This window comes from Pseudorca crassidens, chromosome 9 (genome assembly GCF_039906515.1).
Source record: "Pseudorca crassidens isolate mPseCra1 chromosome 9, mPseCra1.hap1, whole genome shotgun sequence".
NCBI lineage: Eukaryota > Metazoa > Chordata > Mammalia > Artiodactyla > Delphinidae > Pseudorca > Pseudorca crassidens.
In genome coordinates this window covers 19,962,443-20,250,800 of record NC_090304.1, presented here as the reverse complement: position 1 = coordinate 20,250,800, position 288,358 = coordinate 19,962,443, and positions in this window count along the sequence as shown.

Sequence of the window (288,358 nt, the reverse complement as noted above, 5' to 3'; positions counted from 1 at the left end):
ATATGTGCGTTTTACTTGCTTCACATCCACGCTAATACTTGGCATTGTGAGTTCTTTTAACTTTTCTAATATGTGTGGGCATAACTCATTGTAGAATACATTTGCACTTCCTTAGTGACTAATGAGGGTGTGCTTCTTTTTGTGTACTAGTTTGTCAGCTATGCATCTGTTTTGAAGAAGTGTCTGTTTAAATCATTGCCCATTTTTTATTAAGTGGTTTGTCTTCTTTTGTTGTTGTTATTGAATTGTAAGTGTTCTTTATATATTCCAGAAATACGTTGCATTTGAGATACTTGTTTTACAAATATTTTTATCCAGTGTCTGAATTGCCTTTTCAATGTCTTACGTGTCCTTTAAAATATCTTCAGTGATGCATAATTATAGTACAGTAAGCTACACATTTTTAAAGTGTGCTATTATATCAGTTTAACAGATGTGTCTACACACATGCAACTATGAAACCATGAAAATCAAATAATAAACATTTCTATCGCCCTCAAATTTTTCTTTTGTTCCTTTGTAACCCATCTCTACACCTACCCTTGTCAGCAGGTAAACAATTAAATTAGCTTGCATTTTCTGGAACTTGATATAAATGAAATCAAAATATATGTATGCATTTTTACCTGGCTCCATTCACTGTGCATAGCATTTCTGAGATTCATCAGTGTAGTTTTGTGAATCAGTAGTTCATTTTTAGAGCAGGGCACTATTCCATTTTATGTATGTATAAAAAGTTATATATTCATTCACATTTTGATGGACATTGGGTTGTTTCAAATTTTTTCCTATTACAAATGATGCTGCATGAATATTTGCACGCAAGTTTTTGTGCATATATACGTTTTTATTTGTGGGCATATACCTAGTAATGAAATAGCTGGATAATATAATAAATAAATGTTTAATTTTTGGAAAACTCCTAAACAGTTTTTTTTTTAAGCATTAAGACCATTTTACACCAAAGATGAATGGGATTTCCTTATACACACTTGGTATGGTCTTGTCAAAAATTTTAATTATTATAAGGGATGTGTACCCATATCTCCTTGTATTCTTCATATGTATGTGTGTTTTCTTTTAGATTTTGTTAATTTGTTTAACATTGATTTTTCTTCTTATTTTAAAATCATCTTTTTTTTTTTTTTGCGGTACGCGGGCCTCTCACAGTTGTGGCCTGTCCCGTTGCGGAGCACAGGCTTCGGACGCGCAGGCTCAGCGGCCATGGCTCACGGGCCCAGCCGCTCTGCGGCATGTGGGATCTTCCCAGACCAGGGCACGAACCCACGTCCCCTGCATCAGCAGGCGGACTCCCAACCACTGCGCCACCAGGGAAGCCCTCATCATTGTTATTTTAACTGCATTTATCTTATAATGTTGAGTGTCTTTTCATGTACATATTGGTCATTTATATATCTCCTTTCGTGAAGTATCTGAGCAAATCTTCTGCCCATTATTTATTTTCTTATTATTGAGTTGTAAGAGGTTTTCATATATTCTAAGTTCAAGTCCTTGTATGGTTCATGTGTTTTGAACATTTTCTTTCAGCCCATAGATTGCCTTATTGTATTAGTGATGGCATTTAATCTTGATGAAATCCAGTTTAAAAATTATTATTTTATTATTTGTTAGTTCTGCTCTATCTAAGAAATCTTTATCTAAATCAGGGTTAGGAAGATTTTCTCCTGTGTTTAATTCTAGAAATTTTAGCTACAGGTTTTGTAGTTTGGTTTGTAATCCATTTTGAGATAATTTTTTATTGTGGTAAAATATATATAACATCAAATTTACCTTTTTAACCATTTTTAAGTGTACAATTTTGTGATATTAAGTACATTCACAGTATTGTGTGGCCATCATTACTATCCATTTCCAGAACAGTTTCATTATCCTACACAAAAATTCTCTACTCTTTAGATACTAACTTCCCATTCCCCCTCTCATCAACCCCTAGTAACTTCTACTTTCTGTATCTATGAATTTGCCTAATCTAGGTAACTCAGGTAAGTGGAATTATTCAATACTTAACTTTTGTGTCTGGCTTATTTCACTTAATACAATGTTTTCAAAGTTCATTTGTATTATATCATGTATTCAGATGTCATTTTTTAAGGTTGAATAATATTTGATGTTTGTATATAACACATTTTGTTTATTCATTCATTCATTGATGAAAATTTGGATTGCTTGCACTTTTGGGGTTTTGTAATAATGTTGCTATGAAGAGTAGTGTACAAACATGTGTTTAAGTCTCTGCTTTTAATTATTACTGAAGCATATAGTAATTCTATGTTTAATTTTTTTGAGGAATTGCCATACTGTTCTCCATAGTAGCTATACCATTTCACACTCCCACCAGCAATGCACAGGCATTTCAGTTTCTCCATGTCCTTGCCAACACCTGTTACTTTCAAAAATCAACAAACGAACAACAGCCATCCTAATGGGTGTGAAGTGGTATGTCATTGTGGTTTTAATTTGCTTTTCCTAAATGATTAGTGATCTTGAGCATCTTTTCTTCGGCTTATTTGCCATTTGTATATCTTCTTTGAAGAAATGCTTCCTCAAGTCCTTGGCCCATTTTTATAATGGATTGCTTTGTTGTTGTTGTTCTTGACTTGTAGGAGTTCTTCATATATTCTAGATATTAATCCCTTATCAGTTATGTGATTTGCAATTTTTTTTCCATCCTGTGGGTTCTCTATTTTTGTGTGTATGGTATGAGGTCAGAGTCAATGCTTGTTTGTTTTTTTCCCAGCTAAATTACAGGTTTCTTTTTACTTTCCATAAACACTTCAGTACGTATATTATTACCTAGTGATCAATATAGATTTATTAATTCTATGTAAAATTTACACACACTGAAATGCACACATTTATGTTTGCTTAGTTTTGGCAAAGGCATGCACCTGGGTAAATGCAGCCTATTATGATATAGAATGTTACTGTGATCCAGCAAGATTCCCTGATGTTCTTTCCCAGTCAGTTCCCACAATCTTGCCCCCAGATGTAACCATAATCACACTTTTTTTAACCATAAATTTGATTTGACTGTTTTAGAGCTTTAAAAATTTTGAGGAAAAAAGAGAGCATGCACTCTTTTGTGTAAGGTTTTTTACCACTTAGATTGATACATGACTTTCAGGTTCACCCGTGTTGGTACATATAATCAATAGTCTGTGCCTTCATAACAATGAGTAATGTTTCCTTCTGTGAATATCTCTCTATCTAAATGGAAACTTGGGACAGTTCAATTTTGGGGCTCCTATAATCACTTTTTGCAATTCTTTTGTTAACACGTATCTATTTCTTTTGGATAAAAAGCTAAATTTTGCATTTCTGGTCATAGTCTAGGTATATTTTTAATTCTATAAGAAACTGACAGAACTTTTTTCAAAGCAGTTGTCCTTTTCAATATTTGCACAAACAATGTATGAGTTTCAGTTTCTCCACGTTTGATGTCATTGTTAAACTTCGTCCATCTGACATCCTAGGAGGTGTGTAGTAGTATCTCGTTGTAGTTTTATTTACATTACTAACATGAATAATAATATTGAACACTTTTTCTGGTGCTTATGGTCCATGCTTACATCCTCTTTAGTGAATTGACTATTCAAATCATTTGCTTATGATTTTACTAGATTTTTTCCACCATTTTATTATTGAATTGTAAGAGTTTTTCATATACCCCAAATAAATTCACTTCACCAACCCTCCCAGGAAACACTTTATAGATGATCAAGGAGATTTTTAGTGCAAAAAGAAAAATAAAAGTGTACTACTCTAGAATTAATAATTAATCTGAAGGATCTATAATATTTTGAGTAGATAGATATAAAAATTTATTTACTTTAGAATTTTAATATTAGCAGCAGCAGGATGAAGCACAAGCAAAATAACAACAAAAGCAAAGAAACCCAAATTATTTCATTTTATGTAAAGTAACTTTAGTTTTTATTCAAATTGTCACCTTATTTAATGCTTATAAATAATATTTTTGTATAATGACATATGGAGGAATGCTCTTCAGCTGTGTTTTATTTATTGCTTTCCCACTAATAAAAGCTATCATTTATTAATTTCTAATGCCAACTATTGTTTTAAGCATGTACATTATTACTTATTACAAATAACAACGTTTTACCAGTAGGTTTTTAATAAGTAAAAAATTGCTCCATTAATATAAGCACACTATTATTTATTTCTCATGAACTTAATCCTCAACTTGCCTTGCAATCTAGTTAGTGGATTCTAAATTATGTTTATTGGTTTTATTTTATATGCGAGCAATAATCTTATAAATACATTAAAGTTTACAATCACTGTTTACATGGCCTAAATTGCTGTATTTTTTCCAGTCTTTGGAAATTGATCCTCTAATTATGGGATAAGTACTATTCAGTGATAGGGTAATTATAGAGTAATTGCTAAGTTATTATTGAGTAATAACATTGTAACACCGTGAAATTACAGGGTAGATAAATGCATGCCAATTTTTATGTACTAAAGCACAGTACAAAAAATCCAATAATTATATTTCATCGCATTTAAGGAAAGCGTACACTAAATCACACTAATCAGTTTTCAGTGTTTATATATATTAGCAAAATTGTTTCAAAGCAAAGCCTTTATTTTCTGGTGAAAGCAAGTAGCTTAATTTTTGTGGAAAAGTTAGTGTTGGAGACAGTGTATGATAGGAGTTTATGTTTTCTCTTTCAATATCACTGTGCATACTATCTTTCACATTTAAGTAATCACAAATGAGATTTCTTAGGAAAAAAAAGTGCTATTATTTTAAATGTAATTAGAACTCTATCATTCTAATTTATATACTAAATTTACATACACATTCCCTCTTATATGAAACAAACAAACATGCTTCTGTGAGAGGAATAGATTTTGAAACTTCAGTTACATACTTTTGTGTGGCTTCAGTGTCAGTGTCATAAAAGACAAAAAATTTGGGGGGAAATTATTCTAGATTAAAGAAGAATTAAACCCATGACAAGTAAAAAGATTCTAGCTTAGGTCCTGGTCATAAAAAATAACAGATATATGATATTATTGAGAGAATTCAGGTTATATATTAAGCAAAAGTATTTCATACATGTTAAGCTTGCTGATTGTGTTCATTATATTGTTTTATGTTGGAGGATATACTTGTTTCTTAATAATATATGCTTTACTATTAACCACGATGCTCTACCACTCCACGAAAAATATGTGTGTATACACACATACACACACTTAAGCTCACACACACTTAATGGAGACAGAGGAGAGGGAGGGAAAGAAGGAGAAAAAAAGAGAGAGCAAAAATAACAAAACCTTGACAAGAAAGAGAAAAATATATGAATGATAAATACATAAATGCTCACTGTAGTATTCTTGCAACTTTTTAATTGAAATATAGTTGATTTACAATGCTGTGCCAATCTCTGCTGTACAGCAAAGTGACTCAGTTATACACACAGAGGCATTCTTTTTTATATTCTTTTCCATTATGGTTTATCACAGGATATTGAGTGTAGTTCCCTGTGCTATACATTAGGACCTTGCTGTTCATCCATTCTAAATGTAATAATTTGCATCTACCAACCCCAAACTCCCAGTCCATCCCTCTCCCTGCCTCTCTCCCCCTTGGCAACCACAAGTCTGTTCTCTATGTCTATGAGTCTGTTTCTGTTTCGTAGATAAGTTCATTTGTGCCATATTTTAGATTCCACATAGAAGTAATATCACATGGTATTTGTTTTCTCTTTCTGAATTACTTCACTTAGTATGATAATCTCTAGCTGCATCTGTGTTGCTACAAATGGCATTATTTTGTTCTTTTTTATGGCTGAGTAGTATTCCATTGTATATATGTACCACATCTTCCTTATGCATTCATCTGTCAATGGACATGTAGGTTGTTTCCATGTTTTGGCTATTATGAACAGTGCTGCTATGAACATAGGGGTGCATGTATCTTTTTGAATTATAGTTTTCTCCAGGTATATTCCCAGGATTGGGATTGCTAGATCATATGGTAATTCTAATTTTAGTTTTCTGAGGAACCTCCATACTGGTTTCTATAGTGACTCCACCAGCTGACATTCCCATCAACAGTGTAAGAGGGTTCCCTTTTCTCCACACCCTCTCCAGAATTTGTTATTTGTAGACTTTTTAATAATGACCATTCTGACTGGTGTGAGGTGGTACCTCATAGTAGTTTTGATTAGCATGTCTCTAATAATTAGTGATGTTGAGCATATTTTCATGTGCCTACTGGCCATCTGTATGTCTCCTTTGGAGAAATGTCTACTAACGTCTTCTGTCCATTTTTCGATTGGGTTTTTTTGTTGTTGTTGAGTTGTATGAGCTGTTTGTATATTTTGGAGATTAAGCCCTTGTCTGTTGCATCATTTGCAAATATTTCCTCCCATTCCATAGCATACCTTTCTGGTTTTTTTATGGTTTCCTTTGCTGTGCAAAAGCTTGTAAGTTTGATTAGGTCCCATTTGTTTATTCTTTCAACTTTTTAAGTTTAATTTTTTAATACAAAGTTATTGATATAGTCTGGACCATGACTTGATAAATCTTAGAACTGCAAAAGAAAACAATAAATGAGGAAACCCAGATGTTTCATGTATAACTACCATATCAGAGATGAATCAGAGGGTACCTAAATATGCAGCATTCTTTACTTAGACTTGTTTTGTCATATGTTGTAGTACATCCCTTAATTTGACTCAAGTTCCTTCCCATATTCCACATACATGCACAAACTACATACCTACACAGTAATATATGCAATAGATGTGGATATACACATATAATGTCAACTTTTCTTTGAAAAAATAGTTGGTGAGTTTGGTAGAAGAAAATGCATATGCATGTTTAAGGTATATCTCTTCCCCTCTGTCTTTTTCTAATTTTCGTATTTCTTTTGAGACTAAATTAACCCCATACTGAAATACACAGACACCCCCCCACACACACACACACACACGAGAGAGAGAGAGAGAGATTAAGAGAGAGAGAGAGATCTAGAAAGAACACTCAGCAAACCACCTGTGTCTTGAAAGAAGTAACGTGTCAGCTTTATAATATCTCTAAAAATATGAGTCCCAAATTATAAAGAAATATAATACTTTTCAGTTGAATTAGCTCTAGCAAAATCAAATTTTGGAGATTCAACCAGTTTTTTTTCTTTTAATTCTCATGGTGTCATTCAAATCAAAGAGAAAGTCTGGTTTCTGAATAATTTTGTATTCATTACTTGATATAGATGTTCATATATTGTGGGAAAAATATATCATAAAGTTGACTTTCTATTGAAAAATATTTTCAGAAGAAAATAAAAACTTGAGTAGAGTTTTGAAAAAGCAGCATATGAAATGTCATTTATTGAAAAAATAACACTCAGTCTGATAATACAATCATAAGCATTATAGAGAGTATAATCCATCCAACCTCACATCAAATTTCTTACATTGGAAGAGGAGAGACACACTTGGTTATTATGTAAAGACTTCAATTGTGAACTTAATTATAAAATAGTACTGATGCTAATTTTACTGCTCCATCACTTAGTGATTATCTTGCTACCAAATACATATTCAGTTTCTATCACTTTTTCCAATTCACAGTAACAATGTTTTTAAAGAAAATAGGACAGTTTTTCAAACTAAAAATTCCCCGTGTAAGATAGAAGTAATAAGATCGACTTTTTATTTTTTAAAGGCAAGTTCTTCACAGTAAATGTGATGTCCTGAATAATTAGTAATTACTATTAAATATCATTGTTAATATTCTTATATAAATGATTATAAAATACACATTCAATGTTATGTGGCCTTATGAGATTAATTTGATTCTGTTTTGAAAATAAAATTACTTATTAGTAATATTAATTATCCAAGTTCTATTTCTTCTTTAAAATCTGTCATTTTTTTTCTACACAGACACAAAAAACTTCTTATTTTACCCCCCCTGCTATATATCTTATGCATACTTAGCCTCTTTTCTTCATCAACTCAGCAATAATAAACTGATATTTTATTATTTTAAAATAATTTAATTAAAATCATCTTTTTAGTATTGCAAAAACTTTTAGGAATGTATTCTATCTAACAAACTATATTATTTTCCATTCAAACTTACATTAATCTTGCACATACCACAGAGAATTCTAGAAGGAGCTTAATGTGTGTGAATTCTATGAATTTGTCAGCTCTGTGCTGTCATAGATCTTTTAAAGTTCTTCCAAATACTATATTTTCTTTTTTTTTGTGAGATATATATAGAGAGAGTTGTTCAATTTTGGATTTATCCATTAACCAAAAATAAACACCCACTCTGTGTGTGTATGTATATGCATACATTCCCACGTACATACATACATGTTCATATATAGAACACATTTTCTCTGTATTAATAACTACCAGATACTGGAGATCTTTTAGATAAGAGATGAAGTTTATGAAATTTTCAACCAGGGCAAAGTATCTTTCAAGAACGATTAAGAGAAAACTAACAACATCATTAGTAGTAACACTTGCAACCAATCATAATTTTTTGAAATTTTCCAATCAAAATTTGATTAAGTTGTTTCTGTTAAGTCAGAAAAAGAGCCCAAATACACTGAAAATGCTTATTTGGATGTCAACTTTTTTCAAATTTAAAAAATAAAGTCATTCAATTCAGAGAAAATTATGTCAAACATCTTTTGCTCTTTCTTTGAGGATATCAAAGTTTTTCCCATCATACAGAAAGACGATATAGATCTGTCCTATTCATATTTCTGCAATCAGCAGTGTACTAGGCACTACAGCAATGAACAACCAAAAAACACATAACACCACCCTCTAAGAAATATAATTCATTTGGGGAAATACCATAGAGAATGCATTATAATTAGATAGTCTTTAGATGTTCATAAATGTTTAACTGGTGGTTTATAAAATTTTTATCATTTTTGAATATTTTTGAATTCCTAATAAAAGTTTAGGTAGTATCTATTTTATATTCCTCAGTTTATGAATGTGGAAAGAGACCCAATAACTCTGTACAGTCACACAGCCAGTTATCTACTGGCTAAGCTAAGGCAAAAACTTAGGACTCTTGAATCCTAGGCAGAATGCTTCTGGTTATATTGCTCTGAGATATGAATAGCATCAAAAGTTAATTCTACTGTGTATATGCTTTTGTTAATGCTATTGTTAATATTCATAACAGGAAATAAAAACTGACAAATTAATGAAATTCTTTTCTTTAGTATAGCTACATATTTGTTTAATAAAGCAAAGCCTCATTCAAGATAAAAATTATTACCATCCTTATCAGAATTTTTAAATAATGAAAGTCTCTCTAAGAGAGTAAGACATCCTAAAGGATGAGGACTATGTCCACTTCTGCATTTTAGCCTCAACACATGGCACAAAGTAAAAGGTAAATATTTGTTAGGCAGCACTGCACTCTTGTCTAAGACTGACTGACTCCTTATAATATTCAAACACACAAAGTATTCATATGCTTTCACCAATAAGTATAATTAGTTTGACACGCTAAAGGAAGGTGTGTTTGCTTATTTAGGTAAAATATTTCTTCCGTGAATTAGCAGAATAAATGTTAACTGTGCTTTGCTATATGTAACCCAGAAAGGAAAATTTACCAGTAGGTGAAAGAGGTATTGCTTGCATTGTGTGATTTCATCTGCTTCATAGTGAAGTATGTTTGGGATTTTAGCAATAAAGAATTATTCTTTTAATAAAAGATATCTACTTCTGCCCAAGAGCAAGCAGCATAATAATCCATGTCCATCATGCTTGTCTCTGTGTCAGATCAAGAATCAACCTGATCTTAATAATCACCCTAATCTATATAAGGTAGGAAAATAACAGGTTTTGGAGATCTTGACTCTAATTGTTTCTCTTCTTTTACTAGCTACTAAATAACTTCATATCTTTGAGAAACAGTTTCCATATAAAATGGAGAAAATAAACCTACCTCTTTTATAATTTATATAAATCTTATATAATGCTTTTGATCAGGAGATAAGAAAAAAATCATGGCCTATGTGGTGTAAATAGCTGAACAATGATGGTAAAGGGAGTGCAAAAACAAAAATTGTTGCCACATTAAACAAGTTTTTTTTTTTTTTTTGCTTTTTGTACAAGTTTTGTGGTCTCTATTTGAGAGACAAAATGGTAGAGTTGGGGAATGGGAAAACTGGTCTATGTAGTCACCTTGTGACACTAGGCAATTTTTTAAACATCTCTAAGCAGGATTGAGAAAAAAATAAATCAAAAATCCACTGTGGGATTTAATTAGATAATAATGCATGTAAGCAATTTAGAAATTGATACAGAGCTGGCAAATGAAGGATTGGCCTTTTCTTGTTTTTTTTTCTATGTTTTAGTTTATTTTAGATCTATAAAGTGATAATATTTTGTAATTCAAATAAAATTAGTACTCAAATTCTGACCTTGAAGAAGAAATCCATCTTACTTTTTTGTCTCTCTACTGAACATGATATATCCTATCACTTGATGTGTCTGTGCAGTACTGATTCAGTGAATGTTAATGCTGAAAAATAATTATAAAGCAAAATTTTTAAATAGCTTAGTTTCCAGAAAATGCACCCTATTTGAGAAGAACATTTTGGATTAAAAAGTATCTTAAATATATTCATGATATTATTAAAGAAAAATGATGCTGCCAATTCATAAGAGGTGGTTGAAAGATTAAACTGTATTGTTGACAGTGTCCTAGTCCATTTGGCCTCCCATAGGAATTACCATAGATTGGGTGGCTTAAACAATAAACATTTATTTCTCACAGTTCTGAAGACTGAGAAATTGAAGATTAAGGTGCTGGCAGGTCTAGTGTCTGGTGTACGCCTGCTTCCTTGTTCCTAGATGGCTGTCCTCTTGTTGTGTCCTCACCTGGCAGAGAGCAGAGGTAGAGAAAGCAAGTTCTCATGACTCTTTATAAGGATACTAATCCCATTCATGGAGGCTCTACCCTCCCTCATGACCTAGTTATCTCTCACTTCTGAATACCATTACATTGGGGTTAGGATTTCATCATATAAATTTGAGGGGAGACACAAACATTAATTCCATAACATATAGCATCAAAAAACTAAGACAAAACAAATAGAAGCAAAGGCTAATAAAGGGAATAGATTTTGGTAAACCATTTTCCTCTTGGTCTCCAAAGGCTCAACTGTGGAGTTGAATGGAATAAAATCAGCCTTCATACATAGTAAAATCTATTTTGAAATAATATGAATAGCCCAGAAAAATCTCAAACCGTATGATTGCATTGTTATATAAAGTTTCTAAAACCTACAGGTGACAGGCAGAAGTTAAACAAGTATCCTTTCCAAATAATATCACAGGTGACATCATCCTAATCCTCAAATTACTTCTACAAATATTTTTTCAATGACAGTATGTTGCACACATGATCAAATGTAACCACACAAAGAGGTGGCAACTGAACATGAGCAAGAACTTTAGAAACGAGAACAAAGAGATGTATAGAAATTATAAATATTGGAATTATCAGACTCAGACTGAAGATAAAAACATGCTGAAGATGGGCTTCCCTGGTGGCGCAGTGGTTGAGAGTCCGCCTGACAATGCAGGGGACACGGGTTCGTGTCCTGGTCCGGGAAGATCTCACATGCCGCGGAGCGGCTGGGCCCGTGAGCCATGGCCGCTGAGCTTGTGCGTCTGGAGCTTGTGCTCCGCAACGGGAGAGGCCACAACAGTGAGAGGCCCGCGTACCGGGAAAAAAAAAACATGCTGAAGATAACTGAACATAAATGCTGAAAACAACTGAAGATAAATACATTAAAGGAGATAAAACCTTCAACCACTGGGCAGAGTACAAGAAACAATAAAAAGGGACTTAAGCATATTGAAGAAAAAATCTTTATAGAATTTATTGCAGTGAATAATGTAATAATCTAAAACAAGGGCTCAATGAACATACTTAATAGCAGATTATACAAGATGAAAAAGAAATAATGAAATGGAAATTTTGCCAGAACAAACAAGAGCTGAATGCAGCATTTGGAGACAGAAATTTGAAAAATTTTATATAGGAGAAAAGAAACTAAAAGGATATAGAAGAAGCAGTAGCATATGTTTCAGAAAAAAATTAGAGTTTCAGAAGTAGAGAAGCATGTTAATGAGACAGAAGTAAAATAGGAGGTAGCATTAGAGAATTTTTCAAAATGCATGAATAGTATTAGCCCATTGTTTGAAGAAATTTTATGATGTTAAGCAGGGTGAATGCAAAGAAATCTATACATAAACTATCAGAATAAAACTAGAGAAAACCAAAACCAGGCCACCCATCCATACTGGGCAGGAATCCTACAGAAGTGTGACACTGAGAATGGGTGTTGGTAGGATACAGAGGCAGCACCCAGAGACCAGTCCAGCTGGAAAGAAGTTTTGTACTGCAGCCAGAGCCTGTGAGTGGTCAAGAGGAGGCCGCTGGTGCGGGAGGGCACCTCGTGTTCCCTGAAAGTTCAGACAAGGAAAAGACAGTGCCCTCAGACGTGGCCAGCTAGGGTCTGCGGAGCCTGGACCAGTCTTACCTCCTGCCTTGCAGGACACTGGGGGCTGTTTGGAGGGGAACTGTGGCAGCACGTCTGACCTGCCTGCACCAGATTCCCAGGTTCTGCCTGTCCTGCTCCTGCTGTTGGCTAAGGGCCGAGGGCAAGTGCTGCTGGGGCTCTGTGCAGGCATGAATCCCCAGTGTACCAAAGCAGGCTGGGCCCAGGGTGCTATTTATTGACTTTCACACCCCTCTGCCTTCCCAGGTGTGGGACCAGAGCCTTCCCCAGACCCCTGCAAATGAAACCAAAAGTCCACCTGCTGTGTTCATTCTTTCCTGTCCTTCAAAGTACTTAGCCTTCTCTAAGGCCTTGTGTGTGTCCTGTTTGTATGTTTTGTGTTGGTGAATGAGGTCAGGTTTGTGCAACTTTTGATAAATAAATACATAAAAGTGGACAAAATATCATTGGTAGTGGCAAAAAAAAAAGAAGGGGAGGAATCTAAGACAGATACAAAATGAAAACTGTTACGTGATTTCAATTATATGAGATATCTAGAATAGGCAAATTTATAGGACAGAAAATAGATTAGAAGTTACTAGGGACAAGGGGAGAGGGGGGAATGAGGAATTATTGCTTAATGGTTACAGAGTTCCTGTTTAGATTGATGAAAAAGTTTGGAAATAGTGTTGATGGTTGCATGCCATTGTGAATATAATTAATGCCACTGAATTGTACACTTAAAATGTCTAATATAGCAATTTTTATGTTATGACATTTCACCACAATAAAAATATACATAATAAAAATAGTCCTATAAATATTTCTATAATTATCTGTAATTTAAAATCTTGTCACAATAAGAACTCAGAGCTTCATTGTCAAGTTCTGCCTAATATTTAAGGAATAAATAATGTCAATGATACTGATTTACAGATTCTTCCAGAAAAGAGAGCAACAAGATATATTTTCCCATCATTTATAAGCTAACATAACCTTGATCCTAAAACCCAGCAAAGACTATAAAACACACACAAAAATTCATTCTAATGTCACTCATAAAATTAAGTAAAAAATCCTAACTCAAATATACAGAGTAAATATGACAAATATATAAAATAAAATGCATCAAGACCAAGTTAGAGTTATCACAGGTACACAAGTGTTTTTTAAATAGGGAAGCAATACATAGAATTCACCACATAAACAGAATAAAGAATATAAAATCATGTGAACATACATAATACATGGGAAACAATCTTATAGCAACTAGGAATAGAATAGAACTTTCTTATTCTGGTAAAGAATACCTAAATAATACTTCCGTCACTAACCATAGATGATATGGTTGTGTAAACAAACCGGAATGTAAAAGATAGAAATAGAAATATCTTTTATAACATAAGAAAATATCTTCATTAATCAGGACAAGGAAATAACCCATAAAGAAAAGTTTGATAAATTTGATTAAAAATCAAGAATTATCTCTCCAAATAACACCATTAGAATCACTCAAATACATGAAAGAAGGTATTTGCAGCATATTTGCTAATAAAGAAATCATACAATAATATATAAATTGATATGCATAAATTCCTTATACAACAGTTAGGGAGACAATGGAAAACCCAATAGAAAACTGGGCAATAGACTAAAACAGGTACTTACAAAAAGCAGAACTATAAATGGTCAATAAATATAAGCAAAATCTTCTCATAAAATTCATAGTTATAGTGATATACCACCTATTAAAATAGATAAAAACAAATGACAATGCCAAATGTAGATTATGATATATAGCAACAAGTACTCTCATCCATGGATCTATAGTTGATGGGTGGGTAATTATCCTAACTATTTTGGAAGATAGTTTGATATTGTCTAGTAAAATTGAAGATACACTTAATCCTATATTGTTTCAATCCTACTACAATGTTTACCCTACAAAACTGAAAGTAATTTTGTACCATCATACATAAACAAAAATAACCAAACCATATTATTTATAATAGTTTCTTAATAGAAATTATCTAAAAACTCAAGAATAATATAATTAATTAATAAATAGTGGTATATTAATCCAGAGACATACAATACAGTATAAAAATGAGTAATTACTACTACAAGGAACCCAGTGGATAAATCTTGAAAACAAAGAATGAAGAAAAGAATACAAGTAAAAGAAAATTCCTAATGTTTGATATAATTTACATAAACTTTAAAAATCGTTAAGACTAAATGGATGAAGGTGGTCAAAATGTATATACTTTCAGTTATAAGATCAAGTACAATATGATGTACAATGCACAATGTATAATATGAGTAATATAACCAACACTGCTGTATGTTGTACATGAAAGTTGTTAAGAAAGTAAATCCTTCTCATCAAAAGGAAAACTATTTTTTTCTTTTATTTTGTGTGTGTGTGTGTGTATATATATATATATATATATATATATATATATATATATATATATATGTGATGGATGTCCACTAAACTTGTGATAATAGTTTCATGATATATGCAAGTCAGATCACTATGCTGTACACCTTAAATTTATACAGTGCTGTATGTCAATTATCTCCCAATAAAATTAGAAGAATAATTAATTAATTAATTAAAAATAGGGAAGACTAAAGGAATGGGTTTAAGGATGAATAGTTAAGTCATAAAATTATAGAAAACAAACATATTAAGTAGTATAAAACTAAGGATATGGAAGAAGGAGAGGGTATGTTGAGATGGGCATGAAAAGAGGTTTCTGAGATGTTAGTAATGTTCTTTTTCCTGGATATGATTATACGAGTGTTCTCTTTATAACACTTTATTAAGCTGTACATTTATGTCTTTTACACTTTTCCATGCATTGTACTTCACAAAGAATAAAAAGATAGGCACACAATTACACATTCTACTTATACATATCAGTGAGTGTTTGTGTGTGTGTGTGTGTTGTGTAGTGTGTATCAAGCCATTACAGGTAGCAGGTTCCAAAAATCATGAAGTAAATGTCATGGTTTTATTTTGGACAGTTCTTAAAGAGATACATGACTGAATTAAATTTGAATCATAGGTAAAGTATGTCCTCTTTTATCAAATATGTCTCATTTTTCACTAGTCAGGGAATTCTGTTCACTCCTGAGTATGAAAAAGTTTTTCTCTTGATGTTCTGATTTCAATGAAAGGCAAACACCGTGTTTATAACCCCAACCCATTTAACCTGTCATTTCTGACTTCTTCCAGTATCTTGCTCTTATACTCTTAACTTGCTCTTACACTGTTCCAAAGTCAGTTTGTTTGCCTGCATATTGTCTATGTGACATCTCTGACCTGTTTTCTATTCCAATTGCCATTCTGAGTTCAAATTCTCACCACCTTGTTACCAACCTCGTACTGCTTGCCACACAGCAGGCCAGTAAATCGAGAGACAAGTTGTTGGGGCAAGGAATAATGACTTTATATGGAAGCCAGCAGACTGAGAAGATGGTGGACTAGTGTCCCAAAGAACCATCTTACCTGAGATAGAGTTCAGGATTCTTTCTAAAAGGGGAGGGGGTGTGGCTGGTTGTTACAAACTTCTTGGTGTTGGAATCCTTTGTTCTTGCAGCTGTCCTGGTAGGTCTGGTCACAATGTTCCTATAAGCCTCCAACAAAACAATTACTATTATCTGTTCTGCAACTTTTTATCTGTATGAATGGAAAAGTGTTATACCTTTAAAGGTCAGAACCTTGAGAATGAGCTATCCTGTATATTTCAGGCTGTAGGCAACATCTTTTACAAAGATGCAGAGCCAGCATGACTAAGCACAGGCAGCAGAGCACAAAGGTTAGAGCTAAAGGAATAGATCCAATATGGAGTCATGTTTGTTCTTCTCTGTTATAGCCTCATATCTTAATTTCTACAGTGGCCTCAGTCCCTGACTCCAAGATCTCTATACTGCCTAAGTATCCTACATATCAATATGAATCATTTTATTAATATTAATAGCATTCATCCTTAAAAAACTTTTAAATGTCAATTTCTGAGCAAAGTATTTTATACTTCATCTTATTGAACTTTATTTAATCTTTATATCATCCCAATGATGTTGTATTTACAAGTCAGAAAAATAGTCAAAGAAATATTAAGTAAATTGCCCAAATTCACACATTTGGTAAATGATAGAGCTGGGAATCAAACCCAAAGCTCATGCTCTAAGTAGCATCTTTTCCCCTCCTTTTTCTAATTCAGTCCTTAGTGCCCAGCCCAAGTCAAGCCCATAGTAATTACTCAGTAATATTTCTGGGATGGTCAGTAATATTTCTTCAATGGACAAGTGCAATGATGTCTTCAGTAGCACCCTGAAATGTAGGGGCTCATAAATAGATTTTCATAATGAGAAGAGCACACTGTCTAAAAATTCAGGTAAGGTTTAAGCAGAACAGAATTGTTCCTTTATAGGTTTAAAACTGATCTGATCTCAGTTCCTTTCTAAGTAATGGAAAATATGCAGGCCTATCTAAATGGGATAGGACTATCTATCTAAATGCTGTTACATAGAGAGCAATCTCCATGCATCAGGTTTTATTTATCCTGTCTGAGATATGGCTCCTCTGGTAAGGAAACATAAAGCTTATGCATCATTCTATTTCTTTTTATCCAATTTTCTTCCATTCTGTTTTTATCTACATTTCATATATTTGCTAATATCTGCCTGCTTCTCTTTACACTGTCACTTACTCAGCAGTATAATCTTTATTGCATTGTAATAATTTTAATACCTTCCATACGTAACTTGCAGGACTTGCTCGTCAATTACAGGATTTGTGCCCGTGACATATTTGTATTAATACCATTTTTTCCATCCTGGTTTCTCTACCTGTCTTTTCCTTTTTGTGCCCCTCTATCTTATCTGCCAGCTGGTGTTTTACTAATGTTTTTCAGTCTTTTCTGCCTTTCAGAATAATCAAGATATCTCCTCTTTCCTTGTAAATTTTCCAGCAGTGTGTTTCTGATAGTTGAAGCTCAGTCACAGGCATTTTAACTTGAGGCCTTAGAGTGAAACTAGGCAATAGAGCCATATACTCTTAAAATGGTCTTGGATACAGCCTCAGATACACTGGAGATTCTTGGGCGGGGCTTCCTTTGTTGTTCCAACTTCAGTGGTGTTTTTTGTTTTTTAAAAATATTCCTTATTAGCCATTCATATGACATCTTTTTTTTCTAAAACTACACTTAAACAGTATTCAACTGGAGTATGTTCCCTTTTGCCCCATTTTTCCTTTTGACCCATTTCTCTCTCTGTCTCTTTTTTTCTTGAAGAAATATGTTTTCTGCACTGACATAGAGTGATGCAAATAGCACTCTATTAGTTTCAGAAGAGGCATGACTTTTACAATTTCAAGAAAAAAAATTAGAACTATTCTAATAAACTCTGTCCCCTCTAGGACTAACGAAGTCTAATACTTCAAGAAAATGATAAGGAAATAAATACATTTTCATCTCTTAGGAAAAGCATCAATAATTACAATTTATGACCAGATTCTATGTATGGAACATAACTGCATTGTAGGGAAACTGAGATAAAATATGGTTCAAATGTAAGCAAATGAGAATTGAACGAAGCCTCTGACATAATAAATCTAATAGCCAAGAAATGCCAAAGACCCAAAGTTTACCATTCATGTGGAACTAGGCTCAAATAAGGATCCTCAAAAAGTCACAGTTGAATTGTGGGTGTCAAGGAAGTTGTTCATCGTGCCTTTAAAATTGGGAAAAGGTTGATCTGCATTGAGCAAATAGAAATCACTGAGCGCTCTGGAAGAAAAGATAAATTTGGCAAAGTCAAAAGACGTTCTAAAGGTTCCTTCTCACCTTTATTCTCCTGGTCCCCCCTTCCATTTAATCCTTACTTTCTTCTCGTCTCCTCTACCTCCTCTTCCTATTCAGACTCTGTCTCTGTCTCTTTCTGTTTCTCATTGGTTAGAGTGTTACCAAGCTCCATCCAATTTTAATTTCTGGGAAACTTACTTTTCAAAGCCATCTACCCTAAAGTATAAGCTGAGAACTAAACCCAAAGGAATTTTCATACCAATGCAGTTGATTTCCCTTGGAATAAGAGGCAATGTTATGTTAAGTTTAAAAATAGCTGTCAGTCAAATGTTGCTTTTATAATTTATTGAAATGGTTTAGTATTCTAGTGTCACAGGTTTCTCTGTCCGTCCCTTGTTGATTATTGCACTCAGTTGAAAATGAAGCCAGCTGTGGCAATTAGCCTCATTTACTCTATGGGTGATACCTCAATTGATAAGCTGGTGTCATATTCTTCTTCATACTTACTGGAATAAAATCCTTTTCAGCAATCAATATGTGACTTTTTACAAGTATATTCTGTCATTATTATTAAATTGTCACAGAAGATTAGTTAACATTTTTCTGAAAATACATCTTTGCTTTTTCCAATCTCTCATGCAAGAAAGAAGTGAAATAATAATTGAAGACATATAATTTTATAAAGTAATCCTCAAGTAAGACTTATTTCAGCTAAAACTTTTGTAGTTATGCCTCCCCTGATAATTTCATTGTATTTTATAAATTTCAAAAATATATTTTTTCAAAAGTACCTATTTTTTTAAAAACAGTAATACCAAAATTCATACTGTATATAACTTCTAGATCTACAAAAAAATACCTACTTTAATCTCATGTACTCAGCAGTGTATAAAGTATTTACTCATTATACTTAGTCTTCATAGGGGCTAATATGGTAGCTTGGTTGCAAATGGACGGGTCTAGAAAGAGCCAAAGCCTGGAAATAAGACAGGTTTCTCTCAAAATGGAATATCCTGAAATTGCCAGCAGACAGAAATTGTGGTTAGTAGATAGGATACTCTCAGAGTGAAGAAGGAAGGGAATATTTTAGCAGTAGGGTATAGATAAGAGTTGAGTATGCAAAGCTGACTTTTTTTTTTTTTTTTTTTTGCCGTATGCGGGCCTCTCACTGTCGTGGCCCCTCCCGTTGCGGAGCACAGGCTCCGGATGCGCAGACTCAGTGGCCATGGCTCACGGGCCCAGCCGCTCCGCGGCATGTGGGATCTTCCCGAACCGGGGCAGGAACCCATGTCCCGTGCATCGGCAGGCGGATTCTCAACCACTGCGCCACCAGGGAAGCCCCAAACTAACATTTTTTGATGGTGGATATCTTATGACAAAACATAGGAACTCAGTAAGTGATTTATAAATTAATATGCTCAGTAGAGAAAGGCTGGATCTTAGTGTAGGATGAAATTAGGTATCAAGCAAGACTCCAAGAGTAAAGGAAAATAAGATGGAAGGTAGTTTATCTGCTTTATAAATGGAATAAATTGGAGCTCAGTAAGTTAAGTTGGCTCTACAGCTATTATGAGGTAGAATGTGGATGTTAATCCATATCTTCTAACTAAAATCCGAGGTCAAAATCGATTGTATCAGTTGTCTCTACTTAACAATAACAACAACAATAATGGTTACTGAATAAAAACAAACTCACTATTAGACATTTCATATATTCTGTATCAAATTTGTATAATGACTCCGCAAGAGATGCAACATTATCCCCATTTTGAAGATAAAGAAACTGAAGATAAGAGAAGTAAATAATTAAATCTATGACCACCTGACTCCAGAGGCCAAGCCCATAATAACTTGTAATAAAAATCTCAGGTTAGTAAGTCTCTGGACTAGAATTTAAGTGTGGGTCTGCTATGAAAATGCAATTTGTAGTCGTGCCTTTTAATATGTGCTCCCCTTGGCTTGGGGCAGAGTTTGCTGGCTCTTTTAATAGGGTCAAAATCACCTCTTCAGTCCCTGTAGTCCCTACTACATCATCGGAAGTACTCCAAGGAGCCCACTCCCCCCGCTTCCCTTGTTCTCATCAAGTAAATTTTCTTTATAACACTTTCTTTTAACTAAAACGATCTTATTTAGGTATTTACTTATACACTGTGTGTCTCTCTCAACTAAATATAAGCTCCAAGAGAATCATATCTGTTTATTCATCATTTATTTTACCAGTGCCCAAATGACAGGCACTCACCTCACTAACACTAATATTATTGAGCAAATAAAAAGGAAATATAAAAGGTCATCAAGCAAGATAATTTTTCACTCAATACTTTAGAAAATAATTTTCAAGTGATAACATTCAATGTATGGAAGTATAGGAAAATGGGTACTCATCTTGCTGGAAATGTAGATTGGTAAAATTATTGTTGTAAAACTAAAGTGAAAGTATAAATTAGAATTGTTTAAATATCCATATGCTTTAACTCAACTTTTTTTCTAAGAATCTTCCCAGATAAATGAGATAAAAAATTATAAGATATATAATAAATATATATGTATTACAATAAAATTTATACTTGTGTTTTGTAGAACTTGAAATTTTAAAAGAAATGAAATGTGATAAATGACAATTGAATGGAACATAGTTGAATAAATTATATGCACAACTATGCAGCCATAAAAAAACAATAGAACATCAGAAGATGCTATTCTTACTACTCCATGTTTTTCTTAGTAATATGCAGTAGAAAAAAAATTATAAATATTTATGAGTAAGAAGACTAAAATACCAGAATAGATTTCAACTAATTTTGAAATTCTAAGGTACTTTTTATATAACATATACTTATCGTGTTTGGAGGATGGTTGTGGGAGAAACATGTAAAATTAATTACAAAATTTGTCTGTATTCACCAACAGTATTTATATGACATAACAGCCAAAGAAAAAAGTGTGTAAGAGGAGAAATATTATTTTGACTAGGGACAGAGATGTAGAATAGATTAGTCCTAACAGTATCAAAATTTGTACAACTAAACTAATTTAAAAGAGGTGATACTGACATAGGATAATAGGAACTGAATACATATATTTGAAACAAATCACTTACATAAACTGATTTAATGTGGAATATGATAAAAACATTTCACATATGTGGGGAAAACAGCTATATAATAAATGGTTATTGCAAAAATAAAACATTATGTGATACCAAAAATCAATTCTAGATAGATTAAAGAGGGAAATAATAAAAATAAAAATCTTTGAAATATAGAAATATTTGAATAATTATGAATCTCTAGAGAAAACTGTCCCAAATTTTAAAACAATGAAGAAAATTATAAGAAAAACATTAATAATCATGTATGTCTAAAAAACAATGACCATTATTAATTAAAAAGATAAAAAAATGGAATATGAGAAATTTTACCAAAAATAAAATATATCCTAAAATAAAACAAACATATCCAATTCCCTGCTTATAAATTATCAAAGATAAAAAGTAAAAATATTAAATGTTGGTGTGATAAATCTAGCTTCATTGTGGGCAGGTAAGTTAGTATAACTACTTGGAAAAACAATTAGGCAGCACCTAGCAATGATCTGAGCTTTTAACTCCATTACATAAACACTCGTCTAATAAAATAATTTAGAACTAGAAAACAATCTTCATATCCAAGATGTGGTTTGGGAGGTAATTTATAATTAATACAAAAGGGAAATACCATAAGTATTTAACTATAGGAGAATAGTTAAGTGATGATGCAGAAGCATACTTTATCCCAACATAACTGATCCCCAAATTACTATTTTACAGGAATAAATGTGCTTTAATATTTAAAAAAATAAAAATAAAATAGGACAGAGTTTGACATAAAGTATAATGAAATAAAAAACTCTATAATTGTACCAAAGTGTTCCCAGTGGTTATCTATGGAATGTGAACTAAGATATATATATATATATATTTTTTCTTCTCTGTGCTTTCCATATATAATATGGGTATGACTAAATTTAATTTTTTAACCTAAAATTCTTAATACTTTGGTAACATTTATAGCCAGCATTTATCCTTATGTTTACCCTCAAGAACATCTTTTTACTTTGTGGGCATATTATGTGATTTTATGTTAAGTGGTCTGCCACAAACATATTATAGGGAGCTCACCAACAATATCCTGATATCGAAAGGCTGGATTTTCAGTTTATGATTTTGGCACATAATTGTAGTTTATGCCATAAGGATCGGGTGCATACAATATGCTTCTCCTTCTGTTAAAATTTTTGTGTAAGTGATTATTTATCTTTTCCATTACAATCAAGGTTAAGAAACATTGGCATACGTTTCATGAATCCCTGCCAGTAGAAACTATTTCACATTTGTGTCTGACTAATGTTCTTGTCACTTAGATTTAGATAATTTTCTTAAAAAAGAAGTGAGCATTCTAGAGCCATATTAGGAAACTACTTAATATAACACATGAATTAATACACCTAATTGTGACTGTCTTAAACAGGGCACACTTATCTTTGTTCCCTCTTTTTATTCTGATATTTTGTCTTTGTTATGTCATTTTCATTCTAGTACATTGCCACTGTAGAGAAGAAATAGAAAAGAAGCATATAGTATATCCAATGGCAATAATATGGTTATCTAATTCTATGGGTTGAAATTAACTGAATATTTGGAGTTACACCTCAGAAATACCCACCTTATCTCAAGACTTCATGGTTTCCTACAAACTAAATTATGAAAACCAAATATGGAAAAAAAGCTGTATCCCAAAGTTTAGAGTTATAGTGGGTGATGGAAAATGATATTGAAGAGCCTAGAAATTAAATTTAAGTCAGTGGAAAGACTAGAAGAAATGAACAGAGTATTTTTATAGAAGATACATGTAATAGCTATTTGGAAAAAGAGAGCTAGATGTTTGGATGACTGATTATCATTGAAGTAAAATATTTTTATCTAAATGTAATTAAAAGTTAGTTATTTTTGAAACTGTTTAAATATAATATCAACTCAGCTTTGGAAAATAAATGTTAAAATTATGTAAGTTATTTGTACTTTATAAGTTTTAGTACCCAAATGTTGAAATTTTACAAATAAAATAATAGAGACAAATAATTCTAGGAATATGATGGGCTGTAAATTTCTAAGGTGACTGCTCACCTTTTCCCTTCCTCAAAAAAAAACTAAAATGTGCTTCAGATTGCTCACTTTTATGTCTGTAAAAATAACTTTCCATATAAGTGGTGTCACAAGCAATAATTTCACAGACCAGAGAAGAGATATAAAATGGAATCGAATTGAAGATTTGATAAATAACAATTTGACACACAATCAAAATAGCTAGTTTCTCTTGGAGAAGAAAGGAAGGACAAAACCTTAAATATGTAGGAAAAACAGTCCTCAAAGCAAACATACCCCTCCCTTATTTAGTCTGAAAAATTCATAGAACAGAGCCCATGGGAATTTATAGAGAGATTTCCAGAGGCTAAATAAAAGTTTATCAAAGACTAAGGGAAATTGGCATTAGAAGTGTCCTTCAAATAAGCTTATAGTTCTAAAACTCAATAATTTGAATTCCCTTAAGGTCAGTAAGAGATGTGAATGACAATACAGATGGTGGTGTAAGAAGCAAGGCTGTTGTGTTATGTAGCTATAGTTAGATTTTAATTTAACTGGGAGATATAAAACCTAACCAAAATATATTTTACTTCATTGGAAACTTTATTGGTATTTACAATAACTATGATAAGAAAGTGAAATTTTTTTTAAGTAATAATTCAAGATATTTAATTTCATGTTTTTTAAGAGGACAGTTATATGTGCTTAATAAGTGAGAACAATTTTGGGCAAGCCATTTACTTCTGATTATTTACTTCTGTTTCTTAGGACTTTCTCTCTATATACTTCCCTAGGAAAGTATTGTATACTAAGTCCTCCAAAAAACTAAGTTAATGAAATTCATGGTGGTATATGGTATCATATAGCGATGTTGAGAATGACTCTAGCAATATGATTTTTACTAACATGGCCAAAGGAAATGTATTATAATTCTATAATAAGCAACCTAAAGAAAACTTATAGTCATGAATTGCAGAAAATACCACAGAGAAAGGAGTTTGAAGATTGCTTAGGGAAAATCCTTCACATGAGTGCACTCAAATTTTATTTAATGGTAATTTTTTTTTTTTTTTGTGGTATGCCGGCCTCTCACTGTTGTGGCCTCTCCCATCACAGAGCACAGGCTCTGGACGCAGGCTCAGCGGCCATGGCTCACGGGCCCAGCCGCTCCGTGGCATGTGGGATCCTCCCGGACCGGGGCACAAACCCGTGTCCCCTGCATCAGCAGGCGGACTCTCAACCAATGCACCACCAGGGAAGCCCCTAATGGTAATTTTTTATTACAAATGAGATCATTTATTATTATGGTAATCTTCGTTGGATGGAATATTAAGGTAAAATGGTTATGTCAGAGAAAGACATTAAGTTAGGACGAGAGTGTTCAAACTAACATATATGTGTGTGTGTGTGTGTGTGTGTGTGTGTGTGTATGGAATGGAATGTGGTAAAGCTGACTCCTGAGGCCTTAAGTTATGGAAGTAGAGTTCAACTTCAAAGAAACACATAGTGATGAAGAGCTACCACATGACCAGTGTGATCATTCTTTATGCATTTTTATTTTTTCAAGCATACTATAAAATTTAAGGGTTTTGAAACACACTAAGGATTAAGAAACTTTGAGAGCTACTACATGAAAATAGTGGTAAAGAAGTAGAACCAGAGAAATCCAGAAAATATTGTCGTGAATATAGTTAAAACTAGCAAAAACAAAAACCAGACACAAACAAACAACAACAATGACATTCTCCTTTCTTGAGGAATTTCAAATGAAATGAAATGTACAGGTTTTAAGAGTAATGATGTGTAGATGTGTGATTTGGTGACTGGTCTCAGAATGAAAATAAAAGGTCTAACATGGAGGGGAAAAAAAAAAAAGGTGTGCTATAGTCAAAACCATGTAAGTGGGAAGATAGAAAGAAAGAAACCATTAAAAGCTACACATACGCACACACGCACTCACACTTATAAGATCGAGAATGATAGCATCAAAGTAAGTAGAACTTGTTTCAAACCAGACCTGAATTAAATTGGCTTATATTAATTAACTTTATCAATAAGCTTTGTAGTAGAGTATCTGTCCTGAATTTCAAATATTATCTGGAGAGCTGAGGGAAAATTGTATGCCAACTCTGCGGCATTCCATGATAAAAATTACCTGTGGAAATAAGTGTAAAATTAAATAACCTGCTGGGATTTTGATTGAGATTGCACTGAATCTATGGAACAAGTTATTTTGTGAATATTGACAAATCGATACTAAAGTTTATATGGAAAGTGAAAAGACCCAGAATAGCCAACACAATATTGAAGAAGAACAAAGTTGGAATTGACACTACTGAACTTCAAGACTTACTATAAAACTACTGTAATCAAAACAATGTGGTGTAGGTGAAAGAATAGGCAGATCAATGGAACAGAATAAAGAATCCAAAAGTAGACCCTGATGAATATAGTCAACTGATCTTCAACAGAGAAGCACAGGCAAGACAATGAAGCTAAGCTAGTACTTTCAAAAAGTGGTGCTATGCCAAAAAAAAAAAAAAAAAGAAAAGAAAAGAATCTGCACACAGACCTTACACCTTTTAAGGAAATTAACTCATAATGGATTGGAGATCTAAATGTAAAATGCAAAATTCCTAGAAGGTCATATAGGATAAAACCTAGGTGACCTTGGGTTTGGTGATGACTTTTTAGATAAAGCATCAAAGGAACAATCCATGAAGAAAAAAATTGATAAGCTTAACTTCATTAAAATTAAAAATTTCTGTTCTATAAAAGACAATGTCAAGGGAATGAGAACACAAGCCACAGAGTTGGAGAAAATATTTGCAAAAGACACATCTGATAAAGGAGTGTTATCCAAAATACGCTAACAACTCCTAAAGCTAAAAAAAAAAAAAAAAAAGATTTTAAAAATGAGCCCAAGATATTAAAGGATATCTCACCAAGAAGATATACAAGTGGCAAATAGACATTTGAAAAACTGCTCCACATAATATGTCATAAGAAAAATGCAAATTAAAACAACAAAAATAACACCACACAGTTATCAGAATGGTGAAAACCTGGAACTCTGACAACACCAAATGCTGGTGAGAATGGGAGCAACACAAAACAGAAAGAAAATAAATGAAATGAGTATAAGCCAATGGGAGGTATTAGGGACATTCACAAAAACTCATACATCATATGGATGTTTATAGCAGATTTATTCATAGCTGTCAAAACTTGGAAGCAACAAAGATGTTCTTTAGTAGGTGAATGAGTAAATAAACTGGTACATCCAGACAATGGACTTTTATTCAGCACTAAAAATAAATGAACTGTCAAGACATGGAAAAGCATGAAGGAAACTTAAACACATATTACTAAGTGAAATAATTAAATTTGACAAGGTTACATACTGTATGATTTCAACTATATGACATTCTGAAAAAGGCAAAACTGTGGAAACAGTAAAAAGATCAGTAATTATCAGTGGATGAGGAGTGAGAAAGATGAATAGCACAGTACAGAAGGTTTTTAGGGCAGTGAAAATACCCTGTATGATATTATAATGATAGATACATGCCATTATACATTGTCCAAACCCATAGAGTATATAACAAGAGTGAACTATGAAGTAAACTGTGGACTTTGTGTGTGTAAAAGGTGTTGGTGTAGATTCACCAATTGTAAAAATAAAAATGTACCTATGATGGGAGATGTTTATAATGGGGAAGATTATGCGTGTGTGTGGGGCAAGGGTATGTGGGAAATCTCTGTACCTTCCTCTTAATTCTTTTTGAACTTAAAATTTCTCTAAAACAATAAAGTCTTAAAATGTTATTATTAATTGTCACTTGCCATGAATATCTCCTATTTTATAACTGGTATTTTTCTATTTCTTTATCTTGTTGAGGTCTGCCCATACTGGAGATTCAAAAACAAGAATTCTAAAACCAGGTAAAAAAAACTTTGATTAGGAGTTGAATTGTGTTTTTCCAAAACTCATTATGTTGAAGTACTAACCCCCAGTGCTTCACAATATGATGTTTTTTGGAAGTAGGGTTATTGCAGGTGTATTTAGTTAACATGAAGTCATACTGGAGCAGCATGGATCCCTAATCCAACATGACAAGTGTAAAAGAGGGAAATTTGGAAACAAACTCATGCACAGGGAGAATGGTCTTTAAAGATGAAGGCAGAGATCTACAAGCCAAAAAATGACAAAAATTGACAGCAGACCACCAGAAACAGTGAGAGAGGAATGGAATAGATTTTCCCTCACAGCCCACAGAAGTAACCAACCCTGCTGATGCAATGATCTTAGGCTTCTGGCCTCCAGAACTGTGAGACAAGAAATTTCTGTTATTAAAACCACCCAATTGGGGTTCCCTGGTGGCGCAGTGGTTGAGAGTCCGCCTGCCGATGCAGGGGACACGGGTTCGTGCCCCGGTCCGGGAAGATCCCACATGCCGCGGAGCGACTGGGCCCGTGAGCCATGGCCACTGAGCCTGCGCGTCCGGAGCCTGTGCTCCGCAACGGGAGAGGCCACAACAGTGAGAGGCCTGCGTACCGCAAACAAAACAAAACAAAACAAAACACCCAATTTGTGGTATTTTGTTATGGCAGCCTCAGGAAACTAATATACAGGTATAGCTCATTTTATTGTGCTTTGCAGATGCTGTATTTTTTACAAATTGAAGGTTTAGGGCAACCCTGAATCAAGCAAGGCTATCGAAGTCATCTCTTCCAACAGCATTTGCTCACTTCATATGTCTGTATCACATTTTGTAATTCTCACAATATTTCAGATTTTTTTCATTATTATTATTCTATTATGGTGATCTGTGATAGGTGATCTATGATGTTACTCTTGTAATTGTTTGGGGGCACCCCAAACCACACCCATACAAGAGGCAAACTTAATCGACAAATGTTGTGTATGTTCTGACTGCTCCACTGATCGGCTGTTCTCCCATCTCTCTCCCTCGCCTTGGACCTCTATTTCCTGAAACACAACCATATTGAAATTAAGCCAATTAAAATCCCTCAATTACCTCTAAACGTTCAGGTGAAAGGAAGAGTGCAAAGTCTCTCACTTTAAATCAAAATCTAGAAATGATTAACCTTAGTAAGTTAAGTGTGTTGAAAGCTGAAATAGCTCAAAAGCTAGGTGTCTTGTGTCAAACAGTTAGCCAACTTGTGAATGCCAAGGAAAAGTTCTTGAAGGAAATTAAAAGTGCTACTCCAGTGAACAGAAAAATGATAAGAAAGCAAAACAGCCTTATTGCTGATATGGAGAAGGTTTTAGTGGATGGGAGAGAAGATCAAACCAGCCACAACATTCCCTTAAGCCAAAACCTCATCCAGAACAAGGCCCTAACTTCAATTCTGTGAAGGGTGAGAGGTGAGGAAGCTGCAGAAGAACTTGGAATCTAGCAGAGCTTGGTTCACAAGATTTAAGGAAAGAAGCCACTTCCATAACATAAAAGTGAGAGGTGAAGCAGCAAGTGCTGATGTAGAAGCTGCAGCAAGTTATCCAGCATATCTAGCTAAAATAATCAATGCAGACTCAATGTAGACAAATCAGCCTTATATGGGAAGAAGATGCCATCTAGGACTTTCATAGCTAGAGAGGAGAAGTCAATGCCTGGCTTCAAAGCTTCAAAGGACAGGCTGACTCTTGTAAGTGGCTAATGTAGCTAGTTACTTCAAGTTGAAGCCAATGCCCATTTACCATTCTGGAAATTCTAGGGTACTTAAGAATGTTGCTAAATCTATGCTGCCTGTGCTCTATCAATGGAACAACAAAGCCTGGATGACAGTACGTCTATTTACAACATGGATTACTGAATATTTTAAGCCCACTGCGGAAACTTACTCCTCAGAAATAAAGGTTCCTTTCAAACTATTGACAATGCATCTGGTCACCCAACAGAGAACTAGACTGTCCTTTGACAGCCTTTATCCAGTTATCCAAATATTTTAAATGTATATTTTTTTTACTTTACAATTTCCATCTTCTCCCATTACTTCTTGATAAACAATCATTTGAATACAGTAGCTGGAAGTGACATTAGAAGTCATCTTGTCCAAGTCATACCTTTTCCAAATGAAGAAACTGGTATGCAGAGATACTAAAAGACTAGTTTATCCTAATGAAAGCAATTCCAAATAAGGAAATAAATTAAGTATAAATATATTCAACACAATAATGTAGCAAAAATTTGGAAAATACCAAAAATATTCTATAGCATCGAATAATAGATAACCATTTAAAGTGAATGAGTAATCAATTATGTATTTATCATTCATTTTTAATCAGTTATTTCTTATATTTATATTATTTATTTATATTTTATATTATCAAAATTTTATTTAAAAATGGAAGAGGAAGAGTGACCGGAGCTCGCACTCATTCTGTCATGTTATGATTCAACAAGGCAGGCTAGGCAGAGATCCCTCACCAGAACCCAACTGTGCTGGCACACTGATCTCAACCTTTAAGCCTTAAGAACTGTGAGAAAATACATTTCTGTTGTTTAAGCCACACATTCTACGGTAAGTTTTTATGGCAAACTGAGGGGGAAACTTTTAAAGAACCTAGAAGTAACAGTGACTATAATAACATAGATGTAAAACTTATACACTAGTGGAAAAGGGCAGTATAAACTAATAAATAAAATGACAATGGTAGAAAACAAAATTACATCTACAATGTGTTTATAATTGTGTGCTGTATTAGTTTTGTAGACTGTTGTATCAAATTACTACAAACTGATAGCTTAAAACAACATAAATTTACATTCTTGTAGTTCTGGAGGCCAGGAGTCCAAAATTAGTTTCACTGGGTCAGAATCAAGATGTCAGCAGGGCCACACTCCCTCCAGAAGCTCTGAGGTTGCATTTGCCCCTTGCCTCTCACAGCTTCTGGTGGTCATCAGCATCCCTTATCTTGCGGCCACATCACTTGATTCTCTGTCCCCATCATCATATCATATCAGCTCCTCCCCTGTATGCCTACTCCCCCCACTTCCTCTTCATATAAGAGAGTACACAAATGATTGCATTTAAGGTCCATGTGGATAACTGAGGATCATTTCCTCAAGATTCTTAATTTAAACATATCTACAAGTTCCTCTTTTTTATATTTTGCCATGTAAGGTAACATTCACAAGTTCTAAGGATCAGGACATGGTTATATTTGGGGAGGGGAAGTTTTTTTATAGCCTACCACAAGTGATTTGTATGTGTGTATGTGTTTGTGTGTGTTTTAAAATACTCCTAGGAAATACTACATGTTTATATTGTTATGAATGGCTGTAGAGATTTGGGGGGATTTTTAGTATTTTATTTTATTATTTCTCTAATTTTCAAATAGCTGTCACTTTTTAAATTAAAATAATAACAAACGTTTTTACTTTCAAACGTATTCTTTACTTTCATGATCCAAGTCTACTGGCTAACAGAACTAGACATGGAATCCAGATAAAGTCATGTAATCTTTCTATTATAATGGCTTAACTCATATGAAAAAGTTACCAAAAAATCACATAAATATATTTATTTTGGACTCTGAATATTACCTTTAAGATAGCTTAACTGATAAAAGAGTACTGAAACATTTATTCTTTTAGATTATAATGGAAAACATAAACTTCTTACTGAATCCTACATACCATAAGAAAAGAGAACTAGAAAAAAGACCAGGAAATAAGAGTAGACAAATGTAAATACTGTCATATAAGAATAAACAGAAGTTGCTGTTTTGTTTTTGTTGTTTCTTTCTTTGGTTTTAACTTTAAAATCCAAATATATAGAGAAAGTTTTATATATAAAATGTCAAATAAAAATCTTTTTAGTTTGGAACTATGTTCACACCAGAGCTTTCTTCAATGACCTTCACCAGAAAAATACTTAAAACTGTACCTAAAACAACATGCAGGTGAAAAATATCTCATTTTATTGCTTCAGTAACTCCAAAAATGGAGAATGGAATTTCACCAAATTTTCAGTGAAAATCCTCATTTAGGAATGAAGAAGAAAATGATGATGAATTTCAAGCCAACACATTTTGAAGGCTATAAGTGCCTGCAAATAGGACTTATCAAGAAATGTCTCCTCAGCTCGAGCAACAGAGCAATGGCATAAAGCTGTAATAAGCACAATCAATTTTTATTAAACAAAAATGGAAAAAACCTGTAAGTTATTTTGTCAATCACACCATTACTGGAGTCATCCCCAAGATATATAATCCTTTGAATATAAGTGATTTTCTCCACTTTTAATAATATAGTTTTCCCTAAGCTTTGTTAAAAACAAACCTCCCAAACTCACTTTTAATTAACAGAACCAGTGATCGTTTAACATTAACACATTGGTATAAGTAACAATTTGCCATACCTTTAATCCTTATCTGTAATGTATATGTTTTTTGTTACCTGTCTGAAATAACAGCATAGAGAATGCAAGAGGTTGGACATTGGAGCCTTAAACATTATATATTGATATTTATGTGTTATTTTGTGTTTTTAGCTGCATATAAGTATCACTATTTTTTTCTTATCTGGTATCATCATTATGATCATCACTGCTGAAGTACTTAAATTATGCTTTTTATATTTGCAAAGTATGTTAATAATTGTTTCTATTTGGTATCGAAGAACACTAACATTAACGTCCCAGGACTCTAGTCGTGTATGTCAAAGGGAAACCAATGAAAACATCTAGTTAATTAAATTCATGTCAAACAAACAGCAAACTTGTTTCAAGTGTCAAAGAAAAATTGCACCAGATGAAGTTAAACAGGAGAAGACTTTTATCAAGACCATTACAATAGGCTTCAAGACTATTGCAACAGGGGCAAGAGATTGAACTCAATTCCTCTGAAACAAAAGGCAGGAGGATTTTATTTTATTTTTGCAGTACGCGGGACTCTCACTGTTGTGGCCTCTCCCATTGCGGAACACAGGCTCAGGACGCGCAGGCTCAGCGGCCATGGCTCACGGGCCCAGCCGCTCTGAGGCATGTGGGATCTTCCCGGACCGGGGCACGAACCCGTGTACCCTGCATTGGCAGGCGGACTCTCAACCACTGCACCACCAGGGAAGCCCTTATTTAACAAACTTTCTAAAATTCTTGGTGCCATTTTTCTATGAACTACACTGAGAAAAAATGATGTCATAGGTAAAAACATAAAGTTGGGATCAGACTACCTTTGGGTTTTAACTTCACCACAATATTAAATGTGTGACTTTGGAACTTTCTAGCTGTTATTTTCATCAACTATGAAATGGATTAAATAATAACTGCTTTATAATTTTGATGATGAAGTCAGGTGATATATGTAAATTATGTGACAGAAAGTATGGTCGACACTATTTTATAGATATGAACATAGTGGAACCAAACTTTTTAATAAATATAATGAGAAAAAGAGGACAAATGCAGGATGTAAATCCCCAATTACCCTAAACTCACCTCCTGAATCTGCCTGATTCCTTCTCACTATTCCTTCTAGGTATCAGTTATCCATCCCCCACCTGTAGTAATTCATATAAACTGGATTTTAGATCTCACGTCTTAATTAGATTATGTTCAACATATTTGGAAACATGGAGAATTGAAAGACATAGGAAGAAAACATTTTAATTCTCATTCACATGTGTTTCCCCATTAGCAGTCAGCATTATGAAGTATCTGTTAGTGATTTTATTATAAATCCCACCACCAACAGCCACCTGGCTACTAGTTCTTCTTTCCAGTTGCAAAAACTGCTTAGTCTTGAATACAAAACAATGATAATAGGATTTGATGACTCCAAGAAAAGATTACAAATTTCCATAGAATCATAGAATAGTAGGAATACTACTTCCTAATAATACTAGGAATAATATTTAAAGTGAAAATGAAATGAAAATCATTTTAGAATTCACAGCAGGGGGTTCGACTTACATAAATATAATTCTCAGAAAAATTACTGTGAACAATTAAGTTCCTTTCTATGGAAATATAGAGTGAATCATTATTTTCTGCATGTATATTAGTTTGTTTCTACCCAATAGTGGAAAAATAGAAAAAAATAATTTCTTAAATTGACATACACTCCTATAATTTTACATTAACTGAATCAGTAACTTTGGAATCAACTTCATTAAATATTTGGTCAGTTTCATGAGAAAAGTGACATTAAAAGGAAAAAAATTTAAGAGTAATTTGAAATCCTGTCTAACTGATTTTCAAAGTAAGAAACAGGCCCATATACATAGGTGGATTTCAAATACCCTCCTGATAAAACACCAATTGGGTAAATAATTATATCTCTTCCATTTTTACTGGCAACTTATGCATAATTCCACTGTCATTCATTCTTCATATTACAAAGATTTACTTACTGGTGAAATAAGTTATTAGTTGCTAAAATATAATATTCTTAAGCTGAAATAATCACTGAAGTGCTTAGATTGTTTTATATGTTTTAAATAATATCGAGACCACTATATAACTTATGTTAACTTATAACTACTATAAGTAAAGTTTATTAAAATTATTAGGCTATTGTTATATTTATATTGCATTTTTTCATAATATACATATTAAACAATTCACATATGTTTCTCTCTAATTCATTGTTATTTGAGTTATTTTTCTACTGAGACAAGGTAATAAGTGTAATAGATATTCTGAGTTGACAAAAATTTTTTTAAATGAGTTTACTATTTCAAATTTTCATTTTTAATATAGTTTACAGAACTTTATTTTTAATACAAATTGTTTATAGTACTAATAATATAATTCATTTTTTATGAGAATTGACAAACTGAATTGGGATTATTTTGTTGTTTTTTTTTTAAGACCTGCCTGTACGTCTGTATGACAGTGTGAGCCTTTGGGCAAAGAGCTTTAATTTTCTCCCTTTAGGAGTGAGTTTTCTCACCTGCAACCTGAGGGGATTGAATTAAATGATTTTTGATCTATGTTTCTGAGACACTATGGATTCACACAAAATGCATCAGGTGGGAAAAAAAATCAATCTAGCTGATTAGATAAGCCTAATGAGATACTACCTCAATAATGTGTTGTCTTCACGGTTATGATATTGCTGCCACAATCTGCTTCTCCCTTTTAACCAAACTGCTTGATTTCAAGTTCCTGTACAGACAGCAATATTGTATCTGATTGCAAAAGATATCCCAAGTATAAATTCTGAAAGATGGTGACAAATACAGAGAGAAAACATGTAAGAAAGCACAAATGAAAATATCAAACAAAAACAAGACACCAAAACTATTTATTACCAGCAATTAAATGTGACACTTTTCAGTTCTTATCAAAATATTATGAACATTAGTAGACATTTTGGCAACAAGTTAATGCCATGCATCTCCAACTGGGGCAATATCCCCGGAAGAAACATTGAATTACAATATGGAGTATCAGCTAGGAACATCAGATTTTCAGTAATTCTGCCGTGAAATTTTGTACTTCTGTACTCCTAAAATTAAATCAGGAGTTGAAATCGGTCAGGCTTTCTTTTATTTTTTTTGAGGGGGAGGCATGGTTGGATGTCTGTATGTGCTGTGCGTGATGGCAAATGATGGTACTTTTATGAATTTGGATGACTTATTGATGGAGCTAAGGGCCCATTGAGAAGATAAATGTTTCTCAGCGCTTTTCAGAGGCTTATCTAGCTTGTTACTTTACTAACCTGTGAACTATTAATTTTTTATTATACAAAATCTGCTGCTCCAGAGAAACCAATTTATTTTCTTGCTGAACTAATGCTTGACTGAGGTTTAACTTCCAAATATGGGACCAACTGTAGCCTCATCTCCCAACACAGTGAATCCCTTGATAAAACAAAAATAATACAAATTCTGGAAGATAATTTCTTTATTTCTTATTTTTGTAGCCTTCCTAATTTAACCATTTATAGTGTTATATGTTTTAAATTATAATTTCAGTTAGAAATTTTGAAAGGTGAGGGAAGGGAAAATAGAAAGATGGTAGTATAAGTTTGAAGCCAGTAAAAAATGTATACATATATATATCAGAACAACCTGAAATCATTGAGAATTTTGACAGTCATGGCAATGTCGCTGAGGCTCCACATAGTAACGTTGACAATGAGATGGTGATATACACCAGAGGTGAATCTGTAGTAAGCCTCAGCAGACACTCCAAAAGCTTAAGATATACCTGTTTAGATTTTATATTTGAGAAGAGTCAGGTGGGTGTGAACCTTGCCAATTTTTGTGAGCTCTCCTGTAGTGACATATAAAAATTACACATACACATTTTGAATAAAAATGATTAGATCTGTTTGAAACTAAAATGAGAATTCTTGGCTAGGGACAAGGTGAAAAGATTAAAACCAACACTTTTTATTTATTTATTTTTTAAACATCTTTATTGGAGTATAATTGCTTTACAATGGTGTGTTAGTTTCTGCTTTGTAACAAAGTGAATCATCTATACATATACATATATCCCCATATCTCTTCCCTCTTGCTTCTCCCTCCCTCCCACCCTCCCTATCCCATCCCTCTAGGTGGTCACAAATCACCAGAGCTGATCTCCCTGTGCTATACAGCTGCTTCCCACTAGCTATCTATTTTACATTTGATAGTGTATATATGTCCATGCCACTCTCTCACTTTGTCTCAGTTTACCCTTCCCCCTCCCCGTGTCCTCAAGTCCATTCTCTAGTAGGTCTGAGTCTTTATTCCCGCCCTGCCCCTAGTGCTTTTTTAATGTCACTTTCTAAATCATCCTTAAAGATGAAAAATGAGTCATTGGAGAAAACTTGGTGAACCTTGCTGCTCTGTGAATATGCACAAATATGTTTTGACTCAAAATGAGGTGTATGCGGTTTTAGCAGTATTTAACAGTTATAAAGTATAACCAGTATACTTTAATGTGCATGGAAGTCATTTTGAACAGTTGGTACAAAGGTTGGATTTAACTTAGTTATTTTATATTTGAATGAAACAGAGACATTCATTTTTATTGGTCAGAATGAAGAGATCTATGAAGATATGTTTATTTGCTAGTATATCATGATAAAATAACTGAGGAAGAATTTTCCAAATAGATAAGTGAATATTTTGGTATGCAAGTGACATGCAAAATTAGGGGAGTAGTAGTCTGAATCAATTAAACTATACCCATGAAGATATTTTCAGTCATTTCATTGCCCATAATTACTTTGTCTCAAAAATCTTTCTTTTCTGGGGGACTTCCCCGGTGGTGCAGTGGTTAAGAATCTGCCTGCCAATGCAGGGGACATGGGTTCGATCCCTGGTCCGAGAAGATCCCACATGTCGTGGAGCAACTAAGCCCGTGTGCCACAACTCCTGAGCCTGCGTGCCACAACTACTGAAGCCTGAGCGCCTAGAGCCCGTGCTTTGCAATAAGAGAAGCCACCACGATAAGGAGCCCGCACGCTGCAATGAAGAATAGTTCCCCCCCTCCTCCACAACTAGAGAAAGCCCCTACGCAGCAACGAAGACCCAATGCAGCCAAATTAATTAATTAAATTATTTAAAAAATCTTTCTTTTTTGTTCTCTCAGTGTGCTCAATGGTGTGGAAAGCATGGCAGAGTTATCAAAAAAAAAAAAAAAAAAAAGCCCAAGAGTTTGTGGTTTTTTTATTTTAAGCTAATTTGTAATAAAATTGAAAACTTACTCTGTTAACCATACATACAATGCTTTAGCTAGGGGGAGACAGTTACACTGAGTGTTTGAGATCAATGTTCAGTTGTTAATTTTCTTACGAGAAAGAAAAATGAGCACAGTATGTAAACATCTAGATTAGTTAAATAAACACATACTCACAGTAATGATAAATAGTGGCTTACAGAGTCACTGTAAGACATTTCCCCACAAGGCCAGATACTGTCAAGCCAAATCAACACGGCAAATCTGTTCATTTTTGACACTTTATGGCAAATATACATTTTTGAGAGTTGAACAGAGAGCAAAATATTTTATTAAGAACTTAATATGTGCCAGGCTGTATAACAGACACTAGAAATAGAAAGGTAAATAAGACATAGATATTATTTAAGAAATAGGTTTCTTCTATTTAATCTGAGAAATATATTTAAATTAACACTTCTATATTAAATTAAAAATATATTTAAATTTTCAATATAGTACAAACACTATAATGATAAAAATAGTTATAAGCAGAACAGACCTGATTGTTACAAACTTTGTCTTCAGAAATGACTGAATGAGACCTTCAAAGGAGCCATTATAAAGAGCTGATGTTGAAGACTATTGAACTAGACAAGGGGGATACAGAGGAGAATGTTTTGCGAAACTGAATCAACAAATACATAAAACAACCGGTATTTTTTAGGCAGTGAAAATTATTTTTTTTGTGGACTAGTGGGCTCAGGAGTAGAAGCCACAGACTTTGGGGAATAAAGTCTGAAAAACTAGAAAGGTAAACTTAGAAACTAGAAACTTAAACTGACATGTTAAGGCAGCCGAATGCTGAATATGGTGGGGAAAAAAAACTGACTGGTTTTAAGTAAGGAATAACATAATCAGGTTTGCATTTTAGAAAGATCATTCTGCCAGCATTTAGAAGAGCATGAAGTGGGAGCCTGTTCCAATCACCCAGTTAAGTCCTCCTATACTCTACCTCACTTAGCCTTAGAGACTTTACAATGGGCTTATTTACACCCATCACCATGGCAGTAGGCTGCGATAACAAAATAATTAATATAGGGACTCTTTTATGTAGTTACACTTTAGTCCAATAGCTCATGGAAAAAAAGATGTATTGGTTGATTCGTTTGCATTTTACAAGCCTCTGGTAGCCTACATAAGACATAAATCACATGACATCAGCTTGGACAGAGTTAATTATAAAAAATGCTTTAAAATATGATTAAGGACAAATACTAGGGGTTTGGTATGATTAATGCAATATGTATCATAATGTAAAATATTTGAGAAACAGAAACTTCAATTAAGTAGAGTCAGGAGACCAGAAAGTAAAGATCTCATGCCCAGTGATGATAGCAGAGCCCAGCAGAAAGACACTTCTCCTCTCCTGGCAAGGACTCAGCCAATGAAAAGCCATAGACTCTTTGTTTACTATGGCCATCCCAACTTCCTTTTTCCCTCTATAAATGTGTTCTCCTTCCCTTGCCTAGTGGGGACTTGCATTTATCTTGCTGTGGTTACAGACCCCGAACTGCAACTCTCTGCTGATTCTGAATAAACCCATCTTTGTTGGAGAGATATCTGGCAGTCTATTTTTTTTTAGGGCAACAATAGTTTTCTCTTTATTTTTCTGTTTTACAGTCTTGCATTGGGAGTTATAAAGATCAATATGTTGCACAACCCCACCCTAGGCAAAGTCTCTTCCACCCCATCTGCCAACCCAAATGTTAAATTGTAGAAACAATGGCCCTCTTGGTAGCCAAACTATAGCAGTGGTTTTTCATCAAAACATGAACTATTACTATATAATGCAGTAGACATCTGGTATTCAGTCTGGAAAAGCAGAACTCCAAAAAAGGAGAAGTGAGAACAAAAAAGAGAGGGAGTTGGGGCTTCCCTGGTGGCGCAGTGGTTGAGAGTCCGCCTGCCGATGCAGGGGACACGGGTTCGTGCCCCGGTCCGGGAAGATCCCACATGCTGCGGAGCGGCTGGGCCCATGAGCTATGGCCGCTGAGCCTGCGCGTCCGGAGCCTATGCTCCGCAACGGGAGAGGCCACAACAGTGAGAGGCCCGCGTACCGCAAAAAGAGAGGGAGTTGAATAAACACAATAAAAATATATTAATGTCGGCCTATCATATTTCAGTGTTTCTTTCTAAAAATAAAATCACTGGAAACCAAGTGAGTCCTCAGCCCAAGAGAGAGTTAGTTAAGGCTTCATAGAGCCATAGTCTGTACAAGCAATCCATTTTCAGGTCCGTTGAGCCCTGAACTGAGCTGTAAAGCTGTAACAAATGCTGAAATACTCTTGAATTGTGGACATTGGTATCAGTTAGAGAGGACAACCTGTCCTGGCCCCAGTCTTGGTCACAGTTGCTCCCTGTCACTCCCATTTAAAGGGACATATTCCCAGAAAATGCTGGTCTGACTCTGCTCATGAACTAAGAATTCCAGTGTAGGATGGGGGCACCAAAAGCTGATGGCTCATGTCAAAGTAGTTGTGAGCCAAAAAAGATATTAAAAAATCAATCAAAAAAAAATCAATCATATTACTGACTTTCAATGTTTTGGAAATTACAAAATACAATGGAAAAAAATCAATGAGAAGACTTGAATTGTAGTTCTAATTCTGGTCTGCTACTTTCTAAATTTATATCTCTGAGAGAGAGAGATACTTGTATAGCGTTATATTTTTTTGTAGCATAAAAAATACATCTGCAAAGCTTAATGTAGTTAATTTTAGATCAAGAATTAATATATGCATATGTATTTTAGAAGTTAAGAACATGCAAGGACATAATAATTATTATTAAATGACAGAAGTTTTGTATCTTCAATATAATGTTGAAGCTTGATTTAAAAATTCATTAATAAATTTGCTAATTATAGTTTTTTCATATTGAGCAAAAGTAGCTTGCTTATTATATAAAATAAAGGACTCGCTAGAAAGCACAAAAGGCCTCTAAAAGACATAACAGAAAATATCTTTCAATGCCTCACTGAACTTTGACTTTTCTTCATATTAGTTTCGCAATCCATGAAATATTAGAAGCATTAATTAATTCATTTATTTGCTTCTTTATTCACTCAGCCATTTGCCAAATTCTTGAGTGTTCACCATGTGCTGTGACTGATACAAAACTGAATAATATTATTTCTTTGATGAAAGCCACATTGACAACTCTGACAAAAGAAAGCCGCTAGCAAAAGAGTGGAGACAAAAAAATATATGTATTTTAAAATTAAGAACAAGACACAAAGAATGTAACAAACAAAGAATTTAGTTCAAGGATGAGAAAGGTATTCACATGTCAATATATAATGAGTGTAAACTTTCATGTAAAAATGTGTTCAACTGGTTGTTAGCTTAATGTAGGTGTGTGTGTAACACAGGGAGTAGCATTTATTTAGAATCTACTAGGTAGCACAGATTTCGTTTTTCCCAATTTACTAAGTTTCAGAGAAGTTAATAATTTGCCCAAAGTCTCAAATCTACAAAGGAGGGTCAACTAGTATGAAAAATCTAACCGTTCTGATTTTGAAGCATCTGTCCTTTTGGCACTTTGGCTCTTAAAAGAAGAGGAAAATTCTTTGATATTTGTCATTATCAGAAGAATGCACTTACATAAAATGCCTTTCCCTCTGACACTGCCAGATAAGATAATAACAAGAGTTTTTAAAATCTCTTAAGGTTTAAAAAGGGAGTGTTTGTCAATGTGAACACTTGTGCTTCTGCTACATTTATAAGTTCAGTGTAAAAGGTTTCATTTAATTTCTAATTGGGCTTCTCCTCTGACCTCTGGCCTCTTCTCTTTCCCTCTCTCTCTCACCTTTTATTTTTTAAATAATTTTAGATTATGAAAACTTTGCAAAAGTAGTGAGAGTTCCTGCAAACACTTCACTCAGCTTGTCCTAAGGTTACCATCTTAAAGAACTGTAGGAAAATTATCAAAACGAGGAATGTAACGTTAATACAATATTACTCACTGCTAAACTACAGCCTTTATTCAAAATTCACTATTTTTCCCTCTCATTTTTTGTTGTTGTTTCAGGATCCCACATTGCATTTAGTTCTATGTCTTCTTCGTCTACTTCAATCTGTGGCAGTTCTTCAGTTTTCCTTGTCTTTTGTGACCTCAATGCTTTTAAAGAGTACTGGTCAGTTATTTTATAAAAAGTTCCTTAATTTGTGTCTTTTTGATGTTTTCTCATGATTAGACTGGCATTACACTTTTGAACAAGAATATCAAAGATATAATGTTGTGGTCTTCTCAGTACATCATATCAGATATGATATTGCTATTTATGTTGTTAAACTTGATCATTTGGTTAAGGTATCATCTTATGGTTCCTCCACTGAAAGTTTCTATTTTCCCTTTATTATTAAAAAATATCTTGAGGGAAGATACTTTGAGACCACACAAATGTCCTGTTTCTCTTCAAAATCTCAACTTCATCCCTACACATATGCACAACTTTGAACAAATTACTTAAGTTCGCTGCCTCAGTTTCCACATATTTAAACTAGACATAATAATTATTTCTTTTACATAGACTCTTATAAGTATTAAAACGTTCATGTAAAGAGCTTAGAAAAAGTCTAGGGTACAGTAAGGACTTAATAAATGATTTTTAAAAATGTAAATGTTGAGGGATCTCTAGGAGGAAAAAGAGTTAAAAAAAAAAGGAGTATCAAAATTCCAATAAAGGGACTAGGAATAGTAAGCAGTAGAAATCATGTCCTACTTTAAAGCCTGAAAGAAATCTGAAATGGTGGAAAACAGAGACAGAGAAAGTGTTAGAGGGTAAATCTGTAGAGTTTGGAAATATCTTGCAGCCATACTAATGATTTGAGCCTTTGTCCTAAGGCTGTATTGTATTCTAAACAAATATAAAAGATCCTAAGGATGGCCTTTTACCAATTTTAAAATGGAGCAGAAACATGGTCTGATATTTAGTTTAAAAATACTCTGTCTATGATCTGGGTAATATTTTGGAGGTGCAAGAGGAGGCTTGGCAAGACCACTTAGGAAATCAAAATATTGGAGATTAGACAGGAATGTTTGCAACAGAGACAGAAACATAAAACAGAACCAATCATCTTTCTTTACATCCCTTTCTCTTTAGGCATTTTCTGCTTTTCAGAAGAATACCAACCATTTGCTTACACTGGCCAACTACGTGTTATCCTACTATAATTCTTTCTGAATATAAAATTTGAAAAGTCAGATTTTTAAAATTTTACCTCCATGGCAACCCCATGATATAGGTACTTTTATTGTATTGATTCTACAAACAAGAAAACCGAAGTTCAAAAAGAATAAGGAACCCAATCTAGTCCAAACAAAACCAATCTAATCAATCACTAAATCTTGTTCATTCTCTATTCTAAATATTTCTTAAATAATGTTTCCTTTCCTTCTTCTCCACCACCAGTAGCTTGGCTCAGGTTTCTCCAATACATATGCCAACTTCCTTCTAACTGGTGGATTGCCTTTAGCATTGCCTTTCTCCCTTCCATTCCATATTTGCAACACAGTGATAACCATAAACATCAAATCTGGGTATCTTCCTCCCCTGCTTAAAAACCCTTGTTGCTTTTCCATTACTCACAGGGTAAGGAGCAAACACCTTAGTACTAAAGAATTTACCGTCATTTCCTCTCTAGCCTCATCTATCAGCAGCCTCACACCCCCACCTCTACTTTTATCCTCATTCCTCCCACCTTATTACTTTTTGCACCAACAAATTATAATAACTTGCAGTCCCTCTAGCACACCATACTCTCAGCTGCTGCCATTTTTGCATGCCAGTAACCCTGTTTCTGACACTTCCTCATCCCATTTCTTTGCTTGGCAAATCTTTTAGTTGACCAGGGTTTAGTGAAAATTTTTCCTCTTCTAGGAAAACTTCCATTTCTCAAAAGACTGAATTTATGCCTTTTATGTATGCCTATACACCTTATACTTACATATATTATTGCACTTAATACCATATATTTCCTATATATTCTTCTAGAAATCCTATTCTTCTTCTTTTAAATCGTAACTTCTTTGACAGCAGGGTGGTGTCTATCTTTTTTATCATTGTATCGTTAATGTCTTGTGCAGTGTACATCCTATGATAGGTGCTTAATATACAACTATAATGTTTCAGTATGAATTAAGATGGGCAAATGAATAAATGAAATAACAAATATACACATGAAATGTTTGCAGTGTTTGCTTTTCAATAACAATATAAAATGGCAAAATATTAGTGAAGTTAAGAAAATTTCCAGCAATTTTGTTAGTATAATATATATATATATCTATGCATATAAATAAGTTGCAAAAACCAATTAAATACATATTTACTTGACTATCTGTAATAGGATGTACTTTTCGATTTCTTATTCTAATCTGGTTCATGAATCTCTACTTATATGTTATTTAAGCAATAGTAATGATGACCACCATTAAATTATTATGCCAGTCTTCAGTATTACATAGATACCTTAATTTTTTCTGTTTTTCCTTCTAATGATTTAGAGGAAGACTACTTTAGCTCTAGATTCAAGGCTCTCTGTTTTTATTGGATTCCCCTTTCCAGACGCAAGATCTAGAGTATAATCAATCATGTTTAGATGATCTTTAGCCCCAGCATTTCATAATTTGATTGCTAAAAATGCTCTTATTTTCCTGGAACAGGTAGATTTTGAATGTGTTCCTTGGCTTATTGGACATGAGCATAAAATGGCGTGAACAAGAGGGTACATGGAGAGACAGCAGGTTTGGCATTAGAAGTGGCAGCATCAGCAGTCTCAGCAAGGGTGACAGTATTTCCAGGCACTTCCCAAGCATCATGTCATGAGTCCAACCTGTTCAGGTCTCTCCTGCCTAGAGAGGCTGGTTCTTGATTAATATCAAGTCAAGTGTTTTGTCCTTGTAAGGTTTTACTTAGTAAGCCTGAGGTTAAAGATGAGTTTTCCTTTTATCTGTGAATATTTTATCTCCCATTTATAGACGGAAGACCTTTTTCCCCACAGGTGAGTTCCAGTATGCTAAATCTCTTTTGATTTAACAGTTGTCTATTAAAAAGGATTAGATAAACAAGATAAACACAATGAATTATACGTGAAGGTAAAATAATTTCTACTCAGTGTTCATGTCTAAGAGTAAAATTGAGTTTCTCTTCTAGAGTGGGTTTTAACATGTACATAATTTTAATCATTCACTGAAGCCACGAGAACATGTCCCAATATTGCGACTTTGATAGCAGTGATATGAACAAAACAGAGTAGCTGTTATAAGATATACATGAGCAGAAGTCTTGAAGTCAGGATATTGGGTTTATGGCTAATGTCACCTCTGACTGTGTAACCTTAGCCAATTCACTCAAATGCTCTAAACCTCAATTGCCTTGGCAATAATCAACTATGTTCCTGTTGCCAATAACAGACAGATACAGTTTATCTTTGATGATGGGATTTTATTATTAGGCTCTGTGGTGAAATGACATGGTACAGGAAACTGGTAGCATTTTATAATAGCCCCAATCCTGGAGTTTAAAAACTAGAATGATGTAGTTAAGGCAAAAATAGAAAAATAATTAAGCATCCTATAAGATAAAACCAGAAGTGTAGTATTTCACTCTCTCCATATGAACCTGTTATTATAATTGGCAGGATATGTCATATGACTAGGTAAGTTTATCAGCATGCAATGTGAATCACACCAATTAGAAACGATTTTGGGCCAAACCACCTCAAAGGCAACTGGATTTTATTATGATCTGTCTAACCAGCTTCACTTTGGCTCACAAACCAATTCTTGCTATAATCAATAGTGGCCAAAGTAGTAGCTTCAAATTCACTAGATGAACATGATATATCATTATAATTTGTGCAAAAAAAAAGCATTTGGGGGAAATTTCTTTAGAAGAGAAGGGAGTATGTTTTCCTTCTGATGAAAATTCCAAACATACATATATGAAAATTCATATATTTACATGTATGAATTATAAAATATTAGGTAAAATTAAGTGATTATTATATCATGATAAACAAGAGATCTTTTAGAATTTTATGGGTTTTATAATATATTATGTATTATCAGCTGTGGGTAAGGATACATTATTTAGCTAATTAAAATACAGTCAAGTATTAAGATCTCAATTAGAATCAGTTTTTAAGTGAAAAAGATTTTGTGGAAATCAATCATATGATGTTATTTGCCCAATCCAATCAATCCTCATTATTCATGGTTTCTGTATTTGCAAATTCATCCACTCTCTAAAATTTATTTGGAACTTCAAAATTAATACATGTGGTACGTTCAAGTCATTCACAAACATGAACAGAGTGAGGAAACTTTTGAGTTGCCCTGGGCATGCATTTCCAGCTGAGGCCAAACAAGGCAACTCTGACGTCCTTTTACAGCTCTCATACTGTAAACAAGTATCTTTTTTGCAGTTTATTTATTGTCACCTTTTTTTTTTTTTGGCATTTTCTTGGTAATTTTGTCATTTGAAGTGGTCCCAGGCTTAGTGCTGAAGTGCTGTCTAGTGTTCCTAAGTTCAAGAAGGCTGTGATATGCCTTATAGACAAAATAAACATATTAGATAAATTTTGTTCAGGGATGAGTTATAATACACTTGACTGTGAATCTAATGTTAATAAATTGACAGTATATATTAAATAAGCATCTTTAAACAGAAACACATATAAATATGGTTATATATTGATTGGTTGATGAAAATATTGTGACTAGAGCTTCACAGGAACTTAACCCTGTACTCCCCCTAGCATAAATGATTCAGGATTCACTATCTCAGTGTTTGCAGTAGAATATTACTACCACAAATTTAAAAAACTTGACTGTATTTATTTTTCCTGCTCTGTTTTATGTTCCTACATGGCATAGAATGAGAGAGGGAACAAATGTGTGATTTTTAGAAGAAATTTGCCCTCATGAACTAAGATTTAGGCTTAATTTATATAACAGAAACACTCTAGCAGCAATCATAATCAGGAAAGGAAGCTTTGGGGAGAGACGGAGCAGAACAAGGTAGAGTGTTGAGTGGGGAGTTCATTCCCCTCCTCAATGATTGTGTTCCAACCCAACTTCGTGTAGAACTCAATGAAAGAGCCAGTTTTAAGTAAGTATTTGCATGTCTGTCTCACCTCTTAAGAGCAGAGACCCTACCTGACTTGTAAAATCTGCATATATGCAAGGCCACACCAAGATAGAAGTGAAATCAGTATTATGACCCAAGCCATTATCCATAGTTCAATGACTCTTATTCTGCTTGCTAAAATCATCCCACAAGTGTGTCTGAGAATCCTGACGGATGTTACACATGAGCTCATTAACAGTTCTGGCTCACTAGGGTTATCACAAGGCCTCATTAGTTTATTTTCACTTGTTTGGCTTGATTCTCTTTCCCTATGTATCACCCTCTGTTGACTCTGCTCAGTTTTCTCACATCACTACAGATTCTGCTGGTTACTGACATATCTGACACCGATGCAGCTCTGTCTGGGCAGCATCACCCCAATCCTGGGCACAGTTCACAAACTGGCCGAAAACCTCCATGACTTTCCATATATGGACATTGTTGCTCTGTTTTCCAGGTATGGCTTCTCCAGCCAGACACCATAGCCAGAGAAGTCTTTTAGGTGCCATGTTTGAGTGATCTTCTGTGACATTTTTGAAGTACAATACACCTCTGATTTAGTTTATTCATTCCATTAAACAGGCAATATAGAATTGCTTCTTGAATCCCAGTCTTATAAAGTTTTCAGCAAAAAAAAAAAAAAAATTCCTTGCTTTTATTCGTACTGCCATCTCACTAAAACTTAGCAGAAGTTTATGGGGTATGACAGTGAAAAGGAATTGTCTAACATTATGCTCTACAGAGAATTTTTTTCTAACCTTGGATTATGACATCTGACATCCTGTTTCTGGTCCAAAATTGTATGGTATTGTGGTTAAGAGTGTAGGTTCTCAACCTTAATGACTATATTTGGAGGCTGACTCCACAACATAATTGTTGAGTGATCTTTCACAAATTATTCAATTTCCATGGGCCTCACATTTCACATATATAAAATCAATATTACAATAGTATCACCTGCCATTTAGTCAGTGGGATTAAATTGTCTAGCATGTGTAATCAGTAGCATTTAAATAAAACTGGCATTATTAAACGTCAGTGGGTTTTAGTTATTATTTTTCCTTTAAGATGTGCTCTCACCTCATACAAATTGATATGAATTAGATTTACCCCATCAGTTTTTCAAACAAGTCCAGATATGTCTTCATAGTAGGTTTGGACACATACATTCCTGATCTTTCAGTACCTAGTAGCTAGCACATATTAAGTGGTAGCTCAGGAGATATTTGTTGAATAAATGGTAAGTACAGATAGAGGCGTTGAAATGTTCAGAAAGAGAATATGTCACTAATACACAGTAGTGGTTTTAGTAGGAGAAAGACAGGAGAGCTTATCCTGCCTAGGGATAAGCAAAGTGCCTCATAACATTTCTTAAATGAAAAATATCCTACACTTACTGAGTAATTTTTCATGCCATGCACTAGCATCTATTATCCCATTTAACAGTCCTATGTTGTGTGTTCTGTTCACTATTCCCATTTTGTGAATGAGGAAACTAAGGCAGAGAGGAAGTAATTTGTTCAAGATGACACAGCTAATATGGAGTAGGGTGGGGAATCACATGTTGATAATCTGAACATGAGAGCATGGTCTTTTTTTTTTAAAGGAATCTTTTTATGTTTTCATTTCTTTTATTTTTTAATTGAAGTGTAGTTGATTTCCAATGCTGTGTTATTACTGCTGTACAGCAAAGTGACTACATTCTAAGGACATGGTTTTAGTTACATTCTTAACAGAAGAAAAAGGTGAATGAATGAGAGTTTAACAAGGGTTGTAGATGTTAAGACTTAAGCACTTGCATCAACGTGTATGAATTTGAATACCAGTTACCTTATTAGTTAAATGAGTAGTTAACTCATTTTTCTGTGCCTCAGTTTCCTGACCTGTCAAAAAGTCACAAACATGATATATATGTAACCAGTTGTTATGAGGATTAAATGGGAAAATAATATAAAGCACTTATCCAGTGCCTGGCACATGGTAACTGCTTAATAAATAGCTGCAATTATCATTGTTTTACTTGTTCTTAATTTTATTACTTATATTCTTATTTTAATATTTTATTTGCTTAAGGACAAGGTGAAACAATCAAATTGGAATTATGATACATATTTATATTAAATGTTACCCTTTCAAACTAGTTCTAAAATAGTTTGGTGGGTAAAAATGTAGGCTTCAATTCCTTGGAACGTTAACTTAACTGAAACCTTTCATTATCTAATTATTTTAGAGAAAGGGAGGTTCTATTCAATTCTTGTGGATGCAAGTGTAATAGAAGAAATACAGACATACTGCTTGGATACAATCTGCCTTTGAAAGAGCTAGAAAAAGAAATCAGTTTCTTCTGAGAAATCTTTGTGTGAGAATAATAGCGGAATCCTAAGGTGTCATCTGTTATGGTCATGACTGTTCCTCCAATGGCACCTTAAGTGAAGTAACACATTTTACAAAAATGGGTTAAAAGAGAAATAATATATTTTCTTCTGGGAATTATACAGAACAAGAGAATATCTATTATCTGTTGTTAGTATTTTGATCATTTTTCTTTACAGTATAGACAGTAGCAAAGATGCCAACTTGCAACAAATAGTTGAATATACTTTCTGGTTTGGAGAAGTAAAGCAATTGTTCCAAGATTTTCTGCACGTAGCCTGCAAAAATCAGCACCTCTTTCATGGCAGATGGATCGTAATAATTATTCCTCAGCTACTATTGTAAAATTGTACTATAATTGATTTTTTCTAAATATAAGTGACATATACTTAACTAATAGACTTTTATATAAATGGATGTTCTAATTTAAATTCTAAGTCATATATTGAGACCAATTTTTTAAATACTGCAAGTCCTTTTTAAGCCCGCAATTAATAGTTCTCATTATACCTAATCTTTGAGATCTCTGTAATCAGTCTTTTTAAGTTTTTTTATAGATATGTTTTCTTAGTACTCTTTTCATATCATTAGTTGTCAGATGCATTCAAATATTTTATTTCTATTACTCTAAGAGCACTTCAGGGAAGGGGACCTGTCTTTTTCTTCTAAGAACTACTCCCTTGTTTGACACATTTGAGGTGTACAATAGCTCTTAAAATTAAATCAATAATGTCATAATTAGTTAATTTATGCCCAATGGTAAATTTATTTAAAATACTAAACATTTTAATATGACTTCATATATATATGTATATAGGCAACATATTACTAAAAGCAGATAAGTTCTAGAAGCTTATGCCATCCTATAGCTTGGTCACGGCACAGCTGGCCCTTCCTATCACTGATATGATACTTTTACTAATAACTATTACAAAGCATTTTTCAAAACATTTTTATCTCTTAAGGTATAGATAGACTCCGTTATGAACAGGAGGCACTTCTGCATGAATCAATACATCAAGAGGCATATGCAGTTAAATTAAAGAAGTGATAAGTAATGTGAAGAAAGACCAAAGCGAAGTCAGGGAATAAAGAGTGGAAGAACTGTGGTGGGTTTTCTATTTTGCATATGGTGGTCAGGGAAGCCCTCTATGAGGAGGAGATATTTGAGGAGATCCCTTGATGAAGAGAGGGAGGGTAGGGAATCCTGTAAGCATGAAGAACATTCTGGTGTAGGAAACGCAAGTGAAAGTCTTTGAGACAGGAAAAAATTAGATATGTCTTAAGGAACTGCAGGAAAGTCAGTGTGATCAAGGCAGAGTCAGCATAGCTGAAGCAGGAAGGAGTCTAGGTTGAAAATTAAATCACATGAGGCTTCGAACCTGAGTCAGGAAGTTGGATTCTGTTCTAAGTGTGATGCAAACCACCAGAAGATTTTGAGTGGTATGATTTTGAGAGTGATATGATCTTATCTACAATTTTAAAAGATGACTCTGATGGCTACATGTAGACTAGACAAGATTAAAAGTAAACAAACCACTAAGGTTGTCACTGAAGTAGATCCCAGAGATGATGGCGGCTTGGGCTTGTGAGCTAGTGGTAAAAATGAAGACAAGTGGTCTAACTTAATACATCCTGAGAGTTGATTTTTCAAGACATATGAACAGGGTTCAGGATGATAGTGAAAATAAAAAGAATCGAGGATGACTTCTAGATCTGAGCAATTAGATACATGATGAATGCCGAGATGGGGAAGCCTTGAGTTCATTAACACTGGAAAGTAGAGCTATGTATTGGATATGTTAAGCTCATTTAGTAGAAGCTTTAACAGATACTTAGCTGTAAGCTTCTTAGTTGTAAGGCTCTATAGCACATCAGGCTATAAATTTGAGAATGAACTATGTATAACAAGACTGAATGAAATCATAAAGAAGTAAGATATAAATAGGGAAGGAAGGTGGTTGGAGAACTGAGCTGGGTCACCCCAGCATTCAGGAATAAAAAGAGAGACTCCAACAAAAAGGATGGAGAAGGAGTAGCAAGGCAAGGAGGAGAAAAACACATCAGAGAGATGCATATAATAAGCTCAGTGAAAAAGAATTCTAAGAATGTCATCAAATTTATTGAATACTACTGAGATATACAAGAAGATAAGGACTGAGAATTGATCATTAAATGAGAAAGGGTTATTACTGTTGATCTTGAAAATAGTGAGTGATGATGACAAGATTCATGGAGCAGAACCAAGTATGAGTTGATGAAATAGATACAGAAAATATTAAATATTCCATTGACAGGTTTATCACTAGGTAATATACGAGTGAAACTAGAGAGGGGATATGGAGTCAAGAAAGGTGTTTTGTTGTGTTTTGTTTTCTGTGATTCTGTTTTTTCTAAAATTGGGATCTGCTGGAAATTGAATTTTCTGTCATTGGCACCATGAATACAGGGCATTCTTGCTGCTATACATATGTTAGCATTCTTAGAAATAGCTCATTTTGAACTTTGTATCTACCTGGTAATTTCTCTCAATATCACATGTTCTCTAAATCCTACATATATACACTAAGAATTATATTTCCCTGCCACCTTAGGGAAGCCCTCTTTCAATATTCCAGACATTGTAATCTCTGTATTAAGTGAAAACACTTTTGCAGTAGTTTTCTTATCCTTATTAAATATGGCATTTTATTATTATCTACTTGCTGACATGTTCACCATATCTAGACCATTAATTCTATGGGCTCCAAGGTAGATTGCCTGGGTTTAACCTCTAGTTCTGATATCATTACTTATGACAACTTTGGCAAGTGTCTTAGCTTTCTAAGCCTCAGGTTTCATATATCTACAACTATAAAAATAATAGTAAGCATATTCCAAACTTCTTTTGAGAATTCCACAAGACAGAAGCATCAGCACAATGTAAATTTCAGTAAATGCTCACTTTTATTATTGTACAGTTTTACTTTATTATATTATTACATAACGTTATCTTAGATCCCCAGATCTCTGGATAATGCTTTTAACAGAACAAATGATAGTTAAATGAATAAATCAAATTTTCCCAAATGTTCATTTAACTCTTTTATTCAACTAGTATATTTTGAGTATTTGTATCTTCCATTCATTGTTCTGGACACTTGCTAATAGATCAATAAAGAACAGAAACAGCAACAAAATGCCCCCCAAAATGGCTTTGCTGGGGTATCAGCAACTTAATACATACTAAAGACTCACTTATCTACAATTTCCAAACCGCAAATTTCAAAAAATGGAAAATTGATACAAAGTGCGATAGAACTAAAATAAGTCTGTTTGTGTAATTATTTATCCCAGAAGTACAGGGTGCTAGAGTTGTATATAACGTGCAATATATGACTGTATTACCTTAGATAATTTAAGAAATTCTGAATTCCAAATTATGTCTGGCCCCAAAGATTGTAGTTAATTCAATGTGGGCTTGTACTATCTAGCCTTCAACTGAGTCCACTTATTAGTTGTTTTTCAAAAGACGGTTATTAGAATGTTCATTAAAAAATTCCCATCCTATTCAAACATATCAAAATTTTTCTGGCAAATGAGGTAACTGCCTGAGCTTTAATTTTGACGTTTAAAAATTTTGAAATTATGGTTATGGCACAAAAACATGGTGTATATTTTAGATTTCAGAAAGGATTTATAGAAAAAAAATTTAGAACAAAATCATAAGCCAGTTTATTCTGAAATTTGTTTAGGATTATACATGTAAAACCCAACAATATTCCTTCATGGAGCCACTTTTTAGAGAATAAATATTCACAACAGAAAATAAGCATTCTGGTGGAGAGTGGAATCAAAAAGGATTCCATATGGAAAAGATTTACTGCAGAAATTTGAGAACACCCATGGTGACAATGGCTGCTATCCTAACCGAGCCACAGTTGTTATTCACATAACTCAAGATGAGAAGAAGGTCTTACTTTTCCTTACAACACTGAAAGAGAGTGTGCCACCTGTGTCTCACTGCATATCTGTTCATAACAGATTGCACCAATTATGTTAGTGTTCTGTTGCTGTGAATTAAAATAAAATGCAGCAGTGGCAAAGATTTATAGGCAAATGCCTCCTTTAGAATTCTAAAGCTGATAAGAGAGAAGTATGAATTATTAAACTGAATAGAAGCTTTATAGAAAGGCTTGTAATCAAGCTTTGCTTGCACAAAACAAGAAATCTGTGACTAATTTCAAATAATCTTGTTTGCCTAACAAGATGGGACATTTAAAGGTCAACTTTGTAATGAAAATCTCATTTTAAGGAAAGGAAACACTGTTACTTTAGTCTTATATTTTGCTTAGAGTAGATGTCATATTGCATAAAATAAAACACAGGTCACCTCTAGAAGTTAAATGTTTCTGGTGATAGTTTACAATGACTTTAAATATATGCTAGACAGTAATTGAAGAAAACCTAAAGGTTAGACCTTCACATTTTAAGCTAAGATAGCCAAAGTTAGATAAACACCAGGTTTTGTCTTTACTTTGAGCTAAAAAACACAACCTTCTAACAATTGTGCTATTACCTTAGTATAATTAACCCCTCTTCAATTCTATTCTAGGAAAAATAGATTGAGGCAGATAATTAATGATAGGGATGGAAAAGGAACTCATAATAGAGCAATCTGAGACTTTATAGCTTTGAGCACTACAGTAGGTATATTTATTAAGAGAAAATCTTTTTCCCTTTCTCACCAGTGCTACTACTTAACTCTCTTCTATATCTAAATATCGGGAACAGATGGAATGTCAGGGTTTTTTGTTTGTTTGTAGTACCTACATTAAAAAAAATAAAAATCTCTTCTTTCATTTCTTTTTTTAAAAAAGTATTTATTTATTAATTTTGTTGTGCTAGGTCTTAGTTGCAGCATGTGGGCTCCTTAGTTGTGGAACCTGATCTCCTTAGTTGTGGCATGCATGTGGGATCTAGTTCCCTAACCAGAGATCAAACCCTGGCCCCCTGCATTGGGAGCTTTGAGTCTTAACCACTGCGCCACCAGGGAAGTCCCTCTTCTTTAATTTCTGATTTCAGAAATAAAATTCCAATTTCTGAAATCACTAATGAAAGAGGAGATATTAAACTGATACCACAGAAATACAAAGAATCATACGAGACTACTCTGAACAACTATACACCAACAAATTTGACAACCTAGGAGAATACTGATATTTTATGAGAATGTGAGGAACATTCTGTAACAAGTTAAGCATGAATTTTTTATAGGAAAGTGATTTTGTGCAAGAAGGGAAAATAAATTAAAAGATAAAAATACAAGAAGAAAGTATAGGAAGATGCCCAGGGAGACAAAAAAATTTAGATAAGGGAAACAATAAATTAATATAGAACTTAAAAGAGAACATACCAAAATAGAGGAGAGTAAAAAAGAAAATAGACTCCCTGTTATTTATCCAAAGTACTAGAAGGTGGGCAAATAAAGATACTAAGATCTTGAACACATTCAAAGAAAATTTTGCCCTGTTTATAAACAAACAAATAAATAAATATCCCTATTCCTATACTGCTTTTTAAAAAAATATAGTTCATCACAACCTGCCTCATACCCTTCAAAATCCACAAAGTAAAATGCATTACGCTTTTAAGGTGCATCAAGCTTTAAGTTACTCAAACTAATGTAGTTCTCCGAATTTCCCTAAAATCTGGCTGTGGCTATAGAGGCAAAGTGAAGAATTTCAGTGCATTAGGGCAAAGTAGATTAATTATATAGATTTATATGTACTATTTATTCTGAAACCCAAGGAAGCCTATTCTAACATGGATGCTTTTCTCTCTTACGAAGAGGTTTAGTTCTAATGTCACATCTGAACCTAAACACCATGTATCCACAGATTATCTGGTTTTATTTTCTTTGCATTATGTCATTGATTGCAGTATTTCCAATACTTATGCATATCACTATAGTTCTTGATTTCAGAATCTTGTAAAGTAAAAAAATAGATTTGTTGTGAATTATTGAACTCATAAACGAGACCTGCATTATTATTGATATGATAGGTTGAAAAAATTACCTTCAGATCTGGTACCACAATTAGTCTCAGAATTCTTGTTTTGAAAATTGAGCTCCTGTACTGTGAGAACCTCAAGCCCCAGGGAGAGATCACCTGGAGGAGAACTAAAATGTTTCGTTCTACAGAACAGAATTCCCAGGCAACAATCCATACCCACTGCTATCCACTTAGAGCCCAAATAGAACTGCAACCTCAGCCAACAGTGACTATACCTTCCTAAGAAACCAAGAGAAAACTGGGTAGGTGATTCTAGACAACCCAGACACTGTAGAAGATAAATAAAATATTTCTTGTTTGAAGCCATGAAGTTTTGATGTGGCCTATTTTGCAGCAATAAATAACTAAGTCATATGCATTTCAGGCAAAGTATCACGGCGTATTATTACCACATACCTCAGATTTAATGTGCAATTTTATTAAATGTTTCTTATGCAGTTAAAATAAATGTATATTCTGCAGGTGTGTGGTGTGTTCTATATATGCTACTGAAGTTAATTTAGCAAATTGGGTTGTTTAGTTCCTTTTTTGTCCTTTCTAATTGTCTGCTGATTCAATCAGTTGCAGAGAGAGGTGTGCTCAAGTCCTCTATTTTGGTTATGTATTTGCTACTTCTGTTAGTAGTTGCTTTAATTATGATATTACATTATTAATTGTAAACAAATTTATGATTGTTACATCTTCCTGGTTTACTGACCCTTATACTATTTTGAAGCATTTCTCTTTATCTCTAGAAATAATTCATGCTAATGGTCTATTTTACTTGATATTTGTATGGCTCCACTAGATTCATTTTTTTTTAAGTCTTTGCATGACAAATCATGTTCTATAATTTTATTTTCAACATTCCTATTTCCATTAATATAAAATGTCTTTCTTTCACAGAGAATACGATTTTTCTTATCTGTAAATTTATAACAGAGTATTTAGTTTATTTACATTTGATGTAATTTATTTATTGATTGATAGATTTATAATTAACATCTTTTTATTTTATTTTTCCACATATTCTATGTTCTCTTTTTTCTCCTTTTGTAAAATTAAAGTATATTTTTTTTTCCATTTTCTCATCTATTATGTTGTTTACTAAGAATTTGTTTAATGGTAATCCTAGGAATGTACTACAAGAAATCTTTTTTAAAAAATTTATTTTATGGAAGTATAGTTATTTGTAATGTGTTAATTTCTACTGTATAGCAAAGTGATTCAGTTATACATATATAGATATACATTCTTTTTCTTATTCTTTTCCATTATGGTTTTTCACAGGATATTGAATATAGTTCCTTGTGCTATACAGTAGGACCTTGTTGTTTATCCATTCCATATATAATAGTGTGCATCTGTTAATCCCAAACTCCCAATCCATCCCTCCCCCACCTCCCTTCCTCCTTGGCAACCACAAGTCTGTTCTCTACATCTGTGGGTCTGTTTTGTTTTGTAGGTAAGTTCGTTTGTGTCATATTTTAGATTCCACATACAAGTGATGTCATATGATATTTGTCTTTCTCTTTCTAGCTTACTTCATTTAATATGATAATCTCTAGGTCCATCCATGTTGCTGTAAATGGCATTATTTCATTCTTTTTATGGTTGAGTAATATACTGTTTAATACAGAGACCACATCTTCTTTATCCATTCATTTGTAAATGGGCATTTAGGTTACTTCCATGACCTGGTTATTGTAAATAGTGCTGCTATGAACATTGGGGTGAATGTGTCTTTTTGAATTATGGTTTTCTCTGGGTATATGCCCAGTAGTGGGATTACTGAGTCATATGGTAATTCTATTTTTAGTTTTTTAAGGAACCTCCATACTGTTCTCCATAGTGGCTCTATCAATTTACATTCCCACCAACAGTGCAGGAGGGTTCCCTTTTCTCCACACCCTCTCCAGCATTTGTTGTTTGTAGATTTTCTGATGATGCCCATTCTAACTGGAGTGAGGTGGTACCTCATTGTAGTTTTGATTTTCATTTCTCTAATAATCAGTGTTGTTGAGCAGCTTTTCATGTGCCTCTTGGTCATCTGTATGTCTTCTTTGGAGAAATGTCTATTTAGGTCTTCTGCTCATTTTTGGATTGGGTTGTTTGTTTTTTTGATATTGAGCTGCATGAGCTGCCTATATATTTTGGAGATTAATCCTTTGTCAACTGCTTCATTTGCAAATATTTTCTCCTATTCTGAGGGTTGTCTTTTCGTCTTGCTTATGGTTTCCTTTGCTGTGCGAAAGCTTTTAGGTTTCATTAGGTCTCATTTGTTTATTTTTGTTTTTATTTCCATTACTGTAGGAGGTGGATCAAAAAAGATCTTTCTGTGATTTATGTCAACAGTGTTCTTCCTGTGTTTTCCTCTAAGAGTTTTGTGGTGTCTGGTCTTACGTTTAGGTCTTTAATTCATTTTGAGTTTATTTTTGTGTATGGTGTTAGGGAGTGTTCTAATTTCATTCTTTTACATGTAGCTGTTCAGTTTTCCCAGCACCACTTATTGAACAGACTGTGGCTGTTACCTTTTTGAATATCAGTTATTCCCATCTTTCTCTTCTCTGCTTCTGATAATTCTTTGAAGTTATATATTTTCACAATATCCCACGTCTCTTGCATTTTCTCTCTTCTTCTCCTTCCCCTTCTCCTCCTCCTCCTCCCCTTTCCTCCTCCTCCTGCTGCTTCTTCTTCCTCTTCTTCTCTGTGTTTCAGTCTGGATAGTGTCATTAACCTATTCCAGCTCTTCACTTTTTCCGTATGCTTCTAATCCCATCCATAATGTTTACATTTTACAGTATTAACCCATTTGGTTCTAAAATTACCATCTTATTTTTTAAATATATATTCCAACAATCTAGCTCGATTCTCCATTGTGTTATTCATTTTTCTTGACATACTAATCACACTTAAAGTTCATATCCAAAACTTCAGTATATGGGCCACCTCAAAACTGTTTCTATTATCAATTTTTTTTCTTAGTCCTTCCTTTTAGAATGCCTGATAATAATTCACTGTGTGTCAGGCCATTGTGTTATGAAACATGATAGAGGCTTTGGATGATGTTATCTTCCTCCAGAGAAGGAAGGAAGTCCCAATTCTGACTCAAACTTCTAGAGTAGAGGAAGACCACCTCAATCCATAAGCAACTAAGCTGACTGAAGGCTGTTTTTCATGCATTTTTTGCTTGATCTATTTCAGGTGCACTCCCTTCCAACTTTATTTTTAGGAAAGCTAAATATTCAGCATTGTAAGACTGTCAAAAACTCCATTAAACATTTCAGCTATTTTCCACAAGAATCCTTAGCATCTGTCCCAGAGTATGTTACAATTTAGATAATAATGTGAGGAGAAAGCCAGTCAGTGTGTCACGTTCAGCCTTCTATGCACATCTCTTCTCTCCAGGATCTTGGCTACACTGGCTTTGTCTGCTGAGGTTGCCAAGCCCAAATCTCATTTCTTTTCTCCGTTTCTATGAAATTGCTGAAATCTCTACAGCTTCTCTGCATCACATTGGTTGTCCTCTATCAAGCTTTTTAGCCTCTCTCTCTGTGCCACTTAAGGCTTGGAAAGGGCTCCACAAAGAAAAATATGGTAGATTGTTGGGCTCACCTAAAACTTTTTCCCTCTTTCAAGGGTTATTGCACTTCTTTTCTTGGATGCCTCAGGAGGGCTTGCTGTCTTCATACATATGCATGTTTCTTTTTCTTTTTGTTTTGTTTTCCCAGTTTTTCTTACTTTACAACAAAAACATTGTCCAGATGCAAGTGATACAAATGTAGCTAAGAGAAGAAATCCCGAGCATCTCTACATTGACTTGAAGAAATTTCTCTAGATACAATTCTATGAAAAAATAATTTAAGTACTGAAATTTCAGCATTATTGTATAAAGGAAATAAATGTCCTCTGATTTTCTATCAAATGCTAACCAGTTATATAGTATCTGAAAGTGACTTAAAAATAATAGTTTCCTTTTTGTGGGGCACATTATCTGAAACTTTAATTTTTTTCTTGAATACAGTTAAATGAGGGATTAGGAGAATTTTCTAGAATGAGTCTAAGCAAAAAGTCAATTTTTAATTTATTAAAACAGTGTGTATTTGTAGAGGGATAAACTAATTGACTAATGGAACACAATGGAGTTTGTGCCTCTAACAAATTAATGTACATATAGAATGTTGATATATGGTGGAGATGGCATTAGTCACTGGCAAAATAAAGGAACGTTTAACAAATAAAGCTGGAGGTAGTCCCAGAGCACTACCTAATTTATAAAATTTGGAACAAGAAAAACAAGACAAAAAACCAAAGTCACAGCAGTGAATCATTCTATGGGAGGCAGTAGGATGGGACAGGAATTGTTCCAATAAACAAACATAAGTTATTTGAAATATTCTAGCTCTTGGTTTGCATTGTGGATTAAAAAATTATCTTTATATAAATGAATTAATACATGAATTTTATAAGAACGTCATGTATGTTTCAATAACAATAATGTGTTTACTAATCCACTCTGTGTAACTAAGCTTCAAGACAAAAAGTAAGAAGAATTGGTTGACAGTTGTCTTCTAATACCCTAATCCAACCTCCTAACTGCAGCAGGCAGGGCTTTGGGGTTTAATTACTGCAATACTAACCATCACATAGGACATCTAGTATTTTATATCTGTTGTAAAATTGCATAAAAATGATTAAGAGTAGCCCTGATTAGAAGATCTAGAATGCATTTTTCCATGACTTTCAAAAGCATATGACAACACAGCTCTCTATTATTTTATTTGTAGTAAGACATATCTTGCTGACAAGGCTGTAATTAGAGCTCTGTAGCTCTGTGTGGATTCATTGTCCACTTCCTATAGAAAAAAATTAACTTGTGTGTCAATCTTGGCAGTTTAAGAGCTGATCAGGATATCCTAGAAAATGAAAATGAGGCTGTCTCTCCTCCTTTTCCCTCATAAACAAACACTGCACGAAAGCTTTAGGGAATGGCACTAGGAGAAAGAAACTTGGATGATTATCCCATGCTTTTCATAGTTAAGAATTGTTTACTATAAAACATTTACAGCTTTCCATGTGTGTACACAGACAGTTCAATATTTTTTAATTTAGAAAATGTAAAATGACCAAAACCACTATATATTTAAGATTACTTTCAAGTGAAATTCTACTTTAATAATCATGATATCAATTAGATGTATGAAGTATTAGAGCAGTTATATGAGAGACATACATTTATTGACTCTAAAAAACTCTTGATCAATATATTTATACTAAGACCCCCAAAGTATTAAATCAAAATCCCTGCCAACTTTTGTAACTAGAGTAAATGAAAGTGGTTCTGTAGCAAAATCATAAATGTCACTACTTCCTCCTTATATATCAGTATTACGTTCATGACTATTATAACAGTTTATCAACCAGGCAAAAAATGGGAGGGAAAAAAGTGAGTTATATAATCTATGAGCTAACAGTATATGTACACACATACACATGCAATCTGTAAAAATACATCATTTTATAAGACAAAATATAGAATTCCGTGTTATATTAGGAGAAAAAGATATTCTTATAGTCAAAAGTTTTAACTAACATTATTCTTTGGCTTATATAAGGAAATTTTAGGTGGAAGTTCTTAATATACTTTGGGACTTTTTTATGAGATATATTGTAAAAACTGTCAAAAATGTGGGGTAGAAAATTGTTGTGGCTAAAAAGACAAAAAATCACTTAAGAACAATAACTGAATACGTTTTCCACAAATTATTGGCAATTTTCCATTAATTCTTGGTTTAGAAACAAATAATTCTAACTCTAAGTGGAAGAGTGTGCTGAAATGATGAGATAATCTTTCCTTTAAAAAAAAATAAAAGCATTTGTTTTTAGGTTTGATGCCAAAGTACTTTATTAAACTTTTTTTTTTTTTAAGAATGGCAAAAACTCTCAGATTTCCGAGGTTTTTGTTGTACTTCCTAGTGATTTTCTTTTTTTAATTTTGTGGTCCCACTTTTTTGTTTAAAACTTGTTGGAAGTTAATGCGCTAAGATGTTATCTAGTCATCGAAATCCATGAAATTAACAATTATTTATTTATTGATCAACTATACCAATTAACCTCCCCTTTCTTGTATGCCCATTGGCTTACTTTAAATTCATTTTATCATAACTAATTATTTTAGCCTCCATCTACTTCCATTGGATTGGAAACTCCATGAATAATAGTATTTACCTTTGAGCTTTACACAAAGTAGTTGCTTATTAAACATTTCTAGGATTTGATTAATCAATAGTTTTGTTTTAATCTAGGTTGGCTAACCTAAAAAAACAGATGATATAAGCACAAGGAAACAAAGGCATTCCAAATTCCTTTGTGTGATTCCCAACTACACAGATTAACAAACGCTTTGGAATTCTCAGAGGAAACATTTTCTTGATTTATACATTTATATACTTTGTCTTTACATGTTTTGTTATATAAGGACCTGGGTTTCTAATTACGGATTCGGTGAGAAAGCTACTGAATTATTGCAAAATATTATTGAATTCATATGCAAAAGCTGTGAACTGAATATGATTTTACTCATATTACTATTTTAAGGATAAAATGATGAAAACATATATTTATTGAGCCCTTAATATGTGATATGAATTATTACATGTTACATAATAACTCATTTAATTTCTTTTAGATTAGATGACTATTTTGATTAATGAAACATATTCTTTTAACTGTACTTTTACAGAACTTTTGGATCTTTATTTTTTCTATTGATGGATATTGAGATAATATAAAAGATATTAAGTAATGTGCATAACAATAAAAAGGGATTCTCATATACAAAATATTGAAGAGTACTAAGATTTTCCAGTGCTCACTATAGAATTTGAGGTAGATATACTAATCTTTTAAAGGAACTCATTTTCTAAAACCTAAATCACTGTATTGCAGTTTTTTAGCTTCAAAATATAGCTAAGTAGATGACATAACTAAGCTAAACAATTACCAAAAAGAAACACTCTAGTTAGTTGGCACCTCCTGGAATAGACCAGGTTGGTTTTTCTTTTGTATAATCCAATACAAGAAATTCGATCAAATATGTATGTTAAGGCAATAGTTACTCCAAATAAGAAGCTTTGATTAAATTTACTCTTTTTGGTGTATCCTGATTTCTTAAAATAACTATGTAACAATTAAAACATCCATCCTCCAGGGAAAAACTGCTTCAAAGATCTTTTATTCCTAGGTAGGGAGTGTACGAATCCCTAACTATAATGCATTGCTCAGTTTTCTCCACTTACAGTACTTTCATCTTGTGAGGAGATTAATAGCCATCCTTGAGACACTAGCTGCTTTCTATTTATCAAAGAGAAACCAGTGGCTGGCAGCTCTCCTAGAGGACTTAGGGAAGATAACACAGTGACTTAACTGCATATTGGTAACCTGAGTGTGGAGACAAAACAAGGAACTCTAAATGCTGATGAGTCCCCAAGACTGTGCTTGTTTTCTCCTATTTTGGTTAATACACCTATCATATCTTTAACTGTATGCTGCTCATTTTCATTTCTGTGTTTACGATCTAAAGCCACATGAATATTACAGTTGTGCCTCACATTGCTTTCATGAGAAGCCATATCTAAGTGATCAAGAAGCTGATTTAATTGTTTTAGCAGTGTCTTTTTTCTTCGCTAAATTTTTTTAAAGAAATTAATTCCTTGACCTCAAGATTATGCAATCTTAAAAATACTGAACATCAGAGAAATAATTAGTCCATGTTCTGTAACCAACTTCCTGACTGAAATTTAGTTCTAATGTTGTGCTATAATCACTTCAAAACACATTTGTTAAAAGAAACTCAAGAGGGCTTCCCTGGTGGCCCAGTGGTTGGGAATCCGCCTGCCGATGCGGGGGACGCGGGTTCGTGACCCGGTACGGGAGGATCCCACATGCCGCGGAGCGGCTGGGCCTGTGAGCCATGGCCGCTGGGCCTGCGCGTCTGGAGCCTGTGCTCCGTGGCGGGAGGGGCCGTGGCAGTGAGAGGCCCGCGTACCGCAGAAAAAAAAAAAAAGAAACTCAAGACAGGTTTCTGGGAAGACGGAGAGGTAAGAAGCACCAGGAATCTGTCTCGCCATCTAGACAAAAATTGTTCTGGCAGAATCAATCTGATATAATTATTTTGGAACTCTAGAATCTGTAGAAAGCTTGCAACTTACAGGGAAAGACTTGGACAGTGAATTATGGTTAATTTGGTCAATTTCAGTTTTTTTAACACAATAAGGTTAAATCCACCAGCCCCAACCATCTGGTAAGCAGCTGTGTATGAGTTCCTGGAGCATCTTGCACGTAGTGTAGGACTTGGGGTGGGTTCTCCAAATATTATGATCTGTTTTCAGATTCCTAATTGCTGCTTTTGATCACAGAGGTGTAGAAGGATAGGTAGGTAGCCATTGTTGCTGCAAGCTCCTCATCCTCTGGATGAATTAACTTCCAGGGGATTTAAAGGATCAGCATCCTTTTATTTCCCCTTCATTTTTTGCTTTTTCCTCTTTTTGCAGCCAGCCATTAAAGACTAAGATATTCAAAAACAACTGCATATACAGGGAGAATTAGAAAGCGAATTCCTAGGGAAAGATCTAAGAAGACGTTAAGTTTACACCTCAGCCTGACACTTAGCGTAGAAACAACAATCCTCCCAAAACAAAACAAAACAAAACCCCAAAACACCCCAAAACAATAAAGGTATATACATGAGCAATTATAAGATGTAATCCCCATGGCCCATGATTACCACAAGGAAAGGGCTTTCAGAAGGAAGACTTTACACAAGGACAAAGATTTTTAACCAGTTCAATCCGTATATGTATATCTATATATAGATATAGCTCCCAAACAATGCTTAGACAGTTGTCAGTGCCCATTCCTTAGTGAGTGCTGAATGTGAATAATTTACACTCTTCCAGCACAACCAGGTAGGTATCGTTTTCTTTTTATTTGGAAGGAATTTGCAACACAAAGAGATCGCCAAATTTTCCCAATCAGTAGCAAGTAAGGACAGTTATAGAACACAACATTCAGGCTGTTTGGGTGTAAAATTAATGCCTACCCCCACTCTGCTTTCAAAGTAGAAATGTTGCTCCTTCAGCAGCAGAATGTACACAGTCATCTTATTCGCAAATTAATTCTAAATTTGCCAGAAGAGATTAGAAATACAGTAGACAGGAAAGGACTGGTAAACACCTTTTATAATTCAAAGATCCAAAGAATTAACCTAGACAGAAAGGTCTGAGCAGGCTTAAAATTGAAATGGGTTTCTTAAATGCAAAATCTAATAAATCAGAGAGTAGGACATAAGGGAATTTAAAAACACAAGAAGACTACTGGGGCAATGTAACACAGTTCAGGGTTCAACCACCACTTACAGGCATCGTATAAAAATGGAATATGAAGGTTAAAGCTAAGACTTCTAGAACGCATAGATAAGAATTCAAAAGCTATTTAGTCATGAAACTCAGTCTGGGTGTTAATTATGATTTGAAAGAAAATTTTAAGTTTTAAAGATTTTAGGCAGAGTTTTATATTATCCACTTGACAATACAGAATGCTATCACCTAAAAACCAAAGAGAAAATAAAAGAGAGTAACAGAGAGAAGACTTTTCTTTACCTATCACTCTTTAGAGTGAATGTTTTACATTTCTATAATCCTACAACCACGTTAGAGTAACGCAAGACTGAAATTATATAGATAAATCTGGTCCTAAAGTAAAAGTTAATAACATTACTGTATAAATTCTTATATATGGAGGGCTTGCATCAGAGAGTCAATAAAGCATACCCTCTATTTCATTTATACAACTGATGGAAATATGCGAAAACACCATTCATGGGAAGGAGTATGAAATAAGGGTAGAAATTTTCATAGATTCAGATCATATCAGTTTGATCATATATTTTGCGGGGTGAGTATTTGAAATTCAATTCTACTTGATTTATCTACTATAATAATATATTCAGTGTCATTTTAAATTGTGCTTGGTATTATGGAGTAGGATATGAGCTTCCTGGTCTTGGAAGATAGCTATATTGAAAGATTTTAGCAATCATTATACGTAGTTGTTTCTATTATATAATTTGAGTTGATTTGTGAAAAAGACTTTTAAATAAATATAACTCATATGCTATAATAAAACAGAGAGTATTGGCTGTGCTCTATGATATAAGAAATCTCTGTCCTAAACTAATTCCAGACCCTGTCTGCTACTGAGGAATTGGTTCAGAATATGCATCCACCAGCCTTGGACCCCACTGCCTCATTGATTGGGCAGTAGTACACTGAGGTGGGCATCTATTATCGCTATAGGCTAAGGGGGGGGGTGGAAAAAATGGAGACTGACATCATTTTTCAAGTGAGACAACATTATATTCATTTTTAAAGATTAATAAACACAGGTCTCCAAAACTTAAATGACATATTTGAAGTTAAACAGCTGTGAGATAATCAGTTTTAGCTTTGAAACAATATCATTTTATTTCAAATCTTAACATAGCTGTCTCTTGCCATTGTAATAATGGACATTAAAACATGAAATTTTAGCTCATTCTAGGTTTCGCTGTAAAATATTAGTGTGAGAACTGTAAATACTTTTGTAAAAATCCAATTAAAATCTCACGTATTCAAATCTCCCTATCTTCTGAAGATAAAAAAATTGCTTAAATAATATACATTTTAGGACATTTTCTAATTTTCTTCTTGTTGTAGTCAGGACATAATTTTTAGCATGGCATCTATTATCATAGTGTATTCTCCATTGGAATATAGTGTGTAGAGTAGTCCAAAACGTTCTTCCCAGAGTACCATATCAAGCAAATTTTTCCTAGATGAATTCTAGTTTAGAAATACTGGGGGTAACGGGTCAGTAATTCAAAAAGAAGTTTCCAAGAATATATTTTTCAAGCTCATTCTACCGAGAGCAAATTTCATATGTTACTATCATGTCATGTTTGTATCTAACTGGAACTAAGAAAAATTTTCTAAGAGGAGTGTGTAAGAGTTTTTTCACTTCTTTGATCTTGTATCTCTGCAGGGAATATTTTTTGTACATAGACATGAGGTCAACTGATCCCTGTTTTTTTTTTTTTTTTTTTTTTTTTTGTGGTACGTGGGCCTCTAACCGTTGCTGCCCCTCCTGCCGCCGGAGCACAGGCTCCGGACGCGCAGGCCCAGCAGCCACGGCCCACGGGCCCAGCCGCTCTGCGGCACGCGGGATCCTCCTGGACCGGGCCACGAACCCGCGCCCCCCGCATCATCAGGCAGACTCCCAACCACTGCCCCACCAGGGAAGCCCCATGATCCCTATTATTTGATTCACTTTGAGCCCTTCAGTCATGAGCAATGTCCACTGAACTGCAGATTCTCATCAGAGAACAAGGCCACCCATGAAGACAAACCATGATGTCTGGCACTGTTACCCTGAGGAGCTGACCTTGGCACTGGTGATACCCAAATTAGTATAAAATCCGTACCTCATCTTTCATTAAATATCATCCCTTATGTGTCACAACTTTGTCCAGATGTTTGGAAGCTAAGTGAAATTCAAAACAATCTCTTATCTTTAGCAAATATGAACTGACCCATATAAAATTTAAGCAAATAGAGAATCTAGGAGAAAAAAAGAGCTTAATTTAAGGTTATTTTTATTACTTTTTTCCCTTTTTTTTACTCAACTCCTAAATAACTCCACTGTAATATTATCAATTACATAATTCATGGTACATGATTTTAACTTTCTTTGTTGTTGTAGAACAAAAACTTAAAAGTTTTTGTAAGTAGATTCCATTATACTTGAAGTGGTCTTTATTTAATAATTTTTTAAACAACAAATTATGAGAAGAAAATACACAGCTTCTAGAAAATTGTCCCAGTTGATTTACCCTCAAAAGTACCCTCCATTTACCTTTTAAATATGTCCTGCAGGAATAAACTCAGGACAACTTTAATTTTTCTCTTTGTGTGTGTGTGTGTGTGTGTGTGTTCCTTTCTGAAATCACCCTGGTCTGTCCAAGATACCATCTTAGGTATGTTATGTCATTCGATCTGTGCAAAAGCATCACAAGGTAGATGTGCTTATTATTCACACTTCAGATGATGGAAATGAACCCTGAGAGGTGAGGGAACTTATTTCTTTGTCATGCATGTAGTTTATGAATGATGAGCACAGATTTAATTACCAGGCTATATTACTCCCAAGCTGCTGTTCTAAACCATCACATTCTTAGCTCTCAGACAGTGTAGTGATACCTGACTAGAGAAAAACTTCGGTAAACATATGCAGATGCTTGATTATAATGAAGTGTCTTTCAGGTAAAAAGAGACTTTGAAATATGTGAGTGTTGTCTACTCCATCTAAAGCATCTCACATTAACTAAATAATCTGCCCTTTTTTTAAAAAAAAATAGCTTTTCCAAGTTGGTTCAAACTAGAGTAAACTTTCTGGATCTGATCCACTAATGCATAATACACAATACAAGGAATGAAAGCTTACCCTCACTTTTCTCCAGATGGATTTCTGGATGTGAGTTTCATCTCTTTTGACATCAAATGCTAAAACCTCTAGTAATCACAATGCAGATGTGAAACAAGACAATTTTAGCTACAGCCTCTTGCATAAAATACAGCTCGACTTATGAAAAAACGTTTGGAGGAAACATGTTGGGATGTCTATTTACATTTTAATGGGATATAGGTTCGGGGCTATATTTTCTATTATACGGAACTAGTTTCCTAGCAAAGTATTGTTAATCCTGCTGACATTTTGCCTTAGTGACTCTTGATCATTTAAATATAACATTTGAGCTTATATAATCTTAGAACATATTTAACTTTCTTCTGAGGCTCACAAAATTAAGCCCTAGAGAATAAGTGCAACATGTAAATAAGTGTTTCACAAAATACCAAAAAGAAAGGATCAATGCCAATATAATTAAAGAAGTATTTTAAGAATTTTTATAACTATTTACAAAGCAGTTGGTAAAGAGCAGCCTGATGGCAACTAGCCATCTCTGTCTGCATCCTTGAATCTGGGGGATATTTAAAATCATGATATCTCTAATATTTTTTAGTATGCTCTGCTCCAGTTAGAGCCTTTGTTTTTTTCCAAAGTGTAAAAACCTATAAAATCCTCTTTTATAAAATCACACTTCCTTTTAATATCTAACATTATGAATTTTTAAAATAATTTAGGTAATGTGCATCTTATTTCTTCCCCAATATCATTGACGCCTCACTAGGTGTTCTCTCTTCATCACTTCTTCCTCCAAGAGAAAGCCACAATCTTGAATTCGGTGCTTGTTGTTACGTGAATATCTTTATAATTTTCTTATCTATATGGTTTTGAATGTTTTGATGTTATTTTAAATGGCACAGCATTTTATACATACATATATTCTTATATAGATACATAAAATTTTGTAAATTTCCCGTTTTGTTTTTTTTGGGGTTTTTTTTGCTGTACGCGGGCCTCTCACCGTTGTAGCCTCTCACGTTGCGGGGCACAGGCTCCGGACGCACAGGCTCAGCGGCCATGGCTCACGGGCCTAGCCGCTCCGCGGCATGTGGGATTCTCCCGGACCGGGGCACGAACCCGTGTTCCCTGCCTCGGCAGGCGGACTCTCAACCACTGCGCCACCAGGGAAGCCCTTCCCGTTTTTTAAACAATGAAATTTTAGTATTTGTCCATATTGAAGCATATAGCTTTAATTTACTTATTCTAATTGATGTATACTATATCATTACAAGAATATTCCTGATATTACTGAGCTGTTCTTTTCTTGATGAGGATTGAAGTTTTTTGGTAATGCAAATGCACATTCATATATGTGGAACTGTAGTGAGTAAATAAAGAAGTGGAATTGCTGAATTGAAGAATATATTAATATATATATTGGTTAGATATTGTTATATTTCTCTCCAACCTAGTTAGGCTAATTTACCTAGCCACAATGACTGGATGAGTTTATTTGATTTGTTCTTCATGTCCAGTGACATTTTCTAAATGTGCTGTTTGTCTTTTATGCTGTTATTCTTTTTCTTTTTTTTTTTTTTTTTTTTTTTGCGGTACGCAGGCCTCTCACTGAGGTGGCCTCTCCCATCAGGCTCCGGACGCGCAGGCCTAGCAGCCATGGCTCACGGGCCCAGCCGCTCCGCAGCATGTGGGATCTTCCCGGACCGGGGCACAAACCCGTGTCCCCTGCATCGGCAGGCGGACTCTCAACCACTGCACCACCAGGGAACCCCTGTTATTATTTTTTATAGTACTTTTTATTTGTTCTTAATATTAATCTATGACTAATTATAGGTATAGCAAATATTTTCCCTAAAATTTACTTTAAAAGTAAACTATAAAGTCATGTAATGTAAGAAAATTTGATTTTTTTCTTAATATTATGTGAATAGAGTCAAATCAGAAATCTTATGTTTTTTAAAAAGCTTTTTATTCTAAAATAATTTTTAGATTTTCACAAGATTTGTAAAGATATTGCAGAGAGTTCCTATGTACCTTCACTCAGGTTTCTCCAATGTTAATATCTTAACTAATCCATATATATTTATCAAAACTAAGAAATTAATATTGGCCAAATACTATTAACTATAGAGTTTGTTCAGATTTCCGTACATTTTCCACTAATTCCATTTTTCTCTGCCACGATACCATATTGTATTAAGTGATAATGTCTTCGTCTCTAATCTGTGATAATTCTCAGTGTTTCCTTGTTTTTCGTTACCTTGACTCTTTGGAAGAGTAATAGTCAAGATTTTGTAGAATATCTCTCAATTTGGATTTGTTTGAAGTTTCCTCATGGTATATGGTTATATGGATTTTGGGAGAAGTGTCCTTATTATTGCATGGTATCAGGGGTAAATGGTATCAATATGACTTACTAAGTTTGATCGTTTCGTTAAGGTAGGATTTGCTAGGTTTTTCTAAAGAGAAATTTTTCTATCAGGTTTTCTTTAAAGTAACTATTTTTACCTCTCCATACTTTTTATACATTAGAAATTCTTATTCTTTTACATTTTTACTTTGCTTGCATTTCTTAAGAACAGTTCCCTACACTGATGTTATAAACTATTATCCCATATATTCTTGAGCAAATTTCATAGTTCTGCTTTTTACATTTTTATCTTTAAACTACCTGAAATTGATGTTAGCAACTGAAGAGATGTATAGATCCAAAACGTTCTCAAAGAGATAGTCAACTTTGCCAGCACTAATATTATTTTCTTCCTTCTGTTCCTTGTGATTTACGAACTATTTTACCCATATATGAAGTTTCCATGGATATGTGGGGTTTTTTTTTTGTTTGCGGCGGGGGGGCGGGTTTCAGTTCTGTTCTGTTGAAATACTTTTATAGTTCTCCAGCGTTATGATAATACAATAATTAATCTGATTTTATAGTACTTTTTCTTATGTTGTGAAACAAGATTCCTCACCTTGTACTTCTTCAAAATTGCCTTGGTTATAATTAGACCTTTACCCATACAGATCAATATTAGAAAAAGCTAGAAAATTGATTTAATTTACAGATTAATTTGGAGAGAATAAATGCTTTTTTAAATATATTATTGAGTTCTATCCACAAGCACAGCAAATCTCTTCCATTTACCTATATTTCTTAGTTACTTAATTTCTGCTAATATTTTCATTAAAATTATATACTTTCTACAGATACATGAATTTTTAAATTTATTGCCTTGTACTTTATAGTTTTTTGTTATTTGAAATGGCATATTTTAAAATTAGATTTTCCAAATATTTGCTGCTAGTGTAGAAGAATGCATTTTTAGTATTAATTTTATATCCAGCAAATGTTAAATTATCTTATTAATTTTAATAAATTGCATATTTTGGGGAGTTTCCTACTTTGAAAGTCATCATCTATGAAAAAAAGACAACTTTCTTACTTTCTAATCTTCCTTTTACTTATTTTACTTCCCCTATTGTGCTGACTAAATCTCCAAGAAATTTCTGAATAGAAGTTAAAACAGAGGGCATCTTTGACATGTTCCTGAGTTTAAGTGAAAAGCTTCTTATATTTAATATATCATGTAGATTTTAAAGATATCCTTTCCCAAAATAAGAGTATTCCTTTTTATTTTTAGTTTGCTAAGGTAGTATTAATTTTTAAAAAATTTATTATAAACATATTTTGAATCTTTAATTCCTTTTTTCAATTATTTTGATGAAACATTATAATAAGTATTCTCATGTAAACACAACATAATCATGATACATTAGTTTTATAGACATTACTGCATAGCATTTCTTATATTTATTTAGAATAGTTGAATATATTTATGAATAGGATTCATCTATAATTTCCCTATCTGTACTGCCAGGTATATGGGGGAGGGCTTTTTTGTTTGTTTGTTTGTTTTCTAGGACTTTTTGTATAAGTTTGAAATTATTTTTTCTTGAATTTTTAAAAATCTTTCATGATAATATTGACCTGGTATATTTTTATGGATAAATTATATTACTGATTACATTTTTTAAGTTATAAGACTATTCAGGTTTAATACTTCTTTAAATGGAATGATAATTTTCATTTTTTCTAGAAACTTGTTTACGTTTTCTAAGTCTTTAAATTTATTGCAAATATATACATAGAATGGAGGAGAGGTATCAAAGTGAATGGCTGAGTTTCTCCAGAAAAAAAAGAAGTATGCTGCGTATACACAAACACACACTCACAAACATACACATGAATAATGCTTCCAAAAGTTTCATCCCTGAAACCTGTGATTATCTTATCTTACATGACAGAGGGACTTTGCAGATGTGATCAAATGGATCAGAGAGTTTATTCTGAATTATCTGGGTGGGCCTAATATAATCACAACATTCAGTATTAGAGGGGCATAGAAGGAGTCAAAGTTAGAGTAGTATAAGATGTGACAGCAGAAGCAAAAGAATGAAGTGAAGTGTCCACAAACCAAGTAATGCCAGAAATCTATAGCAGCTGGAAGAAGCAAGAAATAGATCATCCCCTGGAATCTCCAGAAGGAACCAGCCTGCCAACACCTTTGTTTTAGCTCCATGAGACTTATTTTGGATTTCTGACCTCCAGAACTATAAGAAAATTTAAAAAAAAAATTTAAAGCCATAAAGTTGTAGCAATTGTTTACAGCAACAATAGGAAAACAATATAGATTTTGGCACTGAAAGTGGGGTCCTGATGTAACAAATACCTAAAAATTCAGTAGTATCTTTGGAATTGGTTAGTACATAGGGCCTGGAATAACTCTGAGCTTTAAAAAAAGAAAAAGAAAAGAAAAAACCTAGATTGCCTTAAATAGACTCTTACTAGAAATATAGATGCTAAAGATTGTTGGTGAGGGCTCAGAAGGAAATAATGATCATAGTAGATAAAACCCATGGCTCAGATGGAACTGAGAAACACAGTAGAAAACAAACAAACAAACAAAAAACACCTATACTTTCTTAGAAAATACCCACATCTTCATAAACTGAATGTTGATAGACATTAAAATGCTGATGATGAGGGCTCAAAAGAAAATGAGGAACATGTTATTGGAAACTGGAGGAAAGTGGATACTGGAGGAAAGTGGATACTGGCTGTAGAGTGGCAGAAATCTTAGATTGAATTGCACTTGGATATTTAGCTGAGGAGGTTTTCAAACAAAGTTTTGGAGGCATTGTTTGGCTTCTTTTTGCTGCTTACAGTAAAATGTAAGAGTTAAGAGATAAATGGAGGGAAAAACTATTAAGCAAAAAGAACCAGACTCCATGATTTGGGGAAAATCTGTCTTTCCAGATTGCAAAAGATGCTGAAATTAAGAGACTCACTGTCTCTAAACAGAAAGCCAAGAATGTGGCTGGACAATCTTTTGCTAGTGTTTAGGAAGGATCAAAAGATCAGAATATTTATTCATATAGAGGGCTATTTGACGAAATGAAGAGTGTGACTCAGGGCTCTCCTCCACCATCTCAGCCTAAATAAGAAATAGAGATGGACTTAGTGAATCAGTGAAACCACTTATCTGGAAAGATCAGTGGAGAGGCTTCTTGTTTAAAGGAGTAAATCCCAGTGACATATGCTGGAAATTCACAAGGTTTGTGGGAATGTTATACCAGTAGAAATACTGCCAGATTAGACTAAGTGAAACAAAGAAAGACAGTAAAATAAAAGAAAGTTGTGGAACTTTCAAAATTCTACAGGCAGAAAACAGACTGATAAAACCACTTGTCTATAAAAATGTGGTACCCTTCATGGAAAAGCAAAGATGACTTGGATGGCAGATCCTCAGGTCCAGAGTGCAAGAGCCTGAGCCGCAGAGAGAATTATTCCCATGCCTTGAAACTTAAGTTTACCCTGCTAAATTTTAAAATTGCTTGAGACTGGTAACTTCCTCTTTGAATAAGAATGGCTATAATGGTTATCCTATGCCTGCTCCACCGTTTTATTTAGAAGCAGATAACTTTCTTGAGTTTCACAGACTCAAAGAGAAGAATTTTGTCCCAGAATTGATCATACGCAGAACCTCACCTATACTTAATATAGGTAAGATTTTGAACTTGAATTGAAGCTGTAGTGGATTGAGACTTTGGGGAATTTGGGATGAAGCAAATGCATTTTGCATGTGAGATGGACATGAATCTTTGAGACCCAGAAGGCAGAATGTGGTCAGCTAAATCATGCACACCAAGAACACCCATGTCATAATACCCTGAATCTGTTTATTGTACTTTGCATTGTGAAAGAGAGTATGTAGGCACAATTAAGTCAAGGATTTTGAGATGGGAAGATTATCCTGGATTACCCTAGTGGCCCAAATGTGTCAACAGTGCTTCCTGTAAAAGAGATGCTGGAGGAATCAGAGACAGATTAGTAGGAGATGGGATAATGCACAGGAGATCAGAGTGATGCAACCATAAGCTAAGGAATGCTGACAGTACCTAGAAGTTTAAACAGGCAAAAAGCAGACCTCCCCAATGAAACTCCTGAAGAATCCAGCCCTGCTAAAACCTTTGTTTGTATTTTATCCCCATATGACTCTTTTCAGAGAATAATATAATGTTGATTTGTTTGAGTTGTTCTAAATTTGTGGTAATTTATTACAGTGGCAATAGGAAACTAATTTTCTATCTGGATTATCTGGATGGGCTTAATACAATCACAACACTCCTCATTAGAGGGACATATACGCACTTACACACACACACACACACACACACACACACACACAGATTTCCAGATATCTCTTCTGTAAGATTAAGAAAATATTATATATACTTGTCTCAAATTCAAATTTTAGGTTTTCTTTTGAAACATTGTTTTAGCAATTAGAAGACATGGGAGAGTAATGAAAATAATAACATCAATATTATCAGCAATAGAGTTATGTTGTTTCTACATAAAATATTTATTAAATAATACACTATTTATTGAATAGGTAAAATATTGGGTCCTTGTATTGCTTACATTCCAATGGAGAGAGATGGAAAGTAATAAATAAGTAAAATGTATAATACATGAGATGATAAGTACTTTATAAAAAATAAGTTGAAAAATAGCAAGACATTGCAGAGGTTGAAGGAGTTGTTTTTAACTGTATTATTAAGTAGCGTGTTCATAAAAGCTCTAAAACACTAGCCTGTTTTTCTTCTATGAAGTGGAAAGGCTTATAAGCTCATGAAAGGTATCCAGATTAATATTTACTCCTCTGAAAAGCATTTTTCCAAATGCACTGCAGAAGGCAGTTTTTTCATATGTGAGAAAGGCCAAGGGTGAGGTCTGTGTAGATTGCTGGGGGAAGAGCATTTGAGCCAGAAGGAACAGCAAGTGCAAAGATCTTGAGGCAGGAATATGGCTCATATATTTGAAAATCACTAAAAATCCACTGTAGCTCAAAGAGAGTGAGCAAAGGAGATCGTAGCAGGAAATGACATCTGAGAATTAAGGGAAAGTGGCAGGTGTTAAAGAACTTTTAGGGGAACTGATACAGATTTTGGCTTTTCCTCTGGGTAAGATAAAAAAGTATGAGACAATTTTGAGCAGGAGAGGGACATGATGTAACTTACATGTTAAGAAAAAACTGTAGAAGAGTAAGAGAGGAGCATGAAAACCAATGCATAGGTCATTGTTGAATCTGTGTGAAAGACAGTGGCTTGGGCTAGGGTGATAATGGTAGAGATGGTAACTAGCCAAACTTCATGATCATTTTCAAGAAGATTTTTAATGAACATTGTGTGGGGTAGGAGACAAAGAGAGCAACCAAGAATACCCTCAATGTCTTTGACCAGAGCCAAAGGATGGATCTGAAGTCTACTGAGCCAAGAATGATTTCTGCAGATGTAGGTTTAGGGAAAAGATCAGGATTTCAGTTTTGAACAGTTTGTGGCCTTGACATCTAAGTGAGGATATCAAACATACAATTAGAGACAAGAATTTAGCAAGGTGATCTAGGCTAGAGATTTTTTAATCTTTAAAAGAGCATTTTCTAAAGTGCATTCCATTAGCCTCTAGTTCTCTACCAGGTTAACAAGTACTAAACACACAGCTTCTGTAGTCAAAATTTCTGGGAAATGTTGAGTTCATGTAAACAAGTTTTCTTACTTTAGTACTCAGAATCACTAATGTAATAATGTAATTTTGATACTTAAAAATTAAGATACGATATTTAAAATTTTCCAAATTTGTTCTCTCTAGAATCTTTCTTTTCCAGGAAAATTTTTGAGTCTACTATTTGGGAAGGAACATTCTGTGAAAAACTGTAACAACAAACCTGAGAGTATTATTCTTATTTTTACAAATGAGAAAATCAAGTACTGAAGAATTTGATTGGTTGTTCAAGGTCACATAGCCAGTTTCAAACTCTAGTCAGTCCTTTTCAGTGTTTGAACTCATGAAAAAGAAGGGATTGGCACTATAGGTGCACATGATTTCATGGGATAAGCAGAAGAAGCCAAACAAAATGCCCCAGGACCTGGCCCTAGATCCCTAGTGGGGAAAGTGGAACTACAGAGCATTAGGAGAAGCAAGCCAGAGTGTGCTGTTTGAATCCTTAGTTCTGACTTAAAAGTTTAACTAATAATGGCTGTATAACTTAGAGTGTTGCAGAGAGCTTGAATACCTTTGAACTAGCATGGAAAATTGCCTTCTAACATAGATAAACTAAAGTTACTCTGTGTATCTTTAGCCACAGTAGCCCTGAGAGGTGAGTCAAAAAGATAAGTTTTATCCATTTGGATAAGGATCAGGTGGTGGCAGAATAGTGCGAAGTGATAAATACCCTTGCACAAACAGAAATGAAATAATGAGCCGTTCAAAAGTAAGCTTTGAGGAAATGATTGTTCTTTTTAATAGTTCTGAAACTGTGTTTAATTATTATCCTAGAATTGAATCTCAAATATGACATGAAGTCACATGGAGGTAAAGGGACATAAAAGTGGGCTGCAAACTGAGCCCCCTCAGTGGCTCTTACTGTTGTTAACAGACTATTGCATATATTTTAATTTTGAATCTTGAACTGCAGGCTTTTTGCTAGTAATGTACCAAGTGAGTGATTAAGGGTTACTAAAATTTCCTATTTATAAAGTTTAGCACATTATTAACATTTATTGATGGCTTTAATTCCATGTTCCACAAACAAGATTGGCTGCCATGCAACGACTGGCAAAGCGTCAAAACTACATCTGTGAATGTACACCTGCAAACCACAGAAGTACTAGAACATTTAGTTTGCAGATAAGTTATACGAAGTGATATCCTTTAAAATTATATAACACTATGTTTATACTCTAGACTGTTCAGACTCTGCAGGATAACAAGTGTGGCTCATTCATTCTCCAGCCATTTCCGTACTAACCCTACAAATTCACCTTAGATTCTAAACAGTTCTAGGCTCTACTTCCTTTACTACAGAGACAAAGTAATTTACAAGGAATTTACTCTAAAAATATACACACGAAATGAGCTTCTTGATCTGTGTGAGGTTACGGATAGTCACTCCTGGAGGTGAAGAGTGTTTTGATAGGCAGTCTAACCCTGCAGCTAAGAGTAGATGTTTTGATGTCAGGAACACATGAGTTTAAATTCTGGCTTTATCATTTTTTATCTAAGACATCTAGGAACAGCTATTTAACTTCAAATATCAAATTTCTACGCTGTAAATGCAGATAGGAAAAATTGCCTCATAAAGTTTTGGAGTTAAATTAAAGGAGAGAAGTCATGTAAAGCACTTAGCACATTACACAAGACTCAACTGGTAGATGTCAGCTAAAGAAGAAATATTTTTTTTATCAGTTTGTTTATCTCTAGTTAATTCATTTTATTACTATGCAGTATTCCTTTGTATGAATATATCACAATTTGTTTATCCATGCTCCTGATGATGGACATTTGGGTTACTTCCAGTCTGGGGATATTGTGAGTAAAGCTGCTATGCACATTCTAGTCATGGTTTCTTGGTGGGCACGTATAGTCATTTGTCTTTGGAATTTGCATAGGAATAGAATTTCTGGGTCATTGGTTGGTATATGTTTAGTTTTAGTAGATAATGTCAAATATAATTGCAAAGTTGTTGAATGAGTTGATACTCCTACATTACAGTCAAATTTAGGGATGTAGTAGTACAATCGATTTAAAGGCAATATACAACATGATTATTAAGAAACACAACTTATTCTCCAGCAAAATCAGGGTAGACAGTACCAGACAGTATAATCAATGACAGTATTTGCATGGAGCACTCACTGCTCTAAGAAAGAGGGAGAAAAAAGGTGAGAGAGTAGATTTCACGTGCTCTCATCACACAGAAAACTATGTGACTAGATATATTAATTAGTTTGACTGTAGTTATCATTTCACTATATATATTTATGTCAAATCATCATGTTGTATACTTTAAATACGATATCTCGTTTTGTTGTAAATCTTCTTGAGATTCTTGTGCGGCTGACATTGTTGGTTCACCTAACGGGAATTTAAGTCACTTAAATATATTAAACTTACTGAAAGTTCTATGAAAATGAGCTATTTAACATATTTTAAATCTGACTCAGATAGTTCCTGTTCTTGACCCAAAGATGACATGGCTCAGATGCTCATGGGAAAACCTGACTGATAGTCACTTGCCTCTAGTTTTTAACAAGGTCATCATCCTACAGCTCTGCTAGTAGGCTGCACAGCCTGAAGGGAGGGGCCATACCTTATGGCCTCTGTGTTCATTACAAAGTCCTAAACCACCATGGTAAATTTCAATAGCCCTGGTATTAAATTTTCCTTTCTGAAAGACAACTAGCAAAGAGGTAGAGAACAGGAAAGAAAATTATTTTTATAATTATGAGGAGTATAATAACATAAATGGAAGTTGATTCAGTGTGTTAAAGGATCAGAGTCAAAAGTTAATTTTAATAATGATGTATCTGCTTTTCTTAATATGACACGAAGTAATTACTATAATTTTATTTCTGCCAGTTTCAAGGGAATGGATAACCTTGGGTTTAGATTGAAGGAACAAGTAGATAAGACCCAGCATTTGAAGGAAATAATTAGTAGGTAGTCATTGTGGCTCATTTGTTCAATTTATCTAGCTATCAATTCAACCCCATGCTTAAGAATAAAAGCAGAATGGGTCCAAACTAACGTTCTAGAAGTAGTTCAGTGGGACAGAAGGTAGCAAATCTATATGCTTAAAGTTAGAGGGAGGCAAGCATACCACAGTTAGGGAATGTTCAGAGAACAAGGTTATTATAAGGTCAGGCCAGAGTGAAGGAAGATAAAATAGGATACGGAAGGGTAGAGTAGGATGAGTGGCCTAAGTCCAAGGCAGTAGTCTAAAAAAAAAAAAAATCTACAATAGAGTGTGCAGGGAAAATCAAGCAAGATATCATATTAAAGTTACCTTATGTAAAAGTAATATGCTATCTTTTAAACAAACCTACACTTCCAGAGTAATTTTCATCATAACTTCTCAAAAGTCGTCACCGAAATCTCTGGGCAGGTCCAAGTGCCTCCCTTCATATCTTTAACAGAAGTTATTCCTTGGATTTTAAAGATTTCTTCAAGGAAATGGATGATTTTTATTTTAAGAAAGTATTTATTAGTACTGATGTTTGAGTTGTTTTTCCACGCGGTTAAAGGAATGTCTTTAGAGTTAAGAATTATGCACTTATTCTAATGACTGTTATTTTCAGCAGTATCATTCACATTTTATATGTATCAATTCAAAGACAGGTGCAAACATTTGCTTGTCATTATTAACCATCAGTGAGAGGGTTCTTCGAACCCCATTAAATTTTAAAAATGTAAGAGGAAAGAAGGAACTAAAGGGAAATAATTTTCTTTTGTTACACAAGTAATTTTAGGATAATAAAATACATAACAAAATATAATTATCAAAAATAAAATTGTCAGCAAAGAAAGTTTAAGCCATTTTATAGTGGAGAACCACACATTCACTATGGTTGAAAGCCCTTCAGACTTAAAGGCAATGTATTACTTCTCCCACTAGAATTCATGGAAACATGCAGCTCTCAGGTCTAGTTTGCTCTATTTCTTGTGACAGCCCCGACGTATAAAAGTTGAGTCTCACTCAGCTAAACAGAAGTTCTAAATTGACATTTCCTTGTGTTTATTTATAAAGTTTCTTGGAACCACATCTTTTTTTTTTTCTTTTTTTTTTTTTGGCGGTACGCGGGCCTTTCACTGCTGTGGCCTCTCCACTTGCGGAGCACAGGCTCCGGACGCGCAGGCCCAGGGGCCATGGCTCACGGGCCTAGCCGCTCCGCGGCATGTGGGATCTTCCCGGACCGGGGCACGAACCCGTGTCCCCTGCATCGGCAGGCGGACTCTCAACCACTGCGCCACCAGGGAAGCCCAGGGAAGCCCAGGGAAGCCCTCTTGGAACCACATCTTACTATGTAGGTAGTTAGCAACGCTCTTTTGTGTTCTGAATTATCAGGTCTTGTTTCAGTTTTGTCAATTCAAAGAAAGGGAAACATTTATTGGGCACTCTGTTCTGTTTGTAACAGAACAAATGGAAATTTAAGAGTGGAAAGAGACATTTATTGCATGAATTGTCCAATAAATTTTAATAGCAGTTTACAGCTCCTAAATTAGGTTTAATAAATGGTATTAGAAATATCAAAAATCTTTCCATTATGTATTATATCCTATAGGTTATATTACTGATTCACAAGGGCACTACAAAATATATTAGCATTAAGTCAGACCAGTGGAGCAACTCACTCAGTCTTAACTTGGCTGTGGCAATACAAGTCTCTATTGACAACAGTTTTAAAGCATGAGTATCTCAATTACTCCCTATATCACTTCAGAAAAATCTTAAACTCTTTAGCGTGATATACATAACACTCAATGACTAGATTGGCTGTACCCTCAGTTTATTCACCACCTGCTCCAGATCTGTAAACTTTCTCCTCTTTCTAGCTGGAGCCCTAGCTCCCTAGCAACTGCTTATATTGATTTCTCCATCGTCAAGTCCGGTTGCGTGGAAACCTATGCAGGGTGCCGACTGGCAAAGAGAGGCTACTGCTGACCAGCTGGTCAGATTAGATGTCTACACTATACTATGTCACTAAATGAGTAAATAAGTGAATAAGCAAATGAGCAGGTGAGTAATAATACCATCAACGTTCTCTTAAAGCTTGGCATTCACAATTGCAAAAAATACTCCAAGTCTCATGCACTATTGCTTCCCCAAAATGAAAAAAAGCTTCTCACACAAATCATCTCTACTTCCTTTAACAGTGATACCAAGTACTGAATTGATTATATTTTTGAAGTACTATATTAGCCTGCTTCCAGTGACTTCTAGACTTTTGCCTTGACCTTGTAAAGTAAAAGAGAAAAGATTATCATTGCAATAGTGTTTGGACTATCTTTTTCAAATGTTTTGCTGTACACTGTGCTTGTTCTCACTAGAAAGTACACATTCCTACAAACCAAATCTACTCCAAATACAGCTCCAAGGCTTATTCTTAGTTACTTGACGCTTCCTCACACCAAACTCCATTCTAATGTAAGTCTGGAAATTTCTAAGTAAAATAGTTTTATCCAGATCATTTATAAGAAATGTTAAATGAGATTGTTCATATTGCTTAATCTACAATGTTTACCTTTTTATATTTAAAGATTTTTCCTGAGCATATCATAGAGTGATGCTACAAGTAAAAAATGAGAAAACATATATAAAATGACCATGAAGAATTAAAGTATTATTCTAATGCAAAATATGATCATTACAATTATAAATATGTTTTATAATTATAATTATATGTATAGTTATAAATATAATTACTGTTATAATTATAATCTCTAGATATGCTTTAATCCAGGTCTATGAATAGGCTAAAACTACCCCAGTTTTTCAAAGCTCCTTATTTTTAAGACATGATGAAAGTGCATTAAATTCATTGGACCTGCTTATACACATTCTGTTGACCTTTGACGATTTATTAGACACGTTTTCTGCTAATTTCCACTCTATTCAAGCTTCCTCTCTTTATCTGTACACATGTGATCTTGGGTAGAGGTTTTCTGAGCTCGTTCAGCTAAGAGTCATGATGGCTGAATGAAGTAAGGTCATAACAGGAAGAATATGGGTCAAGGGTCAGAACCCCTGGATTTGGATTGTAAATTTTCCGTTTTCTGTTTGTGTGCAATCACTTCACTTCTCTGAGCCTCAGTTCCCTCATCTGAAAATTGGAAATAATGATACTAAATTCATTTCTCTTCAGAATAAGAAAGATATGTAGCAAAATGTTTTGGAGTCTGTAATATATAAATATTACATTTTTTTTTTCTCCAGTCTCAATGTAACTTTGAGGATATACCACAGGCCATCTAAGTTATATGTCAGATTCATTTCATACAAATGGAAGCAATCATTTAGTGCTTAAAATATGCCAGACTCTGTGCTAAGCACTTTACTTGCATGATCTTATTCAAAACTCATTAAAAACCTCAAAGAAAAGTATTATGATTCCCACTTACCTTGAGGAAGCTGAGTCACAATAAGCTTAAGTAATTTGCCCAAATGTTGGAACTGTCATATTAAAATGAATTGAACCTTATTTTATGGTTACAGGTGAAGACACTTAATTCTTTTGACAGGCCAGGAAAAGAGAAGTGAATCTTTCAGAGCAACAATGACTATCTTCAAAATTTAAAAAAATCACACATATTGGCAGTGTAGAAAGACAAAAGAGGAATGAAAATAAATTAAATGCTTTGATATAAAAGCATAAAAACAAACAAGGAGACAAAAAGAGGATGCCAGTTTCTAGGATTTAATTTGCATATGCAGGTGTCATCGAATCATGAATCTCAAGGTTTGCAGGTCTTTAGGTGGCTGGTTCAGTGCTACTGTTTTTAGCTCATTGTCTCATCCCCTTAGAAACATTCTCTAGAAATAAACTTCTAGATCGCTCATCTTCAGCTGCTCTTTTTCTCTCTGCAAAACATGATGAATGATATTCACAGTCACAGTAAACACACATGGACCTAAGAGCTGAGACAATGGAAAAAATGCATGAGTTATGTGTTATTCTAGCCAAGGTGGTTATTAAAATACTCCTCTTACTCCCAGCTAAACGATAGTGATGTCATTATACAAAAACCCTATATTTGTCCTTATTTTAAATGGAAACCCTTCCAAATTTTAATAACTCAAACTATAATACTAGCAAATTCCTCCAACACAACAGCCTGTCATGATGCTGATCTTAAAATTCTCTTCCACCCTGCAATTCTGCCACTTAAGTGATAGGTTATATAAGTTTGCTTTTGGTTCAGAGTGACATAAAACTTAACTCAAAGTCATATAAATAAAAATTGAAAATTGACTTTTTCATATAGTCACCAAGTCCAGAGACATGGCTTCCTTCAGGTATGATTTGATCCAGAGGTGCATCATGGCATCAGGGCCCTGGCTTCTTTTGTGTGCTGGGCTTTTCTGACTTTACTCTTCCCTGTGCCCACTTCATCCTCAGATTTTCCCCTGCTCACACTATGTAGCAAAAATATTTGCACAGTTTCACACACCACATTCATTTTCATACACAGTGATCAAAGACCACGCACATTCGAACCCCAAACTCCCAGAAAAGATCCTGAGACTCACAGTGCTGGGATCAGTTTATGTCATAGGCAAACATGAACCAACCACTATGGCCTAGACTAGAATGCATTGATGGGCTTAGCCTTGGTCGCATGGTTTATACCTGGAGGATAAACTTGGCCTCCCAGAAACCACAAAAACCCCTTCCCCACCACACACACTCAGCGTCCATGGCTCACGGGCCCAGCCGCTGCGCAGCATGTGGGATCTTCCCAGACCAGGGCATGAACTCGTGTCCCCTGCATCTGCAGGCGGACTCTCAACCACTGCGCCACCAGGGAAGTCCCGTGGATAAATCTTTTAAGATTCCCTTATCTTAGTTCAATCATTCTTTTAAAAGGGTTGTGCCTTTCCCACACCAGCTCTTGTCTCATTTTTCATGGAAAGAAACTCTCTTATTTTTCTGTAGTAGGAGGGGATTTTGACCTTAAAGAAGACAAGGAACAAGCCTAAAACCTAGGACGCTTCTTAGAGTGTTGCTATGAATTACACTGGTTACTAACCATGGAAGAATATTTAGAATTTTACACTGATGTTTTTCTTCATCCCAAATCTGACAGATGAATTGATAGATGTGAGACAAGCCATTTTATTTTATTTTTGTTAACAGATGGTGTGTTCCCATTAGATGCTAGTACATTCTGAATTGTGATAGGTCTACTGGAAGGGAAATTTGTGGTGCCTCAACCATGAAAATAATATTCTAAATTCGTTTTGAATGAAATGCTCTTTTTGATTCCTACTGCAGGTAGAATCAGTGATCAAAATGGTCTTGCATACACACATAGACACACACACACACACCACATACTTTCAATTAAATTACCAAATTATTGTAGGAAAGATTCACACATTTCATTATATTAGGCATGGTACTTACTACGAACAACACTGAAAACTTAAATCACTTAACAATTTATTAAGGAAGGAAGACATATTATAAACATGAGTTCTAGGTGTTTAAACTGTCATAAATGGAAAGTGGACACCAGCTGGACAACTTAATCTTTGAAGACAGTTGGTTTAATCCAGAATATACTGATAACCACATTTTAAGCTGGCAGTTTATTGCTATTAGGTTAAAGGATGATTATTTAAACATTTGTGTATCTTTCATATGTCTTTTGAATTATCTATTTTATTTATTTAGTTAGTTTTTGAATTATCTATTTTAAAAGCTTAGTTTTTAAAAGAATAGATAAGATGATATGATAGTCTTGTCTCATTAATAATTAACACAAATATTAAAATTTCAGATTCTTAGACATGGTCTCTATTATTTCCTCCTAACAGAGACAGTGAAATATATATAATAATAAAATTAACATGTCAGACTTCCTGATGAAATACCATTCTTTACATTTATAAGTCTTTATATAAGACCTAAAATAAATGATTTAGACACCTTGTAACCACAAATTTGCATTCTGTCTAATAACATGGATTAAAAGGTATGTACAAGAAACCAAAACTAAAGTATCAAAACTAAACCAAAAACCAAAACTAAACTAAAATATCATAAAACTAAAGATATGTTCTTGAGGTTTTTAGCTAACAAATATGGAAAATAACATTATTTTGTGAACTTTCTAAATGTTATGAGTTGAATTATGTCCTCCAAAAGCATATATCAAAGTCCTAACCCCCAGTACCTCAAAAAATTATCTTATTTGGAGGTAGGATGGCTGCAGAGGTAATTAGCTAAGATGAGGTCATACTGGTAGAGGGTGGGCCCTTAATCCGATATGATGGGTGTCCTTATAAGAAGATAAGAAAACACAGGGGGAGAATTGGGTGATGGAGTCAGAAATTAGAATTACACTGTTGCAAACTAAGGAAAACCAAGGATTGCCAGTAGCGACACCAAAACTAAGAGAAAGACACGGAATAGATTCTCCCCTAGAGTTTTTGAGAGACTATGGTCCTGCAAACACTTTGATTTGGACTTCTAGCCTCCAGGACTCTGAAAGAATACATTTCTGTTGTTTTAACCTACCCAGTATGTCATACTTTATTATGGCAACTCTAGGAAACAGGGCAGATTTTAAAGCAATATAAATGTACTGTTTCACACTTCTGGAGGCTAGCAGTTCAAAATGAAGCCTTTGTCAGGGTCATGCTTTCTCAGAAACCTCCAGGGGAGGAATGTTTCATTGCTTCTTCCAGCTTCTGGTAGCCCCAGCGGTCTGTTGGTTTTTGGCAACATAACTCCAATCTCTGTTTCCATCTTCACCTGGCCCTCTTCCTTCTGTATCTCTGTGTCTTCACATGGTGTTCTTCTCCCTGTGTCTCTCTTTTCTTTTCATATGAAGGCACTAGTCATGTTGGAATAGGAGCTACTCTAGTTCAGTATAACCTCATCTTAGCTTGATTACATTTGCAAATTTTCTACTTCTATATAAGGTCACGTTAACATGCACTAGGGTGGGACTTCAACACATCTTTTGGTATGCTGCAATTCAGCCCATAACATTAAGCGTACAAATTTAAAGTTAAAATGCAATTGCAATATGTTAGGTTCCAATTGTCCATGCATTTCTAATGTATGCTCTCCAACACCCTCTTTTAAAGGTAGCATAATCTAGAATCTAAATCATACTTCATAGACTATAAGATAAAATTGATTGCCAGTCACATGTTACTTTATGTACCCTTTGAAAGGAGGAAAAACACTGCCAATTAAACTACTACAGACTGCTTTCTCAGCATTTAAGTTATATGCTTATTGAAGCCTTCTTTTAAACTTACTTGGGCATGGATGTTTTTCATATGTTACTTTTGTGCATACATCAAAAGAAAAACAGGGCTTCCCTGGTGGCGCAGTGGTTGAGAGTCCGCCTGCCGATGCAGGGGACACGGGTTCGTGCCCCAGTCCGGGAAGATCCCACATGCTGGGCCCATGAGTCATGTCCGCTGAGCCTGCGCCTCCAGAGCCTGTGCTCCGCAATGGGAGAGGCCACAACAGTGAGAGGCCCGTGTACCGCAAAAAAAAAAGAAAAAAAAGAAAAAGAAAAACAAAAGCACATCATTTGGTTAATGAATTCTAAAATTTCTACACTCCTAGTGTAGCTGAGCAGGACCCTATGGGACCTTCCTGGGACAGGCCTTCCCCCCATATCCTCTGCTTTAGCTTCTCTCTGAAGTAGCTAGATAAGAGTATTTGATGCACATTTCCTGAGTTGTGAAATGTGAAAAACCCCCACAAAATGGATGATGTTAACAACTTGATGACCATGAATACGTAGCCACAGGCCTCCTGGAGCTGAGGACTGATAAGGTTAACCCCCGTGACTCTGCCCTGTTACTTCACCTTCAGCCAATCAGAATTGTGCATGAGCTGATTGCATACCCTGTGACCTCCCTCCCTAAACTGGCTTTTACAAATGCTTTGCCAAAACCCTCCGGGAGCTCAGGGGGTTTTAGAGCATAAGCCACCTGTCACCTTGCGTGGCACTGAAATAAACCTTTCTCTGCTGCAAACCTGCTGTTTCAGTTTGTTTGGCCTCACTGTGCATGGGGCACATGAACTTGCACTAACACTAGAACGTTATCGTTTTGAATCAACAAACTTACAAGTCAAAGATGCTTATTTTTTTCCACACAAAATCATCCTCTGTTTATCCACAGCGTTGGCAAGAGAACATCACTAACCTACTAATGTTACTAAACATTCACCATGAACGCCCTTCTTCCCACAGCCATTTGATTCCTGGGAGGGGACACGATTATCTTTTAATTCAGTAACAACTATTCTTTATGTTTAATGCTAACAATTTCTGAAGATCAGGAATGCATGGAAAATAATAATTATAATAGTAATTTTAAGACAGTATGACATGAAAGAGACATGCTAATTTCAAAGATGTTATAGTGTGAAAAGAAAATGTTCCTAAGAAATAAACAAGATTTCTGCACATCTTAATGACAGAATATTCAGAATTTTAACAAATAGTCTATGCTTTAGATAATTATCCCACTTAGAAAGCTTTCCCAATTATTGAGCAAAATCTAACCCCGGAGCTTTAAACTGTTTCTTTCAGGTCTGCCTCTTACTATGTTACCAAAACAACTTAGTACATCTTAATAGATCTCATAGAAGTTCTGTTGAAACAGCTTAATAGATCTTCTAAAAGAAAGCCCTTCAATTATTTTAAAAGATTACTCATTATCTACCCTCCTCTCCCAAGAATCTTCTCTCAGGCTAACCACATTCATTTCTTAAAAAATATTCCTCATATCAGTGATTAAATAAGTACTTACTGGATGAGTCATATATGGCAGGTATCCTGTTAGACACTGGGGAAGCAAGCTTTGACACCTGTGTGTGTGGGTGTGCGTGTCTGTCTACACCCATCTAACTGCTTACAGGCACCTTTACACATTCTCAGGAGCACTGAGGTGACTGGTCATACTGATGCTAGGGGTAAAGGGAGTGGAGTGTTCAGGGACAGAGACGAGTGCGTTTAGAGGCCATGATGCAGGAAGGTGTTTGGTGCCCTTAGAAATCAGATAGAAGGCTTTGTGGAAGATCTTCACAAGTTTAAGATTTAATTGTAAGACTAAGATAAATGTAATTCATTTAATGCGATGCCAGCCTCTATTGACTGGCATTCAGTATGTGGCATAGCTTTAAGTCACCTGCCTGTCCTGTTTATATCCCCAGAAACTTCTTCCAATATCAGTGATCTTTGAAGAACGTGACATCTGACTCTGCATGTAGTCCTGCCAGTGCTTTCTGTGCAGAGCAGAGCAGAAGGTGATTTTCACTACCTTGCACTTACAATGTTAGAACTGTGAGCTCAATCTTCTTGTATTTAATTTCTTCTGATTTGCCATCCCAGACACTTGAGATTTTTTTGGATTCCGAGTCTTTTATCCTTCACAGCCCAAACAGTTAGTGTTCCCCATCATCGTCCTACCACCTGCTGATGTCTTTTCATATGTTTAAATCATTGATTTAAAAAAAAGTCATGTGGGACACAGTTAAGGACCAGGTCTTACAATGTTATTAAAACACTTCCTGCGTGCTAACATTGATCAGTAATTCAATATTTTGGGGGCAAGACTGTTCAAAAACTTGCAAGTTCGTCAATTTACACTATAATAAAGTCATTTATCTTTTCTTCAAAGACATCATAAGGAAAGTTTATAGAACTTATCATATTGCATAATTATATTATTTAGTTTTTGAATCATTTTTTTCCCCTGTCCTTTCTACTAAAATGTGAATCTAAGAGAAAGTTTTAAAAGTTTGTGATTCATTCTAGGGGAAAAAATGTGCTATGTTAGTGAATATCTTCAAAAGAAATTGCCCTGAAATTGAGTTATTCAGTCTGACGGCACTAGAACTTTACTTGTTTACTTGTGACAGTCATGGAGGTATCAAGAGATGCTTCTGCAAGGACTTACCTGGAGGCTGAGACTCCTTGGTACCTTCCATAAAATGAGGCCATGTTCCCAGCCATTCACCGAGCATGTCAGGGTATAGAACTCTTCAACATAGAACCACTCTATTGGGCAATCCTTGCTTGGGGACCCCCAATCATTATGCCCAAAATTTTCTCAGAGCTGTGCTACTGCCTGTGGCTCTTTTAACAACAACCTCTCTCTTTCCATCATTTATTTCACAGGTCAGGTCCACATCAAGGTCCGAAGAGAAGATTCTCTTTACCTATAATTGCCTGCTTTCCTCTTTATCATGAACAGGCATTACCTCAAAAAATTCTCTTTCACATCTAATTCTGTCGTAGTGTGTGCTTCTTAGAGGATTCAGACAGATGAAAATATTTCTAAAAGACTATCAGGATTTAGTTCACAGCACCTCCCAGGTCTGCTTACTCTAATCACTGCAGGAAAAGTAAGTTTTTCTTCTTTATTCAATTGTCTTCTAAACGTTCACTCTCATTCTGTTCTCTTAAGGTGACTCAATAATTTCTTGTATATTTTTTCAGTGTGCCCTCTGGATCCCTTAAACATGATCATCCCATTCTCCTGCATCTCAACAATACCTCATAATATTCCCATTAGCTCTTTACTTTGGCAGAAATGTGGCTGCAGCCAGGGAGCACTGCCTTCTCGACCACCTCCTCAAGTGCTATGTTATTTCTTTTACACAAACTGGTAGGATAATTATATCCCTTGTTCACCATTTATATTTCAAAATGGTAACCTTCTACCTTCTCACAAAAAATCCTGCTTGCCTGATATCCACAACAGAGACACCAGGCTCTTCTCCTCTTCATCTATGGACTTCTTGGTCTTGCCCCTTGATTTCAACAAGTATCCCCACTCATTCAATGAAAATTTTAGTCCCCAGTTTGTCTTTCCCTACCAACTCCAGTAATTCTTCCTGGAGCCATAAGCATCGTTGTGAATGATCCGGCCAATATTCTGGTCTCATTGTACTTACTTCCCTATCATCAGTCGTCATGGACATTCTCTCTCCCCAACACATTCTCTTTCAGACACACAAAGGTCACAGAATTTATCACCACCAAATTCTAAATAATGGCAAAATCCTAAAAGCATGCATTCTATTCTATCACCACACTTCCCTATCCTTCCTCCTTACTCAAGTATTTCTGCTTAAATATTTTTGAACATATAATGACTTCCACTTTATACATGTCATGAATTTCTTACTATCAACAACCTCCTGTCTTCACTTTCCATTTTATCCAGGTTAGTCTATGAGCCATCATTTTTTTTAACACCCAAATCATATAACCTATCAGACTGGATTCACATTAAAATCATAATTCCATGTGTCAGATGGACTCTAAACACAACTTGGTAATCTTAGTATCATTTATCGTAAGAAACATCATATTTCCTTCCCGACTTCCCAAACTACTCCACTTTCAACTTCCTGTCAGTATATCTGCTGATGACAAAATTAATAATTTAAGGAAATTAAAATATATAACAGGCACACCTCTATTTTTCTGTCTCCAACTAAAAAACTAGCTGTGCATATTTTCACCTTTATCCATCATTTCTTTTTCAAGGAAGATTTTTTTCAGTAAAAGGTCAGTTGCTCAATATATAATCTTTATCCCATTACCTCTTGCCATTTGAAGGATTTTGAATCTTAATCTATACCTTATTAATCTCACTAACCTTTTAAATTTTCTTTAATCAGAACATAGATGTATGCTAATGTCTATTATCCTAAAGAAAAACAAATGAAAAAATCTTTATTTAGTAAATGTGGCTTCCAGTTACAATCTCATTTTTCCACTCTCAGTTTCAAAGCTTTCAAGATTTTATACATAAACTTTATCCACATTCTTATATCCTATTTACCTCTTGACAAACTACAGAGTAGCTTCTGTTCCAGCCAATAAAATGAAATGGCTCTTCATTTTACTGATGACCTCTAGGATTTCAAGGTCAGATGTTAAGGCAGAAATAGTAGGTACAGAGACAAGTAAAGTAGATGTTCAAGCCATAAAGAGATACCCTGAATGATGAGATGCTTCAAAGAGAGAGAGAAAGGCCAAAGAGGCTAAATATCCCATCACGTGATGAAGTCACCTTTGACGTGGCACCTCCATCCCTAATCACTCCAGCTGACACTACGTACATCAGAGACAAATGATCTAGGTGAGTTTTTCTGAAATCCCTTACCCTCAAATTTATGAGGAAAATAAAGTGGTTGTTTTGATCCACTAAGAACTGGGGTTCTTACTTACATTGCTATAGATAACAAAATAATTAGAAAACTAGGAGTATTTCAGGGAGGGAAATTTTCATCACTTGTAGATGTTTGCTTTTTTTCCTCTATAGCTATCTTAGAAAATACTCCAGTTGTGAATAGTTGGACTGCAGATATTTTCACTGTAAATGCTTCCATTTCTATCAAGTGGTGATTGTTTAGTTTGCTAATGCCAATTAAGCAGTTGCCTATAAAATGAAGATAAAGAGAATGACTGCCCTACAGTGTTTTATGATTTTTAGATATGGAAAAGCAAGATAATGTAATAAACAGACTCACATTGTATTTGGATGTGAATTTTAAACAAAGCTAATTTTACACATAACAGTTGTTCCAGAAAGATTTTATTTGCAGAGTTTCTGCGGTTAGCAAGCAGCTATCAGCTTTATCAGCTTACCCAGTGGAAATAGGCAGTTACAGTCATACTTAACAAACAAATAGCATCAGTGATAGGTGATGTGCTGTATTTGTCAAATAAATGAAAACTCTTCCTTTTGAATGTTAATTTTGAATGTGGCTAAACGGGCAGTCATTATTTAGTAAGGACTGCTGAAAATGAATAATTTGAATATCTAAATGTGTATATCAATTAAAACCTTAGTGAAAACAGAGAAAGCCTTTGAACTGATATAGGACTTTTAGAAAAATTGCTTGACACAGTGTTCTGCTGTGTCCTATTTACTTGGGATAAGCCTTCGAGGAGGCAAGTTAAGAATAGAGATGGATTGCCTGGGTGCAAAGAAAATAAGAGCAACACTAACAACTAGAATATGAGACTGCTGATAACCCAGTAAGGTGTGTACAGCAGTGGCTTGAAAGGAGGGAGGAGAATCAGTAAGCTGGGCTTTTCTCTGAGCGTTCAGAATACTCTTCAGACTTTGTATCATCTTCTGGATGAACACTGCATGGCTTAGATGGCAGCCGTAGTAGCCATATCCATTCCTTTGACTGGGGAAAAAGAGTTTTGCCATCATCACAGAGGTGTGAATCTGGAGAGAAAAATCTTTAACAGGAGAAAGCAAAATATTTTTAGGTTTTTGATTCGCCTATGAAGAACTCTAATAAGAACACTGGTGATGCAAAACTGAGACTCTCGCATAAGTCACTTTAATACCATCCTCACTTAAATGGGGGTGGCTGTGACATGACTGAATAAATCATTTTCTGCTAAGAGCAAAACATTTCGAGTGCTATTACGGTAGGTTCAGGTACTCAGTGACAAGGAAGAGCCCAGCAAGACTATGTAAACTGTATTCATAAAATACGATTTATACACCAAGCCCAGAAAAAACATCTAAACTTCACACTTGGTAAAATACAGTTGGATTGTTTTTTTCTTTACTGCAAATAGGGGAATAGCTATTCACTAGGAGGTGCCAGATCTGCAGTTTTGAAAACTCACCAAAGGTAGGACACAGCACTTTTCATGTCAGAGGGGATTTAGTGAGAGATTTTTGATGAGAGAGGAGTCACCCTAGTCAAGGTCTCATTGTGGGAGACCGCCTTGGTAAATAGCAATCAAAAAGTACCACCTCTCAATGGACATTAGGTCACTGATGTGGCATGAATCATTCATCCAAGGTCTCTAAAGTCCCTGCTACCCTGGGGTTGCAGGACCTCATGGTGAATAGGAAATGAAATAAGGTTCCTGTCTAATTCCTCCGTTAATGCCCATAGAGCTTTCCTTGGGCAGGTTTAAGCAATATTGGCTGGGCCTTGTCAAGACAAAACGGAAAATGCTGCTGCTTATACAACTCTTTTCTCCGTGAATAAAGAGAATTTTTCTTTTCTCTTTGTCAATTTTATGTCTTTCAAAAGCACAATAATGATGTAGAGAAAATAAAGCTTTTTTTACTGATACAGGACAGGAAAAGATAATAAAGACAACTAATAAAAAGGGAAACAGCGGTTTTTGGTTACATTTCTTCCTCTTTTTTATGAGTCTGTTTTAACAACACATTCATCTCTTCCTTCAAATGAATGACTTGGCCATGCTGAGTTATAACCCCTAGCTTCTCACCTTTGCCCACTAATCAGATTCAGAATTTTAAAATTAGCCCTGGATTGATGCCAATATTTGGCACTTAGAAGTATTGGTCATCTTTAGATAAATGTCAATTCCATGGAATCCCCAGTGTAGTATAGAGATCTAGGTGTGTGAAAAGTGTCACCCTTGGCCTAGAAGATCCTGGGGTTCCGGGGTTAGGGGGAGGGGTGCTGTCTAGCCTCTCAGAAGACTTGTCCTTTCAACTTATCCATGACTTAATGAGCATAAGTCATGCAGCACGAGCAGCATTCCTTAATCCTTAGCACCAATTACATCTTATAATTAATATTTATCTAGCACATTTGAGCAGTGAACACTTAACAATTGGATAGGAGACAGTTTGCCAAGGGAAACAGATGTTAGATTGCACAATTTATAGCAATTTGTGTATTGATTATTCCTAACATGCTAATTTCTAAGTGAATGATGTCTCTTTCATTAACACCTTCCCCATATTCCTTTTAGTTGTGTTTCACCAGGCTAGCCTCTCCTTTATATTTCAAACTTTGACATGGAATACAATAACCTTCATAAGATGACCATGTTTCTAATCTACTAAAATAAATCCAAGTTTAGATCAATGAAGCCAAAATGCTAAATCCTCCTGAATTAATGAGGGATTATATTAGTTCTTAAATTTAAAAACCAAGTGGGGAAGTAAGATTCTAAATTCAACTAGTATCTCATATTCAACTAGTGTCTAAACTAAACTAGTAGCTCAGATTAAACATAAAAATGCATTTAATTGTCAAGTCATTTTGGATCTTTTGTAAAAGACATGAGGTATTGTCATAGTGATAATTATTATATTTTGTAGAACAGTGAAAACTAGGAAAATAAGAATGTTGGCTACTTTCCCAAAGTACTCCAAAAGAGAATGAAAAAGCCGTAGTGATTTCACTCCTTTAACAACTTGAGAATTTCCTTTTAAAGGATTCTCCCTTCAAAATTAGAACTAAATGCCTAATCTTTGGATATAACTAGGACTCAGCTTTATATTACAAGTCAATTCTGACGTTATACAAAGACCTAGTGGTATATAAGATAAAACAGATGATGTTGGAACTGAAGTTAATATTAGTGTGTTAATACAATACTCAGATCAAATACTAACAAGAATAGATTACACATAGATACATATATAGATGATATAGATATAGATATAGATGTAGATATATACACACTATCCTAGATAGCTTCTAAGGATATTGACCATAAATGAAGTAACTTCCTGGTTTTTCAAGGATATGCTGCTGGGCTAGAATTAATGATCAGAATATCTATGAAACGTTCTCCACACTAAACCCTCCCAAGGTTCCTATTGCTCTCTGGTCCACAGTTGCATCTTCTGGAAAATGGCAGAAAGCAAGTAGCCTCATAGAAACAAGCAAGGCCAGATGACCCAACCTTCTCTGAAGATAAATGGTAGAGGATTCCATCATCCTCCACCCATAAAGATCTTAGGGTAGGTCTTGCCATGCATAAGTCTCACCAGCAGAAGTCCACTTTCTAGTTTGCCAGTGTGAGTTGTTTTGCCTAAGGTTTACTGGAATTCCAAGTGGTGACAGACACTCTTGAAGTGAGGAAGAAGAGAAGCACAAAATTAACTCCTGGAAGAAACAATAGAATGAAGAATCAATAGGCCTTAAACAACACACAAATCAACCAGAATGAGAGAGGGCCCAAGGAAAAGGAACCGCCATACAATTTTATGCAGCACTGGCATAAACTTCTCAGGCACTGGCATGTGGGGCTCAGAAGGATTTTTTAATTTCTTAAGGATATTCAACGTAGGGGAACTGGAATTTGTAACTTAGTTTCTTAGGCCAGTGCTGTTCCCTGAAATTCTTATAGTCTTGGCTTTTGGGAGCTCAGTTCAAAGCTCCTTTCCCTCTCTCCTACCTGTTTATTTAGAGTTTCCTGTAAATTCCTTTCTTCTTAATGCAATGCTTGGGCCTGGAGAAAAAAGAAGTCTTGAACAGCTTAAGACATCACTCGGTGGTTCCTGGAGATAGTAGAAGAACTTTGGAGGAAGATTTCATTTTAGATCCAGAAACCTACTCTGAAGACAGCCATCAGGGCTAACACTGGGAGTTCTCTCTGGATTGCCAGAAGGTGGCTGGGAAAGATGGCTGTCTCTCTTCCAGCAGGAGAGCCTAAAACATCCCCCATTGCCTCCAGCTTTCCTTCCCCTAAACAGGAGGAGCCTCATCCAAACTCAATGTCCTATTGGCTCAGCAGCCATCAGGTTATACAGAGGGCTTCTATAAGCAATCCTCTAAACCTCTAGAACCAAAGATCAGACTGCCTAGCTACTCAATTCAAATTGTTTGTGTCCCCATACCACGCAAGTCTTCTCTCAGTCATAACCTATGAAAAAGGGAGAAAAGTGGGAGGTAGAGCAGCATCCTTCTACTGAAGCCCATGCCCATGACACAGTCAACTCTTTCCAGGCCTAAGCAGGCCTTTCCATGAGTTACCAAGAGAAGGGAAAACACTATATCACATTGACTCTTCTGCCTCTGAGCCCAGCCTATACCAAGTAATGTCCTGGTTTCACCCTTGAAATGATTCTGATCAGTCCAAATTCTGGGGCTGTCTGTGTGTTGGTCTCTTTAATAGGGACTCATGGCAAAGAAGATTAAAGGGAGCGTGATACAAATGCTGCATTATACAAAACTATTCAAAATTAGGAGGTCTATTTCACCCAACAATTGTTCTTCTGAAATTGATCTTAAATAATTAGGTAGAGATAGATGTAAGAGAAATAGAGAGAGGTTGGCTACAATTTTCACAAAACTAGAAAGAGAAGATTGCCTTTGAAAATAAATTAGAAATATTCAACTTATTTAGTGCATTCATTTAGCTCCAGCCATATAAAAAATACATCTGGTCACTGAAGTAGTGAAGGGCTAGATAATTATGATGATGGAACCCTACGTAGTCAATACCATTCTTACCTTAAAGAATATCTGCTATAGTAAAACATATATATATGTATGTTTACATATATACATATATACTTTATAACTATATGTATTTATAACTATATATGTAGCAAGATACACATTTATATATTTACTACTAATTCCTTTTAAAAATATTTAACAAAAGCATAACAACAATATAGGGAGTAAATACAACAAAGTATTAACAGTGACATCTCTGGAATTATGTATAACTCTTAATTCTATCTGCTTGTTTATGTTTTCCAAATTCCTGGTAATAAGCATAAATTATATGTCTCTTACATTTATTTATTTAATCTGCCTCTGTGGTGGCTCCTCCTCTAACATTGACAGGATAGCCTAATGGCCAAGCAATAGATTTTTTTTTTAACATCTTGCATCCTGGGTTCAAATCCCATTTCTGCTTAATATTAGCCTTGTGACTTTGTAAAAGTTAAACTGGCTTCTCAGTGCCTTCTTTCCTCATTTGTAAAACAGAAAAAATAAAGTGTCTATGTATTAGACATGTAACCTTGAGAAAGTTAATTGACCATAGTTTTCTCATTTGAAAATAAGGGAAATAAAAGTATCTAGATCATAGGGTTCTCAAGAAGTTTAAATTAGTTAATATACCTAAAGTAATTCTCGCCTAGCACATAATAAACCCACCATACATGTTACCTCTCATTTTTATTGACAAATACTGAGATATAAATTAACCTGTATTTTATGTAATACTTAGGTACAAATAAGTTCTTATCACAAAACGATATTCAAAAAGTTCAAAAACCCCAGAGAATTTTATTCTAAAATTTGGCACTGAGCTGTGTCACAGTGTGACACCAAAGAAGAGTTACTGTGATTTGTGAGTGTGCTTAATTCCATCTGTGCATGATAGTAACTAAAATAAGAGAGAAAACCTTCTTTAATCCTTATAGTGAAGGAAAACTTTTATTACAAAACTCAGTGATAAATAAAAGCTGTCCATTGGCATATGAAAACGAGTCTTGAAAATATGAATGTTTCTCATTGAATGTTTCTAGAATGGATGGAAGCAGAATTTTCTCATTTGTTCTTCACATCAATGTTGTAAGTTATTTTCAAATGAATTTAATAAGAAAAAAGACTGACACAGGAATGCATGTTTGTTTGCCCCAGGTCATATAGCAACCATGTGTCAGAGTCTGAATTTGAACCTTGGGTTCTCTGGTTCTAAACCAGAGGATTTCCATGGTTAAGTTTCCACTCTTTCTCCAAACTGAAGCATACTATTTTCTTATTACATTGATTTTGGGGGGCCCAGAACCTATTTCTCCATCTGCTTGAAAGGGCTCTATGATTTCCTTTGGGGAATTCCAGCTGTACCTCTGTGGAAAACCTAGGTGGGCCCAACACTGAAGCTTCCTGCACTGCCCTAGTGATGTTGTCAGCCTATGATCTAGAGAAACCAATCAAATCCTACCCTGAGAATTTTTATCTTAAGTAAAGTTAAAATCTATGAAGAAGTATATGGACTCCAATAATAGCAGTGGTCACCACATGCTATAACTGTGGAGAGTAGTTGTTCCTACCTATGCACGCCTGGAAATAATTCAGGGAGAAAAGACCATTGATTCCATGCTTATTCTAAGAGCTTTAACAGACAAGTTGGTCTGTTAAAGACCAATTGAAATGATCCAATCCATTCTTATAATTCCATATGACATGGAGAATGCTTTTTGCAAGTAGAGTTTTAGTGCTAGGGGTGGGAAGAGGGTATTCATGGATATTCCTGTAGGCTCAGAGGTTGAATCAACCAATACTGCCTGCACATAGCATTAAAGTCCTGATAAGGTATGTAAAGCAGAGTCCTTTTCAACTCTCAGCTATGGGGAGAATTCATTTTAAGAGTGCAGGCAGGCTCTCTTCATGGCCAAATTTCAAATTACAACCAAGGTGCTTAATTCAGAATGTAACACCAGTTTCTTATTCCTTTAAAATAACTTTTATGAAACTATTTATATTGTACTTGTTGTGAAAATCTGAAATGTCAAAGGGCTTTTAAAAGAATTTCAAAAGTGTACTTTCATCACATGGTGATAAGTGCATTTATCAGAATGTTAATGCTAAAAAAAGTCTCTCAAAAATAATCAATCTTTTTAAAAAATGAGTTAAAAAAATGGCTTTGGCATTCATTTGTCTGTCTTCATTCAAAGCATCTACTTCAATCACCTGATTTTCCTTTCTCATTGCTTCTCATCTGCTTCCCTTTCTCCATATCCCTATCTCCCTTCTTTATGTAGGATGAATATATTCTTCTCATTTTTTTTACTCTTAACTGTCTTTGCTCTTCCTCTCCTCTGTGATTACCAAGCTTCACAAACAGGACTGAAATATGAGTGAAAATGACTTAATAAGGATTTTCTATTCAGAAAAATTTGCCTTCAGTGGTGTTTGATGATTTCTCCTGAGAAAAAGGCATTCAAAGTCTTACCCTAGGGCTTCCCTGGTGGCGCAGTGGTTGAGAGTCCGCCTGCCGAGGCAGGGGACTCGGGTTCGTGCCCCGGTCCGGGAGGATGCCACATGCCGCGGAGCAGCTAGGCCCGTGAACCATGGCCGCTGAGCCTGCGTGTCCAGAGCCAGTGAGAGGCCCGCGTACTGCAAAAAAAAAAAAAAAAAAAAAAAAAAAAAGTCTTACCCTAGTCGTCTCTGAGCAAAACATTTCAAATTGGCCAAGCACCTACGTAAATGAGAACTAGAAACTGATAGGAACAAAAACATTTCCTGCAGTGGTAAACACAATGATGCTTTTACATTGATAATACTGAGGGCAATTCCTGCACTTCTAGCGAAGGCTATTTAAAGTGCAGGATAACAATCAGAAATCTAGCCCTTTTAAGACAGCATGCATGAATAACATGTTGGTTTGTATTCATCAGTTGGTTTTTAGATTTTTCTATTTTGAAAAGCAGAAACAGTATAACTTGTGCCATTTGAAATTCCTATGCGTTATAATAAGTTGTCTTAAAAATTGACTTGGTTGCTTTTCCAAGGGAATGAAGTTTTATTTCTTACAAGAAGTTCTAATTGATGTATCAGAGAAAACAAAATGCCCTAAAAATACTTCTCAAAACGTTTTACCCACCTCTATGCTCGTGAGAAGAAAGGGAATATGTAACCCTCCTGGGATCTGGCCAGTTAGCGAGAAATTTTTTTAAATGTATCTTAAAAATTCAAGTGAATTTGCATTCTGTTCCATCCACATATAATTTTAAAATCATGTTTTAAATAATTTAGCTTAATTTTCCCTCCAATCTTTGAGAAAAAATAATAGCTGCTCAAAAAATGATCATTGTTTATCATTTAGTAACATGCATCCTCCTGGGCTGCCAACTCACATCCCAGTTTAAGAAACACGGGCCAAAGAAAGTATCCTTTCAAGCAACTAAACAGAAGGCCATATTGTTATTTTGGACGGGATACAGTTTATCTCCTTCATGTATTAGATTATTGCATGTGACTTAAAAGATACTCATTTCTTCAGTTAGTCAGCAATTACATATTGCATGTTTGTTATGGGTCCATTCTGTGGATGAGGCTGGCAAACAAGACAATTACTAAAGTTGCCCTCATGTTGCTTGTATTTTATGGAAATACTGCAGACAATTAACAATGTCGATAAATAAACAAGCCATTCAACCAATTTACCAACCAGATAGTTACAGATTGCGATAAAACTCCAGAGGAAATACATAAGATGAGAGAAAATTCTGGGAAGAAGCCCATTTGGATAATATACCTGAGAAAGCCTTTTTAGAAGACAGTGATTGTGGTACTCTCCGAAAGACAGGAAAGAGACAGCTGTGCAAACCAGTGAATCCTGATTACATTTTTTTATGGGTGAAAAAGGTGGATTTTAAGCCAGAGACACTTTTTAAGAAATCGATTATCAGGTCTCTTTTGCTTCTTGGTTTAGAGATCAGCCAGAAGCAGTTCTCAGTTATGATTGCTCTATTCCTAGTTTCTATGTGCAAAGCTCAGCTTTCTGCTAATTTCATTTCATAGATATGTCACACTTTCTGGAGGAATGCACCTTGAATACATTTCTATAAAATCTTTAGGATAATTTATTACATTCTAGATATTAATCCCATTAGCACAGGCTTTTTACTGGAGGGTTCATATTTCAGAATCTTCTTATACTTGATTTTGTTACATACTGATCATTATGCATGTATTCCCAAGGAAAATATGAAAAGAAACAATGTTGTTTTACCATCCACATTGAAAGAATCCTTTTTACTCCTTTCACCAAAAATTTAAGTGTACACACAAACACACACACACGTTCAACTACAGGAAATTTTCTTCAAATGGAATTTCACACAGAAAACAAATGCTACCAAAATGTAGTAACGGAAAAATTCTGGTTGAATACATATTTGGAGGCTAGGTTGCTTCCCAAATGGGCCTTTTCCTGCCATGTTTCATGTTCCTCACCTCCTTTCTTCAGCGGCAGACCCTCAGCAACTTCACATGTACTTGTTGTAATTGTGATGACTTGTAATTGTCCACACTGGGGCTCCTGGGAGTAGGATGTAAAAATAATTTCCTAGAATGATACAAAGGTACATAACAACTTTTCGTTTCTTACCCTTATGATTTTGAAAGGAAGCATAGGAGCTATTAAATGTTATGAACTTCAACCACATTGATGCCTTGGGAATTGAGACTACATGAACACACTCTTAATTCTGCTAATAATTTTAGCAATGTATTACAGCAGATGTTCCACAAAATTTTACCTTCTACATCTCATGTTAGAAAATCCTCTTTTCATTCTCTCAAGGTCTAATTCTAGTTTTTTAAATTGTTAGCTTAGAATACCTGATAAAGTCACCTTTCCAAGATATTAAAATATTTCTAATCATTCTCCTTTCAAGGCAGAATTTTTCCAATCTTCAAAATCTACCATTGGATATTGACCAGATATCCACAAATGAGTCTTATAATGTTGTTATTAGCAATGATGTATGAAAGACACAATTTTAAACATGCCACCAAATTTACAGGTTCCTCAAGGGAAAAGCTCCTCTTAGAAATGTTTTTTTTAATAGTTTTCATTCCATGAATAAATGTTTTAAAGAAGAAAAACTCTGTCACTTGTTCCATTACTGTATCTTGTTCAAAGTAGTCTTTACTAGCTGGTCTAGTTTCCCAACTCCTAAGTATACTGTTCAACTAGAATATTGTTATAGACACTCGATATTATCTAAGGCCACACACTGCTTTTTTATCAAGCATCTCCAGGTGCTTCTAAAGTATCCTCACACTTCAGAGAAGCTGACCTAAACTGTGTATTGGTTTATGATTATTGCAACCAGTCTTACAGAGGAAAAATTATAAACGTAAACTACTTTCAATAAAAGAGTTTACTCAAGTGTGGTTATGTGGCTTTCCATAGTTGGAGGGTTGGTAACCAGCTTAATTTCCACATTGGAACAGGTTTAAGGGATGTAGAAAGTTGGAATTGCCTTATCAAAATAGTGTAGTTCATTCATTATACATATTAGAGTTTCCTTGATAACAACCTTATGTGCAATAAAACGACTTTTTAATTTTTTATTTAAGGCTAATCGCTGAATTTTAAGGATGAGTCCTAGTTTTCTCCCTTAACCATGTACTGTCTTTATTTTTTCAATAAAAATATATACATTTTTCCTGATGTGGCACAGGAAAACTATATAAGTTTTCCTTATAAGTAAGTGTAAAAAAATGAGTAAGAAAAAAATGTTTAAATGAATAACTTATTTTGAAAATTCTCTTTCTTTGTCTTTGCAGGATTTTCTTTCTGATTACTCCATATAATATGCTAATTTTTGTACACACCTAATATAAGCAAGAATGCTTATATAGTTTAGAATATTAAAGTATGTTAAAATATTTTTTCTCCAAATAATTTTTGACTAAGTATTTTCAGAAAAGAATTAAAGAAAATGTTATACAAATTTCCATTGCTGGACTGAATGGAAAGGGATGAAATAATTCAGTGGAACAGGAAAAATTTAATGCAATTTTTATTATTACTCTCACTTGTTGTATCACGCTTTGTCTATCTACTGATGTCTGGGGATGTCCGGGTCAAGATTTTTATTAGCAACCTAGGATTACTGGATTAAGTAAACCACTTGTTCAATACAACTAGAGAATCTTCAAGTGTATGATAGTCTATTTCTGGGAAAAAGATCCCAGTTCAATCAATCAATATAAGGTAATTGTCAAATTTTATAAAAACCTGATTTTAAAAAAGTCAAAAAATTTACATGGTATTTGAGCACCTGAGATTTTAGTAAGAAAATATTTTTTATTGAAAAGAGAAACGTGGATCAGAAGAAAGAACAGAAATTATTAAACAATTTTTTCTTAGTATTTTTCCAAGTTTTCCTTATTTATTATTTCAGCAGCTAGAAAGAACAAGAGACCCCCATAGAGCTTAAAATTCTTCAAAAGCTTGGTCTGCATAGATTAACTAAATATTTGGGACCCACTACTGACATAAATAGTCATTTTCAATCTTAACTTTCAGAAGCATATACCTATGCTTCTGAAATTTCCAAGGTAATTTCAAATATGCTGGTGTATTTTAAGTAAAACAGCATCTGCTTTTTTTTCGTTAGTAAAGACAGAAGGAAGTTAAAAGAAAGAAGGAAAGACACAGGGAAGGAGAAAGGGAGAGATGGCAGAAGTAATTTGGATGTACTAATGAAAGCTGAGAGCCTCCAGGGAGGGGCTCTCTAGAACTTTTGCATAAAATCTTGTGATTTATGGTAGAGGTACTAGAAATAGATTCCCACCTTATCTGTTTTCCCAAGACTAGTTTTAGTTTCTCTAACAATGTATAATTCTGGTATTGAATTTTTTTCTTTTGAAAACTTTATACCAGTTGCCCAGAAGATCATAAACCTGAATTATCTTCTAACAGATTTCCTTGGTTTATGTAAAACTATTCTTGGGAAGAAGATCTGGAGTAAAGAAAATGAGAAAAAGGAAAAAAAAAGGCCTTTAACACAAGAAAAGATTTAAGAACTAGGCATAGAAATTACTTAAATATGCAAATTCTATGTCTTTCTACAATTTATCATGCAACCTATACAAAAATAAAGCTGAGGATATGAGTACATCCTAATACCCTAACATTTCCTTGTGACTTTCCAAGAGGCATTATTGGAAGGAGGTGAAAGCTGACTTCATAAATGAAAAGGAATAAGAATGTAAATAAAGATCTCCTTTGAATATACTATACTAAACACTAGAGCTTGAAGCATTATTAATTACCCAAGCATGTGGGAAGATTAATGGTGTAACTATTTCCCTACAGTGTTATTCTAAATTTTCAGTTTGAAATTTTAGCCTTTAAGTATTTCTTGGAAAGAAAAAAGAATAATTTTGAACTGGCCTATATTAGATAAACTGAGGCACGTTAAACATTTTAAGAGTCTGTTTAAACAGACATCGATTCCAATTGGGCAGCACCAAACTGAAAGTGGTTAGGAGTGCTCTGTGGACAGAAGCTTAGGGAAAGGCTTTTATACAGCAGACACGGAAACAAAACAAAGACATTATTCGATTGGCTATAGCTTAAGCAGTTGCCTTATTTGGGAAAGACTCGCTGGCTGTTTGTGATTGATTGTTCTTAAATTTTATTTTCTTGGATACAAGTGCATTTATAACCAACTTGACTTAGGTTTCAAGTTTGCTAATGTAGGCTACAAAGGCATTAGAGCCTCCTCAATCTAATGACGTCCTTGTTTAATCACTTTAACAATTCCTCTTTTTGGTGATCCTCTCATACATGAGGGACTGACCAAAAAGTTGGCATTAGTGCCATTCCCCAGTCATCATCTGGATTAAGTTATTCTTATCTCATGAAACTCATAGGTTATGATGTCAAGTTCAGTGAAAGACTTTTTGTTGTTGTTCATCACATTGTCCATCTTGTTTCTGTTTCTTCAAGTGCAGTGAGAACATCTGATGTACTGCTCATGGCCTTGAACACATATTTAAGGCACCTGAGAAAACACAGTGCACCTGGGAGACTACAGTGATGCCCAGTAGGAGGACAAGATGAGAGATTGAAGTATCCTCCTTACCCAGGACCCCCGTTAACCAAACCAGTTAGTGTCAAACAAAACAAAACAAAATCAAAGGATGTACCTAAAGAGGCATCAACCTGCTTTAGCCAAGTGGCTTGTTTGTTAATTTCTTGAATTTGAGTTTCTACCATACCAGAGGTGTTGATCCCGGTACGGCAGAAGATATTTGCTATGGCACAGACTCCTTGTTGTTGACAAGTAATCCAAAGCAATTCTATTATTTAAAAACCACCTTCGAAAGAAAGCATAGGGACTTTTGTTGTGCAGTTATGGCCTTACGGGTAGAATCAGCAATAGTTGCCAGAGTCGAGAACACGTTTCTAATCATGTTTTCATTTGCACTTACTCCAAGCCAAGGACAGTGGTAGTCCACAAGGGATGTTCATCCAGAGGGGATTAACATCTGCTGGTAAACTTCTTTTGGATTAGAAATACCAGTTTAGAGGAATGGACCACGGCTGGGTTTCTGATTTGTTTCGTAGTGACAGTGGTGCTGCTAAAATTCCTAATTCACATTAGCCTGCATTGGCCAACCATTGAGACAGGCTGAAGCATGCATATTTATAACAGTTACCATCACAGACACAAATCATATCCTGGCAGCAAGTACAGCAAGAATAATGATTGACTGTATAGGATCTTTTTAAGTTTGGTTTGCTGGAACTTTTCATAAGGAATCTCAGAATAGATTTTTAAAAGCCTTTTGAGATTAAGAAGCCAGCAAAGAACTCACCATTAGACTTTATCTAAAATGCCTATAGATTTGAATGAATTGCTCTCTTCCTGATGTTCCCAAAATATCCTGAGTTTTCTGTGCACGCCAGGAAGTAACCTTCCTAACTTATCTCTTAAGGCTGCCAGGAATCCTGTAAGCAGGGTACCAGATGGTTTTTACAAGGGTCTTTTTTGGCTCCATAAATTTAACCTTAGTTCTTATGACTGTCTAGTCATATCTGATTCTGCACATATCTCTCTCAAATATGGCATTCCAGTCAAAGCCTTGGTAATACAACCGATGTTCCCAATTGTGTCCTGTTACAGGCAAGCTGATTCTTACTGAAATTATGTGAATAACTATCTGTATGGCCATGAAAATAAAAATACTCACTAAGAATTTTCTGAATTCTGGAGGGGTTAGGTAGGGAGAAAGAAATAAATGTTTCAATTTTGTTTACAAAGGTATAACTTACCAAATTGCTGTAAGTTATAGATAACTTTAAAAAAAGTTTCCCTTAAGTCTGGAAAGCAAAACTTTAAAGAAACAGCAATATTTCCAAGAAAAAGGCGTAAAATTATAATTATCCCCAACAGTTCATTCAATCCCAGATAATTAATTCTTATTCTGCTTAATCTTATGTTAGCAGTTTATGAATTCAGTTATTCCATTAGAGTTTTAGAAATTCTTACTGAGTTCAGTGGTATGTTTGTAAAGTTATCAGAAACCTATATCTGTCAGAGTCCTTTCCTTGAATCTCTTTGAAGACAAAGCAGTTTTGCAAAAGCATCAGAGTAAAATAACTCTGTAAATGTCAAAAAAAAAAAGCTTAAAAATAGTCCAAGAAAACTGTCCTTTTAACAGATGAAAGAACTAAATTTTCATGTGAACTTGAAAATTTTGGGGGTTACTTTTTGTATTTCTGAGAGAATCTGTAATTTATGTAAGTGTTTATTTTTCTTTAAGCCAATTAAATAGAGCTCTTTTACAAATTAATTTTGGCAATACCATCTGGAGGTAAAAAAAAAATCACACATCTGTAATATGTGTATATTGCCATATAGAAACATACAGACAGATACAAACAGAAATCTTATAGTTTTTGTTTTAAAATTTTAGGTATGAGACAGGTACCATAATATAAAACTCACTGGTTTATAGAAAGAACATTTGAATCCAAATTGTGTTTCTGGTGGTGGTAATAAAAATTAAAATTTCCCACTAACATGACTAAAGCTTTTCACTAATATTTGTGGAGAAGACTTTCAAGATGTTTTCATTTGCTTTTTTAAAGAATCGAGGCAATTTTTGATTCTTTTAGTCTTAGAAGCTTCTGCATACCAATCAAAAACACATCCCATTATTTTGGGGAAGTTTGGAACCCCTATTTCTCTGTGTACCTCATAAATGGATAAGCTCATCTAGATTTAAGTTCCCCAAAGTGGTCACAGTAAGATTATCTTTGGTAATGTTAACCCACTTGTTCAGACAAACACATGTTCTGTACCTATGGTTTTTATACATATATTTAGCTAGAGTCCCAGATGGAGAGGTCTCAGACTCTTTGGACTTGGAGGAACCCATTATCTTTTTCCTTTCTTTAAAACAAAATTTTAGCAACCTGAGACCTCATACTGGACCCAGCTCAATTTAAGTAGGATGCAGTCTAACTTCAGAATCAATTCGGAAAAAGAAATGTTCAAATAAATATAGAGAGCTCATAACACAAAATCAGTGTGAGACAAACTTACCTGCAACCCTCAGGCATGGTGCGATGAGCTCAGGAGGTACCATAGAGAGGCTCCTTTTAACAACAGAATTGTTGAAAGATAAACTGAAGCACATTAAAGTTTTCAAGAGTTTATTTAAAGAAGCCTGGTTTAAATTGGGCAATTCCAAATCAAAAGTGCTTGGGAGGGATCTTAATACTTACCCCCAGTGGTTTGGCAGTCCTACACCCCAAAATGTCCATAGCCTAATCTTCAGGACCTGTGAATATGTTGCCTTCCAAGGCAAAAGAGACTCTACAGATATAATCAACGTTTAAAACCTTGACATGAAGAGATTATCCTGTATTATTCAGATGGGCTCAATTTAATTCCATAAATTCTTAAAAGCAGAGTCCTTCTGGCTGCAAACAATCAGAAAGAAAAAGAGCCTATTTTTGAAAATGATCAAGAGCAAGTTCTTAAAGGAATAGAGTTTAATCTGTCTTTATTATTTCTTTATCTTTGGAAAAATAATTTCTAAAGAAAAAGAATAAATTAAAAAAAATAGAAACCCCAGTCAGTGGTCTTAATAATTTTTTCTTTAACTCAAGTATTTTACATAGTGAACGAACAAACATTTTTCAAAATACTCTAATTGTTTTTATAATCTTTGTATTAGAGGGAACCACAACATGGTAAAAACATTTAAACATTATTAAAATAGTTGACTCTTTTGTAAGAGGGATAATGACCAAGTATTGACAGTTTAGCTAGTTTAGTTTTGAATTAAAGATGACTTAAGTAGGGATGTTTACATCTCTGAACTGAAAATTTCTGGCCTTTAGAGGAAGTAGAAGCCTTAGGAGAAATAGTATAAATAATTGCACTTCACAAAACATGCCTAAATATTCATGCAGGCATGTACATACATCACTTGCCTGTCCCACATATAAGTGTATTCGGTTTGCCTGCTTCCAATATTACATAAACTTGGTTTATGTCATTGCATTATTTTCTTTCTTTCTTAACCCCTTCATCCAATGGTAAACTAATTCTTAATGGAAAGGAACATTTTATTTCTGTTTTGTTCCCCTACACAATAAACACTCGATACATCGTTGACTGACTTCTCAAGGTAACGGAAGCAGAAACCACATTTTCAGAGACAAAAATTTTTCTTGAAACCTCAAATACAATATTACTTTATCTACACTGAATTCATTTAGTACCTTTATTCCTGGGAGATAAAGCCAACCTACATTGACTGTGAAGCATCTTCACACCTGTCTGATGTGGAGGTAGCATGTAGGGCACATGGTAACAATATGCTTGCCTTAATAACACAAATAAATTCTTGTGCAAAATTTTAAAAAGATATTTCAAGTAGGGCTAGGCAATGGCTCTCCAACTTGAATGTGCCTAACCATCATATGAAATATATAGAATATGTAGATTCCTGGGTCTCCAGCTTCAGAATATGATGTTTCCAATACAGGTTGTCAGGGGACCACACTTTGATGCCAAAACCAAAAACAAACTAAACAAAACCAAGTGAGTAGACCCAACCCGGGGCGGGGGGGAAAGCAGCTGAGTGAGGTAGATCATTTTTCTAAGTTTACCAGATAAATCTTACCCAAGGTAACAAGCATAATCTTAATCTCTAAGGGTTTTTTCTCCCCTACTGTGTTTAAAACACTCTAAGATGTCTTCAATTTCCTTCAAGGAAAACCATGTGTGTTTGTTGCATCGCCATGATGCCTCTCTATTATAGACTAGATTGAGCTCATCTGTGATAAGTTTTAAACCATGAGCTGAATTGGGCAGATATGAGAATATGAGAGCCATGGGGCTAAGGCACTATCCCACTGCAGACGCTGATCTGGGAAGGATAGCTATGTGCTCTAAGACAAGGATTCTGTTATCTCAAGAAGGGAGGGACTGAAACCCCCAGTGTTTTTCTGTGTAGGCACAAATGTGTGTGTGATTTTCTGAAAATGGCATGGCAGACCAGAGTATGCAAGCAGAGAGGACCATATGTGACACCAAAATAAAACCAAAAAACACTACCAGTTTTTCGTGAAGCATGTGTGTTTCCAGAGTGAGGATGAGTTTACAGACATCAGAGGTCATCTTATCCTGATTCCACTACTTCTCTAGCAATGAAGTATGTGGTCATTAGCAAATTGTTTTAAGCATGATTTTTCTTCTTGTAAAAATGAAGGTAATAATAAACAAGAAACAATTTATCTGGATGTCTAAACACTGGAAGCATCGTCAAAATGGAATTGTCCTAAAAAGTTTTCTCTAAAAATAGTCTTATGCAAAAAATCTTTAAAGGTCACAGGCTAAGTAATACCCTCTTCTCCCTTTCAATATGCTTCACAAGGTTTATTAACACAAGAATAAGTTTAAATATGTGGACATATGTATAATGCTTTAAATTAGAGCAAGTTTCTCCTTTAGCTCCACTGATTTCATTTGAGTTTATAGTTACTGCTCATTATGAGCAGCATCTGCTTTATTGAATAAATCAAAAAATCAATTAGGACCACACACAGAGCATGAGCTAGCAGAATAGCACAAATTCCAAAGCTTAGGGAGGTGGATGTGAATTCTTCTGGTTAATTCTAAGGAAATGTAGTAAAAAGAGCACTAAATAGGGTATCAAGAGACTTGGGTTCTTTAGCTTCACACCTGTCATGGACTTCTTGGGCAAGTCATTTTCAACAGAAATATGAAAAAGAAGCTATATACAAATGGTTTACATGGATTGTTATGGAACAGTAGTTCTTGTTTTCCAAAGGAAATCAAACTCATTTCAGCTGTAAGAGTCAGAAAATGCAGGACCATACCTTTATTTAGGCTAGGATCCAGGGAAGTGCTACCTGCTGTCTCCCTTTCTCTCCTTCTCCTATTCTTCCATAAAGCCTCACCACCCAATGAAAGAAACATCTGAGGCAGATCAGTGGGATCCTACACATTACTTTTTGAAAACCACTGTTAATGTCTAAAGCATGGTTCATATCTAATTTTGATGATTTTTGGAATATTTAAGCTAAAGTATTTTTCTGTCCGATATTTTATCTGGATAACTTTATTTATACAGCATAATTTGGATTCACATGTTATTACACAAACACACACACACACACACACACCCTTTCTTTCTTATTAATGGAACCCCTGCATTGGGAATGGGGAGGCATCCGGACTGTGTTCAACTCAATTCTACATTTTCTTCCCAGCCTTTTAGATATAGCTAGCAATGAGATGGAACCAGAACTCAGAATTGACCCTGAGAAAGCGCTTTAAATAGTCGTAACTCAACTCAAAGTCCTGCCCCTGCTGACATGTAGTGGAAGCAATGGCCAGAGGATTGGGGCCTTCTTGAAAACAAGGAGTGATCTTACAGATGGAAGTCATACACTAAGGAAGGGAGAGAAGATAGGAGGGGACCAGAGCCCACTGAAGGTGAAGCAGGCAAACCTCACATCAGTATCAGACTGCCTACCTCTAGGCTTCTCTTATGAAACTTTATCTTGTTTAAGCCACTGATATTAAGATCCAGCCTACTTACTCCCGATACTAATGTTTTCTAGACCAAATATAGAGAAGTATAGAATTGCATGGACTACTTCTACTTTTTTTTTTTTAATTTGAAATACTACTGCTGAAAGAGCCTCATGACTTTAAAAAAATGGCTCAAAGAAAACTGATGGGCTCAAATAAGAGGAATAAAAAACCCTGGGCAAATGAGGAACAGTTTATGGACTATGTGGAATGGTGGATAGACACACTGACAAAGGAGAAAGGCAGAGACACAGGTCACAATTGGGATGTGTTTTTATTTTTTGCAGAAAAAATAATGACACCTAGGTTTGAAAGCTCGCTGGACCACTTAGCCATTCTCTCTTAGACATGCACATGACCGTTCTGATTCTTAGTTTTCTCACCTGTAAAGTGAAGATTATGTTGTTACCTCACAGAATTGTGTGATAATTCAATGACCTAATTCTGCGCAGAACATTTTAATCCACCCAGATAGTAAGTGCTCAATAAATTGAAGCCACTTTTGTGCTCACTAGCATTAGTGCACTCTCTTCCATTAGTTAACTATAGTCTGTGCTTCAGGTGACTGATTCAGGTGGAATGAAAGGTGCTTCAGGTGAATGAAAGTTGGAAACAGATGACTTCTAATGCTGCCTCACAAGTCAAAATTCTGTGACCCAAGGCAGATATATATGATGTATATGTTAGCAGTCTATGCTAAAGTATTTTCCCTCTGGCTGCTTGCACATTTTCTACTTGAATTTTTATAGTGCTTCAAATTCTAACAATTTGAGATTTCTTGTTCTCTTGATTAGAAATAAAGGTAATGCAGGAGTAGTCAGGGGTTGTATATTCTGCAGTGTGGTGGGCATCAGATGGCTTTATTCTGATCCCTACTTGGTCTATGAGCTTTGGTGTTATGAAATAAAAAGAGATAATCAGGAGGAGTAATGAGTGAGAATGAATGGAGCTGTTTGCAAGGGAGGGGCTGGGTTGAGTAGATTTGCACTTGAATATAGCTTATTAAGTAAAAAACGATAATGAAGGGTTTTGGAGAAAAATAATGTATAACCTCAAAGTGTCCTGATCTGAGTGAGGATCAGAGAGATGAAATAGCTCCCTAGACAAAAATCTTCCCAAAGACTGAGATTATCTCTGTGTTGTTCATTAATATATCCCCGGCAATTAGCACAGAACATCAAAAAATAGCCGATGAATGTTCAACAAATTTCCAGTTTTCACTATACTAAGTTTAAATGCCAAAGAGAACCAAACTTTTCTGATTATAACTCTGGTGGGTTTTTTTTTTTTTCCATCCTTCGCACATCGTTTTAGCTCCACTGCTTAGCATACTAAATATCTAGTGAATGAACGAACAATGAACAAATTAATGAATATCCTTCTCTGCTTTTGTGAATATGCCGTGGTCCAAACCGAAGAAAGACAGAAGGTAAAAAAGGAGAAAGCCATCTCTGTCTTTCCTCTTTCTCTGTCTCCACCCACTCCAATACCCACACATAGTTCAAGCCCAATCCAAAAAATTTCTAAATTAGAGCATGCCGTGCGGGAACAAGAATGAGGCATTTGGCCTTGGTATTTTTGTTTTAATAAGTGTATTTGCAAAGGACAAAAGAAAGGTCAGAAAACAAACAATGCAGAAAGCAGTTGGAAAAAAATAATAATTATAGGGGAAAATAGGGTTCTCTCAGACAGTAGTGACTAAAGATGAACAAACGCTGAGCAGCTGTTGTCAAGGGGATTCATCTGAACCACAATTCGGAGGAGAGTTCCAAAGTTGTTTTGTGGCTTAACACATTAAATACGCACAGAAAGGGATGAGAATAAATCATGCCTCATTGCAAGAGCCGTAATATGTGCCAGCAGGGGCTGCCTGAGTCAGACATACTCCAAAAACCACATTAAAAATGCTGCAGGAAGTCAAAGTTGGATGTTGCCTGTGTCTGATGGGGTGGGAACCATTCGCTAGGGGAAAAGGTTTTTTAGCTGAAACACATGTATGTGGGAGTTCGGTGCAAAATGATCTTGCACAAGAGGGAAAAAAAGAAAAGAAAAGGACAGCCTTTGGAGAAGAGGCAAACTGCTTCAGAACAAAGATAAGGCCTTTTCAAGAATTGAGCTGCTGGGAAAGTGCAGATTTTCTCCCAGGAATAGCCCGCCTCTCTCTCTCCGTCTGCAGCAGGCTCCCACTGCACTGCAGTAGCTCACCAACTGTTTGAAGCTCTACTATAAAAGACGATATTTTAAAAAAAAAAAAAAAAGTGGAGGTGGAGGAAGATTCAGGGAACTCCAAGCTCACTTTCTCTTTCTAATTCTTAATAAACTCGAGGTGCCTTTCTTTTGCCATAGCTTTTATTTAAATAATATTACTTGCACTGTTATGATTACTAAAACAATGAATATTCATAAAAGGCAAAATGGAGTAGTGCCAAAATCCAGTCTGCTTAAATTACTACTTTGATTGTGATCATTAATATCTAGGTGACCTTGAGCATATCATTTAACCTCACATGGCCTCAGTTTCTTCAGCTGTAAATTAAGACTATTAGTAGTACCTAACTAAGGATTACATGAGGACTAAATGAGTCAATTTATGAAAAGAATTTATAACAGAGCCCTGGCATATATTAAATGCTTTGTAAGTGGTAGTAGTTATTGCATAAAACAAAAAAGATGGTAATAATATTAAAATAATAATAGAGATAAGCAGGAAATAAAACTTATCCCTGGTCTCCTCCAACGAGAGACAGCCATTGTAAAATTTCAGTATGTTGCTTTACTCATATTTTGCTACCTTATATATTTTGAAAGTTCTTTTTTCTGATACTGATATTACTAACCTTATTATAATAACCATAACACAAACATCATATATGTTTTTTTAACATCTTTACTGGAGTATAATTACTTTACAATGTTGTGTTAGTTTCTGCTGTATAACAAACTGAATCAGCTATACGTATACATATATCGCCATATCTCCTCCCTCTTGCGTCTCCCTCCCACTCTCCCTGTCCCACCCCTCTAGGTCGTCACAAAGCACCGAGCTGATCTCCCTGTGCTATGTGGCTGCTTCCCACCAGCCATCCATTCTATATATTTGGTAGTGCATATATGTCCATACCACTCTCTCGTCTTGTCCCAGCCCACACCTCCCCCCCCCGTGTCCTCAAGTCCATTCTCTATGTCTGCATCTTTATTCCGGTGCTGGCCGTAGGTTCTTCAGAACCCTTGTTTCTTTTTTAGATTCCATTATATGTGTTAGCATATGGTGTTTGTTTTACTTTCTGACTTACTTCATTCTCTTTGACAGACTCTAGGTCCACCGACCTCACTACAAATAACTCAATTTCGTTTCTTTTTATGGCTGAGTAATATTCCATTGTATATATGTGTCACATCTTCTTTATTCATCAGTCGATGGGCTCTTAGGTTGCCTCCATTTCCTGGCAATTGTAAATAGTGCTGCAATGAACATTGTGACATATTACTCTTTTTTGAATTATGGTTTTCTCAGGGTATATGCCCATAGTGGGATTGCTGGTAGTTCTATTTAGTTCTATGGTAGTTCTATTTTTAGTTTTTTAAGGAACCTCCGTACTGTTCTCCATAGTGGCTGTATCAAATTACATTCCCACCAACAGTGCAAGAGGGTTCCCTTTTCTCCACACCCTCTCTAGCATTTACTGTTTGTAGATTTTTTGATGATGGCCATTCTGACTGGTGTGAGGTGATACCTCATTGTAGTTTTCATTTGCATTTCTCTAATGATTAGTGATGCTGAGCATTCTTTCATGTGTTTGATGGCAATGTGTATATCTTCTTTGGAGACATGTCTATTTAAGTCTTCTGTGCATTTTTGGATTGGGTGGTTTGTTTTTTTGATACTGAGCTGCTTGTATATTTTGGAGATTAATCCTTTGTCAGTTGCTTCATTTGCAAATATTTTCTCCCATTCTGAGGTTTGTCTTTTCGTCTTGTTTATGGTTTCCTTTGCTGTGCAAAAGCTTTTAAGTTTCATTAAGTCCCATTTGTTTATTTTTGTTTTTATTTCCATTTCTCTAGGAGGTGGGTCTAAAAGGATCTTGCTGTGATTTATGAAAGAGTGTTCTGCCCATGTTTTCCTCTAAGAGTTTTATAGTGTCTGGCCTTACATTTAGGTCTTTAATCCATTTTGAGTTTATTTTTGTGTATGGTGTTAGGGAGGATTCTAATTTTATTCTTTTACATGTAGCTGTCCAGTTTTCCCAGCACCACTTATTGAAGAGGCTGTCTTTTCTCCATTGTATATTCTTGCCTCCTTTATCAAAGATAAGGGGAACATATGTGCATGGGTATATGTCTGGGCTTTCGATCCCATTCCATTGATCTACATTTCTGTTTTTGTGCCAGTACCATACTGTCTTGATTACTGTAGCTTTGTAGTATAGTCTGAAGTCCAGGAGCCTGATTCCTCCAGCTCTGTTTTTCTTTCTCAGGATTGCTTTGGCTATTAAGGGTCTTTTGTGTTTCCATACAAATTGTGCAATTTTTTGTTCTAGTTCTGTGAAAAATGCCATTGGTAGTTTGATAGGGATTGCATTGAATCTGTAGATTGCTTTGGGTAGTATAGTCATTTTCATAATGTTGATTCTTCCCATCCAAGAATATGGTATAACTCTACATCTGTTTGTATCATCTTTAATTTCTTTCATCAGTGTCTTATAGTTTTCTGCATAGAGGTCTTTTGCCTCCTTAGGTAGGTTTATTCCTAGATATTTTATTCATTTTGTTGCAATGGTAAATGGGAGTGTTTTCTTAATTTCTCTTTCAGATTTTTCGTCATTAGTGTATAGGAATGCAAGAGATTTCTGTGCATTAATTTTGTATCCTGCTACTTCACCAAATTAATTGATTAGCTCTAGTAGTTTTCTGGTAGCATCTTTAGGATACTCTATGCGTAGTATAATGTCATCTGCAAACAGTGACAGTTTTACTTCTTTTCCAATTTGGATTCCTTTTATTTCTTTTTTTTTCTCTGATTGCTGTGGCTGAAACTTCCAAAACTATGTTGAATAAGAGGGGTGAGAGTGGGTAACCTTGTCTTTTTCCTGATCTTAGTGGAAATGGTTTCAGTTTTTCACCATTGAGAACAGTGTTGGCTGTGGGTTTGTCATATATAGCCTTTATTATGTTGAGGTAAGTTCCCTCTGTGCCTACCTTCTGGAGTGTTTTTATCATAAATGGGTTTTGAATTTTGTCAAAAGCTTTTTCTGCACCTATTGAGATTATTATATGGTTTTATCCTTCAATTTGTGAACACAGTGTATTAAATTGATTGATTTGTGTATATTGAAGAATCCTTGCGTTCCTGGGATAAACCCCACTTGATCATGGTGCATGATCATTTTAATGTGCTGTTGGATTCTGTTTGCTAGTATTTTGTTGAGGAATTTTGCATCTATGTTCATCAGTGATATTGGCCTGTAGTTTTCTTTCTTTGTGACATCTTTGTCTGGTTTTGGTATCAGAGGGATGGTGGCCTTGTAGAATGAGTTTGGGAGTGTTCCTCCCTCTGCAATATTTTGATAAAGTTATGTGTTAGCTCTTCTCTAAATGTTTGATAGAATTCACTTGTGAAGCCATCTGGTCCTGGGCTTTTGTTAGTTGGAAGATTTCTAATCATAGATTTACTTTCAGTGCTTGTGATTCATCTGTTTATATTTTCTATTTCTTCCTGGTTCAGTCTCGGAAGGTTTTACTTTTCTAAGAATTTGTCCATTGCTTCCAGGTTGTCCATTTTATTGGCATATAGTTGCTTGTAGTAATCTCTCCTGATCCTTTGTATTTCTGCAGTGTCAGTTGTTACTTCTCCTTTTGTATTTCTAATTCTGTTGATTTGAGTGTTCTCCCTTTTTTTCTTGATGAGTCTGGCTAATGGTTTATCAATTTTGTTTATCTTCTCAAAGAACCAGCTTTTAGTTTTATTGATCTTTGCTACTGTGTCCTTCATTTCTTTTTCATTTATTTCTGATCTGGTTTTTATGATTTCTTTCCTTCTGCTAACCTTGGAGTTTTTTGTTCTTCTTTCTCTACTTGCTGTAAGTGTAGGGTTAGGTTGTTTATTTTAGATTTTTTCTTGTCTCCTGAGGTAGGTTGGTATTGCTATTATATTCCCTCTTAGAACTCCTTTTGCTTCATCCCATAGGTTTTGGGTCATCGTGTTTTCATTGCCATTTGTCTCTAGGTATTTTTTGATTTCCTCTTTGATTTCTTCAGTGATCTCCTGGTTATTTAGTAATGTATTGTTTAGCCTCCACGTGTTTGTACTTTTTCCATTTTTTTCCTGTAATTGATATCTAGTCTCTTAGTTTTGTTGTTGGAAAAGATACTTGATGGGATTTCAGATTTCTTAAATTTACCAAGGCCTGATTTGTGACCCAATATATGATCTATCCTGGAGAATGTTCCATGAGCACTTGAGAATAAAGTATATTCTGTTGTTTCTGGATGGAAAGTCCTATAAATATCAATTAAATCCATCTTGCTTAATGTATCATTTAAAGTTTGTGTTTCCTTATTTATTTTCATTTTGGATGATCTGTCCATTGGTGAAAATGGAGTGTTCAAGTCCCGTACTATTATTGTGTTACTGTCGATTTCCCCTTTTATGGCTGTTAGCATTTGCCTTATGTATGGAGGTGCTCCTATGTTGGGTGCATAAATATTTACAATTGTTATATCTTCTTCTTGGATTGATCCCTTGATCAGTATGTAGTGTCCTTCTTTGTCTCTTGTAATAGTCTTTATTTTAAAGTCTATTTTGTCTGATAGGTGAATTGCTACTCCAGCTTTCTTTTGATTTCCATTTTCATGGAATATCTTTTTCCATCCCCTCATTTTCAGTCTGTATGTGTCCCTAGGTCTGAAGTGGGTCTCTTGTAGACAGCATATGTACGGGTCTTGTTTTTGTATCCACTCAGCCAGTCTATGTCTTTTGGTTGGAGCATTTAATCCATTTACATTTAAGGTAATTATCGATATGTACATTCTTTTCACCATTTTTTAAATTGTCTTGAGTTTGTTATTGCACGTCTTTTCCTTCTCTGTTTCCTGCCTAGAGAAGTTCCTTTAGTATTTGTTGTAAAACTAGTTTGGTGGTGCTGTATTCTCTTAGCTTTTGCTTGTCTGTAAAGGTTTTAATTTCTCTGTCGAATCTGAATGAGATCCTTGCTGGGTAGAGTAATCTAGGTTGTAGATTTTTCCCTTTCACCTCTTTAAATATGTCCTGCCACTCCCTCTGGCTTGCAGAGTTTCTGCTGAAAGATCAGCTGTTGAAGTTATGGGGATTCCCTTGTATGTTATTTGTTGCTTTTCCCTTGCTGCTTTTAATATTTTTTCTTTGTATTTAATTTTTGATAGTTTGATTCATATGTGTCTTGGCATGTTTCTCCTTGGATTTATCCTCTGTGGGACTCTCTGTGCTTCCTGGACTTGATTGACTATTTTCTTTCCCATATTAGGAAAGTTTTCAACTATAATCTCTTCAAATATTTTCTCAGTCCCTTTCTTTTTTTCTTCTTCTTCTGGGACCCCTATAATTTAGATGTTGGTGCTTTTAATGTTGTCCCATAGGCCTCTGAGACTGTCCTCAATTCTTTTCATTATTTCTTCATTCTGCTCTGCAAGAGTTATTTCCACTATTTTATCTTCCAGTTCACTTATCCATCTGTTCTTCTGCCTCAGTTATTCTCTATGTGTTCCTTCTAGAGAATTTTAAATTTCATTTATCATGTTGTTCATCATTATTTTTTTGCTCTTTAGTTCTTTTAGGTCCTTGTTAAACATTTCTTATATTTTGTTCATTTTGTTTCCAAGATTTTGGATCAGCTTTACTATCATTACTCTGAATTCTTTTTCAGGTAGACTGCCTATATCTTCTTCATTTGTTTGGTGTGGACGGTTTTTACCTTGCTCCTTCATCTGCTGCATATTTCTCTGTTTTCTCATTTTGCTTAACTCACTGTGTTTAGGGTCTCCTTTGTGCAGGCTGCAAGTTTGTAGTTCCCGTTGTTTTTGTGTCTGCCCCCAGTGGGTAAGGCTGATTCAGTGAGTTGTGTAGGTTTCCTGGTGGTGGGGACTCGTGCCTGTGTTCTGGTGGATGAGGCTGGCTCTTGTCTTTCTGGTGGGCAGGACTGCATCCAGTGGTGTGTTTTGGGGTGTCTGTGACCTTATTATGATTTTAAGCAGCCTCTCTTCTAATGGGTGGGGCTGTGTTCCTGTCTTGCTAGTTGTTTGTCATGGGGTGTCCAGCACTGTAGCTTTCTGGTCGTTTAGTGGAGCTCAGTCTTAGCTTTGAGACGTAGATCTCTGGGAGAGCTCTCGCTGATTGATATTACATGGGGCTGGAGGCCTCTGGTGGCCCAGTGTCCTGAACTCAGCTCTCCCACCTCAGAACCTCTGTCCTGACACCCATCTGGAACACCAAGACCCTGCCAGCCACACAGCTGCGGGCCGATGGGGGAGGCAGGTGGAAGGACTGAGGGTGCTGAGCAAGACCATAGTGGGAGGTGGGAGTTGGGAGATGAGAGAGTGAGTGGCCATTGCAGACAGTCCAGGCTCTTGCTCTCTCCTTCGACTCCCTGCCAGAGCCCAACTATGTTCAAACATCATATTTTTGACACTGTGTTTCAAATTCTTTATCTTCTTTGTTATATAATTCTGATTAAGTTGGTAAATTACTAGCTCAGTTTTACAGTTAAACACATTATGCATTACTGTGTTTGCTAGGCAGAATTTTAAGATGATTCTCAATAACTCACACCCTCTTTATAACCCCTTCACCTTGACAGTGGGCAAAAATATGATGCAGTTTCACTCCTGTGATCAGGCTACTTTATATGGCAAAGGTGAAGGAATTTTGCAGATGTAACTAGTGTTCCAAATACATTGATTTAGAGTTAATCAAAAAGTAGATTATCCTGGGTGGTCCTAACATATATAGCTAAGATACTCTCTTGATTTTTTAAAAAAAAATTTAAAATAAATTTATTTATCTTATTTATTTATTTTTGGCTGTGTTGGGTCTTCATTGTTGTGTGAGGGATTTCTCCAGTTGCAGTGAGCAAGGGCTACTCTTCATTGAGGTGCACAGTCTTCTCGTTGTGGTGGCTTCTCTTGTTGTGGAGCATGGGCTTTGCACTCGCAGGCTTCAGTAGTTGTGGCACATGGGCTCAGTAGTTGTGGCTCACAGGCTGTAGAGCACAGGCTCAGTAGTTGTGGCACATGGGCTTAGTTGCTCCTCGGCATGTGGGATCTTCCTGGACCAGGGCTCGAACCCATGTCCCCTGCATTGGCAGATGGGTTCTTAACCACTGCACCACCAGGGAAGCCCTCTTGTTGGTTTTAGAGAAACAAAATGCCATGTTGTAGAGAGGGTCACCTGGCAGGGAATGATGGACAGCCTCCAGCTGAGGAGGGCTTCAGTCCTACAACCACAAGAAACTGAATTCTGCCAACTCCCTTGAATGAGTTTGAAAGAGGACCTCAATCCTCAGATGAGATCACAGTCTTTTGAGGCACGATACAAAAGACTCAGCTAAGCTGGGCATGAACTCCTGACCCACAGAAACTGCAAGATAAAAAATGTTTGGTGTTTTAAGCCACTAAGTTTATGAAACACAGCGAACAGTCTGTAAAACAGGAAGTCTGTAATACAGGAAGGTGAAAGTATAAGTAAGTATCTCAGTATGAATAAGAAACAGAACCATCTCTTGAATCCAGTTCTGACTAATGTCAAAGCAAGTGTGCTTCATGGTTATACTATAGGCTTTCATTTAGATCAATATAATGTATATTTCTTAATTTACCACATAAATATTATTTGCTGAGTTTTATTCCACAGCTTAGGAATAAAACTCCTAAAAAAAAGTATACTTAGAACTAAATCTTCTCTTTCATTTTCTTAGCAAATTCTGTAGAATCCAATTCTCCCAAGTAGAAAGACTAAATGAAAAACATGTGTATTTTAAAACCGTTTACCCTATTCCTAATATTGGTATGACTGACAACCCCACTGGGACTGAGTTCAATTACTTTCTAGAATATGCTAGGTACTAAAATGTATATTATATCAAAACTGTAATTGAAAAATCTGTATTTGTAAGAAAATAATTTTACAGGAATCAGGAAAATATAACCATAATTAACTCTGCACAAAAAGTACTTTAAAACCTTTTTGTGAAAGGTACTGGAAAACCAAAAACCTATCCCTTAGCCTCCTAAAGGACATGTACCAATCCCAGAGTAAAGTGTGGCAGCCCATTAATGACCTTTCCTAATTGTTGGAATGTAACCACAGGCAAAAATAAAATCTGTAGACAATCTGAAAATTCTGTCAGAATAAAAATTCTAATCTCTATGCCTGTAAGAAATTTGAATCACCTCTAACAGGTTTTTCTAACACCTGTTTTTCCTTGGTTTTGCCTGTCTCTTACTGGTGGAATAAAATTAAGAAGAGGGAAGGTCAAGGGAGAATTGCCAGATTGAATTAAAGAAGAACATAATGAACCTCCTAATTGAAACCAGATTAGCATACCTTGCACAAAAAATGGAATCTAATATGTCTTAGTAAGAAATGGTTTACATGAGAGAAATAGAAACTTCTAAAGTTTACTATATTAAAAAGAAAAAAGGAACTGTGGGTCACTAAAATGATGAAGCATTTCATATCTCACAGAACCTAATATTAGGCAGGAAATAGACCTAAAATTTATGAGGAATCAAAAATATTAATTAAGTTCTTTATTGCAGGCCTTCAACAGTTTATTACCTCTCCTTACTGACCCTCCCTTTCTGCAGAGCCACTGTTCCTACTTTGATGTGCTATGATCATCCACCACCCAGAGCTCCATGATCACAGATTTGCTTGACATGGGTCAACTAGAGTCTCTGTGACATGATTTCAGATTCCCAAGAGTATTAAGTTGATGTGACTTGAGGCAAGAACTCAACCTAAATTTTTTTTTTCTGTTTTATCCTCCCCCACAACCAGTCTCCTCCCCAGAATGGCACCAACCTGATTCACATGGTTCTGGACCAAATCTCGTGAGATCATGGTCTCAACCTCACTTCTTACAAGGCTGATCACGAGGTTGAAGGTCACATTTCTGCCTCCACTGGGTAGAACAGACACCAATAAGGAGCCAAGACAGTTACCCAGAATTCATATTTACTCTTAGAATGCATTTCCTTTAAAAAAACTTACAAATTCTTCATCTTAGGTTTTGTTGTTTTTTTTTTTAATTTTCCCCCTGGTGAAGATGAAAGAGAAAAGAATGATATTTTTTCCAACTTAAAAAAATAATAATTATAGATTCATGAGAGGTTGCAAGAAAATATACAAGGAAGACTGGTGTGCCTTTCTCCCAGCCTTCCCCAATGCTAACATCTCACACCACTATAGTACAATATTAAAAACAAAAAATTGACATTGATAAGATCCAGACTTTGCTCAAGATCCATCATATTTACATGCACTCATTTGTGTTTGTTTATGTATTTGTATAGCTCTTTGAAATTTTAACATGGGAGTAGCCTTGTATAACCACCACCACAATCAAAATATTCAACGGTACTGTCATCACAGAATTCCCTCTTACACCTTTCAGTCACACTCATCCTTAGCCCCATGCCTAATTCCTAGCAACCAATAATATCTTCTCCATCATTATAATTGTTATTTATGAGTTTTATGAAAATGGAATCATGTAGTATGTATCATTTTGAAATATGCTTTTTTATTCAGCATAATTTCCTTAGGATTGTGTAACTTGTTATATCAATAGTTTGGTCCTAAATATAGTTGAATAGTACTCCATGGTATAGATGTACCAAAATTTGTTTAACCATTCATCCATTGAAGTACCTCTGAGTATTTTCCAGTTTGGGGCTATTATGAATAAAGCTGCTAATACATCCATGTGTACCCGTATGAAAATAATAATCTTCATTTCTCTGGAATATGTGCCTAAAAGTGAAATTTCTGTGTGATACTGTAACATTATTTTTAGTCCTAAAACTAACTTCCAAACTATTTCCAAGTGGCTATATCATTTTACATTTTCACCAGCAATGTATGAATGATGCAACATTTGGTGTTATCACAATTTCTCATTTTGTCCATTCTGATATGTGCATAATGATATCTAACTGTGGCTTTAATTTATATTTTCCTAATGAATAATGTGCTCAACATCTTTTCCTGTGTTTATTTTCCATCTGTCTGTCCTCTTTGATGAAATGTCTATGCATGTCTTTTACCCATATTATAGTTCAATTGTTGTTCTTTTACTGGTGAGGTTTTTTTTTGTTTGTTTTGTTTTGTTTTTATTTTTTACTGGTGAGTTTTGAGAGTTCTTTATATATACTAAATACAAGACTTTTGTTGAATATTTTCTTTGCAATATATTTCTCCAAGTCTGTACCTTGTTTTTTTTTTTATCCTTTTAACATAAGGTGATTCACAGGGGAAAATTTTTTATTTTTGTTGAGTTCAAATTTATCAATGGTTAGTTTATGGATTATGGATTATGCTTTGATGTTGAGTCTAATAATTCTTTGTCTAGGCAAAGACTCTGGAGATTTTCTCCATATTCCTCAACCTCATAAAGAGTATCCAAGGGATACCTACTGATAACATCCTATGTAATGGTGAAAGACTAAATGTTTTCTCTCTAAGATCAGGGAAAAGAGAAGGATCCTGCTCATGCAACTCTTGTTCAATATAGTACTAGAAGTTATAGCCACTGCGATAAGTCACAAAAAAGAAAAAAATGAATACAATTTAGAAAGGAGAAAATAAAATTGCCTCTATTTGCAGATGACATGAGGGTCAACATATAAAAACTTAGGAACTATTATTCTAAAATTTATATGGAAAGTGAAAAGTCCAAGAATAGCCAAAAAATTTTGAAAAACAAGAGCCAGGTGTTAAGAATCATTCTTCCCAATGTTAAGATTTACAATATAGCTGTAGTAATGAAGATAGTGGGTACTGGTGGTGGAATAGATACAGAGATTAATAGAACAGAATAGAGAACCCAGAGGTAGATCCACACAAATATGCCCAATTAATTTTTGAACAAAGATGCAAAGGCATTTTAATGGACAAGGGATAGCTTTTTCAATAAATGGTGCTAGAGCAATTAGACATCCATTCACACACACACACACAAACACATGACCTTGACCTAAACGTCACACTTAATACAAATTTAATTCATATCATAGATGTGTAAAGTGGAAAATTATGAATCTTCTAGATGATTTTTTTAACCTATCAAAGTCTAAAATTGCTTGCATATGGATACAGTTAAGAAATAGAATAGATTGCTTTCAATAGAGTCAGAGTATTTTAAGCTGTTTTGAACAGGTACCTCCACATTTAAAAATTGCAAAGGATGTTAGTAAACCCCTCTTTAAAAGAGGAAACATAAAATAAGCTAATCCTTTGAAACATGAATATTCTAATCAGAGAAACATTCCTGATTGTGACTCAGTGATAATTTTCCCCTTACTCTTTCTTAATTTTTCTTGGAAATATCCAGTAGGTCAGGAAAAAACTAGAACCATGATATGTAAATAGTTTCCTTTGCCACAACTAATCTATGTAGAAAAATATGAACCAACAGTTGTGTCATGGTAGAAGAGCATTAGCAGACTGAACAGTAAAATTTCCCGAGATTGAAAATATACGGCTTTGATATGTGTCTCCAAAGAACAGATAGAGCCAAGAAGGATAGGATGGTATACACTGAAGTTCTGCATAAACTCAATTTCAATAAATTTTTAGTTTCTGAAGGGCACAAAGTAAAGAGACAGGGGGAGTACACTGGGAGTGAATAGTATAAACCACAGCTGTGCCATGTAGGCACTCTAATCTTTGGCAAATCATTAAACTTCTTTAATTCTTAGTTTCCTTATTTAATATATAGAAATGTAGTATTTAACCCATAAACTTGTGAGGATTAGTGAGTTGTGCAAAGGGCTGGCACCTGGTTGGCACTCAGTGAATAGACGTTATAGGTATTGATAATATTGTTATTAAAATCCAAAGAAAATCATATTTTAAATCTGTTACCATAAAAAACCTATTAAGAAGATACCATAAGGGTGATTTTAATTGTCACCTTTTCTCTCTTTGCTTGCCCTCTAGCTGACTGCTAATTACCCACATGCCTATAACAAGTTTAATTTTAAAACTTAAATTTCTCTCTCTGTTGCTCAAGGTGTAAGAACTGACTAATTTCTGACCTCTCCTGGCCATGAAAATTCTCTGATGCCATTTTCAGCTTTTGTTAAATTAATATTTATCAGCTTTGCAAAGCACTGGAGTATAAGCTTCCCAAAGACTTTGCTCTGATTACCACAAAATGCCAACTCCCAATAACAGCATCATATCCTCTCCTTTATGCCATTGCTATTCGCTTGCTAACAATTTTCTTCTTAAACAGTAAAATGAAATCCTGACATATCCTTTAACATATCACTTGACCCCATGTACTTGACATTTTATATTACTCATTTGGATTAATGAATCCATCTGCTTATTCAGGAAGTTGAAAAACATGGGGCTCCTTTAAGTATGTTTTCTTTATACAGGCATCTCTTCACGTGATTCTCAAATGTTCTTCACATAGATAGGCGGGAAGAAAGAAATTGTGTACCTGGTTCCTTCATTCATTCAATAAATATTGAGAATCAACATTTATCCAAAATTGAACTGTACGTAAGAGATATAATAATGAGCAATACATCAAGATATCTAGTCTCCTAATGTAGGTATTACTTCTCTATTATTTATGCCACATTAATTCCACAAACTTAGCTCCCTAAAATAACACAGTTTTATTATTTCAGTGGGTGTGTGTAAGAAGTCTAGACATGGCATTTCTTGATGCTCTGCTTCAGGGTCTGATCTGAAAGCTGATGCCAAGGTGCAGTGAGTCTCCCCTCAAAGCTTCAGTGGCAAAGGATCCACTTAAAAGATGGCTTAGCTATTGACAAAATTCACTTCCTCACAGACTGCGGGACTGAGGGCTTCAGTTTCTTGTTGGTTGTTGACAGTGATAACACACAATTCATTGTCACAAAGATCTCTTCATAAGGAAACTCACAATATAGCTGCTTATTTCCTCAAATCCAGTGAGAGAGAGATACTACTGGCAAGACAAAAGTCACAATTTTATATAGCCTGATCACGAAAGTGACACCAATCACCTTTGCCATGTTCTGTTGGGAGGAAGTGAGCCACAAGTCTTGCCCACACTCAACAGGGGAGGAATATACAAGGTGGAAATACCAGGAGATGTAAAAAATTGAGCATTTTGGAATTTGTCCACCAGAGTATAAGATCCATAGACGTTTATAAAGATAAGTGGGCTATTACAGTATAGTTTCACATCCAACCTACTTAATAATCTCAATTACCCTGATATCTAGGTATTATTATCTCATTTAACAGATGAGGACACAGAGCTTGAGTGTTATATTTACTCAATTAGCAGCCAGTAAAGTCAGTATTTGAACTTAGGTTAGGTTTATTTAGAGCTCTAGCTGTGCTCTTAAAACAATGGTAATAAAAGAGTATATTCCTAGAAATCCTATGGATGTTACAAAGATAACAAACAATGTAAAATATTTTATGGCAATAAATTCAAGTTATTAAAAAATTGGAAAATTTCTTGAAAACAAAATTTACTGAAAATTAAGCAAGAAAACACAGAAAAACTAAGTATCGCATAGTGGTTGAAGAAATTGAATGTATAATTTAAAACACTCACATGATAAAAGTTGTAGACCTGCATGATTTAACTAGTGAATTCTATCACACATTTATGGAATAAATAATATTAGTCATAGATAAATATTTTCAGAAAATAGAAAGGAGGAAATATTCAAAACTTATTTTATTAAGACAGAATAACTGAATATCCTTAACATTGGCAAACCAACCAATGCAATTCACCACACTAACAGAATAAAAGAAAATATCCACATGATCATGTCAATAGGTTAAAAAAAAAGCATTTGACAAAATTCAACATTAATGATAAAAAGTCAACAAACTAAAAATAAAAGGAAATATCCTCTTTTTGACAAAGGGCATCTACAAAAATATCTACAGTTAACATCATATTTAATGGTGAAATATTAAAAAACTTCCTGTTAAGATTTGGAGCAAAGCAAGCATGTCAGCTCTGAACACTTCCAGTTAACACTATATAGTATGTCTTATCCAGTTCAATAAAGCAGGAAATAAATATACTTGTTGGAAAAGAAGAAACAAAACTGTTTTATTTTCAGTTGATATAATTGTGGTGATAAAAAAATAACCTACCTAAGAATTATTAGAACTAATAAAAAATTCAGCAAAATATCAGTCAATTTACAGTCAGAATACAGTCAATATACAAAGATCTATTGTGTATTTATATGCTATCAATTAGAAAATAATATTTCTAAAAGTGACATGTAAAATATCATCAAAAATCATAAAATCTTAGGAATAATTTTAACAAAAAAATTGTGTAAGACCTGCACACTAGAAACTACAAAATATTGTTGATAAGAATTAAAGAAGATCTAAGTAAATGGAGACATATAGCATGTTTATTGATTGGAAAATTCAATATTTTCCAGATATTAGTCATTGCCAAATTGATGAATGGAGTCTATGCAATACTAATCAATATCTCAACTTGTTTTTGGTAGAAATTGTAAAACTGATTCTAAATTGGTATTGAAAAATCAAAGGGCCTAAAATACTCAATGCAATTTTTAAAAAGCAGAGCAAAGTTGAGGATTTACACTTCCTGATATCGTTTCACTAATTAAGACCATGTGGTATTGACATTAAATATAGACATATAGGTCACTGGAACAGAATAGAAATTCCAGAAGTAAAACCACACTTATAAAGACAAATGATTTTTGATGAAGTTACAAAGGGAAAAAGAAAGCGTTTTCAACAAATGCTGCTGAATAAATTGGATAAACTTATTCATAAAATAAATTTGGATCCACTATTCATATCATATATAGAAATTTGTTTGAAGCAGATGAGATATACACATAAAAGCTAAAACTGCAAAGTTTCTAGAATAAAATAAAGGGGACCTTGCAACCTTGGGTGAGGCAAATAATTCCTATGATACAAAAATCACTAAACTAGTAATAAAAGAAAAAATATTTTAAAATACATTTCATTAAAATAAAACATTTATTCCTTCTAGGAAACCATTAAGAATATGAAAAAGGCAGAGCCTGAGAGAAGTGAATCATGATATATATTTCTGACAAAAGACTTGTGGCCAGAATATATAAATACTCTAATATTTTAGAAATCAATGTAAGAAATGAATAATATTGCTTTTAAAGGGGCAAATTAAATTTAAAAAAAAAACACTTTCCAAAACAAGAGATATAAATTGCCATTAAGCACCAAAAAAAAAAAAAAAAAAGTCCTCAAAATCATTAGCAAAATGAAAGGAAAACCATAATAAGATGACATTTCACAATTACTGGAATGACTAACATTAAAAAAAAAATTGTTACCGAATATTAGCAAAGACCTGTATTGACAAATATGCAGAGCAACTAGAACCCTCATACACTGTTGGTTAGAGTGTAAAATAATTCAGATGTTTTTGAAAGCTGTTGTGCAGTGCCCTATCATGGTTGGCAGCCTCTAAGATAATTCCCAGTGATCTCCATTACCTTGAGTTTCATGCCCTTGTGTAATCCCTCACCTTCAGTGTAGACTGGACCTGGTGTCTTGCTTCCAAAGAATAGAATACAGCAAAAAGGATGAGATGTCATTTTCAAGATATGGTAGCTGCAACAGTATTCTGGAACCTATGAGCTTGAAGTTTATATTCACATTTCTCCTTTGCTTTGTGTCACCTCAAATTTCCCTTCAACTAAGATGTTTTCTTTGTGATATCCACCATAGCAGTAGTTGGAGAACTAAACACATGGCAGATTTTCTTTACCTTGGTTCATGCTCCCACACTCTCTTTCAGGGTGCCCCTTTGAAAGTACTTAACTTTTTCTGACATCAGTTGGAACACCTAGGAACTGTTACATTAATATATCAATCTAGTGAGGATGCCTATAAACAAATTAAAGATTGTATGGCCAAGAATTTTTACTATTATTCCAATTTCTGCTGGTGCTTGGAGTCAGAAAATGAGAAATACTTTACTCTCTGGCTTTGTACTAAATTTATTATAATATAAAATTCTTCCCTAATAATCAACCCACATCTGGCCATTTTTGCAGCTTGATTCACACAGGAACCCAATATGATCACATCAAAATATAAATAAATAAATAAAAGGAAAAAGAGGGAAATCTAGCAATTCTATACTTTTATTTTCTTCCTGTCTTCATTCTGATCTATATCTATATTCAATTCTAGACTAATTGACCTTCAACTTTGAACCTGTTCCCTTTGAACATGGTGTTTTGGAAACTGATCTACTTGGTATGTGAATTTCCCCTTTATCTTTGGACTGTGACTTATGTCCCCAAGTTCTCAGCAACCCCTGTTGCCAATCCTAGGAAGGATTTTTAAGTTAGATATTAATGTATTCCAAATACTGTATGATACATGACCTATACTAAAAAAATAAAAAAATTAGTGTTTTATTATTTATCAAGAAATTCAAATTTAGCCGGATACCCTCTTTGTTAGCTAAATCTGACAACTCTACCTATATGGGACTTGGTGTTATGGGAGAATCAACACTAACAAATATGAATATCAACTTAGATTTGATCCCAAGAAACTTAGCTCTCCTTCTGTGCTCCCATAACTACACCTAAGTGGACCAAAGGATTAATAGAATGAGTCAGTCCAAATTTCACAGATTTTTTTGTACCTTAAGCAAATAAAAGTCTTTAGAAACTCAGCATACCACAGAGCATATAGATCTCTAATCCAGGAAGAAAACAAAAACAAAAAACCCAGGGAAATATATCCATTAGAGGGCACTGACCTCATCTTAGCTATGCCCCATTATCAAATGGCCCAGAGCAGTTGTTCCTAAACAGTGGAGGTAAGAGTGGCAGAATTGGTTTGAGAATATTGTGAATTCCTGTGGGCACTAGTCTACAAATAGGATAGAGATTATGTGTTACATATATCTTTTAATTTGTGTATAAATGTTGTAATAAATGCAATATGAAATCATGAAGACATACTGGATTTATCAGAGAATTTTCTTGTTCTTTGAGTTTTGTTCAGAAATTATGTCATGCGTCTACTCAATTTGTTTTTCTCGAAAGCTTCTGATAATCAAACAAGTTAAGTACCATTTGCCTAAAGTTATTCAAAGAGGTAAATATACATGTTCAACTATGTAAATATCACTTTTTAGGGTTTAGGTTCAACCAAGACATTGACTGTCCAGGAAAGTGAGAGAAGGATTCATCTGCACTACTAAGAAATAATGCATAAAGTGAAATTTGTTTTCAAAGGAATATAAAACAGCCATTTAAACATGGGAGGCACAGGATGGCATTGCATCTGCTTCCCATTGCTCTTTCCTTTTATAAGAAACTCCACTGCAGCAAACACAGAATGGGGACATCAGAGGAAGAAATGAGAGGGCGTTTGGCTCTAAAGCTTTGGCCAGCTACACTCTTATTTTAAAAAAAGGAACTGGGGCAGACAGCAATCATAATAAAGAGAGAGCAAAATATAAAGCAAGCTTCTTTTAAAAAAAAAAAGAACTGCACTACACTGGAAAGATACAGATGAAGTCAATTCTGAGCAGCAGCTGAATTCACTTTGCACAGAATCCTATTCAAAGCCAGGTTTGCCAATCATACTAGATAACTGAAAAAGAGACATGATTGTTTCATAAAAAACTGCCTCCCCCACCCCAATTTCATCAAGACCATCTACATTTATAAGGTGGGGTAGGGGAGACTTCTGGTCGTTTATGTCATGGTGATAATTCTACATGTGTCTACAGTGTCTCTTTGTGTGTCCAAATTATCTCTTCTAAGGACACCAGGCAGTCAGATTGGGTTAGGGCCCATCCTAAAGGCCTCATGTTTACTTAACCACTCTTTAAAGGCCCTATATCCAAATATAGTCATATTCTTTCCAATCTTGATTCCTTTTATTTCTTTTTCTTGTCTAATTGCCCTACATGAAGGCTCCAGTATAATGAGGAATAGAATTGGTGAGATTCTATTCTTTTGTGTTTCTTTTGATCTTTCCAGTTTTTCACCATTGTGTGTGATGTTAGTTGTGAGTTTTTCATAGATGTCCCTTATCAAATTGAAGTTCCTTTGTATACATATTTTTTTGAGTTCTAATCAAGAGATGGTACTGATTTTTTATGTTTTTTTTCTACTGCATTTATAGAGATGATTATGTGATGTGTTTGTGTGTATTTTCTGTTGATAAAGTATATTACACTAATTGATTTTCTGATATTAGACAAACCTTGCACTCCTGGGATAGGCCACTTGTTCATGGTGTATAAATTTTTTAATACACTGCTGGATTCAGTTAGCTAGTATTTTGTTTAGGATTTGGTGTCCATATTAATAATAATTATTAGTTTGTAGTTTTTTAAAATATTTTTTAAAGTCTTTATTGAATTTGTTACAATATTGCTTTTTGTTTTATGTTTCTGGCTTTTTTTTGGCTGCGAGGCATGTGGGATCCTAGTTTATGTCACCAGGGATCAAACCCATACTCCTTGCACTGGAAGGCAAAGTCTTAAACACTGGACTGCCAGGGAAGTCCCTGTAGTTTTCTTTTCTTGTAATGTTTTTATTCAAATTTTTGTCAGGGTAATACTGACCTCATAAGATGATTTGGGCAGTGTTCCCTCTTATTCTATTTGAGAAGAAACAACATCAATCATTTTTGAAATTGATGAAATTCAACTGTGAAACAATCTGGGCCTGGGTTTTACTTTTTGGATAGCTTTTGGTTAGTAATTCAGTCCCTTAAATTGTTATAGGTGTATTCAGGTTGTTTATTTCTTATTGTATTAGTTTTGATAATTTGTGCTTTCCAGGAACTCGGGTCATCTAGATTGTCTAATATCTTGATATACAATCTTTCATAATATTCTTTTAATCCTTTGTATTTTTGTAACGTTGATAGTAAGTCTCCTCTTTCATTTCTGGTTCCAGTAGTTTGAGTTGTCTTTCTTTTTTCTTGGTCACTCTAGCTAAAGTTTTTTCAGTTGTATTGAACTTTACAAAGAACAAGCTTTTGGTTTTATTGATTTTCTTTATTGTTTTTATAATATCTATTCCATCAATTTCTGCTCTAATCTTTATTATTTCCTCCTTTCAGGTTCTTTAATTTTAGTTTTCTCTCCTTTTTCCTAAGGTGGAAGGTTAGATTGAGATATTTCTTCTTTATTAACAGAGACATTGAGGAACCAAGATGGTGCAGTAGAAGGACGTGCTCTCACTCCCTCTTGCGAGAGCACCAGAATCACAACTAGCTGCTGGACAATCATTGACAGGAAGACATTGGAGCTCACCAAAAATGATACCCCACATCCAAAGACAAAGGAGAAGACACAATGAGACGGTAGGAGGGGCTCAATCACAGTAAAATCAAATCCCATAACTGCTGGGTGGGTGACTCTCAGACTGGAGAACACTTATACCACAGAAGTCTACCCACTGGAGTGAAGCTTCTGAGCCCCAAGTCAGGGTCCCAACCTGCGGGTCTGGCAATGGGAGGAGGAATTCCTAGAGAATCAGACTTTGAAGGCTAGTGGGATTTGAATGCAGGACTTCGACAGGACTGGGGGAAACAGAGACTCCACTCTTGGAGGACACACACAAAGTAGTGTGTGCATCGGGACCCAGGGGAAGGAGCAGTGACCCCAGGGGAGACTGAACCAGACCTACCTGCTAGTGTTGGAGGGTCTCCTACAGAGGGGCATGGTGGCTGTGGCTCACCATGGGAACAAGGACACTGGCAGCAGAAGTTCTGGAAAGTACTCCTTGGCATGAGCCCTCCCTGAGTCCACCATTAGCCCCACCAAAGAGCCCGGGTAGCCTCCACTGTTGGGTGGCTTCAGGCCAAACAACCAACAGGGAGGGAACCCAGCCCCACCCATCAGCAGTCAAGTGGATTAAAGTTTCACTGAGCTCTGCCCACAAGAGCAACACTCAGCTCTACCCACCACCAGTCCCTCCCATCAGGAAACTTGCACAAGCCTCTTAGATAGCCTCATCCACCAGAGGGAAGATAGCAAAAGCAAGAAGAACTACAATCCTGCAGCCTGTGGAACAAAACCCACATTCACAGAAAAATAGACAAGACGAAAAGACAGGAGACTATGTACCAGAAGGAGGAACAAGATAAAACCCCAGAAAACCAACTAAATGAAGTGGAGATAGACAAACTTCCAAAAAAGACTTCAGAATAATGATAGTGAAGATGATCCAGGACCTCGGAAAAAGAATGGAGGCAAAGATCAAGAAGATGCAGAAATGTTTAACAAAGACCTAGAAGAATTAAAGAACAAACAGAGATGAACAATACACTAACTGAAATGAAAACTACACTAGAAGGAATCAATAGCAGCATAACTGAGGCAGAAGAATGGATAAGTGACCTAGAAGACAGAATGGTGGAATTCACTGCTGTGTAACAGAAAAGAAAAAACAATGAAAAGAAATGAAGACAGCCTAAAGACCTCTGGGACAACATAAAACGCAACAACATTCACATTAGAGGGGTCCCAGAAGGAGAAGAGAGAAACAACCCAAGAAAATATTTGAGGAGACGATAGTCAAAAACTTCCCTAACATGGGAAAGGAAATAGCCACCCAAGTCCAGGAAGCACAGAGAGTGCCAAACAGGATAAAACCAAGGAGAAACACTCGGAGACACACAGTAATCAAACTGGCAAAAATTAAAGACAAAGAAAAACTATTGAAAACAACAAGGGAAAAATGACAAATAACATACAAGGGATCTCCCATAAGGTTAACAGCTGAGTTCTCAGCAGAAACTCTACAAGCCAGAAGTGAGTGGCATGATATACTTAAAGTGATGAAAGGGAAGAACTTACAACCAAGATTACTCTACCCAGCAAGGATTTCATTCAGATTTGATGAAGAAATCAAAAGCTTTACAGAGAAGCAAAAGCTAAGAGAATTCAGCATCACCAAACCAGCTCTACAAAAAATGCTAAAGGAACTTCTCTAAGTGGGAAACACAAGAGAAGAAAAGGACCTACAGAACAAGCCCAAAACAATTAAGAAGATGGTCATAGGAACATACATATCGATAGTTACCTTAAACGTGAATGGATTAAATGCTCCAACCAAAAGACACAGGCTTGCTGAATGGATACAAAAACAAACTCATATATATGCTGTCTACAAGAGACCCACTTCAGACCTAGGGACACATACAGACTGAAAGTGAGGGGATGGAAAAAGATATTCTATGCAAATGGAAATCAAAAGAAAGCTGGAGTAGCAATACTCATTTCAGGTAAAATAGACTTTAAAATAAAGAATGTTACAAGAGACAAGGAAGGACACTACATAATGATCAAGGGATCAATACAAAAAGAAGATATAACAATTATAAATATATATGTGCCCAACATAGGAGCACCTCAATATGTAAGGCAAATGCTAACAGCTATAAAAGAGGAAATCGGCAGTAACAAAATAGTGGGGGACTTTAAAACCTCACTTACACCAATGGACAGAACATCCAAAATGAAAATAAATAAGGAAAGAGAAGCTTTAAATGACACAAGAGACCAGATAGATTTAATTGATATTTATAGGACAATCCATCCGAAAACAGCAATTACACTGTCTTCTCAAATGCGCATGGAACATTCTACAGGATAGATCACATCTTGGGTCACAAATCAAGCCACAGTAAATTTAAGAAAATTGAAATCATATCAAGCATCTTTTCGGACCACAACACTATGAGATTAGAAATCAATTTCAGGGAAAAACATGTAAAAAACTCAAGCACGTGGAGACTAAACAATACGTTACTAAATAACCAAGAGATAACTGAAGAAGTCAAAGAGGAAATCAAAAAATACCTAGAGACAAATGACAATGAAAACAGGACGATCCAAAACCTATGGAATGCAGCAAAAGCAGTTGTAAGAGGAAAGTTTATAGCTATAGAAGCCTACCTCAAGAAACAAGAAAAATCTCAAATAAACAATCTAATGTTACACCAAAAGTAACTAGAGAAAGAAGAACAAACAAAACTCAGAGTTAGCAGAAGGAAAGAAATCATAAAGATCCGAGCAGAAATAAATAGAATAGAAACAAAGAAAACAATAGCAAAGATCAATAAAACTGAAAGCTGGTTCTTTGAGAAGATAAACTAAATTGATAAACCATTAGCCAGACTCTTCAAGAAAAGGAGGAAGAGGACTCAAATCAATAAAATTAGAAATGAAAAAGGAGAAGTTACAACAGACACCGCAGAAATACAAAGTATCCTAAGAGACTACTACAAGTAACTCTATGCCAATAAAATGGACAACCTGGAAGAAATGGACAAATTCTTAGAAACGTATAACCTTCCAAGACTGAACCAGGAAGAAATAGAAAATATGAACAGACCAATCACAAGTAATGAAATTGAAACTGTGATTACAAATCTTACAACAAACAAAAGTCCATGACCAGATGGCTTCACAGGTGAATTCTATCAAATATTTAGGGAAGAGCTAACACCCATCCTTCTTAAACTCTTCCAAAATTTGCAAGGAAGGAACACTCCCAAACTAATTCTATGAGGCAACAATCACCCTAATACCAAAAGCAGACAAAGATACTACAAAAAAAGAAAATTACAGACCAATATCACTGATGAATATCGATGCAAAAATCCTCAACAAAGTACTAGCAAATAGAATCCAACAACACATTAAAAGGATCATACACCACAGTCAAGTGGGATTTATCCCAGGGATGCAAGGGTTCTTCAATATATGTAAATCAATGTGATAAACCATATTAACAAATTGAAGAATAAAAACCATATGATCATCTCAGTAGATGCAGAAAAAGCTTTTGATAAAATTCAACACCCATTTATAATTAAAACTCTCCAGAAAGTGAGCATAGCGGGAACCTACCTCAACATAATAAAGGCCATATATGACAAACCCACAGCAAGCATCATTTTCAATGGTGAAAAACTGAAAGCATTTCCTCAAGATCAGGAACAAGACAAGGATGTCCTCTCTCGCCACTATTATTCAACGTAATTTTGGAAGTCCTAGCCAGAGCAGTCAGAGAAGAAAAAGAAATTAAAGGAATACAAATTGGAAAAGAGAAAGTAAAACTGTTACTGTTGGCAGATGACATGATAGTATATATAGAGAATCCTAAAGATGCCACCAGAAAACTACTAGAGTTAATCAATGAATTTGGTAAAGTTGCAGGATACAAAATTAATGCACAGAAATCTCTTGCATTCCTATACACTAATGATGAAAAATCTGAAACAGAAATTAAAGAAACACTCCCATTTACTATTGCAACAAAAAGAATAAAATACCTAGGAATAAACCTACCTATGGAGACAAAAGGTCTGTATGCAGAAAACTATAAGACACTGATGAAAGAAATTAAAGATGATACCAACAGATGGAGAGATATACCATGTTCTTGGATTGGAAGAATCAACATTGTGAAAATGACTATACTACCCAAAGCAATCTGCAGATTCAATGCAATCTCTATCAAATTACCAATGGCATTTTGTGTGGAACTAGAACAAAAAATCTTAAAATTTGTATGGAGACACAAAAGACCCGAATAACAAAGGCAGTTGTTTTTTTTTTTGCGGTACGCGGGCCTCTCACTGCTGTGGCCTCTCCCATTGTGGAGCACAGGCTCCGGGTGCACAGGCTCAGCGGCCATGGCTCACGGGCCCAGCCACTCTGTGGCATGTGGGATATTACTGGACTGGGGCACGAACCCGTGTCCCCTGCATCGGCAGGCGGACTCTCAACCACTGCGCCACAGGGAAGCCCCCAAAGCAGTCTTGAGGGAAAAAAAACAGGGGAATCAGACTCCCTGACTTCAGACTATACTACAAAGCTATAGTAATTAAGACAATATGGTACCGGCACAAAAACAGAAACATAGATCAATGGAACAAGATAGAAAGCCCAGAGATAAACCCATGCACCTATGGTCAACTAATCTGACAAAGGAGGCAAGGATATACAATGGAGAAAAGACAGTCTCTTCAATAAGTGGTGCTGGGAAAACTGGACAGCTACATGTAAAAGAATGAAATTAGAACACTCCCTAACACCATACACAAAAATAAACTCAAAATGGATTAAAGACCTAAATGTAAGGCCAGACACTATAAAACTCTTAGAGGGAAACATAGGCAGAACACTCTATGACATAAATCACAGCAAGATCTTTTTTGATTTACCTCCTAGAGTAATGGAAATAAAAGCAAAAATAAACAAATGGGACCTAATGATACTTAAAAGCCTTTGCACAGAAAAGGAAACCATAAATAAGATGAAAAGACAACCCTCAGAATGGGAGAAAATATTTGCAAAGGAATCATCAGACAAAGGATTAATCTCCAAAATATATAAATGGCACATGCAGCTCAATATCAAAAAAACAAACAACCCAATCAAAAAATGGGCAGAAGACCTAAATAGACATTTCTCCAAAGAAGACATACAGATGGCCAAGAAGTACAATAAAAGCTGCTCAACATCACTAATTATTAGATAAGTGCAAATCAAAACTACAGTGAGGGATCACGTCACACCAGTTTGATGGGCATCATCAGAAAATGTACAAACAACTAATGCTGGAGAGGGTGTGGAGAAAAGGGAACCCTCTTGCACTGTTGGTGGGAATATAAATTGATAGAGCCACTATGGAGAACAGTATGGAGGTTCCTTAAAAAACGAAAAATAGAATTTCCATATGATCCAGCAATCCCACTACTGGGCATATACCCAGAAGGAACCATAATTCAAAAAGACCCATGCACCCCAATGTTTATTGCAGCACTATTTACAATAGCCAGGTCATGGAGGCAACCTAAATGTCCATCGACAGACAAATGGATAAAGAAGAAGTGGTCCATATATACAATGGAATATTACTCAGCCATAAAAAGGAACAAAATTGGGTAATTAGTAGAGACGTGGATGGATCTAGAGACTGTCATACAGAGTGAAGTAAGTCAGAAAGAGAAAAACAGATATCGTATATTAATGCATATATGTAGAACCTAGAAAATGGTACAGGTGCACCGGTTAGCAAAGCAGAAACTGAGACACAGGAGTAGAGAAAAAAACGTATGGACACAAAGGGGGGAAAGCAGTGGGGGTGGGGGTGGGATGAATTGGGAGATTGGGATTGACATGTATACACTGATGTGTATAAAATCGACGTCTAATAGGAACCTGCTGTATAAAAAAGTCAATAAAATTAAATTAAAAAATAAATAAAATTTAAAACAAATTTCAAAAAAAAAAAAAAGAAGCAGATTACTTTCTTTGGCTGGAGGCAGGAGATGTGACAGAGATTCCAGGAGTGAGAAGGACCTGATGCACTGCAGTTGGCTCTGATGGAGGCTCCCTGCATAAGGACGGGGAGCCCTCAGTTTGCTCAGGGCAGCCCCAGCTGACAGCCAGCAAGAAAGCAGAGATTCAGTCCATAACTGCAAGGAAGCCAGTTCCACCAACAACCTGAATGAACCTGGAATCAGATTCACCCCCAAATCCTGCAGAGAGGAACGCAGCCCTGTTCAGCAGGCATTAGGCCATCTCCAACTTCCCTCTGACTTATATATGGGACCAGACTATGCCACTTTGGCATAAGGATGATTTTGAGCTGGAGGCAGATGAGAATCAACAAATGCAGAAGGATGCCTTCCTGGAACCTCCCTCACCTGACTTAAAGCAGAAACGTCTGAAAAATGGGTACTGCCATGAATCCCCTCTCCTGGGAGAGCTTTATGGCCACAAAGAAGATGGAAACTCTGGGCCAAGATGGACCTGCACAAACCAACATTACTCCATTAGTTTCCCTGTATATTTACCTTCCCACAGTTTGCTACTCTTGAAAGGTTAAATCCCTTTTCCTTTGTCTTCTCACTTCTCCAAAGATTTATTATTCTTAAGATGCTGGGGGCTTCCCTGGTGGCACAGTGGTTAAGAATCTGCCTGCCAATGTAGGGGACACGTGTTCGAGCCCTGGTCTGGGAAGATCCCACATGCCGTGGAGCAACTAAGCCCGTGCGCCACAACTACTGAGTCTGCACTCTAGAGCCCACGAGCCACAATTACTGAAGCCTGCATGCCTACAGCCCATGCTCCACAAGAGAAGCCACTGCAATGAGAAGCCCGCGCACCACAACGAAGAGTAGCCCCTGCTCGCCACAACCAGAGAAAGCCCGTGTGCAGCAACAAAGAACCAAAGCAGCCAAAAATAAATAAATAAAATACATTTATTAAAAAACAACCAAAACACAAAACACATAGACATTTAGCTATAAATTTCTCTCTAAGCCCTGCCTTAGCTGTGTCCTATAAGTTTGGTATGACATGATTTTATTTTCATTTATTTCAAACTATTTTATAATTTTTCTTTTTATTTCTTCTTTGACCCATTTGATTATTGGAAACTGGACATTTTAGAACATATATTTTAGCAACTCTGACTCTCCTCCCACCTTCAAGTGCTTGTTAATAGTATTTGCTTGTTAAATGTTTAGTGACTGGATGGATTATTTTGGTGCAATCTACCATCCACTTATCTCCACAGACATGGTGTGAAGCATCCCTGTTGGTTGCATTTGCCTGGAGCTTAGCCTCAGAAACAGGTAGTTAGAGGCAGGGTAAGAAAGGTTGATATCCTGCCCCTCCTTGTAGGACAGTCCTCCCCCTGAAAGAGGGAATTCTTTGTTCTTGGTTATACCAGTCTGGATTGGAGACTTTACCTCACTGAACTGGGAGGGAGGAGTGAGGGTTTGGGTGTTTGTTCAAACACAACATATTCTCACAGTCCTTATGAAGATTTAGCAGATTTTCTTGAGCAAATGCTTATTCGTTTCCTGTATGCCCTTGGGACCATTTATAGAGAGTGAGATAAATATATATATTCATGTTTTACCAGTTCTGCTGGACAGAGGGTCCAAGGATCTCCTTACACTCTCATGCTTGAAATCAACCCTGCTGAATTTTTTTTTTAATTTAGATATTTCAATGTGAATTCACATTTATTCTTATGAAGATAGGGAAGAATAAGAGTATTAATAATAATAAGAGCACTTATTCTTAAACACTGTGTATGTGGAAACATTATTCATATACTATGCATACTTATCAACACTATTAGGTAAGTATTGCTATTTCTATTTTACAGATAAAGAAATCAAAGATGAGAAAATATTTTAACCAAAGTCATTTAAGAGTCCATGGAAGAATCATGTAATCTACTCAAGTCTCTCAGTTTAATGCCATTGTGTGTAATTAATTATCTGACTTGTAGACAGTGTAGGGGAGTAAAATTTTCCATCCCAAGATGTGTCTCTTTGAAATGAGTATTAATTTAGTTTGATTATCTTTTAAGAACTAGAAGACCAAGGGAATTTTTTTTTTTTAACTTCTCCATTGGCTACCTAAAGAAGAAGGCCTATTTCCATAATGGAGCTATCAACGGAGATATCTGAAAAGAATATGAATTAAGTGTGGTGAGGCAAACTCAGCAGGGCCTACAGGTCAGAGTCCACTCTGTGTTCCCTTGTCTCTGCATGGCCCAGCAAACACTTGTATACCAAACATTTGCTTTTCTATCTCCATGTGAATTACCTTTCCCCCCTTTAAAGTCCCACACCACTACCCCCAACATCTTTTTTTGTCTTTAGCTGAAGATGGTATTTAAGGTGAGGGCTTTGGCCATTTTGGTGAGTTACTTAGTTTTCCTGAGTCTCTCCCATATATATATATATGTATATGCTATTAAATTTATGTTTGATTTTTTTCCTGTTAATCTGTCTCATGTCAATTTAATTCTTTGATCAACCAGAAGAACTTAAGAGGGTAGAGGAAAATGTCTTCCTCCCTGACAGTTGGTGTAGCTGACAGGATTCAACTTTACTGGCTGGATACTATTCACCCCAAGGCTGCTGCCGCTTAAGTGATCCTGGGACAACTGACAAAAGCAGGCAGAAGGTGAGAATTTGTACCATGTTAGTCAGTCTCTTGGAATTCTGCCTGCAGGGTCTGTTGGAAACAACAGTCCTTTTTCTCTTTTTAAAAATTAAAGTAGCAAGAAATATTTGTAAAGCTGATGCAGAATACTTGGCCTCTGTTCACCAGTGCTGAATTGAATCTTGAGACAGAGTTTTGGGTGAAGTGGAAAAGAATAGCTTTATTGCTTTGCCAGGCAAAGGGGGACACAGTGGGCTTGTGCCCTCAAAACCATTGTGTCCCAACCCGGGGGCATTTGGTGAGGAGTTTTATAGCAATGGTTCAAGGGTGAGGTTGCTGATAAGGATCAGGGTGTGTGCAGGGCCTGCACTCCTCTAATCTGGCCTCTAATCTGGCCTCCTGATGAGCTTTTGTGGTTCTTGACTTTATCAAACTGTGACCTTCTCTCTGGAATGAAGAATGCCTCATCAAGTTAGTTAACATCTTCCATTTGTTGGGGGTTTTTGTTCTGCAGAAAAGCTCAAAGATATTGTTTTGTGTATCCCTTGAGGAGGAACCAGGACCCTGTCCCAAGGCTGCACTATTGTTTCTTGACTGCTCCTCCATCATCTCCACATCCCTTCCGTTTCCTGATTAGCAATTGTTTGAACCTGCCCTTTGGAATTCAGGGAAGGTCATGCAGGCTGAAGCCTATTTCCTACAAACAGGAACCAGGAGACACAGAAAGGCTTCCATGCCCTGGAGCCCCACAGGGTCTTATTCAGTTTCAGAGCTAGTTCCTTGGACTTAGCCACTCTTGGGAAATTTGCTAGTATACTCTCGGCAATTGATCCATTTCTTCCCAGAGATGGTTGCTGTTTTTCTTCATGTCTCTTTATTGTATTTTTTGTCACAAGAAGGAAATTTCATACGGTCAGGTACAGGCATAGGTCCTATATTCCTATTGTCTGGGCCAGCTCTGCAGACTGGTGAGTTTGCAGGTCTCATCACACTGACATCTCTTTAAACCAACTTTTCTGTGGATTAATACCCACAAGTAAAAGCTATTGTTACAAGATGTCTTGGAAGCCAAAGCCGCGAAATTGGTGGGCAACTCTCAAGCATTTAAGACATTAGGGTGATTTCCACCTCAAGGCGGCACCCATGAAAGGATAAGTTAGTCATGGAATGGGTTAGATTGACACTATATCACCCACCAACCTCAAGAAAATTTCCATGCAGTGAGGTTCTCTGTAAAACATCACACAGTCTCCAGCCCTGCAGCACATCTCTTAGGTATTAATTTGGCTGCAAGAAAATGTACTTTGGCTAAATCTGTTACAGTGCATATGTATGGTCAGGCCACTCAAGATGGTTGTTCTCTTGCTCCCTGTACGTCCCCTGGCCGACCAATGCCTGATTCACCCGTATCTTACACACATGACTGACCTTCCTACATACTTGCCCCAGGCCCCAGCTAGTGATTGTTCTTATCAAAGGGGTGGTGAAGCCAGTGCCCTTCAACTGGTCATTAAACCATTGATGTCTCTGTTGCTGACTTCAGGCTCTTTCTTGGCCTTGAAGCTGAGCAAGCACAGGCCTTATAGGCCTGTGGGGTGTAGCCCAACAGCATATAAGAAGAAAAAAAAAAAAAAAGATGAGGTTTTTTTCTTCTATATTTTTATATGTTCTGAGAGCTTGGTTTCTTAACCAGTGAGAAAATTCTCTCTGGGCTCTGCCATCCTGAAGGTGTACCTACTGGTGTGCATTTGGCAGCAAGTCAAATAGACTAGGATTCCAAGCAGCTGTAGCTGGTTGGTCAGAAGCATACAGAACAACCTGCACTTGTGACTGGCATCTCTTTGTCCCGCTGTGCCAGCTCTTAGGGGAGTTTGTCCTAAGGGGTCCCAGTCCATAAGGGGCTTTTGTCATCTCCATCCTCATTGCTTGGTTAGTGCTGGCACTATGCCATCCTTACTGCCTGTGCAACAAAGGTCTTTGCTTTCTTAGTCTATTTTTTGGAGTAAACTTCTGGATCTTGTGAGGGCTACATCCTTTGCAGTCTTTTGTGGGATGCCTCTTTTGTCCATGGTTAAGCCATAAAAGAGCTTATTGGTTTGAGTCACTAGTAAGATTCTACTTGTCAGTGGCCAAGAGGATGGATCCTTTGAATTGGAAAAACTTCTAAATTGGTAAATTTTTAAAGAACTCTCATCACAAACAAACAGCTGATTTATTGGTACCTATGGAAAGACAAAATTAAAAGGTAGATGCAAAGAAATACAATGACTAACTTTAAGAATGGCCGTAATTTAAAAAATGGTTCAGGAAAACTTACGGAATGTATCCGAACAACTTGTTATAAACTTAAGACAGATCTTCACAAACAGCTCGTATTTAGACAAACTTCATGCCCGCTGCTGTGTAAGCCACTCAGAAAGTTTACCTGAATACCCAAAGTCATCATCAGAGTCATTCAAACTACAAACCAGGAAAATCTGTCAGATTGTCACTGCCTGCCCTCACTCTATCTGAAAATGTTTTGAGCCTGATATCTAGAAATTTTCTCTAATAGTAGCTCTCAGGACTCAGATACTGAGTTTATAATTTGTTCTAAACTTTAACCTTTGTTTTTATTTTGTCTCCATAGAAATGCCTCTTATTAATTATCTGATTGCTTGCACCTTATAAACCTAACTTCGAGACCCCTGTATCACTACCTCCTAAAATGAATTTAGCTAGACTGCTGTATTGTCAAGACTAAGAGACTAGTTCAATGAGATGGAACAATCTAGGAATTCAGCTTCTTTTTTTGAATTTTATTTTATTTATTTTTTATACAGCAGGTTCTTATTAGTTATCTATGTTATACATATTAGTGTATACATGTCAATCCCAATCTCCCAGTTCATCCCACTACCACCACCACCCCCAGCTTTCCCCCCTTGGTGTCCATATATTTGTTCTCTACATCTGTGTCTCTATTTCTGCCCTGAAAACTGGTTCATCTGTACCATTTTTCTAGATTAGGAATCCAGCTTCTGATAGTAAAACTTCTTGGAGAAATTTCAAAGTCAGGACTGTCGTGGAGCGAAATTTGTCACCCCAAAATGTGTCTCTTTGACATGAGGATTAATTAAAGCTGATTATTTTTAAGAAATAGAAGACTCAGGAAATCTTTCTTTTTATCTCCCCTAAGCTGCCTAAGGAATTTAGATAAAGATTTCGAGTTGTCACCAGAGATATCTGCAGAGAATATGGGCTAAGAGGGGTGGAGGAAACTCAACAAGGCTTAGAGATCAGTGTCCCAGCAAACACTGTTTAGCAAACATTTGTTTTTCCATCTCCATGTGAATTACCTTCCTTACCTTTGAAGTCCCACACCACTACCTGCAGCAACATCCTCCTTTGTCTTTTGCTGAAGGTCGTATACAAGGTCAGGGCTTGGGCCATTTGGGTTAGCTACTCAGTTTTCCTGGGTCGCTCTCATGTATACATGTTATTAAACTTTTGTTTGATTTACTCCTACTAATATGCCTCATGTCAATTTAATTCTTAGACCAGCCAGAACTTAGGAGTAGGGAATAACTTCTTCCTCTGAAATATTAGTATAAAAATTTGAATAATAAGTAGGATAGCTAAGCTATCTAAGGTGACCAGAAATCGAACAAAAAAATTAGATTCTGAAATCAGGCTTTGAATTATTTTCCCAGAGGATTTTCACTTAAATTTTAGTTGATTTATGTACACATATTTTCTAAAGCATCACTGAAGAACCAGACTGGTTTGGTGCAACTTCACAGGATAGGGTTACCCTACTACCTTATATTATCTTTAGTTGAAATCAGACAAAGAACCTATCATTCACGAAACACCTTGAGTTTGCCAGGCACTATGAGGAGAAATTTCATACACATCATCTCACTTATCTTTTTCAGTAAGGTAAGTTTTGTGGCCCCCATTCTTTTAGATGAGAGAATAGACCCCCTGCAGTATGTGGTTAAAGAATGTTTCCTGCAGGGCTGTTATTGCTATGAGGACAAAGCCTGCGTCTGTTCAGAGTTTTACCCCACTTACTTAGCAAACAGTTTTGTTCACAATAACCTGTTATGATGTGATTTCTTTGGGGTTTTGAGTCCTACTCATCTTGTGCGAAACTCATAGGACTTCAGCTATGTTAAATATTTCAAAACGGAGTCACAGTAGCCAATATTAACATCCACATTAGTTGTTTTGAAGTGTCTGGTGTAGAATTGGGAGGGTTTTAGAGTGATAAATTAGGAGTGTTACTTTAGATAAGAAATTTGTTTGGCAACATTGGTAGAAAGACTTCACTGGAACAGAAGGAGCAAATGATAAGAACAAGACCCCACCCCCACCCCCCCCCGCCCCCACCCCCCCCACCCCCCCCCACCCCCCGCCGCCCCGGGGATTAGCGTAATGCCCTACTGACGCACTCCTTAAAGTGAGACCACTTAGTCAAGAGCCTTGAAGGCTCTTTGCTGGAGGACCTGACTTTCCACAGCTGAGAGCTATTCCAGATGGATGATGCCAGAGGCCCCCTTAGAACAGAAGGCGACTTCCCACCACACACGCATCACCAGACCCATTGCCAGACAAGAGATTGCACTTGTGCTGAGACACCTCTTCTCGGACATCTCTTTGGGGTGGTTGGTTGGTTAGCCCCTTTTCTATTTTCCCTACTTTAATCTGTGGGGTGTGCTAATTGTGTGCAGTAAAACAAGTGTAAATTTAATATCTGCTGTTCTATAGATGTTATTGCCAATCCCGTGTTTCTTACCTGGCCTTACTGTTGGGCCCTGTGATAGCATAATCATTCAATAAATGTTTATTGAATTGAGTTGAATTGAATTGAATAACACATGTTCAAGTCATATAATAGGGTTTGAATGGAGCCAGAATTCAACCTTAGGTGTTTGAGTCTAAAAGTTAAACTTTATAGCCTGCAAAACTTAGTATAATATCTAAATATTTTTTATACTTTCTATTTTGACCTTAGGAGTAAAAATTAATCTAAAAGAATGGTTAAAAAAACCAATTTCTAACAAACGTCATACATACTCAGACTTACAACAATTTTCGAATTAAAATGGCAACAAAAGAACAAACAGAAGGAGCAAAAAAACCTCCACAAAACAAAAGTAAGGGGGCAGTAAAAATAAACCTTAAAGGTAACAAACCAGAAAGTAAAACAGAGCTGGGTATTGGCCATGCAGATAAAGCATCCAGAACTGTTTTCTTATATAATATGATTAATATATAAAAAGAAGTTAGAAAAGATATAATGTTTAGGTTCATTCATCCATTCAGCAAATATTTTAAATGCTTATTATGTGGCAATGGTCCCTCCTTAAGGAGTTCCTCGTCCCATGGAGGAGAAAGACACAATGAATAGTATGCATAATATTCACAGCTGAGAGCTCTGGTACATGCGTGATATTATGGGAGGGCGAGAAAATGCAAAGGCAGGGCACTTGATGATGTGGGGGAAGTATAGAAGAAGGCTCAGCAGTAGAGATGCTGCTCCAGGTTATGAGAAAATGGTGAGATGGAGAAGGGAGGGCATGTCCCAGTCTGAGAGAACACATTTTAAAAAGGAGTAGAGATCAAAGAGAGAATGGCATATTAAGACATTCTTAAGTTTGTTAGTTTTCTGTGGCTGAGTCACCAAGTCAAATATAGTTGAGTGATTGGAGATAAAAGCTGAAGAGGGAAGGAAGAGGATCCAGCTTACCTGGTCTGGAGATCTGGAAGTCTGAGCAAACTGAACTTAAAGCAGGGGAAGAGTGCCATCTATTGAGTCTCTGCTTCTACTTGCTGCAACCCGTCTGAATCTTTCACTGTGCCTGTAGTCTGACCTTCCCAATCTTCCACAAGCCTAACAAGCCTAGAATTTTGTAAACCAAAGTGTGCTTTGCTTATGCCATTCTTCATGGGCCATATTTATGTGGCTGTTTTTCAAACTCTCACTTAATAATGACAAGTGTAACACAGTTGAAAAACCTCCGTAAGGTTTCACATCCCTAGAAACTGTTGTATGTCTTTTTAAAGTAGATCTTGCTTGATTTCCTTTTTTCTGCTTTCGACAGTGGCACAAAAATCCTGTTCACAGAAAGGGTGAGTGTTTTTTAAAGTGCCTGCTCACTTTGTAAGTGAACTTTGAAACATGCCTGAGACATTACTCTTTTCTTGTCGAGTTCACTTATGCTTGATATCCTTGCAAAGTCATTTTGAGTCTGTTCTCATAACTCAGTTTGGAAGTAAGAAAATTTTGTAGTACCTTAATTCTTTTTCTAAGAGAAAGACAGAGGGAATTTTTTTACTATAATCAGAAACCTCAGATATTACTATCTCCTTTCACCTTTTCAGATATCTAAATCTTCCACCACTGTCATGACCGTTGTATGTTACCGAACATGATTTCAGTTGTTATTCTATCAGTATTTCACTCTACTTTTCATAGATTGCCATTTGTTTGCCCCCAGAATTCAAGTTGAAGATTAGCTTTGTAAAATAATATTTGCTTGAAAATACTTATGAAGGAAAATTAAGCTCCCACTATTAATATTATTATTAATGATATTATTGTCATTATTATAGGGGTGGTGGTACTAATTATTAAGGGATAGTGAAGCTGGTAGTTTTTGAATGAGATTAGACGTTCTGATGGATGAACATGTACAGGAGAAAAGTAACAAGGAGAAAAAACAAAACAAAGCTCTTATCAATTTGTCACTATTGTGAACAGATTTCCGCTGGGCAGTCTGAAAGCATTCACCTAAACAAAAGGACATGACTGACAGATAAATAGAAACTTAATGCTCTTCTTAACGCCTCTTTTAAAGGAAAGCAAAATTGTTGTGCACTTTTCAGAAAGCATAAAAGGAAAACAACGGTAGAGTGCTTCCAGGAGTTTGAAAATGATTAGGGCCCTATTCTACTTCTTTATGAAAGCACTTGAACATTTGATTCTGAGGATTTTATTCTATCAAATCTCAAAGTTTTTCTATGGAATACCCTTTGATGGCGATTTACCAAAACACAATAGCCACTGAAAATTCAAAAGACTCAAGGAAGAAATCTCAATTTATTTCTAAACTTTTAATTCAAAATAGGCACTTTGGAATAATTTACCTCGATTTTTAAATATATTTGGATTATCTTAATACCTTCCTTATTACCTACACAATAAATGCAAATATCCGTAGCAAACTGCATAAGCGACTCCACTAGCATCTGACTAGCACTAAGCATCAGTTCATCCCAGTTTCTGGTGACTTATCTGTGTGAACCCACAAGTCTGGTCAGGATGGTGTTTTTGCTGCCTTATTAAGTTTACTCTTATTTCTATCTCTCTCCTACTATCCAAACTGGTATTTCTCCATACCTCTCTAAATGTGTGGGCTTTTGTGACATCTACGTATCTATCTCCTATCCCGATCTATCTATCTATTTATCTATCTGTCATCTATCTATCAACTGATATACTCAATAAAATCTCACCTCCTCTTTGAATCCTTTTTTACTGCCCACTTGAAGGTAATCTCTTCTCTCTGAACTACCATAGCATTTATTGTTGGTTTCCTATTGATTCCTGCCTAGAAGCCTTTATTCAATGGTTCAAAATTAATAACAATAATTTAGCTCCCATAAGTGATAGGTTCTTTTTAATATATAAGTGGAACATGTATGAACCGTGCTTTTATTCTTTTTTTTATTTTATTTATTTATTTATTTTTTGCGGTACACGGGCCTCTCACTGTTGTGGCCTCTCCCGTTGCGGAGTACAGGCTCCGGACGCACAGGCTCAGCGGCCATGGCTCACGGGCCCAGCCGCTCCGTGGCATGTGGGATCTTCCCGGACCGGGGCACGAACCCGCGTCCCCTGCATCGGCAGGCGGACTCTCAGCCACTGCGCCACCAGGGAAGCCCCCATGCTTTTATTCTTGAGGGCAGTATCTTGATGGTAGTAATTGTTTTATATAGTAGATACTTGTAGTATTTAGCACAAAACCGTGTTCACATTAAACAGCAAATATTTATTATGTTAAAATTTAAAAGCCCTATTTTTCCTTTTCATTGTATATTCTATATTGAAATCAGAATGTGTTAAATCTTACAAAATGACATTGCATAATGGATTCTACAAGTTCACACACAGGCCAATTTTAATCTATTCCTAACCAAGATACTAGTTATGGGATGCTATGCTGTGAAGGCAACAACAATAACAAACTCCAAATATATTATAGCTCAAACTCAATTAAAGTTTATTCTGCACTCATGTAGCATTCCAGGTTAGATACTCCTGGTCAGCAGGAGTATAGGATAAGGGGTAGTACGAACGTTGCTCCTCCATGTGTAGATTTAGGGACTTAGTCTGATTGAGGGTCTGTCATTTCATCACACGCCTACCTTAGTGGTAGGCTCTGTCTTAGCTAGAAGGGGAGAAAAAATTGTGGAGTTCTCAGCCATAAAAAAGAATGAAATCATGCCATCTTCAGCTACAAGGATGCACCTAGAGATTATCATACTAAGTGAAGCAAGTCAGAAAGAGAAAGACGAATACCATATGATATCACTTATCTGTGGAATCTAAAATTTGACACAAATGAACTTATCTATGGAACAGAAATATCATTGACTTTCTGAAGATAGTGTGGATTCAATCCTCTTTCATGTTTTAAGTGTGGATTCAAAGCAAATCTTCATCATCATGTTCATCATCATCATACTAGGTAAATATCAAAAAATGTTTGAATTCTAAAGCAATTTTGAAAATTAAAATCGTAATTATCTTTCTTCTCAGTCTCCAATTGCTAACCAGTAAAGCAGGAAGAGAGGAGGAAAAATATTTCCATGTAATTAATAAGGATTTAAATATCATTACTCAGATTAAAAAAAAAAGAAACAAACTATTTTCAGTGAAATATTCTGAAAACTACTTAACCAAAATTTGTCCAAATAAAATAATTTAACTGTAAATCTGGTGGGAAAGTTTCAAATACTCCCTTTGTGTTTTTTTGTTTTTGTAGTTTAAGCAAGGATTGTCTTGTCCAACCTGAATTTTATTTAGGACATAACATTTTTTTCTGCATGAAACAATTCTTGTGAATGTAAATGCGACATGGCTGATATTAACATATTCTAAATGCAATTATTTGACTACAGAGTTTTTAAAAAAAGCAGATATTTTCCAAGTCAAGTTTTCATTTTTATCAAGTAAGGTAATACCTCCCATCAAAGAAAGGTCATTTTAGTTTTAAAAAATTTTTGTTGTAGACAAGAATCATCTTTGACAATCAAATGAACTGGAAAATTCTACCTATGACTTCCCATGAACACTTGGTGAAATTTTCATTATTGCAGTAACTAGCAAAATCTCTTGAATCCAGGAGGAAAGACACTTTTTTTCCTTCATAGAACTAAAGTTAGTGATCAGCAAATTAACCTTCTGAGATGAAATAAATAAGAATTAATATCAAATTCTGTGCTTTGACTCAAAAAATAAATTTCATATAAAAAGAATGGAGGAGATGCTGTTTAATTGCAGTGGATGTTAACAAAAAAATCATTTAAGAATATAGGGGACTATAAGCTTAATGTGAATCAAAGTGATAGCATAACTGTTTTAAAAATGTAATTGTTGTTATCAACAGAAGATTGAATCTTTGCAAACTAGATTTTGATAAATATTGCAACAATGCAATCATCTGTCTCATGAAATAATGAGTCACCTCCCCCTAAAGAATTCTAGAGGAAACTTTATGTTAATCTTTAGGAATAATACATGAAGAAATCTTGTTTTAATCTTTAAAGTAGTTTTGTTCTAATATTTTAAGATTTGATATATTAGTTTGGTCTTGTTGGGGAGAAAGAAAACTTTCCTCTATCCCTCTAAATTCTTCTTGCTGGTCTAAGAATTAAATTGACATGAGACAGATTAACAGGAGAAATAAAAATTTAATTTTGTATGTACGGGAACCCCACAAATGTGAGAGGGTCAGAGACAAGAAGGTAAAATGAGGTACATATGCTACCCTGAGCTAAGGAATGGAATAGGGGCTTGGGGCTTCCAAGGACAGGAAGGTCATACACAGGATGAAAGGGAGAAGAGAAGATGTTAAGTGATTAGATATTTGCCATGCTATATTGATGGGGCTACTTAGATAAAAGTTATCTCCAGTAATAATTTTTTTGAGAAGAAAAATCCCCAATTTAAATTTTTCTAGGTAGTTAAGGTGAGTTTCTGTTGAACCAACAGGGTCTCGATTGTCTTTACCTCAAACTATTTCTCATGCAAAAGTGGCACATTTTGGAGTGGTTCTGAACCCTACAATCTTTTGCATTTCTGTATGTCTTGCAAAAAAGGTAGTCTTCTCCTTTGTTTGAGGCTATCTTTTCAAATATATTTGCATAGCAAAACATCTTTAGGAAGTAAAGTTAATATTTTCCTCCAGAGACATGGGCAGACATGCTCAACTGTCCAGTATAAGAAAGATAATATTTTTCTGCAGGCAAAATCAAACATGCTCACTATCTGTTATAAAGGATTCAGGTTCCCTCAAGTCAGGATCCCCTTCTCTAATGCAGTTCTGTTGGAAATGGGCTTCAGGGAACTAATGTGAAAATAATCATCCTGTGCTCAGTATTGCTGTGAGTAATAAGTTGCTAATAATCTTCAACTCAGGAGTCAAGAGTCTTCTACCCATATCCACGAAACTATGGCAAGCTAGCTTATTAGCTTGAATGACAGCTTCAGAGTTCTTTATGCTTACCTTGGCCAAAATTACACAGCAATGTCAAAATGCGCTCTTTTTAGATCAATGCCTATTGGGATATAAGGCCTAGTTATTGAGACACACCTATTGACTTAAAGCCCAAGGTCACTTTTTTAATGAAGATTTCCTGGACATCATGGAATTAGTCTTCAGTAAGTAAGTCTTTACAGTATTTTGTGCTTCTACAAGATAAAATATTGGTTATCTTGTGTCCTTCTCAAAATAGGTTAGAATCTTAACAATGGCCTCAACATTTTTGATAGATTAATATAAATATAATAGCGTTGAGGTAGACTGGGACCAAGCAGGGATGATGCAGAGGAGAAAGACAGTGAGATCTGTTATAACAGAGGTCAACTGAAGCAGTGCCTTCAATGGGTAGCAAATCCAATTCTCTCCATGGCTAAAGTCCCAATTCTTGAGCTCTTCTCTGGAGCATAGGTTCTGGAGTAGGAAGAGAGATGCTAAAATGCATACTGTCATCTTCTCTAGGAGCCTTTATTACTGTGCAGTAAAAACAAGGAAAAGGAAACAAGATGGGGGCATAAAACTAGTCTCTCCAAGAACTCAGATAACTGAAAATATTAGGAAGCCTCAAGAATTTCAGAAAGAGTGGACTAAATAAGGAAACTGGTTCCTCTCCCAACCCTGCTCTTTACAAGATGGTGTTAGTTTTAGAAGTAGGAATCCATGTTCATAATACCCAAGTTGGCTGTGCTCACATTTTCTTCTAGAAATTGACAGACTATGAAACATATACTTGGATTAATCATGCAAGTACGTTATCACAATACCTGTGCAACAGGTAGAATCAGTTCAAAGACTGACAGAGATTGTTTCCTTCATATTGCCATTTCTGTGCCTAGGATAGAACAGACACCAAATATATGCCTACTGAATGACTGAGTTAATTTATATTTGCTTTGAAGAAAGGAATTTCATATGCCAATGAATGGAAATTGTTCCAGTTATATTAGCCCTGCCTGGAGCTAAATGTATTTTATTCATAATATAGATGCACATTTTACTATTGTAATAGAAAACATTGACTTCCATGCATAGCAACACAAAACTGCTAGTGACATTGTCATCTGAACTCACATATAACCTGATTTTCTAAAAGAAACAGGTTTTCATATTTAAAGTGCGATATTAACAGATATAGATCAGAACTCTGGTGAGACAGTCTCTTTGAATATGTACAATATTTATCTATTGTTGACATTTTATATTTATCTTTCTTGAAAAATCCATTAGCTTGCCATATTATCAGGGGAAAAATAGTCTTTCGACATTAAACAAATTTGCAGTATTAAGATAGGTATCATTGTAGTAAGGAATAAAAAATGAAGAAAAAGACAGTAGACAAGATTGCTTACAAGAGAGACAGATTCTTTGAAGATTTTATACTCTTGGTGCATAAATATTTGAGTAGCTCTCTAGTGAATATATATACATATATTCTATCTTATGGCTATATTCTCCAAGGTACAGCTATTCATCACTATTTCTTGGAAGTTAAATCTTATGAAAGATGATCTACATGAATACCTCATTTCTTAGTGGAAAGTATGAAGATTTTCTCAAATTCGTAAGCTTTCTTGTCTGGAAAGACTATATTTTTCTCACTTTAATGTATACAATCTTTCCATTTTAGAAGTTTGAAAATAAAAATCAAAGAAATAGTGAGTCATCTATTGATAGGAATTCATACTGTGAGCTTTGTCGATTCATCCTCAGTTGCATACTACAGCACCTAAGATAATGTGTAATATGGAAACAAACCACAGGTAAGCATGGTATACATCTGAAGATCATGCATCACAAGTAAGGACTGGCCAAGGGAAGTATATTACTTCATCCTATCCCAACCACCGACCTTGCAGTGAAGGCATACTAATCCCTGTCTTACAGAAGAAGCAATTGAGGCCAAAGAAGGTTAAATACTTTATTCATGATTCCATGTGATAATTATAAAAGCTGTGACTTAAAAACCGAAGTTAATGTTCTTTTTACCAGATCAGAATACTTCTGTGAGGCTGTTCATGGACACTAACGATGCACCTAATGAGGGCATGAAGCCTCATGGTCTTCGGTCAGAGTATATATTTGACTTTGCTACACTTAAATTACTGAGTTTTTAAAATCATGTTTATAAGAATGATACTGAGTAAGCTTCACACAGTATTGAAATTTTCATAAATTTACACAAATATTAACTACCACAACCGACTTCTTATCAACCCACACGTCCACAAGGAATTTCTGAGCCATTTGGTCTTTTTTCACTCTTGCAGAGTGAAATATTCTAGTTGAGAGTTTTGTCAATTATTTTGATTTTTAGAACTTATTTTTTAATTTTAGTTTACCCCAGCTTATCTCATAAACCCTCATATTCTACCTTTTTCTCCCTACACACATAGACTTCTCCCTTCCTGCCACAGGTTCTACTTACTTGTAGAGTGGCTTTGCTTGCATTATTTGTTGCATTATTTGTTGTATATATCTCAAGTATATCTCCACTGAAGAAATACTATCTATTTTTCAAGACTCAAAATAAATACTAGATGTCTTCATCATTTCCTGATTTCCCCAACTGAGCTTTTTTTTGCCATAAGTTATGGATACAACATAATGTAGTAAATGTTGTTGTTATGCTTCCATTTATTTTTATTTTAAAATTTTATTTATTTACTTATTTTTATTGAAATATAGTTGATTTACAATGTGTTAATTTCAGGTGTACAGCAAAGTGATTCAGTTTTTTATATATATATATATATATATATATATATATCTTCTTGTAATAACCATTATAGGTTATTAGAAGATATTGAGTATATTTCCCTGTGCTATATAGTAGATCCTTGTTGTTTATCTGTTTTATACATAGTAGTCTGTATGTTTTAATCCCAACTCCTAATTTATACCCCCCTTTCCCCTTTGGTAACCATAAGTTTGTTTTCTATATCTGTGAGTCTATTTCTGTTTTGTAAGTAAGTTCATTTGTATCCTCTTTTTAGATTCCACATATAAGTGATATCATAAGATATTTGTCTTTCTCTGTCTGACTTCACTTAGTATGATAATCTATAAGTCCATCTATGTTACTGCAAATGGCATTATCTCATTCTTTTTTATGGCTGAGTAATATTCCATTGTATATATATGTTCCGCATCTTTATCCATTTATCTGTCGATGGACCTTTAGGTTGCTTCTATGTCTTGGCTATTGTAAATAGTGCTGCTATGCCTCAATATTAAATGTCCTCAGCTTTAATTCCAGTTTTGCCACTTACTAGTCATGTTGCCTTGGACAAATTTCTTAATTTTCTAAACCACACTCTCCCCTTCTGTTTAAGGTGAATGTTAATTTCTACTCTAGCCAATTTACAGAATTGTTGTGAGGAACAAGTGGAGTAATTGTGTGATATTACATTGAAGTAACATTAATGTTATCGTCTTGGCTAAGTAGTAAAAGGCTAAGTAGTAAAGGCTTGAAATTGAAAGCCAGATGGAATCCTAGTCTGGCTGGAATGTTCTAACCATTTTCTGTGTGACCACTAATGAAGTTGGATACAGCCTGAATCTCAGTTCAATTGTCACTCTGCAGAAAAACTACTAGTCATACACAGATCCACATTTTTCATCTGTCCATCTCACTCAGGGTTTTGAACATGGTAGATATTGAAACAGATATTGAACAGGAAAGCCCTGTGCTTTCAAAAGTCTCACAAATTACAGATTACTCATGTCCAAAAGTGATGCTTCAGAATGTGGTGAGGATTTGAAAAGCAGAAGCTTTTAAGTCAAAACCAAATTGATTAACCTGTCAGCACAGATCGATGGATACAACAGGTTATTTCAAGTAATGTAACATTTCCTAACATGACTGAGCACCCATACTGTTGCTTCTATTTGGGTTCTAACTCATGGTTATAAAGTTACATAAGAATTAACACCATCTTCACATGGTGCCTGAAGAATATTTTGCCATATTAAACAAGTCATACTGCCTTTAAAAGTCTGTGTGTGTGTGTAAATATGTCTAGACATAATATGTGAGAAGTGTGATTCTAGTTCTTTCTCTACATCAGCAGCTAGCTGGTCACTGAACACTAGCATTGCCATTATTTGGTATAAAAATATTTAACATTATTTAATTACATTTTAAAAAATAAAAACATTTCAGTCTTCTTTAAATAATTTAACAGATTATTGGGGGCAAACATATGATAATGGTGATAACATGATTGGTAATGAAAAGGTATACAAGGAAGACTTTTGGCTAAAATCCAAAAGAACTCTTTGGTTATGAATCGCCCACAACTTGAATATTTTACTGGAGACAGAACATCAACTATGCCAGTAATGTTGACATCCTTTGGAACAATTCAGAGATTATATATGAGATTTTTCTGTATCTCTCTAAAGATGGAACATATCGATGAAACACATTTCAAATTTGACATGATGGGAATGCTGACTGAATCTTTTTTTTTAATGCAATTACATTAAATCTAGAGAAAATATAAGTTGTACTAGAAGAGCACAACAAAAAAACTAAAGATTCCCCAAATAAAGAGCAAACCATGGTTAGCAGAAAAAATAAAATTTTGAATTTCTTTTATCCACAGGACTGTTTTTTGCTAGTAAAAAGTCTGGCAAATGCTTAACAACAGCAACGAAAAATCTCAAATAGATATAAATTTGATTATATCACATACTATATTGAATTACACACAATTTTTGGACTCTCCTCACTATACACAGTACTCCACTGAGTACGTACATTACAAGATATAAGTTGCTCCCAGGGTTTATACTTTCCAGAGATAATATTGACGTTAATTTAAGAAGAATAGTTAAGTAGTTCTTAACTACTTAACTAATAGTTAAGTAGTTCTTAATAGTTAAGAATAGTTCTACTTATACGTTTACTAAAAGAAGGAAAATAAAGTAGCTTTTATCAACATGCAACTTTTGATAATATTTAGTCAAAACTATACCAGATCTGGACAAGTTCCTATTTCCTGTCTTATATTGACCAATTCTATGCTCTGCAACGGAAATTACTTTTCCTACTACCTGATTTATGTTCATATTTTCTTTGTTAAGTTGGCCTTGGGACGTACCGTCAATGATATTTTTTGAAGTTTGTAAAATAAACATCATATAAAATCAAGCATGACATATTTAGAAAGACAGACCTCTCTTGATTGTTCTGATAGATTTCTTTCATCTCATTCTATTCTGGAGCAGTTACATTTAATTATCAGAAATCATAATTTAATCTTGCCTAGAGCTACTACATACCTATAAATGTAACCTTACAACCATAAATTGGACTTAAAAGAGAAAACAGTAAGAATCCATACTTTTTTTAGTGCTTTATGATTTACAAAGTACATTCATCTACTCTCCAAGCTGACTCATGTAATTATCTAGTGAAATAGCACAGGTCATTTTATAGATAAGAATGGTGGAGATAAAAGATATTAAATGATTTCTTTGTCATCACTCAGAGCAAGAAATAAAAGAAGGAAACAATGTCTCTCTTGCTTTTAATAAGAATAGTTCTCCTTATACGTTTACTAAAAGAAGGAAAATAAAGTAGCTTTTATCAACATGCAACTTTTGATAATATTTAGTCATTTTCTTATATTGTTCATTTTAAAAATAAATTCTAATGATTCGTTTTAAGACTATGGTTTTTTATTCAACATCTATCAATATCTTAGCATTACAAAATGATCACTAAAATTCTGTGGGTATACAAAAACAATGAGTGAAATGAAAGCTATGTGCTTATCTAACATGAAGAGACAAAAGAAACGAACATTGACAAACATAAATAAAAACAAAGTTTTTCTAGTAAAACTATCATCACCTGATGTTGGCCTTTTTAATTGAATTTTTCATAAATTAGACATAGGTGTACATGTATATATAGTTGTAGGTATAGTTGCAGATGTAGATATAGATAGATATAGATACAGTTATAGTTGTGGATATAGTTGTAGATGTAGATATACATATAGATGTAGCTATAGATATGGATATACTCTCTCCAGGGCTTCAATGGTGAACAAGGAAAGCTGCTACCTTTGGTCTTATGGCTTTTTACATATCAGTTTTATTTTCTTGGCTGGTTCATACCTAAAATGTTATTGTATACTCAACTCTTTTAGGATTTCTTGCACAGGCATGCTTAATCACCGTAGTTCATCCATGCAGGACCAACATTTCTCATGAACCTACACACAACTCTAAATAGATTGCAGTGCAGATATACACTATAGTGGATCTGAACCAGATGAACGTGGATTAAAATGCAGACTACTTCTTGTTGACTTACCTGTCTGAATCTCAGTTTCCTTATTTATGAAATATATAGTAATAATTATGTTTTATTATTGATGTAAAAATTAGAATTAATATGTTAAAATAACTTACCACAGAATCTGGTTTACAGTAGGTGTTCAGTTTTTATTAGCAAATAAAACTTTACAAAAGCTCCACTGCTCTTCAGTGTTTTTATTTTCTTACACCTTCTTCTCTTTTGGTGATTGATATTTTGGTGATATATATGTTTCGTGCTTGATACATTTGGTGCTTATACAATAAGCTCCTTGAGGAGCTATGAGTTACTTATCTCAAATTCCCTCACATAGTCTAACCCAGGAGATTACTGGTGGTTAATGCTCAATAATTATTAATCTGATTGGATTTTATCTATTAAAGTGTATGAGAATGATAATACCCAATACAGACTAGGCAATCACTAAATATTTTGGGTATGAGTACAGGTCCTTGATTATGGTTATCATGTATCATAAATTCTACTTTTATTTAAACAAATAATGTTATTGGCTTAATAAGAAATACTTGATTTGGCAAGCCCATTATCTTCAACTTTAAATTTTGCTGACTTTACTAAAGTCTCAGTACCACCCAAAATTCATGAACCCATGTAATAATAATGATGATGATGTAATAATAATAATAGTAATGACAACAACAAAACTACTTTTTATTCCAATGGAATTTTATTTATAAAGCACTTTGAAAACTTTAATCTTATAATGTCTCCAAAGTTTATGATGTAAGCCAGGCCAGGATGAAATAATTTATAAACCTCAGCACTGGAACTGTAATTTAGACTGTTTCCTTGCTCTCCCCCATTGGGGAGACTATACTTATATAGTTGGGGAGACCTATACTTTTGTGAATTTTGTCTTTAGGGTAGACTACCCATAGTTCCAGGTTTCCAATAAATTGAACGCATTACACCAAGGGTTGTTTGGAACACAAATTCTAAAAATAGAATTTGATGTTCAGCCCCAACCTTCAGAGGAAATGTGAATAGCTGAGAATATTCAAAAAGCAGCTAAGTCATCTAACCCATGTGAAATCAAGTAGTCACGTAATCTGTAAGTCACTATACTGGTTTGTCATGCTTCCATAAATTTGGTTGGTAAAGATACAATAAGCCGAAGTTGATTTTGATCATTTATTTCTCACAGCACAACACAGAGCAAAAGCTTCATTGTTTCCCCTTTCCTCCCAACTTCTGCTGAGAGGTGATAGATGACGCAGATGGATGCTGCTCTTCGAGGTGTGTCTGTTTCACAGGTGAGGAACACTGAGCTTGGAAAGGGCTACTAGCAAACCTGCCTTACTTTTGTATGGGAGGAAGACATTACGTTCATTACCCTGGAATGTAAGCAAATCTCCTCTAGGGAAAGGAAGGCGACTTTACCATCATGGAATAAAATAATCTGCTCTCTGACCCAGATGTAAACACTATGACTGATCAGTGCCCTTTGTTCAGAAAATGTTCAGAAATCCCAGAATTATCTCCCAAAATCCACAGCTAGATTTTAGGCAAAAACACTTCCTGAGCCACTCCAGACAAATCAGTATTAAAATTTTCAAAGACCAGGTGATCTCACATAGTTCTCTAGTACGGTGACAAAATGAATCTGTTGGATTGTTTTCAACAGCTCATAGTAGATGTTAAAAAATGTGATCATTGTAATCAATATGATTCAGTACTATTACAAGTATCAAAACAACAAAATTTACAATAGGCACTCCATAGGTCAAAGAGACAGAATCTAAAATAGGCACTTTATAGATCAAAGGAAGTAAAGAAAAAGGTAGTGCCGTTTGTTGGGCATCTATTTCAAACCAGTTTCATATTTGACTTTTTTTTCTCTCACAAGAACTCTTTGAAGTATGATCCATTACCCCATCTGGTATATTAATAAACAAATGGGCAAAAATCTGGACTCAAATTAAATTATGTACATTACTCAAGATTACCTTGCTGCTAAAAAGCAAAAAACGATGTGTTTTCAGCTGTAGATCCTATACTTTTCCCAGGCTATCATAGCTGCCAAGCTTATATCTATTAAGTTATTTGAATTAATTCAGTGAATAGCTTTATGGAAGAAACTGAAATAAAAATTTAAACTAGAACTGAACGATTGTAGTTTTAGACCATTTACAGGCATATCTTGGAGACATTGCAGGTTTGGTTTCCAGACCACTACAATAAAGCAAATATTGCAATAAAGCCAGTTTCCCAGTGTATATAAAATTGTGTTTACACTATACTGTAGTCTATTAGGTGTGCAGTAGCATAATATCCAAAAAAACAATGTACACACCTTAATTTAAAAAATAGTTTATTGCTAAAAGATGCTAACCGTCTTCTGACCCTTCAACAAGTCATAATCCTTTGCTGGTGGAGGGTCTTGTCTCAGTGTTGATGGCTGCTGACTGATCATAGTGGTGGTTGCTGAAGGGCAGGGTGGCTGTGGGAATTTCTTAAAATAGACAACAATGAATTTTGCCACATTGATTGACTCTTCCTTTCATAGATGATTTCTCTGGCACTTGCAATGTTGTTTGATTGCATTTTACCCACAATAGGACTTCTTTAAAAATTAAAGTTAATGCTCTCAAACCTTGTGGCTACTTTATCAACTAAGTTTATGTAATATTCTAAATTCTTTGTTGTCATTTCAAATCTTCGCGGCATCTTTTCCAGGAGTAAACGTTATCTCAAGAAACTACTTTCTTTGCTCATCCATAGAAAGCAAGTCCACATTCATTAAAGTTTTATCATGAGAGTGTAGCAATTCAGACACATCTTCAGGCTCTAGTTCTCTTGTTATTTCCACTATATCTGCAGTGACTTCCTCCACTGAAGTTTTGAACCCCTTAAAGTCATTTATAAAGTTTGGAATCCATTTCGTCCAAATTCCTGTGAATGTTGATATTTGGATATCTTCCCATGAATCACTAGTGCTCTTAAAGGCATCTGGAATAATAAGTCGTTATTTGAAGGTTTTCAATTTACTTTGCCCAGATCCATCAGAGGAATCTCTATTTATGGCAGCTAAAGCCTTCTGAAATGTATTTCTTAAATAATAAGACTTGAAAATGGAAATTCCTCCTTGATTGATGGGCTGCAGAATGGATGTTGTGTTAGCAGGCATGGAAACAATATTAATCTCATTGTACATCTCCATCAGAGCTGTTGACTGACCAGGTGCAGTGACAATGAGAAGTAATACTTTGAATCTTTTTTTTCTGAGCAGTAGGTCTCAACAATGGGCTTAAAATATTCAGTAAACAATGTTGTAAACAAATGTGCTGTCTTCTAGGCTTTGATGTTCAACTTATAGAACACAGGTAGAGTAGATATAGTGTAATTCTTAAGGTCTTAGGATTTGGGGAATGGTAAATGAGTATTGGCTTCAACTTCAAGTCACTAGCTCCATGAGCCTCTAATAGGAGACAGCCTATCTGACCTTTGAAACTTTGAAATCAAGCATTGACTTCTCCTCTCCAGCTGTGAAAGCCCAGATGGCATCTTCTTCCAATAGAAAGTGATTTCATCAACATTGAAAATCTGTTGTTTAGTGTAGCCACTTCCATGTATTATCTGAGCTAGATTTTCTGGATAACTTGGTACAGCTTCTGCATCAGCACTTGCTGCTGTACCTTGTACTTTTATGTTATGGAGATGGCTTCTTTCCTTCAACCTCATGTCAACCAATCTCTGCTAGCTTGAAACTTTTCTTCTGCAGCTTCCTTACCTCCTTCAGCGTTCATAGAATTTAAGAGGGTTAGGGCCTTAGCTCTGGATTAGTCTTTGGCTTAAGCAAATATGGTGGCTGGTTTGATCTTCTATCCAGACCACTAAAACTTTCTCCATATCAGCAATAAGGCTGTTTCCCTTTCTTATCACTCATGTGGTCACTGGAGTAGCACTTTCCATTTCATTTGAGAATGTTTCCTTTGCATTCACTACTTGGCGAACTGTTTGGTGCAAGAGGCCCAGCTTTCAGCTGTCTTGGCTTTTGACATGACTTCCTCACTAAGTTCAATTATTTCTATCTTTTGGTTTAAAGTGAGAGATGTGTGACTCGTCCTTTCCCTGGAAAACTTAGAGGCTATTGTAGAGTTATTAACTGGCCTGATTTCAATATTGTTGTGTCTCAGGGAATAGGGATGCCTGAGGAGAAGGAGAGAGATGGGGGAACGGCCAGCCAGTGATACAGTCAGAATACACACATTTATTGGTTAACTTTGCCATCTTGTATGGGCCAGGTTTGTGATGCCCCAAAACAATTACAATAGTAACATCAAAGATCACTGTTCACAGATCACCATAACAAATATAATGAAACATTTTGAAATATTGTGAGAATTACCAAAATGTGGCACAGAAATAAGAAGAGAGCAAACGCTAGTGGAAAAATGGCCCTGATAGATTTGCTTAATGTAGGGTTGCCATAGACCTTCATTCTGAAAAAAAAAAAAAAATCCTCACAGTATCGGCAAAGTGCGATAAAATGAGGTGTGCCTGTATTTCACTTCTATCAGTGTTTTCAGGAATAATTTTGGATCTAAAATTGCTATTCAAATACATTTTGCATTTTGGTATTAGAAGGTTCACTGCTTGAAAGTTAAAAAAGATGTTGCTTTATATTTAACCAAGTACACAATAATTAATATACAATAGACTGCTAGCATTGTTATCAGGTTTTTAAGAGACATAAAAGCCAGAGTAAAAGTATCAAGTATTTTGTGATGTGGGAATAGGGCATATTAAGAAAGAAAGCCATACACCAAAACAAAAAGTAAAGACGAGTGTTAATGATAGTGTTAAATCACTCAAACTTGAATTCAAATTGTGAAAACAATAAAAACCTGAGCTGTAATGTGTCTTACTACAATATTCTACACTAAAATAAAGTCAATCATAGTCTAGAGAGAAATCACTTATTTAAATAACATTCACCATGTGCAGTAATATCAAATTTATGCGAAATTGACTTGGAGTCACTGATTTTTTTTACAAAGAAACATAACTGATCAACTATTTTTAAAGTCTGTCCATTTAAAACAACAGACGATTGGGTCCCATTAAACATATTTTTCTCTCTCTAAATATCTGACTTATGATTGAGTCCAATGGATTTTGTTTATTTATAAAACTCTTAAGTCATTTCTGGTATACAGATTATCCAGAATTTACATTTAGCTAAAACATGTGATAATGAAAAATTCACAAGTCTTCATACAGTTTTGAAAGTAATAGGAAGATGTAGTCAGGGAAACTGTGGGAAAGATGATAAGAGATAGGTTCAGAATGAATAATTTTTTTGTTGCACAAATACTTATATTAAGGTTAGACCTCCTGGGGGCCAATGGAGAGACTAAATTACTTTCTCCATAACATTCCTGCCTAATAGGGAAAAAAATAAATGCATTTTTCAAGTCTGGAATGACAAGGTCGAAATGGATAAGGTAAGTTAGAATTTGCTCTTTTGAGTTTAAAGAGACAGTTATAATAGTCCTAGTACTATTGTTTTCTTGCACTGTGCCAGACACTTTGTTAAGTGCTGCTTTTTATAAATTGGCTTATTTAACCTTCGCAAGAATTGATGAAAGACATACTATTCGTATCTCCATTTTATTAAGGAAAAAAGACTTGGAGAGTTCAAGCAACTTGCTCAAGCCCACATAGCTGGTAACTAAAACAGAAATAGTACAAGAAATCATGATCTGAAACCAATTATGTCTGAGTCTACAACTTATAAACACTAAGAGATATTTCCTCCTGAGAAATCAAAATGCTGACTAGTAAATGTATAGCTATACTACATGTCAGTTAGTGCTCTTATATGATACTAAAACCCCAGGAGCTGCCTTCTTAAAACTTACAATTTGAGATATACTGTCATACAGTATATCATACCACTAAGGAAAGTTGATTGAACCACAGCATGAGGTCTTGTGGCTCACTTTCTACTTAGAGACTCCCTGGATTAATTCCATTCTCACATTCTTGTTTATATTAGTCATTGTCAGAAGCCAGAGTCTCTCCATTATCAAACTCAGTTGCTTATCCTCATACTACTCTATGCATCTCCTACTCAGATCCAGTTCTCTACCATCTCAAATCTTTCTGTCAGGACTTTGTGATCATCTACTCAGGATAGCAACTGTGTTAATAGTTTCTGAGAATTTGTGCCTTTTACCCCTTTACTGAAGTATGGCTGGTCTGTAAAGACACTCCTTTTCCTATTCTCCCTGAAGATGAGGCTTGTTTGTATTTCTTCAACTCTGTACCTCAGAGATAGAAGAGATAGAAGATTGGGTTTGTGTCACTTTCAAAACATTATTCCCCCTTGTATAAAAACTTCACCTCTATAGTCTATTCCAAAACTGAAGGACATCCCTCTCGCTCCTTATAAATAGACATGGTGTGTGTGTGTGTATGTATGTATGTGCACGTGACAACCCACAAGTCCTATTTGTTGCTGTCATTTGCTGATGTTGTCTCTCTCTCCATATTTATGAAGCATTTTACATCCTGACATTTCTATGTAAATCATAATTTTTCAAGACTCCAGATTTTAAATAGTTAAATCATCCAACATCCTCATTCACTGACTGCCTTATATAGAATTACCATTTTTCTTAATCTATCTCAAAAACTTACTCTAATGTTCACAAGTTTTATTTCACAGACCTCTTATAAAACTCAGTTTCAAACAGCCTACCACCTACTTTTGATTGTTGTTCCTCAAATTCTCTAGACTTGCTGACTTCAAGACATTAAAATCGAGTCTTTGTATAGACCTGTGCTCTCCAATAGAAATATAATGCTAAAACATACATAATTTTAGATTTTCTAGTATTCATTATTTTAAAAATTAAAAGAAAAAAGATGAAATTAATTATATATTTAATTAAGTTTTTCAAAATATTATAATTTCAACATATAAACAATATAAAAATTATTGAGCTATTTCCCCTGAGAAACATAGTGGACAAGTTCATTTCAATTTGGACTAATTGTGATTGTGATCAAGTGTTCAGATGTGGCTATCATATTAGGCCAGGGAAACTCAATGTATGCAAATAAGTTTTAGAAGATTTAGATAGATTAATAGCAAGAGTTATGATAATAAAATTTTAGTTTTTCCTTCATTATAGAAGCTGGACACTTCTGTCCTTAGTTGCAATACCAATAATCTTATGAATAATATATGTAAATGTTACCATTGGTTCCACCTTTTATAGATAGGAAAAGGCCTCAGCCAACCCCAAGGGAATATTTGGAGCTGGAATGGCCCTTCAGATCTGTGCCATGTTGGGGTGAGCTGCTGGGTCTTTATAGTCCTAAGCTGATCATTCATCAGAGTGGGCTGCCCCTGGGAGGAGGTGTGAACTTGAGTGAAGCAGTGTTCTTCAGCTGATATAATTTCCAAAGAAGGATGAGACATGAGATCTGACTTCTGGCAGCACTTCCAACAGCTTGGGAAATAAGTTCTTCATTTTTAAGGGGAATCTGGGCAGGGCTGCTGGGCACCCACCACACCTCAATTTTTTCTACTTATCTCAGCATTCCTTAGGCAAAATACACGTCGGCCCATCCCAGATTAGATTTCAATATCATATAAGCTAAATATACACTGTATAATTATACACTGCATTTTTTTTTCTTACAACTTGAAGAAAAATGAATGTAGTTAATTATTTCTTCCTCACTACAGTGCAAGCTTCATGAAGTCAAGGGCCCTGTTTGTTTGGTTCACCATGCTACGTCTAGGATTAGTAAATGGCCTGGCATAATGTAGGGGTTTAATATGTGTTTGTTTCCTTCATGTTGAATGATTTAATTTACATTATTGATGATTTCTCTTATTTAACTATATCAAAACTGGTAGAATGTAAAAGTCAACTATCTAGCCCTTCTGTCTCTAAATTACATGAGGAAGGCTACATATTTATAAAAGAAAATTGAAGCCATCCAAGTATTATCATTAAACTTCATCAGTATTTAAGAACCCTGTATCTAAGATCCAGTGTAGCTGTAAAGCAACAGTTATCTATCATCTCTATCTATCTATCTATCATCTATCTATCTATCTGTCATCTATCTTTAGTTATTTGTAGAAAGAGAGCCAAAAATTCATCCTGTGTAAATCTAGATGGTACTGGTATCATCTTGTGTTTTGTAATTTATATAAATCATCTCAATTGCCTATCTCAATTCTGGTTGAAAGTGAAAATCTCTTGGCAAGATTTCCAAAATTTCAAGAAGCTTATATTTACATGTTATTGTTGTTGTTTAGAGTTCTTGTTCTGGTTAAATTTCAACCACTAATGCATGGTTATTTGCTTTCCCTCTTCTGTAAAAACACAGAAGTGAAACCTATCTCCTCTGCTTAAATATCTTCCAGAACTTAATCAAGTTTTAAGACAACAAGAATTGTATCAACACATTTTTAAAATAACAGTCCTAGTACATTGTACAAGTCTCAAGTGGCAGGACAGAAATGTGTTGATGTCCGGCACTCATTCATCTTCCTGCCTAACTGCTCAGCACCAAGGATCGATCTCTCTCTCTCTTTCTCTCTCTCTCCCTTTCCTGGCGGTATACATTTGAGGATTTTTGCCAATACAAGACAATTTTTGATACTTGAGTGTACTGTACATTATCTTTCCAGGTAATGCAATATATCTTTCTCCTCTTGCATTAACAATTAACATATGCTTCCAGGAATCCCTGGGTTTTCTAAATTTTATATTAAACATTTTGTATATTTCAATAAATTTCTGATGGCAGCAGTCTATCAGTTAAAAATGAGCTCCTGGGAGGATAAAATAACAGTGTGTCTCTTTGCAGGCTGCTTTCACTTGTTCTTCAAGTGGAACTTACATTCCTACTCAAGACATGTGATGAATCTCAAAGACTCTTCTTGTATTGATCTCAGTCTTAAGAAATAGAGTGAGATCTAATCTAAAGCTACTATCCTCAGCTGTCCACTCTTAGCGTTTTCCAGGTAAGTCACATCCATAGCTACCCTATCAAGGCAAAACTAAGTAAAATAAAATCATGCATGCCACCAAGGTTTCATTGCTTTAAAACTTGTCATGGCCTACCAAAATCTCTATCAAGCCCCACCCAAAATCTAGGCCTAACTCTGTCTTTGAATGTGACCCTTATGCTTTCAAACAATGAATCCTTATTGAGCCTTATACTAGGTCCTTGGAACTGTAGTGAGTCTGCCCTTGAAATATGTGTATATGTGTATGTGTGTGTGTATATACACACATATATATATATATATATATATATGTGTGTGTATATACACACACACATATATTCTCTTTCATAGATGTTTGTGAGGGATTGGTAACAGGTTGAGAGAAATTGTATTATTCTGCTCTCTCTGTAGTTAAGCAGTCAAGCTTTAGGTATACGCTTAGAGTCAAGGTGTCACTTTCCTTGATTCTAATGCTAGTAACTCAGTCTGCTTTCATTTTTCTCTTTGAAAACTGCAGCTGAGGACTTCTACTTCCTCCAAAAACCCTATGAACTATAATTCAGTTTTATGAAGTAATACAGAGTGTACTGTGTACCAAACAGGGAGTCTGGTGATTTTCATATGCACTATTTCACTAATTCTAATGTTTTACCTACATTTTAACATCTCAGAAATCAGGATGAATTACTTAATTCCTGTTTCTTCCTGTCTCTAAAGTAAGCACAGTATGCTTTTTTCTGATTTATTTATTTATTAATTTCAAAGGTTTTATTGATAATCACTTGGGAGGAAACAATGAATGGTTTTAATAGAGAATCTGGGAAGCTAAAAATTCTTAAAAATCTTATATTTACAAATTGAAGTATGCCCTTGAACCTTAATAATTATCTAATTTTTATTTTTTAAATTGAGAATATGAAGTTTTTTTAAAAAGTCACCTTATAAGAGTAGTTTAAAACCTCCACTCAAGATAAGATATGCTAGTTAACATCCCTTCAGTAGGTGATAAACTGAGACAGTACTTTGCATTTCTGAAAACCCTCAGACAGGGTGACACAATTAATATGGCTTTTACCTCAGTATACTCTCCACATTTATAATTGTCCTCTTTAAATTTGTAGCAATTTCCTTTGACCAGAATTCTTTTAAGATTTTAGGGTTTCTCCAGGTTTTATTTTTTTCTTTTTATGATTTTACTGACACTTAAGAGGATAAAAATTGTCCTTGAAAGTTGTCATGCAAGAAGCCAAGCAGACAATGAGGATAACTCATTTTCCTGTTGGGGGGAAATGCTTTTCTAACTGGTTAAACCATGCACACTTTCTTATGTAAGAAAGCCCAGCCAAGAGGGAGGAAGGGTCATCTGGCCCAGACAATCTTTGTATTGTCTGTAGATAAAGGCACAGCCAGATCTTTAACACTTGACCCAGCTGGCCAAAGCGGTCATGAACTCAGAGAAACATTCCTCATAACCTATGTGTCTTCCATTCCTGGGGCAGGGCAGGGATTAATTGATTAATATATGTTGGATACCTCTTTTGTGCTAGATATTGTACCAGGCATTTTATTTTATTTTATTTTATTTTATTTATTTATTTATTTTGCGGTACGTGGGCCTCTCACTGTTGTGGCCTCTCCCATTGCGGAGCACAGGCTGTGGACGCGCAGGCTCAGCGGCCATGGCTCACGGGCCCAGCCGCTCCGCGGCATGTGGGATCTTCCCGGACCGGGGCACGAACCTGTGTCCCCTGCATTGGCAGGCGGACTCTCAACCACTGCGCCACCAGGGAAGCCCTTTCATTTTGAACAACATCATAATATATTGTCATGTCTGTGTTTCCTTTAGACTGTGATGCCTAAGTTCTCAGTGACCCCTTTATTCCTTATTTATCTTGTTTTCATTATCACTGTCAAAAACAGTATTTTTTCTTGGGCACTTTACCTTATAACTTGGGGTTTCAGATTTTGAATACCCTGTATTATGATTACCAGGTATTTTGGTTAATTCTATCACTAATCATGAAACAGAGCAGGACCCTATGGCTCTTGTGCCCCTCCCTCCCATGTTCTCATCCTGCCTTTTGTCTGTGGAAAATCTTTAGCCAAAGAATAAGTTGAATCTGAGAAGTGAGAAAATGCAGACGCAAAGAAAAGGAAAGACTAAATAATAATAGCTTAGTCATTAAGCTAAGTCAGGGACTTTTAGTTCCTCCTCAAGGACCATAGATAATATTCTGAGCCATAGCCTGTGAGCTGTCTCATAGACACTGAAACCCCACCAGGTGGAAGAAGTTAACTACATGATGACCAGACTGTAGCCATGACATAAGCTGCCACAATTCCGAGAATTGGCCTCAAGGAAATGGGAACAAACCGATCCTGGAACTGAAGATTCACTGTAATTAAAACAATCAAGATGATGCTGATCAGACCACCAATGACCAATTTCAAGATGACTGTCAGAGCTGACTATGCTGTTTCTACATGTAACCTCCTCCTGCCACCCATAAAAGCTCTTGCCCACTGACTGTCAGTCAGTTGCAGGAAGTCGGCCTTTGGACAGGAGTCTGCCATTTGCCCCCCATCCCCAGGATTCTGGCCTCCAAAATAAAGCAAACTTTCCTTTCCACCAACTTGCCTCTTTATTGGCTTTTGAGTGGTGAGAAGCTGGACCCCACTTTCGGTAACAATCATGTTTCATCCTGATCCTATTGTTTCAGATACCTATACTTTTAAAACTCATTTGACTCTGTGTATCTTAGGACAGGCTGTTATCTATCTGTGTCTAGCCTTTTTAGTTAATTCCATTAAAAGATTATTCTTCTCTGAAAAGAAACAAATTAATATTCTATTTAGATAGTTTGCTATTTCTATTTTTAATAGTTCTGGAACATGGTGGAAGAGGAGGTCTTAGGATTCCATTCCCCTTCGACTCCTTTCAAGCTAAATAGTCTTTGGCAAATTACTTAACTTTTCTTAGTGCCATATCTTCAAAGTTGGTATAGGAACAGATTTTTATTGTGAGGGGGAAATGAACTCTGTAAAGCACCTAAAAAAGTACTTTGCACACGGTTGGCTCTCGAATATAGCAGTGCCTTTTCTCTTTTCCCACACAGATGCAGAAAAAGAAATAATGTCTAAGTTTCTCACATTGCTGGCTCATCCTGAACTGCTGCCTCCTTGGCAGACAAAGCTTTGAAGATTTTTCCTGGCTGCCATGTCTAGGTTACATATTGCTGTTCATGACCTGGGGACCTCTTCATCCGCTGAGATTTTTCCGTAGTTTTCTTGAATTCTGAAAGGTGGCAGTTATATGAGGCAAAAAAGAAACTTTTGCTCAGACACATAATGAAAATAAGGTAAGATGCCAACAGCAATCTTCTTAGGAAGGTAATGTGAAACATATATATTTGCATTTCCTTTCTGCGTATATTTCATCAGTTTCTATAAGACTCTAGTGTGTGGAGAATTTCTTTTTTGAGGCAGGCCTGAGTATCCTTTAACTTATTGATCAAAGAACAATAGACATTGAGAAAGATTTGAGATATATAATGCCAGTGAACTCATTCATCTCTTTTATCATTACAAATTTGAATAATCATTTAGTAAACAATATTTTAGACCCTTATATACAAGGATAATAAAAAAGTCGATTAAGGTTCATCTCCTCATGGAGCTCAAATTCGTGTGAAGAAGAAAATAATTAACAAATTAAAAGACAAAAGCCATAACTTCAGAGATGTTAAAAGTTATGAGGAAAATACCATAAGGTAATGTGATAGATTTTATACAAAAATTGTCCCAATTCTCTAGCTCTCCATATATCAACACTCTTTGTGATATGACTTGTAGTTCCTCCCATCAGCAAGTATGGTCATTTTGTCACCTTTTGACTCTGCGTTGGCTTTGTGACTTGTTTTGGCAGAAGGCTGTGATGGAAGTGACAGTGTGCCACTTCTGTGAATGGGTCTCAGAACCTCTCATGTGCTTCCACTAGCTCTTTTAAAACAAGCCTGGCATAACCTGCTGGATAATGAGGAATATGTGAGCCTGACACCAGCATTAACCCATGCATCAGCCAGCAAACCACCAGATATGTGAGTGAAGTCATCCTAGAATAGTCAGTCCCCAACCAATTCACCACTTGATGCAGGAAAGAACCTAGCTGAGATCAGCTGAACCTGCTTGGCCTTGATGATTAGAATTACTCATCCCCAAATCCATAGAATTGTCCATAGATTTGTGGGAAATGATGAATAGCTGCTGGTGTAATCTTCTAAATTTTAAAGTGGCCTATCACACATCAACAGATAACTGATACGGATGGAAATGACTGGGAGAGAATATGGATGTTAGATACATAAACCAAAGAAGGGACATCAAAGGGACATTTGAACTGAGAAAAAAGGACAAAAAGGTGTCAGCCATGAAGGCATTTGGGATCTGTCCAGGCATAAGCTACAGAAAGCACCAAGGCACTAAGGAAGTACTAGAGATAGTTCCTTATAGAAAAGGGAAGGCCAGTGTGGCTTTAGAAACATAATCAAGAAGAAGATGAATAAAAAACCTCTTTGGTAAGATAAGCAGATATCTTTCATGTGAATTACTTTGGCCTTTTATGAGGGGTTGGACTAGTGAGGGTTTAAGGTATATAAATTAAAGAGGATACGCATATATTTGAAGCCAAATCATCTTCTTGGAGTTAATGACAGCTACTTGTGAATCTGACTTAGCTACTGCAAATCCATCAGTAAGATGGCAAGAATATTCCTTTGTAGTATTACAGAGATATAAAACTTCAGCAGCACATTTAATTCTAGAGATAAAAGTCTCTATGGAGTTATAATTTCTTTTGATTAAAAAGACAGCAATTTCCAGAATCATGCTGTGCATGGCTCCTTTTCCTGACTTAAAGTTTGGTATCATTAAAATGATCTGGGTGATGTGATTATGGCTGGTGATGCTGTTGCTGTGAGATGTGTCAGGCAGTCTCCACTGAGAGCTACACATTCTTGTTTCAGGAGGTTGCCTCTCATTCAGCGCTCTGTGTCTAAAGTGAACTACCTAGATATTAATCCTCAGCGATTAGAAAAGTATAATTAATGCTTTCCAAATTTGTCGTATAACCTGAAATCATACACCTAGTCTGGATAAAAGGCTGTTTTTAACCAATGTATTTTATTTATGTATCTATCTATCTATTTTTTTTTTTTTTTTTTTTTTTTGGCTGCATTGGGTCTTCATTGTTGCGCAAGGGCTTTTCTCTAGTTGCAGAGAGCGGGGGCTACTCTTTGTTGCAGTGAGTGGGCTTCTCATTGTGGTGGTTTCTCTGTTGTGGAGCACCAGCTCTAGGTATGTGGCCTTCAGTAGTTGCGGTACGCAGGCTCAGTAGTTGTGGCTCATGGGCTTAGTTGCTCCACGGCATATGGGATCTTCCTGGACCAGGGCTGGAACCCATGTCCCCTGCATTGGCAGGCAGATTCTTAACCACTGTGCCACCAGGGAAGCCCCTAACCAATGTATTTTCATAGGAAAAGCTCTGCAGAGTCACGACTGAGGAGTCTGACTGAGACATCAATGTGGATGACTACAAAGTGATACGACTGTCTTATGGTAATGGATCGCCTTGGTGGCAATACAAACTCAGAGATGGAATGAACCAATAAACCATGAAACCATAAATAAATAAAATTGATTCTTAAAAAAAAAAGTTAAAAAAAGAAAAAAATTATAGATGCAAGTTGCTACCAGTCTAGGAAAAAATATTATTCCTCTGTCCCATCTTTAAGATACAACAAAACACAGATCAATTTTTAAAATTATATTATCACATAATATTTCTGAATTATGTTAGTATAATAAGAATACTAGATATGCTTTGTAGGGTTTAACAACAGACTATCAACTCTGCTACCAGTTTTTAAGGTAGAGTGTTTCATCTTTAATCAGCAGTAACAGAAAATCTGTTCTTCAGATACCAGATAGAATTTAATCTCCAATTATGTACTCCTCAGTTCTTATCAAATGTCCAGCTGAGAAAAATGATAATTAAGATAGTTTAAGGGACATGAAATATATGCCCTAATATAAATGGCCAACATTCTTTGACTTATTATGTAATTGGCTTTTATAAGATATTATTCATCACTATGATGCCTTTGAATAATAATCACCATATCTCTTTAGGAAACTATGGATCTCATGAATATTTCAGAGATGAATTATTAAGCATTAACAAATAAGTTATCAACAGCTGAGCCATGAAATGCTTGGAAAAATGTAGTTTTCATTCATTAAAGCTTAATTTTTTGTTATATATTTCCAAGTGAATATATTTAGTGACTATCTAGAAGATCCTTTCTAGTAAAGCTAGTTTGGGGAAAAAGTACAGAAATTTTCCACTTGCTTTGCATACTACTGTATTCAAAGCCACAGAATGACTAGAAATACCATTACTTTTGCATTGAAGTACTAATTTCATATAATATAAATGCAACTGACTTGACGCTAGTTTCTTTGAGTGGTAGTTCTCGAAATGTAGCCTAAGATCAGCTGCATCAGTGTCACTCTGGAACTGTTAGAAATGCAAGTTTTTAGCCTCCATTTGCTAAATCTAAAACTCTTGGAGAGGGCCTCTCATAATGTATTTTTACAGCCCCCCCCTCAAAGTGATTAAGAGGCACAGGAAAGTTTGACAACACTCTGTAAAGTCAACAGTGTTGACTCAGCTGAAGAGCAGTAATTCATGTTGACATCTTATGAGAAAAGAAATGAATGACAGACAGAAAACAGTGAGAGTTGTAACCCATCTCAATTTCAGGAAGGTACCTTTTCAAATTACAGTCACATCAGCAACATAGGAAAATAAGATAATTACTCCACAGAAGTTAGATGGATAAAGATCTGCTTTCAAGGACATAGGTAGGATCTACCCAAATTCCTTACCCACATTATTCCCTTCTATGGAGTTACAGGATACTTAACTAAATGCCTAAAATAAATATATAGCACCAACTCTATGCTAAAATATTGGACTAGCTAGAATTGACCTTTGTCCTAAATATACATCTATCTTAGAATTTTGCTCTCAGGGCCATAACCTTATTCCCCTTTACTCTCTGCCTTGTCCCTGATTCAAAATCTTATCTTTTTCTGGGAGATTTTTGTACCTCATGCTTAATGATATACCTTAAAAGAGGTTGGCTTTCTCCACATTCCTAAGATGTGCCTATATATAGCATATTTCCTGGATCTGACTTATTTGTATCTACGTAACATTCATTTCTGAAATTGCCATTTGTTAAACCCTCTGAACTATGGTTTTCTCAGCTGCAGGAAAATAATTATGGCCTCCTTCCCCTTGACTGTCCTGAGTTGTTAAAATTCAATGAGCAACATTATGTAAGTAAATTTTGTCCATTAAAATAATAAATACCATGATCACAGCAATGCCAATGACAACAACAACAACAATAATAATGATGATGGCTTTTTGCATGCTAAAACTGTCAGTACAAAGTATATTTCTGGGTTTGTCCTACTAGCCTTATGCAGTAGGTTGAATGTTTGTTTACCCCAAAATTTATATTTTGAAATCCAACCATCAATGTGATGGTATTTGGAGGCAGGGCCTTTAGAAGCCAATTAGGTCATGAGAATGGAGCCCTCATATATGGGATTAGTGCCTTTATTAAGGGACTCCAGAAAGCTCCCTTGCCCTTTCCACCATGTGAAGTCAAACAAGAAGACAGCCATTTATGAACCAGGAAAGGGGCCCTCCCTAGGCATTGAATCTGCTGGCATTTTGATCTTAGACTTCTTAGACTCCAGGACTGGAAGAAATATGTGTTCATTATTTAAGCCACCCAGTCTCTGATATTTTTGTCATAGTAGCCTGTATGGACTAAGTCTAGTCTCCTATCAAGAATCTTCTAGTTCTTCTTTTTTCTCCTAAGATTCGCCTCTTCACCTATTATGTCACACACCCAGCACTAGATAGTCCTGACAAACTGGAAAACAAAACAGATTGAGATTTAAACAGGAAAACTGAAGGCAGTAACCTCCTGAATTACAAAGAGTGAAAGGGAGAAAGAGAAAGAAAGGAGAGAAAGAAAGAAAGAAGGAAAGAAAGAAAGAAAGAAAGAAAGAAAGAGAAAGAAAGAAAGAGAGAAAGAAAGAAAGAAGGAAAGAAGGAAGGAAGGAAGGAAGGAAGGAAGGAAGGAAGGAAGGAAGAAAGAAAGAAAGAAAAAGTTTTAAAAGAGATAAGGAAAATCTTGCCAAATATAGCAACTGGGAGAAACTATGGAAGAAAGAGAAGACACACTGGCTACAAAATAAATAAGTTGTAAGAGCAAATAATGGAACAGAATTTATATTATTCAATTGAAAAAAGCTCCTTATATTTTCTGTTAAACATTACTCAGCAAAATATTAAATTTGTATACTTCCATAAATTAATCTTGAAAGCTTTAAAGGATTCTATTCTCTCTGTAGAGTCATCTTCCCTTCCTTCATCTATTCACAGGTTCTAGAAAGAGGCAAATGTAACTGAGGCAAACAAAGGTAGGGAAAAAAACCCCTCTGCAATCAGACTTACTTCATCAACTCCAGTCATTAATGGGAAGATGACTCTTTCTCAATTTTAAATGTTTAAAACTAAAATAAAGCAAGATGTCTCTATTCAGCCCAAACCCCATTTAACTATCTATTTTCTTTTTTTTTTCTTTTTTATTTATTTTTTTTTTGCAGTACGCAGGCCTCTCACTGTTGCGGCCTCTCCTGTTGCGGAGCACAGGCTCCGGACGCGCAGGCCCAGTGGCCATGGCTCACGGGCCCAGCCGCTCCGCGGCATGTGGGATCTTCCCGGACCGGAGCAGGAACCCATGTGCCCTGCATCGGCAGGCGGACTCTCAACCACTGTGCCACCAGGGAAGCCCTATTTTCTTTTGATCAGATTAAAATAAATGTTTAATTTTCCCCCTTCTCTACTAATCCCTTGGATGAATGAATGGTTAGATTGGATTAAACCTTAAATTTACTCCTAAGGATATAAAATCTTTCTTAATTCAGCTATTACTTCTGCTATTATATTCCCCACTATCCTTTCCTTATTAAAAAATGTAATAATAATAACTGTGAGAGAATAGTAGGAAAGATCTAGGTGAGTTCATTTGAAAAGAAATCCCGTTTTAGACTTTAAGGCACTATAATAAAAGTGATAGAGTCTTATTTATGATAATAATTTTATTCCTTATAGACAGAAACCAAATACTCAAACTTATTTTCCGCTGACACTTCTATGTTTAACTTTTATAAAATCAATATGACACATTTATAAGCATTAGAAAATATGGCTTTATACCCGGAAAATGAAAAAGAGAAACATAATTTCACCTAAAATATAAAGTTCTGAATGGCGACTTGAAGCAAAACCTTTTTATTATGTTTTATTTCCAAAATGTCAAAGAAAAGAAACAGTCATGGAAGAGATTTTGGTAAGATATATGAAAGAATCTATTGATCACCACTAGTGAAAAATACTTAAATCACATATAAGTTAAAGTTGTGAGGCCTGTTTCTTTAAAATATTTAAAAGGAGAATAGAACATTTTCCAGATGAAGCGCTTAGAATTTTACCTGCCTAAGAGCAGGAGGAGGAAAATTAACTTGCGTAACATCTACTGGCTTTACAATTCAAAGGTGAAGATGACATTATCAATATAGTCAAAAGAACCATTGTCTCAAAAAACAGAATTGAGTCATATATCTAAAGGCATGGTTTAGTGAAATCTAATTGGTCACAGACCTCTGTCTGCAACAGCCATGGCTATGGTCATGAGCTGTGATGTTTTAAACAAAGAATCATTGACAGATTGGTAGAATTCAGGAGAGAAAAGAAATTATGCCGAGGAGAAAAGCATTCTTTCAAATAAGATCATCTGCTCAGAAGTGGAAAATGCTCAATATTACTGGCAGAGTAAATTGCATTTATCTAAATGTTTAAAACTTATGCTTGTTATACATGTGAAAGAGTAAAATACATTCTACTTTATGTTTAAAAAAACACTAAGGATTTTTTCAAAAAGAATGGACAATCACTTGATATCCTAGCCAACAAAAATTTAGTTATTCCATTACGAAAACTTCATACATCACCACCCAGTTATTTAGAACCCAAGAAGCCATGGAGTTCATTCCTTTGCAGGGATAGGATATTTAACACTGCACAGTATACCTCTTGGTGCTTTTCTCTGATTGTTTAAACTTTGTTGTTAGTGAGTGAGGATCCAAATTACTCCCTGGAAACCTTCTCAAGAATCAATACAGCTGTATGTTAAATCATAGTATGGCTCTGAGCATTTCAATAAATAGGTATTGATGTATTTTTACCAACTCCACTAGAACAGCGTACATTGGATCCACCTTATTCTCTACAACCAAGCAACAGCTGAAGTAAAAACAAATGGCAAATGCAGGCAGTATATAAAAATAAGCCAGATAGGTTTGTCCTCAAACCCAGTTTCCTGAAAAGAGTTAGTCACATCTTTATTTTCATGAAAATGATACAATTTCAAAATGCTTATGTAAAAATGGATTCAGGTCTTTCAATTTTCTGTATAGGTTGAATTATTCAAGTATATTCTTCAATAAATTTTAGGCCCAATACACATCTGGCCCATGAATTCAAGTGAAAGGTAGCACTGACTATTCTTTTCAAGGTGGTATTCTGAATGCTTTGAAATAGATTCTGAAAAAAATTAATCTGGTATCCAGATACATGTGATTGCATTAAATTATCCATGAGGACTAACATGGTGATGTTTTGCTTGATATAGAAAACCACTAACCAAGTAGCATTTTATTCATCAACTTCAACACACTAAACACAAGCAAAAAGGGAACTAAAATTTACAAACACACAATAAAGCTAACTTCATTTTGTTTCTATTTGTATCATCAAATTTGTGTGAATATTAGGTCTTACTTTATATCTAATACTGCAACTAAAAGTGATATAAAGGGCTTGATGTCTTCATGGGAGGAAAACAGTCCCTTAAATTATTACTTTATTTTACTTCTCTATCTAACTGTTCTCAATGATTTATTCAAGTGCAGTCTCAATAACATTCATGATGTGCATTAGACATGTTTTCTGACTTCAAGGCATTTATGAGGTACCAGAAAAGCAAAGACATAATCAACATAACACACATGTGGACCACAGTAATACTTAGTGTAAAGGTGATTTGGTGTTTGTGTGCTGCAAGTTTACTTAGTCCTATTTAAAATGAGTTATATATATACATGTCACAATTAAAAATTTGTATTGTATGGCACAGGAAAACTAATGCAAATGATCTTGAAAATAAAGGAACAATTTTTGGTGCAAGTGGCCAAAAAGTCTAGATGTTGTGGCTTAATCCATCAGCTCAAACTATGTCACCAAGGATATGGGTTCTCTTCTCTCTGCTTTCCTTGGTGTTGATGTACTTTTATTCTCCACAGTGTAGTCCCACATCATTTTCCCTTTATATTTCACACAGGTCAACAGGAAACCTTTCTTACTAATAAAAAAGGAAAGGATTTTGATCGCAGAAGTCAAATAAAAGACTTGGATCTGGCTCTCATTCAGTAAATAGATAGTAAGCATTAAAACATAATACTAATAAAATGATCTTCTAAGGAAGCATTAATAATAACACAGAGCTGGCACTGTATAACAGGAGAAATATATGTAATTATTATAAGACCATAAGTGTAAGATGCCTGGCTTACTGGGATCCACAGAAAGTCACATCTCATTTAGTGTTAATTTTCTATTTCTGCTGTGAAAAGTTGGCACAATCTTAGCATTTTAAAACACCACAAATTTATTTTCTAAAATCTCTGTGTGTCGGAAATCTGGGTGGGCTTGACTGGGTACCCTGCATAGAGTCTCACAAAGCCAAAATCAAGGTGTCAGCTAGCTGGCCTGTGCTCTTATCTGGAGGCTCTGAGGGAGATTCTGCTTCCAAGCTCCTTTAGGTTGTTGATGAAATTCAGTTCCTGGTGGTTGAAGGACTATGGTCCCTATGTCCTTGCTGCCTGTTAGGTCAGAGACCTCTCAGCTTCTTAGGCAACATATGTTCCTCATTCTGTTGCCTTCTCTGCCTTCAAGCTATCAATGGTTCACATCATCCTTCTCTTGCTTGATTCTTCCTGATTCCTCTTCTGTTGCATCTCTCTGCCTCCAGAGAAACTTCTGTTTTTAAAGGTTCGTGTGATTAGACTGAGCTAATGTAGAAAATTCAGGATAATATTAAGATCTTAATGGTTGTAACCTTAATTATGTTGGCAAATTCCCTTTTCATGTAACATGAAATGTTCATGGGTTTACACCAAGGGGCAAAGATCATGGGGGTCAAAATTCTACCTACCACATACCCATTGAGTGATAAATGCCATCTACAGCAGAGAATTGCACATGGTGCTATGGGAGCAGGGTTATGTCTGAGAGAGAGGCTCTGGCACATTGAGAGATGAGAGCAGACTCTAATAATGGGGAACCAGAAGCTGAAGTAATATGAAGACAATTCATGTTTTCAGTGGGAAGACATTGAGGAGTTATCTTCTATAAAATGTCATGTGCATAGTACTAGAAATTGCTATAAACTTTAAACTAAAAGGGCAAGATATCTTGAAGTCTCTGGGACAACATGGAAAGTCAGCAAAGAAAAAAAATTCTATAAAAGGACTGTCTTTCCACCTGCCATATAATTTTGCTACCTTTTTGTCAATCAAATCCATATATTAGAGCTTCTCAAACAGAAATTGGAGCAGAAGAGTGAGGAATATCCTACTCAATTTGCAAAAGTCTATGAAGAAAGAAAAGATGCCACGTTTTTATTAGCTTCCTTAGTAGCTTTTACATACAATAATTGCCCTTATCTATAATTTGTTCATCTTCTGGTGGAATTGAATCCTTCATTGGCTCCTTGGGTCAGTCTGATTAATATAGTCCAAGCTAACTGAAGTTCAGAATAACTAGAGAAGTAAAAATAGCTAAATTTTATTCTTATAACCAGATCCATTGAAAACAAGAACACATTCATGTTATCATTTTTTAACATCTTTATTGGAGTATAATTGCTTTACAACGGTGTGTTAGTTTCTGCTTTATAACAAAATGAATCAACTATACAGTGGCATGGACTTATATATACATTCATGTTATTTCATATTGGGGCACACTACTTTACTGTGGTTTGATTGACAAATATTTGGAAAGAAGGCACCTACACCCTTTAGTTCACAGGCATATAAGGAGATGTGGTACACAAATATTCCTAAAGAATGACATCTGTGCACAGAACTATTAAACATCAGTTTCATGATAATATTTTATATTTTTGGTACTATTATACACACCTTTTAGCCAAAAAAAAGTTTTAATCCAATTAAAGGAAAAGGACATGATGTATCTTTCAGAAATCAGAAACAGTTAAAATCAAAAAGCTTCCCACTGACTAATGTAGCTGTACAAATTAAAAAGCATCAAAAATCCAGTAGCAATTGTTGAAATGCTGGATGTCAACTAGAGGTTCATTGCTAGAGATGGCTTTGGACTGAAAAATATTTAGGCAAACAAATGAATAGAACAGCAGGAACTCTTTATTAAGCAGAAAGATATATTTCCTTCAGTTTCTTTGGTGCCATTAATTGCGAATGCTATGTCAAGTTCTGGTGGCTAAGGGAGGTGACCCACCTTCCCATGTGGGTGAGACTGTAGCATTCCGTGATAGATGAAAAGGGCGGTCATTAATTAAATGTTTTACAGAAGAGAGAGAGCATTATTGTGTAGATAGCTGCTTCCTTTGCAGTCTATTGTAATCTAAATACCCAAGAATATTCAAATGAGGTAGTAAATTTTTAAAAACATAGGGGTAATTTATCCTAAGAGTGAAACATATACATACTTATAACTCTAAAGCCATCTCTTTCCCTTGTCAATGGTCTGATGATACAGCTGGGTTGCAGAGGTCAAGACTGAGCTAAAGGCAGTGGAGTCTAAGCTTTGGTATACATTAGAAACACATGAGGAGATTTTAAGACTTCCAATGCCCAGACTGAACTCCATGCCATTTAAATCTGAACGTCTAGGGTTGGGACACAGATGTCAGTATTTTTTATTAAAGATGCCCAGTTGATTCCAATGTACTACAACATTTGGGACCCAGTGAGGTAAAGATGAGAATCTGAGTAATCATGGGCGTATTATTAGGCTCTACAGAACTATGGGTTCCTGCAAATAAAAATGATAGCTATTTAGAAATGTAAAATTAATCAAAGGGCAGGTAATGTTTATGCCACTAAGACCTTGAAGGATATTAACATTCTGCAAATCCCATATTTTGGCAGGACTCCATATGAATAAATTACCTTGGGCAAGGAACTCAACATACTCTGGGTCTAAGATGGAGAAACACAAAGTGGCTTATTCTATCTTCCTTACTTCTCAAGGAAATGAGGCTCATAATTGTGAATAATCTTGACTAAGGGCATTTCTATAGTACTTAGAATATATACCTGTAGCATGCAGGAAAGGACTATTACAAGAGTTAGGATACAAAACTAAGACCAGCCAATGGTAAAATAGTATATAAGTTTGATAGATGTCCAATTAGCCTCTACTGCATAGAAACTACTCCAAAAAAGGTGTGGGTTAAAACAATAACTCTATGTAACTCACAATTCTGTGAATAGGCTAGGATTTTTTTAAAGTTTGGAATGATTCAGCTAAACTCTACTAGGCTTACTCACATGTTTGCAGGGAGCTGGTAGGTCTACTGGTGGTTGGACGATCCAGGAAGACCTCACTCACTTATCTGGTGGTTGGAAATCTGTTTGACTGGGGAAAGTGTTGACTGGCCCATGTGTCTGTCTTCATATAGCAGGTTAACCCAGACTTATTCACATGGAAGTGGCAGGTTTCATGGGAATATGAACAAATGCTATAGGGCTTCTTGAGGCAAGGCCAAAATGTACACTTTCACTTTCTGCACACTCTGTTGTTTTAAGTAAGACCCACTCACATTCAAGGGGTGAAGAAATAAACTCTGCCTTTTTGTCTGAAAGCTACAAAATCAAATAACAAAGGGGCATGAACATAAGAATGAGAAAATGTTGTCAACATTATCTGTAGTATATAACCATAGGAAAGATATTTTTGTTCACAACCATGAATATCCTTTTTAACATCCCTTTATTTTTCATTTCTAATCACAGCCATAACCGTCTGCACCCTAATGTCTGCCATAACTCTTTCTGTCCTTCTTTTTTCCTTTTGAAAACCCAGCTTTTATCTCTTTCCAGCTGAAAGTTCTCTGGGATACTTGTTTTCCACTAATGTGGAAACTTTGTTCTGAAAGTCAATATAAACAGGGTAATACTTTTTCCACAGAGGCTCTGATACAAGTTGAAGCTGAAGTCCTTGCATAGGTTAGGCCTAGTGAGTAAGATATTTTAAATGAGCCAGTTTCTACATTTCTTAAAACACATTACATAAGTAACATCAATTATCCTCCCCATCCACACTCATGCACTTACTTTAGTATGACACTTGCTAGCATTTTGGAAATGCTAACTTGTACAAGAGGAACTGCTTGCACTGCACTGTTCCTCTTCCCCAACTCTCTCTTCCTGCCTCTTTCCATTAAGGGAGGATTTGAATAATTGAATCTGACTAACCAGTTGGAAGAGACCACATCTACTAGTAGGAAGAGCCACTGTGTTAAAAGACTTCCCATTTTTTCCCTCAAACATTGTAATACAAAGGTCTTTTCTACCTTTAAAAAAATAAAATGAATTTCTTTCTCCATGGAGCTGCCTCAGTTTAATCCAGAGACCATCATTACTGCTTTGATTACTTGTAACACATAACCAACCAAAATATGGTACAACCCAAGATGCAGATTCAGATTTAGGCATGATTAGGCCCATGATTAAGCATGTAGGTCCAAGCCAGGTATTGCAGGTAGCCTCTGAGATGGTTCCCAGTGATCTGTACCTCCTGGTATTCATGCCTTTGTATAATCTCTTCCTGTTAAGCATGGGCTGGACCTAGTAATTCACTCTAACACATGTAACACTGTGAAAGTGATGAGATGCTACTTCTGAAATGAGGTTAGCAAAAGACGGTGGCTTCCATTTTAGATGTTCTCACTCACTTGCTTGCCCTAAGGAAACCTTAGCTGCCATGGTGTGAGCTGCTTTATGGAAAGGCCCAGCGGGGAAGGAACTGAGGGAGCCTTCAGCCAACAGTCTAGGAGAAACTGAGGCTTTTAGTCACATAATCAGGGAAAAACTAAATCTTGCCAACAACACCATGAGTGAACTTAAAAATGGATTATGACAGGAATAGCTTTCACATGAAATCACAACCTCAGTCGACAGTTTAACTGCTACTTCTAAGACACCTGAAGACAGAGACACCCTACTAAGCCATGCCAGGTTTCTGACCCAGGGAAATCATGAGAAAATACATTTTTTTAAGCTCCTAGGTTTTATGGCAATTTGCTATGTAATCGTAGGTAACTAATATACCAAGTTTATCATACTCTATAGCTGAAGTCACTGAACATAGAAAACTACTTCCCTCTACCATGGAAATAACTTTTTCCACAGATCTCAATCAGGATGTAGTACATTACTTATATTAATCATTTGGGACTAATTATATAGAGATAACTCTTGTTATCTCTATGTAAGACAAGAAGACTTCTCATTTAGGTTATGAAAATAATGGCAGTCTCCTGTTTGAATTCTGTGGATTGAAAAAAGGGATTATCTTTATGATTTCCTGTTGTTTGTGTTACACACAAAAATTATGAACCACAAAATTTTTCAAATTCTACAAATTAAAATTACATGTGGATACAGAGCCACCAAAAATAGTGTGAAAAGGCAATCCATGATATGGAAGAAGGTATTCAGAACACACATGAATGGACAATAAATAGGACCCAAAGTGTAAAAACAATTGCTTTGTGGCATTAAGAAAAATTAAAACAAGGTACTCGAGAAAACAATCCACAGAGGAGGAAACCTAAACAACCAATATACATAAAAAATATTGACAACCTCATCAATGAGGAAATTGCAACTTATAACCACAATGAGATATCATTTTACACTCATCAGTTTGTCAAAATAAGTCTAGTAGTACAATGTTGATCCAAGCACCTAGAATATCCTTTCACTGATGTGGAAATTTAATTGCCGAAACCATGAGGGTAAAAATGTGCAATTTTCTAGTAAAGTTGAATAACCATACATAATGTCCTAACAATTTTATTTTAAAATATATACTCTAAGGAAAACCTTGCATATGTTCTATGGTAGAGATTTTTAAGATCTTTTATAGCAGCAATGTTAATAATGGCAAAAATATTACTAGAAAAAAATTGAAGGTTCAGAGTTGCTAGAATGAATAAATATTGTATATCCATGTCATAGAACAGTATTAGGCAACACAAATTAATTAAAACAGGTATTTGCAACAATATGTCAATAGTAAGGTTGTGGTTAATTTGTTTTGATTTTTCATTTTTCAAAAAGTTTTAAAGCTACTATATCATATTATCAATTCAAAACAATCCCTAAAGAATATTATCCAGTATAGTATAGATTTCTCTATGGGCTTATCACCTCAGCATTACCTGTCCAAAACTCTGAAAGGACATGGAAAGGAAGGACAATAGTTAGAGGCAGAAAACATAATCCCCACCTGTCTTATCTCAGGCTGCTATAACAAAATAGTATACACTACTTGGCTTTACACAAAGGATATTTACTTTCCACAGTTCTGGAGTCTGAGAAGTCCAAGATCGTGATGCCAGCATGTGTTTTGGTGAAAGTCATCTTCCTGGCTTCTTGCTGTATCTTCATATAGTGAAGAGAAACAGAAGGCTACCTTCTTGATATATACTCATTTGTCAAAGGAAGGGAGAGAGAGGGAGGGAGGGAGGGGGAGAGAGAGAGAGAGAGAGAGAGACAGACAGACAGACAGACATACTGACCCGGTCTCTAGTTCTTCTTATAAAGAAACTGAATTCCATTGATCCCATCATAAGGACCCCATGACTTCATGACCTCATATCAACCTAATCACCTTCCAAAGGCCCTATCTCCAGATGCCATCACATTGGGGATTATGTTTTCAATATATGACATTTGGGGGTCACAATTGAGTCCATAGCACCAACTTAAACTTGGATAACTTTCTGAGATCTAAAGCAAGCAAAAATAAAACAATCAAAGTTCATTGGAAGTTGTGCAGCACAAGCTGTGGATGCTGAAACTTTGTGAGGAGGAATTTAAATTATTAATCAAACATATTTACTGAATACCTGATATGTAACTGTGTGCCATACAAGGTAGTAATAACGAGTAAATGTGGCAGAGGTGGAAATGTTGGGATTTGAAAGATTGGTTGATTGTAGGTTTGGCAGGATGGAGAAGCAGCACAAATGAATGCTTGGAAGGAAAACAGTCCAGAGATCCAATGTGCAAAAAGCTGTGAAGGGTCAATGCCAGGCCTTTCATCGTCTAGCCTGGACCAATGTCTTAAGCTCACATACTGTCTCGTGGACACTTCCACTTAATCATTCCTCTATCTCTAGCATTATTTTCTTTTTTCACAGCAATTTCACATCCCTCTTCTTCTCATGACAGTCTCCAGAACTAAGTATAACTACTTATCTGGACCTTGACCCACCAAAATTGAGGCCTCATGAATTTTCTTTCCTCAGGCACGCTCTTCTTTCCCATACCTAGAGGTCTAAGTTCCATCTCTGAACTTCCCAACTCTTCTAGAATTAGGGCTTTACTTTAACTGATTGTTTGCCAACAATGATTTGTCTCCCATATTTACCTCTGTCAGCACTACCCTTTCTTCAAAACTCATTTTAAATGTCACCTATTCTAAGAGGTCTTCCCAAATTGGGTTAGATGGAAGGTAAACTTCTTCGAGTCCTAGTGGTATTTAACTATAACTGTCGAGAAGCCAGGAGATTCTTTTTTTAACTCTTTTACACCTTTCTAGAAATATTTGTTGAATAAATCAAGTCACTTTGAATAGAATCAAATTGAATCAAGCTGAATTGAATTGAACTGAACTGAATTGAAATGGATGGTTCTTTTTATGCTTGGGTACCAGACAGGTCATAGGAAAAGCAATTTATTTCTTTGTATTTTTTTCAGTTTCTCTTAATATATCCATTTCTAACAGAAAGCTAACAGAATATTCTACCCATATTCAGTTGAAAAGTTTGAGATAATTCAGACTTAATAGCCACATTCATGTACAGATAATAACATTGTCAAGTGAGGGTCATCATTGACTAAGAAATGTCAGAATTCTTTAATTCTGTACTAAAAGATGGATATATTTAAAGCTAGGCTAAATAGACTCTGTTTTTCATAGGCCAACTTGTATTCAAAGTTAATTGGATATTGAAAATCCCAGCTTATGTTTAATATGTATCATTTTTCAGAAATCCCAAGATAAAGCTGCTAACTATAAAAAACGAACAAAACTATACGTTTCTTGAGCTGTGGATTTTAACAATCCTCATTCCAGCAATAAAGCCCTCTTTTGAAAATTTTCTTCCTCTATTTTGCTTATCTACAATGCTGTTCTTTCTTTTGTAATCTACTTAAGGATATCACTATTTAGTGCATTCATCACTTATTAATACCTGGCCATTATAGGGTAAGGAATATTCACAAAAAATATTTTAAATAGAAAAGTAAGGAATAGGCAATTGGGTTGAAAACAGTTGCTAAGATTCTTTGCAACTCAAAAATTCTGTGATACATCATCTCGGTTCATTTGTAATCAAAAGTAAAGCAATAAAATCTTTACGCCACACACATCATTAATACATTCAGTTTTTTTCTGGCCCAACTTTCACTTATAAATTTTAACTTGCAACAACAGAGGTAAAATAAGCCCTATCACAATTATAAACAGCAGTACGTGTGGATCAATAGAGTAAGCAATATTTGCTCAGCTTATGTCCTATGAATTTCTTTCCAAAATCCAGGCCCCCTTTTTCACCCTCTATTGCTTACTTGAGAGACATACACACAGGCATACATACACATATACACAATAGCCTTTTGCCCAAGAATATTCTAATTAAAAAAAAACAGTATTTAATAATTACAAGGAACGGCAGTTAGTATTCTAAGAGCCTTAGTTTGATCTTTTGATTTTATAGAACTAAGCTTATAGAGAGAGGACTTGAAAGGCAGGGCACCCAAATTCATATTTTGGTGTATTTCACTAGCTATGCTTTGTTGAGTGTTTATTATGTTACATGCCTTTGTCTTGTCATTGGGTTTTCCTCACATGATCTGAATTAATTCTCACAAAAGTCGTGAGGTGATCCGCCCCATTGATCAGATTAGGAAACTGAGGTTTAATAGGGGTCTCAAGACCTTGTCCCCGAACTATAATACAAAGCCAAGATCTTTTCCTCACAGTTATTAGCAGAATTGGTATGATGTCTTAAGTTTTCAATGTGCACATCCTGAGCATTTGCACAACACTGAGAAACTTCTTTTCAAGTTGTTGCTTTTATACTTCAGAAATATTCATACAGTTGTTACTTGGCTAAGTTTGTCATCTCTAGGATTTCGCATTCTTATGATGTATTTAAAATAATGGGATAAAACATTGCATGGCTTTATTTATAGATTTATCTATCTATTAACTTCTTACTATCTATCTATCTATCTATCTCTATCAACTATCTATTTAATTCAAGAATTGCCATTTTCACCATATTCCAACTAATTGTTAGATCTTTTCAAATCATCGAATCAGATAATTTTAGAGGTTCAGATTCTACATATTATTAGCCAAATGAGGCATTGAGAAGAATTTTTACTTTTTAAAAATAAGACAGAAAACCTAAAGTTGACTGTTATTTACGTTCGTTCTCTCTAACTGGAATTGTGCAAAAATGCCTAAGGGAGGCCTGTATTCATTAGATTCAATCTTCTTTTAAGTTTTTTCTTTTCTATGAATATTTACTTCTAAATATCATTAAAAAAAGAAACCAGTTTTTTAGTGAACATCTAACAGGATATTTTTGTATAATCATTTCTCTTCAATTCTAAGTACTATAAATTCTTTGAATTCTAGCCTCTGCTGGGCCTGTGTACACACACACAGGTGTGCATGTGTGTAGTATTTATCCTGTTTTAAAGTCAAATTTGGAGACTGGTTCAAGATGGTGGAGGAGAAGGACGTGCGCTCACTCCCCCTTGTAAGAGCACAGGAATCACAACTAACTGCTGAACAATCATTGACAGGAAGACACTGGAACTCACCGAAAAAGATACCCCACAACCGAAGACAAAGGAGAAGCCACAGTGAGACAGTAGGAAGGGCACAATCACAATAAAATCAAATCCTATAACTGTTGGATGGGTGACTCACAAACTGGAGAACAATTACATCATAGAAGTCCACCCACTGGAGTGAAGGTTCTGAGCCCCACGTCTGGTTTCCCAACCAGGAAGTCTGGCAATAGGAGGAGGAATTCCCAGAGAATCAGAATTTGAAGCCTAGTGAGATTTGATTGCAGGACTTTGACAGGACTGGGGGAAATGCTTGGAGGACACACACAAAGTAATCTGTGCATCAGGATGAAAGGGGAAGGAACAGTGACCCCATAGGAGACTGAACCAGACCTACATGCTAGTGTTGGAGGATCTCCTGCAGAGGTGGGGGGTGGCTGTGGCTCACTACAGGGACAAGGACACTGGCAGCAGAAGTTCTGGGAAGTACTCCTTGGCCTGAGCCTTCCCTGAGTCTGCCATTAGCCACAGCAAAGAGCCTGTAGGCTCCAGTGCTAAGTCACCTCAGGCCAAACAACCAACAGGGAGGGAACTCAGCTCCACCCATCAACAGACAAGTGGATTAAAGTTTTACTGAGCTCTGCCCACCAGAGAAACACCCAGCTGTACCCACCACCAGTCCCTCCCATCAGGAAGCTTGCACAAACATCTTAGATAGCCTCATCCACAAGAGGGCAGACAACAGAAGCAAAAAGAACTAAAATCCTGCAGCCTGTGGAATGAAAACCACATTCACAGAAAGATAGACAATGTGAAAAGGCAGAGGACTATGTACGAGATGAAGGAACAAGATAAAACCCCAGAAAAACAACTAAATGAAGTGGAGATAGGCAACCTTCCAGAAAAAGAATTCAGAATGATAGTGAAGATGATCCAAGACCTCGGAAAAAAAATGGAGTCAAAGATCGAGAAGATGCAAGAAGTGTTTAACAAAGACATAGAAGAATTAAAGAACAAACACCTAGAAGAATTAAAGAACAAACAGAGATGAACAATACAATAACTGAAATGAAAACTACACTAGAAGGAATCAACAGCAGAAAAACTGAGGCAGAAGAACGGAGAAGTGACCTGGAAGAAGAATGGTGGAACACACTGCCACAGAACAGAATAAAGAAAAAAGAATGAAAAGAAATGAAGACAGCCTAAGAGAAATCTGGGACAACATTAAACACACCAACATTAACATTATAGGGGTCCTAGAAGGAGAATAGAGGGAGAAAGGACCAGAAAAAATATTTGAAGAGACTATAGTCAAAAATTTCCCTAACATGGGAAAGGACATAGCCACCCAGGTCCCAGAAGCATAGAGAGTCCCAAGTAGGATAAACCCAAGGAGAAACATGCCAAGACACATAGTAATCAAACTGACAAAAATTAAAAACAAAGAAAAATTATTAAAAGCAACAAAGGAAAAATGGCAAATAACATACAAGGGAACGTCCATAAGGTTAACAGCTGATTTCATGGCAGAAACTCTACAAGCCAGAAGGGAGTGGCACAATATATTTAAAGTGATGAAAGGAAAGAACCTACAACCAAGATTACTCTACCCAGCAAAAGCTAAGAGAACTCAGCACCACCATGCCAGTTCTACAACAAATGCTAAAGGAACTTCCTTAAGTGGGAAACACAAGAGAAAAAAAGGACCTACAAAAACAAGCCCAAAACAATTAAGAAAATGGTAATAGGAACATACCTATCGATGATTACCTTAAATGTAAATGGATTAAATGCTCCAACCAAAAGACATAGGCTCATTGAATGGATACAAAAACAAGACACATACATAAGCAGTCTACAAAAGACCCACATCAGACCAAGGGACACATGCAGACTGAAAGTGAGGGGATGGAAAAAGATATTCCATGTAAATGGAAATCAAAAGAAAGCTGGAGTAGCAATACTCATATCAGATAAAATAGACTTAAAATAAAGAATGTTACAAAAGACAAGGAAGGACACTACATAGTGATCAAAGGATCAATCCAAGAAGATATAACAATTATAAACATATATGCACCCAACATAGGAGCACCTCAATACATAAGGCAAATGCTAACAGCTATAAAAGAGGAAATCGACAGTAACACAGTAATAGTGGGGGACTTTAACACCTCACTTACACCAATGGACAGATCATCCATACAGAAAATTAGTAAGGAAACACAAACTTTAAATGGCACAATAGACCAGATAGATTTAATTGATATATATATGACATTCTATCCAAAAACAGCAGATTACACTTTCTTCTCAAGTGCACAGGGAACATTCTCCAGGATAGATCATATCTTGGGTCACAAATCAAGCCTTGGTAAATTTAAGAAAACTGAAATCATATCAAGCATCTTTTCCAACCACAATGCTGTGAGATTAGAAGTAAATTACAGGAAAAAAAATGTAAAAAACACAAACACATGGAGGCTAAACAATACATTACTAAATAACCAAGAGACCACTGAAGAAATCAAAGAGGAAATAAAAAAATACCTAGAGACAAATGACAATGAAAACACAATGAACAAAAATCTATGGGATGCAGCAAAAGCATGTCTAAGAGGAAGTTTATAGCAATGCAATCCTACCTCAAGAAACAAGAAAAATCTCAAATACACAATCTTACCCTACACCTAAAGGAACCCTAGAGAAAGAAGAACAAACAAAACCCAAAGTTAGCAGAAGGAAAGAAATCATAAAGATCAGAGCAGAAATAAATGAAATAGAAACAAGGAAAACAATAGCAAAGAACAATAAAACTAAAAGTTGCTTCTTTGAGAAGATAAACAAAATTTATAAACCATTAGCCAGAGTCATCAAGAAAAAGAGGGAGAGGAGTCAAATCAATAAAATTAGAAATGAAAAAGGAGAAGTTACAATGGACACCACAGAAATACAAAGCATCATAAGAGACTACTACAAGCAACTCTATGCCAATAAAATGAACAACATGGAAGAAATGGACTAATTCTTAGAAAGGTATAACCTTCCAAGACTGAACCAGGAAGAAATAGATAATATGAACAAACCAATCACATGTAATGAAATTGAAACTGTTATTAAAAATCTTCCATCAAACAGAAGTCCAGGGTGGAGGGCTTCAGAGGTGAATTCTATCAAACTTTTAGAGAAGAGCTAACACCCATCCTTCTTAAACTCTTCCAAAAAATTGCCGACGGAGGAACACTCCCAAACTCATTCTATGAGCTCACCAACACCCTGCTACCAAAACCAGACAAAGATACTATAAAAAAAGAAAATTACAGACCAATACCACTGATGAATATACATGCAAAAATCGTCAACAAAATAGTAGCAAACAGAATCCAACAAAACATTAAAAGGATCATATACCATGACCAAGTAGGATTTATCCCAGGGATGCAAGGAATCTTTGATATATGCAAGTCAATCAATGTGGTACACCATATTAACAAATTGAAGGAGAAAAATCATATGATCATCTTAATAGATGCAGAAAAAGCTTTTGACAAAATTCAACACCATTTATGATAAACCCCCCCCAGAAAGTAGGCATAGAGGGAAATTACCTCAACATAATAAAGGCCATATATGACAAACCCACCACAAACATCATTCTCAATGGTGAAAAACTGAAAGCATTTCCTCTCAGGTCAGGAACAACACAAAGATGTCCAGTCTCACCACTATTGTTCAGCATAGTTTTAGAAGTCCCAGGCACACCAATCAGAGAAGAAAAAAGAAATAAAATGTATACAAATTGGAAAAGAAGAAGTAAAACTGTCCCTGTTTGCAGATGACATGATACTATACATAGAGAATCCTAAAGATGCCACCAGAAAACTACTAGAGCTAATCAATGAATTTGGTAAAGTTGCAGGATACAAAATTAATGCACAGAAAACTCTTTCATTCCTATACACTAACAACAAAATATCAGAAAGAAGAATTAAGATAACAATTCCATTCACCATTGCAACAAAAAGAATAAAATACCTAGGAGTAAACCTACCTAAGAAGGTAAAAGACAAGGTACTCAGACAACGATAAGACACTGATGAAAGAAATCAAAGATTACACAAACAAATGGAGAGATATACCATGTTCTTGGATTGGAAGAATTGATATTGTGAAAATGACTATACTACCCAAAGTAATCTATAGATTCACTGCAATCCCTATCAAATTACCAATGGCATTTTTTACAGAATTAGAACAAAAAAATCTTAAAATTTGTGTGGAGACACAAAAGACCCCAAATAGCCAAAGCAATCTTGAGGGAAAAAAATGGAGCTGGAGGAAAGAGACTCCCTGACTTCAGACTATACTACAGGATTGCAGTGGTCAAGACAATATGGTGCTGGCACAAAACAGAAATATAGATCAATGGAACGGGATGGAAAGCCCAGAGATAAACCCACACACCTATGGTCAACTAATCTATGACAATGGAGGCAAGGATATACAATGTAGAAAAGACAGTCTCTTCAATACATGGTGCTGGGAAAGCTGGACAGCTACATGTAAAAGAATGAAATTAGAGCACTCCCTAATACCATACACAAAATTAGGCTCAGGATGGATTAAAGACCTAAATTTAAGACCAGACACTATGGAACTCTTAGAGGAGAACATAGGTAGAACACTTTTTGACATGTCACAGCAAGATCTTTTTTGACCCACCTCATAGAGTAATGGAAATAAAAACAAAAATAAACAAATGGGACCTAATGAAACTTCAAAGCTTTTGCACAGCAAAGGAACCTATAAACAAGATGAAAAGACAACCCTCAAAATGGGAGAAAATATTTGCAAATAAATCAATGGACAAAGGATTAATCTCCAAAATATATAAACAGCCCATGCAGCTCAACAGTAAAAAAACAAACAACCCAATCAAAAAGTGGGTAGAAAAAAGAAAAAAAAAATGGGTAGAAGATCTACCTAGACATTTCTCCAAAGAAGACATACAGATGGCCAAGAGACACTTGAAAAGCTGCTCAATGTCACTAATTATTAGAGAAATGCAAATCAAAACTACAAAGTATCATTTCACTCTGGTTAGAATGGGCATCATCAGAAAATCTACAAACAACAAATGCTGGAGAGGGTCTACAGAAAAGGGAACCGTCTTTCACTGTTGGTGGGAATGTAAATTGATACAGCCACTATGGAGAACAGTATGGAGGTTCCTTAAAAAACTAAAAACAGAATTACCATATGACCCAACAATCCCACTACTGGGCATATACCCAGAGAAAACCATAATTCAGAAAGACCCATGCACCCCAATGTTCATTGCAGCACTACAATAGCAAGGTCATGGAAGCAACCTAAATGCCCATCCACAGACGAATAGATAGAGAAGATGTGGTACATGTATACAATGGAATATTACTCAGCCATAAAAAGGAACAAAATTGGGTCATTTGTAGGGACGCAGATGGACGTAGAGACTGTCATACAGAGTGAAGTAAGTCAGAAAGAGAAAAACAAATATCGTATATTAACACACATATGTTGAATTTAGAAAAATGGTACAGATGAACTGGTTTGCGAGGCAGAAATAGAGACACAGATGTAGAGAACAAATGTATGGACACCAAGCGGGGAAAGTGGGGAAGCAGGGGGGTGGTGGGATGAATTGGGAGATTGGGATTGATGTATATACACTAATACGTATAAAATAGATAAGTAATTTTAAAGAAAAAGTCAAATTCAAATATTCACAATTGTATGGTCCAAAGCCCTTTCAGTTAAATATATCTATCTCTTTTAGGTCTTTTGTCAGTAGAGATGGGAACAACCAAAAAGTTTGGAAATTTCAACCTATGACTTGCTTTTCTCTGAACACAGAAACCTAGGGATAATAAATGAAGCATTACAGCCACACAAGAGCATGTATGTGACTGTATCTCTTTCCTACACTCTCAGATATATTAGGGAGTCTTTAAGTGGTTTCTGATAAGTCCATTCAAACTCATTATTTTGATAATCAGCAGTTCTTCCTTATTTGTTCAGATCATTTATGCCCATGAGTTTTCCATTGTTTGATAGGGTGAAATATGACAGAGGTGCTACCAATGCCCAACAAAGACACTGACATAGCCAGTGGAACAGTCAGTGTCTGAGGTGAAGGGCAGTGACCCCTGTCCAGAGGTGCATGCCTGCACTGACGATGCACTGCCACTGCTGTCACTAGTGCCAACACAGGGACCACAGAGCTCCCACTCCTTTTTCTAATGTGCTACCACGTCTGCTAACAGGAGCAACTCTGCTACCACTAGCACTATTGTGATGAACCAGTGGTGGTCATATATTAAAGTCAAAAAAATTCATGGAGGTTAAAAAAAGCAATGAAAAAAACCCCAGCTTTTTATGTATTTTTTCTTTTTAAATATACAAAAATTGGGGGCCACTGGTGTTAGTGTGTAGGGAAAAACTGAGAGCAGATAATTAAACTGGTGAACCTCAATTTTTCTTAGGAATTATTCTCCAGAAGGCCCCCTGATTTCCATGCTAACACCTCCTAGTCATGCTTGCTGCACTGGATTATCCTGTATAATACATTTCCTCAGTTAAATAAATTTTACAAATAAGTATATGACAAATGAAGGCAGTCAGTGGAAAAGACAGGATATTAAGGCTATGGACCTGTAAAAAACTATTTTAAGGTCAATATATAACAAAATATTTTTCTAGTTTTTAAAATACTTCTGAGAAAAAATTCAATATTTAACTTCCTACTCTGTGAAGAAATGAAAATAATTCTAAATAAAATAAGTATATAACACAGTCTGATATTAAAATAGAACAGAAACAACACTTTCAGAAATGCCAAAATGATTTAATAGTAATGAATTAGCACTTAGCCCAATGTCTAGCTCATATTAAGCACTCAATAAATAGTTTTCTTTAATGTTAGTATCATCTCTGAATGTAATATGTCCTATGAATAAGTCAAAGGAGGAAAGTCACAGGCTTATCTCAGTGAATAGTAAAAGAACTGTTCATAAAACCCAACATTCCTTGGTAAAATATTTTAGGTAGTTCTTTAACAATGTAAAATATCTATTTTAAATCAATGTTAAACACGATAGTATTGAAACACGAGGCATTCTTTTTAAAACGAGGATAAGACAAGGATGCCGACCGATACCACCCTTACTTATCATCATTCTGAAAGCTATGTCAGTAAAATTCAAATGAGGAAAAATAGTCATGTTTAAAAGGAGGAGATATATTTTTTAAAATGTGAATAGAATATAAAGAACAAACTGAAAGTAACTAAAACAATAAGGCAATCTAATAAGAATTTGGTTATAAGTATGCAAGAATGAATATTTTTATATCCCAGAAATGTTTTTGAATAAATATCCATAAAAATATCAGTCAAAATATAAATGTCTAGAAATTAATTTATCAGCATATATTTAAAGCTTCTATGAAGCATTCTGCTAAGCATCATTGAACGATGTGAGTAAATTTGAGGAAAATTGTAATTTATACCTGTTCTGGTTGGAAACTTTAATAGTATAACCTGTTCTCTCCAAATCCTAATGGTTTTTAATTTTAAATATGTTTGTATATGTGTTTATATATATATATATACACATTTTTTTTTTTTTTGGCGGTAGGCGGGCCTCTCACTGTTGTGGCCTCTCCCATTGCGGAGCACAGGCTCTGGACGCGCAGGCTCAGCGGCCATGGCTCACGGGCCCAGCCGCTCCGCGGCATGTGGGATCTTCCCAGACTGGGGCACGAACCCATGTCCCCTGCATCAGCAGGCGGACTCTCAACCACTGTGCCACCAGGGAAGCCCCATATACGTATATATTAAAAGGCATCAAGGTAAATAAATTCCCATAAATTTGCAAGATATTTTCAAATTAGTATTAATGAAGAAATCCATGCATTGTAAAAGTTTAAAAAAATTATAAAATTACAATGTATAAAGTAATAAAAGCCCTGGAAAAGGGTAGAAGCATCTCCAGAGCATTCAATTAAATGTATATTGCAGGATTTATATATATAAATCCACACACCCATGCATGTGTGTTTGCGGGTGAATATACACAAAAGGGATATTGCAGTACAAAATAAAACTAGAGGTAGAGAACTACACAACTTTTTATAAACTAAATAGTATACCTATTACACAGACACCAACATTGATTCTTAATTATATGCGTTCAATTAAAAAAGAAAGACTGAAAGTTGTTGCAGTTGTTAGGGCCTCAGCAGAAAAGAAATGTGTCCATAACAGGATAATTTAGGGTTTTAACAGACTCACTGCTTTACAAAGCTTTGAGCTGAGTATAGAGAAATTCTAAGGGTTCCTAATGTAACCCCAGGACTGATAAGTGAAAAAAGAGAAAAAGAAGTTTCAGATACCCAGGGAAGTTTAAAATGTGCAAAGCCTACAAAACTGCCGTCACTTCTGACTCTGAATTTATAAGGTCCTGAGAACCACCCACAGATTTGATCATTCAGGCTCACTGAAAGTTGTTACACTCACCAGTTAACCATTTATTATAGCTAAAGAATAGAGATTAAAATCAGTCAAAGGATGAAGCACATAGGGCAGAGTCTAGGACTCAAAGCTTCATGATTCCCCTCTTTGTCATCCTTCTTCTTCCCAAACCACATGTATCAGTGAGTCAGTTTTTTCCATTGAATTGCACTTTGGACATCAACTGCAAAAGAAGTAAACTGCAAAGTTAGGGAACAGTTCACAAGACCACCCTCACTTCTAATACCTGTTACAAGTTCAGGGCTTTCCTGAAACCACCCTCATATTCAATAACTATAAAACATATTCACTGAGAGCTGTTAGACTCAGTTAATGGTTTATTAGGGGGAAAGGATACAAATTAAAATCAGCCATGAGAAGAAATGTTTGGGGCAAAGCCCAGGAGAATTCTAAACATGGAGCTCCCAGTTGTCCTCTCCTCATGGAGTCTAGGATAGCATTAAATCCTCTTGGAAATAATGTGTGACAATATACATGGAATATTGACAAGCATGGAAGCTTACTTGACCTTTGGTGTCCAAAGTTTTTATTAGGGCTCCATCATATTGGCATAATTGACAGCCCATAAGGCTGATCTCAGTTTCCAGCTCCTTAGGAGACTGAGCTGATATTACAAGATTCAAAGTCCCTACCTTGAATCATATTTTATTATCTGACTGACTCAAGGACCCCAGGCAAAAAAAGGCACAACTATCGAACATGACTCTCCAGGGTCTTAGAGATTCTCTCTCACAAACCAAGGGCAAAGCCCATACTTCTTTATTGGCAAGGTTAAATTCTTTACAACACAGACCCCTCAAAGGACAGAATCTTGTAGAGAGGGTTGCCATTAAGGGAGGAGTCACTTAAGGTTGAGGGACTAATGGGTCACTTCTGCAAAAAGTGTATTTACAAAGTCAAGATGGAATAATAACACTCAATACAGTGAGTGCCAAAGAAAATAGGCATCCTGTATTTTAGTCGTTTGAGCAAAAACTAACACAATATTTCTGGAAGGCAAATGTTCAATATGAATAAAATAAATATTATAAATATGCATATGCTTTGACTCAGCAATTCCACTTCAAATTATCCTATAGAATTTTTTAGATTGTGTAGTAAGATTAATTAATTAAATGTACTTATTATTTTAAGAATGATTATTGAGCATATATTATGTGTCAGGTAACACACACTGACAGTACAGCAATAAATCAGTGAAGAAAGTCCCCAACCCTCAAGCAACTTTATTCTAATTGTTTCTTTGCATAAGAGCAATTATATTATTGTTATATAAAATTGCAAGTATAATCTATTCATTAAATTATTACATACTCATAATATAAAATAAAATATTTCAGAAAAATATCTCAAGTAAATTATGTTTTGCTAAGTGAAAAATGGACTGTGTATATGATAGCTCTTTTGTTGCATTAAAATTAGAAAATATATATTTTTAAGAGCTTTGCACTAATTATTGCTGAGTAAAAATTATTGGAAATATTTTTCCTTCTCATCATTTTCAAATTTTTTTACAATAAGCATAATGAGAGCAACTCATAATTAGAAATAAAATAACATTTATGTTTTTAAAAATGGTTTCCTAAATGAAAGTACTTAATTTAACACTTCTTTAATAACATAATATATAACAGCAATATTAACACAATCTCTCCCTATAAATAAAACTTGAATGGTGAGAATTGCCAAGCTAATTATTTGAAAAAATCAAATGGTTCTTATAATTACATTTAAAAATTTAAATGTATTCTTATATAGTAGCAACAGTATGCATTTTGGACAGAACAACTTTTAGTATTAAATTTTATTCATTTCTGTATGACCTTTGGCAAGTTAATTCACCTACCTTAGCTTAATTTCTGCATCTATAAATTACAACTAATTATAACTGCTCAATAGCTTTGTTCTGAAGATTAAATGGAATAACAATGCCTGGCACAGAGGATTTTAATTATTTGTTCTTTACTTTGAAGAGGATTATAATAGAAATGTTTATTTTTATTACCTGGGTTTAGTGTTAGCAATCTTAGACTTTTAGTTACTCTGATGAATTTCCTCAAATTAATCAAACCTATATTTCAAAATACTGAAAAAGTTCTCTGAAAGTCATTGATCTGTTTCTATGTTTAGTTCTATTAGTGGATAATATTCTTGTTTTCTACATCACCATATGATTTATTTACTGTATCTAAATTAACATCAATTTATTTGACCCACTATTCACATGGACATTCTACTTGCATTTATACTTTCTGGAGCCTGCTCTTAGATTTTCATGAAACAGAAATGTTCTTATCCTTGAGCAAAATGTTTAGACCACACAAACGCATATATTCTCACATACAGAGAATGAATTTTCAGAGAAGAAAACAACATCATTCTCCAAAACTTTTCAAAACCTGCACTCCCATGTTTCTTTTGAGTCAAGGTGGCACTATCATTATTCTAACAGTTTTCTTGAGTTACAAAGCTGTACAGAACTCATATTTTCTTGAAGGAATCACATCACTTACAATTTAACTGTCTTCCTAAGAACTTAGATTGACCCTTTTGATCTTCATAGCCATCCTTTAACTAAAGAAATTAAGTCACTCTCTCGGGAGATATGTCACCTGAACCCAAAGGGGGAAAATAATACTGTGTCCCCTCTTTGTTTTTAAGCAAGAACTTATCTGGAATGCTTCTTATGCTAATTACGACTAGACCAAAGATTAAAGAGGAAGAGGGATACAAATAGAATAAGGACGGTAAAGAAAATAGTGTAAAATAATAAGGATTAATGAAGAGTATATATATTTTTATATTCTTAGTACCTATAATCATATATAAGTATATAATAATATATGCAATATAATAATGATAACAATATATACTGATATATATCAATATTATATACAAATTTACACATATATGTATAAAATAATGTGAAAAAGGTTATTACAAACAGCGGCAGTAACAGCAACAACAAAATCTTTCTCTGAACTGAATTAGTCAAAAGCTGCTTGCAGCTTTTGTGACAAATGAGAAAAGGAAGCTGATTTCTTTTTTAAAAGAATTTTAATTTTAATTTTTTTAAATTGAAGTATAGTTGATTTACATTATCATGTTAGTTTAAGGTGTACAGCACAGCAGTTCAGTTATTTATATATATATATTTTATATATATATATATATATATATATATATATATATGTGATAAGGAGCTGATTTCTTAGTGGAGAAGAGTTTCTTAAGGAGATGTGTGGGAGGCAGGGGGCCCAGACAGAGGTGTCAGACCCAGAACTCTGTTCAATCTTGTAAAGGGAACGACAACAAAGCAAAGCCCGGCAGAGGCAGACTAAGATGCTTCACCATTCAGTTCCACCAGACCTAGTGCCAGTTCAGGCCTTTTCTGTCCAGGTAAGCATATGTAGTTGAGAGAAATTTCTAGGAGTAAATAAGGGTCATATATGACTGTTGGTGAGCAAAGCATGGCAATTCTTGGTTTATCTGATCTTTGGTGTGCCCTGACTGAATATAAAATTGACATGGGGTAAAGGGTTTAATAGGAGTCAGGCAAAGAAATGAGCTAAAAGCCTTTGCTTCACGTGAAAAGTGTAGTATATTTTCCTAAAGGGTCTATTTTTTTTTTTTACAACTTTCTAGCTTCTACTGAAATAAAATTTGATGTTTTAGTGTCTTATATTTTGGAGCATATATACAGAAAAACTAAGGAAGCCAAAATATTAGACAAAATATATAAAGAGGAGTACTATTGTAAATATTTTAAAAAATCCAATTTCAAACTCCCATTGCTGGAGACAAAATAAGAATAATGAACTCCCTGGCTCCTGTCACTTCTCAGTGACTTCACCGTGAACACTCATACTTTATTAATAACTCCTGGTATATATGCACGGCATCTCACCCACAGGTCTCAGAAATTACAAACCCTGGATTTACACAAGAGGAAAATAAATTGCAAGTCATCTCATTTTCTGAACAGATGATTTGAAACCCAGCAAGGTTAAAATTGCTAAATATGAAGCAGAATTGTGAGTGAGTCAATGTTGTTTGGACCTATTAAAAGTGAGGCCATTCTCCTGTTATGGGCAATAAGTCCACAGCTTGATAATGGGTTAAGGACCACCGAAAAAAGGAAACCACATCTAGCTGAGTCGACTGCCTCATATTGCTTAAAATAATCCTCAAAACTCATAGGGTTATACAGAGAGAGCAAAATACAAGTCATCAAAAGTCAGACAACAAAAATCTACTTTATATTTGTAAACCATTTTACAACCTACAAATATTTCATTGGTGTCTCTTAACAACTCCAGGTGATTTTCAACAAGTGACCAACGGAAGGTTAATATTATGGTTTTGTTTTTCTGTTTTCCATCCCCCTCCCTTCTAATTGAATGTAAGCTCAATAAGGGAAAAAAACATGTCTTTCTAGTGACTCTTTTTTTTTTAGGATTTAAAAAAATATTTTAATAAGTAGAGAAAAGCTTTGTTCCTTTTATTATGCATATAAATTTTACAAATTACAGTTGTTTCTTTGTCTCTGAGGAAATAGAGAAGAGTGAATACAGAGAACAGTAAGTAAAACAAATGATCAGTCCTGGTGTTTACCCATAACACTGATGTATAACCAGAAGTCATACACAGTAACCAAGTAGAAAGAGGCTTTACCTGTGTATACTGAGATGACAGATAAGCCAAATGTTCTACAAAGGAGATTTACCTTTACATAATTTACTCTTTTTCCTTTTTTTAAACATCTTTATTGGAGTATGATTGCTTGACAGTGGTGTGTTAGTTTCTGCTGCATAACGAATTGAATCATCTATACATATACATATATCCCCATATCTCCTCCCTCTTGCGTCTCCCTCCCACCCTCCCTATCCCACCCTTCTATGTGGTCACAAAGCACCGACCTGATCTCCCTGGGCTGTGTGGCTGCTTCTAGTGACTCTTTTTATCCCCAACTCTTCTCTCAGAATCTTGCCCAGAATAAGAGTTTAATAAATATCTCTTGAATATTGTTGGGTGGATAAACATAAAAACTGAGGCAGAATTAAAATGAGTGGAGTGTTCCTACACTCAGTTCAGAGTTTTTTTCTTGCAGCATATGACTGGCTCATGATAGACAATAAATTTAAAAATGTGGAAAGAGGAGAGAGGAAGAAAGGAAGGAAAATAATTTGTTTTCCAGAAAGTAACAAGTTAGTGTGATACTCCAACACAGAAATAACTGGGAGGGGGGAGGGGGGCAAACGATGGATGGTCATGAAGGGTATAGAGAAAACTCTTAAAGATTCTACAGAGGAGTTAGGGGGAAATAGCCTTCTCACTTATAGAACAACATTTAACTGAATCAGGATGAAAAGAAAGAGTATTGCCAATCAGAGTAAGGTAAAGTAAAAATAAAGATATAGAGAAAATGATTGTATGGGAAATATATATTGCTTTTCATAAGCATAGGAAACTTCACATTCAATAGATGGCTTCTCAATTTTTATCTTTACTAATGATATTTTCCTCCTTAGGAATCCACTCCTATTGTCATATGTACTTCACCAAAACAAATAAACAAACAAAAAAACCCGACCCATTTCAAATATAGCACTCTCTGATCATAATGTCTTTTCTTCCAGCTCATTTATTCTCACTCCAAAACTTCCTTATAGCATGTTTCTTGCCTACATTGTTTTCCCTTTCTCGGCCGTGTCCAGTTAGTGCTCACAGAATATCAATTGCTTCCCTATATTTTCTAGCACTGTTGCAGTTTGGTTGGATATGTGATTGAGTTCTAGCAAATAGAACTGTGAGAAGATACTATATGTCACTTCCTGTCTGAAGTATTCTTTTGTGGTAAACTTATAGCCATATGATAAGATGACAGGAAGGCCATATCTTTGCTAATTCATCAAATCAAAGTCTCCCACTTTCCTTCTTTACTTGAATGAGAAATTAAGACTTGGTTGTGTTAAACCACTGAAATAGTAGAGTTTATATGTTGCTACAACAAATCTAGCATTGATTTTCCTAATGTACCACTCTTCTAATCATTCTCCATGGAAAGCGCCAGAGGGATTGTTCAAAAATGTATTAAATAGCATCTTGTCACTCCCTTTTTAAAAAATATTCATTTGCTTCCCATTGAACTTGGATGAAATTCAAATCCCTGACAATATTCTCAAAGGCTCACCCCATTGTAGCTTCTATCAAACACTCAGAATTCACCTCGCTTCACTCCCTCACTCGTTTTCATTCTCTTTCACAATTATGCCAGTCCTTTGTACTTCGTGTGCCTTCTGCTTGCAGTGCTTATTTCCAAGATCATCACAGACCTAGATCCAAGTTTAAACACAATCTCGTCATGAGTTTGCCCCGACTTAGTTAAAGGAGCATCCTCAATTACTGTGTACTCTAGGGTTAGTTACGGTTGATGTTTTTCTTAGCACATAGCATTCCCCTCCAGTTCTTTATTTGTTCACATGCTTATCATATGTATACAATTTGAGTTCCTTGATGGCACAGACACCATTATGATTATTTCTTTCATCTTTGTATTCTGGAAATATTGAACAGTGCTGGAAAGATGCCCCTCAAGATATATTTGTTGACTGATACAAAATCAGTAAGATAATTTTGCAGAGAGATTAGTCCATGAATAAACCAAAATCCAGAGGAGGTGACATTTGAGATAATAATTGAATGGTAAGATGCTGCTAATTTGCAATGTTCTGGAAGCAGAACATTCCAGGAGAGGAGACAGCAATTGCAAAATCCTGAAGGCAGAAATAAGCACAGTGTGTTCCTGGAAGAGAAATAAGGTCAGTGAAACCAGAGAATAATAAGAAAGAGCTTTGGATTCTTTACCCAATGTTGTGCCTTTGCCTGGGAGAGGCGAGGTGGTCCTCCCCGGAGAGCAGAAAGCAGTCATATAATTAACACCCACACACCTAGCCTGGGATGGGATGCTAGGGTTCCCTGCCCATGGCTTTCTTGCTAACATTATCCATTCTGACCCTAGGCTTGAAACGCAACAACTTTTACACAATGCCTCAGTAGGAGAGATTCTCAGATATACTATTGTTTTTAAAAAATGGACTTACATAAAAAACAGTAACAAAAATTTCCCTCAGCATTTAAATAAGACTTTTGGACACAGATTTCTAAAAGTTAGTTTCCAGGCGGGTCTACTGATGAGATTATCCTAAGGAAGAAAATAGAAATCCCACTTACTTCATGACCTACTTTTTCATTCCAGATAGGCAATACCAAAATACGAGCATCTTAGTCACTGAATGTCAGAAGAACTAACTGTTCCACAGAAATTGTATATAGTTTTGATGTGGAAATAGAAAGTTAAGGAAAAAAAGCTTTAGTCTGAGATTGTATTTTTGTTGACTGATTTGGGGAAGATAGCAAATGGGGAATAATACCTCTTATACCTACAGTGTAAGGACTAGCAAAGCACAAGAAGTGAGTCTATACAAACGCATTTTTCTTCAGTAATGTGCCAAGGGCCCAATTGCCACACAGAGGTGGCTATTTCCAGGATGTGAAATCTACACTTTTTTCAGGCCACTAGGAAAACTATTTTGAGCCATCCTCAATTATGCAGTGCCAAATAGGCTCGTTTGCTTCCCCTCTTTCTCTTCATTCTCGCAGTGGCCAAAGTGAAGGAGGCCAAAATCAGTTTGAGACTTAAAGTTCCAAGATTCTACATTTTGATTCATTTAAAATGATCTAAGATCTAATTTTCTAGGATCTAGCTTCAGGGTCTTTCTTTAATTTGGGCAGCATTAAGGTCTGGCGTAATGATTTGCACTAATCTCTCAAAAGAAAGTTTTCTACTAGAATGGCCATTGATTCATTTTTACTTGGAAATCAGCCAATTGAACCAATATGCCATATCTGCTTACTGGCCAGTGCCACCTTTCTTGAGAAGAGAAGGCAATGAGAGATTCAAAATGAAAGTCAAAAGGTAGATAGAGTATCTGGGTAAGGGGAACTGGAAGATCAGAAGAGATTTTTGTTATCAATCTCAGCATCTAAATCTCCTAATGACATAAATCTGTCAAGTTGATGAAAATATTTTTCTTCTTATGATTAGAAAGTCCCAGGCAACCTAGATGTCAATCAAACAAATTCATCCTCTTCAACTTTTCTTTTTCTAATACCCACAACAATCATCACCACTGCCTTCTTACTCATCAGTTTGGGAACTCACTTCTTAATTTGACCAAACTAGTACAAATTGATATAGCATTTTTATAATTCTCATTGAATTAATATGAGGGATACTTCTTACTGATTTGGGAGGCATCCTAATTTAATAGAAACCCACCTTCCATCATGTATGGAATGAGTTATTTGGAGGACTATGTCTTGTAGATTATTAGCACTATCCCCAAAATGTGGACTTTTTCTGATAAAAGAATTCTTTTACTGATAAAAGAATACTATTTGAAGACTATTGACATAGAACAGAGTTTCTATGTGACATGTAGTTATTAATTCATGCCACAGTCATTTATTGTCTGTCCACTATTTGACAGGCTCTGGTAGGGGGTATCATTTAATTTATCTTCTAAAAAGTGACACTGTTGAAAATTAAACTAGGAAAACAGACATCAACCAGTACTGTCAATGAAACACCAAGAGAAACAACCACCTTATGCTCTGGGAAAAAAACACTAATTCAAACTGAAGAAAAGCTAGAGCATGAAATGGTGAATCTTATATCACCCTTCCCCTCAAGGACCCAACAAAGTGGTACTAGAGGTACATTTGTAGATGCCACACATGCGTAACTTTAGTTGTCCATTCAATATTTTTTTAAATGCTTTAAATATTTTCAGTGGCTCTTTTTCCCCTAAGTATTAAGGCCTCAGTAAGAACTGTATACATAGATCCATTTTCTATTATATTATCAAGAAAATAAACAGCATAAATTTCAACAATGAGAAAATTCCTACTGCAAGCTATAGAATAGTTTGCAGATGTATATATTTTTTATATCAATAAAAAATAAATTATTCTTGAGATTCATTTTGAATTTATTTCCAGAGGATAAAAAATTAAAGGATGAACATAGTTGGTGTCAAAATTTTAAGGTTATGATGATTATGTTTACTTTAGTTTGAAAGTTTGAGCCTCAAATTATGTTGTAGTGCTTCCTGGAATGATCATATTGACCTGTGAGTCTGGGGACTATGCATCAGACCTATGAGTATGTCTGAAATTAATCCTCTCACTTATCGCCTAATTGATAGTTTTTCTTTGCAGAAGGTAAGCTTTTATTGAACAGTTTGTGATTCATAGTTTGTCAATGAGAAAAGATCTTGGTTAAGCCCTTTTGATTTTATTGGAATTTAACAAATTCTATGTAACAATACTGAACAGAGCCTTGTATAGAATCAATACTCAATAAAAATTTAAGGACTCTGCCCCTTCTTTTGGACACAAATGAATTCTTCTATATCTAGAGTACCCATAATTCTTGGTTTACCCCAAACTGTCATGCTTTATGACTCCTGTTCCAGTGTCTGACCCAGAAAGCAACCTCTTTCATTCTCAGAAGGCTTCTGTTTTGGAGCACAAATTATTAGGTCTTCCAATCTAACACTTCCATATTCACATAGCTAAGGCCTTTTCCCTCTCATATGCTTCAAATCTTTCAGTTCAATTTGACCTAAATGTTGAGTGTCCTTATTTCCTCCCTCCTATTAACATCCAATTGATTGTACTGGATATTAAGTTAATCCGTTCATTTATTCAAATGTACATATCTTCAGTGCTCAGCACTATGTTAGAGCCCAAGGATATAATGATAAGCAAGGTCCATATGACTCTGCCCTCATAAAATATGTGAATGTCTAGTGGATAAGGCTAAGAAAGGTTAAGACAAAGGAAAGTCTAAGAAAGCCAAACTGATAGCTACAGGAAGAAATTTGCCAGTATCAGTCAAGTTCTCAGCCGAGCAAGGGAAAGAAACCCTGGCTCTCTTAGGTCTGAGCTGGAAAGCTAAACCTTTCAAATTCTAATGGATCAAAAGAGCTCATATCCTGCACCTTTCACAACTTAGAATCTCATTACATCCACTCATAGACTGACTATAGAATCCTGAACTTTAAGACCATAATATGGCTTCTCTGGTGTGGGGAAAAAAAGCATTTCATTTTTCAATACAGATAAGGTAGGGATTGAAAATTAGTTGATTTCCTTTTGGCTCTTTTAATTCTTTCCTGAACAATCACCACAATGTGGGGCATAAGTGACACCCTGTGCTGCCAGACTCCCTGGTTCTGTGAAACTTCTTAGCTCTCACACAATTTATGAACCAATTAAGGCCTTTGGAAAGTCATAGTACAGTGACACAGGAAACAGTCATCGTACGGTGGCACAGGTACTGGGATGTAGCATTCAGAGTATTAGGGAATGCATAACTGCCTGGAAAAGTCCCCTTTGTTATAAAAAATTAAATTTTGTTTTACTTTTCTTTTGGTCTAATAAGGGAAAATATGTTAATTATGGTTTTCTAGCTCTGACTCATTCAGATTTGCAGGATCAGTCCAGACATAATACTCTCATTTAAATCCAAATAAATCTTTCTTTCCTTCTTTCTTTTATTTTGTTTAAATTGTTATTGAATCCACAGTGGATTCATCCAACCATTATAAAACATGTGTTAGGATATGTATTGAGTTTCAGAAATAAACGCTTTCTCTGAATTGCAAATGAATAGTACTACTATGGAAATAATAATATTTGGTTCCTGAAAAAATTTAAGTAGAAGTCAGAATATAATGTAACATGAAACATAGCAAATGATCAATAAATGTTATAAGTGCTGGGATTTCCTACATTAACTGAAAAGGTAAACCAAATAAACTGCTGAGTATTTCCAAATCTGAGAACCTTTTAAATAAATTTAAAACCACCATTTTAACACACACACACACACACACTCTCCCCCCACACACAGAGACATTAATATATAAAGAGAAATTATTAAGGCTTAGCAGACCAAACAGTGCAGTCTAGCAACAAATCTAAAGGGTTACTCAACCTGTATAAAATAGATCTAACAATCCAAATAGAATAAAAAGAATCCAATATTTTCAAACCTGAATAATCATTATAATATATGCACTTTAATGCCGATGTCAATACTTTATCGCTTAAAGGATGGTTAATTGTATTTTCCACTTCTAGGACTGTCATAATTTAGCCATTTCAGAGACATATTCATAATACTACCAATATTATTTTCATAGCTTATATTTTTTCAGCTATACTATATTACATGCTGGTCACAAATCCAGTGATTTAGATGAGACTTTTTTTTATTATCTCCATTTTACAGATGAGAAAACTGAGGCTTAAGAATATCATGTTACTATATACAGAGCTATAATTTATCAAATATGAAGATAAGTTTTACCATTTGGTCTTATTCCACTTGCAAACCTGAGGACATTAATCACACTTTTTCAGAATTATAAACATGTATCCTGTCTTTTTTTAGGTTTATTTTTCAGGGTAGTAGAAAGAGAATCATAGATTGAAGATGACAATCATAATAATAATGATTAATCATGACTGACATTTTGAGTGCTGTTGTCTTAAAATATAACTGCGTAAACAAGATTTCCTGCAGTTTAATTTCTGCTGTTGAGGAAAATACCCTCATTTGTATTTCCTGCAGACAAGACGCTTTCAGAGGACTGCCTGCAAATCCCAGCCTCCGGGCACAGCAGTGCCCTATCTGGGGCTTTCATGCAAATGTCTCATTGCACTCAACCAATATTACAAATTGATTACAAGTCACATAAACGGGGATCATCTTAGTCATCACAGAAGTTTAGCTGCCTCTGGGCTGAAACAAGGCAGCTGTTTAATTGTAAACACTGTACTCTTCAATAGTGTAGGACAGTGTGAAAATGGTCTGATTCACAAATGCTGCCTTTGACTGTAGCTACATAAATATCAAAACAATGTAAATATATTAAAGACAACCCAAAATAAGACTAAACATAGTGAAATAACGAATTAGTAAACTGACATACAAAGGGAGATTAAAATTCAAAATGCAGTGGACTCTGCATTCTGCAGAGGCAGAAGTGAAATATAACGGAATCCAGTCCAAAGACTACATGACTCCATTAGTAACGTGATCTGTGTCAAGTCACTTATACATTATGAAGCTCAACTTTCTTACCAGGAAAGTATTGAGACTACATTATCTCTAACGTCCTTTCCATGACTAGAGTTCTCTTAATTCTATAATATTTTTTAAATGAACTTTTATTTTAAAGGATGAGGCTAAAACAGGGCAGAGGTCAAAAGATGTACATGGTGCCTTCACAAAGCCTGGAAAATTCCTACCATCTGTGATGTGAATTATTGATCCATATATTTGTCATTCTTTCCCATCTTGAAAGATGATGAAGTCATTCCCAGTTGTTTTATAACATTACTAAATTGGTCTTCACTGGGGAGCAAAAAGTATGGTTATATTACATTGTTAACCAAAATTTCAAGATGGTCACTCTGAGTCTTGACCTTTTTTTAAATAAGTAAACTACTAAATGAACAAAATTTCTGCTTTCACCAAAAAAATAAATAAATAAATAAACTGTCTTTTAAAAGCCGATATATGAGTAGAACCTTAAGTGGGGTTTTCAAGAAAATATGCTGTTACTTAGGCTCAGAAATTTTTTAAATTATTACCCATGCCTTCAGCTTCTACTTTCTTCCCTCATAGTTACAAAATAGACTGCACTTACCAAAAACACAAAACACCTACTTAGGTAACTACTTGGCTTCTTTCTGTATTGTGTCAAAACAAAAGAAGTTGCACCAGACAATATTAAACAGGCAAGAAAGACTTTATTCAAGGCTCTTGCAATAGAGGAGAGGGATGAGTTCAGAATTCAGCCTGAATTAAACTCCTCTGAAACAAAGGGCAGGAGCATTTTTATGAAGGTAGGGTTGGAAGTTCTTAGACACATCCATATTTGCTAATTGGCTTTATCCATAGGAAAAATCAACTTTCTCCTATCTTCATGGCAGGAGGTAGTTTTACTACTTGGAGTGAGGCATCTACCCAAGTTAGGCTCCTGCTTACCCACAGAGGATAGGAGATAGAGGCTTTATCTGCCTAGATGATTACATTTCAAATGGATGACCCCCAGGTCCTAGAGAAAGACATTCCTGGGTTGTAAAAACGAGGCTTTAAAAAAATTTGCATCTCAGAGTAATAGAGAACAATCTTACAATTACAAATAAAACAGTCTAGGAAAAGGGAGATCAGGAGCCAGAGTTAGGAAGAAGCCTGTCTAAAATTTAGTCAAGCTGAGAGAACATTAAAGCCATCTTGTCCAGTTGCAAACTTCTCTATACATAGTCAAAAGGAAAGTGGTTGGAGGAGAGAAAAGGGAAGAGAGAAGGATACAGATAGAGGTAGACAAATGATAGTAGTAGATAGATAAATGATAGATAGATAGATAGATGATAGATAGATAGATAATAGATGGACAGACATAGATTGATAGACACAATTTATAGTGAATACTTTACAGTGACTCCTTACTATGAGCCTCCAGAATAAGAAGTAGAAAGAAAGGGTAAAAGAAATTTAGTTTGGATTCTTAAATCCAGTGCTCTCTACTGCAGAATAAATCTGGACAGCTCTTGTTTACATCAGCAGATGACAGGATATCAGGAAGGCTGCATATAAAACTTCACTGCAGTGTAAGTACCTCTTTTCTTGGAATATTCACTTCAATTGGTATAGTCATAACATAGAACATTGATAGCCAGATGGTGTGTTAATCTTCCTCCCATACCATCATTTCAACAATTATGTCAAACAAGTGGGATATGCTGGGTATTATCAGAAAAAGGCAATCCTTTATTTTGTCCCCCCACTGACCATTCATACCTGCTTCTATGCTGTAAATTTATATGTCATAGTTCTCCTAATATGTCCTTAATGAAAGATTGGGCTGATTCTATATCAAACTATTATCAGAAACCATTTTCTCTATCTCTTGGTTTTTGACCATCTCTTTGCAAGAACTGCTGAGATGACAAGCATTTCACATTAGAATATGTAGGGAGTTTTCACCTGTTGTTTTGGGTTCCAAGTCAAAATAGATACACAGAGAATCCAATCTGAACATCTATTTTACTACCTATCTTTGCTGCCATCTGCTCTCTTTTCTTTCTACTATTCCTTTTGACCATTTAAGTGATATTTAAGCACTGTATTTATTTCCTGAGACTGCTGTAACAACTACCATAAATTTGGTGGCTTAAAATAACATAAATTTATTCTTTCACAGTTCTAGAGGCTAGAAGTCCAAAATCAAGGTAAGACCACAATCTCTACAGAGTCTCTAAGGGAAATTCTGTTTCTGCCTTTTCTAGTTTTTAATAGTTTCTAGCCTTCCTTGGCTTGAGCTCACATTACTACAGTATCTGCCTGCATCTTCACATTACTTTCTGCCAAGTAATCCAGGGTAGTTTCTTCTTCTCAATATCCTTAACACACGTTTGCAAAGATCCTTTATCCAAATAAGGTAACATTTACAAATTAGAGGGATTAGAACTTGATATCTTGGGGAGGCCATTATGTGTTCTAACTTATCGTCATGCATTGTTAAAAGGTATTATTTAGGCATAGACTAGCAATGGGATTAGTCCCTATAAAATTTTTTTTAATTAAAAAATTTTTAAATTGAAGTATAGTTGATTTAAAATGTTGTGCTAATTTTTGCTGTATAGCAAAATGATTCAGTCATTTTGAATCACAGGATATTGAATATAGTTCCCTGCGCTATACAGGAGGACCTTGTTGCTTATGCATTCTAGATGTAATAGTTTGCATCTGATAACCCCAAACGCTCTAAGCTGTTTTGTATTTCTTAACACAAAATGTATTTTATAACAATTATAGACATAGAAAAGTAAGCCCTTAGTAAAAGTATATGGAGAAAAAAATGGGAATTTTGCCCCTTCAGCCCACTCTACAAAATTCTGATTACCATAGCATTTGCCATGATTTGGAGGCCTTTTCTTTCCCACAGCACTAATGATAGAGGCATTTAACAGTAAGGAAAAAAACTAAATAATAGATTTAGTAAATTAAAACTGTCTTAGACTAAGTTAATATTAATGAGGACAATATTTGCATTTCTGTTTGGGGAGAACATTATAGAGAAAGTAATTTAACAATTTGCATACTATTATGCATTAACTGTCTTCAAGTTATATTTTATTCTTCATTAATCACAATTTTTCATTTTTCCAAGTTGCCCAAAATGCTATTAACTGCATTCACTTGAAATATAACATAGTGATCAAGACCCAAGACATTAGATTCAGACATAACTGAATTTGAACTCCATGTCCTCCTCACAATTTCTGTTCTACCAAGGAAATATGATTTTTCTCCTAAGAATGCTACTTATACTTTGTAAAACTCCTGAATGCTTGAGATAATGTATGCTAAGTTCTTGGTATGTGACCACTCAATGATGGAGCCTGGATTGAGTCTGGAGGTGGATTGCCTGGGTTCAAATCCCACTCCCACTTTTTAGTCTTGTGATATTGAATAAGTTAGTTAATACCTTTCCTCCATCAGTTTTCTCATCTGAATAATGAGATAATGATCTATCTTTTAGTGTCATGGTAAGGATTAAATTATTTAATTCATGAAAAGCATAGAGCCTGGCACATATGAAACCCTCAGTGAGGATGAGCTATTATGGTCCTCGTCATCAGCTCCATCATCATTTCTCTTTATACTGTATTGATATGAAAAGGATTACTAGGCAATTCTAAGAGGTACCGCTGTTGAGAGAACTCTAGATTTAGATTTCAGGAAGAAATATTATATATGTTTTAATATAGAGCTGAATAAGTTATTTATAACTTACTTGTATATAATGCCTATCTCATAAGTAAAGAAAAGGAATACTGAGCAGAACCTTGTTGTAGTAAATCAGAACTATTTTAATAACAAAGAAAATTTAGAGTTAGCATAATGAACAACTGAATGTCTGAGGGAATGAAGATCATTGTTGAAGTTACTGGAAACAAAACACTTCAAAGGAAACAATCTTTGCATGTAGAACAAATCATGATATAAATGCACATCCTTGTTTAAGTTGTGGTAACAATTCATGAACATCAGCACAAAAATTCTAAAACATATGCCAAGACACATTGGTGAAGATGAGAATTTTCAGGAAGACTGCATATCAAAAGAAGCCAGCTGATATGGTATTAAATTCCACCATGATTTGGTCTAGAGATTTGACCAGTTATCTTCAATTTATCTATAATATGTTAAAGAGATAACTGTAAGATCCAGGAATGGTTGTTTATGAATGTTATTAATTTTTATAATTTTAGAATCAAAGCATTCATTGATGTTTATTCAAAGCCTCCTTCCATGGGCTACACTATTAGATAAATAAGCCCTTGTTTTAAACAATTATAATTTGTAATTATAAAAATCTGTCACTTAAGCTAAAATAATGTCTTTAATATTAGAATCTGGTACATGAAAAGGAAGGTAGTCATGTGATTCTGGTTTTCATGAATGTATAAATCATGACTAAAAATATCAGTGGTTCTTGATTTATTGAGTAATAATAACAAATTCAGGAAAAGGAAAGATATGAAGATGAAAGTGAGAAATCTGAATCAGGGTGAATATGATGCCATTGATGGAAGAGGGATTTTAGGAGCAAGAAACAGGGAAGAAAACACTGTTTAATTCTGAACACATTGGCTTTTATGTAATAGTATCTGAATGAAGATTTTCTTAGATAATTAGGAAAAATGGAATTGGAATTCAAGTCAACATTTAGATAAGTTTTAAACTTGGAGATAGAATCAGATTACTAGAAAAAAAAAGTGTTCATCTAGGAGTGCTGGTGATACATACTGAACTTCAGGGAGAAGTCACAGAATGGAATCAGAGAGAAGTCATAGCTTTTGGAGGACCAGAAAAATGCCATATATTCTATGTCTGGGGAGAACATCTGTTACTGTTGAAACACATTTCCCAAGAATAAATGAAAGTCTATCTTCCTATATCTCACACCCACTGCTTTCTAATTCTACCGTATAAACTCTGCAGAACAATTGTAATGTTCCCTCCTTTTGGTCCTTCAAAAAGGCAATGATTATTTTTTTCCCCTATTTGTGGCATTATATTCTTTGTACTTAGCCTAGAATCTGCTATATAATAGCTTATAAATATTTATTAAATGATTGCATACACGAAGAAATCTATCATATTATTCCCAATTTTTTTCTTCCCTGGGTTATTTATGTATGTGGCCATACTATTCCTGCTACTTTACCAGAAATGCACACCCGTATGAGTACTGCTTGTTTATAAAAGTTCTGCAGATGGTGGAAGCTCTGGTTTTTTCGACCGTAATGTTTTTCTCATCTTCTTCAGGCTCTGGAGAGAGAAGTGCTCTAGAAAGACAACATGGAGCTGTCAATCATGCAGGCTCAGGCTGACCCAAAGAGGATCCCTTTCTATGTCTATGGTAATCCATTCAAGCAGAGCCAGTCAGGTTTCCCAGTGATAATTATATAAACTTTGAGATAGAGAAATCCATTTTCTGAAGGAATTGATGAGCTAAAATGATGTGAGTTACTGCTCGAATGGTCTGCTATTGCTGCCACAGGAGGAGAAACTGTAGAGAATGGGGCTCAGTAGAAATTAGTATAGTTGAGGTCTGGAGAGAAAGTTGCCCTGTGACGTTGTTAACCTAGAACTTGGCAATCAAGTTGAGCCCTGGGGCTCACCTTTTTAAGAGCCAATGAATTTTTTTCCTGAACTATATTCAGTAGGGGTTCCATCACTTGTAATTAGAAAATAACTCATTAAAACCAGCACCCAAAATGGCACACGGATTCTTAAGTGTGGTCTGATTTCTACAAAGTTCTAATTAGATGAAAAAAAATGTTTGCTTGCCATTATAATTTTCCCAACATATGGTTGTGATTTATGTATTAAAATGTGATATTATTACCTACTGATTGGTAATCATCTGTTTCCTTCCATATTTGTTCACCATGATGCCACCTACATTCATACAAGGGAGAATTTTGAGAGACAATAAGCCTATCAGGTTTTCAAGCCAATTAAATGTATGTTATTTTTAGCATATATTTTTTACCATAAGAAATTATTCTTCACTTGAAGAAAAAATTCAAACCTGCTACATTTTATTATGTTTCATGGGGTGTTGAAAGAGACTGCTTTAAACAAAATATTTTACTGACAAAATGTCTTTATAATAAGATCCTTGTTATGCCGACCTAATTTTCTTTTAAATGGCAATAGAGCTTAGATACACTTCTAATCAGTTTTATAGAATGACAGTGGAACTAGGATGATGAACTAGATAAATCCAAGTAAAAGTCATTTGGGGCAAACAAATAAGGTAGAGTTATTTGGTGGAGTGTTATTTTTTGAATGGTAAGTATAGGGTGAGGGGGGAAAGATTACTCACAGGAAATGTGCTGGAGAATGTTTCTCTGTAGAGTGGTTGCAGAAAATGTAAAAGGCCCTCTAAAGTTTACCTGGAATTTTTTGAGTAGAAAATAAATGAAATTGTCAGAAAGAAGCAGAATTTAAAAAAATCAGTTTTTCCAAAGTTAGATTACATTTCCTTTTTGTTGTACTTCAGATGGCTTCTTGAGCCTTTCATTTTCTTCTAATTGTCATCTTAAAAAACAACTCTAATGAAATTGCTGAAGGTGTTAGAAAAATGTATAGAGAGAAGCAAGGTGCTAAAATCATCTATTATTATGAGACTGTGAACTGTAAACATCAGACAGGGCACCCACCACTGCAGAGGCAAATTGAAAGCTGAAAGAGGTTTGCTTTATTGTCTCTCTGATTTAAAATTGATTGAAAGGCATATACAAATGGAAAAGCTGTCAAAAACTGTGGTATGTTGATAGCTCATCTTTTCCTTCTGACCCAAAGCTTTAATGGAATTCCTTTCAGGTGCAGAAGGAAGAAGGTAGGTTTTGAACCCGTCATGTAGAAGTGTGAACTGAGATCTGGACATAGGAGGCAACCATTTCCTAGTGTCTGTTGATACAAATCATTAGCACAGTCGATTTGCCCAAGTTGATGAAATAAGTGCGTAGACCACATTGCCTAATTGTGTAGTGTTTTGTTGTTGTTGTCGTTCACACAAAAGATAATGCTCTCAAGTCTGAAGGACATTCAAAAGTCATGTGAAAATAGGATGACATGAAAAAAAAATGGTACATCTAGGACAGCATCTCTGATTTGCTCTTTGCTTCTTTCCTTGTCTCTGTGCCAACACCCTCCCCAAGGCATTGTCATCTCACCTCTGGCTTGGTCCCTTTTCCTGAATCCACACGGCTGTCTGACATTTATCACTTTCTTGGGGAGCGGAAGAGGGATGGAGTGGGAATTTGGGGTTAGCAGAAGCAAACTGTTACATATAGAATGGCTAAACAACAAGGTCCAACTGTATAGCATAGGGAAATATATTCAATATTCTATGATAAACCATAATGGAAAAGAATGTATATACATGTATATACATTCAGCAGAAATTAATACAACATTATAAAACAACTATATTTCAATTAAAAATTTAAAAAATAATTTATCACATTCTCTAAACTAGACTAAATATTTTGAAAGAATTAATTTATACTTAATTTAACTTAATTTAATTTAATTTAATTCTGCACCACAAATCTTTTAAGGGCTCTCAACTGCCAGTATTCTAACTGAAAATTAAGAACTACAGGCAGGCAGTCAGAGTTCTCAGGAATATTGCTGCACTTTATACCTCCACCATTAGCATTTATTAATCCCCTAAAGTTTTCATTATAGACAAACTGGTCTCCTTCACCACACCCTCACCCCCAGACACCTCTGACCCAACACAATATACTCAGTTCTACCTTTAAACAATTTAGTGAATTATTTTCCTTACATGAAGAACCTATCCTGATTCTCTCTGATTTACAAATTGTATCCATTCTTCAGATTTTCATTCAAATCTTAATGTCTTCATGTTTAAGATGTATCAGGAAATATTCAGTTGTTTTTGCTGGAATAAGTTCTTAGCATGGAAAACCAGTCCATTTTATGAGATCAATAACAGGTAAGATGCAGTTTTTTTGTGGCAACATCATGTAACAAGACAGCGCTTATAATTTTGTACTGTTTCTTGTTTTATGCACGCATATATATCCAGACCCACGTACAAAACGTATGCTCATTTTTGGTGCAATAGAATAATTACTCTTAAAATTAGAAATAGTTGTATGATTGAAAATAGAAAAAAATTTCAGACCATTTAATTATGAGATTTGATCAGACTCAAAGTTAAATATCAAATATTAGTACCAACCAATTTCTTAATATCAACCACATTGATAAAAGTAAATGAAGTAAAACAATGTATTAAAACTTACACATAATCACTTGAACTCTAGAATATCCGATTTCTGGATATCACAGATTATTTTTGCATTGGGATTTACTTTTTATGATAATAGAATTTACGTGGATCTTTAATGTTTTTCTGTAATAAAATTTTAATAAATAGTGGTTAAATTCCAAATCATTCAAAACACAACTAAATGTGTTTTGAAAGAAGACTCTCAGCTTCTTTCAGCATTAACTCAATATTATCAAATATTTTAGGCAAACAATTAAAATCTGACTGTAAAAATGCACATACAATATTGTTAAAGGCAAGGTGCCACCTGACACTTAGGAAGAAGCTCGTAAGTCTCAGAGAATAATTTATCAAGGCAGTGTTATTGACATTGTAATAAACATGTTAAAAGCACAAAAAAATCTGTGAAAATACAATTAGTACAATATCCTAAAAAGAGTATAGAAAATAACTCAAAAATATGAATCCAAAACACTTGAGACATTAATTTAAAGGCTAAGAATATTTGAAATCTTCACACAGCAGGTGGAAGAGGTTTCCAATGTAGCTGTTCTCTTCATTTTTCAGGTGTTTATTTTAATAGAAGATTAACAAAAACTGAGTATGAAAAAAAAAGAAACAACCTTCTTAAGTGTCTGGCACTTAAAAAATATTCTGTCAGGTAAGGTGTCAAAACTGTGATGATATTTGTGTTGAGAATCTGAACAGCATGAGAGAAAAACTATGAAACTTTTATTATGTGTAAGCTGTCATTATATGTTTCATAGAAAAATAACACCGGTTAAGAAAGTTGCTGGAAAATATTGTCATAAAATATCATCATTAAGTGTATTTTTATTTAAGTTTTGGGGCAGAGGATTTTAATTTTATTTTGTTTAGAGTTACTTGTAATCCTAGTTGGAGTCCTTTTTTTTTTACTGGAATCTGTTGTATGTTTCTATGAAAGTTTATATGAGAATTTCAAATGGCATTTTAAATGTTAGCAGTTCAACTCTATACATTGTTCATGGGGCTTGCATATTTTGCTCCTAATATTAATCTAAATAAATCCAACTCACATTCACAGAGTCACCTACTTTTAAATGTAGCTAATTGTCAGCATTAAATTGTCAGCATTAAAACTGAAACTTAACATCTGATTTCATCACTTAAGGAAAAATAAATGTGACTATTTTGAAATACTGAATGATTATTTAATAGGTGAAGCCACATCTAATTTGATGATTTTTTGAAAGATTTCTAAGTTACAAGATACATTTAAAAGAAAACTCTTCTTGGGGCTTCCCTGGTGGCGCAGTGGTTGAGAGTCTGCCTGCCGATGCAAGGGACGCGGGTTCGTGCCCCGGTCCGGGAGGATCCCACATGCCGCAGAGCGGCTGGGCCCATGAGCCATGGCCGCTGAGCCTGCGCGTCCGGAGCCTGTGCTCCGCAGCGGGAGGGGCCACAGCGGTAAGAGGCCCGCGTACCGCAAAAAAATAAAAAATAAAGCTCTTCTCAAACAATGAACATCTCTGTTGGCAAAGGAACATTTTCAGATTCAATTAAAGAGCAAGTACTAGTTAAATACTGGTAAGGTAGTGATTTAATTTTGAAAAAAATCACTGCTATTTTGTCAAGCTTCCAGAACAATTTAATTGGAAGTTTGATAGTACATAGAATTGTTTAAAAATCATCTGCAATTACTTATCTGTGTAAATCAAGAATTTCTCAACACTGTGCCATGAAAAACAAAATTGAGAAATAAATTGGAAACCGAAACTGAATTAGACATGAAATAATTTATACCAACAAAATATTCTCTGGTTCTGCTGTATACATTAGAATTTCTTGTAACATATCATTTGATAATAATGGATGCTAAACGTGGAAAAGCATTAGATAATAGCACTGTCAAGGGTACAGGACAGACTGAGGGACATTCCAAAAGCAGGATGACTTTTGTTTTATTTGTTTTTCTGTAAAAGAAGGTAGGGAGTGTGATTTCAAGATTGATTACATCGCTAAACAAATTCTGCTGTTTTGTGTATATAGCCATTTACGTAAATAAATGAGTGGATTAATGGAGTAATAGTGATCAGCTAAATATATTTTCCCATTAAAGCATGGTAAGAGATGCTTTATGTAATCTATTTTATTTCACTTGATGTGTGATTATAGGTTTCTCTGTCTAATATCTTGTGGTCCGATAATCCTAGACTACCATTTTCAAAAGTGTGGTAAGTCCTCTGAATTAGGAATTCAGAAAATTTTCTTCTACTTTAAGTTTTTCTCTGAATATGAGGCCGAGTGGTTCTAGACACTTTTATTTTAAAAAATGGACTCTATGGCCCTGTGAAAGCCTGAGAAAAAATTTTTTTTTCTGTATGTGTACATATTTGCATAAAGGATTGGCTAATTTTTTTGCTTTTTTAGATTTATGGGAAAATCTTATTCAATTATCTCCCTTCTCAAAGTATTAACAATAATTCTCAGCAGATTTCTGTATATTGATATGACAAAACACATCCTGATACACAGAAAATGCTTCAAAGACTTTTCTGTGAACAAATAGCTAGCACATGCTTGTAATCTGGATTTCGTTTTCATGAGGTTGATCGGTTCGCTTTCTGCATCATCATGGTTGAGAGAAAAACATGCCTTTGACAGTGTTCAAAAAAACCTGTATTGTCTTGTATTGAAGAATCGAGTATTTAAAGCCTAGTTGGAGGAAGAATGGGTAGGTTGGGATGGAGAGAATAGTGCTGTTTTTCACTCTGTTATTAAATAGATAATAAATTGTTAGACTCTAAAATTTTAAGACCCACTTCCCAGAGTATTTCACAGTAAGAGACCACAGTTCCTCCTCTGGAAAGAAGCTCATCAAGCTTGGTGTGACATGAGGCAGGGGTTTCACCCACCTTTGGTTCCTAGAAACCCTCTCAGGTGGTAGCTCACTAATATCCTGTTGAAATCAAACTATAGGTGGTAACTCCGATGCAGATAAACCTTTCAGAATCTGCTAGAGTCATTTAGACTTGAGAGTAGAAGTAGCTGAAGGAGGTCTTTAATATTTATGAGAAAAGCTATAAACAGCCTTTCATCACATCTTCAGACATCTGGTAGTCTCTCCCTCTTTCTAATTTATCTGTTCTGTTGGGTTTGTAGAAATGGAGGATAATGTTTAATTTTGGCAGGTAGAATTGGAAAGAAGAAAACTTTTGCTGAGGATCCCCCCTTCTCCCCAAATTAGATGTATGTTGTATGATTCAAGCACCTTAGACAAATGCCAATGTAGTAAATAATAATAACTGGCCAGGTATCTGCACACATTCAGAAAAAATCAATGGCAACCTCTAAGTCAGCAGTATATATTAAGAGCACATTTGAATTATTTTTATGAACATATTTTACATTATTAAACTTCTGAAATGCCACAGAATAACTTTTAAATTTCTCTATTTACATATTTGTAACCTTGACTTTAGGCAGGCAGATTGCCAGGATGTTGATCAACATAAAGAAAGAAGTTGTTTTAAATTAATTTTCTTGCTGCTAAAAACAAAGTCAGAAAGGTGATAATTACTTTTACCATTCATGTATCCTGAGTTGACAGATGTCATCTAACACTTTGTTTAGTGATTGATCACAATTACCATTTCTGGGGGAAAAAATGCATCTGTGGCTACAGCCCAGGTGAGTTTTTACAGCATAATGTAATATATTTGGCGATGCCTCTCAGACTGCTGCCACTCAGCCTGGCTATATTAGAATTAACTGAAGACCTAATTGAAAACTACAGCATTCTGAGCATCATATGACCAAATTCTGATTCAGTAAGTCTAGAGTGAAGCTTAGGAATATGTATTTCTTTTACAAGTTTTCCAGGAAATTCGAATTCACCATCAGAATTGGAAACCATTAAATAAGTTCCTCTCCTTTCACCATTCCTTCCCAGGACAGTTGCACCATCCATCCTCTTCAGAAGACATTATCCTCTATTATATCCAACCCAACATTCATTGGGTCAGCTGCCACAAACAAAAAAGTCTAGATACATATTCGACCAAAGAATACACATTTGTTTTAGGTATATTATGCATCCCGCATGGTGTTAAGTCTTATATAACGAGATTATCTTAAACCTATAGCAGCACATTTAGAGAGATTTTAATATACTCTTTTAAAAAAATACGGAAAGTCTCAGGAAGGTACAATATCGTGCCCAAGGCCAAGATTGAAACCCTTGTTTCCAAAACTTTTTTACAGGATATCACCAGTATCACCACTATTTAAGAAGGTGAGATCCAAAACCTAGAGAATAAGTTTTGAAATCTTCAAAGGTGTTCATCCACACCAAAGAAACAGGGAAACACCAGGTGTGTTCATGATCAACTTATCATGGTCTCAAGATCTTTGGACTCTGCTTTATGACACAATATACCACAATCTTTCATGTAGTTTTTTTTTTTTTTTTTTTTTAAGTAGAGGCTCTGGCTTCTTTCACTTGGCATAATTATTATTATTTTACATCTTTATTGTAGTATAATTGCTTTACAAAGGTGTGTTAGTTTCTGCTTTATAACAAAGTGAATCAGTTATACATATACATATGTTCCCATATCTCTTCCCTCTTGCGTCTCCCTCCCTCCCACCCTCCCTATCCCACCCCTCCAGGCGGTCACAAAGCACCGAGCTGATCTCCCTGTGCTATGCAACAATCTTTCAATGAGGTCTCCCTTTCAACACTTTGGTCTTTAGTTTGGATTTCTACAGTTCCAAAATTGCCTCAGTTTCATCTTTTTAAAAACTAGCTTTAAATATGGCTCCCAAATCTTGGACATTCCTCTCTTGCGAGGAAGGATGTCCCCCACCCTCCCCACCTTGATTCTGGATAAGTTTCTTATTAAGTCAACCAATAGAGGACAACAGAAATGTCACTATGTATGACTTCAGAGGCTAGATCATAAAAGAATATGCAGCTTCCACCTTGTTCACTGAGCAGCACATAAGAACACTGAGGTGCCAGGTAAGAAGTCCAACCATTTAGAGGCTGCTACACTGAAGAAGCCACCTGTAGGTATCCTGGCTGACAGTGCCAGCTGAGAGCAGCCTCGTAGCTAGCTCATTAAGGAGCAGACATGTGAATGAAGGAGCCATCTTGGAAGTGGGTCCCTTAGTCCAATCTACTGTCTTCCCAGCTCAGGCTTCACATCTCCTGGAGTACAGACAAGTAATTCCTGCTGTGTCCTGTCTGAATATTTGACCTACCAAATCCACGAGCAAAATAAAATAGCTGTGCTTTGGTGCCACTGAGTCTGGGGTAGTTGTAACACTGCTATAGCTTGATTTGGCTTTAGATCTGAATTCTGTCATTTCTTCTTTGCAGTCCAATAAGCCCTTCCTCCACATGAGCTAACATCCCCCATATCAGCTGGGGCTTTACTTCACTAACATCTTCCAAGGGAAAGCTTTGCCTGAACATTCAACCTCTATTCCACCCTCTAGGCTGCCCACTCATGGCTGAAACAGCCACTGCTGCTAAACCCAGGAGTTCGGATGTTACGTACTGCATACAAGTGAGAAAATATTCCTTCTGAACAAAAGGGTTTATTTTTGTTTTCTCACTCTGCATCTTTTATACTTCAAATTAAGTGCTCTGTTAGAATTCTTTGCATAGTGGTGACCAAGAGGACCTTAGTGTTTCCCTCAGCATAACTAAACCCTAGGCAGTCTTCTTCCTGCCCCTCAGCCCCTGATCTCTCTCTCATCCTGACCCTTACAGAATGGCCTAATCACAGAATCCCACCCCTTTTCTTTGGGCATCTAATTTAGATGCCCTAAGTTATTTCTCTGCTCCCCTGAGATCCAATTTTTTTTAAAGTCTCTTGCCAATTTTAAGACCCAAGAGTGCTTTCTCTAGGATATGAGGAGGATTCCTTTGAAATGTAATCATCAAGAAAGAAAGTGTCCCTGTTTCCCATTCTCTGTGGGAGGTAGGAGGCTAACTTCTGTAAGAGGGTGGGTACCTTGCTCCAAGTTGTAAGTTTACTTTTCCTTGGGGTAAGGCCAATTTGCAAACACAAATAGCCTATGATCCTCCCGTCCCAGCTCTCCTATCTTTCCTTTCAGTGGAGTTGAGTTCAGACTGCATTCTTGTCTCTTTATCCTATTGTGATAACCTTGAATAAAGTCTTCCTTCTCTATTTTAACTTTGTCCAGTATAATGTTTGCTTTGCCAGGATTTCAGGTTAACAGAGTTCAAAGTTTTATTTTGTATTGTTCCATATTAATTTTGTGATGTTGGTTAAATTACCTAGTGTCCATAAGAGAACTCTAGTGTGGCAGAAGGAACCTAAATTTTACCTGAAGTCAAATCTCCTAATTGCATTTATGAGCTTTATGAGATAAACACATCACTTAAAGTCCTTTATATCTCCTTTTCCTCATCCTTAAAATGGTGATAATAATAGCTTTTTCATATGATGGTTAATAAGACTGCTTAGGTAAAATGAGAAGCATAACTTGGCATAGGATAAGGACTTAATAGGTGTTACAGACCTTCATCTTCAGTCCTTGTTAAGTTCACGAATGGTCTTGGGAATCCTTCAGAAGGGCCTTCCATCACCAAGGAGCAGAGAATGGAATATACTAAATGTCAGAAGAAAAAGAAGAATCAAGCTCTTTGTTTAGAGAGAAATAAACTTTATTTAGTGATTTACTAGTATTCAGGAAGGTAGAATGATTACAAGTTGAATGTCACTTGCCTTTTCCCTCAATATTTAACCAAGGCAACTCTCCAGGACCAAAAAAAAAAAAAAAAAAAAAAAATGATCAGAGGCTCCAGGTGAATCTACAATTTTATGATAATACAATATTTATATTTGTCATCCAGTAATAAGATCTGTGACTCACTGAAAGAATAGTTTAAAATGTCTTATTAAACAATTTATTAATTTTATTTTTCTATTTCTTGGGAAAATACAAGGCATTGCTCTATTTGAAAGCACTTTAAATTTTTTTTTAATTTTAAAATAAAAATGATGAAAAATGAGAGAAAATAATGGGAACAGTCACAATGGGAGCATCATTTTGAAATATATAAATGAATAAACTGTTATAGGGTTAGTGAGGGCCAAAAAATAGAGAGAAGAAAGTTATTATTTCTTAAATTTGCACTGTGTGCTAGACCACAGGTCAGACATCTGCATATGTTAATTCAACTCCAACTCATAACAAATTTATGGAATAACTTCTGGAATCCCTATTTTACAAATGCGAAAACAGAAGCTCTGAGAGATTATATAAAAGGTCCCTGGTCACATATCTAGTGCTAGAGAGACCTTACCAGCTTTCCCCTCCTTCCAGACATAGAGAGGTTTTACAGTTTTCCACTCCTACAGTTAGTCAAGGTCAAGTTACTATTTCTGTGTTGGGAACAGACGTGACTGACATGAGCCAGTTCTGGACTGATGCACTTAAATGTAGGTGGGGGACCCTTCAATGTTCTTTTCTTTGCTACACTGACATAGGAGACAACACATTCCACATGGTACCGCCGTAAAATTATGTGACCAGTCAGCCTGGAACAATGAGTTTCCGCATGGAGAATAACAATGGACTTTGTGTGGACAAGAAATAAATCTTTGATATGCTCAGGGTGATTGGAAGCCAGGCTATCCTGATGGCAAACTTTTTACTCTTTCCCTATACTTTTCTCCCCTCAAAAACCACAGTTCCAGCCCTTAACTTATACTGAGACTGGGCAGGTGGATACCATAAATTCTCTTTTGGGGGGGTGTGCCTGTTTCTTAGGCTTTTTACCACCATTCAGTTCAGAAAGAGAAATAGTATTGTGTTCTTACAGGTGAAAGACTTGTCATTTTCCTATGTTATCTTGTAGAAAACTACTCAAAAAATACACGTGTTTTCAAAATGTTTGCTCAAATTTTGATGTTCGTCTAAATGAAATTTTTGTTAGTTGAAGACTATCTAAGTCCTTTGTCAATCAGGGAGTGGTTAATAGCAAAAGGCTTGTTGTAGTTCTGAATACATAAGAACAGTTTACAGGAGTGATTTTTTTTAAAAAAAATTCCTGGTTCCATACTATAATAAATAATTCAGCCTTTAAATACAGATTGGATCCCTTAAAGGCAAAGAACGAACATACTCAGCATATTAATGCTTTTCAGATTTTGCTTTGTGAAATGTTTAGCAATTTCAGATGAATTCATAAGTGCTTTTATTTGAGAATTTGGGCATTACATTCATAAGCATATTGAATGAAATACAGGAAGTGAATACAGATGTGGCTCTTTGAGCACAAATATGCCATATTTTAATAATGCCTTCAGGGTTCTAGAAATACCCTTGGGTCTATAAGTTTGGATCAAATTCCTCTTATGGTTTTCTGTTTGAATTTGCAAAAGTCACCCATTATCCTAGAATTCAGATTCCTGATTTATAAAATGAGGCTGAAATGCAACAAAATATGGTGATTTTGGTAAATAACATAGGGTGGAAACAAAACAACAGTCATACTGAATGGTCTACATACACTGCTGTGGACAGGCAAATTAAAGATTGTTTTTCAGTGCTTGCTATGGCTGAGGACACTATGCTGATATGTTTTCTTATTACATTTGTATTTTATATTGAAATATAATTGACTGTATGTCAATTAACCTATATTAGTTTCAGGCATACAACTTAATGATTCAATATTTGCATATATTGTGAAATGATCACCACAGTAAGCCTAGAGATCATCTGTAACCATAGTTACATTTTTTTTCTTGTGATGAGAACTTTTAAGATTTACTTTCTTAGCAACTTTCTAGTATGCAATACAGTATTATTAACTATAGTCATCATGCTGTATGTTATATCCCCATGACTTGTTTATTTTATAACTGAAACTTTGTATCTTCTGAGTCCCTTCACCTATTTTACCTACCCCTCACTCCCTGCCTCAAGCAACCATCAATCTGTTCTCTTATATTCGTACTTCTTTTTAAATTATTATTATTTATTTTTGGCTGCATTGGGTCTTTGTTGCTGTGTGCGGGCTTTCTCTAGTTGTGGTACACAGGCCCTAGAGTACACGGGCTTCAGTAGTTGCCGTGCGTGGGCTCAGTAGTTGTGGCGCACGGGCTTAGCTGCTCCACGGCATGTGGGATCTTCCTGGACCAGGGATTGAACCTGTGTCCCCTGCACTGGCAGGCAGATTCTTAACCACTGCGCCACCAGGGAAGTCCCATATTTGTACTTCTTAAGCAAGATAAAATATTCAAGCCTCTAGTAATGAAAGAATCCAAAATATTCAAGCCTACAATAATGAAGGAATCCACCCAACTTCTCTGTGTCATAGAGTTTTGCTCATGAAGTGTAAACAACCTTGGGAAAAGGATTCAGTGAGGAGCAGGCTCTGCATTTGATGCTGTGGTGCCACCTTGATGTCGGTACCTGGTCAAAAGTCTTGGCAGAGGGCTGTGCAGTTGAGACATGGCCCAGGTAGAATCACATTTTTTTTCATTATTCAGAATAGTTTATTTATTTATTTAATTTTTATTGGGGTGTAGTTGGTTTACAATGTTGTGTTAGTTTCAGGTATACAGCAAAGTGAATCACTTATACATATACACACAATCTACTCTTTTAGATTCTTTTCCCATATAGGTCATTACAGAGTATTGAGTTCCCTGTGCTATACAGCAGGTTCTTATTTGTTTTCTATCTTATATATAGTTATGTGTATATGTCAGTCCCAAACTCCCAACTTGTCCCTCCTCCCCTTATCCCCTGGTAACCATAAGTTTGCTTTCTACATCCATGACTCTACTTCTGTTTTATAAAAAAAGCTCATTTGTACCCTTCTTTTTAGATTCCACATGTAAGTGGTATCATATGTTGTATAAAGAACATGTGGTACATATATGCAATGGAATATTACTCATCCATAAAAAAGAACAAAATAATGCCATTTGCAGCAAAATGGATGGACCTAGAGACTATCATACTGAGTGAAGTAAGTCAGACACAGGTAAAATCATTTTTAACTTACCATCAATCCTGTCTATCTTAAGCAGTAGATGGCCTAAATGAAGAGTTCCTTTGTCTTGGGGACTATGAATGGAAAAGAAGAGGAAAAGCAACTTTCCTTCACTTTCTTTCTGTAGCATTGAATGACATGTGCTCAATTACATAGTTTACATAAATGTGTGATTTCCTATTCCTTTTTCTAGCTAAGAAGCAATCCAAAGTGTTCAGATAGCCTTGAACTAGGAATTGAACCACTGGGGCTAGAGTAGCAAACATGGTCTATATAGAGAAAGCTGTCAGTCCAAATTCAAGCTTGAGCTGATAAGTACAAAGACAAAAATAGAGAGATAAGATACAAGCAAAGACACATGAAGGTAGAAATTAGACAACTTTGTATTTATTCATAGCCCAGTTTAAATCCCACATCTCCCATAAAATTTCCCAGATACCTCTTTCAGAAGAAATGACTTTTTATTTAATCTTATATTTTGTTTGCTGATTATAATTGAAAGATTTATCCAGACTTGCACAAATAAAGATAAAGGGAAGGTATGTGAGAGAGTTCATATGGCAAAGAATGGTGTGTTTTGATGGATCATTTCTAACACCAGGTGGTTGATATGTGGATGAATCAACCTGGTTTAAATATACAAGGCTGATATGGACATAACCTATGTATGATAGTTTGTTTCCTATGACAGATGCAGCCTGGCTCTCTGATGAAGGTTTTGGCTGTATAATGAGAGTGAAACGATGAACCATTGAACCAGATAATGAATCATTGTTGGGCCTGATTACATTTTAAATGCATATTAACCATTTAACCTCAATTGGAAGTAGTATTGGGAAAGAGTCTAAAATGATTTACAAGTTTGATTTAAATAAGCAGAAATCTTTCAAATCTAAGCAAAAGAAGATCACTTGGGCTTCCCTGGTGGCTCAGTGGTTGGGAGTCCGCCTGCCGATGCAAGGGACACAGGTTCGTGCCCCGGTCCGGGAAGATCCCACATGCCGCGGAGCGACTGGTCCCATGAGCCGTGGCTGCTGAGCCTGCGTGTCCGGAGCCTGTGCTCCGCAACGGGAGAGGCCACAGCAGTGAGAGTCCCGTGTACCGCAAAAAAAAAAAAAAAAAAAAAAAGGAGATCACTCATGCAAAGTATCAAGCCAAGAGACACACAGTACGTATCCAATAAATGTTCTTTCCCTTCTATTAATTCTTGGCTAAATCTGAACCCCTGCCTTTGAATAGTGGTTATGTATTCAAGATTGTTGGCTGAATTTTGCTTATGAATAATCCAACTTTATGGCCCTGAAATACAAAAAATGATTTTCTTTTTTAAAATATCTTTATTAATTTATAATGTATATATGAACTGCACATATTTAATGTGTACAATTTGATGAATTTAGGTATATGCAAACAGGTGTGTTACCCTCACCAAAATTAAGGTAATATGCATATCAAACACCTCCCAGTTTCCCTGTGTCCTTGTGTGTGTGTGTGTTTGATATAAACAATTAACATGAGGTTTACCCTGTCAACAAATTTTGAAACTCACAATACTGTGGTGTTAATTACAGGCACAATGTTGTACAGCATGTCTCTAGAACTTATTTGTATAGTTTAACTGAAAATTTTCACCCATGGAATAATACTTTTCCGGTTCCCTCACCTCCCAGGCCCTGGCAACCGTACTGTATTTCTGATTCTGTGAGTTTGACTATTTTAGATACCTCAAAAAAGCATAAAAGGTTTTATCACCTAAGTTTTTAGCATGAAATACTATAAAGAGGCTGAAATCTTATTTAACCCACATTTTTGTGAAACAAGTGTATTATTTAGTTTAATTCAAATAATCAAAAAACAATCTGTTGATAGGACAAAGCTGAGTCTATTGATTACCACCAGAGAGAGAGAGACACCACCTCTGCAGAATTTTGGCATTGTCTCATGGGAAGAAAGGAAGAAAAGGAATTTATTGAGAAGTGGAAGTTTGATTTGGGACAAGTCTTTCAAAATGGGGCCTTGATTAAGGTTGGGAAAAGATCATATTTTTCCTTGGCGAAACCAATAAGACAAACATTGTGAGGCAAATTATTTAAAATTTTTAGGGTGCAAAATATCTGTTGAGTATTTCAGTAAGTTCCTATAATGCACAATTAAGCCATTTGCTTGGGTATGTGATTCTCAGAAAAATAAAGCCATCTAATGAGGACAGTGTAATAGCAGAGTCAGGTTGATATAGCTAGTAAGGCACAGTTTTGGTTTTCAGTGTCCAAGCTGTGGTGTGGAGACGAGAGTTTCTTCTCTTATTATGATTCCTATTTGTGTGGCTCTATGCACAATGAACAGAATAGCATCTACCCTCAAGGATCTCACAGATTTGTGAAAACTTGAAAAAAAGAGTGCTAATAATTATACCTCTATGATGTTGATGTTGTAGCTATAGATCAAGAGGCTGACGAAGTTCAGAGTTGAAGATACTCAACTCCACTAGGAAATAGCAGTAAAGTTTTCTCTGAAGACTTAATATCTCAGCTGGGCATTGAAGGACAAGTAATAATAGCTAAGTGCAAGGGGACTAAGTGGTAATATTCCAGGGAGGAAAAATAGCAGGTACAAACTTAGCCAGCCATGGAAGAACTCAGGGAGCTCAAAGAACCAGTTCGGTTTGGCTGACCCGCTTTGTTCAAATAGGGGACGGATTGGATCATTGAAGAACACTGGATGCTATACCAGTAATCTGGCTTTAAATATAGGTAATGGAGCATAATTGTAGGAAAGATGAATAATATTGGTAATTATTGAAAAATTAACATCTAGATTCTCTTCTTTAGTCCTAGAAGTGGAACACTTGCAATTAAGAACATTTAGCTTACTTCTAGGGCATATAAACATTGACAGGCACAGGGCTTTGCTTATATTCTTCACAGTATTGTCATAATGCTGATGGAGAATCTGCCTGCATTAAAGCCAATAGCATTTGGACAGGATGGATCTGACAGGTTTTCCACAGAGTGCATCTAAAGAATAGAAAGCAGACTATCACCCAAAGTATGTCAAATTACAAGGACTCTTTAGAGTCATTTTACTTACCTTAGACTACTTTGGGATTAAGCTTAACGAAAGATAAGTGATAATAGACAAGAAAGACAATTACAAGGGGAAGATAATACTACATGTAAAAGTGATGGAGAAAGAATGTCCACAAGCATATTGCATCACCTCAGTACATATTTATTAAATCAGGTATTAATGTCCTCAACCATGTTTATTAGTTACTGGCTTGTGTTCCAAGCACTCTTATAGATGTTGGGGAAATAAATAAGAATACACTCTAGTTGCTGCCTTGGAAGACTGCACAGTTTCCAAAGAGTGGCAAAGAAAAGTAGTCAACAGCTAATCATAAAATGACTTCAATACCATGTAAGTATATCTACTGGAGTGTGTATTGTAGTTAGTAAATATGTAAGAATAGAAAATGTGGCTATAAAAAAAGGAGAAAGTTAAGGTAATCACTGGAGAGGGTTCAGAAAAAAAAGACATTTTTAAAAGATGTAAGACATTTGAGTATTCTTTAATCTGATGGTGTTAGAGAGAAGCAAATCTAAAGAGGAAGATGAGAAGTAGATTGATCAAGGGTTGAAATTCTGAGAGGTGGGTATATCAGTAAGGAAACAAGAAAAAGGAAGTAAAGATATTGACAAGGAATTGGTTGAAGAGATTCACAGTGAATCCTCAAGTGGAGAAAGTATAAGGTAAAAACGAAATAGGCTTAATAAATGAAATAGAGAAATAAAGGAAGTACAAATTATGATTACAATGTTGAACCAAATGAAAGATGGATGTAATCAGTTTGGACATCTTAATCTGGCAATATGCTATCCAAGATGCCTTGAAGTAGATCTAAAATTTACAGAATAGGAAGATATGAGGCTGTAGTCAGATATTCAAATCATTTATTAATTTATTTATCTATATATTTATTTTATATTGGATCATAATAATTCCAGTTTCCAGTCTTTGGAGTGTGTAGTTGAAGTAGAGAGAAAATAATCATTACTGAGAGAGTGACTATGTACTCTTTTTTTCCCCAAGTAAGTTATGATTTAATGTTATCTTGGTGCAATTCTGAATAGCATCCCTTTTCACCCTTAGAACTGTCTCCATTAGAATCATTATTATATTTTCTTTTCTTTTTGCGGTACGCGGGCCTCTTACTGTTGTGGCCCCTCCCGCTGCGGAGCACAGGCTCCGGACGCGCAGGCTCAGCGGCCATGGATCACGGGCCCAGCCGCTCCGCGGCATGTGGGATCTTCCCGGACCGGTGCACAAACCCGTGTCCCCTGCATCGACAGGCGGACTCTCAACCACTGCGCCACCAGGGAAGCCCTAGAATCATTATTTTTAAGTTACCCTAATTATTAGAATTGAAGTGCTCAGGCAATAGGAGACTGGATTTTGAAATAGGTCACCAGATTAACATCGTCACCATATCTGATGGCAGGACTTGGAATAGGAAGAGAACTGTGAAATAGATCACAAAATCTTCCAAACTTAGGACAGAGTGATCAAGTTAATCGCAGATGACAGGGATGAGGACCAAAATGATTGTCTAAATAAATAGCAAGGATCTTATAGAGGTAGAATCTTTTCTTTCTTTTTAAAATATATGCAAGGAATAGTAATAGACCCTGAAGTATACCTGGGTACTTACTGATGCCACTTATACCCATGAGTAGTAGAAAAATGAAGAGTGTCTACTCAAAAGAAATGTAGTGAAAGTAGCATCCTTCAGGAAGCCCTATGTTTTAGCTAGTCCAGGAAGTCTGAAAGAGCACAGAGAGATTCCAGATATTCTAGAAGGCAGAGGTAAGAGAAAGGGTCAAGGAAAATTTAGGTTAGGTAAAAGAAACCCAATTTAGGTCTTTTAAATATTATTAACTGTAGTTACTAATATTTTAGGTAATTACCAAGCATAGCAGGACTATGAGGCATTATCATTTTAACTGAATACATGTTTTTCAAAAGGTTTGATCCCAGCAGCCACCTATAACAGGAAAATAGGTAAGTGGTAGTGCTCAGGCTTCTCAAAATGGGTCAGCTGCAGCTTAAATTGATTCTTCTGGGGATTATGCCCGTGAGGTGGTTGGCAACAGAACACACCAAACCCAGGACTGTCTCTTCCAATTGGAAACAGCAACAACTTCTCAAAGATAAGAAGAAAATGGGTTCCTTGGAAGGAGTCAGAAGGGGGTTCCAAGATGGTAGATGTAAAGGTGGCTTTGGAATGGAAGAGTAGTTTGGAATATGAGTTCAATTGTAAGTGGAATATTCAAGTTGAAAATATCTGCAGAAGTTGGAAAAACTTCAGAGTCTGTGTTCTGTAAAAATCACATTTAGCTTAAGAGAAACATTTGCCAACCACTTTCTTTGAGTAAAAAATTGGAATTGTGACAGTGAAAAAGAACAGAGTGTTGGTGGTGGAAGGGAGAGTGGAAGGAAGTGGAAAAAAGGGAAGAGGGCAAATATATTGATATTTGCCTGTAGTGAAATGTCTGAAGAAAACAGAGGAGAAGTTAAAGGATTACTAAAATATAATGCTCTCGAAAGCAAGGAGGTAATTTCAAGAAGCAGCCTATTGGCACGTAAAATACAAGGGCAAACACACTGAATGAGAAAAATGCCTTCATAGGTATATGGTCTTTTATGAAAATCTTTCACAAAACAAGAACAAGTATAAATTTTCCACCAGGCCTTATATACTATTGGGCTTCCTATAAGGAGATAGCATTACTGATAATAACTAAAGTTCCACAGTCAGGTAGCTCTGGAAAAATTAATAGGCTGTCCCCTACTGAGTAGTTCTGAAGACAGGCCTGTTTGTGGATTCTGTAGCTGCTCAAGCAATATTATCTTTGAGTTTCAACGTCTGTCTCATTCTTTCCTTCATTCACTCAACAAATATTTATTGAGTTTCTTGTAGGCACAAGCTCTAGGTTTATCATTATCTTTCAGAAAACACTCACATTCCTGAGGCTTGAATGACATGTCTTTTTTTGGAGGAAAGGATAACAGAGGTGGGATAGTTTTTGGTTATTTTTGCCTATGACTATATCCATTATTAGGAGCATCTGAGAAGCCAATGTGTATTTTTTAAATAATTCCCAGCCACCTTATTTCATGAAACTTCCTTTATCTATTTGCCTGGGTACATCCTGATGCCATAAAAATGCCCTCATTTTGCTTGTATTGGACCATGTATGTTTATATATTTGATGGGGCACACTCATCAACAAATAACAGCTTGTGGGTAATTATCTCAGGGACTCCTGACTATTATTGCAACCGTTGATTTAGAAGATGGGCTGAAAAGTGGGAACAGAAAATGCTACTGAGTCTTCCGGTATTAAAAACATTGAAATAGAACACAAACCAAGTGTCAAAGAGTAAAAATCCCCTGTCAAGATGAGTCACTTAGACTAGCATTTCTCAAATTATTCTCTGCAGAACAGTAAGAAGCAAGATACTCACTTACTCAAGTGTTTCTGCTCAACCAAGTTTAGACAATGTTGGGTTAGAACAAATTAAACAGATTTCTCTTCTGCAAGACCTCTCAAAGACTTTAATTTACTTTATGATCCCCAATCAAGGGGCAGAATTGGCCAGTTATTTTACCTGGAAACTTAAACCAATATCACTTCAGTAATATTGGGGTTTTATGGAAAACATTTTGTAAACTCCTGCCTTTCACAAAAAAATGATGAATTGTAAGGATTTGTTTCCTCAATTAATCAACAAGGACCTACTGTACAGCACAGGGAACTCTACTCAATATTCTGTAATAACCTATATGGGAAAAGAATCTGAAAAAGAGTGGATACATTTATATGTATAACTGAATCACTTTGCTATACACCTGAAACTAACACAACATTGTAAATCAACTATACTCCAATATAAAATAAAAATTAAATTAAAAATTAAAAAAGAAAAGACCTGATAATACAATTCAATTGGGAATGTTTAATTGTTTGATTTATTTCTTAGGTCAAATAGAACACACAAATCGACTTTTCCAACACAAATAGCCATGTTAAAATCAGTGGAAAATACGTTACCAATAGTAAATGATGTGTTTCAACTTGCTAACATATGATTCTCTAAAATTCAGTGAAAAATAGTACGTAATAGAGCATGCTGGTTAAAGGCATGTGCTGGGGAGATAATCTACCTGTGAACAAATTCTGACTTTGGATGTGTACTAACTGTAAATTGGGGTAAGTTTCAAAACTGTCCTGTTCCTCAATTTTCTCATCTAGAAAATTCGAATAGGAGTAGTAGCTAACCTCATAAAGTGAGTTATAAATATAAATCACATACAGTGTCTGCTTAAAAATAAGCATAATAAATGTTACAGATTTTATTATTATATGCAAAGGCATTGTGTTAAGCCCGATAAATGGAGAATACTAATAATACTAAAGAGTCGAATTCAGAAAGATAGAGTAGTATTCAAATTTGGATATTTCTTTTAAAATGCTGAAACTGAAGACTTTGATGTTTTGTATAATTAAAATCATTTATCTAAATATATATTGTGTATATTGCAAATTACAGCTCAGATAAAACAATTTAATATTATACCTTAATAGAAATGGATAAATTACTTTATGCAGATTTATTAATCATTTGAACTCAATTTCCAGACTAAAGCATAATTATTTATATGTAATATTGAAAAGAGTGATTTTTCCTTCAGCTTATTTCACAGTCCTAAGCACAATTTTTATAAGTAAGGAAACTGAAGCACAAAGAGGTTAGAATAATTTGTCCAAGGTTGCATTATTAATAATTCACAGAACTGAAATTTGAACCTGGTTCTGTATGATTTCAAAATAACTAAAACATTACAATATTTTCTATTATATTAAAGGATTTTTGAGCATGGAATTAAAGAGCTATGTCAGGTAAATAGAACTTTTAGCTGCTTAACAAGAGCCACTGGGAGAAGAATATTTCACTTTTGGGGAGCCATAAACTGGAATTTCAGTAATAATCCATGAACAAGAAATTCTTTCAGATACTCTTTCACATTTACCAACTTTCAACACAAGGGCATAAAAGCTTTAGGTCATTTAAATAACAGATGAGATTCAAAACAATGCACTGCTTGAAAAATGTAGAGGCTAATTGGCTAAGTCTCCAGGTGTTACTTTGGAAAATTTAGGAGTTAATATCCCCTGGGAAAACCTCATCCAGCTGCTTTTGATTAGGGAATAAGACAGTCAACTTGCAAGCCTTCTGAAACTCATGCATGCCTCCTGACTTGTGAGTAATTAGTCAATTTATTTTTTGATGGCTGGTGTCCAGTAACTAGCTATAGAGAATAAAGGAAGGACAAAGAACAAAGAGAGAGAAAGATGGGCTCTTTCTCTATCAAATACATGATGTTAAACTCTGATTGTACTGATCTTGAACATAATTACAAAAAAGTTTCGCTAGATTACATCTTAGTGATATGATTTTTGAATACTTTTAATAATTTACTACAAAGCTTAGAATGACCTGAAAAGAACACTTCCATGCACAAATAAGAGAGTGATGGATTGGATACTCATGTTAAGACATAAAGCAGTTATGCTTCTATGTCCATTCATTTCTTCCAGACTAGCTGTTAATACTTCCACAAGGTAGAACCTATTTTCAATATTAATTATTTGCAAATGTAGACTTTTTTTAAAGTTTTTTACAGCTGTTTTGCCAAATTTGGTTTTTGCTTTAAATTGTTCATTATTAGCTAACCCTAATGGGAATGAGGTCAATAATTCAGTTGTTGAGAATATATTTTAATTTCCCCAATCTTCCCATTTGTGTGTCTAATAATTATTTAAAACCTTTACTTAAACATGAACTTCTGGCACGTACAACACATCTACATTCAAATAATGATGACTAGCTCATTCTAGAGTGTTCAAGAGATAATAACATAATTTAATATATATCTTCAAATGAAGTCAGTATTCAGGGAAGTCTAATTATAAGTAATAAAATAAGAATTTCTAGATAAAAGTTGGATGAGAGATATGAATTTTTTTACAAAACATTACTTTTCCCTCTTTCAACTGCTTTTGTTTATTACTTCTATATTTTTAAGTAGTTAAAGAAAACAGTTGATTACTCAACCTACAAATTAACTATGTGCATATATTTTGGCAGAACATTTCACTTCTAGCAATTTATTCAACAGAAATGACACACACATATATAAAAGTGTTATGTACTAAGATTATCGATGAAGAAATGTTTATAACAGCAAAAAGTTAGAAACTGCCTAAATGTCCACTAATGGGTTCAAATTAAAAATTGTATAGTCATCTGTGAAGTGGAGCACTATATATAAACGATTAAAAAGAAATATAAGTAAATCAACTGATACAGGATGATGAATAAAAATAATACTAGGTGAGCAAAAAGAAAAGCAGAGTATGTAATACATAAAAATAAATATATACATATATACAAAATATGTAAGTTACAATTTCATATTTGTTTAATAAAACATGTTCATTGTGGTTGTCTCTATGAAAGGGTGGGGTTTTCAGGACTTTTCATTCTACCTTATATTTCTGCACTAGATGTTGTGAAAATATATCTTTTTCTTTTTAATGAAATTATAAAGACAAAAAAGAAATAATGTAGAAAATACATTTTAAATTATATACTTAAAATGACAATTATTTTAAGCACGTATACATAGCAGATTCATGGTTATGTTTTAAAATATAAGCACTTTTTATTTTTCTTTATACAATAACAATCCAATGAGACATATTGGCACAAATTGAATCATTTTGTTCTCTTAAGAAAATATTTTCATTTTTAAAAAGAAAAAAGATATACATACACACACATGAATCTATATGCATATATATGTAGATAGATATAGATAGATAGATGATAGATACAGATACATACATCAGAAGTCATTTCTGAAGCAGATGAGCATATTTACCTATATTCTTCTCCTAATCCTGCCATCTGGATGGCCCTTCTCCATTAGACCAGAGATATATACTTAGCCTGTTGAAACAATGACAAAAATTCCATGTAGGCCTACTGATGGCATTTGGGGCATTACACATGCCATCCAACAGAAACCTATGAGGATTTGCATTTTGATTACTCTTCTGATTTCAAAAATCATTACTTAAATATTTCTAGACAAAAAGTACTTTGCATCATTTAATCTTTTTGTTGCTGATGTATTTTGAGAAGCTCTACCAATGAGTAAGCCTAAATTCAAATTCTTTATCTGGGGAAAAAAAGAATACTTTCCATGTTGAAGTATCATTCTGCTCTGCCAGCAGCCCTAGCCAGGACTGAGGATTTCAGCAAGTCAGATAAATTAATTAGTGGAACCACCAATTAATTTGCAGCCCATTTATCAGAAAATCTTAATGACTCTGACATAAGCCCATATCTCATTTCACAACCTGCTGTACCACCCCTGCTCCCTGCAGCTGTGCCTTGTTGTGCTGTAGAACGCAAGCATGCTTGCAAAATGCTGGCCAGAATTGGTTTCCCCGGGTTCTCCACACCTTTGGCGCAGGGGCCTGGCAGAGATCTGGGGCAACCAATGTGGCTGTGATGCCAGACATTTTCTCTTCTGCCCAGTCCTTTTGGCCTGTTCTTACATGATAGTAGAAGATGGTTTCCTATCCTCAGATGTTTTGCAAATCTCAAAAAGGAGAAAAAAAGTTTTATTGCTGCCATTCCATTTTTCATGTTGAAAGAAATTGAGATTCAGAATGAAAGAGAGGTCCAGGGAAACACGTGTATCTCAGTGAAAAATGGTAAAACGTCAATTCTCACCTCCATTAAAGGAAAAGGAATTATGTACTAGGTAGTTTCCACATGTCATTCATTTAGTCTGTATTTAATAGTTTACTGCATCATGCTTATCTTAAAAATGTACAGATAGATGAAATATTAAAGCATTCTACCTCCTTTGTAAATGTGGGTTTATATTCAAATTGTTCATTTTCTTCCGAAAACTCAAAAAAATTGCAAAAGGAAAAACTTAGAAGTAGACTCAAATTCTAACTCTTTCTCTGCAAATGATTACTGAAAATGTCATCTTTCTGTACTTTCATTCCTGCCATACCAATTTCCCTTCTTTACTCCTGCTGGCTTCAGCACAAGTACTGATTTTATGTGTAAACTGCAATTTGTAATCTCCAAATTTAAAATCGCACTTGTTTTCACTGTTTTACCACCTTAACATGTTTAGGTAACTGTTAAATGCAGGTCAAAACACTAGCAAAGCTGTTAATCACTGATCATAACTGAAGTGATCTTTCAGAGAGGACTGGGTACCAGTGAGTGGGATGAAAGTATCGTCTGATAGGACAGTAGATCGAGACTTTTATTGGAGGACAGTCTATTCTCAGGAAGGCTCATAAGGAGGGCTGTATGCTGGCTCGGCTGAGGAGTATGTGGGAGGGGTGTCTAAGTTCAGGAGCCTGGGGGAAGGAGAGCTGCTTAACTAGAGTTTGGTCAATTCAATATACAGTAAGTGTTTTTTCCAGATTGGTCAGTGAGTACAAGCAGTTCAGCTAACATTTATGAAGCAAAGAGGGCCCATGTCTGGCCTTGTCATAGGTAAACAAAAGGGGTATCTGTGAATATTGTGTAAGTCACATGGGGAAGGATTCTGCCTTGTGGTAAGCCTTTTCCAGAACAGAGAAAAGTGGAAGAATTCCTTTTTTTTTCAATTTAATTTAATTTGTATTTTATATTGGAGTCTAGTTGATTTACAATGTTGTATTAGTTTCAGGTGTACAGCAAAGGGATTCAGTTGTACATATAAATATATCCATATTTTTTCAGATTCTTTTCCCATTTATGTTATTACAGAATATTGAGTAGAGTTCCCTGTGCTATTCAGTTGGTCCCTGTTGATTATTTTATACATAGTAGTGTGTATATGTTAATCCCAACCTCCTAATTCATCCCTCCCCCCTCTTTCACCTTTGGTAACCATAAGTTTGTTTTTGAAGTCTTTGAATCTATTTCTGTTTTGTAAATAAGTTCATTTCTATCATTTTTTGTTTCCACATATAAGCGATATCATATGATATTTGTCTTTCTCAGTCTGACTTACTTCACTCAGTATGATCATCTCTAGGTCCATCCATGTTGCTGCATATGGCATTATTTCATTCTTTTTTTATGGCTGAGTCATATCCCATTGTATATATGTACCACATCTTTATCCATCCAACTGTTGATGGATGTTTACCTTGCTTCCATGTCTTGGCTATTGTAAAATAGTGCTTCAATGAACATTGGGATGTATGTATCTTTTCAAATTGTGGTTTTCTCTGGATATATGCCCAGGAGTGGGATTTCTAGATCATATGGAAGGATTTCTTAATTGTTGCTATTTTCCAGGAGCACTCCTCTAAGATAAAATATAACAATGTCAGCACCTGCTCTTAGGAATTTTGTCTGTTCTATTTACTATTGTATGCCCAGTATCTGGTAGGGCATCCAGCGCATCATTGGTCTTAAATATATAGTTTTAAACAGTGAATAAATAAACTAAATTAAGTAAGATTCACTGGGTTAAAGAAGAAAGGAGATAGGTGAAGGAACAATTCTAGGTAACACTGTATATTTCATAGTTCAAGGACAATGTGTGATTTGAGGAGTGGAGGGTAGGGCACAGGACATGAGAGGTAAGAACTAATGTTCCTGTGGGAAGAGAAAGTTACTTCCTTTACTATTTGCCTAAATTGAGAAACAGGCAACCTTCTTTTAAAATGCATTTAGTAACATACCTAAATCACTCAAGGAGATGGACCAGATTTCAAGGTTGTCACTATCATCACCTCATTTAAAAAATGAGTTTTCATTTGCAAAATGGAATTTGCACTGTCCCACATAGTAAGATTTTTTTTCTTTAAGAACTGTATTTTATTCTTAGCCATTATGGCCAAGTGTCAATAATATCTGATAATTTATAGTACTTTGTGCACCTCAGAGTATTTACACATTGTTTCATTTGATCTTCACCAAAACCCTGTGAGGTAGGTACAACAATTTTGATTACACAAGATTTAACAAACATTAGAAATGGAACCTAGCAGGAGAAGTAATACTTCCATGGTTTTACAGGCATTTAGGGGAGAAAACTAGACTATACCCTAAATTAATGTTTCTCAACACTTCTTTTATTACCCCAGATGAAAAGGTTTTTATAACATTATTCTCCTAATCACCTCCCCCATAAAATCCTAATACCACAGATAAGCTATACATTGATGTTTTATATACAATATGTCTATTTGTGCATTATTCATAAAATACGATGTTTTTGCCCTCAACAACCAATTTTTACCCCCTTGGGGATAGTGTCATCTTGCTGAGGTTGCATGGCTTGTGTTGCCAATCTCCACTGCCCCGTGTGATCTCACATAGCACGAATGCCTTCATGGATGTTCAAGTGGCTTATGCTTGCTTAGTTAATCTGCACAATAAAATTTACTCCCATTGTATAGATGAGAAAATCAAAACCCATAAAGTTTAAATGATTTGTACAATGGCACATATCTAGTTCACGCTAGAGAAAAGACACAAATCAAATACCTACCTGTCAGTTCTTTCAATACAACGTATTTTAAAGGCCATTATTAATATCTTGTAAAACCTATAATGGAAGAGATGTAAAAAAGAAAAAAATATATATACACACACACACATATATATATATATATATATATGTATAACTGAGTCTCTTTGCTGTATACCTGAAAGTAAAACAACTTTTTAAATCAGCTATATTTCAATAAAAATTTTAAAAAATAAAAATGAAACAAAACAAAAGACCATTCAGTGTTTTGTACCCAGAGAGAGAAATTTGCTATCATAAGTAGACAGACATTTTCACAGCTACTGAGTCTAGTACATTCTTCCAGTATTCTAAAAAACATCTGATAGAAAAGAAAAATCTCTGATCAAAGTTGATAAGCTACTCTCCTAACACTGAGGGTGGGGTTATATGTTTTTTCCATTTCTTAGCACAGCACAAAAGATCTTATGTTATAGTTATTGTTCAGAAAATATTTGTTGGATCACTGATGAGTGACTGAGTAAATATATGCCCTGTTCTTTTTACATATAAATTTGGAATAAAGACAGATTTTTTTCTGTTCTTATTAGAAAATATGTGATTCCCAATGGAGGGGAACATATATCAACACAGGATGAAATGCTGAATATATGTGAGTCTATATTAAACTGATAATAGAGGTTCCTCTCTAATACTGTTGTATTGCCAGGAATACCAATTCATTGATCCTCTATCCATCTGATTCTAAGCTTTAGCCATTAGAGGAAAGATTCAAAGAGCCTAATGAGGATCAGGGAGTAAGCTTTATCACTGGGGTTAGCAACTGAACTTATTTACAAAACAGAAACAGATTCACAGACTTAGAAAACAAACTTATGGTTTCCAAAGGGGAAAGGTGGGGGGAGTAAATTAGGAGTTTGGGACTGGCATGTACACACTGCTGTATTTAAAACAGATAACCAACAAGGACCTACTGTACAGCACAGGGACCTCTACTCAATAATCTGTAATAACCGAAATGGGAAAAGAATTTGAAAAAGAAGAGATACATGTATATGTATAACAGAATCATTTTTCTGTACACCTGAAACTAACACAACATTGTAAATCAACTATACTCCAATATAAAGTAAAAATTAAAATAAATACATAAATACATAAAATTAAACACACACACACAAGTGAAGGGCTTCCCTGAAAGGATAGATTAGAGAACATAAGTGAGACTTAAAGCAATCTGGGAAGTTCCCTCCATATTGAATTTTGCCTTTAACTTACCTTTGAGAGGAGTGAATTCTGCAAAGCAGATTCTATAAAGCATAACCCAGCCAACCTCACAGACTTCATCGCTGGAAAGGCAGTAAACTAGAGAAATAGAGACCTCCAAGTGTGCTTTGTAACTACCAACATGGGAAGGGTAGAAGAGAACTTGGAGTTTTTGTAGATTCAAGACACTGGGGGAGAGAGAGAGAGAGAGACCAAGAGGGAAAGAGAGAGAGAGAGATTTTATGCATTTAGCAGCATTACCATCCACAGATAATATTGTTCAAGTTGCCATGTTCTTACCAAATTACTTCTCTTTTCTTGGGATAGATCAAGTAAGGAAGGGAAAAGAGCCTAAAAGAATCCCCCCTTAACAGTGCTCTCTCCTGGGGAGTGGAGCAAAGCTATCTGAAAAAAAAGATGGAGAAATAAGATTTTCCACCTAAAAACCTTGTCAAGCAGGTGCTTTGAGTCGTTATTCAATGCTAGTAATAGTATACCATTTGAGTTGCAAGTGACAAAATCTCAATTGAATTTGTTTTGGTAAGAATCTTAATTTATAGGAAGAATATTAGGGTATCACTTGTAATAGAAGTAATGGTTGAAAAGCTAAACAGTCTGGAGGAGAGGAACAAAAAGATTAGGATGCCACCAAGATTTATTCAATCCATCTGTCATGTCTGCTTTCCTCTGGAGAGCACACCTCATGCATGCGTGTATTCTGTTTTACTTCAGACAACTTGACAGGATCCACAATCATCATTGACAGGACCTGAGCCTCCTATTCTATGCAGGGGCTTCCTCTCCCTCAGTTCTGTTCTGAAACACGTGTTGTAAAAGAATCTTCACTGGTTCAGCTTTGGTCAATGGTTAGGATCAATCCATGGGGGTGGGAGAACAGATCATGCAAATCAGAGTAGAACTGTCACTGGAACCACATAGTTGAGCAGAGACAGGAATTGTGGGGCAGTCAATAAGATATGAGTGTAAATTGTCTGGGCATATATGGGAGTAGGTGGTCAGCTACTGACAAAGGCTCCGAACAGAATTGTCTTTTTTGTAGCACTGATGTTAAAGAGTATGGCTATATCCATCATTAAATGAAAAATAGGAAAAAAAATATCAAGACAATAGTCGAAATAAAAACAAGATTATTCACATGAAAATAACTTTTCAAGTAATAGCAATGGCAGGTTTCATTTTATCATGACCTCTCAGGGCATGTGTCAATTTATAAATCATTCATTGCTAAACTCAGATGCTGGGAACAAGATAATGTAAACAGTTGTCATAGCTGCTAGTACCTGAATGCCCCTAATATATTTGGAACTATTCTATTAAGAGAATGTTGGTAGGAGGCAAAAACAGTCTTCCACTGTAAAAGTCCCAAATGCCAGACATTGTTTTTCCCAGGTTTTATTGTCCTTAAGAAATATGCATTTAACTAATTCTTGATCTACCTCAAACTGAATCACAAGCTATTGAAGCAAGGAATAAGGGCATCTGGCAACAGAAGCAGAAACATCCAGTTCGTAGGGTATCAGAGAAACTGGCAATGGCCACTTTGATGGACCAGTTCCAGGCTGTCACATTGTCTCTGAGTCTAGCTGCTCTCCAGTTTTCTTTATTCCTGCTTATCTTCGGAGTCTAGTTTTTCCAGTATTCTGCATTTCTTGGTACTAACCAATATCTTTATAATAAACTCTTTTTATAAATTAAATAACTCAGAATTGATTTTTGATGATTGGTACATAAGAACTCAATATTAAGTCAAGAAATACAGCCCTCTGAGAATAAATTGCATATTATGATAAAACCTCTTGGAATTTATTTTGTTGTTTAGTGAAAAATAGGATATGATTCATATATAATTTGTCAGAAATATAGTTCTGCATAAAGTAAGGTATACCTGGATTTAGTCTTTGTGAACATTATCAAAGTCATTCTTAGAATGTAAGAAGAAGATACATAGTGGTCAAGATTTCTAGTTTTTAAACATTTTATATGGGATGACTTTTTTAGATATAGCTTATAAATTGATAATTGTCCCACCAAGTGAACTACTAGAAATATTTTACTTTCTCTTTCATTGTTAATGTATAACATAATATTTATTTACAGATTTGAGTACAACAAAGTAAAACACCAAAGAAATACTAAGAAATTCATGATATCATGACAGGCAAAGAGTTGGAACTCTAATGATTGCAGAAGCCAAATAGGTCACATTTAATATATGATCTGGAATCTAATCAGATTAGTATTTCTTAAAACCAGCCTTCCATCCTAAGCCTTCTAGGAATCGTTTAATGAATGCAAAGCTTATACCCTTGATTTTGATCCTATCTCAAACTGTTGTTCGGAGCCATATTGTTTAATTTCAGACAAATTTTCTAACTAACATTTACAAAGACACGGTGCTATTTCTGCTCAATAGAAATGTTCTACATTTTATTTAATTCATAGATATCTCATACTTATAATAAATTCATAAGCAATTAGAATTTGTGATTAATTTTTGAATTCATATGCAGATATACTTTATATAAAACATGTGTTCCAAAAAGTTTGCATAAAAATGTATTTGTCTTAAATAAAATTACATTTTAAATGTTTAAAGAGACTTTATCATTTAAAAAATCAGTCCATGTATTAGTATCAACAATATTTCATTTTGGACAGTAGTTTTTAACAGTTAGAAGTTTTAATATTTGTAGTTACAAGCAGTCAAAACCCATAAAATTACCTTTAAATGGGATGGATATCTGGATGTACGTGATAAAGAATGATATAGGAGTAATAGGAAATTAAAGGTATACTTTAATAAAGACAAATATATTCATAAGGGATGCTATGTAAATCCAAGGTTTTTTGATCTTTTTTCAATACATTCATATCCTTCCCAGAGTTCTCCATATAGCTTTTGCTTTCTCTTTCTCTCGCTCGCTCTTCTCTCTCTCTCTCTCTCTCTTTCTGCCATTGAGGACATAGTGAGAAGGCAACTGTTTGCAACCCAAGGACAGAACTATCGCCACACACTGACCCTGCTCTCACCTTGATCTTGGACTTTCTGTCTCCAGAACTGAGATAAAATAAGTTTTGATTGCTTATACTACCCAGTCTATGGTATATTGTTATGGCAGCCTGAGCATATTAATACATAGACTTAAACAAATCCCATTATATTTTGGCCAAATATTTATTCCCAGAAATATTTTCCTTTCCAGAAAAAAAAATATATATATGGACTTCTGATTTCGAGACTTCAGAGAATTCTGTAATTCAAATAAAGTTGCCTCTAGGTGCTCCCCCAATTCTAGGTTAGAACTACATTTGTTAAGTTAATTGACACTTGTCCTACTATTTTTATAATTTCAAAAATGAAATGTTGCTCTTTTCCCCTCTCATTTTGCCTTTGCCTTTTTTTTTTCATTTTTTGCTTCTAAAATTACTTTTTTTGTTGTGATTGTGAGATTTCAAAAATGAGTAGAGCTAAATGCATGTGTTCAGTCTAACATCTCTAACCAAAAGTTACTCATTTCAATGCTTTTTAAAATGAAACTATACTGACTCAAGCCTCATTTTGTGAGCACAATGGAGAGTAGGGTGAATCTATTTTCTTACTATGCAAACAAAACTTGGGCTTGCACAATCCAGAGAAACTGCTCTGATCTGGTCCTTAGTCACTATGTCTGCTGTTCTCAGCATCCTTGCTCAGGTTCAGAAGGTCCACTCAAAAGTACATTGCTGCATGGTCAGCATTCATCTATCTGTGCCCAGCTTGTGCATGGGGTTCCCAAACATTTACACAGATGGCTTCATTTCAAGATCTTACCACTTATATATACCCCATGTGAGCTGGGACTAGATTCCTACCACTCATGAAAGCAGTATCATTCCTGCTGCCCATCACTGAACCCATGTGTCCTAGCTCCTTACCCTTTCTTATCTTGTGTGTGTGTGTGTGTGTGTGTATGTGTGATAAACATGTTTTATTTTTTTTAACATATTTATTGGAGTATAATTGCTTTGCAATAGTGTGTTAGTTTCTGCTGTATCACAAAGTGAATCAGCTATACGCATACATATATCCCCCATATCCCCTCCCTCTGGCGTCTCCCTCCAATCCTCCCTATCTCACCCTTCTAGGTGGTCACAAAGCACCGAGCTGATCTCCCTGTGCTATGCAGCTGCTTCCCACTAGCTATCGGTTTTACTTTTGGTAGTGTATATATGTCCATGCCACTCTCTCACTTTGTCCCAGCTTACCCTTCCCCTTCCCTGTGTCCTCAAGTCCATTCTCTAGAATAAAGACACAGACTTTTCTTATCTTTGAGAAGCCACTCTTATCAGACCAGTTTCCATATAGGGTAGTCTGGTCTAATCACTTCCAAAAGTCTATGCCAGTGATTATTAACGAGGATGATATACCTAGGTTATATTTTCTTTAGTGTGCTATTTACTGCCACACTGATGGGTGAGATAATTACCTTCTGTGGGACAAGACCATATCAGACACTCTACAATTCACTGAACAGTTTCACCTAATGAAGAATTAATTTGCATGCTTTATGATTTTAAGTGTCTTGACAGATATGTATATAGGTGAAAACTCGAATGTAGTTACCTGATCATACAATCTAACCCCATTTTACATATTGATACATACTAATTTTTCATGGTTTTAAGATAAAATGACTTTATATGCATGCAAACTTCATGTATGTGTACAGATGAAAGACTGGATTTTATTTCATGCAGAACTTTTCAGAGTTATCGTATCTCCAAGGGCATTATTATTTCCTGAAGTATTTGTGTGACCATTGCAACACATTTGTATTAGTCTTCATTTGCATAAATAGTTTTAACTACTGATTAGTTCATGGCATCTTCTAATAAAGTAATGCAAATATTCACATATTAAATTACATATTGCTTTATAACAAATACATTTATTTCTCCATTTATTTCAATTATTCTGAACTGACTTTTGTTTACATGTCTAGGTGGTTCATATAATCTATAAATATCAATTCCAGATAGTACAGGCTGACATAAAATATTCTTAATGCTATTATGGTTCTGAAAGGGTTTAAGAATCAAAAGGCTTTTAGTCAGAAAAAAACCTCAAGGATTCAAAGCTTTATATAGCCTCTTTTTTCTCAAATTGAAGTATAGTTGATTTACAGTGTTGTGTTAGTTTCTGGTGGACAGAAAAATGATTCAGTTACATATATATATTAATTTTCATATTCTTTTCCACTATGACTTATTACAGGATATTGTATATAGTTACCTGTGCAACATAGTAGGACCTTGTTGTTTATCTATTTTATATGTAGTAATTTGTATCTGCTAATCCTAAACTCCTAATTTATCCCTCCCCCACTCCTTTCCCCTTTGGTAACCATAAATTTGTTTTCTATGTCTGTGAGTATATTTCTATTTTATAAATAGCTTCACTTGTATCATATTTTAGATTCCACATGTAAGTGATATCATATGGTGTTTGTCTTTCTCTTTAACTTACTTCACTTAGTATGATAATCTCTTGGCCCACCCATGTTGCTGCAAATGGCATTGTCTCATTTATTTTTTTATGGCTGAGTAGTATTCCATTGTGTATATGTACCACATATTCCTGATCCATTCATCTGTTGATGGACATTTAGGTTGCTTCCATGTCATGGCTATGGTAAATAGTGCTTCTATGAACACTGGGCTGCGGGTATCTTTTCAAATTAGAGTTTTCTCCAGATATATGCCCAGGAGTGGAATTGCAGGATCATGTGGCAATTCTATTTTTAGTTTTTTAAAGAATCTCCATACTGTTCTCCATAGTGGCTGCACCAATTTACATTCCCATCAACAGTGTAGGAGAGTTTCCTTTTCTCCACACCCTCTCCAGCATTTGTTAAATAAAATAAATAAATGGGACCTAATCAAACTTATAAGTGTTTGCACAACAAAGGAAACCATAAACAAAATGAAAGACAATTACGGAATGGGAGAAAATATTTGCAAATGATGTGACCAACAAGGGCATAATTTCCAAAATGTACAAACAGCTCATACAACTCAATAACAAAAAAACAAACAACCCAATCGAAAAATGGGCACAAGACCTAAAGAGACATTTCTCCAAAGAAGATATACAGATGGCCAACAGACACATGAAAAGATGCTCAACATCATTAATTATTAGAGAAATGAAAATCAACACTGCAATGAGGTATTGCCTCACACCAGTCAGAATGGCTATTGTTAAAAAGGCTTTATAGCCTCTTTGAATGTATATGCAACATACATTTCAGTATTTATAAGAAGCTTACAGCAGAGAAATGAACAGTTAATTTCTTAATAGGATTATTCTGCCTCATTAAATTGCAATTAATGACACTTTTATAAGGCTCAAAGGCATATGTCTTTTAAAACTATCATTTATTATATGAGCAGGAATTTACTGAGCATCTATTATATACCAGAAAGTTGCATAATAGTGTTTTTTCCAATATTTTGAATGGATCTATCTTGACCTACTCTCTCTTTTTTTCTTTCTTCCCTGATCCCTTTCTCACTTTCTTCTGTTTATTTTGTAAATTATGCAGGTAATGCATGGGTACATTATGTTTAAAAAAATCAACAATAAAAACTTTACAGATAGAAAAAAAGTCCTCTTGTACCATCTTACTCCCCTGCAATTCTACTCTTGTTACCACCAGGTAATCACTGTTTTTTTTTCTAGTGTTTACATACATATATGTACCAGTAAGCCTCATGTGTGTTTTAGTATTGGGGGAGGGTGTGATATGTTTACCTGTGCGGGCTGTGAACATATTATTTATAACTGTGCATATATATATATATATATATACGTACATATATATATATATATATATATAAAATTATATAATCAAGAGGTATACTTTAGAGTTCCATTCTTGCTAGTACACATATTTCTCCCTTATTCTTTTCCCCTGCTGTATTATATTCCACAATATCAAAATATTAGTCTTCTAAAATTCTCCATTATATAACAAGTAACATAGATTTCACAATGCTCTAAGCCACTTAGACCTAACTAGAAGGTGGAGAGAACAACCTCCTAAAGGAAGATGGATTAACCTGGGAGAAGGTATGTAGTGTTTTGAAAAGTATATGGAAAGGCACCAAGGAAAATCTACTACCACTTTCTTCCTGAATTTTCTTTGCTTAATCTATAAGGATGGGCAAGTAGATGACTTGATTAAAGAGAGAGTGAGAGGAGAGAAGAAGAGGAAGAGAAAACAAATTGCAAATATGAGCACTTGCCTATGTCTTTATATTCCTATATAATATGTAACAACATTGTGGACTGAAGTTTTCTCTTTAGAAATAATTATCTATAATACTCTTTAGGCTTTGGCATTATAGAAATGACAGATTCCAAGCTTGCCTCTGGAAAATATTTCTTCTGACATTATCAAAAACCAGAGTTAGCGTACTGATGAGTTTTCTTGAACAGAAGGCAAGCTATGCCTAGGATAGTTTGTATATGTCTTACCCAAAGAAAGTAGATTAATCCTAGATAGACTCTAAATTAGAGAGGAAGCATTATCAGCTCACAACATACTCAATCATCTCATTTAATTGAAAATTTATTTCACTTTCACCTAACCTAAATAAGAACCGTTATGAATTCTGAAAAAAATAAAGCAACAATTATAAAATAAGACTTTTCCATTTCTGGGAAAATCTTTAGCTACCTTATTTAGATCTTTATCTTTATTATTTCAATTCCTAAGAATATGAGACAAAATTATAGAAGCCAATAACAGAGATTTAAAAAGAAAATCAGCAAGATTTGCATTGTTTTCATTTTTGTTATCTCTGTAGGAACATGTATAGGTTTTTAAATCAGAATTTTCTTTGAAGAAGCCCAAAGCTTCAACAGTATTGTGTGATATTTTGCAAATCATTATTTTAAGTCTCAGCAAGATGGAACTTCTTTAATTTATTCAGCCCTTCTGACATGGTAATCTGAATAGTATTATCCATAATAATGGGATTTTACTTTCTTAATTTATCTTCCATGATTTACTCTATCCTTATTCTGTCTCCAAAGCTTTAACCATGGTGATTATCTACCGAAGTAGTAAAGCCACAAGGATTCATGAAGAGAGATTTTTTTGTGATTTTTAGCTGCTTATGTTTTATCAGCCTTTTTTGGTGATTTGTATTTTAATAACCCTAATACATTACCTGGAGTCCTTTCCCCCTCTAATTGTTTGTCAAAATGTGAATCATGATCCGTGAATGCAAACTTTTCCCATATAGAAAGATTATTTAAAGTAGAACAGGTAAAATGACAAACAATTCAGCAGAAATTTAGCCATCAGTATTTTTAAACTTGTAAAATTTAATTTTAAAAGAAAGTAACATGCTATTTTTCAACAGAAGCCTTAGTGAATGTCTAGCATCTAACATGCTTTTACTTAATAGCATTACCTGTTTCTGGGGAAAAAGTAGCTAACGTAAATGATTTGCTACTGTGATATAGTAAACTTATTATGAAATGGATTTATATTAAAAATATAAATAAAACTTATTTATAAGTTTTGTAAAGTAAAATAAAACTTCAATAAAAATACATTGTTTCATCTTTATAATCTTAATATTTTCAAAAATTAATTCTTAGCCAGAGTAATATAAATAAATATACATACTAAGATGGAAGTTATACATTTCCTCAGTATTTCCTGAAGACACTAAAATGATTTACCCTTTATTTTGTTTCCACTCTGAGTGATTTTATATATATACACACATAATTATATATTTTATAATTATTTATATGCATATACCCAAATGAAGAAAACTTGAATAATTAATATTTTGTTTTCCTGTGAAAAGATTCAGCTCCTATTATTTTGAAATCACAGCTTATTCTATCTTCATTTCAGTTTGTTACCTAGTTTTATATTTTGAAAAAAGTACTCATTTACCAATTTTATTTTTAAAAATTGTTTAGTTACAAATGTATGCTAGAAACCATATGAGGCACTGGACAAAAGTAAACACAATACACATCACTCATCTCTTTATCATCCAGGGAAGATAAATGTTAAACAAATAATCTATATCTGATTTGGGAAATGCATATTTGAATTAATAACAGAGAAAAGTTTAAAACAAATTGACAAGTATATACGAGGCAGAGGCCAACTTAAAAATTAACAAAAAGTTTATGCAGCAATATTAATGTCAGATCAAATAGATTTCAGGAAAAATATTAAATAATTAATTGATTTAGCAAATATTTATTGAACACTTACAATGGGTAGACCATTGTACAAAACAGACAATAAAGAGAACAGAAACAAAATACGTAATTTAAATTCATAGTGTGGTAAATGACAGTGGGAAATACACATGAGGGAAGGAGGATGGAGATAGGAAATTCTAAGGTTCTGGTAGATTTAAATTTTAAATACTGTAACTAGGAAGGCCTCACTGAAAGGTGATATTTAAGAAAAGATGTGAAGGAAGAAAGCTGAATTTTGTTTGTGTCTCAGGGAAGAGCATTCTAGGCAGGGGAAACACCAGTTAATTTTGATACTTTAACCATATTACTTGCCAAACAAACACCTCTCAATTGATGGTGACCCTTATGTCATGTTCTAAGTTTTTTGCATTGAATCAAAAAGTTAACTTATAATACTGCTTTGGTGGCTGTTCTTAATAAAGGACCCATTTTTAATATAATGAACACATGACTTGATTGTTTGCTCACTCATCTCCAGAATCTTCTACATCTGTCAGTTTAATTTCTTCACTAAATGTTGAAGAAAAGATGCCTTTTCCCTATTACTGTGCATTCCTTGTTAAAAATGTGTAAAGTATTAGAATATCTAAAATTAATGTTTGCCCCTGGCATCACAATTTACTGTTCGCAAGTTGCTACCAACCTCTGGGAAATACTGATGCTGCTCCAATAGTGTTCTAACTAGAGCACCTCTGGGGATGGTTTGGGATTTCATAAGTTTGAACAATGAGTGTTCTTTTTTGGCATTTTCTGATTCAAACATTTAATTAATTTGTTTTTACAACCTTTGTTTGACTTTCTACTCTGTAAACAACTGTAGTCCCCAGCATACTGAGGTGAGTTTGTAATGACACATAACGTTTTCCATTGGGTGATATATTATCGAATGGCAAACAAAAGTAAAATCCCCTTACAATATGCATGGTTGTTATATATCTTTGCTTAAAACATTTCTCTTTTAGCTAATGGGCATAAATGCACTATTTCTAATGTAAAACACTTACAGTTTAAATCTTAAACAAAATATTTTAAAGAAATTCTTCAGTGCCTATAAATGCTGATGATAACAAAGCAAAATCTGAGACAACATAAAATTGTTTGTCCTTTAGGTTTTCTTGTTTTTCTCAATGTTTCATCTTTTATGTCTGTCATATTCATTTATTCAACAAGTATTGTTTGACCACCTCCTAGTTGCCGGAAGCCATCATAGGCACTTGAGATACTTCAATAAACAAAACTGATAATGAATTACACAAGCTTAGTGAACATCTTAATTGAAATTTTTAGCTAAGGAAAGTTGTTCCCTTTACATCTGGAATTACAGCAGCATATACCTCCTGCTTTTAGAGAAGCTAGTAACAGTAAATGAGGTCGTTGTTGTTGTAAGGTCATTTTCTACCTATGTGGAGAGATTAGTATGCAGTATCTGAACTGTGAGACTCTATGAGAAGATTAATATTATTATAATTTAAGGGGAGAGGTGTTGGTGATATATGTTTAACTTATGTATTTCAGCATTGGCACATTATCTCAGTCAACTATCAAAATCATATCCATTATGACAAGAGCACATGAATCTGGTCAAGAGGATTTCATGTTGATGGTTACAAATAATTAGAGTGCCAACTATCAACCCTTTGATGTGTGTACAGTAGAGCATTTGTCAATGCTATTGTATAGGGTGTCAATGAAATTAACTTTATGTATAATGTGTATCAGTCCAAGGTTTCTGATATGGCAAGCTTTCTGTAAGATACTGAAAGATTATAGAAATCAGAAGTGATTTTATTTATTCAGTTCATTACATGATATCGTTGGTTGATGAATACTCCTACTTTACACAGCATCTACCTTCTGTGTAGGTAAAGATTATCTGTAAACTTTAGATGTTACCTCTCTTCATCCATATTGTAGCTGACTTTTTTGACATGATATTCAATTAAAAATTTCCTAACAAAAAGTCATATTTTCCAATTATAAATAAATTAGCTCATTTTTCTATCTTAATATTATATTGAATTTGAGGAAAAATGTTAAACAGACAGAATTGGCATTTACTGTTTACTGCCATCCAAAGCAAATAAATATTTTGTAATAACATATACTTAAAATTTTCCTCCACCCTTTTAGGAGTTACTCTTTAATCACATGCCATACTGCCATAGAATAATCTCTGATATTATTTTAGTGATTGATATACCTCGGAGTACAGTGGGGTCATTATTTGGTAAAATTAACCAGAGATTAATTTGTTTGGATATCCTTGGTCTGGGTCATCTTCTGCAATGTCAGTATACTAATCTGTAATGTCACTGACAAGTAAGACTACAGAGAGTGCTTAATATTGAGGTTAAAGAGATGTGAGCTGGAGTTATAGCTCTCCTAACTACTCTGTCCCTTATCATGTCACTTCTTTGAATTTCAAATACACTATCTCCAAAATGAGGGGATTGAAAGGGATAAGCTGCACAGTCTTGTCTGATCCTTAAATTTAATGCTTGTAAGATGGAGCTACAGTGTCTGACAGGATTTACTCAGACAATTGGCTCTGTGCACTCTGATGAATGGCCACCTCAAAATGTGAATACAGAGTAGATTATAGTAGAATGAAAGATAACATAAGCATATATAACCATTGCATTGCAACCTTGAAGTAGCTCAGTGTAGACCCTCTGGATAAACAAAATGGTGGACATTGCCTCAATTTTATTTGTTCTCATTCAGTATGGAGCTTCTATATTTACTTGACCATATTGTCTATATCTTTACAAACCTTACATGCACAAAGGTAGAAACAACTTCACTTGTTTGAAACAGCACTATTTTCCTCCTTATTCAAAAGAAAGTCCAGTTTTATACTTGTCAGTAACATAATTTACCACACCTGTTTCTCTTTTTATTTTCCATAACCAGCAAAACTCCTAAACTAGATAAATCCATCTATTACATTCTCCATCTATTATAGTCAGAACCAAAATAACTGTGCTCCATTGGAAAAAGTCATACAAAAGTGCAGATTTGTTCCTCTTTAGATTTATGGTTACCAAGCACAAATGCAATCTCAACTTGACTCAGAAATTCTTCTTTATTTCTCTGATCTATTTGCTCTATCACAATCCACAAATATTTCTGACTTTTACAACTTCTTTAAAAATCCTGACTTCTCCAATTCCCTGTTTTATTTCAGTAGATTATAGTTTCCTATCTGAAGTCCATATCTGTGACTCTCCCCCTTCTTCTCATGACCTCTGCAGGACTGATTATTCAGACTTCCTTAAGTATTCAACCTCTTTCTCAATTTGACCCCTTCCTTGTAAAGGATCACCTTCCTCCTAAAGGTTCACCCCACTTTCCCCTCAATCACTGCCCTGCTTCTCCCTCCATTCATAGCTAAACTTTGTGAAACATTGTCCTCAGTGTTTGATATCTCACCTCTCTCTCAGGTAGGAGACCAAACTCTCTGAACTTGCTTCATCTGTAGAAAGAATTCTTTCCAAATTGAGAGAATTTTTTTCAATTGTTAATTTGCTGACTTCCTAGCAACATCCGCCATTTCTACTCTTTGCTCCCAGAAAGACTCAGATTTTGCATTCCGTGACCAATACTGTCTTTATTTTCCCCTCTGCTCTTTCTCTGGTTACAACTCCTTAAGGCTCAATACCAGGCTCTCTCTACTCTTCTTACAGTAAACTCTTTTAAGCAATCTCATTCGCTGCTGGCTTCAAATACCATTTATGTTATGACTTATGGTAAACAAAATCTATTCTCTAGTTTACTTTTCTTTCTCATTTTCGCATGAATGTTTCAAAGCATACTGATATCATTTCCCCCAAATGTAAGTCATGGACTTCCACATCAAATCTGATAATATTTCAGAATCACCAGCTCTTGAATAGTTCAGCTTTTATTCAAAGACACACAAGCCAGAAAGCTATAAATTATTCAATCTCTTTCTAACTCAATTTATGGGATACAGTGTTACAACTTTCTTATCTTTGTTTCTCTAGAATTTGCCTATTTTCATCCATATGACTGTCTTCACTGCAGACCAACATTACCATCACATCTTATCTGGACTACCTCAGTAGCCTTGCATGAACCATCTTCCAATCCATTTTGCTAGTAAATTTTCCAAAATGTTATTATGCCATCTCCTGTTTAAATACCTCAAAAGCTTCCCATTGCATTTAGAATAAAGAGATTAACACACACGCATGCGCGCACACACACACACACACACACACACACAAAGACTTTATCTTCTGATTATCTGCCTTTACCTCGTATGTTACTACCACTTGCTTTCTGCTTCCCAGCACCACTGGACTTCTTCAGTTCTCCAAATGTGCCATGCATTGTCTAATACTCTTAATATACTAATACATCTAGTCTGCTTTTGCATATGCTGTTGCCTCTGTCTGGAGCACTATCACCCTCTTTCCAGGCATAATCAGAGTTTTTCTAGGTGACACATTATTCTGCAAGACTGCTCAACAGTGACTTTTACCATGCCATGTTCCTCATCTCTCAGACTAAATAAGATTCTCCATTACATGCTTGAAGACCATTTACTTTTGTTGACCATCATAATATATGAGCCAAGCCTGACACAAAATGTATTTTATTACTGAGTGATGGACTATATGATAAAAATATTAAATTTGGGAGGTACTAAATATAATAATATTGATATAATTATATTATCAGGTGTTGTGGATGAAATATTTGTGTCCCCCCAAAAATTCATATGTTGAAATCTTATCTCCTAACATGATGACATTAGGAGGTGGTGCCTTTGGAAGATGATTAAGTCATGTGGGTAGAGCCCTCATGAATGGGATTAGTGCCCTTATAAGAAGAAAGACAAGAGACATCTCTCTCTCTGTGCTATATGAGGACAAGTAATAAGAGAGCCAATTGCAAGCCAGGAAGAATGCCCTTGCTAGACTCTAGATCTGCTGGCACCTTGATCATGGACTTCCAGCCTCCAGAACTGTGCAAAATAAATGTTATTTAAGCCACCCAGTCTATGATATTCTGTTGTAGCAACCAGAACTAAGGTACCAGGTAAATTTAGCAACATTCATATAAGAAAGAACCTTGAGTATGCCTAGAGAGTTCTGAAACTTTTGAGCCAGTATACCTTATTATTTTTTCTTACAAAAGTACACAGACTGATGCAAACTCTCCTCAGGGAAGAAGACCTAAAGTACTAGAGCACAATTGATGTGTATTTTATCAGCCCCCACTTCTCCATGTATGAGGTCATTTAATCTACATCCTTTCCATTCTCCACTTAACAGATCCTTCAATTCTTATTAATATATTAACCCCTGTATGGAAATACTTTTCTCCATTTATTTTAATGGAAATTTACCCCCATTCTTCTATTTCTTCCATTTTACATTCATCCAAGACTTAAGTTATACACCCTCCCACCATTTCCCACATTGGGCCTTTTTAAATTTCCCCTTGTCAAGGTATCTGCTAGCTAACACTAAAATTTCTGGTGTAATCCTGAAATATTTTTGCTACTTAAAGAAACTTGAAGAACCTTTACTATACCTTTAAATATATCTGAGCCTTGACTTCCTGCACAACTAGAAACTTCTAATTTTATGAAATTTTTGTTCTCAGAGTGTGTGCATAAACAGATTATATATTATATAATTCAATATTTAGGGAAGTGAGCACATTTTAAATACATACAAAAACTGGGAAATGTGAATACAAGTTTATACTAACACTAATAAAATTTCCTATCATCAATGCAAAAATTTTCCACTGCTTTTCTTTGGAAACTGTATGCTAACCTAAGCCCTCAATTCATTTTATTACAAAAAATCCTGGTTTTACGTAAAATTATTTAATACCAGGAAAAGAATGGAACTCATTTGCTGTTCCAAAGTTTGAATATAGATGCTTCTGTGTTGCTTACCTAAATGACAGATGATTTTGAAATTAACTCTTGGTAGTTCAGACTTTTAGACTTAAAAATTTTAAGTATAAAGTATAGTGATATGCCAACTTATTTTTTCATAGGATGATGCATTTATTATAACTACCCAAACCAATAGCATATGCCTAACAAACCAAAGAGAATGTAGTAGTTGAGCTAAATAATATGTAAAATATTTTCCTTTAAAAGGTAACAAATTCTCAAGAATATGAGAAACACGGGATTTTTATATTTCCCATTTTTATATTTATATTCTATCTCACTTTTAAATTACTTTCCTTTTACTTCATTGCAAGAATTTTAATTACTTTGCCACTTTATTTGTTCTTTATACTTTCAAGTAAACTTAAAACATATAATATGTTCAGAAAAGTGCACAAATTAAAAGCTGCTTGTTAAAATAAGCATACATTTGTAATCAGTGTCCAAATAAAAAATGAACCCCAGATGCCTCCATTTCATTCACTGACATATTTTAATACCGACCATCTGAGTCTTTTTTTCTGAGGAGAAACAACTCCTTTGTTTTTTCTAGCCCAACTGTTTTTTCCCATTTTTCCCTTTATTACCTCCAGTCTAGAAATTTCTAATTTAAATATTTCATTCACTAATTAAAACACAAACAGAGTAATATAGTAAATAAGTAAAAAAAGAAAAATGGAGGCAAAGACTAAAAGAGATATTGCCACAGAGAGAAGGATTAGAAATATACTATTTTGCTAGGAAACTATATAGATACAGCAGTTAAAGCTATAAATATCCCTCACTATCATTTAACTGATAAATTTCTCCCTGTTAGCTTTTTGGCAATTTGTTAATGCACTATATTTAGTAGTACTATTTAAAAAAATCTTTTAGGGAACTTTTGTTAGTGTGAAATTAATGCTATTTCGACATAAAAATCTGAGTATTTATATTTAATACATGATATAGATCAAAAATAAATATATTTTCTTGTAGACATTATAAGAGATTAAGGGATATTTTAACAAGTTAGTTGCTGCTTACCTATAGATATTCCTCAGTCACCGATGATCTCTGAGAAACAGCTTATTAGTTCAATATCCATTCATTCAAAAAAGCCTCTTTCACTATTGTTCATTCAACACCAACTGGAAAAAAAAATCCATTCTTAAGAAGAGTCTGTTGTCAGTTCATTATAAAGGGTGGCAAAACCAACAGCTTATTAACCTGTAGAGGAAACAAAAATCCCTCATCCAACAGAAGGGAAATGTTTTAGAAATGCCTGCAAAATGATTTTGTCTTAACCTGCTTCTTTTTAAACATATTCAAAAATGTATGGTATAAATCTTTAGAGAAGTCTCATCCTTTGTTTCTCTTATTGCATTAAGAGCCCTTTAGTTTAAAGATTTGATTCCCAGTAAGAATAGGGACACTAACTTGCCAATGGAAAAAACAAAACAAAAAAACAACATCATTAAAAGGGGAGGAAAGAGAAATCCTAAGAGATGTAATCCTTTACATTTCCACTTAACATTTCTTAAGAGAATCCACTAAGACACATGGTATACAACAATTTAATCAGGAAAGGAGAATGCAAGAATCTCAGCTAATACATAATAAGATCTATTCTCAAACCATCAAAGAGATATTTGTCTAAATCATTCCACCTGGGAAACACCACTTCATATTTCACGACTCACTTAATTCTTTTTTTTTCCCCACTCCTTTTTTTAGATTCTTTTCCCATATAGGCCATTACAGAGAATTGAGTAGAGTTCCCTGTGCTCTACAGTAGGTTCTTATTAGTTATCTATTTTATATATAGTAGCATGTATATGTCAGTCCGATCTGGGAATTCCCTGGCGGTCCAGCGGTTAGGGCTCTGTGCTTCCACTGCAGGGGCCCTGGGTTCCATCCCTGGTCAGGGAACTAATATCCTCCATGCTGTGTGGTGCGGCCAAAAAAAATAAAAAAATAAAAAGTAAATTAAAAATAACAACTCACTTAATTCTAACAATTTTTGCCAGCTGAAAGCTTTCCTATTGATAGAAGACAATGCATCCCACAATTCCTCACTGAGAAGGCAAAAGTGAATTTTGCAAAGACTTAAGATGACTTCTCAAGTTAGAAGGGGAAGTAAGGCAGAGGTGTGAGAATGTAGGCTGGGGGTTTGCCACAGTCACTCCGCATTTCACCTAGAATACTCCTTGATGTGATGGGGGAATGGTGTATTAGTTTCCTGTGGCTGCCATAACACATAATGACATGCTTCGTTGCTTAAAACAGCACACGTTTATTCTCCTACAGAAGTGCAAAACCAGTTTCGCCAGCAAAGATCAAGGTGTCAGCAGGGCTGTGTGATTTCTAAATCCTTTAGGAGAGAATCTATAATAGTTTTTGCCTCTTCCAGCTTCTGCAGCAGCCATCACTTCTTGGTTGGTGGCTGCATGACTGCAATCTCTGTCTATGTGATCACATTACCTTCTCTTCTTCTTTCTGTGCCAAATCTCCCTCTCTTATAAAGACCCTGAATTACATATAGGACCACCTTTACAATCTAGGGTAAGCACACCATCTCAAGACCCTTAACTTAGTCACATCTGTACAGACTTTTGTTCCATATAACATTTAGAGTCTCCAAGCCTTAGGACCCAATCTTTTGAGAGACATTATTCAGACTACCTTAGATTAAGTAATATCTCGAAAAGATAAAGGTTTCAAGTTCAAGAGTGTCTCCTGAGTAAAAGAACTACAGAATATTTTTAGAATATGAAAAGTTACTTTTACAGAGAATTTGAGAATAAAATATGGAATGCTGCCTTGACCTTTGTTTTGCTATTAAAAAAGAAAATTTCGTCACTTAAAAACAGCAGATGGTAGGAATAACAATATTTCACTTTAACATTCTCTTAAAATTACAACTGCAATGTTGGATATACATTTAACAGAAATCAGCTTTCCTTTTTATAGATTCTTTAAGGTAAGCAGGGCAAAAAAGAAAAAATTTCAAGACACAAAGCAAATGTTGCTTTTCAGCGTCTGTGAGATCCAGGGTTAGAACTGATCAAAGCTTTCAAAAATGATGAGGCTGACTCTGCCTTCTTGTAGTTCAGAGAATCAAGCTCTTCTGAGAACAGAGAAAGCAAATCAGCATCTATCAGGGAGGATAGGGTTTGGCAGTAGAGCTGCTGGCCCTACTCAAGTAAGAGGGCCTGTCATTCTTACTTTGCATGTTCTGGATCCTTTCATGGAGCACAAGCATGTACGTTATACAAACACTATGCTTTCGGAAAAGCAAGAATGATTTTAGAGGTGAAAAGACAATTCTGAATTTTCTTTCTCATTTGAGTAAAATACTACCCCAAGATATATGATCTTTTTAAGAAAATTTTACAGGCATATGAAAGACATGGGAAGTGGGTCCTTCTGTATGTGCAAACTGCTATTTCTTCTCGACACATTCAGACCCTTGCTCTGAGCATTTTGTTCCTTTCAAGCAACTTGGAAATGAAAAGCACAATAATACAGTAGACACAGTTGCTAATGTATTATCCTTCCATCGCTTTTTCTAACTGATTAACAGGAGAAAAGTAAAAGGTTAATTTTCTAATTACATACTTCCCAGAGGTAAATTATACAGGTTATCACATTCATTGACACACTATAATGGGCCCTTTATGGAAAAGTGATTTTCTCTGAAGCTATGAACAGTCAACAGTACATTTTTAGGGATCAAGTAGGCAGCAGGCAAATCAGTGAAAAGACCTGCCTCTACCAAAAATGTATTTAGAAGCAGCTTTTGCCTTGCAAGCAAGCTGTGGTGTTTCCTAATCAATCAGTCTAATCAAGCTTAATGTGACTTAAGACTAGGCTGCAGAGACCAACCTGGGTTTGACTCCTGGCTCCTCCACAACTAGCAACCTGACCTAAGCATATTCTTACATTACCTATACATTGATTTCTTCATTGACCCATGGAAATAATTAATGTGATGATGTAATTCAATGCAGAAAAGTGGTGATATATGTATAGCAACCAATGCAGAGTCTGTCACATATCAGACTCAATACATTATGAGTCATGAGAGACATTGAGATTAGGGAGTGGAATATATGGGTTAAGAATATCCTTAGTTATGGGACTTCCCTGCTGGCGCAGCGGTTAAGAATTTGCCTGCCAATGAAGGGGAAACGAGTTTGAGCCCTGGTCTGGGAAGATCCCACATGCCACAGAGCAACTAAGCCCACGAGCCACAACTATTGAGCCCGTGTACCATTACTACTGAAATGCATGCGCCTAGAGCCCATGCTCCACAACAAGAGAAGCCACTGTGATGAGAAGCTGCACAACACAACGAAGAGTAGCTCCCACTTGCCACAACTAAAGCTAGCCGCAGAAATGAAGACCCAACGCGGCTAAAAATAAATGGATAGATTTATAAAAAAATAAGAAAAAAAAGAATATCGTTAGTTAGAAGTGTCTACGTAAACAGAGTTTTCTCAGACCATGTTTTCATTTAGTTTATCCTTTGTGAGGAAAGGAGTTTTAAGTCCTGGAGATAGAGGTAAATCGTTTCCCGTGATAACTTTGTTTCAGAGCTCAGAGCATTTTTATGAAAAACAGAAGAATTAGGGATGAGAGAGCATTTGTACCTTTGGTCCAGTTAGTATATTAACCTCAGGGAGGCTCCTAAGTCTCTTCCATCCTCTGGATCTTTCACCCAGTCATGCTTGAAAGAACTAAATGTGGACAATTTGGACAAGGCTGTCGTAGAGCTGCTCGAGAAGTTTGGTGAAAAATAAGAAAGTCCAAGACCAAAGGAGATGTCCCAGTAATTTAAGTCAGATTTTGTATCCCTGTTCCTAGCACAAAAGGCTCAAGCTAACAGATAATACATATTTTACATAGTGTAGCAGCTTCCTTCTACTATAATCAGTAACATTAAAATGTGTTTTTGTGAGTTTTTAATTGTGCATTATCAGTGAAAAGTGAAACCCAAGGATAAGAGATACTTGTTCATTTTAAGAGGCAAACATTTCTTTCTAACTATTTCATGGAAAATTTGTTATACCACACTTCCTTGCATTTTTAGACAAAGTAAGCTTACCTTTAATAGAGGTCATGTAAGGTAATGGAAAGAGTATGGAATTTAGAAGGAAACCTAGGGTCGATCTTACTTTCTCTGTAACTTTGGAAAAATTACTTAACCTCTCTGAAACACAGTTTTGTTACTTGTGAAATGGACATAATGGCACCAATATGAAGGGCTGTCAGGAGGATTAAATACCATCACAAAGTACTTGGCTCAATGCCTAACCAGCTTGGGTCACTAAATAGGTTTTTGAGTAAATGAACAAAGTAATTGTTTTAATCATCTCTGCCCTCTGTTGGTGATGGAGGACTTCCCACCCTAGGGTTTTAAGCATGGCCAAACGCACAGCATTTGACTGGGCAAATAAAAATCCATGTCAGTTTATTAGCCACATATACTCACAGCCTGGAGAAGGAGGATATCACACGGCAAAACACACTAGGATTATACCTGGGAACAGAGCGGACAAGGTGGTCTGGGAGACAGGCTTTGTACTAGAAAGTAAAGTATCCCTGATACTTGCGAGAGGCTATGATTGGCTTGTCTGATTCATTCTGCCGGTTGGAAGGAGCTGAGACCTGACACTCAGGGATGAACAGGAAGTGTAACTGATCCATTTGGTAGGAAGTGTTGTTTTGCTGGGGCATCTTATACAAGGGAACAGAATGAAGAGGAGATCTTAAATTTAGGCAATCTCAGACTTTCCCACATTTCCCCAGATGTCAAGGTCACACATAATACTGGGTCTCAGTTTTAGGCCTGACAGCACAGTAATAAAGCGTAACCTTCCTGCAATCATATTTACCCCACATTTTCCTCAAAAGAAAAAAAAAAACAGGGCTTCCCCGGTGGCGCAGTGGTTGAGAGTCCGCCTGCCGATGCAGGGGACACGGGTTCGTGCCCCGGTCCGGGAAGATCCCACGTGCCGTGGAGCGGCTGGGCCCGTGAGCCATGGCCGCTGACTGCGCGTCCGGAGCGTCCGCAACGAGAGAGGCCACAACAGTGAGAGGCCCGCGTACCGCAAAACAACAACAACAACAACAACAAAACAGAATATTTATATTTTTCAGAATGACTATCAATCCCATAGATAGTGTTATAACCTGATGATAATTTTATGCAGAAAAGAAGAGGGAGGAAGAGCAGGAAAAGGGGAGAAGGAGAAGAAATATTTAATCCAGAAACTTCTTGCAATCAAACTGGGACGTTGCACCAAGTGATGATGCTGGCTCTATCAATCTGGTGTTTGAATTAATATTACAAAAGGTGGGAAAATGTGGGAAAAAAGAGAATAAATGGCAATGTTGGTATAATTTAATTATTGGCTGATTCAATTAGAATGAAGGAAGCAGAAAAATTGTTTTTTCCTGTAATTCTTTAAAAAAAAAGTAATAAATTACTTTTGCAACAAACAGCTAAGAATAACAGAATAATGAAATTCTATTTGTTGATGTCTAACCGACTCAACTTTATCCTTCCATCATGGACCTGAGTCTTTTGTCCTAACCTCTACCTGTCCCTTGTGACTGACAGTGACTTCATTATCTGTTCTCTTCAACCCTATGATTGGAAATGTCATTGTAATCTCCCTTTTCCTAGTTCAGCTTCATACTGCGTCTATAAACTTATCCTTTGCTTAGTATTTTGCATATTTTGGATGTAGTAAAGTAAAATTTGAGATCAAACTTCTGATCTTGATAATTCCTTTTAACTCTAACATCTCTTATCATTAGTCAGGTGGCAGCAAATGTTTTCTTTCTGTCCTGGTTTCAAAGACTAAGAGAGGAGTAACAGTGTCTAATTTTAGGCTTTTGAGCTCTTAAGTAGGCTTTGTAAAATCTGTAGGAAGAAAAAAGTGTCTTACAGTCTACACTTAAAAAATTTTATATGAGCTAGGAACTTGAAAGAGAAATGGTATTTTATTCTTCTGAATTCCAAATGGTTTGGCTTGGGAAGTTCAGGAGTCAAAACCTAAAGAAAAGCAAAATTAAGTTTATCAACTGAAGAGAAAAAGAATGTGAAAACTAATGTGAAGCTAATTCCAACTCAAAGGGACTTAAATTTCTACCTGCCGGAGTGAGAAGTCGTAAGAATGTGATTAGATGAGAAACTGTCTGGGGTCCTAAGAATGAGCCCGGTGCCCATTTCTATTCCCAACCTCTACCCTAGCCTGGAGGTTAGTTTGAATGAAGTTCGTATTTGGGATGAAGAATTTATGCATCTGGGGTTTCCCTGGTCGGGCGGTGGTTGAGAGTCCATCTGCCAATGCAGGGGACGCGGGTTCGTGCCCCGGTCCGGGAGGATCCCACATGCCGCGGAGCGGCTGGGCCCGTGAGCCATGGCCACTGAGCCTGCGCGTCTGGAGCCTGTGCTCTGCAACGGGAGAGACCACAACAGTGAGAGGCCTGCGTACCGCAAAAAAAAAAAAAAGAATTTATGCATCTGAAGAGCAAAGAGATGCTTGGACCACAGACATCAGTAGAAGACAACATTGCACAATGATAAAGGCCTTCTGCTTTACATCTGAACAGAGGCCAGGATGGACAAGGAATAGCAGGCAATGCAGGATGTCCCCTCTCCAACACCAGGACAACACAAGCCTCAGCTTCCCCTGCATCTGTTCTATGTAGAGGGAGAAGGAGAACATTAAACTGACTCATTTCAAATCAAGAGTCAAACATTTAAACTCAGGAATGACATAATTGACATAAAATTTGCACAATTAAGTTTCTTTTACTGAATGAAAGCATGAGCTTAATTTTACTAACTTCTTCAAACCAGTTAGTTTTAATTTTTATTTTATATAGGAATATAGTTGATTTTCAATGTTGTGTTAGTTTCAGGTGTACAGCAAAGTGATTCAGCTATACATATACCCATTATTTTTCAGATTCTTTTCCCATATAGGTTATTACAGAATATTGAGTAAAGTTCCATTTGCTATACAGTAGGTCTTTGTTGATTATCTATTTTATATATAGTAGTATGTATATGTTCACTCTATACCTGAAATATTTCCCTTAAGTATGGCCATATAACCCATATTTTTGGTTTCTCCTTAAGTAGTCTGTCATTGTCTGAATAACCAAATTGCAGGCAAAACATGAAAATGCAAACTTCAAACTGGTAAGAGGTACTTATGAACTTAAAGACATAATGACAAAAATCATTCTTTTAAGCGAGAATTTAGCATAAAATATGATATCATATCAGAGTAAAATAGAAGGAGAGAAAATGGCACATGAAATTGACCTATGCCAGAGTCATCTCCAAGGCATGGTGAATTGGAACTCCGTAAAGCAGACATTGAAAGATGTGATATCATCAGCTTAAGCTAAAACAACAAATAGGTGGTGGGACTGCTCTCCCTTCATCTCTCCCACTGCAAAATTCTTTACTACCTGTACCATTTAGAATGCATGTTGGGCTTTTATGTTATCTAAAAAATATCCGATACTTTTAGAATTACAAGAACTTTTAGAAGCCATTTAGTCCAATCTTGCAACAACATAGGAATCTCTTTTACAGTTTAACTGTCAGCAAATAGGCAGCTTATTTATGAATTCTTCCAAAGATGGAAAATGCTAGTAGTTCTTCAGTGTTCTGATACATGAAAACCTGTCCTAGCAAATATCAAAAACTCTTGTCAAATTAAAATAACACATACTGACATAAAATAACACTATGTAATCAGTCCTTTCAATATATCAGGCACATGTGAAATATTTTATTGAAGTCTCACTACAGTGAGACTTCTGCCAACAGAAATTATTACGTGCTACAGTATCAGTTGGAGAGAAGAACATATACACAAAAATTTCAGTAAACTACCATGTATAATAAATCCCTTCATAGTAACATATATACATGCACAAAGAGAGTTGTCAGATTTAAGTTGATATAATCCAAAACAATATCCTGGAACATGGCAGAAACAGTTAGTGTGATAAATTGTCGACTCATTCTCTCTGGATGTGCCCTAGCCAAATCAGTTGCAAAATAATTGGAATATTTCCTTAAGGTGACCATCTATAGACTGTACTGAACAGTTTTCCTGTTATTGCTGTTCCCTTAGTTACTATTTTCACCAGCATGTTTTATTTTAAGAAAGTCTCCATCTTCACATATCTTTGTTTTTTTATATTCACTTACAAGTGGTGCTCGCTTTAGATGCAATGTATTCTTAGAGGTTGGATCTTAAAGTGGATCTGTCAGGCAAAATCTAGAGTGCACGGGCTTAGATTGTGTATGTGCTGTTAGTCTCATCTGTTCAAAAACTGATGACAGTTACTGAATGATGTAGTAGAATTAGCAAGAAGTGAGGTGCAGGATGTTACTAGAAACTTCTTTTCTTCAATTGAGGTAACATGGGTTTATAACATTATACAAGTTTCATGTGCTACAACATTATATTTTGACTTCTGTGCACACCACAGCATGCTCACCACCAAAAAATTTAGTTTCCATCCATCACCATACAGCCGACCCCCTTTACCCTTTTAATCCTCCCTGTCTGGTAACCACTACTCTGTTCTCTGTATCTGTGTTTGTTTTTGTTTGGTTTGTTCATTAATTTTGTTTTTGTTGTCATCATTGTTGTTTAATAATCTACATATAAGTGAAATCACATGGTATTTGTCTTTGACTTATTTCACTTAGCATAATACCCTCAAGTTCCATCTATGTTGTCACAACTAACAAGATTGCACTTTTTCTTAGAGCTGGGTGTATTCCATTGTATATATATACCACATCGTCTTTATCTATTCATCTGTTGATGGGTATTTAGGTTGTTTCCATATTTTGACTATTATAAATAATGCTGCAGTGAACATAGGAGTGCATTTATCTTTTTGAATTAGTGTTTTTGTATTCTTTGGGTAAATACCCAGAAATGGAATAGCTGGACAATATGGTCAATAAATGGTGTTGGGAAAATGGAACAGTCACGTGCAAAAGAATGAAACTAGACCACTATCTTATACCACACATAAAAATTAACTCATAATGGATTAAAGACAAATGTGAGAGCTGAAACCGTAAAACTCCTATAAGAAAACATGGCCTGTGTGCTCTTTGACATCAGTCTTCACAATATCTTTCTGGATATATCTCTTTCTTTAGGCAAGCAAAACAAAAGCATAAATAAACAAACAGAGCTACCATCAAACTAAAAAGCTTCTGTACAGCAAAGAAAACCATCCACAAAGTGAAAAGGCAACCTACCAAATGGGAGAAGATATTTGAAAATCATGTGTCCAATAAGGGGTTAATATTCAAATATACATAATAACTCAAGCAACACAAGAATAAAAAAACAAACACCCAATTAAAAACTGGGCAGAGGATCTAAATAGATATTTTTCCTAAGAAGACATACAGATAGCCAAAATGCACACAAAAAGATGTTCAGCATCACTTATTATCAGGAAAATGCAAATCAAAACCATAATGAGATATCCCCCCATGCTCATTAGAAGGGCTGTCATCAAAAAGGCAAGAAATAGCAGACATTGGAGAGGATGTGGAGAAAAGGGAACCCTCGTACACTGTTAGTAGGAATGTAAATTGGTGCAGCTACTATGGAAAAAAATATGGAGATTCCTCAAATATTAAGAACTTTTGATTTAGCAGAGTAGGGTATGATGAGAGCTGCCTGAACTTGTTTTTGAGAACAAACCCAGATTTATCTTTCTTTTTACAAAATTCTGCTGTTTTAGTTTTTATTGTCATTATACAAGGTTGAAAGAACTACTCTGGTTCAAGACCTTGTCCTATCACGACTATAATATTGCAGTCTCAACTTCTTTTGGTCCCAAATGACAAAGAAACTTAATTTATTTGAGTGAGCCTAGGTTATACCACATGGAGCTGGGTTCAGCCCAAGTTACCAATCCACACAATTATGAGTAAATAAATATTTGTTGTTTTAAGACACGAAAGTTTGAACGGAAAGAAACACACACACACACACACAAGAGATCCATTAATTAATCCAAAAGAAAGCAAGTAAATAGGACAAAATTAGTGCAAATTAGGCTAGTAGAAATAAATCAAACGTATAAAACACATAAGTAATTGCAATAAACATAAGTAAACTAAACAAACTAAAAAAGAAATCTAAATTTAGATTATACAATATGGCTAGAGTTATGATTATCTCAGGAAACATGGTAATTTTTTGTGAAATATTAGAATTCCTTTCAAAATTAGGAACAAGAACAATGTTTACTAATACTTGAGACACACCTAATACCAAAGGGTACAGAGGCACAATTTAATATGATGGATCAAAGCAAATTAAGGTATAAGTACTATCACATGATTTCAGGTCCAAAACAATTTTGTTGTGAAAAATAGAGGACTATGTTACTGCAGATTTAATAAAATAACTAGAAATCCAAGAGGCCTACTGTGCCATCTGGATAAATTCTGGACTGTTACTTAGGAACAATTAAAGGCTGAGCAGCAAAGAGAATGTTTCTGGGTGCCGTGGCTGACCAAGACTTCAGAGACAGAAGCAAAGATTCCAGTAAACTCCTGAATTAGAGTTCATTTTGTTGCCCAATGAGAATACTGGGAACTCAAGGGTCACAGTCAGCTTTCCCTCTTTTCTACATATAGGGTTATGTTGTAATTCTTCACCAGTTGTCCTTCCCTAATTATTCCCCACACTTCACTGAAGATAAACTATTGAGGACAATAAAGCCTCACTATATGGTGTTTCCCATAATAATGCAGATGCCACTGATTACTGATCAAGTAGACCGAAAGGGACCTGATCCTGGTTGAGGAATGTGGTCGATACCACCCTATCGATCAAGGCTGGATGGTGTAGAAATGTAACAGAGGTTGGAAAGGTAACCAAAATTTCTGCTGAAAGGGGATTTAGAGCTAATCTTCACTATATGATTCCTGTCATCTATTTGCCCCTGTTGTGAGTTGATGTGTCCTCCAAAAAGATATGTTAGATTACTAATTCCCAGTACCTCAGAATGTGACTTTATTTGGAAATAGAATTGTTGTAGATATACATTACTTAAGTTAAGATGAACTCATGCTGGAGTAAGGTGGGCCCTTACTCCAATATGACTGTTATACAGAGTATGTCCTTATATGTATATGTAATATGTATATGTAATATATGTCCTTATATGTATATGTAATACATATATGTTATATGTAATATGTCCTTATAAGAAGATGATGTGAAGATGATGTGAAAGTACAGGCTAGAATATCATGTGATCACAGAGGCAGAGATGAGAGTTAGTCAGCTGCAAACCAAAGAATGGCGAGGATTACTGGCAACAGGAGAAACCAGTTTTGAATATCTGGTTTCCAAAGATTTTCCTGGAAATAAAATTCACAACAGAAATTAGTGCTTGAAAGATAAAATATATTAAGTTTTCTGAGTGAATTAAATTTTTTTTCTATTCTGGTACATGAGGACTAGTTAGTATATTTTAGACCATATTAGTTCTTATTACTTTTGAAATATAGCAACACATATATAAAATCTGAGTCTACTCTGGACTTTAATTACTTTCCTAAGTTATTTTTGTGCCTTATATTTATTGATGATCCACTGTGTGCCAGATACAAAGCAGGAGAGGAGAGGGTAAAGAACATCTTCATTATTCAAGGATATTTAGCAAGATAACTTTAATGCAAAGATATATTATTGTTAGATGATTATTATTTTCCTAGTTAGTGGCAAAGTGAACAATATGTGCAGAAATAGACCAGTGAGTGGAAAGAAATATGCTCAACTTACCCAATAGTCTGAGAATATATTGTGAGAGAATCATGGAATAATGTATGTATTTAAAATGGAATAATGAGACCCTCCTGCAGAGAAATAAGGCAGCAACTATATATATATATGCATATATATATGTATATATATAACAAAACAACCATTTTTTTCTAAATTATTATTATTTTTCTAATGACTTATTTTGTCTGTTTTAAACAAGACAACTGATAATTATTACTGATGCCTAACATATAGTTGCAATTGTGGCACACTACAAAACGACTTTCAAGTCTTTTCTCATTTTTATCACCAAAATTCTGTGAGTTGGATTTTATGATTACTCCATTTTGCAGATGAGGGGAAAAAAAAAGGCAATAAACACTCTGACATGAGTTTAGCTTAACCACAATTATACACTATTAACTGTTGGTCCCAGAATTTAATCTCAAATGGTCAAATTCCCTTGGCAATATAAAGTAGCAAATCGTTCCCAAAATGGACAGTTTGGAGACAACTCTAAGCTGCAGGTCTTATGTGAGCTTTTGTTCTGGACTATTGTTTCAACGATGTTTGTAAAACAAAAGTATTAGATAGACATGCTAACTCTTTCTTAGGTACAGGGAAGACTTGCTTTCTGACCAGCATAATAAAGATAATGTCTCTTTCTAAGGCAAATATTGGGTAGATTTGCTAGCAGCTCCCTTAAAACTTGGGGTTTCCTAAGCTGGGTGCTCTTCAGTGGTAGAACATATATACCAAAACACACTGTATATATAGCATCCCTCTGGGTTTCTCCCCCTCATCCCACGGGCCTTGGGAGCCAAAAGAATGTAAGCACAAGCTCAGGCTTCCTGCCTTGCTGGGAGTAACAAAATCTTTTCTCTCTGACTCAGGAGTCTTGTCTTCTGTCAGTATCCATGATACTATGGCAGATTAACTTGTCAACTTGAAAACAGGAAATGATAACAGACTTCACCATTCCTGACATGCACTGTAGAAAGATAGAAGAAATTCACCTCAGATGTCTCTGGCTTCTAAATAAACTAGGAGGAAAGGAAAGTTATCCTATTAAAAATGAAGGAGTTGGTCTAAATTTTGCAAACTCTTGACCTAATTATTTAATTTCTAGATATTTATCCTAAGGAGATTAAAGACTGTGTACAAGGACATAGATATAAATGTATTTTTGTAATACTATTTTAGCACAATTTCAGATGACCCTGCCCTGATCAAGGCAGCGGCAGCGAGTGAGAGAATTTCTGGCTTAGGCAAATTGGGATTCATTCAAGCTCTGCTTGATATAAGCCATCTCTCATGGAACTTCAACATGGTTACAAGATACTTTTTCTTATACTACTATTCACAAGATTTAATCCTAGTTCAGATTCAAGTCTTTAATCACGCATGACAATATTTCCCTTAGCATCATTTGCTTTAATTTAGAGTTCACTAGACAGTGTGCTCTTGTCTTCCTTCGGACATAATATCCTTTACTTTCTAGATCTGATCCATCAGTAAAAAACCTAAACAGTTTCAGTATTTCAATCAGCTAATTTCCTCCACCATAGTGAGTGATGGAACTCAGCCTTTTAACGCTGACTCTTTTACATTTGTAATGAAATGAAAAACAACAAATGTCCATGTTCCTCCCTCAGTCTTTGAGTTTCCTTCCTGAAAAAAGACGCAGCTAGAAATAAATATAATTATCACTTAAATGGTGGATTGGCTTTTCTGGATACATGGTAGAAGTTCTCGTTCTAGAGAAAGCTAAGGAGGATCAGGTTCAAACTCTGTCTCAGCAACCTGCTATACTGCAGATCACATTTGTGGTCTAGACTCAGTATTTTTTAATTTGTTTGTTGGTTTCAGGGTTTTCCTTCTATTTCAGTCATTAGAAAGAAAGAACTGCTTACTCACGATTGGATCCTGCCCACACAACTCCCAGCTTTGGCACATAAAAGATCAGAAGAAAGTGTGTCCTTCTTTTTATTTATTCCTAAATCCAGCTTATTATATGAGAGTATGTGTTTGTGGGGGTGATGGGAGCTATTATCTTACATAGAGAAGTGTTTTTTAAAGTGAATACATGTCTTGTGTATTAAGTAAGGAAATAAATATCATGTATAACAAAAATAATGAAGATGGACAGGATTTTAAAGGTTGGGAGTTTAAACGAGAGGAGTAACCTTAGACAAGTCACTCTGAGAAATGTGCTAGTCATTTTAGAACAATATTTTTTTAAAAAAATCAAGCAATAATGGAAGCCTACTGAAATATAATAGCGTGAATTTCCTCAGTAACACTCAGTGCCTAAGATCAGGGAGTATAAAAACTGCATTACCAGAACCCAGGAGTAGAAAGAAGAAAGCAGCAGAGTGTCAAGGAATTGAGGATTTGAAGGAAGGAATAAGAGTGTTGTCAAATTTCTTGAACCTTTGACCCAGATTGGATAAAATGGTAAGTAAAAGGGGAGCGAAGCTAATGATTTGAAACAACTGGAAAAGATTAACTGAAGTTTTATTGAGAATGAAGAGTGGTCCAAGTGAAGGGACAGGACAAGAGTGGTACAGTATAGGACCTTGGCCAGAGGTTAATATTTAAGATTTTGGAATTTTGTAGAAAAAAATAGTTCCCCTCATTGTGGGGAGGTCTGAAGAACAATGTGGTACTTAGAAAGTAAAGTAGAGACGGCCATCACTGGAGCTGGCGAATTCAAGAAAAGAAAGGAGAGGGTTGAAGAGGCAAAGGGATGGAAGGTGAGGGAAGAGAAGGGGAGAGGAAAGAAGAAGAGAGGAGAAAGTGAAAATAAAAGAATAAACAGAAAGCCCTTGGAAATCTAAATCAGCACCTAGGCAGTAGCTCTAATTTAGTTTACTAGAATAAGCCATAAAATACAAGTCTTGCTTTTTTCACCCATGTGGTCCTTGGTGTTACTGGAGAAAGCCATAAACCATGCAAATACAACCCTTGCTCTTTATAGTCAGGTTATTCTGGAGTGTACATTTCTAGAGAATTTGGACATTTTAAGACTTCTTTTGGGCTAAAGTTGGGGGTATGGTTCTTACCAGCTAATCCAGTATTTTTATAGTCCCATTTGGAACACAGTTTAATCCATATCAAAGTCATTAACATAATAATATCATTTTTTTTGACTAATTTACTTAAATTACTTCATTGAATTCTCTTAAAAAGCTGCTAGCCTTACACACATGACATGAAAAGCTCAGGGCAGATTAATTGTTCACTCAAGGTAACACACAGTGATAGAGCCAATTTTGAACTGAAGAATCTGTCGGTATTTATTTTATTTAATTAAGAGTCTCTGCTGTTTCAAGCAACTGTAAGTATAGGATAAGCTCTTCTAAAGAAAATCTGAGCTCTCTGTAGTCACACAGATTAGATCCAAATCCTAATTCCACTTCATTCTAGGTGGGTACTATGAACAAGCTTACATATTCATCCATTCATTCATTATTTGCTTATTTCTTCATTCATTTATATATCTATTCCTTCATTCATATATTTCACATATCAAATAATATTTATTGAGCACCTACTATTTGTTTAGACATTTAAGCATCAGTTGATCATTCCAGTCAAAAAAATGGGGATGTTATTATCCATTTCACAATGTTTTCTTTTAAGAATTAAACAATCCAACATAAAATATATACATCTAATATTGTACCTTGCCCATAGTATACACTCAATAAGTGATAAATATTTTATACATATTTTTATTATACTCTGCACCACTTTGCATTATTATGTGTATCTGATGAAGTGACTGGAAATAACAGTTTTAAGTCTAGTTGGGAAACGTCTTTACTCAGATAAATTCGAAAGAATGCAAGAAGTTATGTATAACAATTGCCAGAAGAAAATACCAAACGGAGGATGAAAATGTAAATATCAGTCTGCTTTGCACAAATATAAAGTAAATATTAGGTATCAATAAAAAAGTGTTTTTCTCAGATCCATAGGTATATATTATCTTCAAAACCAAGGATCAAAGTTTCAGAAAATTCTCTGTGAGAGAAAAGTCAATAGTTTAGAAAAAACTCTTTATGCAAAATAAATGTTAGGAAATCATTTTGTTATCGAATATTTGAAAAAGTGTACAAAATATATATATTTATATGTTTTTCCAAAGAATAAAGATTAATATTGTGTGAATGACAATTTATATATTTTACATTAAAACTAATCGGTCTGTTAAAATATACCGCCAGCTCTCTATATCCATGGGTTCTGCATTCACAGATTCAACCAAACACAGATCTAAAATATACGGAAAAAAATTCCAGAAAGTGTCAAAAGCAGAACTTGAATTTGCCACACACTGGCAACCATTTACATAGCACTTACGTTGTATGAGGTATTATAACTAATCTAGAGATAATTTAAAGTATATGGGAGAATGTGCATAGATTATATGCAAATACTACATACATCATTTTATATAAGGGACTTGAGGATCCTTGGATTTTTGAATCTGCAGAAGGTCCTGAAACCAAGACCCAGTGGATACTAAGGGACAACTGTGTTTCTATCTAGCTTCTCATGTGTAAGCTCTTCAGAAGTAAGTCACACTACCTTTTTTTTTTTGTGGTACGCGGGCCTCTCACTGTTGTGGCCTCTCCTGTTGCGGAGCACAGGCTCCAGACGCACAGACTCAGCGGCCATGGCTCACGGGCCCAGCTGCTCCGCGGCTTGTGGGATCTTCCCTGACCGGGTCACGAACCCGTGTCTCCTGCATCGGCAGGCGGACTCTCAACCACTGCGCCACCAGGGAAGCCCCTACCTATTTTAAATATACAGTTTATCCTTGAAAAACACAGGAGTTAGACCACCTCAAAGTCAAAAATCCACTTATAAATTTATAGTTGGCCCTCTGCATCTATGGTTTCATATCCTCTGATTCAACCAATCTCAGATTATGTAGTACTGTAATAGAATGTGTTTATTGAAAAATATCCAGGTACAAGTGGACCCATGCAGTTCAATCCCTTGTTGTTCAAGGGTCAAATGTATATAAAAGTTATACACTATTTTCTCAGTTCTTCTTGATTGTGTACATTTCTCAGTTACATAATTAGGCACTTTTGACTTTTTAACTCAAGTTCCCTTAGTTATTCTTTCCATCATGACTCAAAGTGACTTTTTACCAGAAACCAGAGCAACGCTATCCAAATTGTCCCATTTTAGGTAATAATATGCCATGTAATACCTTTATATAAGAATGTCATGAATGAGAATTATGTGGCTGGGGGAGAATTAATATTTTTGGTCTAAGTTAACCAGTACAATGTTTATATTAGTTTGAGCAAAATAGAAGCTCTATGGATTGTAGAGTCAGTCATCCAGTAAGCAATAATATCAATTAATATACTAATTGTCAGCTGCATATAAATAACAGAAGCAATCTCTTTACAACTTTGATTTTGTCACCCATGAGGTTATTTGTAAATTCTGGAATTTTGTCAATAACTCTTGATCCAGGGGCTATAGATCTTGTAATAAATAAATAAGCAAACACTTGCCTTGAAAATCCATTGACTCTTTCGTTCTTTTCAGTACATTGGTGTGCATGTCTTGGGGGCTGCAAATGAAGTTCAGGGATCAGTTTGACTTACTCTATCGTTGATTACAAAAACCATATTATTTGCTTTGTACTTCACTACAAACACTACCACCCTCTAGCTAGTCCTCCCCCTCTTCACATGAAAAATACTTTTGATCGAATATTAAAAGGTTTGGGGTTGTAAATATCTATGATTCCTTATTTAATTATTTATTGTTTAAAAAATTATAAAAGGTCATGCAAAAATCAGGTTTTCTTATCTCCAAAGAGAAGGGTTTATTTTTTTTTTACACTCTAAACAAGAGGATTTATGTCTGTCACTTATGAATATTCTCAGATACTGGAATTTCTGTGTGTTTTTCATATTTTATGATACATTATGTACAATAAAAACTTCCCTTCAAATATTCTAAAGAACAACATATATAAACTACCACCACCATTCTAATTGTTTTTCAGAGTGTTCAACACTCAATGCTCTGATGATAACTGATTCCAAGAATACTTGTACACAAACCTCATAGCCTACAATGTATATGCTGCAAATAATGGTTCAAACAATTAAAATTAAACTCTCCATTTCAATTACTGAAACCTCCTGCGCATGGATAACCTTGACAATAATTGGCACTTGTCATGCCACCAATCCTCTCTGCTATTGAATGAATAATTGCCGAGTGTCTGTCCATAGCAAGAGAAAAAACAAGATCTTGGATTCCTATGAGATATCCCTTTTTCAAAAGGCAATATAGAAATGCCACCTGAAATATATCTATAAAGTTGTGTTTGACTCTAACACTGGTGCTTGGAAAGGGAGGATAACATATGTTTAGCTTTACATATTTCTGGGAAAGGAGCACTTGGATAGAGTGAGCTTGATTGGAAATGTTATGTTATCAACCATGACCCAGTGAAGTGTTTTACAAGAGGAATTTTTATTTTACTAAGACTCTAGAGTGTTGAACCTTAACAGTAAATTGAATCGCTTACAAAGCCATGCCAGATGTTATACATATCAGTTGCTAATTAATGCATACACTTCATTTAGAGGAACTTAATATTGAGTTATTAAAATGGGAGGCTGTCAGTTTCAGAAATGATTGATGGCTAGAATTAGAAAGATTTAAGAGCTAGGTTTGAAGCAGTACATAGAACATTTCTAGTGTGGATCTTTCAAGTTGGAAAATTATCAATAATCTTTTTTCAGCATTCTACTAAACTTGCAGTAGGTACCTACTATATCCAAGACCCTGATATTTGTATTGTGATCCGTCCTGAGATGGGTACTGATTCATAACTGAGTTATGGATCATGCTCTCAAAAAATCCAGATAAAAATTACATATATATCCACATGAAAATGCTGAGGCTGAATAAAGTAAATACTATAAGAAAAGTGAACTACTGAGATAGATCATTTGCTATTGAAACAAATGAACTTAATAATTTTGGGGTCAGTATCCATTTGGTTAGTCATAACATTTGGTCTTTTAAGATCTAGTCGCATAAACCCAATGCAGGAAAAGTATTACTAGACATAGGATGATACTGAATTAAGGAAATGAGCTGGCCTGCAATAGAATCCCAGAACATTGTTTAAGATTTTCAGTATGTGAAATGTGTAAAGCTTGGGCTTGGAGAATAAGATGGTTAGGTGAGATGATGAAGCCAGTCATAAACGGATCTAAGTGACAAACTCAAAGTTCAGATTTTACTTCATTGATGGTGTGGAACACTTAAGTTTTCTGAACAGAGGATGATACCTAAGGATCTAAGTTCTTCTCAAAGAGCACTGGAAAATCCACTGTAGAAAAACCGATACAGTCCCATTACTGCAAAGATGGCCTTGAGTTTTGTGACAGCCACTAAGCGTATGCATTCCAATTAATTTCCAAGCTAATGATCTTGACGTCTTTAATACTAGGCTGCTATAGTATTAAAGTAAAGGGCTAGAGTATCCAAATTTTCAATAGAACCATTAGGACTTGACTAATACTTTTGGATCAAATTACAATTGAGTTGACCTAGAATCACAGAACTCTTCTGTGGGATTTTTTTTTTTTAAATAAGATCTTAATAAGACTGATACCAGGATAATGCCTCTAGATATAATAGAGCTTATTTTCATTTGCATTCAAATGAGAAATTTATATAATGCATATGCAACTTTTGAAATACTGACTTTTAAAAATTTAGGGAAGAAAGACAAAAGAACATCAGACCGCTATTCAGTTTGCCTTTCACTGTATAAGCTCTAAGCGCTTTAAGTATCTCAGTTGAGAAGTCAAAGTTGACATGAAATGATGAAACATTTTCCCAGTCAGAGTTCTGAAGTGAAACTGTATAATTCATGGCTTCAAACTGAGAAGGCAACATCCAGTTTTCCTTCTACTATAACTAAAATGCTCTTAGCTTCAGCTCAGCCAAGTTCCTGCTTCCTGGCATTGGAAATAAGGGCCAGATGGCCACCCAGAATTATCAGCCCCCCATGGCAATGAACAAGTGACAGATTTGCTGAGTGATCAAACATAATTTAAAGTCTTTTAATCATTGAAATCCACAATATCATAGTGACAGACTCAATCATTAAAACAAATGCCAATAATTATCTGCTCTGTCCCCCACCTTCTCCCCACTGGACCAAATAAATACTCAAACTTCCATTGCTTAGGTATAAAACCTCTTTGCAAGTCTCAGGTATAAAATTCTTTATCACGTATCCAAAATGAGAAAGATACCATCCAGACCATAAGCAGGTAAATAAAATAGAGACTTGTGTATCTTCCTGGAGGAGACTACATATCCCCACATAGAGAAGTATAAAGAAATTGTGAATTCCCTACATAGTTAATAGAGTTTTGCAAAAGATGCCAAGATAATTCAAGGGAAAAATGTAATCCTTTTATAAAATGGTGTTGACAATGTTCATTGCAGCTCTATTTACAATAGCCAGGACGTGTAAGCAACCTAAGTGTCCATCAATAGATGAACGGACAAAGAAGATGTGGCACATATATACAATGGAATATTACTCAGCCATAAAAAGAAACGAAATTGAGTTATTTGTAGTGAGGTGGATGGACCTAGAGTCTATCATACAGAGTGAAGTAAGTCAGAAAGAGAAAAACAAATACTGTATGCTAACACATATATATGGCATCTAAAAAAAAAAAATGGTTCTGAAGAACCTAGGGGCAGCACAGGAATAAAGACACAGACGTAGAGAATTGACTTGAGGACACGGGGAGGGGGAAGGATAAGCTAGGACGAAGTGAGAGAGTGGCATGGACATATATATACTACCAAATGTAAAATAGATAGCTAGTGGGAAGCAGCTGCATAGCACAGGGAGATCAGCTCGGTGCTTTGTGACTGCCTGGAGGGGTGGGATAGGGAGGGTGGGAGGGAGGGAGACGCAAGAGGAAAGAGATATGGGAACACATGTATATGTATAACTGATTCACTTTGTTATACAGCAGAAACTAACACACCATTGTAAAGCAACTATACTCCAATAACAATGTTAAAAAAAAAGTGTTGAAATGATTGGATATCCATACATAAAAATATCTTGACCTTTTCTTTTCTCTATCTCTATATATGATATATATGTATATATATATATATTTAAGTATTGAAAAATTTATTAACATTTAATTTAAAAAGCTTTACACCTGTGACACACTAAGATATAGGAGTGCTACTTCTTAAAAAAGTTATCCTTTAGGGTTTGGTCTTTGTTTTAGAAGTTGTGGAGTTTGGGTATTTTTTGTTCAGTGCTATAAGAATTTATATATTATACAAATGAAATAGATCATATACCTAAAATTAACAGCTAAACTATACAACTTCTGGAAGAGAATATAGGAGAAAATCCTTGTGACGTTTTAGACAAAAATTTCTTAGGACGCAGAAAGCAATAACCATAAAAACAAACAAACAAAAAATGTAGGTCCAATTGCCTACAGGTTTATTTGTTTTTCTGGGGCAATTTCTTCAGAGATTCATTAAGTCCATTTTATTCTACAATATAGTTTTACCAAACCTTTCTGTTTTGTAAACTATGAAACCCCTGAGGGCAGAAACCAGTTTTTAGACATCTTGGTTGTTTTGGGGCATCTAATACAGTGTCCATCACTTTAAAAATAATAAACGTATACTAGAAAAAAAAACACAGTAGACTAAGATTTCCTCCATTTATTTTATTGCTATTACTATAAAATACTAAATCTTTATATATCTTTATACATAGTAATAGATAATATACATATGTGTGTATTTATTTATATACCTGGAACGATATATCTTGTCATTGGAGTTCCATGGAACCAAGCCAGGGCATTAGTTTCCTTTTATGGGAAATAGAGAAATCTCTTCTCAACCATAGATTTGCGCTTCCATGGTTTTATATTAATATAGCAAAATCTTTAGTATACAGCCTTTTATCTGTATGATATTCAATTTGTCTCTTCTTTCCTTCATGAGCAAATACTCAGAAAGATTTATTTACTCTACCACCTCGTGTATGTAGAGACCACTGTGGCTAGAAAAGCACATCCTTCAGCAGCAAGATCATCCAGTCTTACGAATTCTAGACGGGTTGAAGCTGTAAGACTGACAAAATCTGCTTTCTTGTAGGAGTTATTTATAATAATCCTCTTCCCATTTGATCCATTTACTCATAACAGTAAAATTTATCATTGCCCTTATTTCTTGGGCCGACCTTAAAGGCAGCAAGAAATGCACATATTCCTGAGACAAGAAAGGTTACCACGAACCCCACACTTCTATTCCCTTCTGGAGATAATCATAGCAAACACCCTTACTACACTCTGCACAGGATCATCTTGGAACATGTTTTAACTTTAAAATAGGGATACATTTTCTGAAAGTCCCTCAGGAGATGTCAGGAAAAGAGAAAGATAGAACTCTAGAGATAAGTAAATTATTTCTTTACAAAGTTATTAAATTATTAAAGTTTCATGGTGTGCTATTGCAAGAACAAACTTGTCTCTGTAAACTGGATTAAAAGGATGTCACCTTCAAGCTTCCTCTCATTATTATTTGATGTGTGTTGAGCACCAACAGGGAGCTTTGATAGCTTTAGAATCACCTTAAATTGTCAACATTACAGTTGAAGCGGGAAAAAAAAAAAAGCAGTTCCTCTTGTTCTTAGTGGAGCTGAATTTGTTCTATGGAAGATTTGAAGGAATTTTTCCCTGGCTGTATACTACATAAAAGAGCTTTCTTGAGTGCCCTAACCTTGAACTAACCTATGATACTGACAATCTATAGTGCTTATTCAAAGATAATGCCCCTTTTATATAACTATGTGCCCACAATATTGTCTCTTCCTATATCCAGGTCTGCATCACACTTCTCCCTACAGCTAAATCCAAGTACTCCCATATCAAGGCTATCCCTAGGGTTCTTCCTAGTGTTGTGTACCTGCCACCTAAAGAGAGGAAAAAGTTGCTTCCTCTTCTCTGTTAACTTGATGTTTTACTGTACTACTGTTCCATGCTTATTACTGTATTGTCTATTTTGCACATTCTGTCTGTGATGCTGAAAGCGCAGTAGCATCACTTCCTTTACAGGAAAAAAAATATATATATATACATATATATACACATACATACATATGTATATCTCACCTTCACATACACTAGTCTTCTTTCTTTCCCTCAAACGTATCATGCTTATTTTCACCAGTTTCCTTTTCTTAGAATCGTCTTATTTCAAAATGTTGAATATCTCATTCCTCCTTATTTTACAGATCTTTTCCTCAGATAAGATACCCACACAGTATCTAACAGTAGATACCCAGCTAGTCACTATCTATAGCATAACATCGATTATTTCTCATTATAATACATATAAATGCTGGATGTTATGTATATATGTATAATTTTCACTTCCATACCAAGACCCAGTCACCACAATGTCATCTATGAAAATAGAGACCTCATCAGTCTGTTCATACCTATTAAATCTAAGGTTTAGAATAATGCCTAATATCCTATGAATATTTTATAAATGTTGATTAAGTAAGAAGAGGAATAAGGAAAGAGTCTATAGAAATAGGCTTTCCTCTTGATAATCCCACTATTGGTAGGAAGGGCATCCACAGTGCTGATATCACTTCTCTCAGAGCAAACCTTATTTTCTTCCCTCATAAAATAAGCAATTAGGAACCCCTTAATCTTCACAAGGCACTGTGGAGCTTAAATCCTGCCCTTCTTAGGATCACACAGTCTAATCAAACAAACAATATATGTCAATAACTGACTACTGCATAATATGTTAAAAGAGAAATACAAGTAAAGTCCATAGGATTTCAGAGGTGGATGAATCTACCTCTGGTTGGGTGAATCAAAGAGGGTTTGTACAAGAAAGCATCCAAAGCACACTTAAAAAACAATGTAAAGGTGATTATGACAATGATCCAGACAGAGAAAAGAGAGTACCTGAAGGTCAGATCAGCAAACTACGATTGAAAGGGAAGTATTTAGAAGAGTGTAGGAAGAGCATGAATATTATTGAAAGACAGGATTAAAAAGTCAAGATGTAATCTGCAGGCTAATGTTTCTTAAAATGGTATATCTGTATCTCTGAATTTATGGGGTATAAAAGAACCCAAATGTTATATATTTCACATAAGCTTCAATTAATATTTTTCTATATCATAATTAACTTTAAATATATATTGGAAAGAAATGCAATGTGCATTTAAACATATATTAAATATGAAAATATAACATGAGATTTCAAGAAAAATGTCTAGACCATAACAAGTTACTTTAGGATATTTTGGTGGAAAAAAAATTTTTTACAGTAATGCCAAGCAGCGGTCAGCACACTTGCTGACAGATCAAATCCATCTTTCTTGATTTTGTGAAAAAATCTTATTGGAATATATGCAAGCCCACTAATTTAGATATTGTCTATGACTGCTTTTGCATCACAATTGCAGATTTGAGCAGCTGTAATGGAGACCAGATTACATACTGCAAAACTTAAAGTATTTACTATCAGGCACTCTAAAGAAAAATTTTGCTGTCCCTTGCTATTGGCATTTAATGTTTTTCAGAAAGTAAAATGTAATTATAATAGTGACTTGGAACTTAATTGCATAGAAACATGTAATATGAGAGAATAATAAATACATTCCAGAAGCAAGGCAATAGATTAGGGAAAAATCAGAGTCCAAGATAATGTTACAAGGATCTGGAAAAAAAGTCATGGTAACAAAGTGGAAAGGAAGGAATAGATATAAAAGAAAAACTTTAGCAATTGTAGAACCTCATACCCAATAAATAATGGCATGAAGAAAATGAAAGTTGATTGAGTTCTAGAGTCTAAGTTACTGATGGAAGCCAAGGTAGGAAACCCAGAATGATACGTTTGGAGAAAAAAGCATGTAATAAAAATGTTTGATTGGAAATTTCAAAAGGGCATTATTGTGGACAAATCCAATGGACTTCCATTTGAGCTGAAAAATAGAAATCAGAAACAGAAATGGAAAAACAACAATAGTTTACTTTGTTGTATGAATTATAACTCTGAGAGTTGCTAAGAAATAATTTGTAGAAAAATAGGGTGAAGGTAGAAAGTAAAACTCAATTTAAGAGTAGGGGAAAGAAGAAAATGTTGAGATAGATGCCTACATTTTTCTTTGACTCTCTATTTTACCATCTGAATAATGGGTCTTTTCTTTCTTTCATCAACATGCTTCTAGGAAGTGAGGTATCTCACACCATGGTGGGCATAAACTACTAAAATGAAAATCAATCAAGACATTTTGCTATCAAGAGCTACTATTTTGGTACTAAAAATTCAAGGGAGGGCTTCCCTGGTGGCTCAGTGGTTGAGAGTCCGCCTGCCGATGCAGGGGACACGGGTTCGTGCCCCGTCTGGGAGGATCCCATGTGCCGCGGAGCGGCTGGGCCCGTGAGCCATGGCCACTGGTACTGCGCGTCTGGAGTCTGTGCTCCGCAACGGGAGAGGCCGCAGTGGTGAGAGGCCCGCGTACTGCAAAAAAAAAAAAAAAAAAAAAAAAAAAAACAAGGGTGCAACACACTTGAACAGACACCTTACAAAAGAAGATAGGCAAAATGCCAATGACGATAGACAGCTACTCGGTATCATTATAGATCAGGGAAATGTAAGTTTGGTATTAACTATATTGAGGAACTGTGTTTCACTTGTCTTGAGCCAAATATTTTAAGATGTGTGATGGATTTATAAGTATGACTTATCTCGTTGGAGGGTTTTTTTTTTTTTCCTATTTTTAAAGTGATAAGCTGTTAAGGACTTTCCTGAAATCATAGCACATACAAGGCGAGGTATTTTGTCTTCTTTTAGACTATACTGAGTCAATTTCTCTTTTCACCTTGTATATGGAGAGAGATCCAAGTGGTCAGGACTAAGCTCTACTTGATAGCTCATATCAAATAATTTATAGGTTTATGAAGATTCTTCATACTCCATTTCATTTAATATTACTTTTGAATACTATCTTTTAAGACGAGTGTTATTTTTATATTGTAGATGTAGAAATCGCGGCTTCAGAAAACCAAGAAACTTGACCTAAGCAGTAGTTAGTAAATGTTAGAGGTATAAACCTTGAGCTTCTGATTTTAAATTTGTATAATTTTCACAGAAAGTACACAAAATATTTGCAAATAAAGATTCATCAGGAGAGAATCTCATTCTACAGTCTAAGAGCCTTCCTTATTATAATAGTTTAAGTGAGTTGTACTTGGAACTGAGAAGGAAAAGGAACTTTTCCTTTGTGAAAAAAGGAAACATAACAGGGTGTATTAGGGCAAAAGCTCTGAAGCTATTTGTATCCGGGTTTGAATTCTATCTCTACAACTTAACTATTAGGGGACTGTGGACAAGTTACTAAGCCTAAGTTTCAGTTTCCTCAACTGTAAACTAAGTATAATAATAATATGTATAACACAGTGTTTCATATGAATTTAAATGATGCATGAAAGTATTAGCTTACCGTAGATAAAATGCTTGCTATTATTTACCTTATTAAGAATTGACATAAGGAGTCAAAGGGTCATGGGAAGAGAAACTCTTGGAACTACAGTTTCATAGAAATCTGGGTTCACATAAGCTATCACTCTGAGAAGTTTCCTCAGCAGAGGCCGAATTGTTCTTTAGCACTTGGGGAAACCTCCCTGCTACTTACTGTTATCACCTTGATTCATGCTCTTGTGCTTGTTTGTTTTCCTTTCCTGACATTTTGGCACTTTTCATGTTTGATGCATCTCACACTGGCAATGCACTTGACTGCTCTGTCTTATTCAACAGGGAAGGATATTTATTATAACTGCTCATCACTACTAGACTGTAGTATTTTGACTTTGCAGAAGTAGTCTAGGTACCTAATTGCATTTCCCTTTCTCTAAGAAGAAACTTGAGAATTTACTTTTGTGTATTTCTCTGATAAAGCCTAACCTCCAATAGTAACCCTGAAATTGCTATATGTTAATTACAAAATGAATTATTTTCTAAGTAACAACACAATTTATTTTACATTGCTGTAGCTTTAACTTATCTTCAAAATATAGAATATTTCATTCAGTTCTATAGAATAGAAATTAATTAGATGCACATTTTTGTATATACAGTATTTAATAAATGCTGAGTGATTTAACTGATAGCTTGATTATCTGATTAAACTGATGATTCTTCTCTGAGCTAAGGATACTGACTTAAATTGATTTATCTCAGTATCATTTAAAACCAATACGAACTAGAAAGAATAAACAAAATATGTCACACTTTTAGATTTTCTGGTTCTTAATATACCTCAATTACTTCTAGATTGTATATATAAATATAAGTATTTAAAATAAATATATAAATTATATATTTATAAAAATAGTTTATCTATAAATATATAAAATATAAATATATACATTACAAAGCATCTAACAAAACAAAAACACTAATTCAAAAAGATACATGAACCCCAATGTTCATAGCAGCATTATTCACAATTGCCAAGATATGGAATCAACCTAACTGACCATCAACAGATGAATGGATAAAGAAGATGTGGTATATATATATACAATGGAATACTATTCAGTCATAAAAAAGAACAAAATTTTGCTATTTGCAAAACATGGATGGACTTGGAGGACATTATGCTAAGTGAAATAACACAGAGACAGAGAAAGACAAATATTGCATGATATCACTTATATGTAGAATCTAAAAAATACAGCAAACCAGTAAATATTACAAAAAAGTAGCAGACTCACAGATATAGAGAACAAACTAGTGGTTACCAATGGGGAGAGGGAGAGGGGGCAATATAGGAATGGGAGAGTAGGAGATTCAAACTCCTGGGTATAAGATAGGCTGCAAGAATGTATTGTATAGCAGAGGGAATATAGCCAATATTTTGTAATAGCTGTAAATGGAGTGTAACTATTTTAAATTGTATTTAAAAAAATTTTGAAAAAGAGAATATTAGTACCAAGTAATGTTTACAACAAGTGTGAATAACTAGCAGCTTTTTAACAAAAGAGAAACTGTTTCACTAACTGCTTTTCTTATTTAGTAGTCTACACCATAATTACACATAATTAATAATAAAAATTTTAAAGCCTACAATCACATTTTAAATTTGAAAATTTTTACTTTAGATGTGATCTTCTGTCAAAGTTTTCTTACATGAGTACAGCTCTTCAAAGAAGAAAAGATAATGGGAGTAATAGTCTTGAAATTCGGGTATCCATAGAAGGATAGTAAAGTTTATTTCCTTGTTCTCTCCTGCTGCAGTACTTAATTGGTATTTGGTCTTATACAAATGGCAAAACTTCTTTAATTTATATATAAATATATAAATTTATATATATAATATATATAGTGTGTATATATTATATATATATACACAAAATCTTAAAGATGTATAGTCAACTGAATATATAAATTATAAATATATAAATTATAATTTATATTAAATTTATATTATATTATATACAACTCAAAACCACATTACTTAAAGTTTTTATTCAATTTTTTAAAAAATTTTATTTATTTAGTTACTTATTTAGTTAGTTAGTTTTGGCCACACTGTGCGGCATGTGGAATTTTAGTTCCCCGACCAGGGATCGAACCTGTGCCCCTGCAGTAGAAGTGTGGAGTCTTAATCACTGGACCACCAAGGAAGTCCCAAATTTTTTAAAATGTTGGCGTAACTTTAGACTTACAGAAAATTTGCACAAATAGTACAGAGAGCTCAAGTATACTTTTCCCTCAGCTTTTCCTAATGTTAACAGCTTACGTAACCAGAGTACAATGATCAAAACGAGGAAAATTAACATTGGTACAATACTGTTAATTAAACTACAGACCTTATTTGAATCTCACTGGTTTTTCCTGTAATATCCTTTACCTCTTTCAAGATTCAATCCAGGATCAGACACAGCGTTTAGCATGTGTCTCCCTAGCCTCTTCTGATCTGTGATAGTCTTTTCTCATCTTCCATCACCTTCATGCTTGTGATGAGTGTGGTCAGTTATTTTGTAGAATGTCTCTCAACTTTGGTTTGTCTGATGTTTTCCCATAGTTAGATTGAGGATGTACATTTTTGGCAGGAATACTAGAGAAGTGATGCTGAGTCCTACTCAGCGCGTCACATCACAGGATGCTGGGTGTCAGTATATCCTATTAGAGGTGATGTTGACTCTCATTAAGGTCATGTCTGTTAAATTTCTCTACTTGTAAAGTTACTGTTTCTCTTTGTAATTACTGGATATCTTGGGGGAGATTCTTTGAAACTGTGCAGAAATCCTGTTCTCATATTTTTGCCCACTCATTGCAGCATCCTTTGGTAGTTCTTGCTTGTAATAATTATTATAGTTGTGTTCACCTGATGGCAATTTTATATTTTTCTCATTTCCTTCTACACTTATTGATTGGAATTCTTCTATAAGGGAGAACTGTCCCTTCTCCATATTTGTCTATTCAGTAATTTGTTTGTATCAGTGTTGAGTCATAGATATTTGTTTTACTCTATGGTTTATAATCTAATTCTATCATTATTTATTTTATCACTCAAATTGTTCCACGATGGCTTTCAGGTTGGGTCTTTGTCTTTTTTTTTTTTTTTTTTAACAATTTTATTGGTGTATAATTGTTTACAATGGTGTGTTAGTTTCTGCTTTATAACAAAGTGAATCAGCTATACATATACATATATCCCCATATCTCCTCCCTCTTGCATCTTCCTCCCACCATCCCTATCCCACCCCTCTAGGTGGTCAAGCACAGAGGTGATCTCCCTGTGCTATGCAGCTGCTTCCCACTAGCTATCTATTCTACATTTGGTGGTATATATAAGTCCATGCAACTATTTTATTGTTTTCTTTTTCTCTCAACAGATTCAAACATTTACTTTCCTATTTAACTTATTAAGAACATTCTTAGATAAATTATGCCCCTAGATACTTATTCCTAGTTAATTTATTTGCCAGCTTTATATCTGCACAACCTCTACTGAAGTGTCAAATCACTATCATTTGGTTCAAACTCTGTTGATGCTACAAGGGCAAATGTACAACAGAGAGAAGGAATATTAACAAAAATTCTAAACTAAATGTTAGCTCCACACTTATCAATACAAATGACTCTTAACATATCCTAAAATCAAGACATTACTCAACAGTTTCCATGGATTTCCATTATGCGGTAATCTGGAAAATGAGTTAGAAAATTACTAATAAAAGATTTTGGGAAACATAGAAACAATGAATGACCAAATAAGCATATAAAAGAGTAATCTTTAAAAAGAGCATATTCTTACTAGAATAGAATAAAGATTCCCAATGCATTTTTTTTGAGATTTAACCTGAAGACTTTCAGTTAGATAATCCATAAAAAATTCTCTGAACATCTTACTATATACTACCCCCCCATTATAGTAATTTTAAAAATGGTAATACATTATTGTTAAAATAACTATTTCTTTGAGAATTCTTTAGAGAAGGTATGCAAGTTTCCTGCCTGTCATATTTGTAAACAAACACTAAACTGAATTAATTTTACAATATTTCAGCACTGGGTGACATTTATTCCTACTTGAGATTTCAAATGAGCTCAAGGAACAACTTCAGACTCAAGCCGTGACCATATAAATATAAGCTCTGAGACAAACAAGCAGATTTCCTTTCTCTGTCACAGGATTATATATTTTGCCATTGCCAAGCAAAAAGACTTTGTATATGTCAGTAGAATCTCT